The sequence below is a fragment of the Arvicola amphibius genome, chromosome 2 (assembly GCF_903992535.2).
Source record: "Arvicola amphibius chromosome 2, mArvAmp1.2, whole genome shotgun sequence".
Lineage (NCBI taxonomy): Eukaryota > Metazoa > Chordata > Mammalia > Rodentia > Cricetidae > Arvicola > Arvicola amphibius.
In genome coordinates this window covers 47,231,546-47,519,903 of record NC_052048.2, presented here as the reverse complement: position 1 = coordinate 47,519,903, position 288,358 = coordinate 47,231,546, and the positions used below count along the sequence as shown (strand labels likewise).

The window sequence follows — 288,358 nt, the reverse complement described above, 5'->3', positions numbered from 1 at the left end:
TTCTTTTCAAACCAATCATCAAATATTCATAGAAGCCTACTATATTAGAATATTCTCTTTTGGTTTCAAGGGATGGAAAAATTCAGCGGAAACAGGCTTAAGTTAAAAATGGGGGGGGGGGGGTTGGGATGGTTATTGTCTTGTATAACTGCAAAGCCCAGGGACTGAGGGATGGTAAGCATGGTTGAGTCCAGGAGCTCAAACCACAATGGTAGAATAGGCTGGCTTCTCACTGGGTAGGGTGGCACATGCCTGTAATTCTTACACTTGAGAGTCAGAGGTAGGAGGAAATCAAATTATAAGATAGTCTGAGCTATGTAGTGAGATCCTTTTGAAACAAACACACAAATAAAAATAACCTCCACCACCAACGACAAAAACCCTGCTTTCGAAGGACACAGCATAGCAGAGATGATAGGACTTCAAGTCCAAGGCCAAGTTACGAGAGACTCCCTTAGTCCATGCTGTCTGTCCTAGTTTGTAATAAACACCACAGCTAAAAGCAACTTGTAGAAGAAAGGGTTTATTTCGACATACACTTCCATCACTGAGGGAAGCCAGGGCAGGAACTCTTGGCATGAACCGTATCAAAGACCCTGGAGGAATACTGCTTACTGGCTTGTTCTATGGATCATACTCAGAGAGCTTTTTCTTTTCTTTTCTTTTTTGGTTTTTCAAGAAAAGGTTTTGTTTGTAGCTTTGTAGCCTGTCCTTGGACTTGTTCTGTAGACCAGGCTGGCCTCAAACTCACCGAGATCTACCCTCCTGTCTCTGCCTCCCAAGTGCTGGGATTAAAGGTGTGCGCCCACCACCACCTGGCACAGATAGATTTCTAACACAAACCAGACCCTCTTGTGTAGGGATGGTGCTGCCCATGGTGGGCTGGGTCCTCAATTATTAATCAAAATAATCTCTTATAGACCATAGGCAAGTGTGGTTGAATCAATTCTTCAGTTAAGTTTTTTCCTTCCTGGTTGACTCTTGGTAGTATCAAGTTGATAAAAACTAACCAGGACACAAGCAGAGGAGGTGGATTGCCAGTTCTGGAAGCAGCAGTAGCCAGACTTTTTTTTTTTTTTAAAGAACTTAATAACAATTACTTATTACCAATTTGCAAGATCAACTAAGTCAGTCTCATACATGGCTGACATCTACGGTAAGAGGCAAGCCCAGAAGCCCAAGGCAAAGCAGGGAAGACAGATGGGACAAGAAAATAAGCCCTTGACCAGTCTGAAATGACAAATGTCCTCTCTTTCTATTTTTTGATTTCACTCTTGGAGGATCAGGTGTCTTAATGGACGAAAGTCTCTTTCCTGAGGAGGTGAGACTGTCTGATTCCAGATGCAGAAAGAGAATCCTCCATTTAGGCCCTCCACCTTCCTAATGCTGTGACCCGCTAATACAGTTCTTCATGCTGTGCTGACTCCCAACTATGAGATTATTTTTATTTTTATTTCATTACTGTAATTTTGCTACTGTTATGAATTGTGATACAATATCTGTGTCTTCTGATGGTCTTAGGTAACTCCTGTGAAAGGGTCCTTTGACCCCTAAGGGGGTCGTGACCCATGAACTGCTGGTTTAGGGGTTAGAGAGATGGCTAAATGGTTAAGGTTGCATACTGCTCTTGCAGAGGACCCCAGTTCGGTTCCCATAATCCATGCCAGGCAGCTCACATCTGTCTGTAATTCCAGCTCCAGGATGAGCATACATCTCTGGTCTCCAAGGATACCTACACTCAGAAGCGCAGATCTACACAGAAGCGCAGATCTACACAGAAGCACAAATCTACACAGAAGCGCAGATCTACACAGAAGCACAGATCTACACAGAAGCGCAGATCTACACAGAAGCGCAGATCTACACAGAAGCGCAGATCTACACAGAAGCGCAGATCTACACAGAGGCACAGATCTACACAGATCTACACAGAAGTACAGATCTACACAGAAGTACAGATTTACACAGAAGCACAGATCTACACAGAAGCACAGATCTGCACAGAAGGGCAGATCTACACAGAAGCACAGATCTACACAGGAGCTCCCACATCTGGACTGATAGGGGTTCTTAGGGTCTAACTCTGGCTCTGTGGCTTCTATCCGGTTTCTAGGATGTGTAGGTGTCTCTTGTTCACCTAGGTCTGAAAACTGACCAGCGAACATATACATAATTGAAAATAAAATAATAAAATCACCAATAGATCTGCAGAAATAGAGACCCAGGTCCCTTTCAGTGGTCAACAGCACAGATTTGGGTGGGGGAAATCTCAATACAAAGTTTTTGGTTAAAGACACAGTTAGCTTGGCCCTCCAGTCTCCGCTGGTGGAGTTGTGAAAATGCCTAACCTGGTGAGGCTAGACCAAGGGACACTGTAGCTACGACACTCCTCAGCTCCTGCGGGCAGGTCCTGAGACTATTACATAATCATCAACTTCTTCAGGATTCAAAAAAAATGTGGGAAGCACCGAGACTGCTGAAAGAATAATATTCTCTAGGACCCAAAGCAAAGGGAGATGGCAGGTCACAGGGAGAAAAGGAAAGGCTGCAGAAGCTTTTTCAAAGAACATTATGGACCTTTCTGTGAATGGGCCGGAGTGTTGTCTCCCAGGCTCACTGCTGCTGGCTTGGAAACACAGGAAAAGTCATCAGACATAAAAAGAGCAGACGAAAATACAGACACACTGTGTGGGGTGGGAGCGCCAGGCCAGGGTGAGGAAACAAAGGTTGTAGTTGTCTTCGGGTGAAGGTTCCAGAGAGGAAAGGGGACATCAAAGGCCACAGCCAGGGACAAGACTCTTACCTCTTTAGTTTCCTTGGTTCCCAGGCAGTCTCTTCAAGGCTGGGAAACCTTTTCCTTGGTGGTAAGGGAAGTCCAGGACCCATCTCTCCCAAACTGCCACTTAAGAACCACGTCCCAGAGCCCAGGACTCTCAGGACTTTTATAATGGTGGAACTGCCTCTGACCATGGCGGGAAGGTCCTGTCCTAGCCTCCTGTTTCCATGGCCCCCACTGGTGTTCCTCTGCTTTTGTGCCTCTCAAAGAGGGCAAGACTCTCAGGAGGCCATGAGACAAAGGGTTTGCACCCACACGGCGGCCACTTGCTTTCCTCCCTCTGGACTCTGGATACCTGGCATTCCTAACTCTCTGTGCTGTAACTTCCCTCCTGCCTGCAGGATGTGTGGGTGTGTATTGCCTACCTGAGTCTGAAAACTGACCAGTGAACAGAAGGTGGGAGGGAGAGCCTGTGCAGCAAGCATAACAGGATTCGAGGGGGTCACTGGGGTAGGGGGACAAGGGAAGAGACGGCCACATCCCAGAAGGGCCTGTATAGAATATGAAGAAGCCTTAGAAATTAAAGCTCTGTCCAGGGACTTGCATATCGGTCAAGGCAGGTAGGCATTACATTGCCTGCTTAACGCTTTGTTAGTGCTGTTGGTAGTTTTTAAATACTTGATCCAGTTTAGGAAGGCATCCACTTGAACTCTTGCCGAAGGCTACAATGGCTGGGTCTGGCCCGAATATGACCTTGTGTTCTGTTCTGCTCTGCTTCTATCACGCTGGCAGGAGCAAGAAAGGCAGGTTGGAGGTGTCAGGCTCTTCCCACTGTGGAATCAGACACTAGAAGATGTTTCTACAAACGATTAAAAGGCAAAACCTCCTGGGATCCTTAGCTGGGGTCCAGTAAGGCTGCGTCCCTATTGCCACCCTTCAGCGACACATGATGGCTACAGAAAACTGCCATCCTGCTTGTGACAAGCGCCCTCTCTTCCCTTTACATTTGAGGGGCGGGGGCGAGAGGAGCTCTTTCAACGCACCCCTCCCTTCCCTTCCCTGTGCTCCCTTGCAGCACAGATGAAGCAAGCAGCAGTCTCCTGTCTCTGTAACAAAAATCAATAGCGATTTGGCCCCTGGCCAGCCTCATGCCACTGTGGAGAAGTCGGTCTCCATTGCCATCCCTCTGATGAAGCCAGGGCACCTGGGTCTCCCTCTAAGGAAGCCTCAGCCTTGGTCTGAACTGATTTATAGCGCAGGGATCAACTCTGCCTCAGGTGGCCCAGCCAGATGTCCTCGGAGATGACTGAATTCTGTGTCCTGCAACAGACCCCGCTTGCACCCTAGGATGTCTGGGTGTGTCTGAAGGGCATCTGGGGAAGACCCACCCTAAGGGAAAGGAGAGCCTGCTGGGCAGTAACAAAGCTATGGCTGTTATGGAGGGTTATATTGCGAGCTCTGTCCCGGGGCTTTGTATCCAGCCTGGCTATCCATTAACTAGGCTGAGATCCATTAGTGAGAGAGCCCTCGGTAAAGTCCTGCTGATTAACTCCCAAGGCAGGGGACAACACTGCCTCTCCCCTGCTCGAATGTAGGCAAGGAAGAGATCTGCCAGGTAAGCTCAGGGGATTGGGTTTTCTTTGTGAGCCACTGTAGGAATCAAGGCGAAGCTGGTCAATGCACAGTGGCGGTCTGCTAATGTGGGTTGCAGCTGAAGGCCCTGCCAGGGCCAGGAGTCCTGTCCTGAGGTTTCTATAGCCAGCCTGGCTGCCCATTAATAGGCTGGGAAAGAGAAGGGGAGGGGGTGAAGACTGGGGAGAGAGACGAAAGGTGATGTCGTAATGCCATAATGCCGTAATGCTGTAGAGCCTTCCAATGGAAGGGTCGTTTCAAGCCTCGTTTCCCACCTCCACCGCCTTGGGAAGTTTCAAGTTATGAAAAGCCACGTCTAGTCTGTGCTTATGTTGTTTCAGGTTCTCATTTCATGTTCATTACTTCAACGAAATGGCACTTGCATCATCAACTCAGTTCTATGGGGAGATGCAGAAGGCGGGGGACAAAGGGTGTCCGATGAATTATCAGACATTCAAACCGGGAAATGAACCACGGCTGCCCCACCACAGCTCCTGATTCTTTCCCACCAAGCCACGCCGATCCGGTTAGTTCCAGATAGTGGGGTTACCATGCAAGGAAAGATCAGGATGTGACTGTAATTCTTATCTTCCATTCTGTCTATCTAGCCAGAGCATAAAAAAGAAAAGGGAATCAGATGTGGGTGCATGGAATGAAGGGTGCAGAGTTCATTAGACTCTGGTTTGAAACCTAATCAATCAACTGTAGCACACGGAAGAACGTCCCCCCAAATCTGTCCATCTGGAGCCTGAGCATGTAAACTGTACTTGGAGCTAGGATTGTGGTGAACTGAGGGGGCCCTATGTTCGATGGCTGGTGTCCTTCCAAGAGAAGGAAGAGCTGTGTGTCTGGGTGCCCAAAATACTAGTCACACAAGCACGCATGCCAGAGTCCAGCTCCCCAAGCTCACAGCCGGGCTGGCAAACACAGTGGTGGACAAGAGAATCTGCCTTGCGTGGTAGAAGGGGACAACCAATGACCTGAGGTTGTCCTCTGACCTGGCATCCACACAACTGCACTCACACACATGTAAACATTTATACAACACACACACACACACACACACACACACACACACACACACACTTTTTCCTTTAAGAAGAAAAGGAGGAAACACTCCGAAGCCTCTGCCATTTGACCAATGCAAGTCATGGAAGGCCATCAAATCTTGGGGGCGATCCTCCTGTTGTCATCTCCCGTCTAGCTTTTTGGGTGCTGATATTACAGATGCACAGCACCAAATCTGACTTTTTAAACGGGTTCAGGCTTTCAGGGGTTGCACGGATTTGAGTGTCTACTGAGCCACCTCCTCACCACCTCACCTACTTTCTTTACGATGTGGTTTGGGGAGTTAACTCAGGTCCTGGTACGTATGGGCTGAGCACTTACAGATGTGATCCCCACATCCCAACCCCTTTCATTCTTTCAAATTGAGGACACAATTGCACACAGGCCTAGGGCAGTAATATTTTTAAATTAGGGTTCCACAGCCTTTGGCTCACAATTGCTAGAGCCAAATAGTTTCTCTGCTTGGGATCTTGTTAATCCCTGGAGCAGGTGTGAGAAGAAGGGAATGCCCATTTCCCTTGGGGACCATCAGTGATAAGAGGAGAATGAAGACCCCCAACATTAGTTTGCACCACAGAGGCTGCCTGGGGCCATTTGAATGCTCTGAAAAGGCCACTAGGACACTTTGGGGGAGATCTATAGGGTCTCATTATCTGATCTCTTAAAAAGACATAAAACCTGCCCAGTTTCCCATCTGTCTTGGAGTAACATCTGTAACATCAATAAAGAGAACACACTACTTCAAGAAGAGCTGCCAGCTGCTTCAGTGAACCAAGACCCCATTGAATTTGCAGGTGATTTCTCTTTGCTAGTGATCCTGGCTGATGCCCTGTTTCCAAAGGATAATTATACATTGATGATGCGCTTCTTCCATCTCCCAACTCTTCTGTGCGCGTGCCTGTACTTGCACATGCATGTGTTTACACTGGATGTTTTTCTCAAACACTCACCACCTTTTTTTTTTGAGGCGGAGTCTCTCGCTGAACCCGAAGCTCATCAGTTGGCTGGACTGGTCGGTCTGCGAGCCCCAGGGTTCCTCTTCTCTCTGCTTCCCCAGCAATGGGATCACAACATGCGCTGCCCACCACACCTATCTATCCACTTGGGTGCTGGAATCAAACTCAGGTCCTCATGCTTGAAGGAAAGGTGTTTAGTGACCGAGCCACCTCCATAGCCGTGATACATTCCTCCTATTTCTAAGGTCCCTCATGTCTCAATTTATGTTTCACAAAAATCCTGAGTAAAAAGCTTTCTGCAAATGGGGCTCTGGGGGGAAATGGGTGAGATAACCGAAATCCAGCATTTTTTGTATATTTCTGTCATCTTAGCACAGATACCCTTCTTCTCTGAGGACCCCCCCCCCCCATTCCCTGTTCTGACCCTGGAGTCTGGATATACCATCCGTCTGCCTAGGAGTGGAGTTCAAGGTCTCCACCTCAACAGTGCTTTTGCTTGCTTAGTCGGCATAGCTAGTTCAGGGGAGACAGAGATCTAGCCAGAACCAAATAGAGGCCGGCCATGGTGTGCATGCCTTTAATTCCAGCACTCGGAAGGTAGAGGCAGGCAGATCTCTGTCTAATTGTGAGGTCAACCTGGTCTATGTAGCAAGTTTCAAACCAGTCAGACCTACATAGTGAAACCCTGTCTCAGACAAAACAAGAACCAATGAGACCCATTAAAGCATATGATGGGAAAGCTGGACCTGGGCTCCCTGCATTTCCTCAGTGGGGTGAGGCACTACAGCTGGGCCTAGGGAGAGACTGTGTGAACAGGGACCTGGGCTCCCAGCATTCCCCCAGTGGGGTGAGACTTTGGAACTGGGCCTAGGAAGAGACTGTGTGAACAGGGACCTGGGCTCCCAGCATTTCCTCAGTGGGGTGAGGCACTGCAGCTGGGCCTAGGGAGAGACTGTGTGAACAGGGACCCGGGCTCCCAGCATTTCCTCAGTGATGAGACTCTGGAACTGGGCCTAGGGAAAGACTGTGTGAACACGGACCCGGGCTCCCAGCATTTCCTCAGTGATGAGACTCTGAAGCTGGGCCTAGGGAGAGACTGTGTGAACAGGGAACTGCGCACAGAAGGCACAAGATGAGGGGGGAAATGAGGAGCAACCACACAGCAGCTTTGAAAACCAACCACTCCGATATTCTGCCTTGGGGAGTTAAGTAGCTAATGGCCTACATCTGCCAGTGTCCTGTGACCATGGCTGCCCCCAGCCAGTGATTGAGCCCAGCAGGGTCCCCAGTGTAAGAAATGGGCCTAGCAACACACTCAACTGCAAGGAAGCCTGACAAATGCAGTATTAGCCTGGGTAGCTGGTAGATAGCGGTGAGCTTTTCTATTTAAGATCATGGGACAGAAGGATGTGACAAAGACATTCAGTTCCCTTATTTGGTCTACCAGGCATTTGGGGTGATTTCTGAGCCATATCACGGAAGGGTTTCCCCTCAGATTCCATCAGAGGGGTCTAATCTCCTAAATAGCCTTTCTAGTGTTCCCTCTCCCCATCAACCATGTCTATTCCCAAGGTCCAGCTTTGTTCTGTGGTTGTAGAAACAGTCTTTTCTGCTCAGAGGCAGGCCTGTGCCCGATGAGCCCACAGAGAAAGCATCTTCAAGTCTGCCTTTTTGCTGTTTCTTCCTGCTGAGGCTCTTGGTGTCTGGGGGAAAGGAAGGGCCCCCTTGGCCACAAACTCTCCCTACCTGTAGTTTTTTCTCCTCATGAGCTGGCAAGGAGGCTGCTAGTTATGGTGACACAGCTATCTAGGCCCTCTCTGCACACCTCCCCTGCCTCTGCTAGTTGCCTCCTTGGTTTGATGGTGGACTATTGGTGACCTTGCAGACAACGGAGGGACATTCAGAGGCCCACCAGTTGTGGGGAAGAGCAGTGTGGGGTACGATGACAGGAAGATGCGGATCTTGGAGGAAGCTCAGGAAACTAACTGCAGAACCTACCGTGGAGCCTGCCAGGGACTCCGCGGGCCTAGGAAAGCAGGATGGCTTTTTGCTAAAATGTAGCCTTCGGAGTCCAGGCTGGGTGTGAGACCTGGCTCTCACACTTACAAGTCGTGGGACCCAGAGAAAATGAGTGACATTTCCCTTCCTTTTAGGAAAAGGAGGAAGGAAACATCACCTCTTGGGGACAACTGAGGGGGCAGTTGAGGAAGCCAGGATAAACCACACCCCTGAGGCTTTCAAGCAGCAGGTGCTGTTTATTGAGATGACATAAGGTTGAGGCTAAGGTTTAGTTTCTGAAGCATCCAGAGTCCCCGCCACCGCCACCATGGTGAGCTGTGAGTTCCAGCTCATGTTTCCCAGTAGTCTGCCCCAAGCCTGTCTGCCTTCTCTGACCCCTCCTCTTTCTCTGTGCCCACTCTTTCTTCCTATCTTAGGTGAGCAGGCCCCTTCTCATAGTAGCATACTGCAGACATAGCCATTCCTGTCTAATAACCGTGTGTCCCAAGGAACTCCTTTCTATTGGCTGTCCATGATCAATGGCCCCCTCTGGTCTAGTCAGCCAGGAAGGTCCTCGGTGTTTGAAAGACTGGAGTCATGAAAGATGGGGATTGCTGGGTCACACAGCAACACAAGTGTCTTAGGTGGTGCCACAAGCTCTGGGAATGATCATTCATCCTTTTTTTTAGTTATTTGCAATTCTATTCTTTTTCTTTTTTCTTTTTAATGCTTATTTGTTTTTATTTTATGTGTATGGGTGTTTTGTCTGCATGCATGTATATGTACCACATGCATGCGGTTCCTGCAGAGGGCATTTGACTTGCTAGAATTGAAGTCACAGATGGTTGAGAGCCACCATGTGGGTGCTACGAATCAAACTCCAATTTTATGGAAGAGTAGTCAGTGCTCCTAACCACTGAGCCACCACTCCAGCCTCATGGTTCTTGTAACAGGCGTGGCCAAAAGGAAGATATTCTAAAGGGACACTTGGGTCTCTCAATTTGACTTTCAGATGATTGAAACAGTGGGTCCCAAAGAAATAGGAATTTCCCCAGAAATTTCATGATGGGAGAAGGAGAAGGCCCCAGTCGGAGGGGAACTTATCTCCCTGAAGGAGATTTCACACAATTCTAACATCTTGTTAGGCCACCTAACAGGATGAGACTAAAGCCCAGACAAAAACAGGTCCATGATGGATGGGACCACACCTTGCTGGGACTGCTTAGATGATCAAATCCTTGGCCTTCTGTTTAAACGGCCATCTCACATCAGGACCTGGAAGAGGGGCTTGGGGGATCCCAGGGTGGCCACACTGAGTAAACTCTCCTTTCTCTGCTTTCCTCTTTTAATTGGCTTATTGAGAACTGGTGGCTGGTCCTGACTTGGGGTGCAGTTAAGACCCTCAAGTTCAGTAACAATAGGTGTGTGTGTATGTGTGCACTCATGTGAGAATGTGCGTGGAGGTTGACACTGGATGTCTTTTTCAATCCCTCTCCACTTCCTTTACTGAGGCCTATCCTCTCCCTGACTCCAGAACTCACAGATTAGGCTAACCTAGCTAGCCTGTTAGCTTTGGGGATCCCCTCCTTTTGGCTCCCGAGTGCTGAGATCACAGATGGACCACCATGCACATCTGGAGCTCTTGCTTTTCCGGCAAGCATTTTATCCGAGTCTTCTCACGGGCCGGCCCCTTGCAATCCTAAAGCACAGATGGAAGAAAACGACTTTGACTAAGTCCATTACTCCCCAGACTCTAGGCTTCTCCGTGTAATCCTCTCGTTCAGAACGGTTAGAATTCCCATGAGCTCCTTCGCTGCTGAACACGTTTGCATCTTACTGTATCAGTAGGATAGCCTGGTTCATGGCTGCGTAGTTTCCACTTCCTTTGGCTGTTTTCCTGTTTTTAGAAAAATTAGAGACACAGCATTATCACGGCCCCCGACAGACGTGGGGCCCTAGTGACTGCGTGAAGCGGGGCCTGCACCCAGCCAGTTGATAAATATTTATTGAGCTTTTGCTGTGCTCCAGTGCTGTGGTAAGTACAGTGGTGGGGGGGGGGGAGGAAGCAGGGCCTGTCCTCGCTGATCTCCTTTCATGTGAATTCCAGAGCCAATTAAAGCCATGGAACAAGGTACTGGATTCTATGAGGACTTAGGGAACCAAAGGGTCTGTCCTTCTTTCCTTCCTTCCTTCCTCCCTCTCTCCCTCCCCCCTCCCTCCTCCTCCCCCTGTCTCTCCCTTCCTTCCTTCCTCCCTCCCTCCCTCCCTCCCTCCCTCTCTTCCCCACTGAGATTTAGCAGGAGAAGGAAAGGACCCCAGCTTGCTAACGCATCGCTGAGAGAAGACTTGGGGAGGTTCATGTGAGGTGCTGGAACATGGGCTGTGTGGCAGGTTTTCATCCTGCTCCTTGCTAGGGACCTGCCCCTTGGGAGGCAGGGCCAGCCGTAGTGAAGCTAATTCTGGAATGTTCTGTTTGTAGCCTGTGCCCTTCCTGGCTTCTTAGCTTGGGCACATTACCGGCCCTGAGCCTCCATTTCCTCAAATGTGAAATGTTCCGGCACCCAGGGGCTTTATGAGGGTTAGAGGAGAAAACTCATTTGCAGCCTGGTGAGATCGCAAGAAATGCTGGCTATTAATTAATATCACTGACTGCCAGAAAGTTTGGGGCCGAGCGTGCACACTGGGCAGGATGACCTCATCATTAGATGCTTGACACAAAAATCTCATCCTTTCTGTATCTACTACCCCAAGGGCAGACTTGGGGTAAGGCATGCTAACTGACGCAAGCACAATATTTTTAAGTTTTTATAGTGCTGGGAATTGAACTCGGGGCTTCATGTATGCCAGGCAAGCCCTCTACCACTGCGCTACACTCCCAGCACTGCAAGCATGATATTAACCTTAGTCTTCATTAGCTGAGTGTCCCCTGTGGATCAGTTTCCTTGCTGATATTCAATTAATACAATTTCACTTAATTTTCTCAAGTCAGGAGGAAGGTTGGCTCCATTCTTCCCAAGTTACAAGAGAGGACCCAGAAGCTGTCTTAATCCATTTTCTTGGTTGCTCATAAACAATGGAGGATTGGGAGCTCATGGTTGGATTGGGAGCTCATGGTTCCGGGGACGAGCAAGTAGTCTAAGAACCTGGAGACAGCATTGGGTAAAGGCCTCACGCATGCCACATCATAACATGGTAGGGAATGTCACATGGGGACAGAACAAGCACAGCAGCTTGAACCCCCTAATCCCCTTCTTAGAAAGTCACTGATATCAAAATGGGGGCCCTACCTTGATAACTGTCTCTAATTCGAATGACCTCCCAAGACCCCACCTTCAAACAGCATGAACGTACCTGGGTATTAAGCTTGCAATATCTGGGTTGCAACAGGAGCTGGGGAGGGACATCAGATGGCCGGAAAAGGAACAGCCATGCTGGGATGGCCCCTTTGGTTTTTCTCTTCCTAGGTAAGGTTTCGGGGAGTTGTGAGCACGAGAGAAACCTGACTTGGTGGGAGTGTAAACCCTGACCCACAAGCCCCAGCTCTGCAGGGCAGGTTATGAGTGGCTCATCCCCCAACTCCAAGAAGACAGTTTTTGGATACTACAGCGGTATAGTCTAGGACGCCTCAGATTTAGGGGGAATAGTTGATCAGTCTGGGGGTATTCCCCTCCCTTCCTCCCCTGAGACCCTTTTTTTTTGCTTTTGTTCTCACACAGACTTCCCCTTGAGTGAGTGGAGTGGCTTTTGTGTTAGCTGCTGAGGACAATAACTGCAGCCTGGAGATTTTTCAGGGCAAGGTCACTTCTCTGTGGAGGAACACAAAGCTCAAACAGAAACCTAGCTGTCTTCCTGCAGGCTCTAAATTATGGCCCCACCCTCTCCTCCCTGCTCTTCCCTACCACAGGCTTTCTGTTCTCTATTAATATTTAACTGCTCTCTGCTTTCCTTTTCTCCACAGTTTCCTAAGCCGCCCCTCTCTGCGGACTGTCTCCCGCCGCCCTCACCTCCGCCCCTCTCTGCGGACTGTCTCCCGCCGCCCTCACCTCCGCCCCTCTCTGCGGACTGTCTCCCGCCGCCCTCACCTCCAGCAGCCTGCTTTTCTACTTCCTGCCCGGGAGTTCTATCACCGAGTGCCCAAGTGTAACAAGTGATGGTTGTCTACCGTGCCAGGCGGGCTGTTGGCGTCCCAGGGGCTTCCCAAGTGAGGCCTGTCCATGCTTGCAGCTCCCAGGTTCCCCGCAGGGCGCTGCACATGCCTGCCTGTGGCCAGGCGAGAGAGCTGGGGGAAGAGGGCTTGCTAGCTTCTCCTTGTCTCCTGGTCGTGTCAAGGAGAATTTCGGGAAAGGAGCTGGGCCTTGGAGACTGACTGGCCAATTAAAGCACGGTGGAGAGGTTTGGAAAGTTACAGGTCCAGAGAAGAGGTCGGAATGTTCTGGGCCCAAGGGCTAATCACCTTATCTCATGAGGGCTACCTTTAGCCCCCTGAAGAGCCATTCCTTGCTCACCTCTGTGTCTGAATTAACATCCTGTGACTAACAGACCAAAACGTTTCTGGAATCCATGAATTTAGCAGACGTCTTGCTTTCACTCAGCTGGGAAGCTAATGTCACCGGAGAGCATCTTGCCCCTATAGAAAAGCTACCTCCTTTCGCTGATGTACAATATATTTTCAAACCTTGATTTATGATTTTCATTCTTCTATAGAATTACAAAACTCAATGAAACTGTGTTCATGCCAGAAGATGGAATTTGGGGTGACCTACTAAATCCATGTTCCCAGCTCTTAGAACAAACTAGCTCATTCCCTTTAAAGGTGGAGCCCGAGGGGGCTGCTTTTGTTTGTTTTTGTTTTGCATTGAGGGCTCAGCCCACACCTGCCAGTGGAGAGCTGAAGGGGGTGTGGCTTGTGAGCTGTTACTACTCACTCACCTCCCGGTGGTGGCTTCTCAAGGTGCTGGGTGTCCTTCCAGCCAGAGCTCTCAGCCCATTCACTCTGTGTGACAGCTCTTGTGTCCTGGTGAGTTACTTGCATTCAGTTCTAGTGGGGACGTAGATAATCTCTTCAACACAGGCAGAGCAGAGACAAGGCATGAAGGTCCAAGAAGGTGTGTGGGTGAGCACATGTGCACACTCATTAGTGCACACCCTTTAGTGCACACGTATGTGGAGGTTAGGGCTCCACCACACGTCTTCTCCTTGGGATAACTTCCCCTGCGTCCTGTCCAATCTGCTTCTTCTTGCTCCTCTTTCCTGCCCTCCCCCGTGCCGCCCTCACTCTTCCTCCACTTCAGCCCCACTGTATGGCAGCCCCACCTCAGCCAGGCTCTAGCACGCTGGCCACTCCCCTCCTGTCTCTCCCTCTCATGGCACGGCCTTTGCTGCCCTACGTGGTCATTTTTGAGCCGTCACTACCGCGTCTGGTGCCTGGCGCCTGCTCAACACAAACATCGTGTTTTAGAATTGAATCAAGTAAGGGTTTGGACAGCTCCAGCTCAATTGGACTACAATCAAAAGGCCCCTGCATCCCCAAACTCATGAGGGGCTCCCCGACCAGGGCCAGGCTAGTTACCCGGCAAACAACATAAAACTGAAATACTTCTCTTTTTCCCCTCTATGATGAGTCAATTCGGTCTTGAAGAAAGCACCTCCAGCTCGCCCCACAGCCTGAGGAACACGCCTTCCTGCAGAAGCCAACCGCAGAGGCTTGGGCAGAGTCTGAAGGAAGCAGCTGACTAGGCCTGCCTAGAGACCCTACCTTAGCCTTCAGTCTCCAGGGGCCGCCACACCAGGAGACAGAGCAGAGGTGGGGACATGTCCCCGTAGCCGAACTGCCCCTTCTTGGGCACAAGAGGACATTTGCCTGGCTTCTTCTAGCTTTCTATTAATGTCTAATTAACACGCTGCTTGTTTAATGCTCAAATCACACTCATGTAATCGTACCTCAACCAGATGCCAGCTGTGGCCAGTACCCAGTCACCTCAGTCGTCCCGTGAGCACCCCAATACTCTCTGTCAGACCTCTATCATCAGACTCAATCCACCTGTTTTTAAAAAAAGCCATCCCAATGCTCACACCAAATAAATTCTTCTGTGTCTATGACCATGGTATTTATCTATGATGCTGTATATTTCAGTAAAGGCTCTGTTCTTTTTTGTTGTTGTTGTTGAGAGAAGATCTCATCATGTAGCCCTAGCTAGCCTGGAACTAACTATGTAGACCAGGATGGCCTTGAACTCACAGAGATCCTCCTGCCTTTGTCTCTTAAATACTAGGGTCCAAACTGTGTACCTCTATATCCAGTCTGATTGACTGACGTTTGGGATAAGGTCTCACTGTGTAGCCCAGGCTGGTCTTGAACCTACAATCCTCCTGAGTCCTGGTTATGTATGTTCTCACCGCTACTCACTGAGTTTTAGAGTTTTTGTGCTTTTTCCATTGCTCAGGAGTACTCTGTGTCTGCTTATGTATGCATCCATCCATTCTAGGTTGACAGGCTGTGGTCCTTTCTGGCTTTAGGCTATTCCTGAAGCCTCTGTGACTATCAAGCCTGCACCTGCGGGGACACGAGCACTCATTTCTCTGAGATGACGTGTTCAAGTGTAGATGTACTTTCTTCACTGAGTTCAGATTTTTGAGGTTCTCTCAGTCAGGTTCCAAAGTGGTTACACCTATGGAGCTCAGGCTGGCCTTGGAATTGCAATCCTCCTGCCTCAACCTCCCAAGTGCTGGGATGACATGTACGTGCTGCCATACATGACACCCCACATCTCTCTGTCTCTCTGTCTCTCTGTCTCTGTACACACACTGGGAATAGAATACAGGGCCTCACGCATGCTAGGTAAATGCTCTACCGCCCTTCTGTATGTGTGGGTCCCACAGATGGCCACCATTTCCCTGATTTTAATGTGTTAGTCTCTCTCAGAAGGAGAAAGGAAGATTTGTGTCTAACTTCCCATCTAAGCAACAGCAGCCCTTCTCTCCCAGACATTCACAGATCACTGGTGCAGGCTTGTTTGATGTCAGACGTCAGATGGAGCCTTTTTATGGCACTTCAGAAAAGACACTTGGGCCTGACAAGCTGCACAATTGAAACTTTACAGCTTCTGCGCATGGTGGGAACAAGTCCCCAAGATGCTATCAACCTTTGCAAACACTTGGGGCATGTTTCAGGACCTCGCAGCACAGCTCACATTAAAGGCAGCCTGAGATCTCCAGGGCTCCGTGGACACAGCCTTCTGGGCCATCAATCAACGTGCCTTCCCTCCCAGGAGCTCCACTGACTTGAATAGCCACAGTCAGGGGCACGAAGCCCACGGTACTCACTGACCTTTGCCTGGCCACTTAGCCTTTCTGCAACTCCATGTCCCTTCCAATAAAACAGAAAATTCTAGATTCCCCCTTTCTCCCCTCCCTGCCTCTTGGGTTACACTTTCTCATTTCTGTTCATAAAAAAACCCTTTTTCATTAAATATTTATGAAACAATTTTAGCCACAGAGAAGAATCATAAGGCTGTCCTTCACCCAGACTCACCAATTCACATTCTGCCATCTTTGCTTTATTGGTGTCTAAACAAAGACCGCTTTTACCAAAAACATTTAGTGGGTCACCATGGATGTCAGAGCACTTTGTGGCTCATAGCTCATTGTGAATTTCAGCAAAGGATGTTTTCTTACATGAGAGAAGCTAGAACCACATACAATAGGATGCACCACTAGCACATAATACACAGCCCACATTCAGAGGTTGCCCCCTGACTCAGTAACATCCTGGGTTGTGGTGTCATTCCCAGTGAGGACCAGTCCAGGTCAAGACATAATTGGGTGAGCACTTGTGCTGTGTCTTTTTATCTGCAACATTTGGGGAGTCTTTTTCTTTTGTGATGGTGACATTCTAAAGTGCGCAGACCTGAGGTTGACTGGGCTGCGCTGAACTCCGCATTCTGAGCTCTCCCTGCCCTGAGATGAGTCCCCAGAAATGAAGAACTGTCTCCCCACCAGTTTTCCTTTGCCTAGTCCCTTCTGCCTGGAACTGCCTTCCCAGCCACCCTTTTCTGACACCCTAAGGCTTTGCTGAGAGCCTGTTCTGGTGTTGATGGCCAGCACCCTGTGCTCGGTGCACACAGGTGCTCCGCAGATGGTGCCATGACTCCTGCGTGGGTCTCGGGCCCTGCTGTCTGCCGGGCTCAGCTTTACATACCAGCCCTCTACTTCATGTTCTCTGCTCTACACCCAGCAACCTTCTGTGGCTAGGGATGACCTGGGGGTACAGTAGTGCCAGGATCACCTGGGTCTTGCCAGTGTGTCAGGGTCTGTGTCACTAGCCAATAAAATGTGGTGGTTTGATGAAAATGGTACCCAATAGGTTCATGTATTTGAAAGCCGGGTCTATCATTGGTGGAAGTGTTTAGGAAGGATTATGAAAGGGTGGTCTTGTTGAGGAGGAGTTTCACTTGGGTTGTACTTTAGTGCTTCAAAAGCCCACGTCATTTCCATATGGATGAAGATAAGGGCTCTCAGCTACTGCTCCAGCACCACACCTGCCTGCTGTCGCCCCCACCTCCATTATTGTCATGGGCTCTGAAAACTATAAGTTGCAAATACAGTTTTTCTTCTCTAAGTTGCCTTGGTCATGGTGCCTTACACAGTAGTAGAGAAGTAATGACAGAAGCCAAGCCTGGGGAAGACTTCTTGTGGTGAGGTTCCTACAGTTTGGCTGGCACACCTCTAGAGACAATGGCAGAGATTTGCCCCCCTCTAGGGCTCACTCTGAGCTTGTGTCGCAGGTAGTCAATGGATGGGGGTCACTGTCTGGACACAGTGTTTCCTGGTTCTTGGTATTTTAGTCAGAACACAGTAAAAGCTGCACAGATTTTTAAAAGGAGCAAGGAAATTTTATTTAAAGCAAACTCAGTACAGACTGACAGTGGACCACACAAATGAGGGGGTTCAGGGGTCCTCATTACTGCTGGCAAGTCTTTCTTGAACCTTTTGTAGGGTTCAAGAGAGGGAGGAATTGGCTACTAAGGGGTGGAGTCTGGGTGGCTCTCTATTTTGACTGACAGACTAAGTCATATAATCAATCCTCTACTGGACATGCCCCTTCCCATAATACATCTGATTTTAATTATATGCCCATCCAATCACACATAGACATAAGATGGTAAATAGGGAACTCTCCCTGAAAGTTTACTTGAAGATACAGTTTTGCTTTATTATATATGCACTCCAAATCCCTTGCCCTCAGTTTCTGGATTATATTCCAGGGTATGTTTGGGTAGGCTCCATCATAGGACTGCTAAAGAGAGTAACTATTTCCATCATTTAAAGCAGGTATACTGTGACTTGGAGCAAGTAGGAGTCCTAGGCTGCTAACAGGTTGCTAGGTACATTGTTCCATGAGGAGTGTGTGCATGGCTCAAGTCAGGAAGAGTCCTGGGTTGCTAAGCAATTCCCTATGCTTCTGATCTCACTCTTGTACTCTAGACAACCTCTCTTGGACATCAGGTGAGTCCGGTCTGAGAGCCTGGTGGAAGCTAACAGTTAAAAGTCAACACATACTTTTCCCTATAAGCCCCAGCTTCCTTATAACACAGCACTTAGCTTCCCCAAGGCAAGTGCACCCAACTCCTGCAATGATGAACCTTGAGATCCACCATGGCCCAGACATACTCTTTTGGTCTGAGCCATAGCAAACAGCATTTGGACTCAAAGACACGGAGCTAAGTCACCAATTGGGCCAATAGAGCACTAGGCACACTGAAAAGAATGGAGGAAGGGCTGTGTCACCTCCAAAGTGGCACATGCAAGTGGCAGTGCTTGCTGGTGGTGTGGAAGGCCTACAGCCAGGCTCTGGCGCCCAGACTCTGTGCCCAGCATTGGCATGCCTACAGAGAAGGCAGGCAGCTGGTAGTGATGCCTGTGGCCCACCAACACCCTGAACCTACCTGGTATCCCTTCCAGGTCCTCCCCTGTCCATGCCCCATGACCAGGGCCTTCCACAGACACCCTCCCAGTGCCCGGACCATCCTGACACCTGTTTCACCCACATCTCTCATCTCATGACACCTGCGGGGCCATGATACAGGTCCAGATCTTTGGCCGCCAGAAGCCTGGCTCTGCTCTCCTTTGCTCTATATCTTAGGAGGAGACAGCACAGCCTACCCTAGACCATAGCAGTTTCCGGGGAATGCCCCCTTTCTGCCTAACTTGGAGTTCTTTATTCAATGCCAAAAGAAAGAGATTGACCCTGTGGCTTCCACCCGGAGGCAGGTAATCAGATCAGATGCTGTCTCAACTGTCTCTCTACATGGACACTCTGAACTTTGTCTACCCTGGCTCCTGGACCTGCATTGGCTGAGGGGAGGGGGATGGGAGGGGGCAGGGAGAGGCTTTGTTTACTCCCAAATGAATTCATGGTAAGAGAAAATATGGGTTTGTTTGTTTTGTTGTTGTTGTTGTTTCTATTTATTTTTTTAGTTTAAAGATTCATTTCTTTACCTATTTATGCAGGGCTCACAGAGGGCAGACGATGTCAGATCCCCTGGAACTGGGGTTACAGAGGGTTGTGAGCTGCTAAGTGGGTACTCTCAAGCTCTCAGTTCTCTCTCCAGCCCTACTAGCTCCTGTAGACCAGGCTGGCCTCGAACTCACAGAGATCTGCCTTCCTCTGCCTCCCCAGTGCTGGGATAAAAAGTGACCGCCACCACTGCCTGGCCCTAAGCAAGTTTTAAAAGGTTACTTTGAAGGTGGGCAGTAGTGGCACATGCCTTTAGTCCCAGCACTCAGGAGGGAGAGGTAGGAGGATCTCTGTGAGTTTGAGGCCAGCCTGGTCTACAAACTGAGTTTCAGGACAGCCAAGACTGTTACATAGAGAAACCCTGTCTCGAAAAACAAACAAACAAACAACAACAACATGGTTTGGTGCTGGGCCAAATATCCTCTTAACTACTGCACAGGTATTAACAAATTCATTCACTCCTCACAAATGCCTCATGAGGTGACCCCACTTCTCCACTTCTCCACTTTCTAAGTAGAGACACAGACCCTAAAAGTCTAAGTAAGTCCTCTAGGGTCACAACATCAGTAAGGCTAGAGTCCATCCTACTATGATGGAATGAATGAGGGGAGGGAGAGGAAGGGAAGGAGGGCTGAATGGAAGGATTGGGTTTGGAAGGGAGGAAAGGGGAAAGGGGGAGGGGGAGAGATGAGGGTAGGCACACAGAGAGGTGGAAAGGAAGGCAAGCCAATAGTGCATTTAGGAGGTGACACAGCCCTGCATGAGTAAGGAGAGAGGCAGGGTAGGCCACAGTCACAGCCACAGTGCCTCAGGAGAGTGAGTGTTACCAGCCATGCCTCTGCAAACAACTGACATTCATCCCAAAGGGATTTTCTCTGGCGCCTATAGAGCCCCACCCGTATGTCCAAGAGGAGTGGATTTCATAAATGAGTTACAGATTCTGCTCTCAACAGAAGCTACGAGTTCCACATCAGAAATAGACTCATGGAACACTGACAGACGGATGGACAGACACAGGCCACTGAGTAGAATATCTACCAGCTAGTTTTCAGGGCCAGCAAAGTCTTCACCTCCCCCACGTCAGTGGTGAGCACAAGTTGTTTAATAAAAAAAGTGATAGACAGGCCACAACAGTTATCAGAAGCAAAACTGTGGCCTGGGTATTATACAAGCTAGATAAAGTCGCTCTAAGATAAATCTCCTTGAAAACACAAAAGCCCTTTGATAGAGGCTACAGGGCTGACTAGTTTATCTTTGACACAAAAGTAAAATTTTTTTTTTTGAGTCAGGGTCTCATGCAGCCCAGGCTAACATTGAACTCCTCAACCTCTCAAATTGTAGGTGTGTACCATTTTAAAGGGGCTATAGGACATTTCTGTGTAGTTAGTTGATCTGTAGCCGAACTCCTACCTCCTCTTACCTGAGAAAGCAAGGTTTGCCCCCTGGTCACTCTCCAGGTCACCAGAAGAGCCGCCCCCCCATTCAATGTGTCCTATGGGTACACAGCTTCTAACAGCTCAGGCCTCTGTGTCTTTTTTTCTCTCATCAGGCCTGCAGCTTAGGGCAAGCTCAACCTATCCACCAAAGCCTCCTGGCAGAATGGTACTCTCCTTTGGAAGTGTGATGGAGGATGGTCATCTGTCTATGTGTTACTTTCATTGGTTAATAAAGAAACTGACTTGGCCCTTTAATAGGACAGAAAATTAGGTAGGCAGAGTAGACAGAAGAGAAGTGTGGGAGAAAGAAAGCAAAGTCAGGCAGATGCCTCAGGCAATCGCCATGCCTCTCATCTCTGGGTCAGTCACCATGAAGCCAGCCACCAGGTCAGACATACTGAATCTTTCCTGGTAAGACACCACGTCATGGTGTTTCACACATTATTAGAAATCAAGATGTGAGAATTAGTCAGTAAGAGGCTAGAGCTAATGGGCCAAGCAGTGTTTAAAAGAATACAATTTGTGTGTTGTTATTTCGGGTATAAAGCTAGCTGTGTGGGAGCCGGGCGGGACAAAAAGCAGGCCTGCTTGCCTCATCACTACAGAAACGTGTGGCAGACCATGCTAGACAGGGCTGCCAGGTCCATAGGAAACTCTCTTTCCCCAAATTCTGGTAGTTTTACAAAAGCCAACACTCCTCGGGAACTGTGAAGCTGGTTCCCTCTACCAAAAAAGGGCCTTTCCCTTATCACTGGCAGAAGGGACAAATGGCTGTGTAAGGTACCTATTAGCACACCGAAGTGAAGTGGGTACTGGCCTCCAGGCTCCCTCAGTATCACAAGTGCCTGCTACCCATTTCAGAGCCCATGCTAACTAACATACTAGCCCTTCCCCTTCCCCTCCCCCCCTAAGCTTTTCCAGCTCCCTGGCTTCCGTCCAGGCAGCTGCTCATTCTCCTTATAACCTCGCTATTTCAGCCGTGCTCCCCCTCCTTGGCATGCTCTTTTGCCCTCGCTCTCTTTGTCTTCCTCTCAATCTCCTTCTCTCTACCTCTCTCTGATCTCCTGGTTTCTCATGGCCAGGTCAGTCTGAAGGCCATGTTCAGGCTATTACTTTCTCTCTGTGCTCGGGACTCTTCTTGATGCCTGTGCTATGGGACAATGGTCTTTTATCCTGTCACTTGTATTATTTTTAATAAAATGTCGATTGGTCAGTAGCCAGGCAGGAAGTAGAGGCGTGACAATGAGAATTCTGGGAAGAGGGAAGTTTCAGTCTGCAGTCGTCACCCAGACACAGAGCAAGCAAGATGTGACTGCCTCGCCGACAAAGGTACCAAGCCACGTGGCTAACACAGACAAGAATTATAGGCTAATATAAGTTATAAGAGTTAGTAAGAAGCCTGAGATACTGGGCTAATCAGTTTATAGTTAGTGTAGGCCTCTGTGTGATTTCTTTGGGACTTAACGACTGCGGGAACCGGGCAGGACAGCAAGACAACACCTCTGGCTGTTCTCTTTCTCGCATATCTACACTTAAAACCCTCCCTCTTCAGCATACCATGGGGCAGTCATGCTATCGGTTTAAAGAGGAACAACATGGCGATTGACCTGCTCTTGTCCACTTTCGGGGCAGAGCAGGTTCCAAGACACTGAAAGTCCATGGTCCAGGGGGGTTTGAATAAATTTCCACTCCCCAAGACTGGGATGCAGAGGTCACCGGCGCTGTGAATATTTCTGCAGTATGTATGTGGGAGGGGTCTGTGAGCAGCATAGTCGGGGGAGCCAGAAACACCCTATCCTCCCTCCCCACCCTGTGCCAGACACAGTTCCTGAGCCACAGATCACAAAGTTTTTGGTTCGACTCTCACCACCCAATAGGGTGACCTTCCATTTTATCCATACCAATCCTGCTCATTCCTCCCCTCTTCCTTCTGGCTATGACCAGCTCAGCCTGTCACCTCTCCTCTTTCCACACACACTTTATCTTTCCCTACCTCCAAAGCTTTCCACAAAACCCACACTTTCCTGCACCTAGGGATCAACTCGATACACACAGAAGGATCCAATGAACCATTTCACACTAAGTGCCAATCCTCAGGAGCACAGTAACGTATTTAACCAAAGGAATGAATCACCAAGGGTGAGAATTTTACCCTTTGCAGGCAGGGCAGTGGACAGATATGCTTTGTTTTGTTTTGTGCCTTCTTAGGACAACCTCAAAGCCGCATGCCTTGCAAACGGGAACTGGGTTCTCAATTAGAACACAGAGCTTTGGGGGCTGGAGAGATGGCTCTATGGTTAAGAGCACTGGCTGTCCCAGAACCCAACACTGGGTGACCCATATTATTTCCAATTCTAAAGACTCTGATACCCTCTTCTGGCATGCACATACACAAGACTCTCTTTCTCTGTCTGTCTGTCTGTCTGTCTGTCTGTCTGTCTGTCTCTCTTTCACACATACACACACAATTTTTTCAATTAAAAAAATACAGATGTTTGAAACCCCAAAACTTGCTTTTCAAGTCTAGACCATGTCAAGCCTAGACCATGTGAAGTCTAGACCATGTTAAGCCTAGACCAAGGATAACCGCCTTCCACTTCCTTCTCCAGACCAGGGAGCTGAGACAGCATCATTCAAATATCTCAACACACCCTGCAGATATAAGGTTGCCAGGCATGGCAATGCATACCTACCTGCACTAGTGACACTAGAACAAGAAGGTCAGCTCTTGAGTTTGGGGCCAGCTACATTTGTGCTATGAAGTGAACTCTGTCTCAAAAGCAGAAAAAGCAATGTTCCTGGTTGAGCCTGTGGAGGGATATCCACACTCTGATGCTATAGTGATCCAAGAGGCTCCTCCTCCAAGGATGCCCTAAGTGGATTTGGAAAATGGCTCCATGTCATCAATTGCAAAGGTGGCTGACATCAGAACACAGAGAAAATGACTGCAAGTCAATTCTGAGTTTAGGCCTCAAGGGGAAGGTTGTGTTCTTCCCTTCTGGCTTCTGGAAGCAGTCCACTCCTGTGTGAGCCACCAGGCTGGCATGCAGAGTGACAAGAACCCACATAGTTTCTGCTGCCTGAGTTGAGATCACCATAGATAGAGCAAGATGTGACCACGCCCACCGGACTACAGCCACACCAGAAAAAGTGCATTGCCTAGGCTGCTTGAACAACTCACCACGAAACTGAACTAAGAGGTGGTGCTTGCTCAGGCCAACAAATTCACTGTGGGTTGTTATTATAGATGCAAATGATAAAAAAAGCCCACAGCTCTCACCTCAAATGCAGTCAGAGATGGTTCATTCTGAAGCCAGGGAACACAGATCCAGGCTCTTCCAAACACCATGCTTTGGGAAGTTTTTACAGGGATAGGACAGAGCTGGTAAAGAAAGTGTTTTTTTCAAATAAACTAGTAGAAATATCTGGTGGTGGGCTGGAGAGATGGCTCAGAGGTTAAGAGAACTGACTGCTGTTCCAGAGGTCCTGAGTTCAATTCCCAGCAACCACTATAATGAGATCTGGTGCCCAGCACACTATATACATAATAAATAAATTTTAAAAAATCTGGTGGTTACATCAAGGCAGGGGATCTGTGCTCTGAGTCTCAGTCCCCATCCTTTTGTCATTCTTGACCTTTGGGTTAGCAAAATGTCTGTCTTAGCTACTTTTATATTGCTGTGACAAAAGACCATGACCAAGCAACTTATAAAAAGCATTTAATTTGGGGTTCACTGTTCCAGAGGGCAAGTCTCTGATCATCATGGCAGGGAGCATGGCTGCAGGCAGGCAGGGAGCTAGAACAGTAGCTGAGAGCTCACATCTGATCCACCAACACTAGGCAACAACAGCTAATTGGAATGGTGTGGGCTTTTAAAATCTCAAAGCCCACCCCCAGTAACACACCTCTCCAAACAAAGCCACACCTCCTAATCCTTCGCAAACAGTTCCTTCAACTAGGGACTGAACATTTAGCTATATGAGCCTACGGGGGCCATTCTCGTTCAAACCACTACCATGTCTATATGTACATCCCAAAAAGGATCTTCAAGATAATCAATAGGAAGTTAGGTCAAACACAGAGGTAGGGAATGAACGGTCATTCCAGGAGTTAAAGTTAAGTGGAGACAGCCTGGGCTCCCATCCCATAATGCTCTGAAGGTTGTATCCCGGAAGCAGCTAAGCAGCACAGGAGAATGTTAACAGGTGCAGATCCTCCTCCAACTTCAACTCACATTAGACAGCAGCAACTCAGTGAGATACTTCCCCATGTGACACCAGGCGCATCCCCTGAGGTGTGAAGACGGGGAGAAGTGACACAGGGAGACATCCCTCTCAGAACGTGCATAATCCTGTTGGTGCAAAAAGAGTTGTCACCTCACAGGGAATTAGAGACTGTTTATCTGAAAGTGACCATGGCCTAAGAACATAGATTCGAGCTGTTCCGAAAAACACATTTTATTGTGGAAGTGGTTGTGTGGAACTGTTTTAGCTAGAGAAAAGGGGAAATTATAAATCAGGGCTCTTAGAAAATCCATCAAAGGGACCATAGGTAGACTATAGCAGATGAGTGTAACTATGCCGTAGGTTTCAAATGCTATCTGATGACATCCCTCACATGTGGATTGGTAGATGTGAGCAGTCTGTGAAGAATTTATTTTAAAGGCTGTTGTAGACTGTTTAACCATGCAAAGATGTATTATATTTGCTTAGGCTGTGGAATATTACTTTAACTGCATAAAAATGTGTTATATTTGTTTATGCTGCATTTGTTTGACGATGTAAGGATGTGTATTTAATTATGCAAATGTGTGTTGCATTTGTTTCACCTTGCCTGCCTAAGGCACCTGATTGGTCTAATAAAGAGTTAAATGGCCAGTAGCTAGGCAGAGAAAGGTTAGGTGGAGCTAGCAGGCAGAGAGAATAAGTAGGAGGAGAAATCTGGGCTTGGGATGGGAGGGAATGAGAAAAGAGGTGAGAACAAGGGAGATGCCCAGGACCAGAAGCCAGGCAGTTGCCAGCCAGACATATAGAGACAGCAGGAAAGTAAGATTCACAGAAAGAAAAACTAAAAAGCCCTGAGGCCAAAGGTAGATAAAGAGAAACAGATTAAGTTAAGAGAGCTAGCCAGAAATGAGACTAAGCCAGGCTGAACATTCATAACTAATAAGAAGTCTCTGTGTCATGATTGGGGAGCTGGTTGGTGGTCTAAAAGAAAGTCCGGTACAAAAGGCCTTGATCTTCGCAGCTGTTAAGTCAGACACAAGGGTGGGGCAATGAGTGACTTTCAAGGAACTAAAAATAGCCCAAGATAATTTGGCTCCAGTCTGCAGCATTCTGACTCTACAAAGTCCAGGTCGTATGGCTTCAACTTCAGTTGGCTGTTCTCAACCACTTCACCTGTCCTCAGAGCATGGCGGTCAGGGGAGAGACGTGTTCCCACACGCTCTTCTTCCGAAGGGAACTATATAATCACAGAGGGAGGAAAACCATAGACAGCAGTGCTTGGTTTTAAGAGGGTCTAATGTTCCCCTGGAGAATTTAGTTCAGAACCTCCGTACGGGGAGAGAAGACTCTTCCTGACCCCTACAGATGGTTCCAAGCTGGTGACCTCTTCAAAGCCCTGGGTGACAGACAGGGCACCATGCATAACCAGCGGGGGAGTTCTTAAAGGTTAAGCCTGGTACATTAGAACCACTCAGGAGACATAGAGCAAAGTACGGAAAGCTCAGAGTGATGGGTGGAGTGTCACAGCCCCAAGGCCAGGGTTGCTCTTTCCCAGGGCAGAGCACTCGGCAGCCCTGTCTCCTAGTATTTACTTCTAATTGGAAGTCCTGCTGAGCAACTCCACCCAGGCATGACGCTCCGTGTGCGACGTGTTCCCCAGCTTCCACTCTCAGAACAGCCTCCACCGGCTTGGAAGGGAAAAGGTCAAACAGACAGAGAATTAGAACTTGATTTTGCTTTTGAAAAAGATTTATCTCTCAGTGAGGCCAAGTTAGAGACACTCCAGTATTAGCATAATTTACTCAGATCCTGTGAGAGCTCAATCGGGAAAGGAGGGGAAAGACTCTAATTTTGTTGTGGGGGGTGGACATCTATGACATCTGGCCTTGCTATTTAGCCCAGGTTGTCCTTGAATTTGGGATCCTCCTGCCTTTGCTTCCTGCGTGTACCACCATGCCCTAGTAGATTGAAAGGGCATTCAGAAAATTTACTAGGGGAAAAAAATGAGATTCCCATGGGGACCTGTGGATGGTTATGTGTACTTATCTCAGGGAAACATTATGCCTGGAGAACTGGTTCCAATGGTCAGTCAGCTAAGGGTAGAGACTGGGAAGCATCCCTTGGCTTGTTTCCAAGATGCACAGCCACACCCAAGCACACTCATTCACCTGCCTACTCTGTTCATTCAGGGCCTGCTCCTGAGACCCTGCCATGGCCTGGAGTAGCTGGGTGGTACATTGCTCCATATGATCCTGGACTCACTCACCAGGCAAGGAAAACAACAGGCGGGATAGTTCAGTGTCCAATGTGTTCCTTCTTCCTTCAGTCCCGGCCTTTCCTCTCAGCAAACCTGCCAGGAAAATGCATGCCAGAATCAGCAGACCTCACCCAAGTGCTGGCCAAGTCTTTACCCTTGATGTCATCATGGGCAAGATGCCTGAGCCCCTTCTCAGCGCCTGGGTTTCCTCACTGGTAAAATGATAAAAGCGGCACCATGGAAGAGACCCCCACCTAGAAGTCCCCGCTCCTTCCTATTTTGAGCCAGGCAGCACTAATGGCTGCAGGGAACCTGAGGAATAGACTGCCCTGAGCAGTCTATTGTGGCTACGTCTGGCCACAGCTGCAGTCTCTGGGCAATGAGCTTTATAAGCAAAGTTGTGTGGGGTTTCTAAGAAAATGGATAAAGGGGGAATTATCAAAGTGGCACTTTTAAAGGAACTTTTAAAGGCTTTCTTTCCTTGTCTTTTTGTCCACCATGGGAAAATATGGTGAGAAGTTGGCCATCAGCAAACCAGAACAAGAGTGCTGGCCAGGAAGCCAAACTGCCTGGCATCTTGATTTTGGACATCCTTGAATGGATGCAGTTATTCCTGTGAAAGGCTCAGCTAGCATCTGGTCCACAGGGCTGGAGGAGAGGGTCTCTGAGGCCCTCACACACAGAGATATTTCTATTGTCTTCATCAGTGCAGCAGCTGTCCCAGATTCCACAAACCGAGTGACACAAAGAACAGGCACTTATGCCTCAAAGCACTGGACACCCGAGGTCAAAATGCCAGCCAGCTTTCCTTGGGTAGAGCTCCCTCCTGGGCTCGTTGGTAGATGCCGGCTATCCTCATCATGGGCAGAATGAAAATACTGGTCTCTCTCTTCTTCAGTCTTGTGTTCACTATGCAGTTAAGGATGACCTTGGACTCCTGCCTCTGCCTATTAAGTGCCGGGATTCCTGGCAGGTACTGCCAGATTTATACCTGACTTACATAACGTTGGGGATGAAACCTTGGACTGTATGTATGGCAGACAAGCTCTGCAGCTGAGCTGTAACTCAGGTTGGTCTTGAACTCACCATCCTCTCTCTCATTCTGCTTAGCATTCGCCTACCAATTTGAACTCCTCTGGCTCTTTCACCCTTTCTTCTTTCCTTCCTTCCTTCCTTCCTTCCTTCCTTCCTTCCTTCCTTCCTTCCGTCCTCCTTCTCTCTCTCCCATTCATGTTTTGAGATAAGGGTCTTATGTATCTGAAGCTGATCTTGAACTTCTGATTGTCTTGCCTCCTCCTCCTCCTCCTCCTCCTCCTCCTCCTTCTTCTTCTGATAGGAATTTTATTTTGTTATAAGACATCTTTCCACCCCAGTTGTTCTCTGGACCCTGTAAACAAAATTGCTCTCTGGACTTCAAGAACAAAATAGCATTGAGCAAGTCCAACGCAGGGATGGATGTCCAGTGCTTTAGCCATTATAGGACTCGTACATTCACCTCAGGAAACCTTGTCAGTCTAAGGTGGCAGATTTGGAGGCAGTGTTTTGTATTTCCTTTTAGAGTGTTTGTCTCTTTCAAAGTTTCTCTTCATCTTCCTATTGCTGTGGATGCATTCATGACACAGCTATTATCTTCCATTCCTGGGGATGGGAACGCACAGGCTGGTAATAGGAAGAGAGGTGATGTAGGAGGGTCATCTGTCTATGTGTTACTTTCATTGGTTAATTAATAAAGAAAACTGCTTGGCCTGATAGGTCAGAACATAGGTAGGTGGGATAGACAGAACAGAATGCTGGGAAGAAGGAAAATGAGTCAGATGCCATGATTCTCCCATCAGAGACAGACGCAGGTTAGGATCTTTCCCGGTAAGCCACCACCTTGTGGTGCTACACAAATTATTAGAAATGGGTTAGTCAAGATGTGAGAGTTAGCCAATAAGAGGCTGGAACTAATGGGCCAGGCAGTGTTTAAAAGAATATAATTTGTGTGTTGTTATTTCGGGGCATAAGCTTGCCAGGCAGCTGGGAGCCAGGCAGCGAGAAGCGGCCCGCAGCTCCTTCTACAGAGAGGTACTATCCTTTGGGGACTGTCTGGAACCCAGGTATGACCGGTGTGCATCTGCAGGCAAACCCAGCCTGCCTTATCTGCAGGGAGCTGTCTACTATGGAGGATGCACTACCTGCATCCAGTAATTGGCAGCTGAAAGGCTTTGACAATCAAGGGAAGAGGCTGGCGGTTCACAGCCTTAGGGTGAGCAGCTCTCACGACAATTCTTCCCCAGACTGCAAAAACGGATTCCCTTTCTGAAGTTATAACTTCAACTCTAACGTCCTCCTCTCTTCCTCTTGAAGCTTCAAGGCCTGGGTCCTTTGATGACAATTTTGGGTTTCTTGGGAACTGGCTTCATTTTGGCCTCAAAAGATATTTGGGGAATGTGACATTTTTGTTTGGAATATGAGTTTTTCTGGAGTCTCAAGTAGACTTCAACTTTCTTGCCATTTGTACTTAAGTTATGACAGCAACACCGTTCCCGAAGAGCGTTCTGGGACACCTCATTAATAGGAGGCAGGATGGTGGCAGGGGCGGTGGGGCTTTAACTTGGATACCAAGGAGTTGGTATCCTGAGAAGCTGGCATTGGGGGAACTGGAGGCCTGAAGTCTATGGCTGAAGAAACACTTGACTTCGTTATAGGCAATGTCTATGGTTAGTGCCGCAGTAGTTGGGACCAGCGTTAAAATAATTTTTTCTTCATTAAATTCTCCCTTGTCATAGGTGTCCTGGCTTGAGAGTGACATTTTCAACAGACTTCAGAGAAGACAAAAGCAGCAAAGATAAGGATGTCTGGAGCTCACCATCTTGCCTCTACCTTCTAAGTGCTAGGATTATAGAGGAATATTACCAGATCCCTCCTTCTATTCTTCTGAAAAATTATTGATTCCATGATGGGGAGCAGAACCCCCACCACCTTGTCTAACTCTAATTACCTCTCAAAAACCCTGTCTCCAAGCCCCACCACACTGGGGTTCAGGTTTCAACACATGAACTTGAGAGGAACATAAAAACTCAGGGGTACAATTGGAAACACTAAACATACTTGAGTTTAAGCTCAAGATAGATTAGCCTCAGCAGCCCTGCTGGATTTGGGTCTGACACACTGAGATTCCTCTACAGGGAGATGAGAATGTTAGAGGCAAACACAGTGACAGGGACCAAAAGCTGCGTCCATGAGCCACCGGTCCCGGCAGCTGGCAGATGTGTGGCTACCAGGGCCGTCATTCATCAAAGCTGCTCTTCAGGAGGCTGGATTGATGGCTCAGTGGTTAAAGACTGTGTACTACTCTTGTAAGGGACCCAAGTTCAGTTCCCAGGATTCTCATCAAGTGGCTCACAGCTCCCTGAATTCCAGTGCTAGGGGATCTGTCACCTCTGCAGGCACATACCGAAAGTGCCAGGCATCAGGCCAGGTGGCAATGGCTTAAAAATAATCACCCAGGGGAGCAAAGACCTTGCATGGCAGGGAAAGACAGGGAGGGGTGACCACAGTGTCTGGGGACAGGCTGAGAAAGGACTGCCATGGATCAGCTGGGCTGGAGTGCAGAAAGAGCAAAGGTGAATCAGGGGACAGAGAAGAGCAGAGAGAGGAAACCCTTTGGAGAGCCCACAGGAAGTCATCCAGAGGGTGACATACAAGGTTAAACCCTAACCTCCGCATATATGGCACTTGCGTGAACACACACACACAGACTTAATAAAACAAATCTTCTTAAAATTCTACTAAAAAAAAGCCGCTCTTCTTTCAAGGCAGAAACCACTAGGAAGAGGCCTCAGGAGTGAAAGGGACCTTCAGGTCACATCCAACACACATCTGAGCCTCTGCTAGGGAGACAACTCTGTCACCAGGGCAACTGCTAGGGAGGCTGAGGTGCTGGGCATGTATAGGAATGACTCAGCAGGAGCAGAGCATGGCTCAAACTGGAGGCTCACTGGAGAGCTTGGGAAGGTTTGCAAGATGAAGGGTGATGGAGGAAGCAGGGCAAGCACAGCTCCTTGGTGCCACACTGGTTGTCAACCCCAGGTGAGAGCCATCACCCCGGCCTGTGGAGAAGCTGTACAACAGGAGCTGGAACCCCCATTGACAAGACACAGGCAGCTTATGGTGACCCCATGGGAGGGAGCCAGTGTCTACTCTGTTCCCCTGCTTCTGAGGCTAACCAAAGGCCATTAAGGCCAGGGCTGTGGCTCACTACTGTAAGCCTTCCAGAGAAGCAGGCAAGAAGTGACTCAGCAAGCGATCAGGCTAGGGCTTTGGACTTTCCTCCATCTATCTTTCAAACCTCCGGTAGGGTAGCTTCTATTATTATAATCCCCATGTTTGCAAATGAGAAACAGAGGCCCAGGGAAAGAGACTGAACCACTGGAAAGACATCATTTTGTAAAGAAACACACCTTGGAGTCTCTAGAACGAGACAGATTGCTTGCTTGTTTGTTTTGCCAGAGCTGTTCAGATAAGAGATTTCAAGTTGTTTTGTTTCTTTCAAAGTCTCCTGTAGCACAGGCTGGCTTTGAAATTCTTATGCAGCCAAAGGTGACCATGGACTTCTGGTCTTCCTGCCTCCACCTCTCAAGTGTGAAGGTTACACTTATGGGCTGTCACTCATGGTTTATGCAGTCTCAGGGCTTGAGCCCAGGGCTTCGTACATTGCTAGGCAAGTTCTCTACCAGCTGAAATTCACCATGAGCCCCAGACAAACAAGTTCTAGTTAATCTTGAGTGAGTGCGAGTCTCCATGGAGCCTGGAGATGCATCTTCTGATGGCCTCGTTCTACAAGGAAGAAGAAGAGTATTGATGGGGGCTGAACCAGTCAGCTCCTAGAGTCCCTTGAGACCCAAAGCAGTCATGCACCACCTAACAACGAAGACAAATGTTGTTAGGCAGTTTTGCCATTGTGCAAACATCACAGAGTGTACATTGTATTATAGGATGATACAACCTGCTGCACACTGAGACTGTGTGGTCACGGAGGCTGTGTTGGGGACATAGGCTGTGTGGAGGACACAGGTGGTGTGGTCTCAAAGGCTGTGGGGTGGACGGAGGCCATGTGGGGGACGGAGGCCGTGGGGTGGACGGAGGCTGTGTGGTCACTGATGGAGGCTGTGTTGTCACGGAGGCCGTGGGGTCATGGAGGCTGTGAGGTGCACTGAGGTTGTACAGTGGACTGATGAGGCCTGTATGTTTTGGCCCTTGTTAACTGAAACTTTGTGAGGTAGTGAATGCGTAACTATAGTCTTATTCAGTGATGACTTAAATCACTACTTTTGATTTGTCAAAACAAAACCAGAAAATGTCCCCACCACCCACAATGAAAATGTGTGCTAAAATAACAAAATCTCTTTCCGCTGAACTAAACCACTGCGGGAACTCTCCACTGAGTGATACCAAGGTGGCTGACATTGGCAAGAACAGCACACACAAAAATAAAAAATCAGGGCCACCTACTTGGGCCCCTCATAGTCACATTCCCCATCAACACACCTGAAAATCCCACCTTTGTCTTGCCTTTGTGTCTAAGATTAAAGTTTCCTGGGGAGAAAGAAAACACATTCAGGAACAATGGTGTCTCTCAGTGCCATGGGCCGTGAGTTTGTGGGGACTCTGTTGGGACAAATGTCAGGAAATCTGGTTTGACTGGCTAAAAGTCAAAGGCAATCTGTCAGGCCATGTCCCAGAGAAAGCCTGGCTCCAGGCATGAACTGGCTCAGACCCAAAGGATGTCACCATGACATTCAGATTCCCTCTCTGTCTTGACTCCACTCAACTGACTCTGGTGCCAACTTCAGCATCACCCCTTGGCACAGAGGCTGCACAGCCTAGCCCAGGTTGTGCTTCTTGGTGGACTCTCAGAGATGAGCACGGACAAGGGCAACCTCAGACGGTTTCCTGTCTGCTCAGCAGTGAGGGATAGATGCAGGTTAAGTTAGGGTGAGGGTGGACCAAGAGGGATTGTTGCGGAAGTGAGTACTGTCATGCTGTGTGTGGACAACTTACTGTGAGTCCATGACATTGAAGAGGTGTGCATCTTAGTAGAGATGATGGCTAGGAGAAGGGCACACTCGAGTTCAGATGGCACCACAGAATGAAATGCTGGAGGTGTCTGAGTCAGGGGTTAGGGTGTGCCTTCCCCCTTTGGGAACCCCTGAGGGATTAGGAGAGGGAGGTCACTCTCACTGAATCAGACCTACTCAGAATATGTGACCTCAGAATGTGACCCAGGGTAGGAACTCAGAAATGATGACTGACTGACTGACTGACTGAATGAATGAATGAATGAATGCTTTCTACGGCTCTGTGCTGCTAAGCAGAAGTAGCATTCATCCATCCACAGAGTTGACTAAGCTCATATGGTACACAGTAGAGGCAAGCGGATTGTTGAAAATGAAATGAAATTGGTCAAGGGAAAGACAGCAGTCACATGCGTGCTTGTGTTTGTTTTATTTTATGGTTCTTGAGATTGTACCCATGTGCTCAGGAACAGCAGGCGTGTGCTTAAAATAGAAACCCGCTGGAGCAAGGAGACGTGCGAGCAGGACATGGTAGCGCAGTCAGTCCCGTGTTTCCAGTACTCGAGAAGGCAGAGGCAGGAAACTATCAAGGTCAGCCTCAGCCACAGCAAGTCCAACACTAGGTAGGGCCGTTTAGCAAGACTTTGTCTCAGAGTCAGAAGTGAAAAAACAGGGCTGGGCTTGTGTGGAAGAAGAAGGTTTAGTGGGAGGGAGAAGAAAAAGGTAAGGGGTAAAGACAACAAAAATACACCATGTACACAAGAACTCATCAAAGACGTGGTGTGTGTGTGTGTGTGTGTGTGTGTGTGTGTGTGTGTGTTTGGTTTTGATAGAGTTTCTCTGGGTAACAGCTCTGGCTGTCCTGGAACTTGCTTTGTTGACTAGGTCAGCCTCAAACGTGTAGAGACCTACCTGCCTCTGCTTCCTGAGTGCTGGGATTAAAAGCCAGCACCACCTCTGCCCAGCTACGTAAAATTTGAGAATTAGTTAGTTAACTGGGGGGTTGGAAAGATGGTTGGAAAGATGTTAAGAGCACTGAATGCCTTTCTAGAGGACCGGGGTTCAATTCCCCACACCCACATGGCCGCTTACAACTCCAGTTCCATGGCAAAACCACCAATGAACATAAAAAATAAAAAAATTAAAAAACTTTAAAAAGAGAATTAACTAATTGAAAAACTAGAGCTGGGGATGTAGCTCAGTGGTAGAATGCTTCCATGACCTGCTTGAGATCCTATGTTTAATCCCTACCACTAGAAAGAGGTGGGGAGGGAGGAGAGGCAGAAAGGGAGAGGAGAGGGGGTAGGAGGTAGGAGAGAGAGGGAACAGAAGGTAGGGGGGAGAGGATGAGAGGGGAAAAAGAAGAGAAAAAAGAGAAGGGGAGGAAAGGAGAGAGGGGGAGAGAAAATAAGAAGAGAGAGGAGAGAGGGAGAGGGGGAAGGTAGAGAGAGGAGAGAAGAGAGAGAAAAGGAAAGAGAGGAGAGAGGGGGGAGAGAAGATAGGAGGAAGAGGAGAGAAAGGAAGAGAGGGGAAGAGGGAGAGAGGAGGAAGGGAAAGAAAACGAAAGAGGGGAGAAAAAGGGGAGAGAAGATAGAAGGAGAGAGAGGAAGGAGGGAGGAGCGAGCGGGAGAGAGGAGAGAAAAGAGGAAGAAAAGAAGGGGATAGAAGGTGAGACAGAGAGACTGAGAAACAGCATTGTGTATTTATTCTTTGAGGGGTTGCGCCATCAGGGCTGAGGGAAAGACAGGCTCCAAAAGGCCTAAAAAGCTTCAGTGAGACTAGCCACTGGGCCATGTGCTGGGTGTGACCCTGGTGGGACAAAAGGAGGTACACAGTGGGCTGAAGGTAGAGTTGAGGAATCAGCTTTAGGATACAGCCAGTCCCAGGCTCCAGTCCCTTCCCTGTGAGCTCCGTCACATTCCCCTTCCTTAAGCTTCCGCTTTCTCACTAGGGGAAAGAGGGAGAGGTGTCTGTGAGTTGTCCATGCTGCTGCTGACTCTAATGCCTCACTTGCCTTCCTCCATCCCTGCTGGTTACAACCCGGCTGCCAGACCCTCCTCTGTTGGCATGGTGGTGTGCGCCACCCGCAGCAGAGACATCCCAGAATGCTCATTGCTGAGAGTCTCTCAAGAGTGAGCAGGAACTGTGACAGGGTGGAGATGGTGTGGCCTTCTCCCTCGGGTGTGTCCTCAACAGCACAGCACTGGCTGCAGCACCATTAGCATCCAGTGTGTGCTGAAGGAAGAAGGAAGGAGAGAGGAGGGAACAAGGACAAGGAGTAAAGACGCCAATTAAAGGGTGGCTGTGTACAGAGGATCCATGAGCGCAGGGCTATAGCTCAGAAGTTAGAGCGGTTACCTAGCAGGCACAAATGGTGGAGGCCCCGAGTTCAATCCCCAGCACTCTATGAACAGGGCATGGTGGCAAATGTAATCCGAGCACGTTGACTGTGCATGTAAGATCGGAAGTGCAAGGTCACCCTCAGCTATACAGTGAGTTTAAGACCAGCCTGCGGTCCATGAGACCTTGTCTGCAAAAAGAGAAAACACTACTCCCAAAACACTCTGGGGCATTTGCAAAGGCACATAGCTCTTACAAAGTATGGAGTGCCTAAGAGCTGAGTAGTTTTCAATTACCAGAGGGGAGGGGAGAGAGGTAAAAGAATTGTCCTCACTTTGCTTGGGTTCACCTGGCTTCTGGGCAGAACATTCAAGGCCTGGCTAAGCAACAGCCTCTGCCCGGCTCCCTGGGGCCTGATGTTTGAACCCCACTCAGACCCCGAGGGTTTGGAGTTCATTTTCTTTTGGCAAACCGTCAGCTTTCCTTTTCTGAAGGAAAATATAAAATATAAAAAGACACTCACATAACATCTTGGAGATCAAATGACTCTTGGAAAATTGCATTTTGATGAGTGAGGGAATCCAAACATATGGATTAAGTTCTCTTTAGATCTCCTGGGGGAGATGAGGGCCAGCCGTGAGCAGGGCTCAGCAGGCCCAGGCAGCAATGTTCTGTACCTCTTAGGAGTGTGCAGTGGGTGCACCGAGGGAGGGCTGAGCTATCTCAGGCCCTGACACAGCGGCTGTTGACCACATTCCAGCTGGCTCAACCGCAGGGGAGGCATGCACTTTAAAAAAATGACTGTTTCCTTTCTTCTGACTTCCCCTACCCCAGGGGGCCAAGCTTTAGGGTCTTATTAGTGACTGGAAAGGGTAGTGGGTTGCTGTTCCATCTGTGTGATTTATCCCAGACAGCAACTTCCAAGTTTCTCCCTGGAGAAAACGCCAGAAGGATCTGCTGAAGCCAAATATTTGCAATCAGGTACTTAGGTGAGGGCACTGATTCTTTTTATGGCCCTCATTCCTATCTCAATTTCGCTGATGCAGCCAGGCTCAGACTCCGGGACCTTGCATCAAGCATGATTCATGCTGTCGCTGCTGGGAACGAGCGCCACCAGGCACCAGCCCTTCCAACTTTCTTACCTAACACGGGAGAAAACTCAAGGCTCTTTCCTCCCTTCTCGTCCTGACCTGGCAGGAGCAAGGACTGTGCTGACCGCCTGCTTAGTGATGAATGCGGCCTGCAGTGTACCCAGTGAGTGAGGCCGTGCTGCAGGTCGCTTCGCGCTCCCACCTCACCAGGACAATGGGCGGCTCTGCCTGCTTTACAAACAAGTAAACTGATGCACACAGATTCTGCAGCCTAAACCCAGGCTACACAGCTAGTAACCGACAGAGCTGGGATTTGGACCAAGGGTTTTACCAATGCCAGATGTATCCTCACGTCTATTGCAGCCTCCCAAATGGCATGGGCTTTGGTTGCTGCTGAGGATCGCTGTTCTTCTGCCATGACATGGCTGGTGCCCTCTTGAACTGTCGTTAGCTGTGCTCACCCAGGGAGAGCTGCGTAAGATTGGGCCCATTAACTTTGCCTCATGGAGGTGAGGAGGTACATATAGAGCCTCTCACCTTCATGAGGATTCACAGAGAGGTGGCAGTAGCTTGGTGGGGGAGACGTACACCGGGCCTTGCCCCTCCTCTAAGATCTGTAGACAGAACATGGTTAGTTGCTGGGAGAGGGGCTCACCAGGGCCCATGTCACCCTGAAGATATACAGGCAGTTAAAGGTTACTGGAGAGAGATTGTATCTTCCATGATGTATTTGATTTTAAGTTGTCCATACTCCTATAAGTAACTAAGCTCATCCCCGAGACAGCACTGTCTGAAGCTGGAGCCGGACTCACCATGTCCCCGTGATTGATGTGTTCCTTCCTTGAGGAGTCCCTAGAGCATTCACAGTAGCCAGGTTGCTTGGTCTGACTGGCCTCTGCCCAAGGCACTGAAACTGCAGGGAAGAGTCCAATAACTGACAGGTATAGAGACAAATCAGCTCCACAGCCGCTACTACCATCCCTGCCTCCTCCTCCCCTCTTCTTCTGTCTTCTTCTATAGCCCAGGCTGTCCTTGAACTCAGAGACCCACCTGCCTCTGCCTTCCAAGTGCTAGAATTAAATGTATGTGCTAGCATGCCCAACTCTCAAGTCAGCTTCTAACACCCCAACTCCTTTAAGGAAATAGATGAAGCATTTAAAATGGTGCTTCTCATAAAGGCCTATTGGGAACACTATCAATCCTGCAACGGTACTGAACGCTGACAGTGTCTAACCTCGGCTTCACTGTCCCTGGCAGATGAGTCCCTCTGATCTGTTTCACTCCTACCACCTGACAGAAATCTCCCACACCCTCCAATGAGGCTTCGTGCATCCATAAGGTTATTGATGCTTGATTGGTTGGGCCTGGCACTAGACTGGAACTCGGAGCCTTGTGCATAGTAACCAAGTGTTCTACCATGGAGTGACATCTTCAAGTCTTCATGAAGGCTTTTTAGAAACTGGTCAGCTAGCCAGAACACCTCACTTCTCCCTGGAGGCTATCCAATCACTCTCCATTATGAAGTGGCTTCTACTGCTATGGGGAGCCCACTAGAGATGACCACTCAGAGGCAGTTAATAGCCAACTGAAAGTCTTTATTCCAACTGTCTAGAACGACACTCAGGTATTTGGGACCCAAGTGTTTAGAGCAAGGGGTTTTAAAAAGCAAAAACTACATTCTGGTATCTCATTTGGCAACTGCAGGGGAGGTTTTGAGCAAGTAAGCAATTTAACAGATGCCATGATAAATTCGCTGGGGCATCTTGACCTCAGGTTCCCAGAATAGAGTTGGATAATTTTCCATGGGGTTCTCCATCAGGGAGATCAAATTCTAGCTAAACCTAAAATAGCTTCAGCAAAAATACAAGATGGAGTACCTCTTCACTGTCTTGGCCGACCACCCTATGCTGATTGGGGCCCAGCTTTGAATGGAACACACCCAAGCTCCATCTTCTGCTGGGACACTATACTTCCTCAAACTACGGACTCCTGAGCTGCACAATTGGGAAGACTGAGACAGTGACTGCATTGTATCGGTCCCTCCATGTCGGCTGTGTTAGCTCTTCTGTGTTGGTTGGGTTGGCTCCTGTGATCTGGTTCCTCAACACTTGTTAGAATGCCTGCACTTGACTGTAGATTCTCCCAGGAGAGTCACTGATTGGATGAGGCCTTTTGCTGGGTTTACAGAAGAGAGAGTTGGGGAAGCAAGGCTCAGAGGAAGGAAGAGCAAGCAAAGGTGACTGAGAGCTGGCTCTGTGGTAGACTCTCCAAGGTTTACACAACACCAAAACCCTGGGAAGCTCATACTATCCTCTTTCACTGAAGAAGAAACTGAGGCCAGGGAGGACTGAGAGCTCAGCCAAAGCTACATATTCATAAAGAACAGAATCAGGATAAAACCGACGAATTCTTGTCCAGAGTCCAAAGTCTTCTCTGATGGACAAGACTACTCTCATTTTGAGACAGGATCTTGCTATATAGCTCATGCTGGCCTTTAATGCAAGGTCCCCCTGCCTCAGATCCTGAGTTTGCCTGAGTTCTGGGTTACTGGGATACCACCACATTTTTACTTGAGAGTACTATGTTGATTTGAGTTCTCCAAGGAGCCAATCCCAAGAAAACTCACATAAGAGAGGCACTAAAGACACTGCCTGGGAGGAAGAGGGGAAGCGGACAGGTGAGGTGGGTCCTGTCAGAATATGAACTGCGGTGCAGCTGTGATGCAGGAGAAGACATGCACCGGGGGATGGAAACCCCAGAGCTGCAGTCCAGCTGCAAGGAAGGCCAGCCAACCCAATGGGACATCCTCAGGCCAGGGTCTCAAAGAGGAGGCCCACATGTCCCCAGAATGATCCTGCACTGTGCTTTGCTGCAGGTGGTAATGATCCAGGAAACTCTTCTCGGATGTCACCTCAGGTTGGCACACGTTGAGCCTCCATAGAAAAAAGGAATTAAATCAATGCTGAATAGGTATAGCAAATGGCTCCATGCTGGGCACACAGTGGAACAGAAGCAGCAACAGCAGCCCAAGGAGGTCCATTCTGACACCAGCACAATGATACAGTGTGTGTGTGTAGGTAATAGGAACACTTCTGCTGAAGATCAAGTTCCAGAAACATTTCCGGAACTGTCCTGGAAGAGAGCAAAACAAAGCTCTGTTAATGGAGCCTGCTATGACGCCTGCCGACACATGGCAGGCAAATCAACTCACAAGTTCTCTGATCGCTATACTATGCTGTGGCGTATGCACCTACAGACACACTGCGCGCGCACGCACACACACACACACACACACAATAAGTAAATAACTGCTAAAAAGATGTTCTAAAAGAGTAAAACAAGATAAGTTGGCGTGCACTAAGATTTTCAGTTCCCAGCACTACATAAAACCAGGCATGCTGGGAGCTTTAGAGACGGCTCGCGGGCAAAGCACTTGCTGTATAGGCATGAGGACCTGGGTTCAGATCCCAGCACATATGTAAAAATATGTAACCCCAGCACTAGGGGAGGGAGAAAAGGGGGTTCCAGGAGGTTCCCTGGACATCCAGTCTAGCCTGAACAGTATACTCCAAGTTCAGTGAGAGACCTTGTCTGCTAAACAAGGTAGAGAACAATAGAGAAAGACACCTGACATCAGCCTCTGGCCTCTATACGTGCATACACACACAGGAGCACAATGTCCATACACCACACACATGCACAAGAATACCCACAAACTAAGCAGGTAGTGTATGCCCGTAATCCCAGCACTCAGGAGGTGAAAGCAGGGGACATCGAAATTCAAGGTCAACCTTGGCTACCTATGGAGTTCAAAGGTCAACCTTGGCTACATAGGGAGTTCAAAGGTCAACCTTGTCTTCATAGGGAGTTCAAAGGTCAACCTTGGCTACATAGGGAGTTCAAAGGTCAACCTTGGCTACATAGGGAGTTCAAAGCCAGCCTGGGTTGTAGAAGACCCTGTCTCAAAGAAACATAAAACACAAAGCTGATTTGTGAGAAATGGTACCTGGGTAGGACTGCCAACAGAGAAAAATGGTTTTGGAGAGAATGCCATGGGATTGCTGCATGCTGGCCCTCGGCAGCCCCGGTGTCCTGGGAATTGCGTCTTTCCTGGAGCCTAGAGGCTGCTCTCAGCCCAGCTGGCAGTTCATTTGGTGTGTCTGATCTCAGGAATGATTTTTTCAAAGGCAGAAAAGGAATGTCACGCTTTTGTGAGGTAGGTGATAAACGCTCTGTCTCAGGGGACCAGGTACCAATTAGGGCCAATTAAAACTGAATTCCCATCATCTGGGAGCAGGCGATAATGGAACTCTCCTGTCCCACGGAACTGTGCATGACACTCAGGAGTTCACCTGCTTAGAGAATGATCTCCATGGGAAAATACTTGTACTGGTCACTCCAGAAGTTAAAAAGAGAGAAAGAAAAGGCGACTAGATGCCATCCTGATGATCTGAATTGAATGCCCAGGTCCCACATGGGGAAGGAGAGAACTAAATTCTGCAAGTTGTTTCACACCTCCACACATATAATAAATGAATAAATGTCATAGTCAAACTTTCCCAAATGAGTCTTGCATTCTCCAGCACCTTCTATTGTCAGTGCTTAATTGACTTCCAACCATTTCAACCTGAGTTTAGGGTGCTTCCAAACCACAGCTCGTAAACGTGGGCTTGTAAAACTGTGCTGGGACAGAGCCACTGAAGGAGAAATGACAGAGACTGAGACACTTGCCTACTTTTCCCTGTGGCTCCCCGCCCCCCTTTAAACTGTCCTGTCTTTTTAGTCTGTGATAAAGGGGTAAGGAGGGACCTGATCATTTCGAGGAGCATAATTGAGTCACCCAAGTCAAGAGCTTCAGGAAATTCTCCCAGGAGTCCCAGCACTCTCTGGCCCGAGCTCTGAGTAAGCCCTCAGATCAATTTGAATCAAGCTGATATTGTACTACGGGGCATGATTAGTTTCAAATCAATTAAGCTCCTTATGACATCATGATTAAGAACCCAATGTTACAAAAATGTTAATATCAAAATCACGAGTCGTATTTGAGACGTGAAATCTCCACCCAAAGTTTGGTAAGCTCTCACCAGAATCACTACTCAAGCAGCATGGCACACAAGGAGGTAAACTGAGGAAGCTTGCTCCACCAGGTTCACCAAGGATGAACCAAACAGGCTCCCCCCCCTTTTTCAATTAAATAAAGTCTCACTATGTAGTTTAGGTTGGCTTAGAAGTCATTATGCAACCCAGGCTGGCTTTGAACCTATAGTAATCCTCCTGGCTCAGCTTCTCACTCCGCCCAGGGACAAACGAGCTGTTCAGTGAAAAGCCTCTGGCAAGATGTGAGCCCGAAGTCATGTCAGCAGGAATATATTCCTGTGAAAAATGCACTGGGGTCTAGACCCTGTCACATCTTCCCTCCAGCACCCCGCCCCCACAACAGAATACCTTTGTAGGCATGGCAAATAAACCCAAGTGCAGCCCTCAGATGTACTCCCCCCTCTCCTGGTTTTAGAGATAGGGAGGAAAAGTCAAAAGAGTAAATTAGAGTTTGCATTAAAATAATGTAATTAACTATAATAACAAGGGCTTCCTCATCCTTTGAAAAGTTAGATCCTAATCACTGTCATTGGTCTCACGACTTCCCCACGAGACACTCTAAATTTCCATGGTTTTACACTCTAGATTGAAGCACAGAGGATTAAAATGACTTTCCCTAGGATCACAGTGGGACAGAAGGAGGGCTCAGAGAAGGTTTACCTCTCTGGTGGAGAGAGCCAGTGAGAGACCCATCTGAGGGGTGAGCCTCAGTACTGTGCGATGTGGGTTCATTAACTATTCCTTTTTACTGACCAGAGACCCAGCTGTTTTGTTACCTTATTTTTTTAGATCCTAGATCTTGGGGGACACGGGAGATGGTGGCCCCCAGTGCATGCCCCACAAAGAAATATTTAAAGAGTAACCTGAGAGTAACTAGCTGCCTCTCCATTGGCCGATCACCTCTGAAGATACTTCACATGAGCTGAGGTTTGAATGACAAGAAGATGCCAGAAACCCTAAGGCCAGCAAGGAGGACAGGTAGCGGGTGCCGAGGCCCCACAGAAGGAAATGAGCTTGTTTGTAAGCAGAAGAAAAAGATAAGGGTCTGAGCTGTGGATCAAGATGGCCCAGATCTGACCCTGATAGATGGCCCAGGCTATAGTGCTTGGCCCGTAAGCTTAAGGAGCTGAGTTCAGGCCCCAGGACCCACCTAGAAAGACATTCTCATCACTGCAGGGATACGGTGGCCCATCACTGCAGGGGTACGGTGGCGCTGGAAAAAAAGAGTCCCCGGGGGTTGCTGGCCAGCTAGCATAGCTAATGGGTGAGGTCAGGTTCTAAGGTCGCAGACATCTGCTCCCGAGGATTGACAACCGAAGCGTGCTTCTAACATCCATCCATACATGCATACACACAAACATGCACTCACACACATGTACCTGCAGGCACATGAACACACATAGAGAGAACGGGGAGGGGGTGGCTTCACTCTCACAAAGGTTATATCTGGGCAAGATCTGGGAAAGGACCAGGGATGCCCAGAAGGATGCTGGGAAGTGATCTGAGGAGATGACGCAGTCAATAAAGTGCTTGCCTGGAAACCACCAGGACCTGTTTCATCCTCTGACTCCACGGAAGAAGCCAGATGTAGTAGCACACTCCTGCAGTCCCAGCAATAGTGAGGTGGGAGGCAGACAGAGGCAGGCTCCTGGTGTCTACTGGCCAGCTAGCCTAGCTTAGGTGCTAAAGTTCAAGGTCAGTGAGGGACCCTGTCTCAAACCAAAAGTGAAGGGTTTTCTGAAAATACCTGAGGTCATCCTCTGAGCACCTGGCATGGACAAACATGTGCACATACATTACCCCTGCTCCCTCCACGTGTGCACACACACACACGCACACACACGCACACACACACATTGTAAGGCACGCACAGCAATCCCACAGAGTCTCTCAGGCAACTAGATAGAAAGCTACAACTCTGCCAGTCCAGGACAGGCCACTGTCCACACCCATGGGGACACGGCCAGCACAAACTGGACTTGGAGGGTTATTAAAAAAAGAGGGGGGTTGGGGTGCAAGGTGAAAGTGGACCTGAGGGGTCACGAGAAAGAACTGAGAGTAAATATGATCAAAATACATGGTATGAAATTCTCAAGTAATTAATAAGATTACATATTTTAAAGTTAAAAGTAATATGGAAGAGATTAACTACAGAAATCAAAGGGATCGCTCTGGTAAAGCAGCTGGTTAAATGGCAGATTCTACCCGAAGGACCACTTCTAACACTGCTTGTGTGAGAGAGCTGGGGAGGGGTCATTATGGGAACCAATAAATCATTTCCTGTGTATCCCACAGGTGAGCAGAGACTGTGGGATGCCCAGGGTACAACAAGTTATAAGTCTGCTGTTCTGGGTGCTGCGCTGGGGATTTGGTACCTGCAGCTTCACCTCACCCCTCCGCTACGGGTTAGGCATACACAGCCAGCACGCACCTCCACTTTGTGGATCAGAAATAAGGCCACATGGGAAATGAATGGCGGAGAGAGCAAGCTAGCACTTTGCCCAGGACTCTGAGTCCTTCTGAAGCCTGTTAGCCACAGAAGCCATACCACCCTGCCCCATCAAGAGCAAACAACTCCAGGGTTTATGAAGACTGTAACAAGCTTGAAAATCAGGTTGTGGGTCCCTGGGATGGCAGAAACAAAACTGATTTTCTTAAGGTATTTACCTGATCGTTCTCCCAGGCCGAGTTCAAATCCTGGGTGCCAGGGCCCCAGAATGGAAGAGGTCACAGCCTTCCTGAGGCTTGGAGAGTTTGCTGGACCTTACTTACATGAAGAACCTTACTTACAGGAACAGAAAGACCCACAAATTCTCTCCCTGTCTTTCTCAGTAGGACTCCTGTGTAGCCCAGGCTTGCCTTGAACTCAGTATGCAGTTCAAGTGCTAGGGTCTGAATGGCCTACCTCTGCCTCTCCTTCTCCCCCTGAGTGCTGGGATCATAGGTATGCACCACGTGCTAGATTTTATACCACAAATCCCTTCCTGTTGGAATTCAGAACATCAAAACTTTAACGTCTCCCTTCCCTTGTTATACCTTGCTCCTCTAGGTAGTACAGGCAAACTGTACTATCGGGAGTTCTGGGTTGGGATGTAGCTCAGATCCAGAATTCTACCCTCAGCAGACATAAGGGTTTTTGTTTGAAGCCCTAGGAGCTGAGCTGCAGGACTGTCCCTCCTGTCAATCCCACACCTAAACCTGCACCTTCTGGTCTACAGTTCAGAACTTTCTGGCATATCCTTGAATTCTATTTACCTTAATAGAATTTATTTTATTTAAACCAAATAAAATTTATTCAAACCAAAAAACCTCTTCCTATATCCCTTAAGAACAAAAGCAGGTTTAATTCTCAGACACCATGCCTTTTTAACTTTTTTTTAAAACATTTTTTTTTGTCTTGTGGGAAACTTCAAATTTACAAAACCCAACAGAACAGATCACAAATCCCCAGGCAGCAGTTTATGGTGGGTACCTCTTCCTGCCCATCCCTACCCATGTATTCCTATGTGCATCTCGGAGAACATTCATCCGCATCACCGTTTACAAAACACACACCATTAGTCTAACTTTCAGCAGACGTGAGTCTTTCCATCAAATCATCGCTGGCAGAAAGCCCCCACAGGTCCCATTTTCCCCTGCATGCCTTCTGAAAAGCCAGGGCTGGGGCTTCCCAAACCACCGGGGTGGGATGTGCCTCCCAAATTGTTTTAGGAAACAGCCCGAGGCTCTTGGGAAGAGTAATTCCTTCCCTCCGGTTTCCTTCACAGTCGGGAATGTAAAAGCCAAACCCAACAGTCAAGGGTTTGCCAAGAACTCCAAAAAGACGATCACGTGTCCAATTACCATGGCGACGCGGTGACAAAGGGAACTTATTCCTGCTGTTTAGACAGCGCAGCGCAATCCCGCAGCCCAGGAGGAAAGGGAGACAGGCCGCCTGGGGGCCACACACACCTGACTGTCGCCCACGCAGGGCTCACAGGCCCCCGGTTGTCAGCACCAGGGATTAGCACGTAGGCACGTGAGCTCCTGCTGGGAGCTGGTCTGGCTGCAGCTCCAGGACAGCTCCAGGAGCCAGGCTTTTCCTCCTTAGTTGTCTCCAATGGCTCAGCAGACAGCCAGTGTAAGGATGACTTCAACAGAGGATTCGTTTGAAGTGTGTCTTATTAGTTCTAGGAATATTTCATCCGGTGTCAATGCTGGTCATTAGCATGATGAGCCTCGTGATTTGATTAACCCCAGGACAATTCTGAGCCTGCGCCCCTGTTGCGAACGCAGTATTGGATTTGTGGTCTAAAAAGGCAGGCTTTCCAGTTAGACGCCCTCATAAATCAAGGTACCAGAGACTCAGGAATAGAGGGGTCCCATGTTTAAAATAACTGGGTTTGGGCCAGCAAGATGGCTCAACCATTAAAGCCGTTTTCCAGTCAGCCAGACAGCCCTGAGTTAGGCTGCCCGGGCACGGCACTGTTGAAGGAGTGAACTGACTACTGCAAGCTGCCCTCTGGCTTCCACACGCACATTTATGCACAAACATATGCATATTTGTACAGAATAAAAATAATAAAATCGGTTAGGCATAGTGGCCAACACCTTTAAGAATCCCAGGAGGCAAAGGCAGGTGAATCTCTGAGTTCGAGGCCAACCTGGTCTTCAGAGTGAGTTTCAGGTCAACCAGGGCTACAAAAAGAAACACTGTCTCCAAAAACCATTAATAATAATAAGAAGAATTTCAAAGCAATAGAAAATTAAATAGCAGAGTTTAGAGGTGCCTCGGAATCCCAGCTACATGGAAGGCAGGAGTAAGAAGAGCACCAGGGGTTGGAAACCAATCTGGGCCTCATAGAGTTCAAATCCCGCCAAACCCAAAACAAACAAATTGAAACAGCCTGGGCTTCAGAGTGGGTGCAAGGCTAGCTTAGGTTAACAGTGAGACATGTCTTAAAATAAAGGAGGATTGGAGCGTGGGTCAGTAGTGCAGCCTTGTCTAGCATGCATGAGACTTTTGATTCACTCCCTAGTGGTTCCCCAAATAAAATACATGCATGTGTTACATACAGAAAATCTTCATGGGAAATATTGCTGGTGCTCTGACCCCATTCGCAAGGCTTTATGGTCCTAGGTCCATGCCCAGTAGCAACTATCAACCAGGCAAGGGCCACCTTAGAAAATGCTCCTTGGATTGGGGTACTCTAGAGTGCCCCTAGAGGTCATAAGTGGGACCAAGATGAGATATCCCCAGGATATTCACATTTCTCTCTCCCTCTCTCCCTCCTCCACCTCTCTCCCTCCATCCTTTCCTCCCTCCATCTCAACCACTCTCTTCCCCTCCCTATCCTCTTCCTCCCTCTCTTCCCCTCCTTCCATTTCTCTCTCCCTCCTTCCTTCTTTCTCCTTCCCCAAATCCTTTTTCTCTCCCCCCTTTTTTAAATATTTTATTTTAATGTGTGTGACCAGTGTATTCTGGAACACCTCCAGCCCCAGGCTGACTAGAACTCTTGGCCATTTCATCTCCCACCCAAAACACAGGGAAGCTCAGTTAGGGGAAAACATATGCAGAGAAAAGTCTGGAACCAGCCATCTTAACTGTTTGATTAGTGGACTGAGCCCTCTGGCTGGGCTCCTTGACTCTTTAAGGAGATAGAGGGGAGTTTTTCATTAACCTTGTATGGAATATATATATATATATATATACACACACACACACATACATATATATATATATATATATTAAATACACATAGTAAAATGTGGGCTTTAAAAATAGCCTTTTAGGGGGCTGGAGAGATGGCTCAGAGGTTAAGAGCATTGCCTGCTCTTCCAAAGGTCCTGAGTTCAATTCCCAGCAACCACATGGTGGCTCACAACCATCTGTAATGGGGTCTGGTGCCCTCTTCTGGCCTGCAAGCATACACACAGACAGAATATTGAATACAGAATAAATAAATAAATATAAAAAAATAGCCTTTTAGACTGTCACATCATAAAGTATCATTCCAACTAAGATTTGTTTTAAAAGGGAAGATACTAGGTTTAAAATCTTTTAAATGACACTTTAGGATTAGGTGGTTTTCGATGTTCAAGCCCCTGGCTCCATCCTGCTAGAAGGCTAGGTGACCCCAGTTACATCCAGATAGCTCCAGAAGAGGAATTGCTGAGACAGAAGAGGCACTCCGAGACCTAGCACCCCATCTATCTAGCTTCCTCGCCAGCCTCCTATTCCACGTCTTTACCACCGAGACACTGAGAGGGACCCAGCTCTTCCTAGGCTAGCGGCCCCACCATGCTCTTCAGAGCTCTTCTGTGTTGTTGAGCATGTCAGCTCGGCCTTCGTTAAGCCCTTGTCTGCAAGCGCCCTTTGATGTTTTTCTGTGAATGAATGAAGCTGTTGGGACTGGGCTGTTTGACAGACTCTTCCTTTATGCCCAGCAACCTGGAGCAAGGAACTACCCGGAGAACGCTGCTCTCCAGCTGGAAAGGACTCCGTAACCATGGCTACTGAAGACATGACCTAGCTTCAGGAGGCCTCATTCTAGTCACTGCCTGCACCAGTCAGGAAAACTCCATCCAGGCAAGCAAGCCTTGGTGAACAGAAGACCCCGCTGACTCCCCTGCCACTCCAGAGTCTCCCTCTTATGCTCTGGACCTTGCAGAAGCTGTCTTCAATCATGTCCAGGAGAGGAAGACCACTCTCCTAATGACTCAGCATGCGATCAGCAGGTGGGAAAGCAGTACCTACACCTACACAGGCTGGGCTGCGACTTGTCCTGATAAAACAGGAAGTCCTGTTGTGACAGCCAAGAGCTAATAGCCAGCCGTCTTTGCAAGGCCCCTTGTCTATGGCAGTATAGCTATGCTGGTTGATTCCCTCTTGTGGTCACTGGAGAGACACAGGCCTGTGCTGCTCCTTGGGATGCTACATTGGGTCCAATAAAAGGCTTTCCCGAGTAGCGGTCATTTATCTACTTGTCCCTCGTAACACAAACAGAGGTGGCAGTGACTGAAAAGATCCAGAAGGCACAGGAGGAAGGACTATGGAAGTGGGTAGTGAAGGTTGAGAACTAAGATGAGGATGCGGGAGGCGGGGGACGGAGAGGGCGTGAGCAGAAGGGCACAAAGAACCAAAGGTCAGGAGCTGTAATACAAGTTGCCACTAAGGTCAGAGGGCTCCAGGGAGCTGTCACACCAACCATTACCTGTTGCCACCACTGTGTGAGCTGCTGTGGTGAGTAATGAGTTTCCGGTCACTGAGCGTAGGACCACTGCCAGTCAAGGCCCAGAGTAACACAAGCACCTAAAGCTTTCAGCCTCTGCCATGTAAAGCTTGAAGCCATTGCAGGAGCTGTTGGTCCACGAGGCCTGGAGACTGGGATTGGGAACACCAAGGAAACCACGCTCTGCCTGTGGGTGACTTCCATTCAGACAAAGCAAAAGAGCCCCAGCCAGCTGACTGTTAATAAAGCCATCAGACATCTCGGAGACTCTTTTGTCCAACATGGTACAGAACTCTTCACGTACAGAAATATTTAATAACATGAAAATATTAACACTTCACTCTTAGTCTGAGGCAGGGTCTGATGTAGCCCAGGCTGGCCTCAAACTTGCTGTAGAGTCAAGGATGGCCAAAGCTACTTTTCTCCCTGTCTCCAGCCTCATAGTGCTGGGATTACAGGTACGAAGTGCCACGTTCATTGTTTTAAAACTTCGGACTTTCAAACTCATTATTAAATGAAAGGAACAGCTCTTAGGGCCTTAGGCAGGCAGTCTCGGCACCTGTCCACCTGCCCTTTTTCTAAGACTCTGTCTTGAAGTGCAGGGCCAGTTTGGCCTGAATGTGAAATGAACCTCTGCTGGCCCATGATTTCAAATATTTGCTCCCTAGCTAGTGGAGACCTATTGGAGGGTTAATTGTACCTGCTTCTTGTTTGCCTTGTGGTGTGAGGAGCCTGGCCTCACATTCACACTGTGAACTCTGCTCTGCCTTCTCCACCACAACGGACTGAAAATGCTGAAGCCGTGAGAGGAAATAAACCTTTGTCCCTTTAAGCGGCTTCTGTCAAGGTGTTTGTCACATCCATTAGGAAGGCAACAAACGTGAGGCCCTTTTGTGGGGTGAGAGGCGTCAGCTGTCGAAGGCTCAGTCTCTCAAGTGATGGCCTGTCCATCAGTTCAGTGCTCAGGCAAGTTACCGGTGTTGCGGGAGATCTACCTGTAAAATCAGCAAGATGTGGGTGACCCTGCCTCCTCACTGTGCTGAGATGGCTCGGGATAGAAAGGCCAGTGCCTCCCACATAAGTGGGTTCCATTGTCTCGGATGTGGTGCTGAGGGGTCTTTGCATAGAGACAGAAGCATTATCGTCTGCGGCTGTCCAGAGCCCTACAGGATCCTTAGATTCCGCGGATCAGAGCACATGCAGAGTGTGTGCTGGTCCTGCCCACTCCAAGAGGTCCGGGTTGGTAGCTAGGATATGTGTTCTTAACAAACTTTCCAGAGTTTTCTGTGTCTTCCTGCGAGCTCACGGTCGTAGTGAGGCTGTGAGCACTAGGAAATCTACATGCCTTGCTGTCTGCCACAATGGATCTCTGATGCTCTGTATAAAATCTCTGCATAAAATCTGCGAGGGTAACGAGGAGGTGCTGAAGGTTCGCTCTGGGTGGAACATTTTGTTAAATGGCTTCAAGCCTGTTTGCTTGAGTTGTAACTCACAGGAAACCATCCTTAGACCTATTTTTTTTTAAACGAAGGAACTGGCTTAGAGAGGTGAAGAAGCTCAGCCAAGGCCACTTGGTAGTGAAGAAAGAGGAACAGCATCCAGATCCTGCTCTAAGTTCCTTACTCCAGCTCTGCAGACTCAGTCATGTTACTTCCAGAAAGATCCATAGCTCTAGGTTCCTCTCACTGGGAGGGAATGGAATCTAATTCTCTACCTGGAAGCGGAGAGATAGCTCGTCATGGAAAAGTGCAAACCACACAGCCCGATGGTTCAAGTTTGAGTCTGTGAACACTTGTAAGAAGCCAGAGACAATGGCACTCATCTGTAATCCCGGACTCTCATGGGAGGTGGGAAGTGGAAACGGGAAAATTAGCTAGAAGCTTGCAGGCCAGCTAACCTGGAGCACACAGCACTGCAAGGAGACAACAGAGCCCCTGCCTCAACCAGATGGAAGGAGAAAGCCTGTTCCTGAGAGTCATTCTCAGACTTCTCTACAAGTGCTGTGAGACATGCAAACATTCACACCTACACACACCTACACCCTACACACACCTACACATAAACACACACACACCTACACCCTGCACATACATACACCCCTACACATACACACACCCCTATACCCTACACATACACACACACCTCCACACACAACCTACATATACACACATACCTACACATACACACCCCCCACACACCCCTACACACACACCCCTATGCACACACACACCCTTACACCTACAAACACCCTTACACCTATACCTACACACACACACACACACACACACACTAAGTCTGCTTGCCCTCCAGAGACTTCCTTACCTAGCAATCTAACAATGGTAAAAAGTCTGTGAAGGACACGTTTCCTCTCCTCACCGCTCAATTTATTTATTTATTTATTTATTTATTTATTTATTTATTTATTTTCGAGACAGGTTTTCTCTGTGTAGCCCTGATTGTTATGGAACTCACTCTGTGGATCAGACTGGCCTTGAACTCACAGAAATCTGCCTGCCTCTGTCTCCCAAGTGCTAGGATTAAAGGCGTGCACCCATGCTGCCCAGCCTCATTGCTTAATTTGATGGCATGACAGAAAGACAGCTCTTCCCAGAGCAATTTCCAACATGTCAGGATGACTGCCTGCTCAGGACACCAAGTGTCGCTCCATCACCTCGGCTCACTCACTCTGAGACAGGGTCTCATATAGACCAGGCTGGTCTGGAACTCTACGTAGCTGAGGATATCCTTGAACTTCTGATTCTCTTATGTCTGCCTCCCTAGTACTGAGACTTTAGGAAGGCACCGCCATGCCAGGCTTATGAGGTGCTGGAGATCAAACCCACAGCCTTGTGCATGCTAGGCAAACACTCAACAGGCTGCATTTTCCAGGCCTTCACTCAATTTTTCTTCCAGATATTCTGACAACCCTGTCTAGAAAAAGTTCCCTGGAGGTAGATGGGGTAGCACTGTCTGTTCATAGTGAGCGAACCTGGTCAGCTGGGTGATCAAACTGGCTTGTCTAGACTCAGGGCTGGTGGACCCCCTTTTGATGAGAAGCAGCAACTGGCCTGGCTTGTTTGCTCACAGCGTTCAGACAAGGCAATCCCCGAAGCACTTCTAACCATCTACCTTTCTTAAACGCCATTTTTTTCCATCAATGAAAAACCATTTTAGAAATCCATTATGCTAATTAACACACCGGTGGATGTTGAACTAAGACAGATAATTGAAGCACTTAGGCAACTTCCTCTGGAGTGTGAGGCTGTGATCTTTCAAACGTTAACTAACCGCTCCTACAATGAAGATGAATGCAAGTACGTGAGCACACGCGCGCACACACGCGTGCAGGCGCACACACATAACCACGCACGATTCCATTTGAGAAATAAATTACAGCGACCTATCTGCCGGAATAGCCAGCATTTACTGAGACCTCCTGGTGCATCTGGTACCTTGCTGAGTGACCCAAACAGCAAAGTTACCTCATTTAATCCCCAGGGAAGAAGCCGGGACCCTAGAAAAGCCTGCAAGGAAGTTACGAGTCAGCCTGGCTTTGCGGCTGCCTAGAGACTTATCCATTTTACCCACTCTAGGGGCCGAGGTGGCCTCTGAGTCCTCGGAGGCCTCCTGGGAATTCCCCAGTCATCAGCATCGACCGTTACTCACTCTTGGCTCAAAACTTTGAACGATAAATAAAATCCTCTTCTTCGGGAAAGATTTCACAGCGTGACTTCTGAGCGTAATTGATTCTGAAGTCTTGGGAATGCCGCTGTGAGACAACTGGGTTCTATCTGCAGAGCAGCGCAGAGCAGAGGCTCGAGAGCCTGCCATGCCCACAGGGGACCCATGCTAGAGTGGCCCCTGGTTCCTATGAGGCCTCTCGATGCAAACCCATCTTCTCCCTTCTGGCCTGTGTCTGTGTTTAAAGCTAAATAGGTCAGCAGCACACACACCCTCCTCTGGTGCCCACAAGACTCTCTCTTACTGCCTGGGAGCTACCAGGGCCAAAGCTTTACTACAGAGGACCACACAGCTGTCAGAAGAGAAAGAAGACTCGGTCCACAACAGGAGGGGAAACTGTTAAGGACTCTGCTATCTGATGAAGGGAAAATTGAAAGAACATGCTGGTGGATTTTTAAAGTATCTACAAGGAAGAGGAGCCTCAAGGCTGACTTTGACATCTTCTGGCCCGAGGCAAGAAGAGCCAGCGTTGCCTTGACCCTGTGGGGTAGAATGGGAGGGTCAGGTTGGGGAGAGAGTGAACCTGTTACTAGCTGTTCAAAGTCTATTCGTTTTCTGTTCCTGCTGCACGCAGCACACTTCAGCATAAAGCAGTGCTGCTTCACCCCTGCTGGGACGTCAGAAAGCCACATTCACATTGTTAGCTGGGCTGGAAGCCTGTGAGAAGCCTCTGAAAAAGACTCTACCTGCAAGTGTCCTCCTTTCTGGCACACTTCCATCCCTGGGATTGGATTAGGCCTGCTGGAATCGCCTCCATTTTTTAGGGACCTCTGTGACAGACAACATGATACCTACAGTCCCGGGAATCTGGGGTGTGGGGAGTGCACTGCTCGCCAGGGTAGGAAGCCATTGGGAATTGGCAGAAATCTGCCTGCCACACACGGAGCAGCACAGAGGAAACAGTCTCCTTGAGAAACTTCCAGGCTGAAGGATGGGAGGAGGCAGGAGCAGAAGGGGTCCATCTGGGTCTTTTTAGCCCCTGGAACCTGAAGCTTAAAGAAAGAAGGCCTGGCCCTTTGAAGCTGCTCCCCGAGAGCAGCCACAGGCCCCTTGACGGGCCAGCCCTACCAGGCCTCCTGCTCAGGCCTGAGGCATCTTGGCAGGGATGGGGCTGAGTCTGGCAGGTGAGTCAACATTTGGCTTCTGTCCTGGGCTTTCTTAGGAAGGGCCACATTCCAGATTGGCGACTGTGTTCATGGAGGAGGAGGAGAGAGAAAAGCCAAGTTCCGAGGGCCTTCCTGCCAGGTGGGCCACCTGGGCCTTCTCTCCTCCAGGCCCTGAAGGTGCCATGGGAGAAACATGTGGAAGCCAGAGACCTAAGAAAGCAAAGGAGTACAAATCTCTGGCTGTCGAGTCAGGCGAATGACTTAGCTTCTCTGTTTCCCTATCTGTGAAATGGCGAGTGTCACACAGTCACTTGAGACTATAAGGGTGACACAGCATGTTGTATGTAGAGTGCTCAGCACCAAGGCTGGCATCCAGAGGCACCATGAAGCGCCACAAGGGATGGTATCAACCTACAGGGCTGGCAGGAAGAGGCGGTCCAATCAGACATCACTAAGGAGGAACAGGGGCTTAGGTGGAGAGGGCAGGGAGACAGACAACCCCTTTCCTGAGAAACTCTCATGATATTGGAATGCAAGCCGCTTGTTTATAATGGCCTTGGAATGAACCAAACACAATTAATTGCTTAATGCCTGGCCACGACGGATCTCCATCGGTCCCCACAATAAATCTGGATATGATGTGTCGGTATGCAAGACTCTCAGATAGCCAGATAAAGTTTCTCCTTCCTGGTGAAACTTGTGAGGGAAAGGAGGGCTGAAAGGGAGGCCCATTGGCTTACTGCACACAGCTTGGTTGCGAAGAAAGAAAATGTGCCCAAGTTTCTGTGGTGAAGATACATGGGCGACTTCATGCAGGGTTCACTTCACCCTCCCGCACTCACCAAATTTCTTCATCACATTTTGAGGCTCTCTCTCCAGCACCCTGGCCTCTAGCCTACTCAGTGGTGATTCTGCCAGTTGCTCTCTAGGGAAACATGCATGACCTCAAGGGCAGGGCAGGTAGAAGCAAGATGGCAGCCTTTCCTGAGTTTGCTCCAGGAATCCAGCATTACTTGAACCCAGCATCAAAGCAGTTACGTTTCCCATCAAGAACCACCATCATTTAGTTAGTTGGAACGTGTCCCCATGTGATGCGGGAGTCCCCTCTGTGTGCTGTGATTACCATTAATGAATAAAGAAACTGCCTTGGCCTGTTGATAGGACAGAGCTTAGGTAGGCGGGAAGGACTGGACTGAATGCTGGGAGAAAGAAGGGCAGAGTCAGAGAGATGCCATGGATCCGCCACCAGAGATAGACTTCTGAAACTTTGCTGGTAGGCCACGACCTCGTGGTGATATACAGATTAATAGAAACGGGTTAAATTAAGATGTAAGAGGTAGCCAATAAGAAGCTAGAGCTAATGGGCCAAGCAGTGATTTAATTAATACAGTTTCTGTGTGATTATTTCAGTTCTTGGCGGCAGGGACGAACAAGCGGCTAGCTCCATGCAACACCCATGGACAACACCTTTGCCTTATTCAGTGGCCAAGACAAAAGGGTCTGAGACCACTGCAGCCAGTGAGAGTAGCCGACAACCCTGAGCTAAGAGTTCATCCATATCCGAAGTGGATACAGGGAAACAGGCTTGAAGCTGCTACTGAGATCTTGGGTATACGCATTCCAAGGAATGCAACACTGGGAAATCAAGCTTGCCAGGCACAGTCTTTATTGTTTGCTCTTCCCCTTTGCCTTTTTGCAAACCAGCAGCTACCCTCTCTGCTCTCTCCAGCATATGTACAGCAGTAAAGTTACTATCCCAGCCTGGCATGATATTATCTTTCAGTTCAAGTGCCAAACACTAACAAGGGAGTCTTCCTTCTCGTTTTAAAGATGGAAGCTCAGCTGGGCCTGGTGGCACAGGCCTGTAAATCTCAGTTACTCAGGAGACCAAGGTAGGAGGACCACAAGCTCAAGACTTCCTGGGCTACAGATAGCCTGGTCAACTTAGACTTTGCCCCAAAATAAGGGTAGCGCAGTGGTAGACTGCTTCCCCAGCATGGGTGAGGCTGTAGGTGCAATCCTCAGCGCAGGAGGGGGCAGCTCAGGGACTAGTGATGGACAGGGATGTGGGGGGGTCACACAGCCTAAGAATGGCAGCTTAGACTGGCCTCTTCCAACAGTTTCCGAGGCTTCATAGCTGGGGAAAGGGTCTGCCCAGCACCCCTAAAATATCCACCTCCAACAACCCCCAACCCAATTCAGGCACCACATATTTCCTGGCACGTGGCTCCACAATGTCTCACACCTAATCTGTTCTATAACACTCCTAAACGGACCAGAAGGGAACTTGGACATCTTCACAACCCAGCTTTTCTCTAGAACAAAAATTTCAGTGGTATTTCACAACTGGATTACTATCCTGGTTTGCAAAACAAAGTCTCTTGTGGTTAATTAAATAATTATCTCTCATTTATCTTTTCAACAGGTCTCAATTTTCCTAGAGTGGGTTTGTTTGATGTGGGATATACCCAGAGGGGTATTTGTGGGAGAGCAGTATGCCACCGAATGGAACAATCCAGTTAACGACGGGAGAGCTAATGGTCTTGTGCAGGTTAGCAGTGAGCCACGTGCCACTGACTGAGTCCCCTCCTTTTCATTAACTCTGGTCTCAGTCCTGACTTTCCATTAGAGCTGAGAGCTCTGCTGCCTTAACCTACCAGAGAGGCAAGCGGCGGCAGAGGCTGCACATGCTGTCCGGGAATAAAGAATAACAACAATAAGGCATTCATATTAGGAGAGGGGATTCATTCATCATGCTTTGTTTACCCTCTCAACAAGCCAGCAGATCTGCAGTCGCTGTCTCCAGGGAAGCCGTGGGTGTACAGACTGCAGTGAAAGGAATGTGAGCTTCGCAGTCACGTAGGTTCCATTCCTAGTCCCAGCCCAGGCCCTTGACTCCTCTCATCTGACAAACCTGTACATTGGTTCCGATGGGTCAGGACCCAGGCTAGCCCCTAATTAGGAGCTTGGAACTGCCAGGCATGTACCTGTAGGCCCTGTGACTTCGTATACTCAGGAGGCTGACAGGATGAGGCCGGAGGATCACTTGGGTCCAGGAGCTCAAAACTAGCATGGGCATCATATGAGATCTTGTCTCAGAGGCAGAGGTTGTGGGATAGGGGAGATAATCTATTAACTGTACCAGCACCGTGTCCTCAGAAGTTACACAAAATGTCAGATGTGGGCACTTGCAATCCCAGCGCAGGCAGATTCCTTGGGCCGGTTGACCAGCCAAGATGAGAGAGATCCAGGCCAGTGACTGACCTTATCTCAAAAGGGGAAGGGGTTAAATGTGTCAAAGGACCAACACCTAAGCTTGTCCCATGACCTCCACATGTACATACCCCTACACACATATATGTGCCTGCGCATACACACATACACACACACTCATCCTGTGCACACACAAATCCATAATATCTTCAACAATTTCAAGGTCTATTCTGCTCTTCTGAGTTATTTTTCTCTTCTAAAGACAGAATTAATAAATCCTTATTATACCATGTGGGGGAGAGAGGACCTGAGATCAGATGTGGAAAGTGTCTTGAACCCAGCAGGGGTCCATTGTGTTTATTTGTATACCATTCATGCCAGAGTATCAAGTCAACCTGGAGAACCCATGAGCAAAGCCAAGTTTTCTTCATTCCAAGAAACAACTCTCTCTTGGGTAGGATCTGCTGGATCATCATTTCCTTTTCAGACCCTCCCACTGTGACACCTTATAGTATTTGACCCGCCCTTCACCAAGTCTACCCAAGTGTGACTGCCGGATCAAGTTGCAGGGAAGGAGAAAGGTGAATCTTTTCCGGCATCTAATTCAGCTAGATACGACCATGTGACTAAGTTTGTGCTAAGAGACGTGAACTGAGCTAGAATGTAGGTGATGAACTGGAAAGCCAGGCTTGACCCATGGGTGGAGATCACACTGAGCAACAAGGTAGAAGGACACCGGGTCCCTCAAAAAATCTTGTGTTGTGAAATATTCGTTGAAGATGTGTTACATTCGTTTATGCTGTGGAACATTTGTTTAATCATGAAAAGATGTGTTGCATTCTTTTATGTTACATTTGTTTAACTCTGTGAAACTGTGTCCCTTTGTCTGCCTGAGACATCTGATTGTTCTGATAAAGAGCTGAACCATCAGTAGGTAGGCAGGAGAGAGAAAGAGGCAGGACTGCCAGGCAAAGAGAATAAATAGAAGGGGAGAGAGAAAAGAAGAGGAGCAAGAAAGGGAGAGGAGGATGCCAGGGACCAGCCACCAGGCCTCACAGACAAACATAGAATAAGAAGGAAAGAAAAGATATACAGAAATAGAGAAAGGTGAAAGCCCAGAGGCAAAAGGTAGACGGGATAATTTAAGAAAATCTGGCTAGAAATAAGCCAAACAAAGGATAGGTATTCATAAGCAAGAATAAGCCTCCGTGTGATTATTGGGGAGCTGAGTGGTGGCCCCCGAAGAGTAAAGAGTTAAAAAAAAAAACAAAATAAAAAACCAAAAACCAAACCCTAATCATACATGGAGTTCTCCTGGACTGTTCACCCCCTGCCTCCAGACAGCTGCGGGGAAAGTAGCACTTTCTGCTTATCAAGCTCTGTTTACCAAGGTGGGGAGAGGCCAACTCATTAACATAAATCCAGCCCATTTCTAACTCCTCCATTCAGTTTCCCTTCACCAGAATTCTTCCTTGGAGTTTGACTTTAGCAGGAAAACCAAAATCAATCAGGTCCTTAGTATAGATCAGGTTTCAGAATGTGGCTGCCTGTAAACCAGATCTGCCCACAGTTATGCTTCGGTTAGCTCAGATGGCACGGCCCAGGGCCGGGGTGGGGGTCAAATGAAGAGATTTTCTAGTTTGTTTTCAGTTGCTGTGAAAAACCCCATGACCCAAAGTAACTTATGGGGGAAAGGGGATTAGTTGACTTACATGTCCCACAATCCATCACTGAGGGGAATCTGGGTAGGAACGCAGGCAGATGCAAAGTCAGGAGCCATGCAGGAACGGTACTAGCTTGCTTCCTCAGAGTTTGCTCAGCCTGCTTTCTTATACAGCCCAGTACCACCTGCCCATAGTGGGCTGGGCTCTCCAGCATCAATCATTAACCAAGAAATTCCCCTGCTGACATGCCCACAGATCAGTCTGATGTAGGCAATTCCCCAGTCAAGGTTTACACTTTCCAGATAACTCTAGTTTGTGTTGTTGACAAAAAAGAAAGGAAGAAAGAAAGAAAGGAAAGAAAGAAGGAAGTAAAGAAAGAAAAAGAAAAAAACCTAACCATTCTCAACATTAGCAAATGGAGAGAGTCCACACTAAAGTAGGAAAGTCCAGCTTCTCCTGAGAGGTTCAAAGAGCTGGACACTGGGCCTACATTCTTGCCTGGCAAAAATCAGCAGTTGCCTGATGTGAGACATCTTTCTGTATGCTGTGAATATGTTTTACTACCATTTGTTAATAAAGAAGCTGATTTGGCCAATAGCTAGGCAGAACAGAGCCAGGCAAGAAAAAAAAAATCCAAGCAGAAATACAGGGAGAAGAAGGGCTGAGTCAAAGAGACACCAGCAGCAATTGGGGAACCAAGATGTGAGGTAACAAGCCATAAGCCTCATGGTAAAATATAAACTAGTTGTAAGAGCTAGTTAATAATAAGCCTGAGCTAATAGGCTAAACAGTTTATAATTAATATTAAGTCTCTGAGTGGTTATTTTAAAAGCCACAGCAGACTGGGTGGGATAAAAAGTCTCCATTTACAGTTGCCACATTGTCCCTTTAGATGTGGCAAATGTGTTCTAGCGATTTAAATAATACCTTGGTTACCACGATTATCACCTGTGGTCAATGCTGGTGTGTCAAGGAGTCTTGGTATTTCAGAACCTCATAGGTGGACTTCCAACCCCACCCCCACCCCTATGGCCGGTGGTTCTGTGTCTGAGGGCTTTCTCCAGTACTCTGGAGACTCCTTGGGGTACAAGCATGACAGTCCAGAGAATAAGAGAACAAAAATACTACCAGAGCACCTCCAAAACCCCAACAGCCACCAGTGGGAGATGACAGTAAGTGTCCCAGTGCCATGGTCCTCCCACATATGGCTGAAGGGCAGTTTAGATACAGGCTCCCAGAATTTGAGCAGCAGTTGCCCACACATGGTTAACCCACACCTAACATGTCCTTTGTGGACAGGCTATCATTTTCCCGAATTGCCTCCCAGATGAATCACTTAGGGGCTGGGGATGTAGCTCAGTTGGTACAGTGTTTGCCTAGCATGTTAAGGCCCTGGATTTGGGCCCAGCACTAGATAAAGCAGACATAGTAATACACATCTGTAATCCTAGCACTTGGGGGGGGGGGTGGAGGGAAGCAGGAAGGGCAGCAGTTCAAGGTTCTCATCAGCCACTTAGGAGGTTCAAGGCCAGCCTAAGATAGATAAGATCCTAAACTTAAAACCAAAATCAAGAGCCACTTAGGCTCAGGAGCCAAAGTGTCCAGGCTCACTAGTTCCAGGTGATTCTCAGCGTTTCTCATCACACCCTGCTGTGGCTTTCCTCCTGCGAGAGTCATTTATCTGTATTTAATATTTATTGAAAGTGAATTTAAAAAAAGGAAAGACATACCCAGAGGCAATGTGTTTGAGAACAAAACACACCAGAGTCTAAGTCCACAAGGGAGTACAGCATGCTCGCCCAGGCTTGCTGTGTGAGCTCCACTCTGTTGGCGTTCTTCAGTAGTGTGTGACTTCCGGCTATTCGTGTTGAGCTCTAGTTTACTGCATGGAAAGCTCCAGTTAAAAAATGAGGAATCCTTAGTCCTTGCCTTTGAATGAGCTTCTAGGATGAGGTAGCTGGCCATCTTGGACTACACTGAAGGAAGAGACAGGGTGATGAGTCAGCTTCAGAGGAAGAGGGGGCACGGCAGACCCAGCCCTAACCTGGGCCCAAGTAAGAGATCTGGTAATAGCAACACTGTGGAGGACCTGAAGGGAGGTGAGGGCACAGACCTGCTCAAGATCTGAAAACGCCCCCTGCCATCTCCAGCAGACTCCGATCCCCTTCACAGAACAGGTGCTCTTATGCTGCGAGTCCAGGTGTCTCTCCTGAGCTAGAGAGAACAGAAAGATGTCAGAGCAATATTTTAGTTTACCTTCCTTGTCTTTTGAGACAAGTTTCATGTATTATCCTAGGCTAACTTTGATCTCTCTGTGTAGCCAAGGATGACCTTGAACTTCTGATCCTCTTCCACTCCCTAAGTGGCTTGTGCTGCCACCATACGGGATTCACATGGTTCTAGGGATTAAACCCAGGACTTTGTGGATGCTCAATAGGCAGTCAGTCAGCTAAACTGTGTCCCAAGCTCCACCTTGTTCTCCTAGTAATCTCCAAGGACGGACAAAGTGTTCAGCACGTGTATGTCTAACACATGTGTCTCTGAAGACGCCAGCCCTTCTGTACATCAGCATGACCCAATGCTCGTATCTCAATGGAGATATTGAAAAGACATCCCCTTTATTCTTTGGCTATTTTAGACAGTGTCTGTTTTAGTCAATGTTCTGTTTCTGTGAAGAGACATCGTGACCAAGGCAACTCTTAAAAAGAAAAGCATTTAACTGGGGCTTGCTTACAGTATCAGAGCTTTGGTCCCCTATCAGCATGGCAGGAAGCATGGTGGCACTCAGGCAGACATGCTGATAGGAGCTGAGAGTTCCACGTCGGGATCCAGAGGCAGCAGGAAGGGGAGAGACCCTGGGTCTGGCTTGGGTATTTGAAATCCCAAAGTTCATTTCCAACAAGGCCACACCTACTCCTAATCCCTGTCAAGTAGCACACTCCCTGGTGACCAAGCATTCAAACATATGAGCCCCTGGGGGGCCCTTCCTATGCAGACCACCACATTCCTCTCCCTGGTCCCCACAGGCTTGTAGCCATAATATAATGAAAAGAATGTATTCAATCCAACTTCAAAAGTCCCATAGTCTATCACAGTCTCAAAATTTTTTAAAACTTCAAAGTTCAAAGTCTCTTCAGAGACTCATGGCAATCTTCTATAAAATATAGGTAATCCCCTATAAAATAAATATCAAAAGCAGATCACATACTTCCAACATATAATGACACAGGATATGCACTATAAACGGGAGGAAAAGGAGCATAGGAAGGAAATACTGGACCAAAGTAAGACCAAAGGCAGCAGGGCGAGCTCCAAGCTCTGTACCTCCACGTCTGGTGTCAAAACTCTCTTCAGATCTACAATTCCTTTCAGCTTTGTTGCCTGCAACACACTTCTGTTTTTGTCTTGGGCAGGTTCCACTCCCTGTTAGCAGCTCTCCTTAGCAGGTATCCCATGACTCTGACATCTCCACATCTTGGGGTCTCCAATGAAGTCCAGGCTTCACCTTCACAGCTTCACACACGGCCTCTCTGGGCCTCCACCAGGCACACTCTGATACATGCCTGGCCTCAGCGGCTTTCTTTAGCCACATAGGGAAAGTCCACAATGTCTTTCTTTTTCTACCCCCCAAAGATTTATTGATCTGTCTGTCTATCCGTCCGTCCATCCATCATGTGTACAGTATTCTGTCTGCACACCAGAAGAGGGCACCAGATCTCATTATAGATGGTTGTGAGCCACCACATGGTTGCTGGGAATTGAACTTAGAACCTTTGAAAGAGCAGCCAGCTCTTAACCTCTGAGGTATCTCTCCAGCCCCACAACCTTTTTGTTATATCCTTAACTCTAAAGCCAGAACCACATGGCCAAAACTGCCAGGTTCTTCCGCTTGCTGAGGCTGGAACATGGCCCCCTCATTCAAACACATCCGCATCAGCTTTCTGTGTTCAATGGTTTCCTTCACTGCCTAAGCTTGTGTTGCCCTGAAACTCTCTCTGTGGACCAGGATGGCTTTGTACCCAGAGCTCCTCTTGCCTCTGTCTCCTAAGCGCTGGGATTAAAGGCATGCACCACCATGCATGCCACCATGCCCGCCACCATGCCCTGCCCTAAGCTTTTCTTTAATTCCCTTTCACAAGTCAGAAGTTTAGCTGGGTGAGGTCTTGTTCTGAGGCCACCATTCCCTGTATTCCATTCAGGATCAGGTTTTTTCTTTTTTCTTTTTCTTTTTTTTTTTTTGAAAAAACAGAACAAAACAAAGCAAAAAACAAAAAACAAAAAAACTTTTTATCTCTGTGAGGACCAGACTTGGCTCTATTACTCTTCCTGGTGCCCCCTTTCTCCTCAAACTATATTTTGTACTTTTCCTTGCTTAGCTATCTCCTTTTAATTATAGATCTGCATAAGCATGGTCACTAATAACCAAGCCACAGTCTATATTGGGCTGTCTTGAAATCTCCTCTGCCAATGCTATTAATTCAAATATTTAGCCTCAGGCACATTTTTCTTGGACAAGAGCAGAAAGCAACCACATTCTTCACCAAAATTTCATGGGAATGGTCTCTAGGCCACTTACTAGTCTCGAAGCATCTTGAGCTGGGCTGTCATAAACTACATTGCTCTCAGCTCCACCATCTTCCGTACTCCTATTAGTATGTCTCATTAAGCCCTTCTTAAAAAGGTCAATGCTTTCCTAACTCAAAGTCCCAAGGTCCACATTCTGCCAAGAAGCAGCATGGTCAAGCCTGTCATAGCAATACCCCATACCTAGTACCAACTTTTTCAATATGTATCCCTGGCTGGCTTGGATTTCTTTATACAGACCATGTTAGCTTCATACTCATAGAGATCGTCCTCTGCCTCTGTCTTCTAAGTGCTGGAATTAAAGGCCAGTGCCTGAAAAGACACTTTGGCTGCAGTCTACTATGTTAAGATTGCTCTAGCCATCCACACCCCACTTAGGAGCCGCAAACAGGTAGAAGAATCCGGGCCCCACAGTCAGCTTGCTTCCGTTCAATTCTCCTATTTCCTGACTGAGTGACTTTGTACAATTCACCTAACCTTTCCATGCCTCCCTACCAAATAGGGATTTAGTGAGTCAATGCAGGCAGGCATACTGTTTTGAACTGTGTCTATATAAAGAAAGTGCTTAAAATGCAGAGATATTTTAGCTCTGGTTGGGAACTATAGGGAACTAAAAAAAGAAATGGAGATGAAAAAATCCAGAAAGACATCCACCCATATATCAACAGTTTTGTACCTCCTTTGTCTTTGTCATATCTACTATTTTTAAACAATAAAGTTATGCTGCTTTTTTGGGGGGGGGAGGGGCTGGGTTGAGACAGGGTTTCTCTGTGTTATCCTGACTGTCCTGTAACTCATTCTGTAGACCAGGCTGGCCTTGAACGCAGAGATCTATCTGCCTCTGCCTCTGCCTCTGCCTCCCAAGCACCGGGATTAAAGGTATGTGCCACCATCACCTGGCTTGCTAATTCTAACTTTAAAGCTATAAGAAGAAAAAGAAAGCTGACTGTATCAGACCAAAAGGAATTTTTATGGGCTAGAGAGATGGCTCGTTGGCCAAGAGCATTGGCTGTCCTTTTGGAGGAACTGGGTTCAATTCCCAGCACCTACATGGCCACTCACACCTGTTCAGAACTCCAGTTCCAAGGGGGATCTGATGCCCTCTTTTGACTTTCTTGGACATTGCGTGTGTGTGTGTGTGTGTGTGTGTGTGTGTGTGTGTGTACCACATATATACATGAAGATGAGAAACACCCACATACAATAAACAAGCAAATAAATAAAGGATATCTACCCCCCAGGGAGTCTTTTGGGATTCCTTCTGAGATTATGCCATAGGTCTCCAAATCCTTGAGCAGACATCTCTATGTTCTTGTCTGTCTGTCTGTAGAGTCCCAGATTCCATCCTTGGGATGTCTAGTCATCTGCAGCCTACTCTGGGCAAGCCCATCTGCTCTTCCCAACTTGTACTCAGAGACAGCGCAGGGCTATCTGCAGGCTATTTTTGGCCCCGTCTACTGTTTCCAGAAGCTCACAACATGGAAATGAAGTGTTACTGCTAAGAAGTCAAGATTTGCACTCACTCATTCATTCATTCATTCATTTATTCAATACCCACTCATATACCAGGCCCTGAATAACAAAAGGATAGAATGGGGAACGCTCCACAGTCTGGCTGAGGAATACATGAGGGTAGTTTGTGCTCTGCCATTTCAGCTGTGTTCTGCCCTTCTCTCTTGCCCTGACCTTAAGCTATGCCCTAAGTCACCTTGCCCCTGCCTTTTCACTGACTGGATATATGAATAGGTATGTGAGAAACTGGCGGGAAGAGGTTGAAGCTGAATGGCTCAAGTCCAGTTCTCTGTGTTGACAATGGACCTGTCCCTAAACCAAGGGACACTGAGCTTTTCCCAGTAGTCTCTACAGTTCACTCTCTGTATCTATTATCTACTCTGTACTGCTGTCCTGCCTAGCTGGGACATGGGGACTGTGGGAGGCTGTATCGTCCCTTCTACCCCATGCCCTCACCCTAGTTCCTTCACACCGAAGCACTTAGGGGTGTGTGTATCCTGTTGGGACACTGCCTGGCAGGTTCTGTCAGGTGCCTCATGCCACCGAAGAGAAAGCTCTGGTTCAGAGAGGCCTGGTGACCGAGGGAGGCTGAGAGCAGCAAGCATGGGAACCAGAGAGTAGATTCAGTGTGAACAGTGAGTGGCTCAAGCCTCTGATCCTGGTGTTCTTGCTCAGAGCAGCTCCCGAGAAGCTGGAGGACTTAGCAGCGGAGCAGGCAGAGTGCTGGCTCTAGAGGAACTCAGATCGGAGTCAAACCATCCCAGAGCCTGTCCTGGTTACCAACACAGGACCTTCTGTCTGCCTGAGACACCTAATCCCAGGGCAGACGATCCAGATCTTTGGGGATCTCAGGTGGCTGGAAAAGAACACATATCTATCTCCCCTGTGCATTCTGCTGGGTACACCTCTCCAAGGTCTGCCTTATCCAGGGCCTGCTGAGCATCAGGGGAAAGCAATCCCACCAGCCATTTCAAACTAAGTGTACATCCTCTGCACACTGGCACAGGCACACATGCACGTATGCGTGCAAGCCCGTGCATGTGCGCACACACACAGATCGCACATGTGCACCCACATCTCTGTCTTCCAAATGATACCCTAAGATGGAGTGGAAGTCTAGGCACAGAATATGGAAGAACTCCTTTAAGTCCATACACATGCGTGTGTAACGACCACTCCAGCTTCTGCCCGCCAGTGTGGTTAGACTATGAGAGACTAAGTCTGGATGGTGAGAGTCAACAATGATTGTCCTGGGAAAATAGCATTAAGTCCTTCTGCCTATGGATAATGGATGCTAAAGATGGCATTTCCTCTGGTCTTAGCAGTGTGGACAAGGTCCCACTGCCAGAAATCAGGCACGGAGCAGAGCTTCCGATCGTGGATCTGCCATGTGGTCCCTTGGCACTGGGTGTAGGAGAGATTTCCGCAGCATCAAGGCTCTACACGCGGAGAACTAAATGCCTAGGACTGCCGACAAGACTGCTGCCCAGCTGCTGAAATGTGAAATAAATCTTCAGGACAATAACCAGTGTTTCTTTATTAGCACAGTGATAAGATCTGTTAGTCAGCTACTGCCGTTGTAACTTTAATATTTATCCATTCGTCTATTTGCTTGTTCATTTATTTATTCGTTTATTTGTTTATTTATTTTTGTGTAGTTTTTTTTTTGTTTTGTTTGGGTTTTTGTTTTGAGACAGAGTTTCTCTGTGTATCCCTGGTTGTCCTGGAACTCACTCTGGACCAGGGTGGCCTCAAACCCATGGTGATCTGCCTGCCTCTGCCTCTAAAGTGCTGGGATTAAAGGCATGTGCCACCACCGCCTGGCTGTGACTTTAAACAGAGTTGGCTGTAAACACCATTTTCAGATATCTATGACAACCAAAGTGTGATAGACAGACACCTCAGATTTGCATAGATCACAGAGTCTTGGGAGCTACTAATCCCACCAGTACAGAAAGGAATGTCAATTTTCAGCTACAGATTACTGAATATTTAAAATACCTTCCCATCCATGGTTATAGACTGCATGTGAAAATGTCTTTCCTCAGGGGAGCTACTCAGAGGCCAGTGCACATCCAGGCAAAAGGGTACAGGGTGGGCCAGGTGGTGGTGGTGCATGCCTTTAATCCCAGCACTCAGGAGGAAGAGGCAGGCACATCTCTGTGAGTTCAAGGCCAGCCTGGTCTACAGAGTGGGTTTCAGGGCAGCCAGACTACACAGAGAAAGTGTGTCTCAAGAAACAAAAACAAACAAACGAAAAAACAGCCACCCCCAAAATGGATCCAGATGGGCCAGATGGGCCAGACCAACAGCATGTCCCACTATAGTTTGGATTTGAAATATTCCCAAAAGCTCATGTTGTTGAAATCTGGCCTCCAGACCACAGCACTATTGGAGACAGTAGATTCTTTCAGAAGTGGAGCCTTATGTAAGGTTTTAGTGTGTTGGAGATGCCCCCTAGAAGAGGACTGTATGGCTCTGGTGACAGCTTTGTTCATCGTGTCCTTCTTACCAAGGTATGTAGTCTCTCCCTCGGGACCCACACACAAGTACCCTTCTGAACAGTGTCAGGTGCAGCTGAGAGAGAGCCGGCCCACAAGGCTCCTACCCAGGTGCAACACAAACAAACTCCACAGCAGGAGTCCAGAGGGAATGCCTCCTTTCCTGCCTGCTCTTGGATCCCCTGGCCCTGCCCCAGCTCAGGGCTGCTGTCCCTCTGGGGATTGCTGCTCACGTTGTCTTCAGGAAGAAGCTTGTCCCCAAGGTGATGTCTGGAAGGAATGATGCTCCCTGGCCTTGTCACTTGGGAAGAAGGGGGCGGGGAGGAGGCATCAGAGCAGACCCAGCTCCTGCCCACTTCATACTCCCAGGCTCTGAGTCCACAGGAAATTTCCAGAAAGGATAAGACACACCCAGCCCTAAGGGCGCAGCAGCGGGGAGAGCACCTGCTGCATGGAGCTTCCTGAATGCACTGGTCACCGGACGCTGACCCTGAGAGAGTCTCTCCCAAAGCAGAGGCAGTTTGTTTTCTGCAGGAAGCCCATCCTGGAGTCACCCAACAGACTCTGACATAGGCAGAGGGGCAAGGTGCACAAAGGTCACTCCCCACCCCCGCCCCCGCCCCGTCAGAGTGCGTAGAAATTTCTGGGATCCACCCGCCACGCCAGAAAGGGGCAACAGATGCAGAGTGACAGACTCGGGGTAAACAATCCACCCCTTGTTCGCCTCTGTCACTTGCAGAAGCAAATGGTGTGAGCAATGCCTTTGGGACCGCACGTGCATGAGAACACAGGCCTGGGAAATTGTGGAGAGACTTGTCCCTCTGCATAGCGAGTGCCAGCCCGCTTCCTCTCCATGGACTGATTGCCAGAGACAGAAGCCTGGACTGGGCATCCCTTTCCTTCTGGGGACCTGGCAGACATGGAGTGCCTCCTGGCTGGAGGCTTCCCCCAAACCAGTAGGGACCCTCACAACCAGAGGCCCTGTGGAGACTAAGTCATGGCAGTCTGCAACATACGAAGCCACATCTGTGTGCCAGGCCATTTTGGACATCTGTATACAGAATGTCACCTCCCTGTGGCCATCTGACTTCAGTGAAACTGATGGAAAACTGTAGAAGGTTCCGGAGTCCTGACCTAAGTCCTTACAGAGTTTTTCTCCAAAACCAGCAAAGGCTACTTGGTCATATAGACTCCACCAGAAGTGACTCAGGATCTACCTGCAGATGGCATCCCTGGCTGAATGCCCCAGTACCCACTTTAGAGGCCATGCATAGGTTACATTCTGCATGTGCAATAGCCAGTAGTAATGCAAAGGCTAGGTTCTCTCTTCTCCCTCCCTCCTCCCTCCCTCCTTCCTCCCTCCCTCCCTCCCTCCCTCTTTCCCTCCCTCCCTCCCTCCCTCCCTCCCTCCTGCTCTTCCTCCCTCCTTCCCTCCCACCTTCCCTCTCTTCCTCCCTCCTTCCCTTCCTCCCTCCCTCCCTTCCTCTCTCTCATCACCTCTGCTTCCAGCAAATAGATGATTACCCCAAGCCATGGTTTTTGGGTCCAGGTTGGACAAGAAGCAGATTCGTACCTTGCTCCTCCACACAGCTGCTAACGTGGCCCTGAGAACTGAATCATCTTCCAAGACCTAGTGGCTTTTAAGGGGAAGTTGTAGAGAGGAATGGAGAAGAGTGATGGTCTGAGAGGAAGATCGCTCAGAAATTATAAAGTGCGGTGGGTTTAAGAAGAGCAGAAACCTGCTTGGGAAATATGTGAAGAACACGCATTGAAAAATGTGCCCGCGACAGCTGAGTATCTGTCAAGTGACAAGAGAGGGCTTTGTGAACAAAATGAACCAGAACGCGGGGTGTCAGGTGGACAGATTGGCCCAATTAAGGCCGGGGAAGCCGGGGGGGGGGGGAGTGAGTTATGGCTTTGTGGCCGGGCCTGTGGGGGGTCCACAGAGCCGTTCCCAGCTGAGATGAGACACCCAGTCCCAAGATACACAGACAGGGAATGAATGAAGCAAAGGCCGTGGGTACCTGCTGCCTGCGCTCTACACTGCTTCCCAAATGTACCATCTATTGAGCTGGGGCAGCGGTGGAGGTCTTCTGCATAAAGTCCCCTTCTGGAGTGTCACTGTAAGACAAGATTTCCATGAACACACAGAGTCTTCTGGTCATTGTGCTGGACACAAGGGTGACAGGTCCCCTACCTTTCAGGAACCCTGGACTCTTGGACTGGTGTGGTACACAACTGTATTTCTTGCACCAGGGAAACTGAGTTACAGCATCCTGGGTTCTATACTAACCTGGGCCACATTCCCTCGTTCCAGGAAGAGGGAGGGAAGGAAGGAGAAAGAAAAGCAGGGAGAGCAGAGGGGAGGGACGGGGTGGGAGGAAGAAGACGACAGAGGGATGGAGACAGAACAGGGAGGAGGGGAGTGGAGGTGAGAGAGGAGTGTGGAAGGAGAAGAAAAGGAAAGAAGAGGGGCAGGAAGACAGAGAGGGAAAGAGGAAAGCGGGGAGAAGACACTGCCCTTGCCAAGCCTGCAGTCCCTCACTGACCCCTTCCCTCTGCCTACAGAGGCAGCAGTGAGTCCTCAGAGTGCAAGGACACACTAGCAGGGAGTGGTGGAGTCGTGGACCAAGCCCAGACAGTTCTGCTCCCAAGTTTGCATTCTGAGCCATTCTTCTGCCTTTTCCACTATGGGAGCTGACGAGCCCTGCAGGCTGATGGGCTACGTGGTTCATGGGAGGAATGAGAATGACTAAGAACACAGAATCCCAGCTGAAGATCAGGAATCCGTCAGTACCTTTCATGAACACCCAGTCATGACAGACATGGTCCCCAGGGCCCTTGCTAGGGGCAAAAGACAAATCAATATGTTTTCTGTGGATACTTTGTCGTTGGCCAACACCATCCTCAAGCTCTGCTAAGGATGAGAAAGACAGTGTGCCTTCCCAAGGATACTCCGCTGTGATCAACCTCTGCAGAAGTTCCAAATTCTTTACGATCCAGGTCAGAGTTGTTTGCCAATCCTGCACGGCCCTGTCAACACCACCTCTGGATATGTGTACTTTGCCTAGCCCTGAGATTCCCTAAAGGGGTTTTGGTGGCAGGCCCTTCCTCATCAGAACACAGTCCCTGCAGTAAGCTGAGGATGGCTACAAACAGGACCTTCTTTAGCAGACACAAATTAGTCCCATCTCAGGTGCTATGACTGGCCTAGCACCAGGGTGGGGGTGGCCATTAGGGCCTGTGGAGCCAAGGGGAGGGAATAATGGAGCCAAGAACTTGTTCCTAGGAGGTGGGTGGGAGCTGCACACACGTTGAGACTCTCAGCCCATGACACAGGCTCCATTGTCCCAGCCAACTTCAGTTGCAAAGCATAGTTTTAAGGTAACACAGGGAATCTCAAGAAGCTCATGCCAGCATGGAAGTCCAAGGGTGGAACCCTGGACAACTGCATAGATAGATACCTAGGAGGCTGGCCTCGTCTGCAGTGCAGGAAACAAGAAAAGGCTGGCCTGGTGCTCACAACTCTGCACACCCCACCCACTGTTGCACAGATCCTGTCCTGGAGTAGCTGGACATGTGTGACACAGCATACCGTGGGACAGCCTTCAGAAAATGTCACATGGCCTCATCCAAACATGGCGATGGCCTTGCCAGTTAGGGAAGTTTATCCCTCATCTTTCCAGTGAGAGACACTGAGGCACAGGGAACAAAGAGGGTCCTTCAAAACATGCTATCAGCGGAGGCAAAGCCATGGCAGAACCAGGCCTTCTGCAGGCCACCTTCCTACCCCTTAGGGTGCTGTCGCTCTTGCTGTGCTCAGCTCCTGAGAGGGCTGGGATGCTGGCGAGTCGCCAAACCGAAGCCTGTATTTATTAGGAAATCCCCAGGCACGCCAGAAGCTGCAGACCAGCAAATTAGTTTAGTCAGCTCACTAGTTTATTTAAGGAGCTTTCGGTGAGCTTGGAAACAGCCCCTGCAAGCACATGCTGCAGGAAGGGGCACTTTCCAGATGCCTCAGGGATGCCAAGTCATCCTGCATCCGCGGGCCTCCCCACTGCACTAGGAAGAAACCACTTGCCTACCTGATGCTAATAACCAGCGCTCCCCCTTGGGAAAGTGGCCACCCTTTGCTGTGTCCCTTAGTTGTGCGTTTCCTCGGGGTTGACATGACCCACGTATCTTAAATCAGAGGGTTGGTAAGCATCTGAGGGGCCCTCGCCTACTAACATAACAGTCTCTAGTGGAGGAAGGCAGAGATAGACAGGACTTGGGAGCCTTCATAGCATCCTCCCCAAGCCCTCCCCCCTCCTGCCCCTCGCTGAGCTTGTATCAGAGGTGGGAAGTTAGCAGAAGGTTGGACCCCTTTAAGAAGCGTAGTTGCCCAGTTTCAGTGGTCTGGTGGCCATAACTCACTAAGTGGCTTTTCAGCACAATTGTCTTTGAGAAACCCATGATCCTGGAAGCAACCCCATAAACTCACCAGTCCACCACAGCTGGGTTTAATGCAATCCTCTTTTTTATTTTTTTGGTCTGTTGGTGCCTTCCCTATCTGTACAAATAGACATTTCTTGATGTCTGCCCAGAAGTCAAGAAACAACCATCTATTTTTGTAACATAGTGCCACCCCTCCCATTCATAGGGACTGTCTGTTAGTCAGGAGAATCCTGCAGGAAGGACACAGTGTGACCTTGGAGGTTGATTCATCAAAAGCATGGCACCAACCACTCTCTCTGCTCCTAAATCACAGAGGCAGCTGCTATGTAAGAATTCTCAGCAGTCCCTGGAGGATTCCCCATGGCCAGGATCCCAAATCTTCTCCCACCACCTCCATCTTGAGAGTGAGTATCCTAGCCTCAGCCTACAGGTGACAAGCCCCAGTTGACACTCCTGGACTCAAGAGAAACGTTGAGCCAGAACCACTCAGCAAAAGCTGTTTCTGAATCAGAGCAGCTTTGTCCAAAACACATACTTGCACACGTGCACACACACACACATGCACACACACACACATGAGCACACACACACACGCACAAACACACGCACGCACACACATATGCACACACACACAAACACATGCACAAACTCACAAACACGCACAAACACACACACACACACACACACACACACACACACACGCACGCACGCATGCGCGCACACACACATTAAAGCATGGCAATGCATCTCAAGCCAGTCAGTGCCCATCTCTGGTAACAGTGTTCTATTATTTTGTAAGCAGGGTAGAGAGCACAGGATCATTCAGGAAAATGATGACAAGTGGAGAGGGCAGAGTCCCTACAGCAGGGGCATGATGGGTAAGCTGGCTGGTGAAGTGTCTGAGAGGGAATGGAGGGCACTGCCCCCACGTTGTCCTATGGCCTCATGCCTTGATGCTTTGCCATGCCTAGGACCACTCACTCACTGTCAGAACTCCATAGCCCTTCTCTCTCTCTCTCTCTCTCATCTCTCTCTCTCTCTCTTCTCTCTCTCTCTCTCTCTCTGTGTGTGTGTGTGTGTGTGTGTGTGTGTGTGTGTACCACAGCATGGGTGGAGAGGTTACAACTTGCAGGAAGTCAGTTCTCCGTTTCCACCAAGTGGGTCCCACTGAACTCACACCTTCAGGCTCAGTGGCAAGTGTCTTTATGTACAGAGCCATTTTATCAGTCCTGCACAGCTATTTCTGACAGACAAGATGAGGAAGTATCGGCTTACATCCAGGAAGCAGGTGGCTTCAGGGAAAGCTGAATCTAGGCACCCAAAGATTGTCCCCAGAATGCTGTCTCTAATCTCTTAGATATGCCTTCCTCCGTGCTGGCAGGATGTTTCCACTCTACGTAGGACAGTTCGGGGCTTCGGGAGGTGGTAACCACGGATGCCTAAAAGATGCTTTTCCTTCCAACAGTTTCCCAGACTCACAGGCCTGAAACTTACTGGCCAGGTTTAGGACACAGGCACCTCAAGGGCCCGCCCAGATGTGGGTGCTGACAGACAATGATGTCACATGGCTCCAAGCCGACAAAACAAGAGCTAGGATGTACTCATAGCTACAGTGTGACAGCCTCCCCAGTCCTTTCAATGCAGATGTGGTTGCTAAGGAGACACTGAAGTCAGTCCCCAGAGCTGGGTGGAAAAAACCCTTCCTGGACAGACGCTCTTCTGTGGGGGTTTTCTTGACATTTAGTACCTCAAGAATTATCAGGCTCAGAAAGAGGAGTGTCAAGACTTTGCTAGAACACCATCTGGCCCTCTAGCCATCAATCCACCCATCCAACTGGTCATACATATACAGCCAGCCCTCTGGCTATTCCAAGTAGCTTCCCACCACACTCAGGGCTAGGCTAACTTCCTTAAGGGAACATTCAGGCTTAGCTATAAGCAGGCCCTGCTTGACCCTGAAGCCTTCCTTGCAATACCTTTGGTTACTCATCTCTCAAACCATGCATCTGCCACACTGAACTGTGAACTCCTGTCTTTGCACAGAGCCCTTTCTTCTACCTGGAAGCTCTGCCTCATCCTTCACCTTGCTGGCTTTCCTGAACACTCTCTATGTTTCCTCTTACATCTAAATTCATATAGGACAACTTCCCTGGCTAGCCCACAATTAAGAGAAGCAGCAGTCCCATTGAAGAGTAAATGAATAAATGAATGAATGAACGAATCAATTCCAGGGAGTAAGTTCCTAAAGAATAGGAAATTCACACAGGAGAAAGAAATGAGTGTGGTTTTAATCACTATAGACTCTCTTTTTGACACTGGCTACCCAAGTGAAGTCCTTAACTTCTACTTGATTCAGCTTCAGCAGAACTGGCCATACAGGTTAGACACATGCTTCACCCTTGAGGGAACCATAATCTAGTAGGCAAGATGGATACCAAATAATCATGTCATCTAAATTTGACTAGGTCCAAACCCTGACCCTTAAGACAAGCTGTACCCAGTTGGTGGTGCTGTTTGAGAAGGTGGTGGAACCTTGCTGGAGGAAAGATATCATTGGCGGGTGGTTTCCAGGGTCTATGACCTCACCTCTCTTCTGGTATATCTTCTCTATTTGTGTGGTAGTTGAAGATGTGATTGCTTCATCTCATTAGATGCTGAAAAAGCTTTCGACAAAATATACTATCCCTTTATGATAAAGGTCTTGGAGAGAGCAGGGACACAAGGAATATACCTAAACGTAAACATAAAGGCAATATTCAGCAAGTCAACAGCCAAACTAAATGGAGAGAAACTCACAGTGATCCCACTGACAGGAACAAGACAAGGTTGTCCACTCTCTCCATTTCTATTCAATATAGCTCTTGAGGTTCTGGCTAGAGCAATAACACAACAGAAGGAGATCAAGGGGATACAAATTGAAAAAGAAGTCAAACTCTCACTATTTGCTGATGATATGATAGTTTACATAAACTATTGACCCCAAAAATTCTACCAAGGAACTTCTACAACTCATAAACAGCTTCAGTAATGTACTAGGGTACAACATTAACTCAAAAAAAGTCAGTTGCCCTCCTTTACACAGATGATAAATGAGCTGAGAAAGAAATCAGAGAAATATCACTCTTCACAATAGCCAAAAATAGCATAAAATATCTCGGAGTAACTCTAACCAAACAAGTGGAAGACCTATATGACAAGAACTTTAAATCTTTGAAGAAAAAAATTGAAGAAGATACCAGAAAATGGAAAGACCTCCCATGCTCTTGGGTAGGTAGGATTAACCTAGTAAAAATGGCAATCTTAATAAAGCTATCTACAGATTCAATGCAATGCCCATCAAAATCCCAGTAAAATTCTTCACAGACCTTGAAAGAACAATACTCAACTTCATATGGAAAAGCAAAAAAACAAAAACAAAAACAAAAAACAAAAAAAACAAAAACAGGAAAAGAAAACCCTGGATAGCCAAAACAATTCTGAACATAGATGTTTCTTTTGATCTTACTTTCCTTCTCTTGCTCTTGTTTTCTCAGACTCAGTTCTTTGGAAGCTGTCACATTATGAGGAAGCCCCAGCCGTACAAAGAAGGTAAGTATAGCGAGCCTCGGATGTCTCAGGCAAGAGAGCACACGTTAACATGATGAACAAGTCTTCAGCTGAACTCTGGAGTTTTGGGTACGTGGGGGCAGGAAGGAGCCATTCCTGGTACACTATGTCAAACTCCCAAAAGATCCGAAGTGTAGACCTGGAGTGGTTGTTTTGCTACACCAGACTTTGGAATGGGTTCTCGGGTTCTGACCAAATGGAACTTGTATTTGAAATAAAATGAAGGAAAGATGTTCCCAAGTGAGGTAAATGCATTCATTCATATACCTTTAGATTTCTATTTTCTAGGCTATGGCTAGGTAACACAAGTTGGCCTCAGACTTGGAATTCCCTTGCTTCAAGCTCGGGAGCAGGAACTCTCAGGCTCAGCTCTCTGTTCCCTTCTCAGCCGGTCCTTACTAGTGGCTGGGTCTTAGTAGTTGTGTGAACAGGGGCATGCTGTTGCTGGTCTTTGAGTTCCTAGTCTTCTCAAACATAAAACTGGGGGACAGGGCTGATTTATGTAATCATGTATTTGCATTTATTTCCTTAGGGTGTGTGTCTATTTGTGGAGGTCAGAGGGCAACGTTGGGGAGTCAACTGGGGATCAAACTCGAGTCTTGGGGCTTGGCAGCAAGTGAATTCATCGGTTGAGGCATTTCTCCCCAGCCCTGGCAGGATGCTTCCTAAGACCTAGAGAAGCTAGCAAGTTCTGCCAGTGTGCTCTGTGGCGTGAATCACCCAATTAACAAAGCGTCAATTGAAATGGCAAGAGGTGAAGTTTTTAACTGAAATACTTGATCCCCCACCCTCCGTCTTTCTAGGAGGTAAACTAAACAAGAGCCATTAGGAACACAGAAAGGCTCCCCCAGATGCATAATTCATGAGCAGAGACTGGGTTTGACCCAGCAGGTCACAGAGAATAAAAATGCCATAAAAATAAAAAATGCCATCCCTCCCTTCTGGCCCCCTCCCTCTCTCTAGCTAATGGACGGGAAAGAGTGAATTAGACTGGAGTCCAGGTCAAAGGTTGGGTTACTCCGGTCCAGAGCAGCCTTTCCTTCCAGTCACGGCAATGATAGGACACTGCAGATACAGGGTCACTTTGTCCCCACCCTGGGACTGCATCCTAAGTGATAACGGCCGTAGCCTCACCTTTAATACTCTGCTCAATTAGACAGCCCTATCAAAAGACACCTGTTCTCCTCCCAAAGCTGGGGGGGGGGGGTTCCCAAGGGGCCAGACCTGCTACACCCAGGCCAAGGGCTAAAAAGGCAGGGCTGCAATTAGCATAATAACCTGTCAGGATCCACCTGTCCAGCTTGCTCACCCATTCGCCCAACAAATATTTACAGAGCAGCTGTGCAGGGCAGGTCCCCAGAAGGAGCTAACATTTTGTGTGCAAGCCATTGATTCAGGAAGGTACTCCAGGAGAGGCTTGCAGGCTTATGCGAGAGTAGGGGGTGGGGAGAGGAGGTAACTCCAAGCGAAGGAGAGGTCGAAGTCCAGGCTCAGCCAGATCCTGTGATGAGCCGGGCAGTAGGAAGAACTCACAGGTTGTCCCAGCTCAAGTCACAGAAATGGGGCTTTCAAAGCCTCCCCTTGTGACAGCAAAGGGTACGGTTGTTCCCTGGGGAGACTCCGTGTTTTAGCCCTTGTCAGTTTCCAGAAGGGTCCCTTTCTCTCAACAGCAGTTCTCCTCCTGGAATTTGCCCTGAGGTTGCCAAGAGCCATCAGCCTTTTCCTGTCCCAGCTCCTAATAAAGTGGGGATGTCTTCCGAATTCTTTATTCTCTGTGACTTAACTCAGGTCATGAGAAGGGACTAAGTAGGAGTGTCCTGCCTCCTCCAAGCCTGCTGTGGAGATGAAGTGGGAAGTGGAGAAGCCCCTGATCAGAGGCCTCCCCAGAGAGGAAGCCCTGATACTCCCTTCCCTTGGCCTGAGCCAGGATGTGGGTTGTCACACACCTCCCACTGACTCTGAGGACAGCTTCAAGGCTCAGAGGCCCTGGACCACCCCCAAGTCATCCTAGACAGGTGATGTCAAACCAGTCTCTGATTCCCCAATTTCCTAATCCGTGCTGTGAGAACAGTGAGCCCCAAGCCTTTTGCCCCAGTAGATGTGGAACATCTGGGAGCCTAAGTTACTGATTAGGCTGATGGCTCTGCCCCAGTCAGGGGACCTCAGGTGTCTCCACTCAACAGAGGTCCTTGGGCTGCCTTCTGTGTCCCTGAGTGGTGGAACCAGACCTCTGCGTCTGTCTGCTTCCTTGCCATGCACACTGCCCTCATATCCTTGATGATAGCTCTTGCAGCAGGAACTAAGGAAGCTCAGGTGGGATGGCTAAAGAGAGGGTCCTCGCCAGGCGGTGGTGGCACACATCTTTAATCTCAGCACTCAGGAGGCAGAGGTAGGTGGATCTCTGTGAGTTCAAGACCAGCCTGGTCTACAGAGCACAGAACAAAACAGCCAAGGTGGTTACACAAACAAACCCTGCCTTGGAAAATGAGCAAACAAACAAAACCAAACAACAACAACAACAACAACAACAACAACAACAAAAAGAAGACCAGCATAGTTTCCTCAGTGTAACACTGCCCCTCAAGGTTGACTCGTCCACCTCTGTCCCAGCTGGTACCTGCTTCTGTGACAGGTACCTCAGCCTGGCTTGTTGGTGAAGAAAGGGTTGTTTGAGCCTGGAGCACACTGGACACTGACGCACATGTCCCTGCGTGTGCTTGGCTCCAGGAAGGGCCTTGGGCTATTCCGTCCATGGAGAACAAGCGGAAGGGTAAGTCGGTGAGAAGAGAAAGAAGAGAAAAGAGAAAGAAGAGAGCGTAAACCCCCTGCCACAGCCAAGAGCTCCAGAGAGGCAGGGGCCCAAGGGCTCCACTCTCTAATACAAACACCTCCCCCTAACACTCCACCTCCCAACTTGGCTGCATTGACACACTGAGTCTCAACCTCAGTTTTTTGTGGGGGAACAATCATATTTTTACCTTAGCCACTTCACCCTGTCTCCTGATTTGAGGTGCTCCAGAGGGTCCCTGAGCTTCAATATTCTAGAAGCTACCATTTACCTCCTCCCACAGCCTTCTCCGTGCACAGGAAAGGGTACTTGTAAGAGGGCCTATAGTCACAGTGACTCTGGCTGGCTTTGCAGTCACCAGGCCAGTCAGGGAGATAGCCTTAAAAGGATTTGGGGACCACCATCACTTTCTCTCATCACAGTGTGAGCTGAGGTTACAGACGTGCATACACTCCTGGGTGTTGAGTACCAGAACACAGTCCTCACGCATGTATGCCTTGCACTTTACTGCTGGAGTGTCTCCCCGGTCTAGCTGTAAGTAGAAATAGTTTTGGTGTCTGACTGGCCTCAACATACATACTTGTTACCCCCAATTTAGAAAGATCAGACAGACAGGCAGGAGGAAAAAGATAGCTATAGATAACCCTAAACCAGAAGAAACAGCTAGGAAGGTATTTTTATGGATATGAATACACACATCCTTGCATGGGCATAAAGACAGACTTTTTAAAAACTGTAATCACCTTGTTCCCTTTAAATGTGACAGAAGAGGCCAAAGGGATTGCCTAGCGGTTAAGAACACTGGCTGCTGTTTCAACGTCAGGGCTTAATTCCCAGCACCCATATGGTGCTTCACAACCATAAGTGACTCTAGTTTCAAGGAACCTGATGCCCTCTTCTGGCCTCCACAGGCACTGCACACACATTGTACACAGACACACATGCAGGCAAAACACCCATATACATAAAAATAAATATTCTTTTTCAAAAAGTTGCAGAACATCACCCATATCTGTAAAAAGTCCTATGAATATTTTATTTTGGACAAGATTTGAACCCATGGCCTTAAAACACTCAAAATAATCACCTAACTATGCCCACAGCCAGTCCTGTGTCATTTACTATAATGCCCTCATTGTTTCAAAGTGTGGACATTGTAGGACTGATTTGATTAACTCTAACAAACAGGCATTTTGTTTCTTTCCTTTCTTGCTGGGCTGACCAGCGATGGTTCTGGAGGCTGGAGCTGTGTGTCTTTTGGTGGCCTGTAAGCTTTTTTTCAGCATTAGTAAAAATGAGTAGTTCTTACTCATTGAAAGTGGGGAAAAATAGGGCTCAGACTGTAAAAGCTGTCACTGAAGCAGCGTGGGGAGGGGTAGGAACTTACAGGAGTCTACACCTAGGGAAAAGGTTCATCAGCCCCACTGCCAGTTCCCTTGGTCACTCAGCCAGCTGCGTGCCTGTCTTGGGCAATGTCAGCAGCCTCATTTCTGAAGCATGGGTGGTGAGAGACATGCCACACGTCTCCAAAAGTCCTGAGGTGTTAGTACAGTGGAGGACATGGGGAAGGAAAAGATTCAGTGAGCTAAAACATCCATGGATTCGCAATTTAGACAAAACTCCTTAGGATCAATACAGAAGGCCAGAAAGTCTCCTTGTTCAAGATTTTAAGTTATCAAGGTTTTGAGACAGGATCTTGCTGTGTGGCTCAGGCTAGTCTTGAACTCACAGTCCTCCTGCCTCAGCTATGGGATGGAAGTTACCTCGTGCAGCTTCTGAACGATTTAGAAAATATCAAAGTGATGCCCAGAAACTCCATGCTGCTCCCCAGCTAGGCTGCTAGTGCTGAGGGGATAGCTCTGTTGAGAGATTGCCTGCCTAACACACACCAGGACCTGGGTTTGGTCCTTAACACCACACAAACCGGATATGGTGGTGGTGTGCACTGGTCAACACAGCTTTTAGGAGGTGAAACTCAGAGGATCACAAGTTCAAAGTAATCCTCAGCTGCACAAGTTCCAGGCCAGCCCGGGATGCAGGTGACCCTGTTCCAAAACAGAAAATTGCTAGCTTTTCTTTTTTTCTCATGACCACAGTCAGCAGTTCCGCACTCGCTGGCCTGGACTTTGGGAGGGGGGGAGTCCTGCAGCCCACACAGCCACTGCTTGAGGTCACTAAGGTAAGATGGCCTGAATTGTTCCCCTCACCCGAATGACATCCCTTGGGGCCATCGTCTTGGCGCTGGGTGTCCCAGCAATCTGAAACCAGGGTCTCCTGGAGTCCTGTCTTCTTTGCCAGCTGTGCGCAGCTGTGCCAATAGCCCTCCCAGTCTCTGTAATGTAATACCCAGAGCACGAAGGCTTCAGCCATGCTCCCGGCCTGCAGGCCTGGCCTGCTCCTCCAGGGACTAGGTTCACATTTGGACCCAGGCAGGGCAGGGCTGCTTGATGGGGCCCCTGGGAAGAACGGCAGAGACTCTACTGCACATCTCCGGTTCCTCAAGAACTGGGAAATCCATCTTCAGTCACGTCTCCTGGCTGTGTGGAGAAACGACAGGGGTATCCATTTCTTCTGGGTGTTGTTATACTCTCCCCATAGCCTGGGAGAGGACTGGGGGATTGTGAAGGAAAGTTAGTATTCTCAAAAGTGGCAGCCATTTTTCATCTTCCACACTGAAACCCACAGGAGGGCCCTTTAAAAGGGCATTTTCATTCTCATTTGAAAATCGTGACATTCCCCCAAGTTTTTAACTAAAAACTAAAACCTGCCTTTTATTCACTTTAAGACAGATTCTTAATGCATATCCAAGGCTGACCTCGAACTTATGACCCTCTTGCTCCACCCCCACTAAACCCTGGCCTTCTCCCTCCCTCCCTCCCTCCCTCCCTCCCTCCCTCCCTCCCTCCCTCTCTCCCTCCCTATCTCCCTTCTACTCTCCCTCCCTTCTTTTCTTCCTTCTTACCTTCCTTCCTTCCCTCCTTCCTTCCTTCCATCATGCTGTCATTCTGTCCTTCCTTCCTTCCTTCCTTCCTTCCTTCCTTCCTTCCTTCCTTCCATCATTCCTTCCTTTCTTTCTTGCATTAAGCATCTACAGAAATCTAAGAACAGCAATTAAAAAAAATAAATACTAGCAATAGTAATATCAGTTATTATTTATGAAGTTCAGCCTGGTGGCGGTAGTGGTGCATGTCTTTAATTCCAGGACTCAGGAAGCAGAAGCAAGCAGATGTCTGTGAGTTTGAGGCTATGGTCTACATAGTAAGTTCCGGGACAACCTATATAGAGAGACCTTGTCTCAAAAAATCAAAAACAAACCCAAAAAGCCAATATTGGGCTGGAGAGATGGCTCAGTGGTTAAGAGCACTTGCTGCTATTGCAGAAGACCCAGGTTCGGTTCTAAGCCCCAACAGCGGCTCACAACCACTTGTAACTCCACTTCCAAGGGATTCAATGACCTTTTTCCGGCTCTGTGGGTACCCACAAGCATGTGAGGTTCAGACATCCACTCAGGCATATACACAAACACACAAAATAAAAAAGTAAATACTTTTAAAGCTCAGTCTTCGAGAAGTGAAGCCATTCTACTGAGTTCAAATGCTTCCCTCCTAACGCTCCATTAAATAACCCCAGAAAACATGTAGGTGATAAGTAAACTGTTGGGCATATGAGCATCACGTGAGCAGAATCTCCATCAGGAAAGGGTAGGCACATGTGATCCAGAAGCCCACCTCCCTTCCCACTCCCTGTGCAACACCTCTCATTCTTTTTATCTCCCAACATCGCCTGTCTTAAAATCCACATCCATGTGGTCATGTAGCTTGTCTCAGTCATTGTCTGTTGCTATAACAAAAGTGTAGGAGATGATGCCCTATAAGGAAAACAGGCTTTAGCACACAAGTTTGGCAATGAGGGAGCCGGTAATCATTCGACTACCAGCGGGAAAAGAAAACCAAGGTGAGCCATGAGTTGATTCGGGGGCCACAGACTAGGCAAAGTAGATATGGGCTTGGAGCCATGGTCTGCTTGCTAAGGCAGATACTCCAGAAGCTGGGCCTATAGCCAGCAGGTTGGTAGTGAATATTCCTCTCGGTGCAGGTATGGCCATCCCGAAGGCTAGAAGAAAGTCTTTAATACTGGGCAGAAGCAAAGGAGAAAGAACAAGTAAGAAGGCAGTGGAAATCGGGCCTAGTCCTTGGGCACTGGCAGCCTCCTGAAGACTGCAGGTCACAGGGGAGGCCTCTTAACTCTCTTCCCAACTATACAGGCTCACCAGAGGAAATAAAATAAATTTAAATCCAATTTTAAATGCACTTAGAATAAGATTAAGCATGGTCAAGATGTTTTCTATTGACTGGAACAGAGATTCCCAGGGCTCAGAGCCCTTCGTGGATGTGGCCCAACAGCCTGCTTCCTTTCATATACCACCCTCCCCATGTCACCAGAGCTGAAGAAAGTGGTTGTGGTATTCCTGGGTACTTCCTGTACGGCTGGCCTGCCCCGGGCACTGTTCTGGAATTGCCAGTAACATTCTAGAGAGAAGGAGATGTTCTTACCAGCAAAGGGGAGGAGAGACACTTTCTCAGGGCCACAGGGTCCAAGGCTGAGGGAGAGAGCTGCATTTTGGTGGCCCCTAGATTTGTCAGATACTGTCCCCAAACTTAAAACAGTGTTTCTGTGGGCAGAGAGACGCTCCTATTGCACTGAGGTCACCACATGGGGTTCAGCTGGAAGAGGGACTTTCAAGGTTACCTCTCGCTGTACTGGCTCCCTGGCAGGCAGGACAGCAGCTTGCCTGAGCCTGCTGCCTGTGGGTCCACCTCTAGCTGTAGGGTCATCCCCTGTGGCATGAGCATCCCCTGTGGCATCAGCAGTGGTAAATTTCCTCAGAGCAGTTCAGGGCCTCCGAGAGGTTCCAAGAGAGCAGATGGGATTGCCGGCAGACTGGATCCCTCTCTGGCCCACAGAGGGGCCAACACGTCAGGGCTGTGGGAGGAGAGGCAGGAGACTGGGTCAACAAAGAGTCCTCACCTGTCTCTGTACAGTGAGCGGTGCTGATCCGAGAGTCTTCAGTCTCCCTCGGCGTTTACACTGCCCCACCCTTCCCTCTGGCAAACTGGTTTGTACTTTTCTCAGGTCCCATAACAGCCCTGGTATAGTACTACTAGATCTTCGCTTAGAGAAATCCCAGGTTCCAAAAGCCGTCCCCTCACTCCCAACAAGTCGGTTAAGTTTCCCTCTGCCGGGGCCACCTCTCCTTTGCTCCGAGGGAAGCTCCCCACAGCGACAGACTCTTCCCCTGATGGCCACCCTGAAGGGTCCAATTTCCTTCAAAATGTTCTGGTGACATGAAAACTCAGATGTCCTGCGAAACAGGACCAGCAGGAATCCTGCACTTGCCTGTGCTGCGGTGGGGACAGGGGACAACTTCGAATACCCGCACTCAGGCCCCAGAGGTGGCTGGACTCCAGCAGGCAGCCTTGCACAGACCCCATCCTTCACTGGCTGACACAGTGCAGGAGCGCAGCCTTCCCAGGCTGTTTATTGCTATAATGTGTCAGCGTGGGTAACAGAACGCAGGCAAGGAAGGCTTAATTATAAAAAGGGATCTTTTCAAGACGTTTTAATTCCCTCATTTTTTTTCCTTCCTGACAAGAACTCACACACGTGCACAAAAAATGTGAATTTAGTTTAATTTGGGGCTCTCGAAAGCACCGCTAACGTGATTATTTAATCCCTTTTGGTTCAGTATTAGAAGTACACATTTTTTTTTTCTGGTTAAGATTTTCATTTGTTGGCAGCAGTCGAGTAAGGAGGCTGGAAGTCTGGGTTCGGGCGACAACATGTCTGCCTTACAATTCTGTCCCAAATTCTCAGTAGCTGGTAGGGTTTCAACCCAAACATAGTTTGGAGGAGGCATTAAAAGGAGTCAAGGGTATTTGAATCTAAGTTGAAGGAGTGTGGTGATGGATTAATGATGTCTGCTCCAGACATCAGCTTGGTGGACAGTTGTGTATACCTCATAGGCCTGTTCTTTCGGCCATTTCCAGGTTTGGGTTATCAGGATAGCCTCTTCTAGATTCAAGCTCAATTTTCCTCTTCTTCTGCCCTCCTTTGCTCCTCTATCTCCCTCCTGCTCCGCTATTTTCTCTTTCTTTCCCTCTCTGTGTTCTTATCTCTGGAAATGGTGAAGCTTGCAGAGGGGACACGCTCTGGGAGAGGCCCTCACAACCTTCAACCCCTTCCTTTCCCTTTGCAATCCCACTGTTCTTTCTCTTTATCTCTTCTATAAGCTGTTGGTCAACAGCTTTTCCTGGGGGGGTGGGCAGCATTTATGGCTGACCGACAAAGGAAGGACTGTGCCCTCAGGAAGTCCCACTGTTTGACCTGAGGGACCTGGCTTCCTGGTAGTCACTAGGAAGCTACCCCCACAGGAAACAAAACACATCACCTTGGTTCCTTATAATGTTAAAGCCTTTTTTTACCTACACTCCACAAGCTTCCAGAATCTGGTAAAAGGTCACTTGTAGATTTAACTCCATCCTGCCCACCAGGTCTATGAGTAGCACTGAAAACACAAGCCAGACGACGTAAGTCTTTGGGGTGTTACTACAGCACTGGCTATGCTGACTGAAGATGAACTATGGCCGCAGATGATGCCCAGGGTCTCCTCATTGACATCCTCATCACCACGGTCATCATTGTGTCTCATATTGATAAACTGAGACTCGAGGACTGAAAGCAACTTGCCTAAGATTTCTCCTCAGGGAGTGGAAGCACCTCCCCTGGGTCTATGCCATCCCACCTCACGCATTCGTCCACACCAGAGTGATGTGGGATTCCCCTCTATATGCTGTGAATACCATTGGTGAATAAAGAAACTGTCTTGGCCTGTTGATAGGGCAGAACTTAGGTAGGCGGGGAAAACTCAACTGAATGCTGGGAGAAAGAAGGGTGGAGTAGGAGAGAAGCCATGAAGCCTCCGCAGGAGACAGACATGCTGAAACTTTGCTGGTAGACCACAACCTCGAGGTAATGCACAAATTAATGGAGATGGGTTAAATTGAGATGGAAGAGTTAGCCACTAAGAAGCTAGAGCTAATGGGCCAAACAGTGTTTTAAATAATATAGTTTCTGTGTGGTTATTTCGGGGCTGAGAAGCTGGGAACCAACAAGCAGCCTCCCCACAACACCAGAGAGGTTGCTTCACCTAACCGTCCTAGCCCGGCCCAAACTCAGGAAGATTAGGGGGTATCTAGGGCCCAAGCCACACAGTGAAGAGTGGATCAAAGAAGTAAACTGGAAGATTCTCTAAAGACACAACCTGGTTCCCAGGCCTGAAGAACAAGGATTCATTAGTGGGGGGAAGCTGTGTCTACCTGAAGAAGACTTGACTACCAAAGGCAATTCAAGGGAGACTGTAGCTGGAGACTTTTCTGTCTGCTGGACTGGTTTCTCTCCAACCCGCTGGTCTCCACAGCTGCTCATAAAATAATCATTCAGAGACTTAATATTAACTATAATTGTTTGACTAATGGCTCAGGCTTATGGCTGGCTAGCTCTTACATTTAAATTAACCCATTTCTATTAGTTTATACTTTGCCACAAGGCTCATGCCTTGTTACCTCACAGCTTGGTTCTCTGGCAGCTGCTGGCATCCTTCCACCCCACCTTTCTTCACCCATCTCTCTGCTTGGGTTTCCCGCCTGGCTATATTCTGCCCTGCCACAGACCAAAGCAGCTTTATTCATTAACCAATAAAAGCAACACATATTCACAGCATACAGAAGGACATTCCACATCACCTACCAAAACTACCAGGGGTGGGAACGGATTCTGGGGCCTACTCCATCTGGCTTCTGTTTCCCTGTGAGACTATTAACTCACTAAATTATTACTTCTGGGTACCTATTGATTGTCAGCCTCGGTGTGGGGCACTGCCTAGCACCCAGGGAGCCAATACTAATCAGGAAGGAAGGCAGAGGCAGATTTACTGTGCATCAGGGCCTGGACTCTGGCCAGGATCCCCCCTCATAGCATGCTTATGTGCTTGCACGCCTCTGGAAACTTAACAGTGTAAGGTATTTCAACGGCCATCCATTAAGTCCCCCGTCTCCACTTTTATTTCCTCTCTGTATTTAAAAAAAGATTCAATTTTATGCCTACTTAATTTTGTTCCCTCAGAAGCGCCCCTGGGACAAGTACGCGAATATAGTCGGTGTATTCGAGAGGTTCAGGATACTGGCGGGCAGGTGAGGGCACAAGAAGTGGCAAGGGCAGCCAACCAGCAGAGGCTCCCATTGTTAGTGGCTGCAGCTTACTCCCATGGGGCCATGAGGCGACACAGCATTCTAGTGTGTAGATGTATCAATGAAAGATGTATGATCCGCGGTAAGGCAATAGATCTGGAGACACTTGCCCTTGGAAAGCTAACTTGGTACCCGCAGTTCTCAGGAGGAGCAGGCCAGACTATGTCACACAAAGGTCACGTGTGAAAGCAAGGCAGGGGTGCCAGTCAGAAGAAGAGAAAGGGCCTAAAACAGGAAAGCACTGACCAAGCCTCGCTGAGGCAGGAGTAGGGCTGGATAGTGGGAATACCTAGAAGGTTCTGTGGTATTGGGCTATCCCTCTGTGTCTCCTGATCAAACAGGTGGACAGAGACCCGGAGTGTCAGAACTCAGTGAACAAGGTTCTGAGGGGCTCTGGCCTGCCTGGTTCTTCTTATGTACTCCTGAGTGGAGGGTTTGACTTCTTCAGGAAGCAGCTGGCCCTAGGGTACCTGGGAGGAACTATCCACCCATGGTACCCAAGACCAAGATGTGAAAAAGAAACACAGATACCAGAAACACGGTTAATACAAGTAGAACATTCACCTTGGGGTAAATGGAGTCACAGCCTGCAGACTAGGGGGTGGGACACTTCCTGGCACTTTTGGTGGGTAAGATGTTGGAGTGGGCTGTAGAGCCAGGCAACTGAAGTGCCTGAAGCCATGAATCTGGGCAGGTGCCAACCACATTCAGTTTTCCATTCAGAGTTGCCTGTCCTGCTTTATGAGAAAACCTCTGAAGCCCTTTGACCCTATGAAATGGGCCGATCCTACGGGAAAGCAGTCAATACCCAACTACTATGGACTTGTGTGACCTCCCTGACCCACTGAAGCCTGACTCAATCCTTAGGACCTCAGAATGTGGCTGTGGTTGGATTAGTGACATTAGGTCACTAACGCGAAATGAGGTCATTGGGGTGAGCTGTCATCCCATGTGAGCGTCCTTGTAAGATGAAATTCGAGCTGGACCTTGGGCCAGCTTCGTCCAGATACAGGGGCGATCACAGCTGCAGAGAGGGGCTGCAGAGGCGTGAGCCCTGCTGACAGGAGAATGCGGGACTTCCCATCTCTAAGCGATGAGAAGTACAGTTCGTCTTTCCCACAGTCGTAGCTGGCCGGTTTGACACACTCATGACAACGTGCTGGGTTGATGTTCTTACAGTAGTGTCCACGGATTTCCCCAGGCTGCAGTAATCTCCCAGATCAGGGTGTAGCTGGGTCTGCGGCACCCCTAAAGGGCTATGTTTCTTTAAAGTGAGCTGTTACTCTTAGCTCTGGTGGTCCTTCCACACCGAGTTTTCAAAGAGAAGGCAGAAGTCCGCAGTCTGTGTAGAAAACCTCTATTTTTAAAAGTTGGGAATGAACTCAAACATTTCAAAAGCCCCACAATTAGGGACCAAACAAAATATTTCTTTAGGTGGAATTAGATTATTAGCCTAGCACGCGGCTCATTGAGTGACAGAGGTCTCATCTGCTGGCAGTTTCTCAGTCAGTGAGCCACATGGTGTTCGCTTGGAAGTCAGATCTGTGTGAGTCGCAACTCCCAGCTTAGCCACCCACCACCTGTTGGAACTGAAGCAGGTCACTTTGCCTTCCGTGCCTCAGTTTCTCCATCTGAACAGTGGCAGTCTCAAAGGTGAGATGAGCTCAGGGTCTGTGAGGGGCTGAGTGGGGGTGGGTGTCGGGCACTACCCTCCTCTGCTCTGTGTGTTGGCTCAGGCCGTCCTGTAACATTGTGATGTCACGTCTGTGTTTCTGGGCCCGCAAGCCTCTAAAGACCTGCTCTGCCGTAACTGAACCACAAGGTAAACAAACATCTTGTCATTTTTCTTGTCATGTGTGCCTCTCCGATGTCTACAGGCTGTAACGTTGGTTTGGCTCTCGTGACTCCATAATGACCACAGTTAAAATCCACCAGCCTCTGGGCTCCAGACAGCCTGCCTACTGGGGTCACAGTTCCTGCCCCTTGACGTCCTCAGCCATGGTCATGACTGAGGAGCTCAGGGAGGTAAGCTCCAAAGTGACCCCAGTCTGCCTTCAGACTCCCTGAACTGTAGACATACTGTGAAACACTGGAGAACCCTGTCAGATAGAGATCCGTGGAAAAAAGCAAATTCTGGCCACTTGGGCTCTGTTCTCTCAGGTAAGCAATGACCGGGGATCACGTGTCACACAGAGATGTGGCTACTGGGGTGTCCTATGATCACCCTTCCTCTAGAACAGAAACAGTGAGTGCAGCCAGGTTTGAGTTTGGATCCTGCCTTGCCCTGTGAGAACTTTAAGCAACCCCTACGTAGCTTATGAAGCTTCAACGTTCTCTTCTGCAACGCAGGGAAACGGTGATGGCTACTACACTGTGGAGCTGGAAGGAGTCAAGAGCAGGCAGGCTGGAAATGCTGGTTACGAAACCTACCTCTCCCCGCACTAAATTCTTCCCACAGATCTCCTTCTCCCAGCTTCGTTCCACTGCTGAGCAAGTGCAGGCTCAGAGAGGGCACAGGGGATGCACAGCAGAGCCAGGGGCCACACAGCAGAGCCAGGGGACACACAGCTAACGGGGACTGCAGCACGTGTTCACAGTGTCCCTGGACCTCCTTGGGAAACAGGATTGTGGAATAGGCATGACAGACATGCTCTTACCATCTAGAGCCCTCGGCAGCTCTGATTACTCCCAAGGTACCCACATACGAGTTATTAACTTTCTGCCATGGTTGGGAGATAGATGGACAGACAGGCAATAGAGACAGATGAAGCTGAAGGTTGCTGGGGGTTCTCATCACACCCCACTTCTCCCTGAGGAGTTACAGACACCTAATAGTTAAAGAGAGACATTTTCTTCGTAGTGTAACTGCTTGTGAGTTACATGTAGTAACTCATGTAGTAAGCAATAGAGGTATAAGGAACTACAATTAAATACACTGATTCTCCACCCCAGGTGGAATCCATTCAGTGGATCGCTGGCTCCCTATTTGGAGCAGATATACATTTTTTTATCTTCCCGGGAAAATCTCCCATGACAGAGCCTCTCGCTTGACTTTGAAGTCCCTGAGCCCAGGGTGGAGCCCAGTTCACAGCGGCATTGATAGAGAGGGCAGCGTTGTCCACTGTAGCCCTCCTGCCCTCTGATTCTCACTCCTAGAGAGGTCCAGTGACCAACAGTCCCACTCTGTCCCCCTGAGATAGGGGCACTCCCTGCAGGTGGGGAAGAGAGGCACACTGACTCCAAGTAGCTTCAAGTGGCTTTCCTCCTGGCTGATGCACTTCCAGGGTGAATGTCCAAACATCCAGGCTTTAAAAAAAAGACTTAATTTTATTGTTTAAAACAATAAAATACATAATTAAATAAAATACATAATTAAATTATGTATTCAAGTGTGTATGTTTGCAGTTACCTGAAGGATCCAGAAGAGGGCGTTGGATCCCCTGGAATTACATGCAAGCCACCTGACATGGGTGCTGGGTCCTCTTGGAGAGCAGTCAGTGCTTCCCACTGAGCCATCTTCCATCTCAGGACACAGGCGGTTTGTTTCAAATGCCGGAGGCCGGTACTGGAGGAGGACGTGACATCTGGAGCCCGCCTGCGTTTGATTCTAAGTGTCCCCGAAGGAGCCTGGAGTTACTAAAATCATTACAGCTGGCAAAAAACAATTCAGAGGCAAAACTAAACAAGACAAAGTATTTACAGTGAGATCCGACAGGCATGGGTGACCGAGGGAGTTGCCCACACTCCGTGTCAATATTTTCAGTCAATAAAATAGTTACTGTTTTGGACTGTTTCCTAGACGCTGCGCTAAGGATCTTTCTTTCTTTCTTATCTTTGATTGACCTCTGTGGCACCTGGTGGTGCAGGTGCTTTTTTATTTCCATTTTATGTGGGGAAAAGGACAGATTTCACAGATGTAGGTCACAGACCTGGCTCCTGGGAAAGGGCCAGGCTAAGACCTCCAGGTCCAGTGTGGACATCATGTAGTTTCTCAAAGTCTCAGAATCTAACCTTTTTGTGCACATGGTCCTGGCTTCCTCTCCAGAGATGGACACTCAGAGTGGGTATAGGTGCTAAGTAGGTAGATAGTTGGGCAACTAAAGTACCTGCCACACAAACATGAGGACCTGGGTTTTATCTCTAGCTCCCACATAAAATGCCAGGCATATAATCCAGGGAGATGGCAAATATGCATGCGTGTATGCATGCATGCAAGCGCACAGAGTGGGTACCGTAGAATTGACCGTGGTTTGAATAGCGTCATTGGACACACACTCTGTGTGAACCTCAGGTTCTTCCTTACACTTCAAGGACAGAACATGATCCTTAAAGATGGAATACGTAATTGAATGTCTTTGCACGTAGCAACGGGACAAAACAATCCAGGGGCTCCAACCTGTCTCTTCCTGTGACGATTCTGGAACATCGACTTTGTTCTAGATAGTGGCAACTCGGCTGGTGGGAAAGAGCTCTGCCCTAGCATTACCAGTAAAACCTGGGTTTCAGCGGCTCTGCTGGGGAAAGTGTCTAATCCCCGACGTGACCCTTAAAGTTGAAGGATCACAGAGAACGGATTATCTGGACCAGGTTGCACACTTTATCCCTGAGCTGGAACTTGAACGATTGTTAGCACATCTTCTGGAATGGGAGAGGTAGTTTCTCTGGGCATGTATTCATTCCTTTTCTCATCTCTGGGACAAGATAGCTGACAATAAACAGGTAAAGGGAAGGATTGTTTTGGCCCATGGTTGCTTTGGTCCCGTCATGGCAGTGGGAACACATGGCAGAGAAGTTCGAGGTCCTGCATGACTAGAAGGAAGAGGAGAGGGGTCGGGGAAACATTTATCCCCAAGGATCCAGCAAACCGCTTCTTCCAGCAAGGTCCTGCCTCCTGAAGTTGCCTCAGCTCCCCAAATATCACCACCAGCTGAGAACTGAGCTTCCAGCCCGGAAGCCCTCTGGGCGCAATTCCATCTATATTCCACAGGGCAAGTGGAGCACGGTAAGTCTGAATGTGCGGCAGACACATTTGGCAATGGTTACCACCCAAGCCTTCAGTCTCTGCTCCTGTGAAATGGTGCGGTCCGCTCCTGAGTCGTGACGACACACTGCTGAATGAGCTTCTCAAACAATGGCTGTTTCACAATGGCGCTGGGAGTTGGAAGTCTAGGGTCAGGACATGGATATGGAGAACTCTCCTCCTGGCTCACAGGCCTCTGTGTCCACACGTGGCTTCCCTTGGAATTATAAACACAGGCTTCTGTACCAGTTTCTCCTTTGTGGGGGCACTAACCCTACCCCAAGGGCCCCACCTAATTCTGATGCTCATCTAATGCTAATCTCTCTCAGAGATCCCTGGGAACCTGGAGGAAAGGACCACCGCGTTTGGATTTCGCAAGGACACAATTCACTTTGAGGCTGATGATGTCTACCTCATTCAGGGCGAGCGCTGAGGACTGCTGGGTCTCAGCCGCCCGTGGTGAGTACCAGCTAACAAGCAGTAGCATAGCAACTGCAGGCTTTACTTTTCGCTGTTCTCTGCTATGGATTGAATGGTAATGCAGTCGCCCGTTTCTCTGCAGAACACGATGGCTGAGCGTGTATAATTGGTGCGTCCTACATTCTAGTCAACACACACTGTGTCCGCTTGTCCTAGGCTCCTCAGGCATGTCTGCAGTTGAGCCCCTTCCAGTCCTCAGCTCCGGCAACTCCTAATCTTCCCCTGTAGTTTTACCTTTTATAGAACATCTCACAGAAGAAATCCTCTTCCGTCTTGTGTTTGAGGGTCTGCACGTGGCACCTCTCTCAGGGACCCTTTCACAGTGACACTACAGCCCCGCTGGTCCTTTATGGTCCTTCATGTGGCTGCGTGGTACTCCATTCTTTGGCAGGGCCATTCACAACTGATGGCGGCAGTAGCAACTCTTAACTTGGAGCTGCTGCGGGGGACAGGCATGGACGTGTAGAACTGGAGACCAAACACGGGGCTTGTGCAAGGACTTGGCCACTCAGCTACATAACTTAGCCTTGTTTTTTAAAGTCAGTGTCCCACTCTGTGACCTAGGCTGACCTTGAGTGTGTGATCTTTATCCCCCCCCCCCCCCCCAGGCTCCCAAGTGCTGGGATTTCAGACGTCTGCCAGCGTGTCTGGCTTGACTTCCACTTGTGCTTGTGTGTGTTGACACAGAATTACCCGTGCAGCCCAGGCTGACCTTCAACTTGCCATGACCCTCCCACCCCAGCCTCCCGAGTACGGTGGTAAGCACATACAGCCATGCCACACTTAGCTGTGAGATCTCCTCTTTCCATTTTACCTTGTGGTTTCACCGGGTGTTCATCAGAAGGCTGGGGGTTGCTGCTCAGTGGTAGACATTTGCCCAGCAAGGGTAAGATACCAGGTTCAATCCCCACATACACAAAAATCAAAATCAAAATTATTCCATAAACTCACGCGGCATGCAAACACTGTGCTGAAAAGCACCACCTTCATACACTTCACACACACACACATACACACACACACACACACACACACACAGAACCACCAACAGTGTGACTCCACTTATCCAGAATGGTCAGACCAGGCTAATCCACAGAGGCAGAGCAGAGTGCAGCTGGCAGTGGGGAGGGAAAGGAGGACTGTGCTGTGTGTGTGTGTGGGGGGGGGGGATTCTGTGCAGGGTACTGGAGCATTCTACAACCATGATGAGAGCCCAATTCTACAACTGGTGAGAGCCCAATGGCTTTGAGAATCCACTAAAAAACAGTGACTTGCAGGCTTTAAACAGGCAATTTTACTTTAAGAAACACTATGTGAATCATATTTCAATAAAACATTAAGATTATTTATTGCAATAATTAATGATAAGATAACTGGGTAGTCCTGTGAGTGTGCACACAATCCTCCTGTTTAATCACACAGCTAAGCCCCTGGTATTAGCTTGTAGCTCAATCTAACTCAACCCATTTGTTGGATACCTATTAAGGTCTATGTACTTGCTCAGGACATAGAAGACAAGACATCGGTCCTTTCAGGCCTCACTCTTGGGGGAACGTTGGGGGAACTTGATCTGCTCAGCCAATCACATTTGGGGGTGACTTGCCATGGGCATCGTTTTCTCTGAGTATGTGTGACCTCATAAACTGGGGAAGGAGCGTGTGCTCACTCTCTTGGCATGGATGGAGCCAGAGCAAGCGATGGAGAGGCTGATTGCGGTTGGTGCTCTTCACCCCTGGGCAGAATGGCTAGACTAAGGCAGCTGTATCAGCGTCTGCATCTGCTTTGTTCTGTATTTGTGAGTTTGTCTTTTCATTGCACCCCTTAATAAACTGATTAATAGACTTGTGGGTTCTTGCATCAGGGGAAGGAAACAGACTTCAGCTGGAGCTACAACAGCTGACACCTGCATCGTCATCGCTAGCCAAACTAAGAATTATCTCTATTTTAATTGCAAATGTGCATCTGTGTGTGTGTGTACACACGCCGGTTTGAATGTCCCTGTGTAGGAGGGATGGCCTTGTTGGAGGAAGTACGTCACTTGGGGCGGGTTTTGAAATGAAAAGCCTCTACTACTTCTAATTCTCGCTCTGCTTTCATGGTTCAGGCTCTGAGTTCTCAGTATCCGACCGCTACCGCCATGCCTGCTGCCTGTAGCCATGCTCTCTACACCATCACGGAGGCGAACCTTCTAGAACCATCCACGAAAATCAACACTTCTATAAGCTGCTGTGGTCCTGGTGTTTTACGACAGCAACAGAAAAGTGATTAATGCAATGTATAAACATATATTGACTTAATCTTCATACCAGCCTTTAAGGGAAATATTGGCCTAATTTTTACCCTTTAGATAGGAACACTAATGCACAGAGAAGGTCAGTAGCTCACCTAAGGTCACACAGTGAAAAGAAGGTAAACGTGCTGCGGGAACTCCTTCAGCCAATGGAGATGCTGGCAAATGGTATTCTGGGACTCGGGGCTCGGTCAGTGCAGCTTTGGGACCATGGCTCTGGCCGTTGTGTATTGCTGCTCTGCTGAGGTGCATGCTCCTGGGCCTGGGATCCCAGCTTCAGGAGGGACAGGGGGCTGAGGGACGTCCTCACTACAGCTTGAGCCCTCGGCTTCCATTCCCTCCCCTCACTTCACCTCTCCCCATATGACCAGGCTCTGGCCCTGACCACACTTCAGATGCCCCAATAAAGGACCCCAGCCTTGTCTCCAAAAGCCAAGCAGGTTTGGAGCCAGGCCCTGCACAGGCATAGCTAATGAAGTCATGAGCATGGGGCGCACATGTCCTTATCAAAAAGCAAGAAACACCATAGGGCTTGTGTGCTGAGAGGGCACCAAATGAGGATGCAGAGAGAGAGCCGAGCCTTTGCTGGGGATGCAGGCCAGGGAAGGGAGCTTGCCTAGTGTGTGCAAGGTCCGTGCTCAATCCCCAGCACTACAAGAAACGGCTCAGTGGGTAAGAACACTTATTGCCAAAGCATAAGGGCCTGAGTTCAGATCCCAGCACCGTGTAAAACACCACACATTGCCGTGTGTGTGTCTGTTGCTCCAGGCCCTGGGGAGGACACAGGAGCATCTCCAGCTCCAGAGAGACCCTATCTCTCTAAAACAGAGTGACAGCCCCAGGCACTCGCTATCCTGTCCCGGCTTCTGCGTGTGCGCATACACACACAGAAAGAAATATTTTTTTAAAAAAAGAAGGAAGGGTTCTGTCCCGGGTGATGGTGGTACACACCTTTATACCAGCACTTACTTGGGAGGCAGAGGCAGGCAGATCTCAGTGAGTTCGGGGCCAACGTCACGGCCCAGAAAGGGAATTCCAGAACAGCCAGGACTGTTACACAGAGAAACTCTTTCTCAAAAAAAAAAAAAAGCCAAACAAACAAACAAAAAGAGGGAAAAGGAAGGGAAGGAGAGGAGGAGGAAAACAATGTCAGGAGAGACCACCCTGTGACATCCAACTGAGAGATACATTCCTGTTAGATAAGCCGGTACTTCTGGAACTGTGGGTCCTGACCCCATATGAAGTTACATAACTAAATGTGGGGGTGGGGAAACCCCGGTGGCAGCAAATGCTCCTGAAGGATCAATGAAAAGAGCCCCAAATCGAGCACATATGTTTCTTCATGATTTATCATCGGTGTTTGCTTTGGATATCTGTTTTAGGGAACTGTGGATTCCGGGCTGTGTAAAAGTCTCTCAGGCCCAAAGGGAAGCCACGCAGCCTATGGCAGGCACTGTGCTGGTAGCTGCAGCAATGGAACAAGGGGCTGGGGGACACGGTGCCTAGAGAGAATGTTATGGGGGGCTGGAATTGAGCCCGACTCAGCAGTTAGGAGCAATGACTGCTCTTGCACAGGACTGAGTTTGTCACAACTGCCTGTAACTCTGGCTCCAGAGGTTCTCTTCTGTCCTCTGTGGGCATTCATATGTGTGCATGCATGCACAGATATACACATACACAGGCACACCTATACAAAGCACACACACACACACACACACACACACACACATGAAACCATGTCAGTAAACATTTTTAACGTTTTGAGATGTGGTTTGTTCTTGACCGAACCCATCTCAGTGGTCCTCTCCAGGTCGCTACTGTGTGGACCTGCCACACACCTTCCTGAAACTGCATGTAACATATGAAGGGGTTTCTGCAAGCGGGCTATGAAATACAGGGGCTAGTATAACTGAGACAGAAGCACTCCCTAAGGACAGCTGCAAAGGTGACACAGGTGACAAGGTGTCCCAAGTGTTCCTCTACACCTGCCCCTCTTGAGGGTCACTGTACCTGCAGAGAATGGCGCACAACCACCCCTTTCTTCCCAGATCCCACTCACTGACTCAACATGGACAACCACAGACATCAGTACACACTTCAAGTCGGAGCTTGGTCAGGTATTAGTTGTCCGGACTTAAGAAAAAGAGAGAAAATGTTAATAACGAGCTTATTGTGTCTGCCGACAGCTGACGCTGGCTGATGCGTGCCGCTATGACATGATGTTCTCATGTCACACTGACGCCTTACCCTCCATATAAGCAAAGTTAGGTGCGGACGTTCATGGAGGCTTGCACGCATGCTGATTGTAGATACTTTTTGTATTGTAGCGCCGATGAAAACATTTTGCAAAAACTAGTTGACACAGATCATAAGGAGTATCCTGTGATTATTTTCATATGGTTTATATCATTTATATTAGTGTAATGTATGATAAGTGTATGTGAGTGTATAATATGTATATATATATATGTGTGTGTGTATGTGTGTGTGTGTATACATATAATAAGTGTATGTGAATATACACTCATGAACATACGTGTGTGTTCCTATACTGGGGAGGCAGTCACTACACCACCATTCATTGCCCAGCTTGCATTACACTTGACAGCAGACATGTCTGCCACAAGTCACAGGCTTAGGGCTCCAGTTGTTCCCAGCCCTTCCAGTCCCAGATGGTGCTGTCGTGATCTCCCGGAAGCAGAAAGGCAGATGGAAGTACCTCTGGGCTTGCATTCTTTGAATTTGTCCCCAGATCATCTATGTGTGGTACAAGTAGCTGAGCCACAGTCCCGAGAGACACACAGTTTCTTGTGATGCTGACCCTAGGTTGGCCCAAGGACACAGCAGTGGCATGCTCAGGTGTTTACCCAGGAGCAACTCCAACACAGGTTCACACAGAATGGCTCAACATTCATAGCAGGTTGGTTCCTAATAGCCTGGTTCCTTGCTTCCCCACTGCTGTGACAAAATTTCTGATTCCCCTCCCCTCCCCTTCTCTCCCCTCCCCTCCCTTCCCCTCCCTTCCCCTCCTCCCCTCCTCTTCTCTCCCCTCCCCCCCCTTCCCCTCCTCTCCCCTCTCCTCCCCTCCCCTCCCTTCCCCTCCTCTCCTCTCCCCTCTCCTCCCCTCCCCTCCTCTCCCCTCCCTTCTCTCCTCCCTTCCCCTCCCCTCCCTTCCCCTCCTTTCCTCTCCTTACCTTCCCTAAATGAAAAAAGAAAAGGAGGCCATGACTGCTCCTGAGGTGGTGGAGGAGAAAGTTTGTGTAGATATAAAGGAGGCAAAGACATCTGGGAGGGTCCACACTGAACATGACCAGAATGTGCCAGGCCTTGTGAGGAGAGGGGAGGGAAACAGGGAGAAGGCGAGAAGGGAAACAGGAGCAGTGGCCTAAAGAACAAGAGGCCAAAATGGTAAAAGCTTCAGCGTAGGCCAAATGGCTGGGCTCTAGGGAAGAGCGGTCCAGCCTAGTCCCTGGGCTGGAGAAGTTCAGGGTAGGGGTGAATATGCCAGCCAGGGGGACCCTGTAATACATAGGGACTGAGGGATGCTGGGAGAACCTGGTGGCCAGGTCCGCTTTGACATGTTAATAGGTACCTCAGTGCCCCATTTGAAACCTGACATCCCCCCTTCTCCTCCTCCTCCCCTTCCTTCTCCTCTCCTTTCTTCTTCTCCCCCCTCCGGTTCGTGGGTTACAGTTGAGTATCACATACCTCACTGATGTAGGAGTGTTTCTATCTATCTGCTATTTCATTGGTTAATTAATAAAGAAACTGCTTGGCCTGATAGGTTAGAACATAGGTGGGTGGAGTAGACAGAACAGGATGCTGGGAGTGAGGCAGATGCCTCGGGCAATTGCCCTGCCTCTCCTCTCTGGGACAGATGCGATGGAGCCAGCCGCCAGGTCAGACATGCTGAATCTTTCCCGGTAAGACACCACTCGTGGTGTTACACAGATTATTAGATATGGGTTAGCCAAGATGTGAAAATTAGATAATAAGAGGCTGAAACTAATGGGCCAGGCAGTGTTTAAATAAATACAGTTTGTGTGTTATTTCGGGGCATAAGCTAGCCGGTGGCCGGGAGCTGGGCGGGATGAAAAGCAGGCCTGCCTGCAGCTCCTCACTACACCTCACAAGGTGAGGGGTCACTTCCTTTTCCTTATTCTCACATTTACTGGTTTTGTGGACATGTGCATGTATCTATGGAGGTGTTACACACATGACACAGAGCACACATGGAGGTTAGAGGATGTGAGACTCGGTTCTTTTGCTTTCCTTCTACCATGTCGATCCCAAGGACTGAAGTTGGGTCATGAGCCTTGGCAGCACCTTTACCCCCTATGCCATCTCAGCAGCTTGTGGGAGGTAGAGGATTTTCCTAAATCTATAACTGAAACGTCTTCCTTTCCAGCATCAAAGCTACACTGCAAGCTGAGGAAGAGAAGCCTGGGACTGAGATGTCGGGAAGAAATCTCCAAGATCTGCTCCTTTTCTACATCGAGGTGAGGCAGGGGACTCAGCTCAAGTTCCTGTCAGGAAAAGCCTGACAGGATCATGGCTTCTTTGGTGTCAGCATCCACCAGTGCTTATTCTCTCTCATGAACAATCCCGCATCTTCCATGGGGTCAGCTTAGGACACAGGACTTGACGGGAATGGTCCCCATGAGGATGGTACACCCTGGTTGCAGGATTACAGTTCTTTGGTGCGGGATGGAAGATAGTGCTGCTTGATCCTCTGCAGAAGCTTTTGGAATGTGGTCCAGCAGGGACCTGGCCGGGACTCAGTTTCCCCCCTTCTATCACCTGTAGTGAACTCACCAGTGACAGGTCTACAGACGCAGCTAGCTCCATTGCTGGGCAGCTTTCCAGAGCGGGGATTTCTTGGACTCCTGACTGATTTCTCCTACTTAGCATGTTCGCCCATGGCTTGTGGTAATAGTCTTTGCCAACAGGGGAAGTCACTGAATATAGGATTACAGTGTCTCCCTTCACCTGGGTTAGCCCTGAAAGCCTCCAGAAAGAACGCTTTACTCTCAGGACCAACTTTTCCTTTGTATTTAGTCCAAGACCTGAACCCAAGGGATGGGTATGCCCACACTCAGAGTGGGTCTTCCTTGCTTGGTTACCCTTTCTGAAAGCCCTCCCACAGACACACCCAAAGGTTTTTCTCTTGGTGATTCTAAATCCTGCCATGCTGACAATGAAGGTTAATGATCAGAAGCCCCAACTTGAAAACAACCCAAATGTTCATTCATAGACAGTTGGATGAACAGCAAATACCACTCAGCAACGAAATGAAATAACTGTTGATGTACACAGCACACATGAGTCTCAAACGATTGTACTCAGCGATATGCTGCACAGCTCCATTTTACAGAACATTCTAGAAGATATATATGTGTATATATATGTATATATACATATACATACATATATACATATATATATATATATATATATATATATATATACATATACACACATACACAAACAGACAGGTTAGTAGATGTCAGGAACCAGAAGATGACAACGTGTGGCATGGGGGTGGGGGGATGAGCTGTTGAGGTGATGGGCAATGCATATCTTTGGCATTTAGTGGAAGCTATATGTGTATCACACTTGTCAAAGACTGTGCTTTAAGCGAGGGTCAATTTACCATGTGATGTTTATGCTTTACAGAGATGTTTAAAATGGCAGTTGCACAAGCTTGAGCAAGCTCTCCTAACTTCCTAGCCTCCAAAATGGCAACAATAATTGTTGCAGTCTTCAACTAAAGGAGAGAGTGCCACAAACCCTTCACCCCATGCCTGGGATATAGCATGCACAGCACCAGTTTGCTTTCCTCATTGGCCAAGTTATAAATGGTCTTCAAAAAGAGATCCGTGAGGACTAGAGAGATGGCTCAGAGGTTAAGAACATTGCCTGCTCTTCCAAAGGTCCTGAGTTCAATTCCCAGCAACCACATGGTGGCTCACAACCATCTGTAATGGGGTCTGGTGCCCTCTTCTGGCCTGCAAGCAGACACACAGACAGAATATTGTATACATAATAAATAAATAAATATGAAAAAAAGAGATCTGTGAACCTAGAGCATCTATGATTATACCAGTGAACAAAAGAGGCAGAGGTGACAGTGTTCTTGGTGTTTTTTGTTTGTTGGTTTGTTTATTTTGGTTTTTAAGCACCTTCCCATGTACTAAGGCTGGGCAAGGTAACCCAGTATGAGGAGCTGGGTCCCAAAAACCAGTAAAAGAGCGAGAGACAGCCCCCATTAGCAATATTAGGAGTCTCACAACAGGAGCAAGCTATACAACTGTCACATATATGCAGAGGGCCTAGGTCAGTCCCATGCAGACTTCCTGATATTCGGTTCAGCCTCTGGGAGCCCCTACGAGCACAGGTTAGTTGATGCTGTGAGTTTTCTTGTGGTACCATTATGGTGTTTTATCTCAGTGAAAGAAACCCACAGAAACCCTCACTGAGACAGACAGTATTAAGGGTCTGGGAACACTCATTAGTTTTCTCTCTGCTGTAACCTACATGACAAGAAGTAACTTAAGGGAGGAAGGGCTTGCTTTGGTTCACAGTTTGAAAATGTACATACAGTCATCCCTTTGGGGAAGACATGACAGCAGGATTGTGTAGCTGGGAGCCCTCAGCTCCGTACATCTTAGCAGTTCAGCAAGCAGGAGGCAGTAAGAAAGCAGAGGTAGACTAGAAACCCTCAAGGCTGCCCCCAGAGACCCATGACTCTACTCCTTCCAGTGAAGTTGCACCTCCTAAAGCATCCAGAACTGTCCATGACAGTGCCTTCGGGTGGGAATCAAGTGTTCAAAACACAGGGCCCTATAGGGGTCATTTCCCACTCAGACACAATGTGGGGATGAAGAGGAAATAAGGTAGAGGAACAGAAAGGGGCTCTGGGCTGTGCAGTTTGTAGTCTTCAGCAGGGTGCCCAGCAGCAGGGTGCCCAGGAGCAGGGTGCCCAGCAGCAGGGTGCCCAGGAGCGGGGTGCCCAGGAGCGGGGTGCCCAGCAGCGGGGTGCCCAGGAGCGGGGTGCCCAGCAGCGGGGTGCCCAGGAGCGGGGTGCCCAGCAGCGGGGTGCCCAGGAGCGGGGTGCCCAGCAGCGGGGTGCCCAGCAGCGGGGTGCCCAGGAGCAGGGTGCCCAGGAGCGGCTTCACAGAGCAACAGCATCTTACAAGAACCTGGAGCTGGTTAACCCAACACTGGAGAGACAGAAGGCACTCTGGGAGGGGAGACACAGTTTCCTAAAGGCAGGAATGAACTCTGCAGGGTAGAAATTTAATCATGTCATTAGAGTAGAAACACAGAGAAGACAAGTGAAGAAAACCTGAGAGCCAAACAAACCACTCTGAATCCCAAAGTCCCTGCATTCAGAGGCCACCTTGGCTGTATCAGCTGTATGACTTCGGGGAAATGCCACCACTCAGAGCCTCAGTTCCTTACTTGAGGCAAGATGACAATGGCTCCCTTAGAGCGAGGGGGTGGGGTGGGAACTAAGGAAAGGAGCATGGTGACATTCTGGCACAATGCCCATTGTTGCCTCTCTAGCCCTAACCCCTTTAGGTCTGCAAGGCATGCATGTGTGTCAGTTAGCATTCTGTTACTGTGCGGGTAACTTGAGACAAACCAGCTTGAATAGAGGTAAGGTTTGTTTTGGCTGCTCTGTCTAGAAGTTTCACTGTGGCTAGTTGGCTCCTGTTGGGAGTCTTTATCTGCCCAGCCTGCCAGCTCCCAAATAACCATATGGAGACTTCTTATTAATTATGAAAGCTTGGCCAGTAGCTTAGGCTTGGTACTAACCAGCTCTTACAACTTAAATTAACCCATTTTAATCAATCTACTTTCTGTCCTGTGGCTTTATTACCTTTACTCTGTACTGCCCTCTGTGTCTCCTGGAGTCTCCGCCCTTCTTCACAGTGTCCTCTCTGCCCCCCAAATCCTGCCTAGCTATTGGCCATTCAGCTTTTTTTTAAACCCCACCCGAGTGACAAATCTTCACAGTGTACAAAAAGATTATCCCACAACAGGTTATGTTGGTTTGGACCTGTGCTGAGGCAGTGCATATCAGGATGTCAGTGAGAGAGTAAAACCACTCATTTCACAGCTGGGACTTAAAACACAGAAAGAGAAAGCAGCGTGCCCATCCATCAGCTAGAGAACTCCTGCTAGGTCCTGCACCATAAAGGCCCTACCACCAGCTCCCAGTTGCACTAAGTTGGAAGCTCAGCCTTTAACCCATCATGTGTGGGTCTTGGGGGTAGGGGAGGCAGCTTTATCCAAACTACAGCATTGTGTCATGGCCATCACAACTATAGAAAACTCTGGAACAATTAGAGGGCTCCTCTCTGCGACCCTAACCCTGCATTTCCGGCTCTCCAATCAGCACTTGCCATTTCTACACTGCTCCAAACAGACGATTTTTAAATTGATATTCATGAATTTATAGGCGTGATGCTGGCTCCCCACCCGCTCTTTAAAGGGCCTTAAAGAGCGTCTCTGACATTTGACACAGTTGATGGGCCATCCCTCACATACAGAGGCAGCGTGATTCCACTTCTGTCAGAGCTGGGCCTCCCGGGGAGACCCGGGAGGAAAGCAAGCTTTCTAAAACATTTTAATTGTAAGTGGAGTTCATTGGTTTAGATACCATTACAATAAATTGCCCGTCCACGACTGCACGTCTTAGCATAATGGACAGTGTGGTGATTGGAGTCCCCCCGTTTGGAGAGGGACCCTGCAATAAAGCCACACTGGATAACAGGGGTAGATTGGCCCTCCACCAAACCAGTTATTTTCCCCAAGAGGTAGAGCCTGAGTCTGGAAGTAAAAATAGGAGCCTGGGTCTCTCGAAAGAATATTAACATTGACGTCCACGGGCAAATTCAATTATGGCAGCTGCCTGCTGAAACCCCTGTGCACTTTTTCAGCACATTTAGGAGAGAGCTCTGTCAAACGGCACCGGGAAGAGAAGGCAGCTCCTAAACTAATAGAGGATAAACATGTGTCAAGCGTTTATTTAACCGGCTAATGAGAGAAGCAGCCACGAGCTAGAGATGGCTCACGGAGCCGCTCATGACAGGTTTCTATGCCCCCAGCAAGAGTTACTGAGGGAGCTAAGATTTATTTGTTGGTTTTAAAAAGCAGACGCAAAGGGGCAGGAGGATGGCTCAGTGGGTAAAGTGCTCGCCTTGAACGAAGAAGGACCCGAGTTTGAGCTCCAGAACCCCCAAAGGAAAGATGGGTATGGACCAGTGAGATGGTCCCTAGGCAGGGTGCTGTGCACACCTGGGAAACCAAGTTTGATCCCTGAAGCTCACGTAAAGGTGGAAGGAGAGAACCAGCTCCACAGAATTGTCCTTTGACCTTCACACATGTGTTATGGTGCATTTACAAACGATCACACAAGCATGCACACACACATTCACACACAGAAATAGTTTTTCCTTCCTTCCTTCCTTCCTTCCTTCCTTCCTTTCTTTCTTTCTTTCTTTCTTTCTTTCTTTTTTTTTAGCAGGGAATGGTGGCATAGCCCTTAATCCCAGCACTGGGGCGGTGAAGTCAGGTGAATAAATTCCTGGGGCACACTAAAATTGTTAAGTTTCAAACCTGGGGCAAATGGCTGTGGTGCCTATTTAACTTATCAAAGCTGGACCTGGCCACCAGGTCTCCCAGCATCCCTCAGTCCTTACCTCTTGTGGAGTGTGGTTGGCAGCATTCCCTGCCCCTGCCCCCTGCCCTGAACTCTCCAGCCCAGAGGCTGGGCCGCCCTTCCCCCAGAGGCTCTTACCTATATATTCCAGACATTTTGGTCAGCTGCCCCTTTTTGTACCTTTGGCCTCCTGGTTGCTGTACAAGGTTTCCTTCATTTCCTTCCCCTCCCCCATATAGCCCAGTTCTGTTAAGGAACATTATTTTAACATTATTTAACATTATTTTGTTTATGCTGCATTTGTTTAACTCTATAAAGTCGTGGTTCTTTGCATGTCTAAAACACCTGATGGTCTAGTAAAGAGCTGAATGGCCAGTAGTGAGGCAGGAGCAAGGGTAGGCGGGGCTGGCAGGCAGAGAGAATAAATAGAAGAACCAAGGAAGAGAAGGAGAATGAGAGAACAAGGAGAGGAGGACAACATGGGTCAGCCACCCGGCCACCCAGCTGCCCAGCTGCCCAGCCGTCCAGCCGTCCAGCCACCTGGCCACCCAGCCACCCGGTCACCCGGCCGCCTGGCCGCCCAGCCAGTGTCCTCTCTCTGCAATCATGGCCCTTGCCAGGCCTCTCCTCTGGTGCCTTGAGAGCTCAGCTGACTCATTTCTCCAATCCCCTGGGCCAGGACATATCCCTGGCAGAAGCTCCCAGATGGCAGTGGGGGCTCCCTCCCAACTCCAATGTGCCTAGCTGCTCCAGCCCGGCTGGTACAGAGAATCCCTGAGGGAAATGGCTGGCCACTTCTCTGGAGCCCAGGGCCAGACACAAAGCATGAAAAGCACAGCAAGGAATCTTACCAAAAGCAATCTACAGATGCAATTCATGCCCAGCAAAATCCCAGCAAAATTCTTCACAGACCTCAAAAGAACGGTACTCAACTTCATATGAAAAAAACAAAAAAACCCAGGATAGACAAAACAATCCTGGACAATAAAAGAACTTCTGGAGGGATCACAATTCCTGACTTCAAACTCTACTACAGAGCTACAGTACTGAAAACAGCCTGATATTGGCATAGAAACCAACAGGAGGATCAATGGAACCGAATCGAAGACCTAGATATCAACTCACATGCTTATGAACACCTGATTTTTGACAAAGAAGCAAAAAATATGAAATGGAAGAAAGAAAGCATATTTAACAAATGGTGCTGGCATAACTGGATACCAACATGTAGAAGAATGAAAATAGATTCATATCTATCACCATGCACAAAACTTAAGTCCAAATGGATTAGAGACCTCAACATAAAACCAATCACACTGAACCTCATAGAAGAGAAAGTAGGAAGTACACTTGAACGCATTGGCACAGGAGATCACTTCCTAAATATAACCCCAGTAGTACAAACACTGAGAGAAACAATTAATAAATGGGACCTCCTGAAACTGAGAAGCTTCTGTAAAGCAAAGGACACAGTCAACAAGACAAAACAGCAGTCTACAGAATGGGAAAAGATCTTCAAGTTCTCAAGAAATTGTTCATCAAAAGAACAATTAATCCAATAAAAAATAGGGTACAGCCCTAAACAAAGAACTCTCAACAGAGGAATCTAAAATGACTAAAAAACACTTAAGGAAATGGTCAACATCCTTAGCCATCAGAGAAATGCAAATCAAAACAACTCTGAGATTCCATCTTACACCTGTCAGAATGGCCAAGATAAAAAACACTAATGACAATTTATGCTGGAGAGGATGTGGGGTAAAGGGAACACTTCCGCATTGCTGGTGGGAGTGAAAAGTGATGCAGCCCCTTTGGATGTCAGTGTGACAAATTCTCAGAAAATTAGGAAACAACCTACCTCAAGATCCAGCCATACCACTTTTGGGTATATATCCAAAGGATGCTCAATCATACCACAAGGACATGTGCTCAACTATGTTCATAGCAGCATTGTTTGTCATAGCCAGAACCTGGAAACAACCTAAATACTCCTTAACCGAAGAATGGATAAGGAAAATGTGATACATTTACATAATGGAGTACTACACAGCAGAAAAAATAATAACATCCTGAAATTTACAGGCAAATGGATGGATCTAGAAAACATCATATTGAGTGAGGTAACCCAGACCCAGAAAGACAAATATCACATGTACTCACTCATAAGTGGCTTTTAGACATAAAGCAAAAAAAAAAAAACCCAGCCTATAATTCACAATCCCAGAGACCCTAGACAACAAAGAGGACCCTAAGAGAGACATACATGGGTCTAATCTACATGGGACGTAGAAAAAGACAAGGTCTCCTGAGTAAATTGGGAGCATGGGGATCAGGGGAGAGAGCAGAAAGGGAAAGGGGATGAAGAGAGGGGAGTGGAGAAAAATATATAGCTCAATTAAAAACAATTTTTAAAAAAAGAAAAGAGAAAGACATCATGGAAGTGAGCAGTCAGGCCATGGTGTTCTCAGTTTAAGAGCAAGATAGGGTCTTAGCACCTGGAGCTCTCTCTAGACCAGAAGCCAGCCTAGCACCTTGGCTGAGAAGGGCTGTTCAGGAAGCTGGGACACCAAGCAAAGATCCATAGCTATGTTCACTTTTCCCTGGGATTTGAGAAAGATTTTGAATAGTCTTACATTAATGGTCAACACTCAAAAGTTTTGTTTATTTGTGAATCTTCTGTTTTGAGACATGGCCACACTATGAAGTAGAGCCCCTACTGCCCTCTAGCTCATAGAGATCCACCTCCTTCTACCTCCCAACTGTCGGGATTAAAGGCCTGCACCACCATGACTGACAAGCACTTGGGATTTAACCACCCCAAAGTTCCAGTTCCTCATCAAAATTCTTTAGCCCAAAGAGGCAACACTCAAGGGGTGGCATTCTGCGGGATGGCCTGCTCTCTAGTCTTGTGCCCTGTCCTGCCCCCACACCCATCACATTTCTCCTACAGGTGGGATCAGAAGGAAGCACAGTGGGTCCCCTCACCAGAAGCCACCTCCATAGCTGGGGTGCAATAATGTCCCTTTTCCTTTCAGAGTTCACGGGACAGTCTCCACCTTGGAAACCTCAGTTCTCCAGAAATCTAAATAAAACCCTTGCTGGATGAATTACCTACAGCAATCTCCCAGTTCCCCTTCCACAGAGGAGCTTTCCAGAAAGCCCTTTTAGGTGTCATGGAAGAAAATGTTTTCCCCTCTTTGGGATCTGTTTCTTCTTATTGTTAGCCAATCGCAAACTCTGCCGCTCTCATTTCTTTTCGCTTTGGCTACTAGGAAACTGAGCTGAACTCTGAACTTGATTCTGGGCTCTTCTTTCCTTCCAGCCTTTTCTCCCTCCCCTTCAGACTTTTGTGTGTGTGTTGGGGGTTGAACATGCAACCCGTGTGTGCAAAGGCCAGAGGAGGACTCCTCAACTTTGTCACTCTTATTCCCCTGAGAGAGGATCTCTTTAGGAACCTGGGGTGAGGTTGGCAGTCAGCAAACTCCAAGGACCTTTCTATCTCTGCCCCCTGTCCCATAGCCCTGGGGCTACACGCACTCCATACCCGACTTTTTACATATGTGTTGGGATACAAACTTGGGTCTTCACACTTGTGCAGCAAGTACTCTTACTCACTGAGCCATTTACCCACCCCACCCCACATTATTTTATTGAGACAGAATCTCATTATTCTGCCTACGTTGACTGGGAACTTGCCATCCTCCTGCCTCAGCTTCATAATTGACAGGATCACAGGTGAGCATCACAAGCATAGGTATACTCCTTAGCCCCTGGTTTCCTGGCAACAGGATTCCCATCTCACTCCCATTATCTTACACCTTCCTGCTTAGGGGCCCATCCTTATCCCATAGCAACTGGAATGTTCATAGTGACCCTGTCCCACTCTACGTGTGACTAAGTCATCCCAGAATGAGCACTTGGCTCGAGGTCCATTAGAGATATTCATGGGAGACCTAGCACCTTGAGACGCTGGACCACGGATGGCAAGAACGTGAAACTCAAGTGCAGCTGCCACCCTCTGCCTTTGGGATGCAGGGAGGGCAGCTGTCCCAGTTTCAGTCATGGCCCTGTGTAGTGCGGAGGTTGCTTGTTCGTTTCCGGGGCACCTAGACTCCAGAACTAACCACACAGAAACTGCATTAATTGAATCACTGCTTGGCCTATTAGCTCTAGCTTCTTAGAGGCTAGGTCTTACATATTAATTAACCCATTTCTATTAATCTGTGTATTACCACGTGGCTGTGGTTTACCGGCAAGATTCTGTCCTGCGTCTGCCTCTGGCGGGGGCTACATGGCTTCTCCTGACTCCGCCTTCTTTCTCCCTACCTTCAGTTTAGTCCCCTCCCCACCCCAGCTTGACTCCACCCTATCACAGGCCAAGGCAGATTTCTTTATTAAACTATGGTATTCACAGCATACAGAGGGGAATCCCACATGAGCCCTGAACACGACCTGCCAGAGACACACTGTCTTCTAGGAATTCCTCCATTCTTTAACCCTTGCGCGGGTTTCAAATGGTCCAACTTCTAAAGGAGGTCGACCATGTTATTTGCCTGCTCAGATCCTGTGGCTCCCGCCTCCCTCTCCAGTGGCTTCTTACTGCCCTCTCCTCTCCTTGGTTACATCCACAGCCCCTCCTCACTGTTCTTCCAAATCTCCATGTTCTTACATGCCCCAGGGTCTTTGCCCACACTGCTCCCTCCGCAGCAACGCCTCTCCACAAGGCTGTCGTTGCTTTCCTGATCACCCTACGGGAAGCTGTGTCCTCCTCCCCCGTTCCTCCCTTCCTCCATCCTAAGGGAAGCTGTGCTCCCCTTCCCCGTTCCCCTCTACCGGAAGCTGTGCTCCCCTCCCCCGTTCCTCCCTTCCTCCACATTTGCGGCTCTGTGGTTACTTGTGAATCTGTTCACATGCAAGTTGTCCTAAGTCACTCCTACAAGCCCGGGGTAGTTCACAGTGCACAGTAGACAGTAGGTGCTTGACAGTTGTTGAATGAATAAATGTTCCCTGTCACTTTGAGACTCCTACCATAACACTTCGGACAAGAATCTTTTTTTTTTTTTTCTTTACCCACTCTCGAGTTCCTCGGTTGGTTTTCTTGGTCTTGGACTGGCCTTACTGGCAGACACATACCCAAGGCCTTTCCAGAGCCAGCAGAAGACGGATGCTGTTGTATGTGTCTGGGACCGGGATGCCTCCCCGGGCACTGAAGGAGCCCACGTCCCGACTCCCTGGCTAAAGAGACAAGTGTGTGTGTCCCTCTCTCTCATGGGAGCTTTGCAGCAGAAGCAGGACAGCACAGTCACCTCAGCAAAATGGGAGGGCGAAGCTTGCGTGCTGGGGACCAGGGCGACCATGTAGGACTCTGTGAGGTATCCAGGTGGTGACCACCTCCCCGGGGTACATGCTTGGTGTCCATCAGTGCCCGGCAGTGTGTTCTCAAGGGTCTCATTTCATTCTCGGTGTGAAAGGCAGCCCCAGGGTTTGCTTGTTCCTCCTTCCAGAGACAAAAAAACGGGAGAGGTCGAACCAGAGCATCAGACAGACCTGCTCCAGGAGCAGCACAGCTGCGGGAGGGAGATGCACCCGCAGTCATAACTTGGCTTTGGGGCTTATGGTTGGAGTCAATGCCGCCCTCACCGGCCAGCGAGGCTTTGGTTCTTAGTGAGGCCCACGGTTCTTGTCCACAGCGCTGAAAGCGCAGACGCAGGTGTGTGAGGGAGGACAGCAGATGAGGGTTCCGAGGTTTGCAGGCTGCGCAAGAATAGGCAATTAGACTCCATTGGGGTCGGTGTGGATGGTGGCTTTTGGTGCCAATAGTTTCTAATGGCTCTCCTTCCCCCTGCAGTAACAAGAAGGGCTGTTGGCTTCTGCTGTCAATGCCTTCAAAACAAGGCTTGCCCCCCAAACCAGTCTATCCCCCTCAGTTCATAGCCACCTCTGCTCTGTCCAACAGTGACAAAAATGGCCCTTGAGAGACCTCTAAGATAAAAACAGAAGGGAAGGAGTAAGAAAGCAGACTTTCTTTCCCAAGGCAGAGGGGCAGTGGCAAAGAAGCAGAGAAAAGGCCAGGCCAAAGACCACGGTCACGGAGAATGGGGGGATCCACATGGTACCCCACTGTCATGTTGCTTCTGAAAACAGCAGTGGGGTGATATGGTCCCCAGAAGCAATCTAGGACCAGGCATGGTTGGAAGGCACTGTCAGGAGTGTGACCCAGGCAGCCCATGGGACAGATGTGACCCTGTGGGAGGGTATTCTGGCCACAGGAGCCTGAAAACAGCTCTCCTCACTGTCCCTCAGGGGCACTGTGAAGCGGTTGGGAGAAGAGCCTGACATCTTCTTCCCTGAGTTTCTCTTGTTTCACGTCCATCCTCAGAACTCTCGCTCTTGGACCCGCTCCTCCTATGACGCAATGAGAAGGCCTTCGGCAAGCCAAGCAGATGCTCCCACTGTGGACTCCGCCCCTCAAATGCGACAGCTAATTCCTATAAAGTACTCAGCCGCAGAAATGGCAACAGAAAACAGACGATACAGCCCCATTGATGACAGGCCGTATATCCCTTGCCTGACAGAATCTAACAGGAGGCCACCAACTGGCTTGTGACACATGGGACTTCAGCCTCCACCCCCACACTTCCAGCTCCTCTGCATAGCATCGATGTTTAAGACAGAGGTCCTGAGGCAGTCATAGACACACAGCCACTTCGTCCTTAAGTGGAAGGAAGAGTGGTTCTGGGATGAGGAAGGAATCTATTTCTGAGGCTTGGCAAAAAAAAAAAAATTACAGAGACGGTGGTTCTCAACCTGTGGGTTGTGACCTGTTTGTGGGCTCAAAAGACCTTTTCATGGAAGTCACAAACCAGATATCCTGCATATCAGACATTTATATTATGGTTCATAACAGCAAAATTGCAGTTATGAAGTAGAAACAAAAATAATTTTTTTTCTTTGCTTCTTTCTTTCTTTCTTTCTTTCTTTCTTTCTTTCTTTCTTTCTTTCTTTCTTTCTTTCTTTTTTGGTTTTCAAGACAGGGTTTCTCTGTGTAGCCCTAACTGTTCTGATACTCACCCTGTAGATCAGGCTGGCCTTGAACTCAGAAATCTGCCTGCCTCTGTCTCCTGAGTGCTGGGATTAAAGGTGTGCGCCACTACGCCCTGGCATGAAAAAAAATGGTTGGGAGTCACCACAACATGAAGGACTGTATTAAAGGGTGCAGCATTAGGAAGTTTGAGAACCACTGCTCTAGAGTCTGAATCTCCCTAGGTGTGGAAGATCACAGGGCAGGTCTTGGGATGTGGCTGCCTAGTTAAATTCCCTGTCCCCGGTTCTCCACATGACTCTGGGCCAATGGCTTCAATTCTCTGGAGTGTTGTCAGCTGGGAAGGGGCCAAGGTGGCTGGAGAGAAGACACAGTGCAGGTGCAGTCTGGCCACCAAGTGCCTGCTGGGGTCACGACAGGGTCAGGGCCTCCTGAGGCTGAAACTTCTTGATTCTGGCAACAGGCATAGTGCTGCTGGCTGCTCACAACTGCTGAGAGCCAGGGTATAAAATGCTAATGTAAAAGGAAGCCAGCCAGCCGCTGTGACAACGCTCACATCCCATCTGTTCCTCCCTCCCTCTGCTTCAGGCTGGGCACAAGAACCACTCCCTGGCTACTTCTGGCTGAGCGAGCTGATGCCTGAATGCACAAACACACTCCCGGGGGCTGCTGCTGCCAGAAGCGGCTGTCCTGCTCTGTCGGCATGGCATACCAGAGGGGAAGCAGTCCTGGCTGGCACGGGCTGGAGCTGACCCTGCTGGGCCAGCCGCCTCAGGGTTTCCTCACCTGGAGAGCTGGCTTGCACGTGTATGCTGCATGGTCACAGGCCTCCTATGAACAATCCCTGCCAGGCACGTGACTTTATCCAGGGCGAGAGTGAGGGTAACGGGGGTAGAGGAAAGGATATGCTGCTCTCAGTGCTCTGAGCCACATTACTGTGCTGGCTCCGGGCTCCAATGGCCCAATCTGGGAAAGGTGCTACTTTTATCTATCTACTGATAGATAGCACACACACACACACACACACACACACACAAAACCTACACACATACATACCATAAACACAGAAACACATATACGCATCTTCTAGACTCACTAATACACTACAGCTCAAGAGAATCACAACATGCTAAAAGAATACAAAGAAAGCTGACATGAAATTTTCACTTGAGGTCCATAGAATAGATGGCCATTTTGTTCATTGTTGTTATGGCAGGTTTGATGGTGCACACCTGGGATCCCAGCATGGAGGCAGGAGGACCTAGAGTTGCAGGCCAGCCTGGGCTAGCTACATAAATAAGTCCAGGCAAACCTAGACAGCATAGTGAGACTCTACCTCAAAGACATCATAACTAAAAATAACCTGGGGCTTGGTTACTTGGCCCGGCAGGAAGTGCTGAGTGTGAGCGGCTGGGTTATGTGTGTACACAAATGCGTTCAGAAGCAGCCTTCTAGAACTCTTTAAAACTGGATGTGCGCTTACACACATGATGGGGTCGTACGATGCCCAACATGGATACCAGATGAGGCTTCCGGAAGCAGAGGAGCAGGTCCCCCTGCTGCACACAGACAGGCACAATTGCTCTTGGTGCCAGTGAGCTTCACAGTAAGGGTCCTGATTCTTGGCTGGACATGCCCATTCCATAGGCAGTTGCCAGTTCAAAGCTTTAGTCAATGAAGGAGGATGGCCACTTTGCCCCTTAGAACTGAGACTTCGTCTTGTCCTGTCTGCACTCACTCCTTCAGCCTCCTGTCCCACAAATCTGCTCACATACTAGTCTCGCTGGGATTTCAGAGAGCTGATTGGCTTTACAGGCTACCTCCTTTTCTTTCTTTTGCATGCATGTGTGCTCGTGTGTACAGAGGTGTACGTACACATATGTATATGCATATGGAGGCCAGAGGTCAACCTTGAGAGTTCTTCATCAGGAGCCATCCACCATTTTTTCGAGATACGTCTAGAAATAACTAGGCCGACTGGTCAGCATGCCTGAGGGACCCAGCTGTCCCCAGCTCCCCAGTGTGAGTGAGCACCTACACCCACCTGACTTTCTTTATGTGGGTTCTGGGGATTGAACATAGATTCTCATGCTTGCAAAATGAGCTATGTCTTCAGCGCTCTAACCTATTTTTCAAGCTTCTGGACTCTTTATAGGAGCATGGACGCTCAGGAGCCTTCCCCGAATGGCCACCATATGTGTATCATCACAGCCAACCTCATCTTCCAACCTACCTCTCAAGCACCATGGGTGAAACCTTGGAAGGTCCTTCCCCAAAACTCCTTCTTACCTACAGTCTAGTTCCAGCTTCTTCAGAGTAAGGGATGGAAGGAAGACATTAGAACCATTTAACACACTTCAAGTTGCAAACGGATGCCAAATGTGGAGTTCAAACTCTTCAAGACCTCTCCAGTTCAGACGAGTGGCTCAAGGCAGCCACGTCTTCACTTTGAGGAAGCTGGACTAGGGCTGGAGTCAATGGCTTAGTTGTTGTCCCACATTGGGCCATAAATCACCAAGATATAAACCACATGGTTTGATCCTGGCTTGCTGGGGGTGGAGATGAAAGTGGCTGTCTCACTTCTTCTTTGCCAAGATTAGTTCCTGGGATCCTTCTGAATCTCTTAGGAAACCACTACAAGTCACATCTTACAGAGTCACCAACTCACAGAAACCCAGGACTCAGGTCCAGAAATACTGAGTATCTGTGATGTGCCAGGCTGCTCTGGAGCAGAGGAAACAGCACAAAGGAAATAACTAGAAGGCTGGTGTGCACAGAGCACATGTTCTTTTGGACCGAGTCCGTAGAAACCAACACAGAGTAGAGAAATGGCAAATGGTTTGGCTTCCACCATGGGCCAGACGGTGGTGAGAATGCTATATTTCCATTCAGTCCTGCTCCAACTACCTGGAGGGGTGAGACCATCACTCTATGGTAGATATTTTAAAAACTGATGCTCAGCGAAGTTTAACAGGTCCAGGGCTGGGAAGATGGCTCAGCACAAGCATTGAGGACCAGATTTTGGATCTTCAGAACTCCAGTTAAAGCCAGCTGGGCATAGCAGCCTACTTGTAATCACAGTTTGGAAGTAAAAACCGAATCCCTGGAGCAGGGTAGCTAGGGTTAGTGAGCCATTAGTGGGGTTTAGTGAGAGACCCTGCCTAAATAACCAAGATGAAGAGCAATCAAGAAGACACATGCACTCAAACACAGGCAAACACATACACTACATATGAGCAAAAACAACAGAAAAGAAGTCTGTGGTCCAAGGGCCCAGAGCCAGCAGGCAGGAGATGCCAGTTTATCTTCAAGGGATGCCTTTCATGAAGTCTCCCCGTTTCCCCCAGATCATTACTTTTAAAATAGAAGTAACTGGACCATCTGTGAAGGCTCTGTGGGTAAAGGTGCTTGCTGCCTGAGGACCTGGGTTTGATCCCTCAGTTCAACATGTTGGGAAGAGGGAACAGACTCCTGTAAGTTATCCTTTTACTTCCAGATGCGCACATGTGTACACAGATGCATGCTTGTACAAGCTAGCACTCATCACGCGTGTAAATTCAGTTATTAAAAAATAATTTAAAGTAGGGCTGGAGAGATGGTTCAGCAGTTAAGAGCACCGATTGCTCTTCAGAGAAGATGGGGCTTGTTCCCAGCATCCACATGGCAGCTCACAACCATCTGTAATTCTAGTCCCAGGGGATCCAATGCCCGATTCTGGACTTCGTGGGCAATGGATGCACATGATATACAGACAGACAGACATGCATACAAAAACCTATACACGTAAGTTTTTTTTATTAACATAGAAACAATCTCAGTTGCTAATACAAACATCTAAAAACATGGTAAGCTTAGGTGAAGAATTCAGTTTTCTTGTCTGTAGAATGGGATCAAGATACTCTACCTCCTCATTGGTAGCAGGGCCTGGAGGTCTCTGAGCCCTTAGCACTTGCGTTCACAATATGGCTTGTCATCAGTATCAGCGCTTTTAGCATTTGGCAGATCAACTGCATATGAGGGAAAAATGACCAGTTACATCTGCTAAATTCTGAGGAACAATGGCTCGGAGACACCAAGAATAAGAGGACACAAGAAGGCTCTTTCTAAAGTGCATTTTAATTATTATTATTTTTGTGTGTGCATGTTTGTATATACCCCCCCCCCCCTTTCTTCACACCAGCATGGGCTAGAATACACACACACACACACACACACACACACACATCAGAAGACCACCTATTGAAGTTAGTTCTCTACTTCCATCATGTGGGGCCCAGGTCGGGGCTGGGGGCTGGAACTCAGGTCATCAGGCTTAGTGTCAAGCTAAAGCACTTTGCTTAGCCCAAGGCAGTAAGATTCGAAACCGCTTGCTGGGCTTAAAGTCAAGCCACAAGACATGCTCACATTACTTTCCCACTTCTGTAGATCCTGGACTGATGGATCTTCTCTTTCTTTTTCTGTATGTAGTAACGCTGCCTGGGTCCCCAAGCAAACGTGACTTTCTGGGGGTTGTCCCAACCGACTAGCTTTGCTTGCACCGCATTGTCCCACCCACTTTGAGTCATCTGATTTCCTCATCCGTCAGCTTCACCACCTGAGGAAAACTAGCCCACAGCAGCCAGCTCGCTCCACGCTTTCAAAGCGTTTCCACTTCTGTTCACCTTCCTTCAGGAGAGCATCCACAGCTCCCACTATGAGCCACACTCGGTGCTGCTCAAACAGACTCTGGTCCTCTGTAGCTCCCATTGTACATGTGCCCACCCGCTCAGGGCCAAACTCGAGCACCAGACCTAGAGGCCAGAGCATTTGCCTCTCATCGATGAGACCCTGAGCGCCATGCCCAGTGTACCGGGGAAGAAAAGATCACCTGCCAACAAACACTTAGCAAACTGTAAAGGGTCAGTGTGTAGGTGCTGTTACTGATGTTTGACTCCAAGGACACCCTATTTTTGATAGTCTGGATACCTGTCCAGCATAGTGGCAGAGCCACGAAAACAGTGTTTCAGAATAGAAATAATGTCTGCAGAGCGTCTACGTAGCCCAAAGGACGCTTTAATCCGTTTAGGGATGAGGCGTGGCCCGGTGATTAGGGAAACGACCTCTTTCTCGCTTCCCAGCAGTCTCCCGCCAGCGCTACCTTCTCCAGCTCTGCTCTGAGCTTCAGCCAGAGCTCCACCCGTCACTCAGGAGTGAAACAGCCCCTGTGGTCGACTGTAATTAAGCATCCGCTCAGCCGGGGAGATCTTGGCACCTGCACCTGCCACCGGGATTCTGGCTCCCGAGGCACCTGCGCTCCGCGTGACCACCCCGCCCGCCCGGCCTGTGCACACGCGCGCACTTCCCCTCCGCCCCCCTCCCCTCCAGGTGCCGCGGGAACAGATGGAGCAATCATTCTCGTCTTTCCGCCAGAAGGCACCCGCTGCTCCGGGGACCGCGCGGTGGTTGTAAGACACATAATTAGACACGTCAGCGGACAATGCGGCGGATTAGCGGGGGAGGGCTGGCGACCCGAGCCTTCCCCTCCGTCGCGCGCGAGGCAGTCGCCAGCAAGGATCATCCTCCCCACCCCCAGCCCTTCCTGAAGCAAGGATGATTGACAAACGGAGTCCTTCGCGGCGACAGGTATCCCGAGAAGGGTCCGTGCTCAGTGCTGGGCCGTTGATGAGTATCCGCAGCCTTGCGACCACTGGACCCACGTGGAACTGGTCCAGGACACCCACGAGAACGGTGTCTATCCTGTTCTCTGCGATTCAGGTCACCTCCCTGGCTCTGCAAGAACCCGGAGGACCATCGCCTAGTGCTTCAGATAGCACGCAGCGGGGAATGCAGGACGATCTCGAGCCAGGCACTAGACTTGCAAGCCAGCTCCTCTTCTGTGACAAGGGTGCTCTCTGCGTCGCAGGGGTGTGTGAGGCCAGTGCTGGCACCTGGGAAGCTGCAATCTTACTACTTAGGGTATCTGATAACCGGGCCTTTTAGTTTGGCCCTGTGGGTAGCAAAGCCCACGGCCGATTAGAGGTGAGAGAGGAAGCTAGAGGCCAGTGGGCAGGGAGAAAGGCCGGAGGGAGAAAGGTAGGGGCTGCAAATCCCATCAGGAACAGCCCTGCACTGCAGTACCTCCTGGAAAGAGCTTGGGGTGGGGGTGGGGGGTTGGCAGATGGGTCATCCAGAGTCCGCCTGCCTGGTAAAGAAGGCCCTCACTTAGGACACCCGACTCTAGCACCGCCCAGTGGCCAACTCAGAACACTCAGGAGGACAGGGAAGCCAAGGGGTGACAGAGATTGTTCATTCATAATTACACGGTTCTCTCTTTGCTCCCATGCTGCCACCTTTTCTGGAGTGGAAACCATGGGATTCACAAATGCCAGAAACGGGCTCTACCACCAGGCTCCACAGGGCTTTCTACCAGGTGGAACTAAGTGGCTTATTCCATGGTGGCGATGGGGACCAGAAAGGGGTGGCTATCAGTCACTCTCCTGCTACTACTCTCCATCCTCCACCTACAAAGTCCCTGACTCTGCCCCAACTTGGCCGTATGATATGACGGAGACCAAACACACCATCTCAATGAACAACCATAGACGAATCAGTGTTTACTTGGGTTGATCTAGTCAGGGTTATCTGAGGAGTTTGCTGGAAACTGGGACAAATAACCTCTTCTGGTCAGAAAAGAGGAAGCTTCCTGCTGCTGGCAGCCATCTTGACTGAGAGAGGCATTCAACTGGAAGCAATGTCAACACTGAGGATGTTGGAGCGGAGACCACACAAACCAGCTCTGTCCCATGAGAGGAGCTGTGCAAGTTGCTCCCGAGACCCATTCTCCAGCTGAACTCGGACTGTACACCAGTCATCTCTCCTGTTGGAAGTCACTGCGTTAGGGTTCCTGTTAGCGCATTATCCTCTCTGGTGTCCTCCCCAAGATCCACTGATGTTGATGCCTGAAACCACAGACAGTACTGACGCAGTACATGTTTCTCCTACCCATACACACCTAAGATTAATTTATAAATTCGGTGCAATAAGAGGAACAACAATAAAATAGACCGCTGTAACAGTACCTGTAATCCAAGTTCTGTGTATGTTTTGTGGGGTCCTCTCTTTTCCTGGTGGCTCATTGGCCACCAGTCCATGTGGACAAAGGGGTAGAGATGGTGACAGAGCTTTGGATGGCCTGTGAACACAGCAGAAATAGCCTTCCAGAGACAGCTCAACTTATTCCAGAGTGAGGGGAGATGTAAAGGATGGGGACAGTGGCTGGGGCGTCACCTAATTTGCATTAAACAGCACATTCCTGTCATAAAGTTACTAGTGCAAGCTTCAGTTATCATATGGGAGCACGGTCCTGTCAGAGAGCTCCTAGCACAATGTTTAATTACCACATGGGCAGCAGGGGGAAAGCTTCTGCGAGGAATTGTTGTCAAGGGTCACACTAGAAAGTCCCCCGGTCCCCGTTGGGGAGGGAGTCCTCCATGTTGCCCAGCTCAGAGAGAGCTGCCAAGCCATGGCAGACAGCAGGGTCTCCCAGTACTATTTCTCCCACTCAAGGGTCCTGACGGGCTATTAGAGGTCCTGATACACTATCATGGGTCCTGATACACTATCACAGGTCCTGATACACTATTACAAGTCTGAGCAACTTTGCCATTGTTTTCTTCTGAGTTTGTTTTTCACATAAAGGAAGTGTGTTGCAGTTTCTCTGTAGTACATCTGCAATGCCATCATCACGATTCATGTTTTGGGGACATTACTAAGTAAAATAAGGATCACTTGAAACTCAGCAAGGCAAGACAATGGCTGACGTAATATAAGGAGCTGCAAAGTGACCAATAGCAGGTACCATACACAGCAGGGCAAAGTAGATAGAATTGCAGAAGATTCTATCACGCAACTCAGAACAGCTTGCAACGGAAAACTCAAGGATTTTCTGTTTGTTATCATCAGACCATGGTTGATCACAGGGAAACAAGTCCAGGTGGTAACACTGGATAAAGGACTAGTGTACTAACTCGACAGGCCTTTGATTAGATCATGGATGAAGGAAGCAGACATTCTGGGAACCCATAACAGGCTCTGGGTCCACACTGATGTAGACAGATGGGTGGAAGAGGGCTGTGGGAGCCCCAGGCAGAAATGTGAGTGTTCTCCTTCAAGTGACATCACTTAAAGACTCCCAGAGTCTGCCTCTTCCGTGTCATGCCCATTTCCAAGACTCCTGGTGCTTATGCCCTTTCTTTGGCATGTTGTCTTCAGTAGATGGCTCCTTCTAACTTCTTTCCTTCCTGAGTTGTTAGTAAAACTGACTCCAGATCCCTTTTGTGGCTTTTCTTGATAGCTCTCTCATCCTCTCTATCCACCAAGGTCCCAAGTCTTTCTATTTCCCAGTTCAAGTCTGTGAGAGCAGTTTTATCAACTCAGTTCCTGCCCACTTCCATGCCCTAGTGAGTATGAGGAGACACACTCATAGGTTGTTTACAGACACCCTGCAAAACCGGGGCATTGTGCTCACATCTGTTCTGTGATTGCTTCCACTGCAATGAGCACAGGTATGGACTCCGATTTTGGAAGGTTCTTCAGTGACAAGAGAAAGTAACCACAACTTCTTATTAAGAGAAAAAGAGTGCCAGGTTTGTCAGCACACACTTTTAATTCCAGCACTTGGGAGGCAGAGGCAGGAGGATCTCACTGAATTCGAGGCTCCACCTACATATAGCACTACAAAGAAAGACCCTGCCTCAACAAAACAAAACAAAATAACAAAAAAATGAGAAAGAAAAAAGAAATATAATTTATATAGTACAGGAATCCAATGCTATTTCAACAATGGGTGAAAGTGTGTAGACTTTTTTGCTTTTTATTAAGAATTTTTTAATACAATCTTTTTTCATTTTACATAGCTATCCCCATTCCCACTCCCTCCTCTCCTCCCACCCCCCCCCACCACTCAGAAAGAGTAAGGCTTCCCATGGGAGTCAACAAAGTGTGACACGTCACTTAGAGGCAAGACCAAGGCCCTCCCCGTCCCATATCTAGGCTGAGCAAGGTATCCCTCCAAGGAGAATGTCAAGGTGCCAGTTCAAGCACTAGGGATAAATCCTGGTTCCACTGCCAGTGACCCTACAGAGTATCCAAGCCTCACAACTGTCCCCCACATTTAGTGGGCCTAGTTTGGTCCTATGCAGGCTCCCCGGATATCAGTCCAGAGTTCGAGAGCTCTCACTAGTTCAGGAAAGCTTTTTTTGTGAGTATCATGATCATGGTCTTGACCCCTTTGCTCATATTATCGCTCTTGGACTGGTCTCTGGTAGCTCAGCCTAGTGCTTTGCTGTAGATGTCTGTATCTGCTTCCATCAGTTGCTGGATGAAGGTTCTATGATGACAATTAAGGTAGTCACCAATCTGATTAGGGGAAGGCCAGTTTAGGCATCTTCTCTACTGTTGCTTAGAGTCTTAGCTGGGGTCATTCTTGTGGATTCCTGGGAGTTTCCCTAGTACCGTGTTTCTCCCTAACCCTTTGATGGCTCCCTCAATCAAGGTATCTCTTTCCTTGCTCTCCCTCTCTGTCCTTCCCCCTTCTTGAGTATCCTCCTCCCTTCCCTCCTCCCCTTCCCTTCCACCCTCTTTTCTCACCCCCAGACCTTTTTTTTTTTTTTTGCATAAAAGACTGAGAAGAAAACACTAGGAAGGTAACCGTTTCTTGGTGGGAGTTTTCCTTAAAGCCCAGTGATGTGTTCACTTAACTTTCGTATGAAAGGACAGGTTCAGAATGGTGGCTGGGTTGCATACCTGCAAAGCTAGGAGGTGAGCAGATGGGCAGCAGCACCCTCTTACCCACAGTTCTGTTCTGTCTTTCCCTAATTTAATTGTGCACAAGTCTGAATCCACACTTCTGGAGCCCACTGTTCCAGGGGACAGCCTGGTAGGAACCTCTTTTCTGTTTCCATTTCTCCAGCTTTCCCTGGATCAGCAGCTCTGGTCCTGATTTGCTTTGATGGAGCTCATCCACTCTGCTTAGAGAGGAGACTTCACAGGTTCCCTGCTAGCTGACCACCCACCTAGGGAATCATGGGTAGAGAATGCTGTGAAGTCAGGGTCCGGGAGACCATGGCAGAAAGAGGCAGAACATAGGTGCTGATTGGGCCAGAACATGAGGGCTCCTGACCCAGCTGGTCGGGGAAGACACATACTTGATCTTCCTGATTAGAGCGTTGGCAGCAACATACACTGAGCACAGAACCAAGGCTTATGGAACAGAGATGAACAGATGGTTCTGTCATTCGAGGTAGGGACATCTGCAGAATTAACAGTCGACCAGGGTGTGAGGCCAGTGCTCACAGAAGCCACCCAGTCTTTTGGATTTTTGCTTTGTCTCTCAACAGGTGTCATATGAAAGTATCGTATGAACAGGCAGGCACTGTGTAATTGCTGGGAAGGACCCAAAGTAGAGGTGCCTTAGGTCTCTGCGGCACTGAAGGAGCTGCAGATAGCTCTAAGCTGTGAGTCCCAGCTGAAAGCAGCAAGTACTGAGACAGAAACTGTTCTTCAGGGTCAGGGAGAGAAATTACTTTCAGCCTAGAGGAACGAGCAGCTAACATCCTGTGGGCAGTGGCATTTGAAGGAGTCTTTCAGCTGGGGTGAGCTGGAAACACAAACTTCCAGAAGTGAGAGGGGAAAGCACCTGGGAAGACAATGGAGGTGAGACACACAGCAGACATGCAACCACAGCAACCACAGGAACATGATCCGGCAGCAGGGAATGAGTTTTCAGAGGCCTTCTAGGCTAGGAGGTTCAGTACTTCAGATGCCTTCCCTGGTTGAGGGACCATAAAGATCACTCAGTGGTTCCTACTGATACTGCCCCTGAATGAGCACACCAAGAGCAGCGGACACCTGGCTTCAGAGACACCAGTGTGCTCCTGAGATCCCTTTAAAGTTTGTCTGGAGACAACAATCCAGTGCCTTTCACCCAGCACCACGCTCCTAGGGAGGCAAATCCTTTCCTCTTTCCTCTTGGCATTTGCAAAGCTCCCAGGCATCAGATTCCACAGCCCCCTTCCTCCGGCTTTATCTTTTTATGACTGGAGAGCAGTCTTCCTTATCTCAGAAACAAATGGTTTCCCCAGGAGCTGAAAGCAGCAATCATTTATGTCTGACTCCTGCTTCCCTGTTTGTTTTCCAGCCTTGAGACAGGAGTTGTGTCAATGGTAGATGGCTGTGCCCCAGTCACTTGAGGGACATGAATCAATTTCCCAGCTGCATTTATCACTCGCTGCTTTAAATCAAGTCTAATCAATGCTTCCTTCGCTTGCTAGGGGCTGAAAAACTATAGACCACGCTCAGAAGCCAGGCTCAACGGTTCCGATCCTAAGTTTCCACCTGGGGTTAGGCGTTAAACCCCAACCAAACGCTCAGAGCTGAGCTTGTGAAACTTGACTCTACCTGATATGCAGTGACATGATATATTTTTCAATTAATTTTGGAAAATACTATGTATTTTAAATTTTATCCCTATTCTTTTAGCAATATCTGTTCTTATTACATAGATTTCCAGTTATTTCTTGTAAAATACAAAGGAATCTGTTTTAAAATAATTTAATAAACTTTTAAAAGTCCCTTCAGTACGCAGTAACAGAATCTGTTTCCCACAAAGAAAGTGTATTTTCCACTGGCAGGTGTGAAAACCGCCCAGCAGCTGCTACCCAACTCAGCATGTGGTAGGGAGCAGCCCTGTCTCATTGGTAAATTAATCTTGTGCTGGTGAAAGATGATACCATCCTGGTTACAGCACCAGAGCGCCATGCCCACAGCAAGACTGTGCATTACTCTTCAAGGATAATGGGACAGACAGAACACAGGAAAGCCAGGGATGATGCGAAGTCAGAGGACAAGGTATCACTGTGACTCACCGATATAATTAATGCTTCCATCAAACCTGATGAACTGTGCAGACTTTGATCACTAGCCTGTTTCCTGAATGAGGATCAGGGCTGGGTCACTTCCCAGTGCTGACTCCCCTAGCAACCTGTTGTTAGGTAGCTACATGGAGCTTGGGGAAGTCAAGCAAGAAGGATGAACCCTCATGTTGCAACGAAAACACAGACAAGTTCTGCATGCTTTTGTCAAAGACACATTACTACATGAGGGTGATTAAGATTCCATCACCTAGCGGGGAGGCAGTGGCAGGAAGACACTAAGTTCCAGGCCAGCCTAGGCTATATGGTTAAGACATTGCTGCAAACCCAAAAAACAAATCCAAGAGATTCTATTGCTTGATGACACCAGAGCCACCACAGTTTCCTGTAAGAAGATTCTATCATGTTCACACACTGAAAGACCAAATAACTCAATGCTGTACTTCTCAAAACACATTATTAGGTGACCCAGGACTATAATTTCAGTCCTCTTTTCAAGATGAAAGGAGAGGTTCGGTGCTTTGACATAACCCTCCAGGGCAAGGTTCTGGAACTCAATTCCAAGTCTCGCCAAGCTCAGCGAGTCAAACCTCACTGTGCTGTGATTAGGGAGTATTGTGGTCTCTTCTGGGTTCTTTCCTCAGCCTGTCTTCTCTCCCAGCATCCATCATTCTGAGGAAACCCCTGTGGTCACGGGAGGTCCCTAAGTTGCCTGGCAAGTTGTTTAGCATAAAACCCCCAAAGGCAGCCCCTTTGAGGGGTGTTCTTGGCTGCAGGTGTGGGGCAACAGTGTTCTTAGTCCTCTTAAACAAAGGCCAGGTGGCCTGCTTCCTGAGCTTTAAGCCCCATGGACAAAGGGAGGTTGAAGAGAATGAGACAGGGAACTCAGGAGCCTGAAGCCGTGGCACTCACACATGACATGGCTGGTACTCAGGAGAGAGTTCATAGAGCCCCTTGGCTTTAAGAATGTCAGGAGGATCATGTTCGCCTATCTTTAAGGAAAGCAGTTTTACCAAGATATTCTCACGGAAGTCAATCCTATCCAGACTCTTAGGGACAGGAACTGATGAAGGGAAGAAAATGTCTATGGCTTTAAACATTTAGACAAGAGAGGATTTGTTCAACTTGTAGTAAATAGACCCAAAGCCCTTTCGAAGCGGCCTCAGGTAACGTGCTGCTGAGGAGAACTGCATTCGCCATGGTCACAGAAATTCTGAAGCTCTCCAGGGAGCCTGGGAAAAGGCTCCAACACACCCAGACCAGGCCGTTACAGTGTTTAGGAGTTAACATGCATGTCAAACAGCAGTCACCCCAACTAACATGTTAACACAACTGGAATCCTTTCACTCTTTCTAATTCAGCCTTGGAATAAAAGTGCTGAGACCAGTGAACGAACGCGGATCAGGTTTCATTTCATTTCCACCCAAAGCAAATCAGTTTCTTCCACTTGTTCACTCGCTCACCGTGTGTCTCTAGAGCACTGAGAATACAGTAGTGGTGTCTAGGAAGTGACAAGACCTGACCCAGCCCCACTTCCCCAGCAAATGACCTGCAAGCTGGGAAATGCACACAACTGTGACCATTTCCACTCAAGATGGAGTAACAGGGAATAGCATAAGAGAAAAATGGGAGGATGCATGAAGCCATGATTTCCCACCATCTGGTGATGAAAGACAGGAAACAGACCAGATGAGCTCTAAAACCGCCTCACTGTGCAGGAGGGACAATCCAGGTAGAACCCAGAGAAGTGTGGAGCACAGGAGACAGACAGCTTTCCAACCAAGGCAGCTGCTGTCGCCTATGGGGAAGGGGGCAAAGAGCAGGACAGCACGGTGATCGAATCTGAAAGGTCTCCAGTCTTATGTTTTGAATAATTCCTCCCCCATTCCTCCCTCAAAGTGGCAGTACTTTGACATCTGTGGAGCTACTGCAGTGGGTCTGGCTGGGGAAGCAGGTCACTAGAGCTAGGTCTTTGCTTTTGGTGTTGGTCTGTTTCTTCTGCTTGCCACCACGTGCACAAGCCACCCTCAAAATTTCCCACCTTCACAGATGGAACCATTCCCACCTCATGTCTCTGCCGTCAAAAAGGATGGAAATCTTTTTGAAATTATGAGCTGAAATGAATCTTTCTTTCCTAAATTGGTTCAGCCAGGTATCTGGTCATGGCTATGCAAAAAGTAAGGGGCGGGGTGAAGAGCTAGGCAGATAGACACACAGACACCGCAAAACTACTCTCAGGAATATAAACACTGGGCTCTGCCCTACAAGGAACAAATACAGAAGCCAGACCCAAACCAGTACAAGTCACTTAGCTAAATCCCTAAAGAAAGATAAAAAACATTTGTAGGAATGCAAACCCAACAGCCGGCGAGATAAAATCCAGCTGATCAAAGACGATAAGGCATGTGAAAAAGCAGGAACACGTGATTCATGAGAACTTGTATGCAAATCTTATAAAGAACTCTCAAGCTAAAAAGTAAGAAAGTACCCTTTAAAAATGGTAAAAGATTTGGACACTTCTGGAGGACACCTCTTTTTGTAAAAAGAGGCTCAACTCAATAAACCTTTTATTTTGTTTTTGTTTCTTCGAGACAAGGGTTCTCTGTGTATACCTGGCTGTCCTGGAACTCGCTCTGAAGATCAGGCTGGCCTCAAAGTAGATCTGCCTGCCTCTGCCTCCCGAGAGCTGGGATTAAAGATGCGCTGCACCACCACAAGGCTCAGCACAGTAAATCTTAAGTCATCAGCGATCAGAATCGGCTTCGACTTCACACCTGTTGGAATGGTAAACACTAAGAGAGCTGGCAAGATGGCTCCGGGTAAGGGTGCTTGACACCAAGTCTGATGATCCAGGTTCCATCTTTGGAATCCACACGGTGGAAGGCAAAAACTGACTCCTGAAAGTTGTCCTCTGACCTCCAATTTCAAACGCACACATGTACATATGCACAGTAACATATGCACGCACACACGCACAGTAACTAAACACACACACACATGCAAGTAACTAAACACACACATACGTGCACAGTAACTAAACACACGCATGCACATATGCACAGTAACTAAACGCATGCGCACAGATACATGCACAGTAACTAAACACATGCACGCACGCATGCACAGTAACTAAACACACACACACATATACATGCACACTAACTAAATAAGCAAAAGTAAAAATGATGAAAATTCCCAGTAGCATTGAACACGGAGAAAATGGGAACACTTATCTACTACTGGTGTAAACTGATCCATCCAATCTATGAGAGAAAACAATTCCACAATCTGGTAAAATATTAAACACGTCCTTACCACACAGCCATGCCACACTGATACTTACCTAGGAAAAAGGAAACATGTATGCACACAGAGACTTGTACCCAAATGCTCACATAGCTTTATTCAGAGTCCAAACACTGGCAGCAACTCACAAGTCCAACAGCAGGTGAATGGACAAATCCATCCCAAGAAACGGTCTCCACACTGAGCAGACAACACACAAGACTCGGCATACAACAGCACACACATCAATCTCAGCAATTATGTGAGAGGAGCCTGGGCAAAGAGCATACTGCATGCTTTGCTTTATGTGCAGTGCAGGCAATGCAAGCTACTGGACTACGACACAGCAGATCAGTGGTTGCTCAGGGGATACAGGTGGGTGGCATCTGGCTGGGAGAAAGGGTGTCAAATGGTCCAAAGACAGCTGGAGCTGAGGAGGAAATTCATCACCCTGGTCGCAGTGAGCATTTCACCAGTGTGCTTACATTAGTATCTTGCCCAGTGCACACTTGAAATGTGAGTACTACCTGTCAGCTGTCCCGCTATGGCTAGAGCAGCACTTCTCAACCTATGGGTCTTGACCCTTCTGGGGGCTGAAGGGCAGGTATAATGTATATCAGGTATTTATACTGTGATTCAAAACAGTAGCAAAATTACAGTAATGAAGTAGCAACAGAAAAGTTCTATGGCTGGGGTCACCACAACATGAAGGACTACATGAAAGAGTCGCAGCAGTAGGGAGGTTGGGAATCACTGTCTAGAGCTTTTCCTGGTAGAATTACGGTCTTCATTTTAAAATATTACTTGCACCTTGGAAAGAATACTTTAGGTTTTATTTTTTAAGTTGTAAGGTATAAAAATTAAAGGTATAAATGTTAGCTCATTAAAAAAGCAATATCCTATATAGACAAGGGAAAAAGTACACAGTGGAAATGAGAAATTCCATGCCTATAAAAGAGCAGCCACTAATGAGCCAACCACCTGAGTCAATCACGAGGCACCTGCCCCCTCTCCTCTCCATCCTGCATACTGCTGTGGCTCCCAGCATCGCCACCAGGTGTGGAAACCTGAAGCATGGTCCTCAGCTCTTCTCCAACTTCCTCTATCAGAGGAGCCGGGGCAGAGGCCAGTGTCTGTCCTTGACTGACGTCACACCCCTGGCTGGCCACGTGTCTGCAGAGCTCTCTATCCTGGATGAGCAGGGCGCTGTCCGCTTCCAGAAGGGGGGCTTGCAGAGAAGTGAGCAGTGAGGCCCGAGGTCCAACAAGCTCCTCTTGCTCTGAAGCTGAGCCTTCCGTGTCAGACGATGTGGTGCTGTCTGAGTCACTGGGCTCAGGACTGGAGCCTGCAGCTGGCTGCCCGGGGCTGCACTGAGCTGTCCTTCCAGCAGCTTCTTCCTCCTGCACAAGAAGTGCGGCAGCTTCCAGTTCTTGCAGCTCCAGCCCCAGCTGGGCCTTGCTGAGCGAGACTGCTTTCAAGGCGTCCGCGAGGGCAGCCAACTTTTTGGACCTTGAAAATTACAGTAAGAAGAAAAATTAGGTGTGCTCATTAATCAGACTGGTGACAACAGGAAATAAAACATCACAAAGCTGGTGCCCTCACATGGCACCAGGGCAAACCCCAAGCAGGTCCCAGGTGTGTGTGTGAGAGGAGAAGGCGCACAGTAGTGGAGGTGGGGCGGATTTTCTATGACTTCAGAATGCAGACAGCCTTCCTCCCACCCACAGGACAGACCCTATGGGAACTAAAGGAAACCCCCAAACCTATCAAAACTAGGTCAAAGGGCTAATGCTAAGGTGGGAAAAATATGTCCAACTTACATCACAGACGAGGGCCTAATCCAGAGGTTTTGGAAATCGTAATTCTAAGACGGAACAATCCAACAGAAAATGGGACAAATGACACAAGCATGAGGGAGCCTTAGTGTTGCTCACTGTTAAATCGACGAGGAAAGCAATACTAATTAAAAATGTTCAAACTTCGGGGCTGGTGAGATGGCTCAGTGAGCAACACCCATCGCCAAGCCAGATGACCTGAGTACCATCCTCCAGATACACAGGGTATAAGAAGTGACTCCTGCAGGATGCCCTGTGCTACACGGGCTCACACAACAAACAAACACACGTAGCTTCGTTTCAGAAGAGCAGAAGTGAACAGAGAGCACTTCCCGTGGAGGAGAAGCTGCATGTTCCCGAGCCCCTCCCTCAGAACTGTCAGCGTGCCCAGGAGCTTCCACACTGACAGACACAGCGGAGCAGATCCCGAGGATGGGCAGAGTGAGGAGAAGGGGACGAGGGCGGCAGCATCGCTGACAGAAGGAAAGTCCCACGCTTCAGTGGGCATCTCCAGAGAGCTAGGCAAGGGGAAAGGCCTGCCAAGGTAAAGAGGACTCAAGACAAGCCAGTGGAGTAAGCTAATGACTCGGCAAAGGGTCAGTCTGCAGCTGGACTTTCGCCACTACACGGTACACACAAAGCACAGCTGGGAACGCGTCAAGTAATCCAAATGGCACCTGTCCCTATGATCACCTATGGGAATCTTTATTTTTCCAGTAAAAGTATCTTACTTTAAAATTATGTTCATTTGATCCATCACTAAGATGGCTTTTCTTTCTTTCTTTCTTTCTTTCTTTCTTTCTTTCTTTCTTTCTTTCTTTCTTTCTTTCTTTCTTTCCTCCCTCCCTCCCTCCCTCCCTCCCTCCCTCCCTCCCTCCCTCCCTCCCTTGCTTTCTTAAAGGGGAAGAATTTCCTGGGGATTAAACTCACGGACTTATACATGCTAGATAAACTCTACCAATGAGCTACAACTGCGATCCTTGTTTCTTGAAAAACGGTCCTGTTATACAACTCAAGGTGGCCTCACACTTACTTAGCCTCAAGCTTACTATCCTCCTGTCTCTAGCTCCTGAGTGGTGGGTTAGAAGTGTACCCTACCATGCTCAGCTTTTAGCTCCTATAGTCCCACGTTCACTAGCTCAGGCTGGCTAGTATCCTGCTAGCACTGAATTCTGATAGACACTCAAGTCTATACAAGTGTCATTCTGGATTCCACCCCCCCTCCCCAATGCAGAGATAAAAAGTAATTATAATTTCAAAATAGCATGGGCTATTTTGATATAAGAGTTGGAGGAATGAAAATGGGGCTCACTATTCAATTGTTTCACACAGATAAAAGAAAAAAATGGGGACATTATTTGTGGAGAAAAACCAAGTCACGTCAGAGCAGGGTTCTTTCAAGCACAGGCAAAATTAATATTGGTTTTACTTTGCCGTTCCTTGTAAATTCTAGAATCTATCTCTGTAATGGTGCCACCATTTCAAAATTCAGGCCGTCTAAGGGAGTTGGTGACTCTTTTTGTCACATTCAAAGCAGAACTGGCTAGTCCACGTCAAAAAAGCTTTGTCAATGACATTAAATAGCCAGCTTCTTACAAGTGCCAGCCATTCTGCTATTCTTAGTGAACACATACTAGGTCTTGGTGCAGTTACATGTCTTTTATGTGTAAATGAGGAGAACGGCACATGCTCAGAAGACGTTTGTTAGTGAAGAGAATCAGTACTTAAGAGACTTGCCAAGGCGATCATACAGTCACACTCTAAACTAGATTTCTTAGAAGTTGGTACAAATGTAATCCTATCACATAACTGTTAAAATACTTTATTCTTTGTACAGTTGTGACACAGCATCCCATTTGGAGGATTTTTTAAAAAAAAATTATAGATTGTTGACAAGTTCTAGCAAATTAACTAGAGGGAAAGTGTAAAAGTAGCCGCTATAAGCACACACCTCTGACACAGCCAAACTGATATCACTCCTCTAATGACTTTGTATTTGGTGACTGCGTTTTTTGGGGTGGCGGTGTTGAAAAGAACCCACAGCCCATTAAATAGCCAAAGTTCAAAAAGAGTCCACAATACCACAGGGGGCGAGATCATATAAAGAAAGCATACATCCCGTTTCTCGTTGTAGAGCTGGGTCTTGAGTGATCAATCAACTTTTCCCCACTTCCTGCAATGGCAGGTCTACTGTAAATCTCATAGCAAACAACTAGGTTTCATTTCCTCTACCCAAACCTAGGTCTGCCAGGCAGGATGCTCTGAGATTGGACTTCAGTGAGGCAATTTGAGATCGCTCATACTGGATGACAGTCTACTGGCTAATTCTGTTAGCACACCTCACCTTTTATAGGATTCTGTCCCTCAGTCCCCATACAACAACTTAGGTTCAATCTGGAGCTAAGCAACAACGCTTTTTCAAGGGTACTAATTCTGCCATGTCAGATTCTGGCCTACTGTAAATTTAGAAACATTTCTAAACTCCAGGGCCCTCTGCTTCAAATACACATTCACACACACACTTTAATTTTAAAAATTGCATTTATTTACTTAGTGTTTGGTTTGTACAGAGTAACTTCCTGTTCAGTGTCCCACTAGATTTAAGGCACTCTGGGGCATGATGATGAGAAACATCTAGTCCGTGGACTAGTAGTCCCCTGAACTCCCCACTCTGGAGCTGCCCAGAACCCACAGGCTAGTGGTTCTTTCTTAATTCTGGAGGCTGTGGGTGCAGAGTGAGGGTGGCCCCACTGCTATCCTTAGCTTCTGGCGTGGCTGGAGGTGCTGGGACTCTGAGGCTTGTAGATGAGCCATTCCAAGCTCAGTCCCTTCCATCCCTGCTGTTCTTTGTTAACTGCTCCCATATAGAAACTTTAAGGCTGAGGGACTTCCTGTTAACAGACAGACTCACTGAGAGTTCAGTCCTATAGAATGGTCCTCTCTCATCCTACACTTATAGTTGAAGCCGGGGTGAGGGCTCCTTTGCTGCATGCGTCAATGCCCCCGTGACTTCCATGGCTCTTCCCTGTTACTTACTCTTTTTCAAATGCTTACCAGCTAGTTGTTGTGGCAGTAATCCAAATTATTTAATGTGTGAGAAAGAAAGTAAGAAAATGTAAGGTGTGGCCGAGGAGACGGCTCAGTGGGTAAAGCACTCGCTGCATAAACACAAGCCCCTGAATCTGGCTTCCTAGCACCCATGTAAAAAGCTGGGTGTGTCGGTAAGCACCTTTGATCCCACAGAAGGAGGCAGAAACAGTCAAAGCCTGGGGCTCTGCTGGTCAGCGCGTTTAGAGAAAACAGAGAGCCCCAGGTTCAGTGAGAGACCCTTCCTCAAGAAGGAAAGCAGAGAACAGTGAGGACTCCTGGACTCTGCCTCTGGCCCACACACCCATGCCAGGTGGGCACATACGAGTACACACATTTCGGTGTCTTAGCAAGGTGTTAACTTGGCTGACGTCATGAGTTAGGAAAACAATCATGAGAACTGAGTGAGCCGCATCTTGTTATACTTAAACTTTTTTTCCCCCTAAGATCTATCTATGAGTGTTTTGCCTGTCTGTATGTCTATGCACCGCATGAATATCTGGTATTCACAGAGGCCAGAAAAGGATGTCAGAAAAGGGAGTTTAAATGGTTGTGAGGCATCATGTGGGTGCTGGGAACTGAATCCAGGTTTTCTGCAAGAGCAACTGTCTCTTAGCTGCTGAGCCATCTTTCTAGCCCCCACACAGCATCTCACTGGCCTGGAACTTACCAGGCAGTGTAGACTGGTTAGCTAACAAGTCCTGGAAGCCGTTCCTTCCCACCTCTGCTTCCTCAGTACAGAGATTATGAGCACATGCCACGGACTCAGTTTTGTTTAAAAGGGTCCTGGGGACCTACTCAGGTCCTCGTGCTCATGAGACAAGCATTTTACAGGACTATCTCTCTGGCCCAGACAGCCCCCAAGGGTATCAGAGATAAACTATTCCACAAAGCACCTCCCAATCAAAGGTCGCTCTATCAATGCCCAGGTCTTTATGCCACTGCTGTAAGAAGTAGGAGAAGATGAAAGCTGTCTAGTAGACTCAGCTGCCAGACTGCCATTTCCATCCAGCACATCTATGTGTGTTCCATGCAAGAGCCTGGTCTATCACACTTGTCTCTGTGAAACAGTACTTGCTCTAGACATTCAAGTTAGAGGTTTTTTCCAAATAAATTCTGAAATTTAAGGGATTACTTTGTTTAACAATATCTACCAGTATCAATATCTATATACCTAGGTAGACATATAGGCTCACATATGTATTTTTATGTAGTCTAATAAAGCACTTAATCAGATTGTTTTAAAATATTTTTTTAATTTTTATTTTATGTGTATGAGTCTCTTGCCACTTGTGATCCTGATGTCCACAGAGGCCAGAAGCTCTTAGCTACTGAGTCACCTCTCCAGCCCCTGTTTTCTTGTACGCTGTGCGACGTCCCTTAGGAGTTACACCAGCAGAGGATGTCACTGATTTTGCTCACACCAGCCAAGCACTATAATCACTGATGCCTGTATCTCTTCTGAACCACTACTTCCTCATGAAAAAGCTTCTACAGTAAGTCCCTACGTTAGGCTAAAGGTTGTCTATAACGTACGTGAAAACAGACCTAGTTGATTTTCTGGATAGAAACTGAACACAAAAGATAACAGGGAAACCATTATCTCATCACTTGGAGTAAAGAGTTCCGCACATACACGTGCAAAGTATTGGCAGCGGTCTGTGAGGGGCTCAAAGCTGACTCTTTGAGAACTGATGCTATTGTTAAATGTGCACAGTCCTAGGCCCTGTCAACAGAACATGTAAATTGTCTAAAACAGTTCTGAGGCTGGGAGCTGTCCCATACCTTATTACAGTGATCATGAGACTGTCAAAGATTAAGATCCCACTAGTTGGCTGAACACTTCATCAAAACTCCAAGTTCACCTGCTCTTCAAGACTAAAAGGACTCTTTTCTTTTTTCTTTCTGGTTTTTCGAGACAGGGTTCCTCTGTGTTGCTTTGGAGCCCATCCTGAAACTTGCTCTGTAGACCAGGTTGGCCTCGAACTCAGAAAGATCTGCCTGACTCTGTCCCTCGAGTGCTGGGATTAAAGGCGTGTACCAGCACTGCCCAGTGAGAAAGGACTCTTGTATTATTAGAACTGGAGAGTTGCCAACACATTGCCGTCAGATCCAAATTGGTATCTATGCAATCACTGACTGCTACAAATAAGAATGAGAGCATGGCTGATATATCATCTCACTACGCCAGGGATGCAAAGTACAACTTAAAACCTCACAGTTGAGATGCTTGCAGAAGGTAGTGCATGCTCCTTAGGAACTGGATGCTAAAGCTCATCATGGTTTGACTCAAATGATGGTGCTGAGACGCCTGCTGCTCAGGAGGGGCACAAGTGCTATTCCCTTCTTATGTCTTGTCTGAAAGTCCAGGTGGGTCTTCCCTTGGCGCCATCTCACGTTACAGAGAAAGCCAGGCCCACATGGAGCAGTTTCCAAAAAAGTAGGGAATGTGATCGGTTGGCAGGGAGCACAGAGCCTGGCTTTGATCACAGCTGCAGGCCCCACCTGCTTCAAAAGGCAGCAACCACACAGCTCTCCCACTCCCTTGCTCAAAACCACAAGAAATCAGCTGTGATAAGCTGACAGGGAAAACATTACACAGACTGCTGACCCTGCTGCAGGCAGGGAAGAGCTGCTTCTGCTTGGCTTTGATTTTCCTAAGCCTGAGCCTGAGGGAGAGACAATAGGACTTTCTTCTTGTCTAGTGCTCCCGATGGCAAGGTACATTCAGATGGAGCCTGGAGGAATACCAAGTGCAGAAGAAAGGGAAATAAATAAATAAACAAAACAAGAACACAGGCTAAATGCAGAGGCAAGCTGTCGTCAGCAGCCAGGAAGAAAGATCATAGCACTACTCAAAGGCAACTGGGTTTTACAGGCTTTTGCTAAAACACACAGGGCTGGAAGCCCTGGCAGTGATCTTTGTCATGTTGCTGTCCTGCTGTGTGAGGCAACTACGTATTATAAACCTTGTTTGTGCTGTTTTTTTTTTTTTTTTTTGTTCCTATTGTTTAATGTTCATTCAAAGAATCAAACAGAGCAACAGAGCCTCTCCATGCTTGGCCAGGGAGCTGGACACTGAGCAATCACAAGCAGCAGTTTTTCCTTCGGCACACATACATACAGGTTGCACTGTGTGTGCAGAGCCTCTTTGAGGCTAATGGCCAGCCACACTGCGCCTTTACAACACAGCTCAAAATGAACCATCAGGCTAGCTGGTGCAACCTTGGTCTGGTTCCTCTAAACCCTTTAGAGTCCTGCTGTGGCTTCCAAAGCCCATTCCACTCTAATGTGGTCACTGCTGTCAACCAGGTGCCACAGGACCAAGTGCCCTGGATTTGCTAGGCCCTGGCAATGCACAAGTGCCAGAAGCTTGCCCAGCCTCAGGAAACTGTATCCAGTATCAGAGCTCCCACCCTCCAGGCCAAGGCTACAGACTGTGGCTCACAGAAACCAGACAGATGGAGTCTCATGGGCAGGTGGGGTCTGGACAGAATGGAAAGCACTTGTACCTCATAATAGAGACAGCTGGCTCCAGCTCCAGCCAACTGTTACCACGTGAGGATGGGCCAGCAACTGCCAGAACTCCATGATTCAAGAGCAGCTATAAACCCAGACTTTTACATAAACTCTTCCAATTTTTAAGTGTTAAAATCAATTTAAAGTTTCTAGAAACATAGGGAGAGAAACCAAATGTGACCCAAGGCAACTAGCCTGCAACCTTTACAATTACTTAGCTTCATCTTCTCAATTCCCTGCCATTTTCTGGATGCCACAGCATGATTGCCCTAACTTTCATGATATGCTACACGTGCTGTCCCTGCCTAGCTCATCTCCCCTTTCCTTGCTGTGCAAGGTCACACCCAACTATCTTCAGTTCTCTCTTCAAGATCCCCCCTCCACTAAGCCCAGTGTGCCAGGCTGAGTGCCTGTCCCTGTTGTAGGCAGTGAGTTGGGGTCACCCACAAGTTCTCTAGCTCTGCCTTCTGTATATCTTGTCTCCCCAACTAGAACACATGTTCTGTAACAGACACTGCTTCAGATACTCTACCAACAGAATGCAGAGACTGTCTGGGGTTCTGTGCTCTGGAACACTCCAGAGGGACTGGCTGACTACAGCTAGACAGTAAAGACCTCAGGCCTTGACATCAAATAGGCCTGGGTTGCTTGATCTCTCTGAGCCTCAATTTCTATACTTGTAACCTAGGGCTATAATAAAATGGGACATAACCCAAATGCTTATGCAGCCCATGAGAGGAAGAAAGGATATATACAAAGCCCGGAGCCCAATGCCTGGCATGCAGTAAGCACTTGATAAATGCTAGTTGTTACCATTACGGACTGCTCCCACTGCTAAGCCAGCATGGCAGCAGTACAGCTTGGTTGTTAGCATGCATCCACGGTATGCCTAACTCCCTATTTTAGAGATGGCTGAAGAGCGGAGTTCAAGTGGCTGGTCTATGGAGACGGCAGAGGTCTGAGGACTGACAAGCTGGCTCAGAGCTCACACTGTCCATGATGTTCATGGTCTTGCTACCATATTCACAGTGGCAGGGGTAACTTTGTGACCTCTGTTTTCCCAAACTAAGAGCTGGACTGGCTTTGCTGATCATGGCTTATACATCAAGAGCCTAAGGGCTACTCTAGACCTGACTAGCTTAGAAGTCTCAGGACGGAGGAGTCTGCTTCTCTGTCAGCCTGACTTGGGCTCTTGGTTTGTTGGATAAACTAAGAATGATAAGTAAAGGGAAACATACTTAGAAACTACCACAATGTTACAGCTATCACGTGGACCCAAAACTGTACTCACTTAAAAGTGGTTTCTAGACATAAAGCAAGAAAAGCCAACCTACAGTTCACAATCCCAGACAACCTAGACAACAAAGAAGACCCTAAGAGAGACATACATGGATCTACACAGGAAGGAGGAAAAGACAAGATCTCCTGAGTAAATTGGGAGCATGGGGGTCACGGGAGAGGGTAGAAGGGGAGGGGGTGGAAGGGAGGGGATAGGAGAAAAATGTAGAGCTCAGTTTAAAAAAAAAACTGTGACAGATATTAACTGACAAAGATGTCTCTCTGATCACACAAAACAACTACAAAGGAACCACAGGGCTGTATGTATCCCCATTATCCGAGAAGACAGCAAAGAGGTGTGTCTTGTTTGGCTTTCAGAGAAGCAAAGAAAAGATGAGACCATAGTCCAGAAGTGGTGATCCCCAGGAGTTGCTGGAAGTCACAAAGGTGAGGCCACCTATTGGGCTAGCCTAAACCCAGGAACGCTGCATATGACAATCATCTATGGTCTCTTGATGGGGAAGAACGGAGCATGGACTCTGACCATAAAGCTGACTAGGCTCACGTGCGACTTGACAGAGACTGAACTTAGCTTAGCAGAAGGCAGTCTATTCCGATTTCAGTTTTCCTTTTTCCATATTCCACCGACATCTTGGGTAAAACACAATGTTAATTCTAACTCCTTCATAAAAAACTCAATTCTTCAGTCTTCCAATGCCTGTACTTACGCCTAGCATACAGCAATGCTCTACAAAAGATTACTAGTAGATTTGCAAAGTCACATTTATAATGGGACCTACCTGGACAACAGAGTCTACTTCCAAAAAGACTAAATGGAATGGCATGCTAACCCAGATCCAACAAGGGAAACTTAACAGGGACAGAATGCTGGTGTACAAAAGAGTTCCACAATAGCCCAAAATGGAGTATAACAAAAGTTTATTTATATGGGGATAAACTTACAGAAAAAGTAGTGATCCGCAGTCCTCTGCGTGCGCTGGGTACTAGAACCAAATCCAGCAGGCAAGAGGCCTGCACACGCTTTTTGTCTGCATTTATAGTACATGAGACCACACCCAAAGTGCGCCGGTATAAAGGCTATTGCTAAAGGAGTTACGACAGCAACAGAGGCAAAGCCCCCAACAGCTGGACCAGCAGAGGAATTGTGTTTAAGAGCAGCATTTCACCCAGACAGGAGGATTTTAGGAGTCTGGCTAAACTGCAAAGTAAAAACAAACAGAATGTTAAGGTTTCCAACATAAACAGATGAACTCCTGGTCTCTGCTGATAAAGTGATGCTCACCACAAAATGAGAGCAACCGCTCCTCTAGAGAGAGGCCAAGCCTGGAATTCATATTCACTCTGGCCAAGCCTGAAATGTCTCTGGAGAATACTTTTAAGAAGCCTGACTGAAAAGGGCCACAGGGTACTGACAAAGTAGAGCTTGCTAGAGTCAGGTCAGGGTGGGCAAAAGGTTGGAAATGTGGGGCCTGGAAGAGTGATCTAATGGCAGAGGAAAATGGTTTCTATAAGGTGTGAGACTGGCTGCATCACAAAGGACCATCACTAGGGAAAGTAGTGCCAGCATTAGCTTCAAGTCTTACAGCAGGGAGATGATTTTGCTGGGTTGTCAGAGAAAGTTAAGACAAAATGGGACCTTTCTGGTAGAAGGAATAGAAGGTGCAAAGGCGATGGATAGCAAAAGCTGTGGCCAATTTGTGGGATGCTGACTATATCTCCACAGTAGGAAAGAGGGTGTCTACCAGAACCAAGGAACAAAGCTTAGAGTCTAAGCTTTGATATTGCAACATGATGTCATCATTTACAAAGTTCATGAAATCAAGATACATAAACGAAATTTTTAAAAGTACCTTCTGAGTTTTGTGTTGAGACATGTTTATAGACATCCTGGACCACATGCTACTGTAGACAGTGGGATCGACACTCTGGCTTAGATAATGAGGCAGTGGACATGGAAGAGCAACGCACTTAAGCTTTTATACTATGGAGAAGAGGAATTACAGGTACCCCCCTCCAAAAAAAAAAAAAAAATCCCAAGACAATTATGGTCAAAATGTCATTTCAAATGGCCAGGTTGGCATTATTATGGGAAAGACATAGGGGACAAACCATGGCAGGAAGGAAAACAGAGAGGGCACTTCCACAGGAAGCAAGACATACAGACCTGTGTTAAGGGAGACATATGGGGACCTAAAGAAGGGATTTACATGAAAGAGAGGAGAGGAAGAATTCAAAGGACTTAGTGATTGATTCAATATGGAGCTGGGAATCAAAGACAGGAACACAAGACTGAGAGGAGCCAAACACCATAACATATGTAATGAGGACCAAAGCCCAGAACATCTAAAGAGTCCCAGGTTATTAATGGACTTGTTTGAAGTATAATTTTCACATACACAAAAAGTAAGATTTTGAAACGATATTTGAATTTACTAAAAATCAGTTGTCTAAAGTTTACTGAAACAATGTTTACAAAAAATAAATCCATTAAGAACAAAAAGAAAACAAATCAGGTAAACAGTAATTAAAAGAGCTGGAATGGGACACGACACACGTTTGTAATCCCAGCAGCAGGGAGGCTATGGCAGGAGAAGCATCACAAGTTCAAAGCCAGCTTGGGCTACATAGCAAGTCTCAGCCTCACATATAAGAAGAAAAAGAGAGCTGAGTCAGCCATACTACTAGCAGATGAAACAAACATTAAGACAAAGGCTATTAGTGATAGATCACCACATAATGAACATTTAGCTCAGAGAGATGTAACAATCATAAACTATTATCACCAATAACACGTCTCTCTCCATAAGGTATGAGCTGACAAGGCTGCCAACACAGTAGTGGACTTCACATACCTCTTCCAACCCCACAGGTAAAACAGCCAAATCAGTAAAGATAAAAGAAACCAAATCATCCAACCGACAAGCTGCTCATTTGTGTGTTAGACATACAGAGCACAGCAGCTAGCAAACAGAAAATAGACACTGTTTTGAATAAAGCTGAAAATTCACAAAAACTGACTGTATGCTAGATATAAAATTAACCTCAACCAATTTCCAAAAAATAACACAATTCTTTGACAGGAACAGAACTGTTCAAAGTCAACAGCCAACAAGGCATTCTAAAAATCAGTATGTCTGGAAAGGGAAACCCACACAAAGTAAAACCAGAAAATATTTAGAATTGAATAATGATGAGAATTCAGTGACTATAAAGCAGACAGCTGGAAGGAAACATACAGTCTTCAATATACAGGGCTCCCTAGTAATGGCTTAGTAAGTGTTGGTATTACAAGCCAAGGAGGAACATAAAGCAGAATAAACCCTCAGGATGACACAGATAAAAGCCGAAAGCAATTACACAGAAGACAAACAAAAACAGACAGATTAGCAGAAAAAGCACTGATAAACAACACAATACACCCCCCTTCTCGAAGCTTATCTTATAAACAAGAACAAAATGAGAGCAAGTACAGGTATTTCAGACATGCAGGGAAGACATATATAAAGGGGAAAACAACTTTATGCCAGAAAACTTGAAAATCAGGGGAAACAGACAAATTTCTAGAGATATAGAATCTATCAAAACTGAATTCAAGATGATAATGTGACTTCTGAGTAAGACGGAAGAGCAGAAACTGCCTCTCTGAGGGCAAAAAGTCACAAATGAGAAGAAACTAATTATGAAGACAGAAACAGAAGAAAGGCTCAGGACGCCAGGGAGGAAGTGAAAGGATGCTGGGAAAGGGCAGAACAGACGGGCAAGGCAGACAGGCGAGCCCAGTGGAACCCTGGGAGTAGCCAGCCGCCTGAAAACTCAGAAGCTGCTTCCAGAGGTAAGACACGAGAGCTGGACAATCCTGGCCTCAAGATGATGCCACAGCTCCCCCAAGTCTCAAGTCCAGTTGCAAGATGTCCTAGTTAGGGTTTCTATTGCCGTGATGAAACACCACAAAGTCAAGTTGGGAGGAAAGGGTTTATTTGGCTTTCACTTCCACATGGCAATCCATCACGGAAGAAAAGTCGGGTCAGGCACTCACAACAGTGCAGAAATCTGGAGGCAGGAGCTGATGCAGAGGCCATGAAGGAATGCTGCTTACTAATTTGCTTCTCATGGTTTGTTTGTTTATATAGATCTCTCATTCACTAAGAAAATGCCCTATCTGGATCTTATGGAGGTATTGTCTCAACTGAGATGCCCTGTTTTCAGATAACTAGCTTGTGTCAAGTTGACATACAACCAGGCTTCCCAGTGCTGACTGTCTATCTTGATGGACAAGCTGTCAGAGGCTTGGTGGACACTGGTGCGGATGCCACCGTATTAACAGAAATGGAGGCACTCTGTTTCCCCACATTGAAAATTTAGACCTGGAGTAGGAGGTCAATAAGATTCAAAACTGATCGCCCATCCAGTCCACTGGAGAGACCTTGATGGCAAAAAGGGAGCCATTCTCCCTATTGTTTCTACGGTACCAAGAAACCCCTGGGGCAGAGACATCCTTCAGGATATGGGTGCTGTCCTAACTACTGATGAGAGAGTTTTCTTTGATAACCTTCAGGCCCATGAAAAGACAGGTTTGGCAAATCACAGTCCTACATGTAAGTCGCAACCCCAATTCTAAGGGTTACTGTCCCTCAGAAATCCACCACAATTGAGCCTCCTAGCCTCATTCCACTGACAAGGCTCTCAAAAGAGGGCTTTAGGTGGAACAGTGGCCTACAATTTAACCGAAGTTGTCAATCCTAAAGAAACTGGTTGTATAACAGCTAAAGACCTGGGTTGTATAGAACCAACTACAAGTAAACATAATACATCCCCCCATATCTGTTATTCCAAAGAGACCAGGACACTACCGCCTCCTGCAGGATCTCCATGCAGTTAATGATCACATGGAAAAAAATGGGGTTCATGCAACCAGGCCTCCCACACCCTAGTGCTATTCCCTCATCTTATTATATTTTAGTTTTAGATACGAAGGATTGCTTTTTTCAAATTCCCCTAGCACCACAGGATAGAGACTGCTTTGCCTTTACAGTATGGGAGCCTAATATGAATAAGCAAGCCAAAAGATATCAATGGACTGTATTATCCCAGGGAATGAAAAATAACCCCACAAAATGTCAGTTATATGTTTCTCAGGCCTTGGTGAATATTCCTAAGGACATCCTCTTAATTCATTACATGGATGATCTCCTTCTGGAACATCTGCAAAGGACTGTTGAAAAAGTGTTAAAATACCTCGCATCATTACATCTGATGTGGTGCCAGATAAGGTTCAAATGGTACCTCCCCCCCCTTTGACTTTTTAGGATTTTCCATTGCTAAGCAGGTTTGCTCCCTTTCCTTTAAATTGGAAATGAAGGAATTGTACTCATTCTCAGAATTACAACAATTATGTGGCCCATTCTGCACATTCCCAATCAAGAGAAGAGATACCTTTTCATTGTTGGAGGACCCCACCTGCCCATCCATCAAAGTTAGGTTTACTCATGAGGCTAGAGATCTACTACAGAAGGTTGTGGCCATTCTAGCTACCTCCAGCCTGTAGTGCCATGACCCTCAGAAGCCCTTGTTGGCAATGATCCTCTGGACACCCAGGGGTTTCTAGGAGTGTTATGGCAATTTGAGCCCCTATTATGGATACATAAAGCAAATTCTGATCTGTGCAAAATCACCTCTAAGTCTGATCAGTCCTTCCAACTTGACCTTAAGGTATGGATGCTGGCATGAAGCACATATGGACAAGAGCCAAATAAACTTGTCTTTCCCTTTTCTTTAAAGACTACCCAGTCCCTCTGGGCAGGCTCTATCTCACTCCAGGAAATGGTTGCAGGATTCATAGGAACTACTGACATCACTTACCAAAAAACCAAGATCTTAGCGGGACTCCTTACACTCCCAATAAAGATACAGTTCTATGCAGAACCTTCCTCCACTCCCATCCCTCATGTCACCCTGGCCTTCTCACATTCCAATAAAAACTCAAAGAGCTGAGTCCTGCTACCTGTCACATATTAGATCTCACTACCAAAACACCTATATCTCTTCAATTCTCAGAAAAGTTGTAGTTCCAATTCAATTAAAAAAAAATCAAAGCTGGCTTTGGAGTTGGAGTGTTGTTCTCTCCTCCTCTAGACCCAAGCATGTTACTAAAAGAAAAATTCAGAGTTTCTGTCTCATATCAGAAGAGCCACTTAGTATGGACAGAAAAAAAAAATCCCCCAAACTCTAGGGACTATTATTGTCAAATCTCTGTTATCGCCCAGAATTCTATTTCTCTTTTTTTGACTCTTCAGTATATTGAGCTAAGCAACTTAAGTATATATTGATAGAATGATAGGTAAATAGACAGATGATATATAGATAGATTATAGAAGATAGATTATAATAGATGTGACATATATTTTCAGTAGGATATTATTACATTTTAACATGTTCATCTTATTTTTAATTATTTGAAAGTGTATGTGTTTCTGTGTCCGCATGTATGGTTCTGCCTATTCCTCTCAACAATTAGGGGACTTTCTGAGATCTTGGAAGATTTCCCATACCACTGGCATACCCTACCTTCCATAGAGACAAGCCATTATGGAGAGGACCAACAGAGCTCTTAAGGAGCTTTTGGCCACCGTTATCTCACCAGAGGCCAGGAGAAATCTTCAACTGGCCTTAACAGAGGTCCTTTTCCATACAAACTTTCTCAGTTTTGATGACAAGGGGTTCAGTCCAGCTTACAAGCACTAGGTATCTCTATTAAGGAACACACCCCGCCCCTGGTGAGTTGGAGAGATCATATCTCCCTCTAATGGCAGCCTCTAGTCCCCCTACTAACCTGTGAGAGAGGGTATAGTTGTGTTTTTCCTCAGACTGCCAATAGACTGCAAGAGATGTATGCCTAGCCATGGATCAGCCTGCTTCGACTAAGGAAGGAATAATCCAGGATGGGTAATGTATATATTCCCCTTTCTTTCTCTCATTGCCCCCTCTAACAAATTATTAAGGGCAGAGGTTATGGCCTTTGACTCATTTATTTTGAAAAAGTTTGAAATAATATGAAAAGGTTATTGGATCCCTGTTGGATGCTCATATATGCATTAATTGGTGGGGTGGTTTTGTTAACTCTTATTCTCCTTAAATGTCTCATGCAGCAGATCTGACATCAGTAGACAGCAACTATGGTGACTCTTCAGTGGCATGCCTGGCTATTTGTAATTCAAAAAGCTACTGCCTAGTACCCTCCACCCTCACAGCTCTCCAGGAATGAATGCTCTTTGAGGGTTGGTAGTTAATGAAGGGCAAGAGCTTGTAGGTCAGGCCACCCTAAGACACCCTATGATATATATAGTGACTATATAGGAAGTTAGGGCCTATAAGACCAAAAGGAGCCAACCAGGAGTCTGCCTGGAGCTATCAAGGGTCCTCATGACTAGCCAATAAAGAGCTACCAAGTGGGGTTTCCTGAGTGCCTAGCAACAGGTACTGCCAGAGGTCCTGATCATGCCCAGCCAATGAGAGACAAACATGAGATATAACTGTCAACAGATAAGAACACCTTGGTGCTGGAAGTGTATTATATGTCTGTTCCCTCCCCCCACCGTTGCTAAATAAATGAGCCTGCTGTAAGCCTTCTACCTGACTCCCGGCATCTGTGTTTGTTGACCGTTGTGCCTTTACACCCCATCCCCAAGGAAAACATTATATTAGAACCAGCAACAACTAAAGACCGAGAACCTATTCAATAATTACAGCAGAAAATTCCACAAATCTAGAAATAGACATTCAAACAAAAGGCATCAAGAACCCCATATACATGTGGCCAGAGAGGACCCCTTCCACAATATAGCCAGTATGTCAAGAAATACAAAGCAAAACCAACATTCAAAGTAGTAAGGAGAAAATGCCAACTCACCAACAAAGACAGGAACAGTATCTTTCTGGTTAGCAACTCTTGAAGCCAGGACAGCATAGAATAATATATTTCAAGGCCTGAAAGTAAGTAACTGCCGGCCAAGAGTGTTATACCCAGCAAAACTATTTTTTTTAATTAAAGGAGAAATAAGAACATTTCAAGGCAAGCACAACCTAATGCAGTTCATGACCACCAAGGTAGCACTGCAAAAAATACTTACAGAAATACTATATACAGAGGAGGAAGAAAGATAGTCTCAATTACAAGACCAAAGGGAATAATAATTTCATGAAAGGATGCCTGAACAAAGGAAAGGTAAATAGGAATATATTATGTCCAACAAACACCTGATATTAAAAGAGCAGGAAGTAAAGGACAAACAATACTCAATCAGAAAAACAACTAACAAATTATAGGAATCATTAAGATCTTTCAATAATAGCCTTAATTGTAAATGACCTCAACTCACTAATAAAGAGACAGAGACTTCCTGAGTAGGTTAAAAAACTAGGCACACCTTTCTTTTGTCTCATAGAAACAATCTCACTGGTATAGACATACAGAAACTGAGTGTCAAAGAATGGAAAACAACCCATGAAGCAAATGAAAATAATTTGCAAGGCCGGCATGACTGTTCTGGTATCTGACAGAATAGACTTTGGACCAAAATTATTCAGAAGACATAAAGAAGGCCACTACATATTAATAAGCAGAGCTATTTATCAAGAAAGTATTGTGATTGTTAATACATATGTACCAAATGTTCGGGCTCCCAATTTCTGAAACAAACAGTAATGGACACAAAAGGTCAGATGGGTCCTAACAGAATAGTAGTGAGTGATTCAATACCCCATTCTAATCTCTGGATAGGTCATCCAATTGAAAAAAATCAATATAGAAACCTCAGAGTTAAACTGCTCCATAGGTCAAAGGGGCTTAACAGATATCCACAAAACATTCCATCTGAAAGAAGCACAATCCCCATTCTTCTCAGTAACCTATGGCTTTCTAAGAACTGATCACACGCCTGACCACAAATCAAGTCTTAAGGAATACAAAAGAATCAACAACTTTTTATGTTATCAGATCACAGTGCAGGAAAACTACAAACCAAAGAGCAAGAAAACCTTCAAGACGACACAAATACATGGAGACCGAACAATACGAAACTGAATGACCAGTGGGTCACTGAAGAAACCAGGAAGGACATTAAAAAGTTCTAGAATCAAATGAAAATGAAAGCATAGCTTTCCAGAGCCTGAGGGGAGGAAGGTTTCTAGCATGAGAGCTTATGTTTTAAAAAAAAAAAATCAAAAAACATTTTAATGATTCACTTCACCTCAAGGTCATAGAAAACAAGATCAACTTAAATCCCAAAACAGCAGATAGCAAGAAATAACAAAGATTGGGCCAGAAATGAACAAAATGAAAACTAAATAGATATACAGAATCAAACACAGAATTGGTTCTTTGGAAAAAACCAAAAACAAGATTGATAGCATCTATCCAAACAAACCCAAAGAAAGAAAAGACTCAATAAAACTGGAGATGAAAGGCTCTTCTTTACTGGATTCCAATGAAATACAGAAACTCATTAGGAAGGATCTTGAAAATTTACAGTTAAAATAAAAAACTGGGAAGCAGATTCAAAATAACCAACAAGACTGAAGCAGTAATAAAAAGCCTCCAACAATGAAAATTCCAGGACGAGGTGGATTCATTGGTGATGTCTACAAAACCTTTGAAAAACGAGCAATACCATGTTTCCTAATCTGTTCCATATCCATAGAAATGGAAAGAACACTATTAAAACCAGTCTATAAAGCCAAGATTACTCTGACACAAAACTAGACAAAGACACAACAAAAACAGAATAGACCAGTATCCCTGATGAACACAGATGTAAACATTCTAAGTAAAACGCAGTGAAACTGAATTCAAGAACACATTCAGAAGATCATACACCATGACCAGTTGGTTTCATTCCCAGGATGCAAGGTTGGCTTGCATATGCAATTCAGTACATAAACAGATTTAAGGAAAGAAACTACATGATAATCTCAATCAACACAAAAAGGGAGGACCTTGGACTTCCCACAGGGCAGGGAACCCTGACTGCTCTCTTTGGACTGGAGAGAGAGGAGGAGGGGAATGGGGGAGGGGGAGGGAAATGGGAGGAGGGAAGGATGTGGAAATTTTTAATTAAAAATAAATAAATAATAAAAAAGACTTTAGACAATATTCAACATCCCTTATGATATAAAATCCCTGAACAAACCAGAAGTAGATGGAAAGTAGATCAACAAAATAAAGGCTATATATAACACAACACTAAGTGGGGAAAAACCAAGAGCATCTTCTCTGAGTCTTGAGTGAAACAGGATCCTACACTTTCTACTCGTACTCACTATAGTGTTTAGAGTCTTAGCAGCCACAGTAACGTAAGAGAAAGAAACAAATAGCACACAATAGGGAAGGAAGGAGTTAATGTATCTGTTTGAAGATATAAGAGCATATCATTAAAAGATCCTATAGACTTCACCAAAACTGTTAGACTGTATAAACACTTTTAGCAAAGTAGCAGGATACAAATTTGACCAATAAATTAGTAGCTCTTCTATATGTCAGCAGTGAACTCACCAAGAAATAAACTGAGGAGAGAGAATGAAAATCTTATTCACAATAGCTTGAAAAGAGAAAACAAAATAAAGGTTTGTGAAAAAGCCGCATGGAAACCTACAACTATAGAAGCTTCCTAAAACGTATTTATACATTTATACACATAATTATGCATATGTAAAATGAGTTTAAATGGAATTATCCTATAATGGGGTGGGCACAATGGTTCTCTTAAGACACCACAGACTATGAAGTAAAAAAAAAAAAAACAGTGCTAAGAATGGTGTGCTCGCTGGTTTTTGAATACTTGACACAAACCTACATATTTGGAAAGAGGAACCTTAATTGAGTAAATGCCTCCATCCAGACTGTCTATATGGCAATAGTCTGTAGGGTATTTTCCTTGATTAATAATTGATGTAGAGTCCCAGTGATGTGTGATGTCCTTCCGTATATGTGTTGCTCTTACTTGTTAATGAATAAAGCTTCTTTGGTCTATGTCAGGGCAGAATATAGCCAGGCTAGAAGAGATATGGAGAGAGAGTAGGTGGAGTCAGGAAGATGCCATGTAGCTGCTGAATGAGGAACACACCCTGAACCTTTCCAGTAAGACACAGCCTCATGGCATTACACAGATTAATAGAAATGGGTTAATTTAAGATTAAAGAATTGGCTAGAAATATGCATGAGTCATCGGCCAAACAGTATTGTAATTAATGTAGTTTCTGTGTGATTATTTGGGTCTGGGTGGCCAGGAAATGAACAAGCAGCCTCCATTTATAGTCCTGCCCATGAGGAGAGGGTAGACTTCTACCTCTGGACAGGTGGTCTTGAGTTATATAAGACAGAAGCAAGCCAGTAAGCAGCATTACTTCATGACCTCTGCTTCAAATCCTGCTTCCAGGTTCCTGCCTAGAGTTTCTGCTTTGACTCCCCTCACTAATGGAGAGTAACCTGAGACTTGTAAGATGAACTAAATCCTTTCCTTTTGGCCATGGTGTTTTATCACATCGGTAGACTCCTCCCAACATTATGTGCTACTGTCACAGCTCTTAATTACTGTACATAACTTGATCGTAAGACCTACTGCTCAACTCACCACATACTCAAGTCACAGAACATAAAGAAATCAAGCTGGTGCCAACCTGGAAGTTTCATTCAAACTGGCTAGCATTCATAGTGTTGCTACCAGGGAAGAAAAGTAGCCACCTACCTTACCCAACTGTGAAACCTATATTTAGTAATAATTGGCTTGGCAAGATATGCACACTGGCATAATAGTGGCATGGATGCTATGGGAGTAACCAGTCTCTCTGGCTGGATTTAAGGCTACTTCCACAAGATGGAACTCATAACTTAAACCATTACTAGGGCCAAGAACCTATGGCTAGGTAGGTCATAGTCCCTAAGGGAAAATTACTATTACTATTCTGCTAAATGGGCATATTATTCAACCAAATTCTAAACACTGTTGTGGAATATTAGTTGAAGATGTGTTACATTTGTTTATGCTGTGGAACATTTGTTTAATGATGCAATGGTGTGTTGCATTCTTTTTTTTATGGATTCAACTTTTATTTTTTATTCATTGAATATTATTTATTTCATATATGAGTGATCATAAGTATCTCCCAGTGTCCCCTCTCATCCTCCCCCAACACCTGCTGATTCTCTTCTTCCTGTGTGCTGCATTCTTTTATGTTGCATTTGTTTAACTCTGTGAAGCTTTGTTACTTTGTCTATGTAAAACACGTGATTGGTCCAATAAAGAGCTCAACAGCCAATACCTAGGCAGAAGAGAGAAATAGGTGGGGCTGGGGGACAAAGAGAATAAATAGGAGGAGAAATCTGGGAAGAGAGATTGAGGAGCAAGAAAAGGAGAGGACACAAGGCTATCCAGCTACACAGAAAGCCACGGAATAAGAAGTAAAGAAAGGTATACAGAATAAAGATAGATAAAAGCCCAGAGGCAAAAGTTAGATGAGATAATTTACAGAGGTAGTAGACGACTACAGTAAAACAAACATTTTTTCTGGACACAACAAGGCAATTGCACTTATGAACTCACAGCAACTCTGACAGCATGTATAAGACCTGTGCAAGATAAAGCTATACAAAATCCCATCACAGGGGCAGGGGTAGACATGGGTAAAGATATAGTCATTAAGTTGCACCCCTAGTTGACCAGTTTTTGGTTGCTGGGGAAGGATAATTAATTTTCTTTAAAAATGTGACCTTGAAAGGCTACCATGTTTCAGTAGATAGTCCTACGTCCATATACACATTAGCAGCACTAAGTGAATTCAGTGGGTTAAAAGCAAGCAAACAAACAATATACAAAACTGGGAAGGAATATGGAGCAGGGATGGGGAAGGAAATAGAGAGGAGGAAAAAGAGGGAGTATTTGATAAAAACACATTATATACACATATGACATTCCCAAACGATAAAAGAATAGAAAAGAAAACCCACAGAGGTAAAAAAAAATAAAAACCTTAAAACACTGAAAAAGACACTGAAGACACCAGAAAAATGGAAAAACTTCTCACGTTCATAGATTACACACATACAGAAAAATAAAATAAAGAACCCACATAGTTATAGCCACTGAACTTTTGACAAGGGTGCCAAAAACACGTACTGGAGAAAAGAGACAGTCTCTTTAACAAATGGTACTGGAGAAACGGAAAGGGACCCAACCTCTCACTCTGAATTTAACTGAATTTAACTGAAGACCCGAATGTGAGACCTGGAGCTCTGTGCCTGAAAAAGAAACACAGAAAAGCACTTCAGGGGAAGGCCTAGCATAGGAAAAATACCTCAAGAATTGACAAACAGAACTTCATAAAGCTAAGATGCTTCTGTTCAACAACGGGAAGAGTCACCAGAGTTAAGAGAGAGTTTACAGAATGGGAGAAAACATCTGACATTTTAAAAACATCAGACAGGGGATTAATACTCAAGGTATATAAAGAACTGCAAAAGGGGATAGCAAAAATCCAAAACCCAAACCCAAATCATCCAACCAATAGGACCAGTGAAGTAAATAAACAATTCCCCAAAGAAGAAATACAAATGACCAGTAAATACTAGAAAATGTACTCAATATTTTTGGCCATGAGGGAAAATACAAATTAAAACTGCTTTGAGGTTTCATCTCACCCCAACCAGAATTAGTATAATCAAGAAAACAAGTCAAGCAGTGGTGGTGCACACCTTTAATCCCAGCACTCAGGAGGCAGAGGCAGCTGGATCTCTGTGAGTTTGAGGCCAGTCTGGTCTACAGAGTGAGTTCCAGGACAGCCAAGGCTACACAGAGAAACCTAATCTTGAAAAACAAAACAACAACACTAAAAAACAAACCAAAAAGATAACAAATGATAACAAATGCTGGTGAGGATGTGAGGAAAGGAGAACTTTCATTTACTACTAGCAAGAATGTTAATTTGTGCAGTTACTATGGAAATTAGTATGGAAGCTCCTCAGAAAGCTGAAACTAGAACTTCCTTATGACCTATACACCACTCAGGAGGCTCTAAGTCAATACACCACAGATACTTGCACATTCATGTTTACTGCTACACTAGTCACAATAGGAAATGTAACCAATCTAGATGTCTATGAACAAATGAATGGATAAAGAAAGCGTGGTAACACATATACAATGAATTTTATGTGGCCATAAGTAAAATGGACATTTGCAAGAACTGAATGAATACAACTAGAAATCACATTAAACAAAATAAGTCAGACTCAAACTTAAAATTACATGAGCATATATATGCCACAGATGTTTGTCACAAAACCAGAAAACGGAGCAGAAGAGGGAGGAAGAGCTGTTCCTTACAGAGCATACCTACAGAAAGGTAAGTCCACATCATATTTAAATAATAAACCATAGATAAGACAGAAATGCAAGCCCTAATTTAAGTTAGGAGTTTTATAAATGCCACTCACTACACTAATAGATTAAAGAAAACTTTGAGATCACTGAAAAATGAGGGAAAAGATACAGTAAGACTGAATAAGCACTTAGAAGCAAAACTCTGCAGACTAAGATAAAGGCCATCTATGAAAGCATGCTGTAAAAGAGAAATAGATTACCAGCAATCTACTTAGCGCTGCAGAACACCACAGCAATAAGATGAAAAGGACTCAAAAGACAAAGAATGAAGGATAGAAGGTATGGAAAACATCTGACTGCACTTCAGCGCAGTACCACTGTCTACAAGAAAACCAGGGAGCAAGTGCATGCTTAAAGCATACTGGAAGGCAAGGAGTGGGCTGCATTTCCCTGCACTTCAAACAGGCAGCTTGAAAGTAACTGATTTTTTTAAATCCCATTTATAACAGCAACCCAAAAATGAAGCAATAAATAAAAAATATGCATAACCCTTTTATAAAAAAAATTACAAAATTTTATTGAAAGACAATAAGGAAAACTTAGGAGTCATACCATGTTATTGAAGAGGCTAACAGTTTTAGTATTCCTAAACTGATTAATAGATTCAAAGCAATTCCACCACAATGTTTTTCATGGAACTTTGACAAGATGATTCAAAGATACAAAGCTATGGTAATTGAGAAAGTATGCTATTGGAACATGATAGACAAGTAGATCCGTGCAACTGAATGGACAACCCAGAAATAGATCCACACATACATATAAACTTGATTTATGACAGAGGACAACGAAAGGCTAGACTATTCAATAAAGGAAGCTGGGTTAAGGTAATCCATATGGGAGAACAATGAAATGGGATCCCTATCTCGTAACACATAAAAATCAATTCCAGATGAACTAAAAACCTGTAATGTTAATCACAAATAAAAAGTTAGAAGATGCTGTAAGAGTGTCTTTATGACATTCAAATCATAAAGACTTTCTTAAATGAGTAACAAAAAGCAGAGCCAAAAATGAGCATACTGATAAACTGTACACTAAAATAAAAACCTTCTGTTTATAAAGACTCAATGAGACTGAAAGATACTGCAAATGGGGAGAGACACATACAACATATTTAACTAATTAAAGGGCTAGCAACTAGCACACTGGAGGAATCCTGCAAGTCAAAAACCTTCTTGGAAAAGCTGGGAATTATGAGACATGGGTATTTCACAGGACAAGCAACACCAATGGCTAAAGAATATAATAAAAGTGCTTTACTTTATTAATATCCAAGAAAATACAAACAAAAATAAAAGAAATAGCTTTGCACTCCTTTAGACTGTCAAATCTTATCTAGAGCCAGGCCATCTTGAAAGTGTATAATCTCATTTGTCAGACCGTAAGACCTTAAGTTTAATGTAAGTATTAGCATGAAATTAGAACCAGGGGAATTATACACTGCTAGAATGGGGTCTAAGTTGCCACAACCAGTTTATATAACAATTTGATTTACCCAGAAAGTCTACCCAAAAATTACTCCCCAGATTCCAGCAGTTCCACCATCACCCAGACACTGTGTGCTGGGGTGGTAGACCAGTGGTAGAGACTGGCATAAGGCCCTGGGTTCTCTACCCAGCATCAGTAAACAATGCACGAGTCCATCGGAAGCAGGCGGTGATAATCAGAGAGCACTTTCAACAACAGCCCCAATAGCTCTGGAAACAGTGAGAACTTACAGCACTTGGACAAGCGACTACAGCCCCATGGGGCATCATGAATAAATCTAACACCAATACTAAGGGAGGAGTGAGGTGATACAAGAGTGCATACAAGAGGATTCTATGTACGCAAGGTTTAAAACAAGTACAACCACACAGCAAATCTGGGACTAAAACGTAAATGGTAAAACCACAAAGAAAAGAAAAATAATGATCAACACAGGGTGGAGAACCTGTGATTAGATGAGGGCTGGCCTCACAGAAAGCCTCGGAGAAACTGGCACTATTCTGTCTCTTCGGGCTGGAGATAGACAGCTTTGCCAAGTTTGATACTGTTCTTTAACTTCATGCACACACTATATCACTACATTTTCTTATTTTATCCTTTTTATTTATTTATTTTTTGAGACAGGGTTTCTCGGTAGCTTTTGAGCCTGGCCTGGAACTAACTCTTGTAGACCAGGCTGGCCTCCAACTCACAGAGACCCACCTGTCTCTGTCTCCCAAGTGCTGGAATTAAAGGCATGCGCCACCACCACCTGGTTTAAGGACCCATTTTAAGAGAACAACCATACTCTACAAATGCACACACACAAAGGCACACAGAAGCCAAAACCCTAAACAAACGGGTCTACTTAACAGTCATTTTGTTTATTTGCTATTACATTTATTTATTTGGTTTGGGGGGTGCTGTGATGAGGTCAGAAGACAATTTTTGAGAGTCAGTTTTCTCCTCCCGGTCATGCAGATTCCAGGGATTGAACTCAAGTCCTTGGTTTGGCAGCAAGTATGTTTACCTGCTGAACAGTGCCAGCCTTAAGAGTTATTTTAAACAAAAAAGGAAGCAAAAAAGAAAAGTAGCCATTCCCTGGGATTATCAATTCTAAGAGTCTAAGTTCCATATTCAGCAGACTTTCTTTAATTAAAGTCAATATCCCAAACCTTAGTCCCAAATAAGAAAAATGTCATCCCTGGTTAAGCTGCACAAACCACAACCCCAGCTTGTTTTCTGGTTTTCCTTTCTTGTTCCCAAATCCATGTCAGTTCCTAAATCCGCCCCCCATCACATAGGGTACACTCATCCCTGAGGATATTGCCAATAGCCCTCCCACCTGCCTCCCATGACAAACCCTTTTCTGTACCATAAATCCTTCACACTGGAAAGCACTTCTCAGTCAGTCCATGGCTTCATCTTGACCTCTATTCACATGTTCCTTTCCCTCTTGTTTTCTGCCACCATGAGCATCTTTCATTTTTTTTTTAACATCTATAGATTATCTTCTGTCACAGGGCCTTTGCACATGGTGGGTCTACTGTAGTTTCCAGAAGTCCACTACCTCTGTCTCATGAAGTCCTTCATGGACTTTATTTAAATCACACATTCTAAGGAGTGCTCTCCTAAGACACGCACTCTTCCTCCTATGCCTTTCACCAGACTAAGTCTATATCCCACGCTCTAGAAATAGTGTGAATTCTGTTCTTTTCCCCGGAGTACTTTCCATGTTCTTTTACTTTCTGTGCACATGACTCTGATTAACACCTCTTTCCCGATGATACTGTAGGCTCCAGGAGCACAGGGGCCATGCTGCATTCTACCACAGTCTCAGGACCTTAGCACAGAACCTTAGCCATGGTAGCAACTCTTAGCTCTTTGCTGAATGAACAGGTGGATGAACACATACTCACACTCAATATAATAGCAATTTCAAAAGCACCAATATCACTAGCTGACATAACAGGACACCAAAAGATGTGAAGCTAAGTCAGAATTTGGTAAAACTTCTGAGCCATGCTCAAGGGCACTGGTAGGAGACTTGTGGAAGCATGTTACACTGGCCTGTATACACCACAGCATACTCTGGGTGGCTCTTCTTAAATGACTCAAGCAAAGCTACTCTAGAAACACCTGGAGCAAGGCTTACCCTCCTGAAAGGCGGCTGACAAGAGTCTTGGCCTTCCCAGGCAGAACTGACGAAGCTAACCTGGGAGCAAGACCACAGGGGAGCATCTGCAACGTGAAGGCCTGCAGGTGGTGTGCTCAGACGGCTGCCTTGAAACCTGTGCTCTGGGACACTGGGCCCCAGGAGTCCCCTGGAGAGCCTCTGCCAGCAGTTTAATTCACATTGCTTTAGCTTACACAGCATAATCGAAGTCCTTTTAAACTGCCGTGGCTATTAAGACAAGTAGCAGGACATATGCTGACAACTGGAATTTTACACACCATGTTGAAAGGGAAGTCAATTTCTTCCAGTAAGAACTAAATGCCATTTTCCTGAAGCATTAGGATATACTAAGGACAAAAATAAAAACTAAATTGGCTGGCACACTTTGGAGTGGCACATGGGTACCTAAAACTACATGGGAGTAACAGCTGCATTCCTCACTCAGAGAATACGTCTTTGGGTTCCGGAAAGAAAGAAAAAAGACACGGTGTGTGCCCCAGGTCTGCAGAGCAGAATGGGGTTATAAAGATCAAAACTAGAAGAGGCATCACTTGCCCGTGTCTCTGTCATGTAAGGCACACCACATAATCATGAAGTGACAGAGGTACTTCATCCAGTACAGGACTCAGGGCAGGCAACACTACACATATTACAGCTGGCAACATAGACACAAAATGCACAACTAAGCATGGCAAATACTGTGGTCCTCTTTTCTGCTATTTAATTTTGCTTAAATCATAAAACTAACAATGAGAGAAACTTTGAATCTGCACGCCAAAGGACCGGCAGCTTAAATGTTTTATTTGAGCTAAGAAAACCCAAACAAGTACTGACAAACTATCTAATTGTTGTATCTTCTGTTCTTCCTTCGGAAGATAAGAGGTTTCTCTTTTTGTTCTTCTTTTAAAAATATTTATTTATTTATTATGTATCAATATTCTGTCTGTGTGTATGCCTGCAGGCCAGAAGAGGGCACCAGACCCCATTACAGATGGTTGTGAGCCACCATGTGGTTGTTGGGAATTGAACTCAAGACCTTTAGAAAAGCAGACAATGCTCTTAACCTCTGAACCATCTCTCCAGCCTTGTTTTTTTTTTTTTTAACATAATTTCTTATATTGATTCTTTGAAAATTTCATATCACACACCCTAATTCTGTTCACATCCCAGTCTCCCCCATTCTACCCTCACCCCTACAGTGCCCCTCCCCAAATCAAACCAAACCAAACCAAACAAAAGCAAGCAAGCAAGCAAACAAACCAACAAAAACAAGAACAAAAGAAACAAAAAAAATCCCTTTGATTCTCTTTTTCCCCCACCTCTCCAACACCTCTTCATTTGTCCTAGTGACACTGGGAGCAGTGTGTCACACAGTGTACCCTTTTGTCCCATCAGCTTTACTAGCAAATGTTCATGCAATGAAGCACTGGTCTGTTGAAAGCATACATGAGCTTCATGAGCTCCAGCAGCTCCTAGATTTGTTCATTTGGGCTTAAGTACAAACTACCACACTTTCTGCCTTCATTTCTATGCTATTTTGAATTGTTGGAACGCTCATTTAAATTCTTAAAATGTTTATTTAAGAAAATATAAGGGTATAGAGATATCTATATATTATATTTGCATATATAGGTATATAATCCATAAATATATTTCATATGTAGATTCTACATATCTACAAAATCTACATATAAAATAGAAGTTTCCCATGAAACTAGAGACACTTCTTACTATCATTAACATGCTTCCTTGTAAGATTTTTTTCTGTGAATGTTCTCTAACATGCCTCAGTGTGTTTGTCATGTAGAGCTTTATGTATGCTGCTTTCTCCATGTATTTTCCAGTTATGACTTCTCATGACTATATAATATTGTTCTTTAAACACGAACTGCCAACTAACTCTCCTTGACAGTGGATATTCTGATGCAGAAACCGTGACTCTCATACTCTACCCAGCATGAGGTGTGCACGCCATAGCAGGTGCTCAGTACTGTGTGGGTTCAATTACAATCTCAACTCATTTATACAAATTAAGGTCTAAGAACAGATAAACAGGGTGAGTTTGATCCAGAAAACTCATTTACAGGATTAAAAACAACGGTTACACATAATGCCCTTCAGTTACAAGCAAATCACTTCATCTTCTTTTGAGGCACATAATTTGGAGAGGATAAAGATGTGGAGAACATTCTAGAAATGAAGGAGAACTCTTCCTCTGCAAGTGACTTCCACTCTGTCTCTGGACAAGCTAACAGCACATGGCTGAAAGCCCGAGGGGTTAATTATTGAGTGTGACTCCTCTGGGAGGCTACCTGTCAGCCCCAACCCCACACTCAGAGCTGACACTGCTGGAAAGAGCAGGTAATGCAACCTATACACTCCCAGGCCATTTCCACTTCTGCACACAGGTACACCTGCAAAGTTATTCTTTTTCTGTTTTGTTTTGATGTCTGTGTGGAGCATTTACCTAAAACATCTCTGTCTGTCTGTCCCCCCCCCCCCACCTACCTACCTACCTACCTATCTATCTATGCAAATGTCCTGTGTCTAGTTTTGGAGGACTTATAAGACAGGTTTGTGTTTTGTACAGAAAGGGCAAAACTGCTTATGTTCGCTGAAGCATTTTACTGAATTAGAGATTTTCAATGCATTGAGAATTTACCCAGCATTATTAACAAGGAGCAGGAACTTTCCTTCATGCTGGAGTACCAAGTTCAGCAAAACCCTCATCCGCTAGGAGACCCCCTCATAGTGCAAAGTTCACTAGGCCCATGAACAATGAAATCACAAAATCACATCTCATGGGATCATACATCCTGAGTTTAAGCCCACGTCTCATCTCCCACAGGCTGTCCATTTCAAATTACACCTCCCTTTCCCCTCAGAATGCTACTTGGCTTTTGCTCTTTTTACAATTTATTTTGTGTGCGCATATATACGTACAAGCATGAGAAGGCCAGTGGTCCATGCCAGGTGCCTCCCTCGATCGTTTCCCACCTGTTTGTCTTTTGAACAGCACCTCTCACTGAACCTAGACCATGCCCGTCTTAGTTACTTTTCTCTTGTGCGATTAAACACCAGGACCAAGGCGACTTAGAGAAAGAAGGGTTGGGGAGGGCTTACAGCTCCAGTGAGATAGAAGTCCCTCACCATTATGACCAGGAGCATGGCATGGGCAGGCAGGTATGGAGCTGGGCAGCCACTGAGAACTCACATACCCAGTCCACAAACAGGAACACACCAGAGAAGGTAGTGGGCTTTTGAAACCTTAAGCCTGTTCCAAGTGACACACCTTCAACAAGGCCACATCTCCTAATCCTTCCCAAACAGCTATCAACTAGGAACCAAGTATTTAAATACTAGAGACATACAGGGGCATTTCATTCATACAGTGCTTTCTGGGCAAACCGGCTGGCTAGTGGGCCTCGGGGTTACCACTACACATAGCTTTTTCACATAAGTTCTGGTGCCAAACTCAGGCCCTTGTGCTGGCACAGCAAGGTTTTCACCATGAGCTCTCTCCCTAGTCTCAGGTTTTCGTCTTTAATGTTTTAAATTAACACATTAGAATAAAAATCAATTGTCTATTTCAAATTCTGTTTCTCTCAAAATGACACTAGGATGCTGCTCTTTAATTCCTGAATATATAAGAATCCCAAAACAGGGCAGCAAGACCAGCCTGACAAGCTGGGCTGGATCCCCGGGAGAACTGACTTCACTAGCTCTCCTCTCACCTCCATATGTGCCTCCCCATCCCTACAACATGAATAGACACAATGTGAAAAACAAAAGTTAAGTAAAGCCAAGCTGCGGTACCCTGGAAATCCATTCTGCCCACATGTGAGTAACATTTGCTGGGAGGCTCTGGCTGCAGTACCCCTGCTCCCATGATTGTAACCTAACTGAAACAAAGAACTCCCAACCCCAACTCTTAATTTTCTAGGAAAGGCCACCTCTTGCCCTGGCCATATTTCAGGCTCTCAGAAAAATGGAATAATGGCTATGGTTCTCCTTAGAAATAAGGAGAACTGTTCCAAGAAGCAATAGCCTTTTCTGACAAAGGACACTTGAGCCAAAGACAAATGGTGTAGTACCCACCACAGAGGCGTTCTGCCATACACACAGTGTTAGTGGAGCTTAATCTCATTCCTAATAAGCATAGGTGGGAAGATCTATTACAGTTTTCCTACATCCTACACAGCTGTGTTTTATGAGTCCCCTATGGTAAGCACACCTCTCCTAGGAAGTCAGAATAGTAGAAAACTGAGAGAATAAATACATGAATCAATGTAGAACATTATAACATCTTTCACAGAAGCAGAAGGCAAGACAAACACAAAACAGAGAATGTAGTCCACTTCATAAGGATACAAATTCATTATTTAAAGTTTAACAAATGCATAAGCTCCTATGTAAAATGGACAAAACCTAACAGCCATTTTTTCTTTAAACTTTCTAATAGGCAAACTAAATGAAAATATCTATACATGAACTAGAAATGTACATATCTGGAGCTGGGGATGCCATCCAGTGGTAGGGTACTTGACAGCATGTGTAAGGTCCTGGGCTGATCCCCAGAACTGCAAGGAAAAGAAAGAAGAACAAAGGCAGAGGAGGGCAGAAAAGGGGAGAACTTAATACATTAAAATACAATTGTTGCCTGAGTATGCTGGTGCATACCTATAATCTCAGCTCTCAGGAGTCTAAAATGAGCGCATGAGTTCAAGGCTAGCCTAGGTTACACAGTGAGACCCACTCTAAAAACTCAACCAAAATTGTCCAATTCTTTAAATATTTTGCTATAATCTATAACCTTGAAGTAAAAATTATCTCTAAAAGAAGCCTTTAAATTGAAAACAAAAAGATCAGCAATAGAATTATTCAAAATAAACATCACATAATTTAAAATCTGGAGATTGGCCTTGAAAAGGTCCTTTTCCAATACCCCAGGCCAGTGATATGCTTGGGAGCTCTTGTTCTCATTTTCCCAGCTTCTATTTATTCAAGAAGTAGTCTGAGCAGGAAATGGGACAAGTCAAATGACCACAATCAATCTCATCACCTTCACAACATGCTGTGAATGTAATTAATCCTCTATTTATTTAGGGGACTTCACACCCCTTACAATAAGGCAGCAACTCCCTGCTGGCTTCGGTTAAGATAATTATGTTATAACAAGGATTGGGTTTCAATCATAATAGGCAGAAGAAAAGGAAATTGTACTTGAAGTTGTCAGTTTTTTAAAAGCTTTTTTGTGACTCCATTCAGAGACGGCTCTTGACAAAGCTCTCCTTAAACAGAGAGCTTTCTGAGCATGATAACCGCACGCATGCCACATTAATCAATGTAAGCCTCTTCCTTGAGTAAGACATTCAAGCACAGGAGAAACTCCACAAGGTACAGAATGTGGTTCACAAAACCCACCACATCTATCACCACCCACACTCAGTTGGTCCAGTTTTTAAGACGTAAATATTAAAAGAACAAGGAGGCATAGGGAAACACCATTTGCTCCCTTGCAAATCACGGCCCTAAGAGCCACCCAGAGCCAAAGTTACCCAGCAGTAAGCAGCATGAGAAGAATCAGAGACAAACAGAACCCAGTCAAACCTACAAGATAGGCTGGGTGTAAATGCCACTCCTTAGACACAGGCAAGGCATCCCTTGCCCAAGCACTGCTGAAAGCTGTTATCTTTCTGCAAGATTATCCACACTTTCTCCCCTAATCTCCACCGCCATAAGAAAATTGGAAGGCACACAGCCTTGCCTAGCTTATTTTCAAGTCTTCTATTCTGTCACTGCATCAGTACACTGGTGCCCACAGTACATATGTACACACAAGTGATATGTGAGTTATACTTTGAAGCTTCTGGAAATCCTCAACCACTCCTCTACAAGGCTTGGATCTGCAATGATTCAGATCCTCAGAGAAGTGATATCTCCACAGTATTTCAGTACCTTTCAAAGGCATTTAAACTCTTGGATAATCAAAGGCCTAAAGAATTGCCTTGGGTTCCACTTCAGATTATGTAGAAGGAGGCCGCTAATTTGTTCTGGCTGCCCAGAGCCAAAATAACCACACAGAAACTGTATTAATTAAATCACTGCTTGGCCCATTAGCTCTAGCTTCTTATTGGCTAACTCTTACATTTTAATTTAACCCATTTCTATTAATCTGTGTATTGCCACATGGCTGTGGCTTACTGGCTAAAGTTCTGGTGTCTGTCTCTGGCAGGGCTACATGGCTTCTTTCTGACTCCATCCTTCTTTCTCCCAACATTCAGTTCCGTCTTCCCCGCCTGCCTACCTAAGTTCTGCCCTGCTATGAGTCCAAAGCAGTTTCTTTATTCATTAATGGTAATCACAGCATACAGAGGGAAATCACATATCAAGGTTAGACAACAACAAAAGGTAGACATTAAGTTAAAACTAAAAACAAAATCTTCAGTTGATACTAATGTGTCAATGTTGACTCATTAACTGACACCACAGCCTTTAATGTGTTATGTGAATAACGGGAAGTAATGGGGCATTTGGAAACTCCGTACTATCTTCGCAATATTCTTTAAGTCTAAAACTATGTTAAAATAAAGCATCCATCTAGGAGCTGAGATGGCTGTGGTGGTAAAGTGTCTGCTGCACAAGCACGAGGACTCGAGTGAAGATCACCAACAGCCATGCTAAAGGTCAGACAGCATCTGGAACCCCAGCGCTGGGGGTTTGGTGGGAGTATATGGAGACGATCAGATCCCCAGCTAGCTTAGCTCAACCGGTGAGCGGCAGGTTCAGTGTGAGACCTTGTCTCAAAAAAATAAAGTGGTAAGCGGATATGATGGAATATGCATTTAGCCCCAGCATTTTAGAGGCAGAGGCAGGTGAGTCTGAGGCTAGCTTAGTCTACATAGCAAGTTCCAGACAGCTAGGGTTACACAGAGAAATCTCATGTCAGAAAAATAAAAAATAAAATGAAATAAGGTAGAGAATGACTGAGGAATACACCAGACCCTGACCTCAGGCCTATGCATATATACCCATGTGCAAAAAAATGTGCAAGTAAACATGTACCTGCATGCATACACACACACACACACACACTCACACACATGGGTGCGTGTTCGCTCACTTGTGCGATTATCTGAAGTAGGATAAAATTACAAATGAAGAAAGAATGACATAAATAACAAAAATCCTCTCATAAACTCTGTACATCCTGACTCGCAATTTCTCTGAATACACAGTTCCAGGAGCACTGGTCTCTTCAAAGGGTTACAGCAGCCCTGAATCGTAGGGATAGCTGTAATCCTAGGATTTCTTGGCACTTTGCTTGGTAAAAATGTCTAAGGAAGAGCGGTAGTCCCCAGTGCTTACCACTGAACTACTGGTGATAAGGTAAAAGCCTATTAAGAAGATCCCTTCTCTGTGACACCTCACCAGACAGACACAAGGGGAGAAGATATTGGCACTGTAGTAATCCTTCCATAGAGATAAATCCCACTTCCATCCAGGATGAACTTGCGGGCTTAATTAAAAATAAACAGTAAAACTAAAGAGCAACGTGACATGGCAGATAAGCATCTCACCAGGAATGACTTCAATTCAAGCAGGTTTAATGTGCTTGAATTATACACAATTGCTTTTTGAAATTTCTACATGTTTGTCATTAGTAGACAATGCAACATTCAACGTTTAACTATGTATCAGAAAAGTTAACTTCCCACACCAAGCAAAAACACCCAGAGTACCTGCCTGTCACTCTGCAGGTCTTAATTTAGCCAGATACCCTCAGTGTTGTAGGCTCATTATAAATATCAGTGACACGGAGATACTGTCTCTCCGCAGCTACAGCTCAGCCCTTATGACGCTTGCTTGTGTCTGGTACACTCTTGGCCCTGGGTAGTATAACTCATTCCACAAGCATCTCTTCAACCTGCTATGGCCAAGGTTACTGGACAGAAGAGACAATGGTCACTGGAGTCAGCTCCATTCTTCCTCTCCCGGAATTACAAACCAATGGTTCTACACCATCTGCACTAAAAGGAAGGATGTGTGAACTTGGGGCTGTGGAATGGCTTTCTGGTTCCCCTGAGAGCTTCTAGAACAGCAAGGGTGTATATGGAAAGCAGCAGCCTCAAGGGGCATGGCTAAAGCGGGCTGCTGAATTTCTGCATGGCTTGAGTCCCCTAGGTCCAGCCACTTTTAGTACCTGGGCTCAGAGGACAATCAGTCATCTACTAAGAAACTAGTTTCTACTGTCAAAGCCTGAGTGAGCTTCTCCCCCATCACCTGACTCAAGTCAAGATAACGAGCAGCTTCAGAACACATTAGAGGGCTGAGAGTTTCTCAAATGGCCCCATAACTAAAGGCAAGGGTGGTAGTTAAGATTCTCATGCATCAATAAAGGTATACTACAAGAATAAACTGGCCCAAATATAAGCAGCTTCAGTCCATTGTTGCTCTTCCACTAACCACAGCAACAAGCAGGCAATGTGTGCAGCATGTTGTTGCCATGTTTTCCTTGTCTCCCTCACACCGATTTTCTCAGCCAGGAAAGATTGCTATTACAGTCACATGAGTACCACAGTCCCAGGCAAGTAGACAGCATTCTTACATCACTGTTTAATTCATATCCCTTCTCTGCCCAAGTTCTCAAGATGTCTTGCCCAGCTGTGATCCACATGTTCTTGGCATGTTTTCTGGATGTTCCTGAGAGACCAAGACAGCATTTTCAAGACTGCCTCTTCATCTCTCTCAACCTAACCTCTCCAGTATTATTAAATCTTGTCAAAGGTGCCTTCAGTGGTCAGGTTTACTGATATTTTGTTTGTAATCTAACAAATTAAGCTTGCCTGAACATCAGAGCGCAGAGCTAAGCCATTAGTTAGCCATAGAAGCGAGGCAGATGGATCTCTGTGAGTTCAAGGCCACTAGCTACAAGAAACTGATCCAGTCTAAAAGAGAAACAGAGCCAGGCAGTGGCAGCTCTCACCTTTAATCCCAGTACTTGGGAGCCACAAGCCTTTAAAACCAGAACTAGGAGAGGTGGAGAAAGGAGCAATATGGCTGGGTAGAGAGGGGAATATAAGGTGGGAGGACAGGAACTCAGATCAGTCTAAAGATGCAGCCTGGAGATGCATTCTGAGGATGTGTAGAGACAGGATTGCTCCTTCGATCTGAGAATTCAGTAGAGATAAAAGGTCTCCCTAAATGGCTGGCTGCTCCGCTTCTCTGATCTCTCAGCTTTCACTCCCTAATATCTGACTCTGGGTTTTTATTATTAATACCAATTAGAATTCGTGCTGCAGTTAGGTTCACTGACCAAGTTCGAACCTGGCTCTCAACTCCACTCCTCCCCTTCTCTCTGACCCACCTGCCTTACCACCTCTTGACTCTGAGCGCTGACTTGATTTCCTTCTCATGGTCACCACAAGTTCCAGTCACTATTAGCCTGGATCCCCAAGCAAGCCTTTCAGCTTTGAGCCCAACCCCACTCCAGGAGGTTCCTACAATGTGCTCTGATGATGTCACTCATACAGGTACCCTTAGCTTCAGGCTCTTTGGTCACTCCCCACTTTCAGGATGAAGTGGTCACAGTTTCCATGAGGCCTCCAGCCTCATCTCCCTCCGTCCTATGCCCATACTATGATGTAGCCACAGTTTGTGAGAGCTTAGGTAGACCACGTGCCTTCTCTATTGTCCCACGCTCTGCTTTCTTCCTCATCTCCACCTAGTTTTCTGACGCAGGGTCTCACCACACACCCCAGGCTGGCCTCAAACTCTCACCCTTCTAACTCAGGCCCCCAAGTGCTACTAGCTAGCATCTGAGGTCTGTGCTACTATTTTTAACTTTCTTTTTTCTGGTGCTAAAAATTGAACACACAGGAGACAGGAGCTCTACTTTACATCCCCAGCCCTTTGACTAGCTGTCATCAATCCTTATGATCTTAACTGAATATTTTTGTGTTTTTAATCCATTTTCTGTTGCTATTACAGAATACCTCAGACTGAGTAATTTAAAATTTATTTTGCCTCCCAGTTTAAGAAGTCTGAAATCTCAGCACTTCAGCTGCTTATCTTCTAAGTGAGAATCATACATTGGATGATGGAATAGCAGAAGAAAATGGACCTGGGCAGAGGAGAGGGAAAAAATGAAGGAGTCGAGCCATTTTATAACAATCTGCTCAACAGAGAACCAATCCATTACTGTGAGAATCAATACTGCTGCACAGAAGGGGTTAATCACTCTTTGGCTAATCAGTTCTGAAGGCACCAAAGCTTCTCAACACTGTTAGACAACATGTCTTACTTGCTCACCAGAACCTTCCCAACACCTGTCTTAGCATCTGTCCTATCTTAGGGTTCAACAAGGTTGAAGGCGACGATATCCTATAAGATATTTAGTACTAATGCTGCACCTCCTCATGAGTCAACCCCACCCCTCCTGCTGCAGATATGCCAGGAATAAAAGTGGCAAAGCAGCCTCCTCCTCCTCTGCAGCAACCAGGGGCACACCTCACCCTGCTAAGCCCCCAGGCCTGGAGGAAGCAGAGTAGGGCAGAGTGGCGAGGTCTTAGGTGTGCAGCTACTGTGAGACAGCACAGCACTGGTTTAAGTTCACTTACAATCACCAAGGCTGAGATAGAGGCTTCTCATCCTCAAGATAAGTCTTTAAGAAAAATTTTCCTTCCATAGACTTCTGGCTTCAGTATCTTTAGGGTCATAAGACTGCTTTTGAGGAAAAATTATTTTGAGGAAAAGGAGTGGGAATTTAAATGTTTCAAGAGTATTAATTAGCAAACTATCAGCTCAATGTAAATAGGCCTAACATTTCAAGCACACATTTTTAAAAAATAATTTATTTAATTTCATTTTATGTACATTGGCTTAATGGTTTCAGATCCCCAGGAACTGGAGGTACAAACAGTACCATGTGGTTCTGTACCATGTGAACTACCATGTGGGTGCTGGGAACTGAACCTGTGTCCTCTGGAAGAGCAGCCAGTACTCTTAACTGCAGAACCATCTCTCCAACCTCAAGCACACATCTTAAATTCTTTTTCTGCACAATTACCTACCCTGAAAACAAAATACTATGCTAGATGGAGTTGGAGAGTGAGCTGAGAGACAGAGGGCATGCTTTGCATGTGCAGGAATGATCCCCAGTACCACACACACATGCACACGCATGCGCGCACACACACACACACACACACACACAACAAAACTGCACTGGATTAGAGAGAGGAAACAATCCAATGCTTCAGTTACATGCTCAGATATTTATACTTAAGATTGTCAGGATTTTATTTAAATTTAAAAATAACAAAAAAATTATATGCAGAAGAACAAAAATAAAGCCTTATTTGTCCCCCCGTCATTTCAAAATGTACTATAAATTAAAGCCACATAGTTTTAGCCAAATGTGTGGTGAGTGCCTGCAATCCCTGCATCAGGGAAGCTGAAGAAAAGGATCCTGGGGCTACATAAGATCCTGTTTCAAACCAGCAAAACCCCAACAAAACAAAACAGAACCCATTCAGTTAACTGTCAATTCTCTTCTGTGGGCACAGACACCCTTTTTGACAGTGAGGAGTTTCTTATTTAAAAACAAAACTTGATAGAAACTACATTATAAAGGGAAAAGATGTATTGAATACTATTAAGTGTAAAACAGATTACAAATGGGTATGTGCAAAGTATTTCCACTAGGTTAAGAATGAATGGGGAGCCAGGCGGGGTGACACATGCCTTCAGTCTAAGCACTCAGGAGGCAGAGGCAGGTGGATCTCCAAGTTCTAGGCCAGCCTGGTTTAAAGTGAGTTCCAGGACAGCCAGGGCTACATAGAGAAACCCTATCTTGAAAAGCCAATAGACAGACAGAGAGACAGACAGACAGGAAATAGATGAAGTATTAAAATACGTATACTGACAGCATAGGAGGAAGTGAAGAAGCAACTTTCTTAGGTCACATGGCCAATGAGACATAGAGCCAGAACATTCCACTTTATTCTTACCCATCCGTATCACCTAAAGGTGGAAAGCAGAACTACGACAGCTATTAATCATGGAAGGCCACCATGAAAGAATCAGATGTAGAAAGAAATCCAATACTGAACATAACTGAAAATTTCAACAAAGATAAGCCACAGCTGATGGACAGTGCTTTTAAAATTACACCTTATTTATTTATTTATTTATACATTCATTCATTTATTATTGTGTGTGTGCACATACATGCATTTACAAAAATGCCATGATGCATGTGTAGAGGTCAGAGGCCAACTAATAGGAGTTGGTTTTCTCTTCCACTGTGGTCCTGGTGACCAAACTCAGGATGCTGGGTTTGACAAGTGCCTTTACCTACTGAGCCATCTGCTGAACCCCAATTCACAGCTTTAAAAAGTATTACATTATTATTTTTTATTATTATTATTATTATTATTATTATTATTATTATTTGGTTTAAGGGTGTTTTGTCTGCATGTATGTGTACTACATATGTGCAAAAACCTGTAGAGGCCAGAAGAGAGCACCATATTCCCCTGAACCTGAGGTTATTATAGACAGTTGTGATCCTCTGTAGGGGTGCTGGGAACTGAATCCCAGTCCTCTGAAAGAGCAGCCAATGCTCTTAACTGCTGGGCCATCTCACCAGTTCCAGAGCTACATTTTTTTAACAATGAAAAACTTCTCCTTTAACTAACAGGGCCCATTCAATTCAACTAAAACTTGCTGTGTACACTAGACACTATAGATCCAGATGAGCGTTCTCTCATAGGGCCCTTGAAGCTTTAGTGGAGATGAGGGCTTAGATTATTCCACTATAGGGAAGGCATAAGATGTGCATAGCGATTTCTCAACCAAGTGCTAAGGGAGCATTTATGAACAAAACAAATGGTTCATTAAATCCCTTTCCTCCAGGAAGGTTCCCAAAGGGAACAGTTTTTCTTTGGGCTCCCTTCTACAGCCATGAGTAAAGAAAACTGGTTGTAACATGTGGCTTATCTGGGGAAGTATCTGGACCCACAGGGCAGGATATTGTCACAGACCTATCTATCTGTAATCAGGACTGCAAGTCAAACCTCAGCAACCCTCATGCTGCCACTTAGGGCATGTTTGATGCATCAGGCACCACACTGGAAACCTCAGTGCCATGGACACTGAAGGAAATAAGGAATGCTTGTTTTCCCCATAGACTCGTAACTCCTAATAAGAATCCAAGGTTCCATGTTCCACAAGAAGCAGACAGCATGGAAACAAAACACCCTCATGAGGCAAACTTTACATTGTTGCCATAGCTGCATTGATTCAATATAAGAAGGACAGCATTTCAATAAATTTTTGCCAAAGTAAATGTCTGACTGGAAAAATGGAATGCTGTTTTTGTGTAGGTCAGAATTTTATATTTGTCTGGCACTTCCAATAAAATGTTAAACAGCTTTTATTATTATAATAAAAAAATCAAATAGAGAATAAAAATTACAAACTATTGTGAAATATAAAAACATGGTGGTTTCACTATAGAAAATTAAACTGCAAAAGATGAAGAAAAATAGTTAAGAGCCTGTCATATTTAGATCTGAGAAGGTTCTAAGACATCAGAAAGCCCATCTAAGCTGTGCTTGTAAAACCAAGGATGAGATTAGAAGGTTTAACAAAAATCAGATGTGTGAAGAAATCTGTTATTTCAAAGGAGGAGGAAAATAGCTGGGCTATCGTTTATCACAGTAAAACACAGCCTATTTAGCAGAAAGAAAAGTGAGGCTCAAATTGATGAAGTCAAAGAAGAAAGGTAGTTTATACAATACTTGAGTCTCTGCAAGCTCTTTCCTTTCCTACTCCCGACTACAGTATTCTTTTACAAACAAAAACAAACAAATCACTACTACCAGAACAATTCATTACTGAGAACCTAAGAATTCTGCTGTTTCCCATGACTTAAAACAAGTTTAAAAAAAAAAAACTTTAAGAATGTCTGTTGAGCCCACAGCAACTTACACACTTACATCTGTCTATAAAATACAATGTAGTCTTCTCAGTATTTAATAAGCGATGTCACAAGATAGGAGAAGAGAACTCATGATCCTGGCACAAACCTCAACACTCATTACATGTTTATAAAATCCCTGCTCTCAGAAAACAAAACAACCCACACCAAGAGACTGTTTCAATTTAATTATATTATGAAAACAAAAGTAACAACAGGAAATAGCATCAGGGTATCTGATCAGCTCAATTAGCAGGAGAACCAAATAAAGTGATGGCCTGCCATTATGACCTCAGGGGTTAAAGATCCAATTTTCCATCTGGCAAAATCTAGATTTCTAACACAGATGCTGACTTCACATGCTGGATAGTATCAGGTGTTGTCTGGAGCAATCCTGAGCATCCTCCAGCCAACAGGTAGTCAGGGGGCTTTCACGCTGCACTAATGTAATTGCTTCCTTGTGAACAGAAATAATAAATTCCGTATCACGATCATTCCAAGAGGTATTAAAAGGCAATCACAGCAGTAAGAGAAGCCTCTTGCTTCTCTCCCTTCTTGGTCAGCACTGAAACAACACTGTGCCATCATGTTCAACAGCAACCAGAAACTGTTCCAATCAAGAGCTCTGTAAATCTCAACAAACAGCCCCTTGCTACTGAAGTGGATCCCTGGCTGTGCCTGATGAGAAGCAGATCTATGTACTCAAGTCCTTCCTGACATACAAATGCATTGTCTTTTTAAGTTAACAGTCAGCTAACTTTGCTTCCTTGATTGAAGCAATGCTAAACGGTTTTACAAATCAAGAAAATGTCACTCAGCAAGTGCTGGGGCCTATTTGTGAGTATTCAGACTCTTCAATACCTATGCTGCAAGAATAAAGTTTTTCTTATACTTGGAAACATGAACTTGGTAAGTCAGGGGTCAGTGGACAAAAGCACAGCTCTTGTTTCCATTAGACTTAAATCTTGTGGCTTTTACACATGCAAATGTCAGTGCACATGCATGCACACACAGTCCCACCACAGGTATAGGTCTAAGTACCTGGTCTTGAGACTTCCATTCAGAAAGGAGGTTAGCAATTCTGTGTGCACACTGTTAGGGTTTGACTCCAGAAGGCCCCACAGTCTCATCTGCCTTAGCACTTGTTAAGGTTAAGGGACTACCTGGAGACTATGGAGCATTTAGAACTGCAAAGCTATTAGGAATGGTCCTTTGAGAGCTACAGCCTGGCCCCACTTTCTCCTCATCTGATAAGACATGAAGAAGCCACGCTGTAAGTTCACACCACATTGACCCTAGTCACCATGCATTCCCTGCCATGTACCCTCTAAGCCAGTGATTCTCAACCTTCCTAATATTGTAACTGTTTAATGCATGACAAGATGTGGGATGTCTTTCTGTATATGTGTTGCTTTTATTGGTTAATAAATAAAGCTGCTTTGGCCTATGGCAGGGCAGAATATAGCCACGCTGGAAGAGATATAGAGAGAGAATGGGCAGAGTCAAAGAGATGTCATCTGCCAAAGAAGGACACATTAGAACCTTACCGGTAGGCGACAGCCTCGTGGCGATACACAGATTAATAGAAATGGGTTAATTTAAGATGTAAGAATAGGTTAATAAGAAGCCTGAGCTAACAGGCCAAATAGTATTGGAATTAATATAGTTTCTATGTGATTATTCTGGTCTGGATGACCAGGAACTTTTAAAACAGTCTCCACTTACAATGTCACCCCAACCATAAAATTATTTTCATTGCTACTTCATCACTGTAATTAACTGTAATGTAAATATTTGTCTTCTAGTGGTCTTAGGCAACCCCTGTGAAAAGGTTATTGACATGGGTCATGACCCACTGGATGAGAGCTATTGCTCTAAACTGTGAACAGAAAGAATCATTCCTCCCTTTAGTTGTTTCTGACAGATATTCTGCTATAGCAACACACATGCCATAAATCATATATTCATATATACACACACATATCAAACCAATTTCTTTTATCCACCTATACCTATCTCTCGAAACAATTCACCAAGCTGCCTATCTTAATAAAGCCTAGACATCCCTCCCTGTGCGTGCGCACGCATGTGTGTGTGTGTATGAGTGTGTGTGTGTGAGACAGAGAGAGAGAGAGAGAGAGAGAGAGAGAGAGAATATTTATATTTTCACCCTCCCTCTGAGACAGTCTTTCTATGTAGCCCAGGTGAGCCCCAAATGCCCCTGCTTAGAACCCAGCTGTTTCTAGTGTTTAGTAGCTATATGGGTTTCTTTCACATTAAGATTTACTCTCCAGGTATTTCATTTTCTTCCTCCCAGGTAAGTGGTATTTTACAAACACAAGTACATACAAATTGCCCAGGGACACAAAACTTACTTGGCCTTCTGAATCCATACACAGTAGTCTGAGATGTAGAGATCATTCAAAATGTAGGCTGGGTCATTTTCCTGAAAGATTTTGTGAACATCCAGGAGACATTTTAAAACTGCACTCTTACCTGAAGAAAAAATTAAAAACATCCAGTCAACCTTAAGGAGGAAAAAAAATCTGATTTCTTAACTAAGAAATTAAGATCTTGGAAGGAAATGCATTTTAAACAGCTCAGAGTTTTAAGTTTCTTAAGAATATTTTAACTTATGAACTACCTCTCCAGCCCCTTAGCTTTTATTTTTGAAACAGTCTTACTATGCCACCCAGGCCATCCTTGCACTTGTGATCCACCTGCTCTCTGCTGAGTAGCTGGGGTTACAGGCCTGCACTGCCCCCTGGCTTGAAAACACATTTTGAAAAAGAGAGAACCTGTATTTAAAGTGGTGGTGCCCAATACATAGAAGAGATGTGTACGTTAGCAGGTTCACTTTCAACAACCTGAAGTGTGTGCACAGCGCAGTAGTGCTCACTCAGCTTCTTTCCCTGACATAAAATCTCCATCCTTTTCCCTTGGCAATGCCTTATTCCTACCCTCTCTTTCCGGCCACCAGAGTCCACATCCTTTCACACATCCATCATCTCATATGCAGAGTCAAGAGTTCTTCCCCATCTTTGGTTCTAGACTCTCCAATGGGTCACACATTTTGTGATATGTTGTCCACCCCACCCCCCGGCATGTGCTTTCAAGACTCTTTATGGCATCGTCTAACTTGTTCCTCTTTTCTACTTGACATAACTTGTCTAGCAAGTCTTGGGTCCTTTCAGCAAACCCTCAGCCCATGTCCCTTTACTAAACCCTGCAATGGCAATGGAAAGCAAGCCAGGTGATCCTCCCTAAACCTCCCCTGCTCACTTCATAGGAGAACCCCAAATGCCAGGATGTAAGAGCCATGGAGACTATTCCAACCTCAATGGTGCCACAGACCACCCACTGTGCCATGCTACCTATACACTCTTGGGTCACTCAGTCATATCACATTTTATTATTCAAGAGTTAAAGTCCTTGGAAACACGGGTCAGACCTTTCCAGGGTTAACTAGGCAGCGTCCTAATATGCAGACAATGAAAGTTCCATTGCTAGCCTCCAAAATGAGAGAACCGTGTAATGCTTAGCAAGCTCAGAACTACAAGACACCAAGCTCATCTAGTTAAGACAAAGAAAGACTTCATTGTGACTAAGATGGACACCTCCACTGCCTGCCTAAATACGAAGTAGATAATGTGGACGGGAGAACTTCAAGAAAAGAGAAGGAAATAAAAACAGAGCACATACCTGTGGTGAAACCAGTGTCACCCCAAAAAACCCAAAGGTGAACTGAACCTGGAATGGTTGGAACAGTTCCAATGCCAACGGGATAAAAAGTGTTCCACTAGGCACACACAAACTGGTTCCCTCTTGATTTTTCTATTTCGGTGAAGCGGATGCGGCAGGAAGGTGTTAAGATTTGTGATACTGGCTGTGCTAGCTTGTTTCTATTGCTGTGATAATGACTATGGGGGCGTGGAGATGGGAGGTTGACTTGGCTTATACTTCTACATCACAATCCATCATCAAAGGAAGCCAAGGCAGGGGCTCAAGGCAGGAACCTGGAGACAGACGCTGAAGCAGAACCATAAAGAACACTATAACTTACTGTCATGCTCAGCCTGCTTTTCCATATAACCCAGGACCACCTGCCCAGGGGTGGCACCACCCACAGAGGGCTGGGGCTTACCCCACCCATCATTGATCAAGAAAACATTTTCTAATGCTAATCTGATGGAGGCAATTCCACAATTGCCCGTTCCTCCTCCCAGATGACTCTTACACGTGTCAAATTGACAAAACAAAGCTAACCAGCTCCCTGACTGACTATAAAGAGTTAAGTAGCAATCACAGGTCTCTGCCAGAAAACTACTCACGTGTAACTTGACTCTACGTCTTTACAGGGTGACAGTCCCAGAACATTCCTTCCCAAGATCTCATACCTTCCTAATATAACCAGATGAACAGAGAATGCAGGGTTTAAGGTGGTAGGGAAGGTACTAGTCCATTCACTGAATCAATAGATGAGCCCATTGTGTGCCTAGCACTGGTCCACGTGGAGGAGCACAGTTATTCATTATTTACACCTCTTCTTTTTCAAAATGTCCACCAGACACATGCAATTTATTCAGCAAAAACCTGGACACACTCTGCTACAGAGCTCTCAAACACTGACAGAGAAATGCTACACATTGTGACTCATATGCACTTAAGCAACTGAAAAGCAATCTTCAGATGACGTTTTTAAGAAATCATATGCAAGGGAATTTGGGAAAATGGGAGTTAGAAGCTCTCTTCAAAAAGCTGTGTATCAACAAGCCTCACCAAAACTAGTTTTACAGAATTTTATGTCGTAGCATGGAAAAGAGAGCCAGGCTGGTTGCAGTTGACAATCTAAGAGAAGCACATTAAAGTCACCCTCCCTCCAACCCGCTATTGTCATCTGAGCCCCTTTGGTTTCTCAAGCTAGCAGCCAGCTTCCCCACGGCAAGCACGGCATCACAACTAGGGGTTTACATACAGGGGGCTAGCTGGGGTTTTTAACATCTCTTTTGTACCAAAAGCTCTTTCTGTTCTGTCCTCAGCTACTTATTCAGCAGCTATCCACAAGAAAAGACTAGTCCTTTTCTAGGCTGTCACATGGCTGGTGACTAGAAGCTTACAGGGACGCACAGTCCCTGCCTCCTGTGGGGCTTTTACCCAGTTATGGTCTTGTCACATATCCTATAAGCATAAAAACCTGCTCAGGCCTAAAGCTAAGACAATTATTTTGGCTCAAAAGCACTGCAGGAAAGTGACCATTTTTTCAAGCAGTTCACTGCCTGCCCAGAGTATAAAAAACAAAGGTACCTTTTGCACAGTAACCACGGTAACTATTTTCACTGCAGGAAGGAGCTAGCATTTGTCCCCAGGATGTCAAATGGCCCTAAACTCAGAGATTCTCTAGGACTGATTGGCTGGATAAGCCAACCCTAGCCATGCAAGAATGTTCTCCCTGAATCTAGGGTCTTCTACTCACCCATGAAGGCACTAGAAACTAGTGTCCTGGGATTATAAGTGACAAAAGTCATGAATGTTTTACTTCACTGGAATGATTGTCTAATGATGGCACACAGAAACATAACGACAACATAAAGAAAATATGGAGGGCAATAATAAGTAGGTGGCCGGTAAACACGATTTAACATGTTCTCTGACTTTTCCTCCCATTAGCAGACCAGGTTGGGCAATAATCTCTGAGCAACAAACCAGCTTGTGGCTGCAGGTATTTAAGAAATTGGTGCCATCCCTAGAAGGATCAGAGTAGGAGATGCTTTTGCTGGTTAGGTGCCAGAATAGGAAGAATGATGCAAGCTGCTATCTATACCTAAGACTAGTTCAGTTTCTTTTCAGTGGGTGACTACGGCTTTCGGAATACCCAGCTCCGACCTATGCACATGCAGGTCAGCCTGCACTGTTATCGGGTGGTGTTCTCCAGGAGTCACCTTCCTTGGTTTTTGAAACAGTGTCTCTCTGCACTGGAGCACAGTGAGTAGCCAGCAGGCCAGTGACTGTGGGGCCAGGGAAGAACATTAAGTAGCATGCTCTGTCGCTCTATTTTATTCTCTGCAGACATGGTCTCTCACTGACCCTGGCAGCTAAGCCTGGACTTTTTATAAGTGTGCCAGGCATTTAAACACAGGTCCTCATACTTGCTCAGCAAGGGTCCATTCTGACAAAGCTGCCTCCTTGATGTTTTAAGCTACGCAAAACAAGAAGTCAAGAAAGGAAAAGAAGACTTTAAAGTCTTGACAGAAAGGCTGCCTCGTCGTTATTTATAAAATGTATCAGAATAAAAGCCAACAGTATTTATTATCTTTAAACACAATTTAGCAGATACCTGGGTAAATTTCTTAGAGTCTGGTGAGACAATATTATCAAAAGAGATATCTTAGCAATTATTTTAACATTAATTTCCATAGCTCATTTGAGCCTAAAAAGGGAGAAGATAGAAACACTGTGTCAAATCAGTCAAAATTAAGAGAAACAAAATGGGGTAATTTGCTTCATGATGAATAAAGTCCCTAATAACAAAATGCTTCTCAGTCTGGGTAAGTCTTTCACACCCTCAAATTCCACTTAAGGGTTCTGCACTGTAAGAAGCACATACTTAAAATGAGCTAGTCTCGTAGGCAGAGTAAGGCCAGTTAAAAAAAAACAAACCATCCTTTGCTATTACAGTTACACTACACACAGTATCCACACATTCACAAACAGAATTAACAGGAAGCAAGAGTACACTTTGTAGGTGGTCCTGCCTGAAACAGATTCAATGCAGTGTCTAATTTTCCATCCAAGTATCAATTCAGGCATTCCTTCTTTCTGGGAACAGAGTTCCAGCTCTCCCCCAGGTCTATCTACTTCAGGTACCCCCACAATGCCTGGCAAACCTCTCCAGTTAGAGCCAGCATGTACACCACATACCAGCCCTTCAAGTTAGGGACTTCCTTTTTTTGTTTCACAAATAAGTGAATTATTTGGCCCAGTCCCAGCTAGGATTTAAAATTTAGCATGTCTGAATCTCAACCAGTATGGCATAAACAGTATCTGAATTCATCACCTTGCATGGAGAACTCCTAGGCACGAAAGGATGTGACTTTTCATTCTCTAAATTGGAACAACGTCCAGAAAACCCTATGTTCCTGTTCAATAAAGGATACAGACTGGAGTGAGTAGACAGAAGCTAACGTTGTTTACACCCTTTGCTCGGACTGCCGGGTTAACACGTACAAGAGTAGGCAACACCTCTGGGGTCTGTGAACTTCACTTCAAGCTACTGCATTATTACAGGCATGGTGCTCACACCTGTGATTCTAGCACAGGAGGATTACCTCCCGTTTAAGTTGAGCCTGGGCAACAGTGGGATACAGAAAGAAATCGTGTCTCAAAAATGACAACAAGAAACAAATAATCAAAAAAACAAAACGAAACAAAACACCTGTCCACGACAATCATGGGCACTTCCTCCAGGAGGAAAGGAGAAGGCCTTTAGGTCTCAGAAAGCTCCTGAGTGATGACAGTCACAAGACTTCTAAAGTTACAAAAGACAATAAGCAGTTGCTAGGGAGAGAGAACTCAAGCACCAGTTAATCAGCCTGCAAATCATTCCTGGAGCTGTAAGGATGCAGCTTTGTGAGTCATCACTTAGGCTGAGGTGGGCTTCTTGGAGATGGAGCTGCCTTTTGAGTGACCATGTTCTTGTGAGAAAACCCTCACTTACACTCCTGCAAGTAACCCCAGCAAGTGCACTGCTCTGCTAAGCTGGGCATAAAGGAAGTGTTCCTTTGGTCCATCATCAGTGCCCTATCTAAGGGTCAATACAAGTCTGTTCATGTCTCCCCAGGAAGACTCATAGAATGCAACTGACACCCAAGCAGGACCAAAGAACTGACGATGAATAAGGGAGAGGTGGCTGCTCATTCCCTGCAACAGGTACTGAGATATGCAGCTGAGGATGATCTGCATGAGGACGGGGCACTCCTCTGTCAACAAACCAGACAGAGCCACTTTTCCCCATGGATATGGGATGATGTGCCTCCTTGCTATCTGGTGGCACATTCTACATTAGACACATGATAGGACACGCAATCAAAGTCAAGCCATCTAAGAGGAGAGCATCCCTGGGAATAATCTTTGGGTGGCCATCTTCTTTTACTTGAGATGGATAGCATATTCCTTGACTAATGGGGTCCATCCTGTGAAATGGTAATGTCCCAAACAGATGATAAAAGAACTCGCCTATATACGGGAGGAATTGTGAGAAAAAGGCATGCAGATGCAACCCACTGGCAAGAAAGTAGGAAAATAAAAAAAGGTGAGATGGAAGGGTTGGCTTGCCATTTCTCACAGCTAGAAGGATGTAATGAAAAGACAGCATAAGTTAGAGCTGTGCTAAAGAGCCCTTCTCTGGTTCCAAAATCTTAGAACTCATGGAAGAATCAGTGAGGCGGGACAGAGCAAAGTAGAAGTGCTGGAAAACACTTCTGAAGCCCCACCTTTAGTACAAAGGAAGGAAAACCCAGGATTCAACATGACTGACAATCAGAGAACACTCTGCATTTGGACTGATTAAATTGGGAAAAACTCTTAATTGAGGAATGAAGAACCCCTTGACAATCTGGCGTTGTGAGGCTGTGAAAAAGGGGGTCATATGAGACCAGTCTGAGTGCCACGAAGGCAGAGAAACTAAGTGTGGTGGTTTGAATGAGAAAGGACTCATAGATTTGAATACTAGGTCACCAGCTGGTAGAACTATTTGAGAAGGCTTAAGAGGTGTGCCCTTGTTGGAGGGGATGTGTCACTGGGGAGTGGTAAGGGTGGGTTTGGAGGCTTCAAAGACCCATATGATTCCCAGTTAGCACTCTGCTTCCTGTTCGTGGATCAGGTTGTAAGCTTTCAGGTATTGCTCCAGTACCATGCCTGCTTGCCACCATGTTTCCTGTCATAATGGTAACAGAATTTAGCTCCCTGCAACTGTGAACCCCAAATGAAATGCTTTCTTTTGTAAGTTGCCTTGGTCACGGTATTTTATTATAGTAATAGAAAAATAACCAAGATACTAAGTAATATGATTATTCATCTTTCACCGACACAGAGGCTGCATAACCTGAAGCAACACAAACAATAGCAGTACCCATGGCCTCGCACGGGCATCATTAGAAAGCCTTGGTTTCACCAGCTGAGATCTCCATGAATTTCATTAAGACAATAAAAGGCAAGCACAACAAAGTAAGTTCAGTAAGATGAACAGTATTTGATGACCAGTTCACCTGACAGGACTGTTCACAGTAGAGTTAAGAAGAAGCTGAGAGGCTGGAGACACAGCTCAGGGGTTAGAAGCACATACTGTTCTTACAGAAGACACAAATTAGATTCCTAGCACCCACACTAAGGGTTCATGATAACCTGCAACTCCTGCCTCAGGGGGATCCAAGCCTCTGCCCTCTATGAGAACCTGTACTCATATGCATATATCTACACACAGACACACAGATTTAAAAGTATAGCAAAAGAAAGAAAAATAGAGTGAGGGAGGAAAGAAGAAAAGGGAGTGGGGAGAAGGAAAAAGGCCAACTCAGCAAGGACTTCATTCTAGTGGTGCTGCTGAGCCCTAAGGTGGGACACAACCATTACAATACAGGAGAAGCTCCAGCAGACCTGGATGACTTCGAACAGCATGTAAGCCAGGTGTGTAAAGAGCAAAAGCAATCGAGGGGAGGAAAAGGTCAAATCAGACAGGAGTCTGTGCAGGTTGCTAGGTGGCAAATGTGCCAAGATTTGTGGAACAGAGCTCCTATCGAGAGAATGACCAGAAAGGCAAAGGTTGTGCCAGTGAGCTTCTGAAGCTCAGGGAAACGTAACAGCAACACAGGTGAAAAAAGCTTATCTTGGGGTTGGCAGTTGAACATCTAGAATACCTGTGTGCACTTCTGCCCTGCCAAGAAGGTTCACTGGCAGTGGTGACGGTTCACTCAACCTAGAGCCTTTTTTCACAGCCAGGAGAGACTGACGAACACGCCAAGTACCACAGTGATAGCCCAGAGCCTGTTAGAACCCAGGAGTTGACTCCAGTGCCTACCTCAGGTTAGAGCAAAGCCCTGCTCCCTCTTGGCTGAGCTAGGCTGAGCAGTACAAGCTGGCCCCACGGAGACCACTGGAGTAGAGAGATGCACGGCAGGCACAGCAGCAGTTGCAGCAGCACCCCATACATGTAGTGTTCCCACACATGCCACTGTACTCAACACTGATCTTGTATACATGCATATGAAATAACTACTAGAACATAGACATCTGTGAATGAATTTAGGCCAGAGGTCAATGTTGGACATTATCCTCAATCACTTTTCAACCCACTGAAATTAAGAGTTCACTGATCAGCTAGAGTAGCTAGCCAGCATGTCCTGGATTCTACTCCCCAGCACTGGGACTAAAGTATACAATGATATGCCCAGATCTTTCCATTATGCTAGGGATCTGAACTCAGGTCCCTATGCCAGCATATTAAGTATTTGAGCCTTCAACATTGTTCTTTGATGAAACAATTGATGTACATAAGATCATTTTGTATTATACAATACCTTAGTAAGATTTCTTTTTTTAAAAAATATCTTCCAAGATAAACTGGCACTTGCTTAGAGGGGATAAGGTAGGCCTTCAAATATCCTTACCAACCTCTGTTGAAAGGTCTGATTACCCCTCCCCTCAAAAAGACTCAACTATATAATGCTATACTATCCCTTAAGTGTCTTATAGATTTGAGCAACATCTGGAATAACAATAAAAATAAGAGTTAAAGAGTCTGAAGAAAGGCACCATTAGGAGCCATAATAGTGGATGACAATCCTGGTACCAGAGATAGGCTACCACTCTATGAGGTAGCCAAGGAGGTTCCTAAGGCCCCACAACTACCACAACTGTTGGCTGCATGCTACAATTAGATAGTAAGTCCTTGTTGCTTTAAAAAAATTTGGCAGTAGGACACGTGTTGTACAATATTATTTTAAGGTGTGTTACTTTTGTTTATGTCTGGAATATTTGTTTAATGATGCAAAGATGTGTTTGATTAAATAAAATTCACCTGTGGTCTGGAGGCTGAGTCAGCGACTAGCTGACAGGAAATAGTAGGGAGGAGCCAGGTGGAGAAGGGTTTATAAAGCCGGGCGAGAAAAAGCATGAGGACTTCTCGGGAGATGCTAGGAGGCGAGCTGGGTGAGTTGCTTGCTATCCAGCCTCTCTGCAAACAGGATTCTACCTCAACCTTTGAATCATGAGTTCTTTAGCGGGACAGAGATTTAGATAAGTTCTCTTAGTAGTTTGGAAGAGTCGGTGCCTGAGGGAACAGAATTTCTTTACGCTGTGGCTCTTGCAGCCCTAGCTGCTGCTGGTAGCAGTAGAGTTGCAGCTGCTGACTAGGATAGCCATAGTTTAAAAGGCAGACAATTAAAATGAGGACAAAGGACGACGTGGAGAAGTTAGGCTGGAAATGAGCTGGAAGCTCTGACCTTGCTGGGTGGCTTTCTTCCTTTTCTCCCCCTTTTTAAATTATTTTATTTTTTTAATTTTGTATTACTTTATAAATAACAGGAGTCAAAATTTCCACTTCCTCTCCTCTTCCCACTCCCCTCCGCCTCCAGTCCTAAGAGAGGGCAGGGTACCCTGCCCTATGGAAAGTCCAAGGCCCTCCCCCCTCCATCCAGGCTTAGGAACGTATGCATCCAAATAGAATAGGATCCCAAAAAGCCAGTACACACAGTAGAGACAAATCCCAGTGCCATTATTGTTGGCTGCTCAGTCTGCCTCAATTGTGAGCCACATTCAGAGGGTCCAGTTTGATCCTATGCTCGTTCAGTCCCAGACCAGCTGGATTTGGTGAGCTTCCATTAGTTCAGGCACACTGTCTCATTGGGTGGAAGCACCCCTCACGGTCCTGACTTCCTTGCTCATGTTCTCCCTCTTTCTGCTCTTCAACTGGACCTTGGGAGCTCTCAGTCCAGTGCTCCGATGTGGGTCTCTGTCTCTATCTCCCATCAGATGAAGGTTCTATGGTGATATTTAAGATATCAGTCTGACTACGGGACAAGGCCAGTTCAGGCATCCTCTCCTCCACTGCCCAGAGTCCTAGCTGGGGACATCCCTGTGGACATCTGGGAACCCCTCTAGAGTCAAGCCTCTTGTCAACCCCACAATGCCTCCACAGATATGGGAGCAGGGCTGGCTGGTTTTCATAGCACTAGAAGATGCAATGCAGGCTGCACGGGCAGAACTGTCATCAACAGTTTGGTTAAGGATGCTGCATGATATGCTACCCACATACCCGGTAAGATGTGTCCACTGAACAATAGTGGTATGACTGTTATAGGTGCCATTAACTGCTTCCTGATTGGATTTAACACCCTCTCAACTCATGCCTGGCATTGTAAACCACAGCAAAGGCCTATGGCTGGACTCCAGTGAGGAAGCAGCTGCTATTGTTTATTACTAAACATTCTCTATTCACCCATGCTCAAGTAAGTAGCCCCTCCCCATGATCCTCTAAGTGACTCCAATAATGTCACTGATCCACTAAACTAGACTTGGGTAGAACTGTTTCTTTGGTCTGTTGTCAGTGTCTCCCTGGAAAAAGTCACCCAATAACATACAACTTGTTTCCAACTTCTCTTATTACATCTACTACCTGAAACTCAGCTGTACCAATTTTCTTTCCTCTCTGCACCATTAGAAAACCAAGGCTGCTTTTAGCCTTTTCTGTTCTTACAACCCTTAATCAGAGCCTGTCAAAGTGTCAGGTCTTTCAATCTCTAAGCACATAGTCAGATGTCATCAAAATCACTTGACGGTTGCATAACTGATTCTCACTCATTTAGACAGTTAAGAACAAGACATTCAAATTCCAGGAAGAACTCCTTTAAAAAAAATCCCATTTACATACTAAGTAAAAAATGGACATGTTAAGAAGTCAAAGACAAACAGCTTATTGAAACAAACTTAAAACATATACTAAAAACTTCAAAACTATTTTAGCACAATTATGATTCAACAACTTCATCCGAAGAATATGCCACATATTCCCATGTCCAACTAAAACTTAGCTGTTTGAATTGATACTGCTTGATAACAAAAGTTCTGACACATCCTTGGGAACTGTTAGCTTCGAATTGGGAAAGCAGCTCTAAGAAGCCAGAGAGAGAAAATGTGGGCGCACAGGAGGAAGAGCTAGCAGCTCTTCAAGCGGCACCTGAAAGAAAACCCACTCAGCCCCATCACATATGCATCTTTTGATGGTGGAGAATACTGTGCCAAGGTGATTTTTTTAAAAAAAATGTTGGCAATCAGTATTCTTCCTTTCTACTTCCTTTAAAGCCCTGCAGAGTGTCAAGACCACACAACACAGTGACAGCAGGTGACAGACGGACCATGTATCTGCCCATTTCACCCAGGCCTCATCACTCTTCATACACCCTGCCTTGTTTGCTTACTGCTCGGCCAGCTAGACATCTCAGTTTGCTGCTCCTAGTGAGGAGGATCCTATGCTACTGCAAACCAAATAGATCAGCTGCATCTGGCCTACATGGTGGGTTAGCAAGCAAAGTGATATCTGTTAGCACTGCTGTTAGGGATAAGAGGCAGCCCATGACCTCAGCCTCCAATCCTTCAAGATAAACTTGAGGCAAAGGTGGTAAATCTATTCTGTGAAGACCTACAAATTTGATATTTTAGCTTTGTAGACTGTGTAATCTCTGCTGCAACTACTTGACTACGCCATTAAATTATAAAAGCAGCCAAAGAAAATACGTAAGTGATTGGGCATGATTGTGTTCCAACAAAACTTTATTTATGGACACTAAAATATGAAGTGAATATAATTTTCATGTCACAAACATAATTTTGTTTTTCTTATGGGACAGAGTCTTCCACATGCAGGAATTTGCAGTCTTCCTGTACAGTCTCCTAGGTGCCAAGATGAAGGGTGTGTGCCACCATACCTGACTCAAAGTATCACTTTTCTTTTTAATCACTTAAAATGTAAAAGGAGAACCAGGCATAGTGACATATATCTAAAATGTTGGCACTAAGGAGGGTAGAAGTAGGACAATCAGTAGTACAAGGGTAGTCATCTACATGAAGAGTTTAAGGTCAGCCTGGGTTACAGGATACAAGGCTCTATCTTAATAGCCCTCCTACATAAATAAATGAGATGGAAAAAATTAAAATACTTAAAACTCAAGGACCAAACAGGATAGATTTGATCTTTTGGGAACACTTAAGGTATTTTTTTAAGGAACCTTCTCTTTTTCCTTTTATACACACTTTTTATCATAAGTGGTACATATGTGTATAGGGTGTGTGCATGTGTGTGTGTGCACGTGCCCATGCACGCACATGTGTGTATACATGCAAAGGCCAGAGGTGTCTTGATTACTTTCCACTAAGGCAAGTTCTTTTACTTGACCCCAGAGCATCCAATTCAACTAGGCGAGCTAGCTAGTTTACTCTGGGTATCCTAGTCTCACTTCTCAAGAGCTAGGGTTACAAACAGGCCAACTTGCCAACTTGGCATTTATGTTGGTACTAGAAATCCAAACTCTGGTCTTCAAACTTGTGGAGTAAGTAGTTTCTCAACTGGGCCATTTATCATCTGTCACCAAGCACCCTTATCTTACAAATGCATACATATGTCTTGTCTTTTGTTCCTTCATTTGTGTCAGACAACAAACTCTTCAAAGGCTAAGGCCATGCTATGCATACCTTTCTACTCTTCATCGATTCTGTGTCCTGCCCCGCACAGAAAACAGACTAGACTCATGTCTGCTCAACACCGGCATGCCTGTCACTTGCTAGTATTTAAAGATGAGCTCCTTATTTAAAGAAACTCTTAAGTTACATAAATGGAATTCTTGTATGCCCTCTGAGGGGCATATAAAATGACTCATTTGATTTCATCTAGGTTCCAATATTAACCTTCAATAGGACCTCAAGTCAAATAAAAGTTTTTCTCTCTCCCTACCCTAATTTCATTTTAAATAAATACAACTTCATCTTCTTACAGAAGACAGAATGAAAGCTACTCCCATTTTCAAAAAAGGTTCAGCTGACTTTATAGATAGTCAAAGGGGACTAATTATGAAGTTTTTAAAAATCACACATTCGAAAAAACTATAACTCACTTCTTCATTTTTTATATTACTCAGCTAAGAAACGGAAGAACTTAGTAAAGCATATTAACTAAATAGTTCAAGAACTATAACGTGCATGTGAGTTCTCTGAAAGTATTTAAGAAATCAGTTGATTTAGAGCCATTACCCCCAGTGAGCAACATACATAACCAAGCTTCAAGGAACAGAACATTAAACCTTAAACTATTAGCAATTCACAGTAACTAGAAGGCAATTATAACATGCAAACCATGTGGGGAAATGCTGCCCCCTATACCGTATTTTAAGCTAACAAAGAACTTTTCTTATAATTTTAACTTCCAAATTACCATGAAAACAATCTACACACTTATAACAGCTAACAACACTTAGTGGGTGCCAGGAATATTAGAGGCAGGGATTCTGTGGAAACAAGTGGACATGGTTTTCTTCCCTTTGACGGCCATTGCACATCAACATCCTTCTAGATGGGCTACGTAGAAACCTACGAATGCTCTGAGGCTGGCTAACATGAACTGGAAGAGACAGAAACAAACTGGCACTCTAATGAAAGATGGGATTTCAAGCCTCTATGCTTGAGGCAGGAGAAAGAGTAGCTCAGGTTAGCTCAATCACAGTGCCTATACTTTCCAGCATTCTGGCTCAGTACTGCAATTTGGGAGTTGACTCCCGCTCTAAAGCTTGCTCCTGTAAGATTTTAATTAGGGTTTAGATGACTAGTATCTAGATGATGGGAAGGGAGTATACCATCAAATAACCTTCATGAGGACTTGTCCAACCTCAAGTGAATCATCCCGTCTCCCTTTGTTAAACTGAATGGTTCTTTTAAGGAGGGTACTTTGTGCCGTGTACCTGCCAGTGCACAGTACTTGCTTCAGTGCTGAGTGACGCAGACACTAAGGCCTGTGTCCCCTCACTTTAGTTTTTATTCATAATCAAAAACTTATCTCTTCAATCAAGCTAGATGCGAAGAGGAATAAGGAAAATATGTAACTCAAATGTTTCAGTTATGGTTTCTTTTTCTTTTCTTTTTCTTTTTTTTTTTTTTTTTTTGGTTTTTCGAGACAGGGTTTCCCTGTAGTTTCTAGAGCCTGTCCTGGAACTAGCTCTTGTAAACCAGGCTGGCCTCGAACTCAGAGATCCGCCTGCCTCTGCCTCCTGAGTGCTGGGATTAAAGGCGTGCGCCACCACCGCCCGGCTCAGTTATGGTTTCTATTGTGAAAAATCACCATGACTAAAATCAACTTGGAGAGTAAAGGGTTTATTTCCTTTTACAACTTGTAGTCCACCAAGAAGAAAAGTCAGGGTAGAAACTCAAGGTAGGAACCTAGAGGCAGGAACTGAAGCAGAGACCAGACCAAGCCTGCTGCTCCTGGTTTGCTCAGTTTGCATTCTTACACACCTTACAACCACCTGCACTGGAAAGGCAGGACCCACAATGGGCTGGACCATTCTACATCAATCAAGACAATACACACAGACTTGCTTACACGCAATCTGATGGCATTTTCTCAACTGAGGTTCCCCTTCCCAGATAACTCTAACTTGTATGAAACTGACAAAAACTAAAACCAAACAAATAAAAACCAAAACCCAAAACTAAGCAGGACAGCAAAGAAGCACGAGGAGAGCACAAAGGTTCCAGGATACTGTGGGCAGGAGATGGGATGTGCTCTCCTGAGCTGCAGAAGGAATGGTCTAGTGGTTAAGATGCATACAAATAAATGAATTAGAACAGTTCCCAGCTGGCAATGGGGATCTTCTTGCTGGCTTCCAAGATGCCTTCTTTCACCTTCCTAAAGACCACATGAATCACCCAACCACTCAGTCTCAGCAGTGCACATGAAACAATGGGAAACATTTGTGCTTGTTCAGCATCTGTCACTGACAAGTTACCAGGACCTTATACTTTGGGATAAAGTTCTCATCCTAAAATTTCTTGCCTTGGATGAACTTGCCACCAGTGCCATTATGGCATGTAAAGTCACCACCCTGGCACATGACTCCTGGAACAATTCTATGAAAGAAGAAACCCTTTTAACAAAACATATTTCCTCCAGTGCGCAGACCATGAAACTTTTTTGCTGCCTTTAGAACTTTCTCTGCAAATAAGTGAAAGAGATAGGGCCCGTGGGCTCATCATCAACCACTGTGTCAAAGTAGTGTTGGCTGTAGCTAAAAGCAAGCCACTACTGAGGGTCAGCAACATCTGAAAAGCTACTAATTCTTCTTTCTATTGCTCTTAATTTTTATTGGGTCCTTTGTCCAGAAGAGCTTTTCCAAGTAGGTACTCATTTAAACTGTCTGTTGAATAAATCAATTAATAGGTAAACTCATTAACTAATTAACAGATACTTGATAGTGTGCTAGGAAAACAGTCGGACTGAGGCATGGAAATCAAATCTATATTTGTCACCTCCCTTCTATTGGAGGTGACATGCCTTAAGTCAGCTTCCCTGGTTTTAGATTTTCACTCTCTACACTTCTGAGCTTATTATTATACACATGATTCAAAACACTAAACCAAACAACCTTGGGAGCAGACTAGGGCTATGGTTCAACCATAGCACACTTTCAGGCTCTAGGTTCAACCCTCAGAAATGAAAAGTGAAATTTCTAAACACCCTTTGGAATATGTAATGTATATCATTCCCCTATCCAGACTACTGCATTTTCAGGATCCAGCTCAGCAGGTCCTTGACATAGCAGGCATTCAACAAACACTTGCTGAGTAGACTGCAGAACAGTTGTACAGCATGTATCTGAGCAATAAAAATTGAAAGGTCTAAGAAATGTTCATATTAGTCAATCTAAATAAACTCATTTGGTAATATTCTAATTTGGGGATGTATCTTCTAATTGAACTTTTGAAAGTATTTTTTAGAACTGGGGGGCTGGCTGAGTGGATAAAGCACAAGTGTGAGGACTGGAGGCCACCTGTAATACCAACAATTGGAGGCAAAGACAAGGGATCCCTAGAACAAGCAAGCAACCTAGACTATCTGGAATCAGTGAGCCATGGGTACAATAGAGAGACAATGACTCAGTAAAGTGAAGTGTGACCAAGGAAGACAACCAACATCAACATCTGGCCTCTACAAACACACATATGTGACAAGCACATATATGTGCCCACACACATGAAAATATATACCTGCATGCATAACACAGACATAAACAAGCATGTACATGTACGTACGTACACACACACACACACACACACACACACACACACACACACACACACACAATTTCCTAAACTGACTCTAAATAAATAAAATTTAAATATTAAGAAGAAATTCACAGGGCTGAGCAGATGGTTCAGCAGTTAAGAGCACTGACTGCTCTTCCAGAGGACCTGGGTTCAATTCCCAGCACCCACATGACAGCTCACAACTGTCTGTAATTCCAACATCTGACACCCTCTCACAGACATGCATACAGGCAAAACACTAATACACACAAAATAAATTTTAAAAAAGAAGAAATTCACTTGTAAAGTTTCATCAGAATTCTGAGTTCATATAATACACCTGCCACAGATGAAAATCATGTCAGTCCAAAGGCCTGTACTTAGTGCCCTGGCAATTGCTTTCTTCTGATCATGTTATTGTATCTACAGAAGAGGACTGTAAAGCAGTAATTTCTGAGAAGTCTGTTATTATTGAGCTCTGTTAGTAACCTCTATGGAAGGGCTGCTACTCATCTCATGTGAAACTGGCCTTCAACCATGAAGGAGGTTTCTTGGGCTGCATATTGTCTGGCATTCGTCAGACTTCATGTATTTACAGAAGCATAGGTTTCTGTAGCCTTAGAAATGAGACAGATTTTTCTTACCTCTTTTCTGGGTACTAGGAACAGAACCTAGAACACTGAACACTGCACAGATAAGGCAAGCCTCCTAACTGAGCTACACCCCAGTCACACCCCAGCGCCTCTAAACTCTAATTTTATGTGTTAATAACCAAAATTTCTCATACAGCTGCCCAAACAAAATAATGACTAAATTGAACTAGAAAACATAATAAAGTGGTTAAGAGTTCAGACTTAGAAAAAACAAACAACTTTTTATAAGAAAAAAATCATAACACACAAAACGGCCATATCATGAACTCCATACACTCACTGCCCCAGCAGCAAATGTGTTTCAGGAGCACCCTGAAACCTAGCCCCTCACTGCAACAACACTGGCTTTCTCACAATCAGTGCGGGTTATTCTGAGGCTAACGCCAGACTCCATTTATAATGAATCCAATAGTCAAGAGGGCCCAGACTTTGAGTTAGACAGAAATGGAGTCAAGTTCAGGCTGTGTCATCTACCCTGGCTGGCCAGTCCCTTAATTTTTTAGAGACTGCTTTTCCTCTGCAAACATGTGGCAGTAATTCCTGCTTTTCTAAATGGCACTAGCTGTGAATTGAGATAAGAAGGCATCACAAGAATGGAGCCTGGAGCTAACACATAGAAAATAGAAACTTCATGTCAGCTAGGGTGTGATTACCATTTCCACTCAGGATCACACAGGACGAAATGGGCCAAAGCCTACTTGAAAAAAGCCCACAGAGAGTTCAACCTCCTTTCCCTGGGAACAGGAACAGACCAAGAACTCACACCTGCCCCCATCAGAAAGCAGGGAAGAGCAACTGTGGTAACTGAGCAGCAAGGGCTAATCTGGAGGCAACTGGGACTTCCCACGGCAGCAATGTCAATATGGTAACTTAGCCATTAGAGATGTGATTCGCCCATTAAACAAAGGGAGAGGCCCCTTCCTGCGACAGCTGTCCTACTCACTACTGGCTACACAATCTGAGGAAGGCACAAGCCAGACAAGTCAAGGTTTCCTCTTTACAAGTACAAAGTTAAAACTTCAAGTCCTGAAATTAGACTCATAACTAGGACTAGCGAGAAATCATGTATAGAATCTAAAGTGTCAGAAAAACCTATAGGATATATATTATAGAAGCCATGCGTGCTTTCCATCCACAGCAATGGGGACATAGAATGAGCTCAGAGATGGAACTTGCTTGCTGCCCTCCAAGTGCGGAGTGAGAAAAACCTTATAGTGTTTATAGACAGAGACACAAATCCAAATATTCAAGTTATATACAATGTATGATCAAGTAATGGATGATACGGCTTGTAGCTTCCAGTAGAATAAATCTAAGGTAGACCGGAAACTAGTTTTTTTTCAACTGTTTCCATTTCCAACTGACTGAAAACTACTAAAGGATGGCTCTAGGATTCGTGCTTAAAACAAAGAAAAATCAGCCAGCAGGAGGCAGTGACATTTGACCAGGAGTCAGGAACAGAGGATACAAGGGGGAGGTTTTGTTTTGGTTTTTGGTTCTTCGAGACAGGGTTTCTCTGCATAGCTTTGTAGCCTGTCCTAGAACTCGCTCGGTAGACCAGGCTGGCCTCGAACTTGTAGAGATCCACCTGCCTCTGCCTCCCAAGTGCTGGGATTAAAGGTGTGCGCCACCACCACCCGGCTACAAGGGGGAGTTTTGTGCTGCAGAAGGAATGAAGAGGGAGAACAACCAACCATATGGGTTAAGTCCTTTTAAGCACTAAAGCAATGCTGACCAAGGCAAGGTCAGTTCCCACCCTGTGGAAGTTTGGATTTAATATACAAAAAAAGAGACAGATAAGCAGGGCTTTCTGTAAGATGGGAAGAGGTAAGGATGCGGGGAACTTAAAGATGCTCAAGGCCCAATAAAGCATCCTGGTAAAGGATGTTGTGAAGTCAGATAAAGCAAATTCATGGCTCTTTGAAAACTCTCATCTTAGTTATCATGAGCTATTCTCTGTGGCTTCTGAAGCATTCCCACGTTAGTTCTGGAAACTCATCCATCTGAGATCAGTATTTCTTTGTGGGAAAGAGTCATTCATTACTTTCAACTATGCAAGCACTACCTGACCTTTACAATAAAAGTGTGACTGCTAGGGCTGTGTTCTGAATTTTAAGTAGATACAAATTCATTCTTAGAAAACACCAAATGCCAAGCTGGTGCTATTTCCACTTAACTTATGAAGTGTCCAAAAAAAAAAAAAATGAGATTCCTCAGTGATAATAATGGCATTCCTGTGCCATCCATCTGAACATGCACAGGTCACAACCCTCATTCAGAGCTTGTCACCCTCACATCCAATGGCACAGGCTCAGGACAGCCCAGAGCTCTGCGTCCGCACTAAGCACAACTTAAGCCAGTTCCAGAACCCAGCACTGTGGCTTAGTCGGCTCACATTCATTTCAACAGGGGCTCTAGTGTGTTATTTCAAGTCTGCTGCCAACAAAATATAGCTGATAAGACTTTTTTTGTGAGTGATAATGATGAAAAGTTAAGTCTCAATTTCAGCTCTAACCTACTAAAACTGTTTGAATAATTGATTAGACTGTAAGTCAAGGCAATCAAATTTATTTTGGGTTATGCAATCACAGAACTGATTACTTTTCAAATAAAACTCCAGAGTGCCAGATTACTTCCCAGAATAAAAAGAAAGAAGTAATAGTTTACATGAACGAGAGTGAGAGTGGATGTGTATGAGGACATGCACGAAGAGCTTGCTACAGTTTTGCTGGCTTCCTCCTGGAAGCCATAACACAAGAGCCTCCAAGCTTAATAAATCTATGAACAATGCTCAGAAAATCTTGCAAGACAACAAAAAGCAAGTAATTGTGATGTATAGCTCCGGCTTGACAATTAGTCATTTAGAGTAGATTGATTTCTCAAGGTAATTTTAGATATTCAAGAAGTACCTTGGATGGAAAGCAACAGAAAAATAACATACCAAAAAAGGCAGTTTGTTTCCCACGGTTAAAGGAGATAGATTTCTCAATGATACTCACTCATGTATTCTAAACAACAATCCTTCAAAGTAAAATACTGCTAGTCTAAATCTATCAGTGAATGAAAAGGCATATTTCAGTTAACTATGATTCGATTCATTTTCACAATTATAACCTACTTCAAGCATGTCTCCCCCAGAGAACGGAGGTAACACTGAAGACAAAAAAGCTAGGTATCCCTTGGGACAAAACAATGAAGATGGGATTTCCCCTAACAATCCAATGAAGTCACCTGAACATGAGGGATGATGAGCTTCCCTTCTCATGGACAGGAGGAAGGACTTCCCTTCTTATGTGAGCCTGAAAACTAAATCCCAGTAACACCTTTAAAAGGGCAAAGGAAAGACAAGCCCCACACAGGGGCAGGACAAAAAAGAAAGACCAGGAGTACGGAAAGTGACTTTAAATGAATGTACCAGAACTAATCTACACAAATAGATGATGCTCCCTTCAAAATCATTACCTTGGAAATTAATCCTTTCTAATGCTGTTGGTATGGGTGCTTTCAAATCTGTTTTGAAGCCTGGAATTTTCCATATTCTTACAGCCAGAAATTACTTGACTTTTTATGCTAAATTTAGCATCAGTCCAGAGTCTTCAGAGTATTGATGCTTTTCCTTGGAAAGTCCTCCCTGCTTTCTCAAGTAGAGGTGACAAGTGCCCTCCTAAACAATCACTCTACTTCTCGGTCAGAGCAGCTGTGGCTCTGGACTGGAGCTGCTGGTTTATTTATCAGTCTCTGACAACGCTGTAAAGCTCAATGAGGAGAGAATTTATCAAACGTCATTACTGGACCCACAGTCCCACCCCGGTGCCTAGAAAGTTACAGGAATCCAAGAACCACTGAAAACACAATCTATCTTCAGTGTGGTATGACCTGGAATGCTGATGTATGTGTCTATTTATTCCCCCTCTCTCTGAAAAGGTAAGCATGGGCAGGCAGTGGTGGTGCACACCTTTAATCCCAACACTCGGAAGGCGGAGGCAGGTGGATCTCTGTGAGTTCAAGGCCAGCCTGGTTGTCAAGAGATAGTTCCAGGACAGGTTCCAAAGTTATAGAGAAACCCTGTCTTGGAAATTTAAAAAAAAAGTAAGCATGACTGTGTATCTCTATAGAGTAACATTATCTTTTATATCCTGGGGAGTGGATTTGATTATTTTTGCTACTTATGTATGTATGTACAGAAAAGAATAAAAGTCATGAGTACATCTCCACATACTAAAACTTTACATGCAAGCCCACCGTACCTAGTTGCAGTATCTTTATGGTGTCTCGGTAGGCTTTCATCACCAGCTTGAAATGACGATAAAGTGGATAGCACAAAACTCTCCTCCCAAAAGACACCAGGACTTCAGGAATGTCTGTCCAAGTCTAGGAAGAGTCATATCAGTAAGTAATTTCCATAACACACATACACAACAAAAATCACACAATGAAAAAGGAACAATCCAAATTAAACCCTGAACCCTGAGCACTGGCACAAGTGAGATTCTTCTTGTACACCTCACTTGGTCACAGACTCACACTTCCTCATGCTGCATCAACAGATCACACATGTGGATTAAAGCCCATATGTGTAGCAGGAACATTTTAGAGTCTTAACTGGGACAGGCATCCAGACATGGATTTGGGCTTAATGGTAAAGTGGGGACAGGGCCAGGCTTCCTGACTATAAGTAGCTATGAGCTGCGGTGGCTGGCAATGCTGCTGGCCCACTCTTACTACTGGAACAGTAACCGTCTCATAGGGTAGCTGTCTCAGTGATACAACTGAATCTTACCTCCTCATAGAAGGAAGTAATATTTGAAGCAACCTCCACTTACAACTTAAAGTATGCATTATCTGAACTGACGGTATGACTTTGATGTTAGACAAATTGTTCCAAACTCAGAAATGTAAAAGATAACTACTTTTTAAATAAATGTTATGAAAACTGTAGAAAAATTTTTAGAAAATAGAAACAAAACTATCGTCACACTAAAAGAGGATAGCAGGCCAGTGGGAAGGCTCCACGGGTAGAGGCGCTTTGCACCTGGTAAACCTGAGTTCAATCCATGGAACCCACATTAAGGTGGATGGTAAGAACTGATTCCACAAAATTGTTCCCTGACCTTCACATACATGCTATGATAAGTGCCCTGCAAAACAGTAATGGTGACAAATAAAATCTTAATTATTTTAAAGATTTATTTATTTATTTATTATGTGTACAGTGTTTTGCCTGGATGTATACTTGTACACCAGAGGAAGGCACCAGATCTCATTGCAGATGGCTGTGTGCCACCGTGAGGTTGCTGGAGATTGAACTCAGGATCTCTGGAAGGGTAAGTACTCAGTGATCTTAACCTCTGAGCCATCTCTCCAGCCCCCAATTTTAACGTTTTTAAAAATAGGTTAGCAGCTCTAACCATAAAATAATAGGATGCAGAACAATTTGTTTTAAATTGTATGATCTAAGTTTCTTTACCTGTAAATTCAGCAACACTCACCTTACTGAGTGTTGTTCAATAAGGTTACTGAAGAACAAGATAAATAAGAGATAAAAAACACTCCATGTGACTCTGGTAGTCAATTATCATCTAGGTTTGTTTTATATTTTGAACTCTGCGCCCCATTTTACTAACATACCTGCAGTTCTCAACAACCCACAGTATCCTGAGTGTTCCTCCACATACTATTTCCCTCCACAATTTCTAAAGTGCTTACCTGACTGACTATTCCAACAAGTTTATTCTTATTTTATTTCATTTACTTATTTATTTTTGGTTTTTCTAGACAGGGTTTCTCTGTAGCTTTGGAGCCTGTCCTGGAACTAGTTCTTGTAGAGCACACTGGCCTCAAACTCAGAGAAATCCATCTGCCTCTGCCTCCCAAGTGCTGGGATTAGAGGCATGTACCACCACTGTCTGGTAACAAGTTTATTTTTTAAAAAGTATAATAAAGCTCCCGATTTAAAAATATTAAGAAAAACTTTAAACAAAAAATTGCTTGAACTAACCAAAATGAACAACAGAAAAAAATAACTTTATAAACAACAAAAGTGTAAACAATTTCAAGTAGAACTCATACCTCAAACCAGCAGAGAGTTGGACTCAGCTTTCGGACAGTCCACGCAGACTCGACCTTTGTGTTGAAGAAAGCAGTGTCACCATCAAAAGTCATTTGAAAATGAAACAAATACATTCACTGGAACTAGTACATGCAAAAATGATATATTTATGAATGAAGAAAAGTAACTGTATTGATGCAGAGAATAATAGAAGATGCCTCTGTTCACTGTGCTTGGAATTTTGTGAAATTATTCACTTCACTAATGAGAGCATCAGAATGTACAAACAAATAAGCAGAGGCATACAAACAGAACTGGTGCAAAATGTTTGCTGTTTTTTTCTCCACTAAATCATTCGCTATTGAACTACTGCTGGGCACCTGAAAACCCCATAGAAACTGCCTTTCAGAAAATGCATGTGAGATTAACAGTAGTCCAAAGGTTTGCAAAGTTGCAAGACTTCATGATTTTAAACATGCAAATAAAAGAAATATCAAATATAACACTTTCACTCAAGATTTAGTATGTGGGGCTAGAAAAAGGGCTCAGTAGTCCAGAGTACTAGTTGCTCTTGTACAGGACCTGGGTTCATTTCACAGCTCCCACATGGTGGCACACAACCATTCATAACTCCAGTTCCAGGGTATCTAATGCCCCTTTCTGACCTCAACAGGCACAAACATGGTGCAACATACATATGTGCAAGCAAAACCTCAGAAACACAAAATTTTAAATCTTTCAAAAAATTTAAAAGACTCAATAATATAAAATGATGAGCCTTTATTTTTTTTTTTGTCTAAGTAAACATTTTATCCACTTAGAATGTCTTAAAAAAATGAATTCAGGGGCTGGAGAGATGGCTCAGTGGTTAAGAGCACTGACTGCTCTTCGAGAGGACCTGGGTTCAATTCCCAGCATCAATATGGCAGCTCACAACTGTCTGTAATTCTAGTTCCAGGGGACCCAAGGCCCATGGCAAAACAGTAATGCACAGAAAATGAAAATAAATTAATTTTAAAAAGACTTGAAAATAAAGTATTTTCAGATAATTACATCCTTGATAATCCCAAGATTATTCACTTAGATCACATGCAGACTGCAAAAGTCACTTCAGAAATTTTCAGAATCATGACAACAAAAAAAATGGCATCTCAAACTACTACTGACAGTAGAATGCTGTGTGAGGTAAATTAATGTATTCGTGCACACACACACACACACACACACACAGTGAAAGAAAACCAGATAAATCATCTTGTAACTATGGTCATTACTAACTACTGGACTTATGGGAAATCCCAGTGATATAAATTATCTGCAAAATCAAAAGGAAAAAGGAAAGCATATGATAAGGCCAAAATTCTGAGCACAAGTAATTATAAATAGTGAGGCCACACTACCTAAAAAAATTTTGGTTTTCCAGCATTTATGTCTTTATTAATTCAAAGACTGGATGCACTGGTGATTGAACACGCAGTCTTTAAAACAATGACACGGGGCTGGAACGATGGCTCAGTGGTTATGAGCACTGACTGCTCTTCCAGAGACCCAAGTTTAATTCCCAGCACCCTACATGGCAGCTCATGAGTGTGTGTAAATTCAGTCCCTGGGTGATCTGACACCTTCACACCACTGCACATAAAATAAAGTTAAAAAAATAAAAATAAAAAATAAAATAATGACACGACATATGGTTTCTTTAGTATACAATAAGAAGATGAACAAAAGATGAAAGAAGGGTCTCCCTTTACAGCTCAGGCTGGCTTTAATCTCTCAAACCTCTTGCCTCAGCCTGAGATGATTTTTTAAAAAACAAAAAGAAATGTGATTCAAGACTTGAAAAAAATGGGACTGACATACAAATCTTTTTAAGTACACACTGTATACTAAGATTCTTTTCTGCAAAAGGCTTTACTCTGCATGTGATAAATGAAGCCCGGAGAAAATCACAAGTGTGGTAGTTGGCTCTTCTGCTACTCGCTAGTGTCAAGTGACACGGCCTTCCTTTCTACCCTTGGCTTTACTTCCTTACACATCCCTGCTCTGCTATCTATCTAGAAGATCTACTGCCAAGAGAGAAGAGACAAGACCACAATTACTTCTGCTGGGACAGCCCCTAAGTAATCTATCACAACAGGCTCTGCTCTCAACAGGTAGCTAAGCCCTAGCTCCCTTGAGCTAACACAGTGGTCTACAATGACAAACACACAGACTTACATTGTGCTCTCCTTCCGTGACACATACTTCATAGCAATAGGCCAGAAGGATGTCAACTAAACCGTAGTACACTTGACGGTGAGCTGTCTTGTCCAGCAGGTAAGACTTATTCACAAATTTTCGTAGCTGATATTTTTCCTCGTCTGAAAAAGACACTAAAAGAAAACACAGCTCTGAAAATTAAATGTGCCATTCAGGTTCATAAAACACCCAGTGCAGATGATTTGCCAAAACTGGAATTCCGAATATAGAAAGCAAAATCAAAGTTATTTATCCATAACTCTACATATAAGGCAATTTCTTAAAGGAGGTTTTTCAAGCTTTATTAAGAGTCATGCATCTGTTCAAACCTTCCAGACCTTTCCTTCCTACATTTCAACAGTAGTTTCTGACTTCACAAATCTTTTTCCTAAGTTTTATTCTTATTATTTTAAATTATGCGTGCGTGTGCATGTATGTGTGTGTGTGTATGGATACGTATTAGGCTAGAGATATCATACCCTCAGGAACAGTCATAAAAGGCAATTATGAGCCGCCTGACACAGATACTGACCAATCTAGTGGGGTCTTTTTGTCATTTGAGGTTCCATCTTCCAAAATGACTCTTGCTTGTGTCAAGCTGACATAAAATCACCAGGACACCTTCCTACACATACTTCCCACCCTGGCTGGCAATAAACTTAGCAGCACTTTTCCCATTTCTTTCCAGTTTAATGGATTTAAATGACTGTGGTATGGAGAATTCCGAGATGACCCACAAAGAGTGGCATCACTCCCTTTGTGGACAAGATCTTGTCACTTAGTTCTGTCCAACAGAATGTGACAAAGATGACAGGACAGTCATTGCCATGTTCACATTCCATTACTGTTGGAGTAGAGCCAGGATATTCCGGGGGTGAGATGGCTTGTGAAAAGGCTATGTGGCAGGTACTTCTGGGACCTCCACAATCTGAAGATTGCCCCATTTAAAAGCTGGCAAAAAAAAAAAAAAAAAAAAAAAAAAAAAAAAAAAAAAAAAAAAACGGGGCCACAGCTTTGCAGATTGAAGAGAATTTTGTCAACAATAATATGAGCCTAAAGAAAAGAATGCAGCAACCAATACCCACTTTTAAAATGAGATGGGCATAATTGGCTAATAAGTATGTCTATGGACTGAGACCGCTTGTTTGTTACCTGGCCACCCAGACCTGAAATAATCACACAGAAACTGTACTAATTAAAACACTGCATGGCTTATTAGCTTATGCACATTTCTAGCTAGCTCTTTCATCTTAAATTAACCCATCTCTATTAATCCATGCATTACTATGAGGTCGTGGCCTACAAACAAAGTTCCAATAGGCCTCAGTGAGCATCTTTCTCTTTTGGCAGCTACATGGCTTCTCTTTGACTCCACCTACTCTTCCCTCCTCTCTCTGCTTAGAAATCCCACCTTGCCCTATTCTGTGCTACAATAGGCCAAAGTAGCTTTATTCATTAACCAATGCTATTCACAGCATACAGAGGGGAATCCCACATCCTATGTCCAACCTTTTAACCTTATAAAAAGATGCTATCATGTCATGATAACCATGTCCAAAGAACCACACAATCTACTTACAAAAAAAGAGCATTAAAAGGTTTCATAATATTTTATGTAAGTTTATGATTTTATGTTGGGCTGCACTCATAGCTCTCATCCCACAGGCTAGTCAAATCTAAGCTACCACAGTCTTGCAAGGCCCCAAGCAGAGGATCCATCAGAGTCATACCTGAGTTCTAATATATGGAGACAGCAAGAACACAGTATAGGGATAAGCTGTTCTACAGCAAGAAACTTAACTGTGATTCACTAATTAATGAGCGGGTACTTCAGTTAGTGCCACTCTGCTAAACAGATGGCTTATTTCCTAGTTGTGTTGGCAAACTGGGTTTGCTCTGTGAATTGCCCATCAAACTGTGTTCTGTCCAATTTTTCCTATTGAACAGCTTGGCCTGTCAAATTTTTATAAACTTTTTGTGAATTATAAATATAAATCCTTGGGTCAGCAAGATAGCTCATTAGGTAAAAACACATGCCAATCATGGTCAAGGACAACCTGAATTTGTTCCCAAGAACTCAATAAAGGGGGAAGGAAAAAACCAACTCCACAAAGTTGTTATCTAACCTCCACACATAAGCCATGGAATATATAGACCCACACACATCACACATCACACACACACACACAAGCAATAAATTAAATATATTAAATATAAATCCCAACCAAATTCCAAATCTGCTGATTTTGGGATACCTTTTGCCACAGAAACTGTTTTCAATATATTTCCAATTTCTGAAAGAAAGAAAGAAAGAAAGAAAGAAAGAAAGAAAGAAAGAAAGAAAGAAAGAGAGAGAAAGAAAAAGAAAGAAAAGCAGATTCTGGATTTAGAGCCTTGGTTAATGTTTTTTCCAACTCCTAAATCATACATGAACTCTCTTTAAGGTTGTTTCACTTGGGGCTGGAGAGATAGCTCAGTGGTTTAAAGCACTAGCTGCTCTTCCAGAGGACCCAGGTTTCAGTCCCAGCACCCACATGACAGTTCAAAACAATCTGTAACTCCCATTCCAGGGGATCTGACGCTCTCTTCTGACCTCTTGCAGGCACCAGGAATACGTGTAGTACATGGATGTAAGAGACAAAGCATAAATACACATTTTAAAAAGTAACCGTAAAAAAATAATAAGAACAACAATAATATCTAATGGAATAATAAAATCTATCTGGAAGCTAGCTTTTCATATTTTAATACTTCACTTTATTCCAAATGAACAGTAAATCCCACTATACTGAACCACCAACTTTGTCAGACAGAATTGCTGCTTTTGTTACTTCAAAGTATTTTTGGTTCTTGTCAGCTGTTGCAAATACAGTATTTTCCCCAATTTCCATCATTAAATATTTCATGATAAAAGAGAAAAAAATATTTCATTTTTTATATCAGTCACTTCTACTAAATATTGACTACATATTCTAAAATAACACACTGAAATGCTTAAATGTTAAGATACAACAAAATGCTTTATTTACATGAAGACAAGCAAATATGAGACTTCAGTTTCTTAGTTTCCCTTGATGCCTACAATTTCGGCAATCTACCATGTATCTCTTAATATCAAGTCTTTTAAAAAAATCTGTGTGTGCATGTGTCTATATGGTATGTGGAAATATGTGTTTGTATGTGTGTGCATGCGTGTGGAGGCCAGATGGTTGGCATCAGGCATTTCCTCCATACTTTCCTTCCAGTGAGCCTGGAGCTCACCAATTCTGCTAGTCTAGCTAGTCAGCTTGCTCTAGGTACCCCGTCTCTATTTCTAGGATCGTAAATAGGTTACCACACTCACCCAGCATTGTACGTTGGTGCTGGGATCCAAATTCAGTAGCTTCCATGAGCACGGCAAGCACAGTCCCATCATAAAATCATTCTACAGTTACACAATAGTCATGCAACGTATTTTCTATTCTCTCTCACACAAACACTATTAGTCCTCAATACTACACAGAGTCAAAAGCATGATCAGAAAGAATAACCGCCAAAACCACAAACTGTTCAGTTCTAGTTCTTGTTGGCAAAACTGGCTTTATTAGTTACTTTTTTGTTATTATCACAAACTATCACAACCAAAAGTAGCTTACAGAAGGAAGAGTTTATTTGGCTTATGGTTCTAGAGGGTAAGAGTCAATCATGGCAGGGAGGTGGAGGTATGGCAGCAAGTGGGGGCAAGCACAGCAATAGACCAGGACAATAAGAGCTCATATTTCAACCACAAGCACCAAGCAAAGAGAGAGGACTAAAAGTGGAATAAAGTTATAAAATTTAAAAGCCTACCCCTAGGTACTCCTTCAGCAAGGCCACACCTCCTAAGTCTCCCCCAGACAACTCCACCAAGTAGGAACCAAGTCATACACCCAAGCCTACAGGGGACATATTTCTCATTCAAATCACCTATTGTAATGGCCATACCCAAGTACAAAATACATTTAGCTCAACTTCAATAGCCCCATAGTCTTTCAGTCTTAACACTAAAATATTCAAAAGTCCAAGGGCCCTTTCTTCTGAAACTCAAGGCAATCTCTTACTTTTAAATCCTGTAAAATCAAAAAGCAAAATATATACTTCCAACATTCAATGGCATAGAACATGCACTACCATTCCAAAAGGAGGAAATGGGGGCAGTGAGAATTATCAGACCAAAGCAAGACTGAAACCCAGCAGGACAAACTCTAAATCCTGTAGGTCCCTCAGATGGCTCTGTCCCTCCAGACTTGCTGCCGGCAAGATATATCTCTCTTGGGTTGTGTCTTAGTTACTTTTCTATTGCTGTGACAAAACACCAAGACCAAGACGATTTATAAAAGCATTTAGTTGGCGGTGGTGGCACACATCTTTAATCCTAGCACTTGGGAGGCAGAGGCGGATCTCTGTGAGTTCGGGGCCAGCCTGGTCTACAAGCACTAGTTTCAGGACAGGCTCCAAAGCTACAGAGAAACCCGGTCTTGAAAAACCAAACCAAACCAAACCAAAACAAAAGCATTTAATTGAGCTTATGGTTTCAGAGGGTTAGAGTCAAAGTTGGTGAAGAAAAGACATGGCAACAGAAACAGCTGAGAGCTTACAACATGATCTGTAAGGAGAAGGCAGAAAGAGCTACCTGGGAATGATGTGAATCTTTTGAAACTCCAAAGTCCACTCCTAATGACACGCGTCCTTCCTTGTACCTTCTAAACCTTCCCAAACAATTGTAGCAACCGGGGACCAAGTATTCAAGCATACGAGCCTATGCGGGTTACTCTCATTAAAACCACCACAGCCTAGTTCCACGCCTGGTATGACACTCTCCATGGTAGATAGTCAAGGCTGGCACCTCTTAACATCCTGGGGTCTCTGTCACAACCCAGGCATCAACTTCACAGCTTCACACAATGTTCTTTCACACCAGGGACTCCCCTGTCACATGCTGCCTGGTCTCAATGCTTCTCTAAAATCACATAAAGAATCCATGAACCCCTTACTCTTCCATCCTTCAAGCTGCCAAAGTTAGCATGGCTTGGATGGCACTGCCAAGTATGAATATCCCCAAATAAAAGTGCAACTGATCTCTCATCTTTCAAAATAGTATTTTTTAAACCATTTCCTATCATTCACTTTTAAATTCACTTGAAAGTTTTTCATCCCACTAGCAGAGGAGCCCTGCTTCCACTTCTCATGCTTCATATAAAAAATTAGGTCAGGGAGTTAAAGAGATAGTTCAGAGGTTAAGAGGTTGCTCTTCCAGAGGTCCTGAATTCAATTCCCAGCATCCACATGGTGGCTCACATCCACCTATGAGATCTGGTGCCCTCTTCCAGTATGCGGGTATATATGCAGGCAAAACACTGTATACATAATAAATAAAAAAATCTTTAAAACAAAGGAAGAAAATTACAAAAATATTACATCAGAATAACTTGCAACATATAAGACTGGCTAAACTGCTGTGACGAAGAGCCGCCAGTAGCAGACGAACAATAGCTTAGGGAAAACATAAGCTTCCCTCGCTCCACTACCCTGGGAAGGGACTAGGGCCTGGTGGGCATTGGCTTCCCTGGTTTATGACTTCTTTATACACACATTCAAGATGGCTGCTCTAGGCTTGTATCATTTCCTAAAAGATGAGAAAGCAGAAAGTAGGAGGAGGATGGCAAGCACCTTCTTTCTAAAGAAAGGACCCAGAAAGGACCCAGAGCACTACCCATCATGTCCCTTCAGTCAGTACTCGAGCACATGGTCACATCCATCCATCAGTAAAGAAAGGAAAGCCAGCCACTAGCAGAGTGAGACCGCTCGGCTGTGACTCAAGAGGGCTTCTTAGGAAAGAAGTCATGAAAAGACTCTACCTTATCCAGAGATCAACAATTATGAGGCTGCCTTTTAATATTCTTTAATCATTCTCCTGATAGACAGAGGTGCCCATTCTCATACCGCCTCAGCTCAACAAGACTGTCCTCCCCTCCTATTCACAATTTGACAAAAGTCATATAAAATGATATAAGCCCTTGCATTAGTTTGGATAAGTGTCCCCAAAGCCCATAAGGTAAATAAAGGCTCTGTTATCTAACCTATGGTGGGAATTGATATAGCAGAATCTTTAAGGCAGAGCCGAACGAGATGACAAAGATCACAGGGAGCAAGCCTAAGAAGGATAGTAAGAATCCATCCTCTTGCAATCTCTCACCATGAGCTTCAGCTATAATTTTATGATCTATCACGGGCCCAAAAGCACAAGGCCAAATCATCATGTCCTCTTTTGTAGTTAGCACTATTATTTTGTTATAGTAACAGAGACATGAGTACCATAGCCCTTTTCATATATAATTTTCCAAACTTACCTTCTTGTATAAGCTTAAGTTTAACATGACTTTTTTACTTGTTTAAAAATTTTCCAGCCAAAAAGAAAAAACATCTAAACACACTGAAATTACTAGAAACTATACTTCTTTTACTTGTTAAAATGTACTTAATGCACAAAAATAGATTTTGAAATATATTCAATTATTTTTTTCAACCATGTTAGCAAATCTATACAAAAATGAAGGAAGAAATGCACTTATACAGGCATGGCTTCCACAAATGACAAATGATCTTAATAACTCATTTAATTTGTTGGCCATCATAGTTAAAGAATATGTATTTTAAAAAAATGAAACATAGATATGTGTCAGGGAAAACATTCTTTAGAGAACAATGTTTAAAAATAGTAAAGACAGATAACTGAATGTTGTTTGCCTCACTGAAGGGCTCATCTAAAGATGCCTTTATTTAAATGTAAGTACTCAGTTCATGTTGAATGATTCAGCTTAAAGAAGCTACATGAAGAAACAAACTCAATACACGAAGAAAGTACACTTGACAAAGTCTTTAAGACCCTTGTACTTAGCAAGAAGATTTGAGACAAGATTCCCTTAAGCACAGTTTTTCCGACAGTCATTAATTTAGCTAATAGGAAAGCGCCAGGTGTTCACAGTAATATTATCTCACTAGAGAAAAGCCTTTATACCCTGGCTGACTAATAAAGACCTCAGCTTCCACATAACTCTCGAATTACAGAGAAAGCATGCCCAGAACTGTCTTTAAACACGTCAACTCTTCTACAGGGCCATGTCTCCATTCTTAAGTAACGATAGCCATACTTGTTTGACAATCTGAAAAGGTTAACCTCAGCACTGTAAGCTCCAAAGTTACATTCCAAATGGAAGGATATCCACACATTCTCTATCACTTTAAAGGACTGTACAGCATAGGAAAAGCCTACCTAACTGTATTCTTGAATTTAAAGATGCTAGCTGCCACTAGCCTTTGTATTATTAGCCTTTTCTTAAAATATCAACTTTTTCTGAGGATTTCTAGGTTCTATTTTGGCCTTCTTAGTTCAAACATATTTTATATTTGAGCCAACCAAAAGAATCAGATATACAACTAATGAGGATATCATTATAGAAATCAATCTGATTTTCTTCAATCAGTCCGAGTTTCCTAAACCCCAATTTATCAGGATGATAAATCACACTCTAAAGGGGAACTTGGAGTAGTCTGCACCAATCAGGTCTAACCCAGCAGCAGTACAGGAAATACCAACACCCGAGTGGTCACCACCTCAAGCAACACCTATCAAGCAAGATTTGTATGACTTAGCTGCAGAGTTGACAACATTTCAGATATTAATACTCTTAAAAATAATCTTTAGTACAACAAAAGTCAGCTCAATAGTGTTGGAGGAGATGCTGGTGCCCAAACATTACAGCAAATTGCCCACAGCTACTTCCTGACAGACTTTAGCAACCTTGCTGGTGTGTTTGAGACCTGTGAAGGAGTCCCATGAAGATGGAAAGATGTTGTTGAGGTATTTGCTCTTTCTCCCAAACTCCTTCTGATTCTGTTACTTTAAACCTTCTCTTCCTCTTTAAATCCCCCTCCCAAACAACCCTGTCTTGTCTGGATCAGCGATTCAGTCATCCATAATCTGGCTCCTCTGAGTAACACATATCTGTCTATTAAATTGTACGTGTACTGGAAACAGATCAAGAACCTGCGCTGCGCTCGAGCCTTCAGCTAAATGGGCAGCCCTGCCGTTCCACCACTTTCAAAACTGACACTGCCAGTTATCTCCACAAACACTCAAGGGCTCACTGGTGCCAAACAGGATGGCCCTGCAAGGAAGTTCATGGACTGTAAATGTTATGTGGTGTCATAACAAGCAATTATGTGCCAAGACTCCTGGGCTGACGTTAACCACTGAAAGACAACTTGGGAAATGTGGTGAGTCCATCCTCGTGAAACCGGAGCTCCCAGGGAGCACAGCATTTAACGCTGCCATTCAAGAGTCTTTGGGGGAGGAAAACCTGGATGTTTACAAAGCTGAAGATGTTAGTCAGACTCCCTTCTGTAACTCTGGGCCCCAATAAATATGACCAGTGTCACCACCCGAACAAAGACAGCACCTAAGTTTCCCACTTACAGCATATCTAGAACTCAAAACAAAGGTCACGATAGTACGATGAAGGACGACTCCAAGGTACATCCCTATCATCAGCAATGTCCTATCGGAATGACAGCATCTCACTATGGGACACAAAGCAGGAAGGCAAGGCAGCAGAGAAGGGCCGAGACAATCGGGAGGAGACGAGAGACAGCAGCTATGTATCTTGGTAAACGGAACTGTAAAGCTAGTTCTTTGCTTTATTTCTTTTCTCCCATATTTTACCCTAGTTCAACACGCCAGTTCATTCCTCCAGTTCTGGGTGTCTCAAATATTTGAATAAGAATAAAATGAAAGAAAAAACTCATTAACAAGGAACTTTCCATTAAAGATTTGTAGAATGTACAAAAATGGCAATTTGACAGAGAAGTCATTCAATTCCTAGCTCTCCTGCCACTCAGTTCACTCTCTAACAATAATCTCTAAGACTCACAATGCAGGGAGGCTTTCATACACACAGCCTCATTCAATCCTGATGGCAGCTCTGAAGGAGGCAGATTTCCACAGCAACCCAAGGCTGCATGGTCACTCAGCTGGCAGTGAGGGGGGAGTTAAATGCACGCCTCATATTCAGCCGTGTCCTGCCTATACTTAACCTTATACCTGGCATAATGCAGGAGGCCCTTTCTGTTCAATACAGCTCAAGTTCTCCCACCTTAGATCACATAGCCTTGCTGTTTTGAAAGGTGACTTTTAGAATGAATCGTTGTAATGGCTGAGCAGACTGCCTGAACCACCAATCTGGCTACAAGTCAGATAAAGGGTCGGGAGTCAGCGGTTTAAAGGACAGAGCACTGGCTCAATCTGTTAAAATTACAGAGGACCTCATTCAAAGCACTGCTGACATGGAGAACTGGCCTCAGAACACACTGTCATTATTAAAGGAGAGCAAGATGGAACTGAAATCAAAGAGAATGCCTTCTGATTTTTAGGGCAACTAGCTCCCTCTGGTGGAGAGAAATCTCAACTACACCATCACAAGCTTCCTCTCACACAACACTGCCAAACCGGGGAGGGCAGCTGACCTTTAGGAGCAAACTTCTTGAGACCTATTTAGCTCATCCTTAATGACCCAGATTGAGTCAACAATGCTACATCTGCAAGTGGAAGGAGTCTGAAGGTGTCATAAGCACACGACCAAATACAACCACAGAGCACACTGAAGACAATGGCACACACACCTATATTCAGAACCAACAGTCTAGATTCTAAACTTAAATGGCAGTTTTTCACTCTGGTAGAAACTATCCAAACTCTAACAAAGCTTAACCACAAAAACACTTAATAAACTGTTCTTACTGCCTATTACATAATAATCACTATATCACATGCTTAACAAAGGAGTGAACAGCAGCTGACTGGACTGAAGACAGCTTTTAGGAACTGATGCAGAAGAGACCATAAACTACTTCGCTCAGACTAAGGTAAAAATAGCTCCTGTATGGTCAGTGAGAGCAGTAAACCAAATGACTGTCAGCAATACAGCCCAAAGGCTCCCCGTCACAAGAGACATGCAGCACTGGACAGCAGCCGGCGGTTTCCATGTACAAAAAGGCGAATGATCTGGGTATGCTCATGTGGAAGACGTTCAGCCTACAGTGCAACCCAAAACAAAGATGGCAAGGTCACAGGCACAGCACCTTTTGTGTACACCATACTAAACCAAATATTTAGCTGTGAGGTCTGTACTTTAAACACCCCAGACTAAGAATACAGCTTGGGGTGGGGTGGGGTGGGGTGGGGGTACAATTTGGGGGTAAAAGTGTATGTTTAAAATATATAAGGCCGTGGGTTTGACAGTCAACACAAAAATTCATGTGAAATACACTCAAAACTGTAAACAGTAATAGTTTTTAGAAGAAGAAACCTAGAGAAGGAAAGCGTAACTGGATTCTTTTTTTTAAAAACTCTTTTGGGGCCACCACCCAGCTCCGAAATAAATACACCGAGATTTATTCTTAAACTATGAATGCACAGTCTTAGGTTGGCTTATTTCTAGCCTGTTTTTCTAACTTAAATTACCCTGTTTCTCTTTAACTACATTTTGCCTCTGAGCTTTTAACCTTTCATTATTCTACATATCTTTCTTTCCTTCTTACTCTATGACTGGCTGGGTGGCTGGCCCCTGGCATCCTCCTCTCCTCCTTTTCTTACTCCTCCCTCTTTCCCTATTCTCAAGCCCAGATTTCTATTTCTCCTATTTATTCTTTCTGCCTGGCAGCCCCGCCTATCCTTTCTCCTGCATTGCTATTGGCCATTCGGTTCTTTATTAGACAATCAGGTGTTTTAGGCAGGCAAAGTAACACAGCTTTACAGAGTTAAACAAATGTAACATAAAAGAATGCCAACACATCTTTGCATCATCAAACAAGTATTCCACAGCACAAACAAATGTAAAACCCCTTAAACCAATATTCCACAACAGGAAAGTTTATATTCCATTTACTGTTCTTCGGAATATTTATTCTTACCTATGCACTCCTTTCATTAAATGCTGAAATTTAGTTTTAGTATATAAAGAAAAGCCAAGTCACCTATCAGACAACGTAGGACTCCTGCTCTGATCTAACTGAAACCATTATGACTCTACTCTACAGACTTAGAACAAGCAGTTTGTGCTGGACTAATGATGAGAACATACGCACCCAAGAAAGGACTCTGGTAATGCTTATCTTCACATGGGACAGTCACATCTTGTGGCTTGTGAAATCCCCACCTCAACATTCTACAGTACAAACTGTTTCACCATGCTCTGGAAACTGTGATGGAAAGACAGCTATTCTGGCTTCCTCATCCTGAGAATAAACAGAGGAGGCCACATCCATTCATGTACGAGAGCAAAGGCGTAGCCTGCGCCTCCCCTACTCATACTCATGTGTCCTCAGCACAGGGCATGGTCCTATCTCTCAAGCACATTCTTCAACTATAAATGTATGTCAATATCCTTATTTCTAAAAAGAAATCAATTCAAAAACTTAAAAAGCTACCACTGAGTCTAAGGTAAAATCTACTTCATAAGAATTTCCCAACAAACAATAGCTGAATGATTTAGTGTAGAATTTTAAAGCACAGGATTAACACCTGGAACCTGTGCAAGCAGCACAGGCTATGACACCATACAGTTTAAATACCAGCAGAGAAAAGCAAACAAATGAGGCACAATTAGCAACCAAAAATCCCATTTTCACAATGAAAAGCAATTAAAATCATATGCCATACAACATGAAAGGCAGTGGCTTGGCACAGCGATGAGAGTTTTAAAAATCACAAATGTTCACAATGAAAAACTCATTTGAGTTTCTTACCTAATGCAGCATCATCTCCTTGCTCTTGGCTCTTTCCCAAAGAGGCCATCATTTTTGCATGTGCATCATTCCACCAAGGATTGTACTTCAAAATCTGTTCGACTGCCTCATCTTCAAAGAAGTCAGCTCTGCTCACAAACAAATGGTCTTATTACATCAGATTACACTGGTTTCCGTTCTTTTTTTATAATCTTAATTTATCACACTTGCACAGAAATAGAGATTACATTGACTCAATACACAACCTGAGAGAAGACTGAGTGTTGCGCTGACTTTCTTTATGGTCGCTAATCCCATAAAGCAAAAGGCAACTAAACTGAAGGAACAGTAGTCGTTTCTGATCTCTTCCACAGAAGGCACGAGGAGGAGCCTCCTACCTTGAGGTCTCAGTGGAGCTGAAGTGAATCTGAACACTGACTGCGCTGCAGTCTAGAACCAATGCTGGGTTCATAAGCAGCACAGATCTGAGAGATGCTATGATAAAACCTTTCAGACCCAGCGTTCACTCATGGAGACGGTGGGACAGAACTAAAGGGAGATCACCAACTCCAGTTGGAATGGGACTGATGGATCATGCGACCAAACCCGTCTCTCTGAATGTGGCCAACAGCGGGGGCTGACTGAGAAGCAAAGGACAATGGTGCTGGGCTCTGATTCTTCTGCATGGACGGGCTCTGTGGGAGCCTTCTCAGCTTGGTCGATCACCTTCCTGGACCTGGGGGGAGTTGGGAGGACCTTGGACTTAGCATAGAGTGGGGAACCCTGATGGCTCCTTGGCCTTGAGAGGGAGGGAGGGGAGGTATGGGTGGAGGGAAGGGGAGGGAAGGGGGAGGAGGAGCGGAGGGAGGGGGGAGGAGGAGGGAAGGAGATGGAAATTTTTAAATATAAAAAAAAATAAACCATGAGGAAAAAAAAAAAAACGCAAACAGATGAAGAGGAAATTCAGGACGCATATTTCCACAGGCAACTAATGACTGCTGAGAAGGGGGAAATTAGTCTTTTCCGGGGATGAGCCCCCAAGTGGCTATCTAATATAAATGATCAGCCCTAAAATCACATACATAGAGGCAACATTAAAAAGACTCACAGGCTTTGGGCATGAGAGAGAGAGAATAATCAAAGAAAAAGAGGTCATAAATTTGAGAGAGAGTATGGAGAAATGTATCAGAGCCATTAAGAGGGAAAGGACAAGGGAAAGGTTGGAGGAAGAAAAGGGGAAAATAATACATTATATTTTAATTAAAAATTTAAAAATTATCAAGAAGAAAAAGGAAAGACTGTGTGCCATATTCTAAGCTCCATGTTAGGCACTAGGTTCCTCTGTTCACAAGACACAAACTGCCCAGGCCCTTGTACAATTTATAGTCCCACCGGAGACACAAGTATGGCAGAATGCTGTAACACAGCAGCAAAAAATCCTATAGCAAAACAAAACTGACACATTTAAGGGCCTTGGGGGAAATACTATTTCAATCAACAGTTGAAAGGCAATTAAGAGTTCACATTAAGGGGGCTGGCGAGATGGCTCAGGGGTTAAGAGCACTGGCTGCTCTTCTAGAGAACCTGGGTTCAATTCCCAACATTCACATGGCAGTTCACAACTGTCTATAATTCCTGTTCCAGGGGATCCACTGCCCTCACACAGACATACATGCAGGCAAAACACCAATGTACATAAAATACAAATGAATAAATTATTTTTTTAAAAAAGATTTCATATTAAGAGAGTTAGGAGAGGAACTGGAGAGATGGCTCAGCAGTTAACAGCAGGCACTGCCTTTGCAGAGGATCTGATTTTGGTTCTCAGACTCCACACAAGGCAGCTCACAACCACCTGTCACTCTGGCTCCAAGGATCCACCTCCCTCTTCGGGCCTCTATAGGCACTGCATCCTGTGTACAACCCCACACTCAGATCACACATGGATGCATAATTTAAACTAGAAAATAAAATCTAAAAAAATAAGAGAGAGTAGCCTGAGCTCAAATAACAGAAATACCTAGAAAACAAGGATCACATTGAAGAAGAATTGCCAAGATAATTTGAAAATAAGATACTGATAACAATAACCTTCCAGGCATGGCCTTCCATGGCCTACAGACTGCAAACACCTCAGAGTAGCTATCAATTAGATCTAATACAATAATGTAAATTTACTTTATATATACACATATACATGTATACATGTATACACATACACACACATACGTAACTCATTGCCTGCTTCTTGACTGTGAACTTTGTAGATGACAAAACACAAGGTAAAAGGTTGGACACACATAAAAGCCATACTAGGAATACCCCTAAGGTCACTGAACACAGGGCATGCATCTTAGAGGGGCAATTCTAAAGAAGTAGAAGCTGTGCCAGAACAGGATGGTGGCAGAGGCCAGGGAACAAAGCAGGTGCATCTGATATATAAGAATAAGGTAGGGTCCTCAAGAAGCAGGGGCTGAGGAACTTTGAGAATCAGAGCAATGGCCAGGACTTGGCTCAGCAATGCAGAGGACAACAGTGCTCTTCATGGAGACAGTGCCCCAAGAGGTTGAAAGATATGAGGAGAGGGTTAACAACTTCTACCTGAGACAGGTTAAGTTTGATGTATCCATCTAGGACATATAAATATACAGCTGGACACACAAGTCTGATACTCAAGAGCGAGGCTAAAGTCATAAGCACTGGGAGCAAGGAAGAGGAAAGAATCGCGCAGGAAGAACCAGTCCTGTGAGAGAGCAGGTCTCAGAAACACCGAGGACACAAAGGAAAAGCGCTCACCTGAAGGAGGACTCATGAGAGAAAAAGCAAACCACCTCTACCCCATCCTTCTGCCCCAGTAAGGTCCTCCAAGATGATAAACTGGCTATTTTGAATAAAAATTCTCAGATACCATTTCAAGAATCCAGACGTGATGGGTTATTCTGTTTTCCATTTTTATATTGTACTGGAGATTGACTCTCATGTTTCATACATGCTGGGTAGGTGCTCTACCACTAGTTACAGCCCTATATCCCTAGCCTGCTTTTTATTTCTTATTTTGAGATAGTCTCACTAAGTTGCCTAGATGGCTTTGAAATCACATCATAGCTCAGGCAGGCCTTGAACTTGTGATCTCTACACCTTCCACTTGCTTCTTCATAGTCCTCATTGCTGTTCTAGCCTCCAGTGTACCTAGGATCATGGGCCTGCACCATCAGGCCCAGCCAATGGTTTATCTTTATTTACACTGTCTATGAATTAAGGGTTGCATGAACATGATTTGTGACTGACTAACCATCTACATTCCCCAATCAATTATTTTCACATTTTAAAATGTCACTGTACTCACTCAATGTCCTCCATACACACAGCAACAGTAGACCAACGACCTGCCACAAGGGCTCCACTACTTAATAAGAACCACGGGCCTACACGGACATTCGGAACACAAAGTGGTTAAAAAAAAAAGTGTACTACCCAGGAGAGCACTGAGGAGGCGTCCTCACCAGGCGAAGGTGAAAGGTCTATGGAAGTGATGTCTGAGCACAGCCTTGAAGGTCAGTTGTTCGCGAAATGAGGCAGGGAGAGAAAGCCAGCAAGGAGCCTGCATGAGTGAAGGAAGCCCATGAGAAACAGCGACATGCGAACGCCAGCTGTTGCCTCGGTATAAAGCAAGGGCAAGGGGCAAAGGTGAACGGACAGAGCAGGGCAGTGGGAACACAAGTATCAGCTGCTGCCTGGAGATGAAGCATCGGCACGGGGGCCAGAGTGAACTGACGGGAGGAGCAGGGTCCGGCTCACAGAGAACACTTGATATCACGCTAAGGAGAGAGAAGCGGCTGAGGCCAAAGAACACCAAGCAGGGGTGGAGGCAGATTTCACTTGAGAGCATCAGCCTCATAGCTGACAGATCTAAAGAAGTCCAGACAGAAGGCTGTCAGGCGTCAGGAGAAGGCTACTAGAAGCCATGTGAGAGGAGCGCAAGAAACGTGCAGTAGAGAAAATCACAGAAGACAAATGGCCACCCTTTCCACCCTCCCAAATCCTACCTAAAGTCTACTTAATACATCAAAAAAAAAAAAAAAAAGCCCAAACCAATGCATCAACTCTTTACAAAAAGTCCTAATAATGAAAATATACCACAATTAAAAATGACATTCCAAAAAAGCTTGGTCATTTTTGTTTCTTCATTATCTTACAGATGTTTAAAATGTTGATTAAATCCTTCTGTTCTCACCAAATAAGGAAGATTTTATAAATTGGTTATAATATTTAATATTCCCAAGAATCAAAAACAAATGTAGGAAGAAAAAACAATATCCTAAGGAAAAGGAATACAAACATTTGGCTGTACACAAAGGTGAAAGATTACTACGGAATACTTGAAGATACTGTCTACAGACTTTAGTATAAAAATAACACCTGAGCCAACAAAAGGCTCACAGGTAAAAGCGCTACCACCAAAGACTGATGACCCAAGTTTGATACCCATGGTGGAAGAAGAGAGGACCAAACCCTGAAAATGTCCTCTGACTTCCACATTTGATGACATAGTACACACCTGCACTCAACACACACGTGAGATAAATAAGTCTAAACTGATATCCAAAAGGAATAAATCATTAAAAAAAGAAGAATCAGAAACAATGAGATTTACAGATCACGACGAACAGTACTTTCTCAGGCCGCAGAACACCCTAAAAGAATAACTAAACTGCATTAGATCCTGACTTTACAACAGATTTCAAAATAGTTATAACCCAAAAGTAGCTAGATTTCACTTTGAATCTTAGTCCTAAGTTAGTCTGGCTTACTCTGTCCTGCTTAGAATAAAATCACACTCGTTTTCTTAAAGTCCTTTCAAAATCTGACATCATCCCTCTTCTTAAGAAATGGAAAGAATATTCCATGAGAACTATTCCAGCAAATGAGTTTCTGGGCCAAATGAGATGGTTGAGTGGGTCGAGGCATTTGCCAAGCCTGACAACCTGAGTTCAATCCCTGGGAACCAACATGGTGGGAGATTAGAGTCCTGCAAGTTGTTCTATGATCTCCACATGTGTTATGACACACCTACGTACACCACGCCCCCCCCCCAAATGTAGTTTAAATTTTTTAAAGAAGCTTCTGAATAAAGTAGCACAGGAAATGGAGGAAAACAGGGCCTGCTTAGACTATCATGCTGCCAAATATAAATTTCAATATCCTAATCCTCTCAGGCCACAAACATACTCTTCCAGGCAGTTCCTCTAATTAAGCTCCCTTGCACTTGAAATTCCAGCCTTGGAAAGCTCATTCTGTTTTCATACTGGCTGAGAAATTTGCTGACAATGAAATTTCTACTTTAAATATTCAGCATGATTCTAAATGGGTTTCCTCAAATTACTCTTCAGTGGACCTTTAAAACCACCATTGAAGAGATAAAAGTAATTAGAAATGGCAGTCTAAATGGAGCCGCGTCTCTCAGATGTCCTCCACAGTATAACACAGCCCTCTCTCGGCTTCCCTTAGGATGTTCAACAGTTCACCATTCATCACCACGCGTCACTCATTCCATTTGCACATCACAAGACTCACTTCTGCTCTTCCAATTAGTATCCCACTGGGTCACAGGAGAGAGAATGTTAATCACAAGAGCAATGGCAGTTAAAGAGGAATAGTGTACATAAAAGGGAAATACAGAGTGACAACGGAGCCTCTTGTCGAGTTTTACCCAACCCACTTAGTAGTAGTGTGACCTTGGACAAGTCCCTTCACCTCTCTTCTCCTTGTGAAAATGAAATGAAATAATCCTGAGGGGACTTGATAAGCTGAAAACATTGTACAAAAATATTGGGAAGTAGTGATAATAGTTATATGGGTAACATTTTTGAAATCACTGGCCCAGAGCCTGAAAAAAATAATAAATGAGGGTTATGTCAACATATAAATTATACTCATCCTACACACACCCTAGAAGAGCCAGGTAATCAGAGGCCCAGTGAAATGCAAAAAAGTGCTGCTACCTTGGTCAGTAAGAGACAGCACGTCTCTACTTTGATAAGTTCCTTATGCAAATATAGTTCTGATTATGGCAAAGGTCACAACAGATGCAGGCGGAAAATACAGCAGAACTAAGACTGAGTTCTAATGATACTCTACCAAGAGTAACTATCTAGTCACTGTAGATAAATGTTCTAGGAAGATCCCAGACTAGCAAGAACTATAGCACATGTAGACCTGGATTCTTATGGAAATCAAGACATTCATTCACATACACAAATGACCATGACAAAAATTCTACCTGTAAGAAGTACAAACAAACACTCTTATGAGTCTGATGTGTTGAAATCTGGTAAGGAAATCATAAAAGAGTATTAAGAGTGTTCCCTTGCTAGTATAAACTAAGTAGCAAGTTTACAAAGGCCCCCCAAGTACAGGTTAGGTGAAATATGAATTAGGGTTAGTGCCGTCACTAATTCCAGGATCTAAAGCACGTATGTCTGGGACACTGAGGGGCTGGGGAGATGGCTCACTTAGTAGTAGAGTGCTTGCCATGCAAACACAAGGACCTGAGTTCAGACCCCTAGCACTTTCCAGCACTACAGCCCAGTGCATGGAAGACAGAGATAAGTGGATTCTTGGAGCTTACTGGCCAGGCCTGATGGGCCAGCCTAGCTGAATGGGTGAGCTCTGGATTCAGTGAGACCCTGTCTCTGGAGATAAAGCAGAATGATTGAAGAAGTCACCCATTGTCAGGTTTGGCTTCCATGTGCACATGCACACATAGCTACACAAACACATACATATACTCACAGATTCTGGAAAAAAAATTAAGGAAGAGTTAAATACCTATTTAACTGCCACGAAAGTTAATACTCACAGATAATGATCCGGGTCAAATTTGGCCAGCTCAGCAGCCAGGCGTTTCTGCCTTCGTTCAGTCACAGGAGTGAAATCTGGATCCTTAATATCAATAACCTCACTCAGTTCATCCTAAAAACACCAGAACAAGAATGTAAACTATCTCCAATCTTTAGCATTTAAAAGTCAAATGGGGGGTTGGGGTGGGGAGATGGCTCAGTGGTTAAGAGCTCTTGCAGCTTTTCCAAAGGTCTCAGGTTCAATTCCTAGCACCCAGATCACAACTATCTGTAACTCCAGTTCCAGGGAATCTGGTACCCTCACACTCACACACATGCAGGCAAAACATCAATGCACATAAAAATAAATAAAAAGCCAGGCATGGAGGTGCATGCCTTAAATCTTAGCAATTGGAGAGGCAGAGGCAGGGGTATCTCTACGAGTTTAAAGCCTGGTCTACAAAGAGAGTTATAGGACAACCAGGGCTGTTACAGAGAAATCCTGTCTCACAATATATATTATATATAAAACCAAACTGGGAGAAGGGAGGAGAAACATCAAAGCATGGAAGAATCTGCCTGATTACTATCCCTAGAGTGTGAAACAGCTTGTAATATTTAAATTCAGATCTAACAAACAGGTGTAGAGCATGCCTTTGCTCCCAGCACTTGGAAGACAAAGTTGGGCAGATCTCTCTGAGTTCGAGGCCAGTCTATTCTACATAGCAAGTCCCAAGCCAGCCAGAGCTACACAATGAGATCTTATTGCAAAAAACAAAAAGCAAAATCAAACAAACAAAAACCCATAAATGTTTGAATCTATTTATAGTGATATTTTATTAACATTTAACACAAAGGATCACGGCGCTTGCCCCCAAGCCTGACCACCTGATCCCTAGAACCTATAAAGTAGAAGGGGAGAAAACTCCAAGAAGTTGTCATCATGACTCCACAGACATCCTGGGGCATACAACTGTCACCATGCTGAAGCAGGTGCATGTGTGTGTGCACACACACAAGCTGACTCCACAGACATCCTGGGGCATACAACTGCCACCATGCTGTAGCAGGTGCATGTATGTGCGCACACACACAAGCATATACATACATATTTAGTTGAAAATTTTAAACCAAAGCGGGGTGGTGGTGGTACACTCCTTTAATCCCAGCACCTGGGAGGCAGAGGCAGATGGATCTCTGTGAGTTCGAGGCCAGCCTGGTCTACAAGAGCTAGTTTCAGAACAGGCTTTAAAGCTACAGAGAAACCCTGTCTCAGAAAAAAAAAAATTAACCAAGAAGCAGAATTGAATACACTCTTACAAACATGTAAGAACATTTAATTTTCCATTCATTTCCCTTTTTAGCCCTAGAGATCTGAAAGTTCCTGAAGATAGGAGGGTGTGAGTATCCAACATCTACAGAGAGTCTTGGCTTTCTTCCCACTATCTAGCTCAAAGAAAGAAACCCTGTACTGTCTACTTTGTAAATATGGCTGCCATGCAGACCTGACCACCTGAGTTCAGTTCTTGGAAACCACATAGCAATAGATGAAGAAGATCAACTCTATGAAGCTGGCCTCTGACCTCCATTCCCAAAGGCACAAATTAAAAAAAAAAAAAAAAATTAAGGATTTTTATGAGTAATTCTGGTCTTTGGCTTTCCACTTGAAAGTTTAAAAATCTAAGCCAAGATGTGCTTATGTGAACATGCAGCATGTTTCCCAAGCAGAATTCTACAGAACAGACACACGCAGGAATTGTAAAGTGAAGAAACCTCATAAATCCAAAATACTCCCCAAACTGTGGCTTTCTTCTGTGTTTACTCGCACATCTATCACCTCCAGGTAAGCACAGAACTGGAAGGAACACACAGGATGCAAGCAGAACGCAATCAAGCGGTACCCGGGAGAGCTGTGCATGTGAACTGTCCCAAAAGACTTGTAAATGGAAAGGACAGCAGTAAAGGGAATCACATACACAAAAAGAAAACAGAGACAAAGCCTTTCAAGTCAGTAGTCCGAGGATATTGAGCAAGTCCCTTCACTTTTTTATGTCATCCAAAAAAAAAAAAGAACGAAACAGTGACATGAGCACACTTTAAAGCTGATGGTCAGAATGCAAGATTACTAAAACTAGACTATGGGGAGTCATCAGGGCCCAGTCTCCCTACACAACCATAATTTCCAAACAATAAAAAAGAGTTCTGGGGCCAGAGAAACGGCTCCGTGGGTAATCTGACTGAGTTCAATCCCCCGGACCCTCATGGTGGAAAGAGAGAACTGACCTAAAAGCTGTCTGTCCTCTGACCTCCTCCTGAAAACCAAGGCATGTAAACAGGTCCAGGCACACATACTCACACCAAATAAATATCTATAAAGGCTAAAACTAAAATAAACTCTTCCTTTCTTATCACAAAGCGTGTAGGTCTTAACCGAAGTACATTCAAATATTAACGAAGGGATCCAGTGACCTTTTTGGAAGCTACTGGATCAACTAGAATATCTTAATACTTTCAAATACAAACATTTGAGGCAAGAACCAGACTAATGGCTGTCCACAAACATAAAATTTACATTCCAAAGTTCCTTTGCAGTTTACTTCTTGCAGACTTGGGATGCATTTTCCTACAGAAATCCTTTTATAAACAGTAGTTAAGAGTCTCAGGGCAGCCCTCAAGTTTATGCAATTCATAATAAATTGAAACAGAACAGTCATGATGCAAAGAGCTCAACAAGCACGCAGCGAAGTTTCCATGGGAAAAACTCGCAGTATCTATAGCTGAATCCACCAGAACACCTTCTCCCCAGGAGCACAGCATTGGCTCTTCTTCCCTCCTTGGAGGCAAGGGCACATGTGGACAAAGACCTCGGGAGGGGAGGCAGTACAATGAATCCACAGGGCCTGCCTTGGCTGAATACCACTATGGGGGCCATTTCCTTCTCGTAGTCTGCAAACCCACAGCATGGCATCATCCCTCCCTCAGCTCATCACATGGCCTCATCTCCTCCCTCTGTGATTAGAGGGGCCTACATACAAAATCCATGTAGATAGCATCTTTAATCACAGCTGCCAAGTTCTTCTGCCATGTAATGTAAAACCTTTACAGGACAAGTAATCACATGACGTCGTTTTGCTCTTCTTGGGGAAGGGAATGGCATTTGGAGCCACATGCTACTATTAATATTAAATAAAATAATACAGGCCTAAACGCACTCACTAATGTCAGATTCCCTGTTCTCTCTGTCTCCATTCCATGGCTGTTCCGTTACTCACTGGCTTCTACTGAGAACACAAATCCTCCTTCCCCTTCAGTTTCCTTACTCGCTAGCAGTAATCAAATTGAGTGTGTGGGAGGGGAGAGGGGAGAACAACTAATTATTGCACCTGGACAGACTTAAGGTCATGAACGGGCTATAATCTGTGAGGACCGACAGAAAACTCTCTTTCAGAGGGTAAACGGACTCTCGGAACCCAGATTCCTTGCTCTACATCACAAGCCCAGATTGCCTTTCAAACCAATGCCAGCCTTTCCCTCTGGCCCAAGTCCACTAGAGGGCCACACACAGATCTCTTTTCATTTATGGACATATACATCTGTCTCCACTCTGACCCTCTGCATCTACAGTGCCCTTGTCATCATAACTCCATGCATGTCCCATCCTCCAAGGGGCCTCCTCTGGGCATCCTCATCAAAACGGTCCCCAGGTTCATATACCACCATTTTCTTCCACCTGCTACTATTGCCATTAGCCTATTTACTGTCTACATGATGACTGTCCATTTTCTCCATCGAATGTTTCATGGGGAGGGGTCTAGTCCACCTTCTTTTTCACTGCACGCTCAGTGTGTAGTGGCTAACTTATGTTAACTTAACACAAACTATAGTTTTGGGTTTTGATATTTCAAGACAAGGTTTCTCTGTGTAGCCTTGTCTATCTTAGAACTCACTCTGTAGACCACCCTAGTCTCGAACTCAGAGATCTGCCTGCTTCTGCCAAGATTAAAGGCATGCACCACCACTGCCCAGCTATCATAAACTATAGTTATCAGAGAAAAGGAGTCTCAGTTGAGAAAATGTCTCCAGAAGATCAGGCTGTAGAAAAGCTGGTAGGACATTTTCTTAGTCGCTGATACGGGAAGGCCCAGCTCTTATGGGTGGTGCCATCTCTGGGCTGGTGATCCTGGGTTCTATAAGCAGGTTTAGAAGCCATGAGGAGCAAACCAGGGCACTCCTCCATGGCCTCTGCATCAGTTTCTGCCTCCAGGTTCCTACCCTATTTGAGTTTCTGTCTTGGTTTCCTTCAGTGGAAGTGTAAACCAAACAAACCCTTTCCTCCCCAACTTGCTTTCGGTGATGGTGTTTCCTCACAGCAATCGTAACCCTAACTAGAACAGTGTGTTTGGCAGTCAGAAAGAAATCACTACTGAGTGCATAGTGCAGAGGCTGTGGACTGGTCTGGTTGCTGGACTAGAGATCCAGTAATGAGTATACATATATAAAGTCCCCAACTTCATGGGATGAACTGGAAAAAAAGCAACTCTTTCCAGCCCCAGCTCTGCTCCCCGCTAGTCTACTGACTCAAGGCCACCACAGCAATGAAGCAGATAGATCACACCATGTGACTATTCCCAGCAGGGCCACCCTGCCTGCACTGTTCTATGCACATACATACCATGGCCTTCCTCAAACTGGACCCTAATAAGAAACTAAAGTGGCCGGGCACAAAGTTAGACTGGAATCTAAAGTAAGGCATGGTTGGAGGCACAGCTTGGAGACAGAGCACTTGCTTAGAATGCTTGTGGTACTGGATTCAATCCTTAGCACTACAAAAGAAAAGTCTGAGGCAGCAATCAACTCAAGGAAAGGAAGAAAAGAGAATGAACTTCAGCAGAAAGAAAAGAATTCCTTGTTCTCTCTTTTAGAATTGCTGTGGTCACTCGTCCCGAGTGATCTGAAGATGAACGCTGCCAGGAGAAGGTCACGGAGGATTTCAGCCAGGCTTGTGTACACTTAAATCACAGATCAAACAGGACCCAATCTGGAAAGAAAATGCACTGTGTATGCATCTGGCCAGTGTGTCTCCTGGAGACAAAGACCTCAGGTCCCTGAAGCAGCCAAAGGAAAGCAAGGGCCAGAAGGCCTGGCATCCTGCAACTAAGGCCGTCTCAGGAGACGGCTGACTGGGATGGCGCCCAAAGACTCCAGGGCTGCGGCTTCTGGCAGCCACCAGTGCCAACAGCTTGTTGTGCAGCCCTGACTCTGAGCAGCCAGGGCAGTTTTCCAAAGGCGCCCTGGTGGCTGGCGGAGATTTCAAAAAAGGCAAGGAATCGGGTGTGTGTATGTACATGGGAAGAAAGTGGGTGTGTGTATGTACATGGGAAGGAGGAGTGGGGAGGGGTGGGGAGAGAATTTGCTTCAGCAATAATATTTTCATTATCAGATAAAACAGAGAAGTTGCAAACCTGTCTAAAAGGAGACAGGATTATTCTTCCTGTAAAGAGTTAAATTATTCACTGAAGACATTTTTTTCTTTGTGTTACATTTTTTAACGAGAACACTGCTTTCATCATCAGAGAAAACAAAACTATTTTCATTTAAAAAAATAAGGAAATACTGGCAAAATACAAGTAGTGAACAAATGTTTTGTGTGGGTCTTGATCCAAACGCAGAAATTATAGAAACTAAAATTATAAGAAAACACAGTATTAGAAAAGTCATTTTTTTAAATTATATTTTGAGACAAATATTCTGAATCCTCTTACTGTGTGGTAACCTTTTCTAGGCGTACTATAGCTTCTTCACTAAAAGAAAGAGGACAGCACTGTTTATGTTACATGGTCACATTATAGCCACTTGATGTGACCATCACAAACAGCAGCTGTAAACTCATCTGATAAAACATATAAACCTTACTATGATCTTTTTAAAGTCTGATTAATTCTTAATGCTATGAAGAACACCATATCCCTCAAATTTAATTCGTGCAGAAAATCCCATTTTCTTTAAAGCTTTTTACTGGATCTGTCTCTGGTAAAAAGTGCAGACACAATAGTAAAGATGCCCTGAGAAGCCAGTATGGTTTAGCTGGCACAGACAGATCCATATAAATCCCAACTTGGTAGCTTCAGGTTTAGAAATCTGGATTGCAAAGGTGTTCGAGAACAAACAGTGTGTTAGAAGGCTGTGGTAGCACTCACTATCCAAGCACATTACTACTTCACAGTAATAATTCAGATCCACACACTAAGTATGTAGCTTAAAATAGCTTTTAAAACATACTAGTGGCTGGAGAGATGGCTCAGTTGGTAAAATCACTTGCCGTGTGTGGTGGTTTGAATGGCAAACGTCCCCCACAGGCTCAGACATATCAACACTTGGACAACAACTAGAACTCTGTACGGACAGGTTACGGGTCTTTAAAGATGTGAAACCTTGTAAGAAGAAACTTGGAGAGAGTGTATAGCCTCTTCCCACTTCTAGCTCCCTCTCTCTGCTTCCTGTATATAAAAGGAACTGTGAATAGCCTGCCTCCTGTTCCTGCCACCACGCCGTGCCCTGCCTACCATCAGAGACCCTCCCTCTAGAACCGCAAGTTCAAATACTTTTTCTTTCCTAAGTTGCCTTTGGTCAAGATATTTTACCACAGCAACAGAAACTGTGCTCGCCTGATAACCTGAGTTTGATCCCTAGAACCCACGGTATAGAGAAAAAAAAAATGAATTCTGAAAACTATCCTCTGATCTCCACATACATGCTATAAGACAAACGTACCTGCACTCACATGCATGAGTCATACACATATATACACAAACACAATAATAATAAATTTTAAAATTAAATAAAACATATTGGGAGAACCAGCTGGGTGTGGTAACACTGAAACAGGAGGATTACTGAAAGCTGAAGGCCAGCCTGACTTACAAAGTGAGAACTTGTCTCAAAAAAAAGAAAGAGAGAGAGAGAGAGAGAGAGAGAGAGAGAGAGAGAGAGAGAGAGAGAGAGAGAGAAACTAGAACAAAACTATGTGGTTTCAGATAAAGTTTTGGTGCCAAATTAAACATATGTGGAAACTGGAGGTTCTGGGAGCGTCTGGAATTTCAGTGCTCTGTGCACAGGGTGGCAAGCCGCTACTGCTAGCAGGACACCACGCACATTATAAAACCCTCCAGTCCACTCACTCGAGCACCCTTCTCTTTCTAAAGTGAGTTTTAGGAACACAATGTTCATGCTATTAATGTTTGAAAAAGAGTTTAGCAATTTTAGATAGTTAATCTAAATTAAAAAAAAAAAAACAGTATTTCTGATTGAGAAAGAAAAGATGTAATCATAAAGGGACGGACAGGGCATCCTAACCACACCAACACTTCCTCTTCTAGGCTGAGTGGCAGGTATATAGGCGTCTGATGCGTTAGTTTCACCATTCAGACAGACACAAAGTACTACCTACATACATGCCCTGAAATATCATGATATTCCCAAGAATATATATAACTTTTATGTTTCAAAGTACTACTTTTTACAATAAAATCTAGGTGCCGTGTTATGTATCTGTGCTCCCAAGGCTTGAGTAGGGGAGGCAGGAGAATCAGAAATTTAAGGCCAAGCTCAGCAACTTAGTGAGTTCCAGGACAGCTTAGGATACCTAAGACCCCATATTTCATGACAATGTTTGCTTAAAAGCAACCTAAATAACTTTAAAAATCTTTTCAATAAATATAAAAACTTTTAACCTAAAAGGGACTTGGCCTCATCTAAACTATGGTTCTGTTGTATCCCCTAAGCAAGAAGAATCCCTTCAAAGTGGTTACACTTTGTACATTTAGAAAGCTGAGGCAAGAAGAGTCTAGGTTCAAGGCCAGCTACATAGTGAGATTGTCTCCAAACACCAGATCAAGTAAGCAACGACCTCAAAGGAATCTTCCCTACCAGCAATCTGGACAGGGACACTTTTAAACTGAATGAAGATTCTGGACTTAGCCTGTATGGCACGTACTAGCCTTCATTTGTAGCTCTGGCCAGGCCAGCCCCAAATAAAATGATCACAAATTAGCTGTTGGCCAAACAACTGAAGCCCACACACTTTGGTTTCTGCCAGAGCTGCATGAAGCCTACTCTATTCTAAGGACCTCAGAGATCACCAAGAAAACAAGGCAGAGGGCATGCCACGTATGGCAGAAAAGTGCCCAACCTTTTACACACACGTTTCTTTAGGTTATTTGCTACAGGGTAAATGCCAATTTTATTCTCTTGCAGGAATCTGAGAGTAATTTCAATGTTTCAAGGGCAGGAGTCTTTATAATGCGCAACACTTTCCAGAATTTTCTCTTAAGTTTTCAGTATTTCATGATATTTTTAAATCATTCCCATTTTACCAAGACAGAACAAGTTACTTGTGGCCAGTGATCATCACAGTATCCCAAATCTAAACGGAGACACAAGTACAACCAGAATATAGACTCCCGGGTTTTTCTTGACAGACTCAGTTATACCTTATTTCCTGAGCATCACTCATGGGAAAATCTAAGACTCAAAACATTGCAAAAACTGAAACTTCATAAGCAGCACTCAAATGAGAGTTTACATTTGATATCCACCAAGAATAAGCAGAATACGATATCTACTGTGCAGTAAGAACTTAAAAATCTTATCAAAACACAATCTAGAGGAGGAGCAGGCCTGTAATCCCACGAAGGGCTGAAGTAGAGGGATTACAAACTTAAAAAGAACCCGAACTATATCTACATCAATATCTCTATTTATTCATCTACATCTATTTGTGTGTGTGTGTATGTGTGTGTATATATATCCTCTGAGGATACCAGGTGAATTTGTGGTACACAAACATACATACATACATAGACACAAATGTACATATATACATACATACACACGCGTACATATACATACATTCAGCCCCCAAATTTAAAATAAGAACAAGAAAAACTAAACAAAAAGCTCCCAGGCTGATCCTCAACAGGAAATCCTGTCTCCCCCACATGTGAAACAGAAGCTGTATCACACCCTAGCACTTGCTCTCCATCCTTAGGTGTATCATGCTTCCTTAAGGCTGTACAGAAGCACCAGGAGAGAGTGATTGTACTTGTTCTAGATTGTTCCCATCCAGAACCATAAGGATAGCAGCAGGCTGGACAAGGAAGAATAGACAGCTGTGTGACCCTGCTTGCTACAGGAACTAACTATATCACCTTAAAAATGCCCTGGGTGAGCAGAAATGAAGTTGAAACACCCTGTGTGCTTCAACTGTCTTCCAGAAGGACAGCATACCTGTAACCGCTGAACCACACCTGCTCGCAGGTTTCCAAATCCGTAGTGACACTGTGATCGCAGAGCACTTTCTGAGACCTCTTCATAGGGAGTCTGCTCAATTTCCCAGTCAAAGTCTGCATCCTCATCGTCAGCTCCTTCCTCAGAAACTCCAGAAGAACCTAAATGTGTTCAAAATTAATTTTTTCCTTAAAGTACTGAGGTGTCTAGGTACAATGAGAGAAGGAAGCCGCCACAGGGAAAAGGCTCCCATTGTGCACCAAAGGCACAGACAAGAATATCCACAGCCCCACTGCTCGTGATGGCCAAAAAACAGAGCCACCGTAAATGTGTACCAACAGGCGGAGATATAGAGAAAATCATGATGAAGATATATATATGGGCCTCTGCTGTAACATAGATATGCCTCATGAGAACATAGAGTAAGATGCCAGACAAAAAGGAACATACTCTAAGAATAACTGTGCATGCAACTCACAATCAGGCCAAGGGAAAGGCACTTGTGGTCTAAGAAAGAAGAGGGGACAGAGCCTAGGAAGAGCATGGGTGGGAGTCCAGGATATTGGAAATAAACACTATAGTTTGTGACCTAGCAGGTGTTCATATTTTAAAATGTTTTCAACTATCTACTTCTAGCAAGATGTTTTAATTGGTAAAGAAAAAATGTGACTGGTCTGCTGGTCCACTACTGGTTATGACTTCTAATTGTGATACCAGATAAGCTATTTTCACAGTAACTTTAACCTTTTTCTTTTCTTCTCTTAAACTTTTTTCCTCTAATTATCTGGCCCCAAGTCTCTTCTCCTAGAAAAACAAAATATTACAAATATTCCTACTTATCTTCATCTCCTCCCAACTACAGTAAACATACCTATTTCTTCCACAAGTGGTTTGGCAGACCTGGATTTTCTTGGCGCCAGAAGAGCAGTTAACATGTTCAGCCCCTCAAAATGCTGGCCAGGAGTTTCCTTGGGCAATCGAATGGTAAAAATTCCTTTAAGAGAAATTGTTTCATATTTAGACAGATTAAAATATTTAAAGACTTCAGTAAGTATATATAAGAGAAATGCAAGTAGGAATAATATATAATTATATGAGGAAAAAATTTTAACTATACATCTGAAGAGAATTACTATCCAGAACATATAAAGAACTCAAACACAAAATACTCAGGCTGGAAAAATGACCCAGTTTAGGTATTGTTTCTCACACAACCATAAGGATCTAAGTTTGAATCTCCAGCACATATACAATAAACAGAGTACAACAGCAAATAGCTATAATCCCAGTGCTAGAGAAGTGGAGACAGGAAGAACCCTGGGCTGCTGGCCAAGCTGAAGCAGCAAGTTCCAGGTTCAGGGAAAGACCTTGTCTCAAAGATGAGGTGGACTGTAAAGACACCTTAAGTCAACCTCTGATCTATGTCCACATGCACATACACACATGTGATGTGGCCTGCCCTCTGCATGCTGTGATTACCACTGATTAATAAAGAAACTGCTTTGGGCCAACAGCAGGGCAGAACAGAGCTAGGTGGGGAAAACTAAACTAACTGCTGGGAGAAAGAAGGCGGAGTCAGGAGACACCATGTAGCCACCAGAGGGGAAAGACGAGCTGCCAGTTGGAACTCTGCCAGTAGGACAGGAGCCTCATGGTAAAATATAAAATAATAGAAATGGGTTAGATGTAAGAGTTAGCCAATAAGAAGCTAGAGCTAATGGGCCAAGCAGTGATTTAATTAATACAGTTTCTGTGTGATTATTTTGCGTCTGAGCAGCCGAGAACGAACAAGTGGCCTCCTACAACACACATGAACACATACACAGGTACAAGCCTGTGGCAGGCTTTCTTTTGGGCCACCAACCAGCTCCCAAATCAAAACATGGAGACTTAACAGTTATGAATGTTTGGTCTTATGCTTATGCTTATCCCACTAGCTCTTATAACTTAAACTAACCTGTTTCTCTTCATCTATATTTTGCCCTAGGGCTTTTTACCTTTCTTTCATTCTATTCTTGTGTGGCTCCCTGGCTGGGGGATACCTGGCCAGGAGGTCCTAGGTACCTCCCTTGTTCTCTCTTCTCTCCAGCCTAGATTCCTCCTCCTAGGTATTCTCTCTGCTCCCCAGCCCTACTATCCCTCTACTGCCTAGCTATTAGCCATTCAGCTTTTTATTAGACCAATCAGGTGCCTTAGGCAGGCAAGGCAAAACAGCAACACATCTTTACATAATTAAACAAATGCAGCATAAACAAACATAACACATCTTTACAGTTAAAGTAGTATTCCACAACATACTGTAACAAATGTAACACATCTTTACATAGTTATAATATTCCACAATACAAACCACGCTTATAGACATAAACATACAAAGAAAAAAAAAAACCAAGCAACCTAACCAAATGGCAAATAAACACATGGAAAAAAATGCTCAGCATCCTTAGCCAAAAAGGAAATGCAAATTAAAAGTACACTGAGATTCCATCTCAGCTCAGTCAGAATGGCTCTTACAAAGAAAACACAACAGCAAATGGTGGCAAAGATGCAGAGAAGGGTTCCCTTATGCACTGTTGGTGAGAATATAAACTAATCTTAGCACCTCAGAATAAGGATGCCCCCCCCCCGAATACTAAAACTAGAATCACCATACTACCCAGCTACCACTCCTAGGTATACACCCTAAGGAGTCCAAGTCATCACACCACAGAGACACCTGCACATCTAAATTTCCTGCAGCACATTCACCACAACCAAGTGACAGACTCAGTCTGGGTGCCAATCAACAGATAAACAAAGAAAATGTGTATCTACACAACGGACTTTTACTCATTCACTTAAAAAAATGATGTCACTTACAAAAAACAAAGGTCGTATTAAGTGACATAAGCCAGACACAGAAGGACAAATATGCTTTGTCTCATTTGTGGAGCAAAGTGTCTTTTTATAGATGCATAAACTAGACAGACAGATGATAATGCACACATCTCTCTGCGGGTGCGGGTGTGTGCACGTGCGGGCATGTGTGTGTGTGTGTGTTTCAGTATGGGGACGTCCTTGTGTATGAAACATGAAAGCAAAGGAAAACTAGGGGCAAGGACACTAGCAGGAGAAGAAAAGGGAGAGAAGGGAGAAAGGAAGATGCTTGGGGTGATGAACATGGTTGAAATAAACGATATACTTGAAAGAAACTGTTCTCATAAAGCTGAACACCTACTGCAATGAATATACACCAATAAACATAGCTGTTAAATATTTTTAAAAATATTTAACAATTTAAACTTAAAAAACATAATTCCTCAAGGGGTTCCAAAATTTGGCCCTTATTATAGATTTAGTGACTATAAATCAAGATTTAAAAAAAAGTCTTAAGAAGGGCTTTCCCAAAGCTGTCACTGCGATCAGAAATCAATGCATCCACACCACCGAATACATTGGTGTTACCTCGTACCATCTTAACCTAGTCAAAACATCAAAACAAACAGGTTCTAAAATTCAGGGACCTGAAAAGGCAACAGCACTAACCAACAGTTATTTATGAAATACATTTTTGGACTAGGAGGGAATTAGAATAGCTAATCCAAAGAACAGCAGTGGCTTTCAAACTACACTAAAGTAATTGCAATTTAATAATTTCTCTATTAACTAAAGAGATTTTTTTCCCTTGAGACAGCCTTGCTCTGTAATCCTGGCTAGCCTCAAATTCACATGAAATTATGTTCCTACCTTAGGCTCCTGGGCACCAGGATTACAAGTGTGTGCCCCTATTTCCAGTCTACTGTTTTAAACATTTTACATCTTTTAGCAATCCAATAAACCAAATGCAACTCAAAGGCTCAACCCAAAGGCTCACACATATACAACTACTCAGTTCTAAGAACTTTACAGTTTTATTTTTTTAATATATACAGGCGAGTACAAGTGCCAATGAAAGCCACAAGAGGGTGTCAGAGTCCCTGGAGCTGGAGCTACAGGTAACTGTAAGCCTCTGTGTACCACAAACCAGAAACTTAGATCCTCTGCAAAAGCAGCATATGTATGCACTTAGTAGCTGAGCTATCTCTCCAGCAATAAAGTTTAATAATCTCAGTGTTATATGCAACTTATTGGCAACTAAAGATAGATCCACAATCTAGGATGGCAGCTTCCTTATACATCAATATCACAACTGTTATACCGCATTAAGGGTGGGAATTTGATCCTAAGCTTCTCAGTCTCATCTTCCCTCCTTTACCCTACTTCACTGGTCAAGAGTTACTGAATAAATTATACAAATGTATATAAATTACTCTTTTTGAACTAAAAAAATTATTATTGTACGTGCACGTGTGTGTGTGTGTGTGTGTGTGTTGGGGGGAGCTGGGCTATGATTTATGTGTGGCATTCAGAGCAGAGCTCTGTGGAGTCAGTTTTCTCCTTTACATTTTCATGGGTTCTGGAAACCAAACTCAAGCTGCCAGGTTTACTAGACAAGCACCTTTACCTACCGAGCCACTCTGCTGGCTCTACAAGCTACTCTTACTCCAAATCCAGTGACAAAGGAAAAGACAATAGCTTGCAGAAGGGTAAAATAAACAGGTTTTGTGGCTAGCTAAAATGGAGACTTATCAATCACAAAAAGAAAATTCAATTCCTCTTTAAATTTCTTCCATGGATAATTTCTCAACTGCCTGTAATTAAAATCCAAGTTTGAAAACTATAAAAGAAAAATTCCATTCAAAAGCTCACAAATCCTTCATATTTTAAAATCAATCATTTCATGTTGATGTTTACTTCTACACATGTCCCAAATGTAGAAACAATTCCTGAAAATGGAGCTAGAACATTTGATTCAAATTTAAAGATTCTTGAAAAATATTTTAAAAGACAGAAAACTGCTAACTGCCCCAAATCCAAATAACAGGCACTAAACATTAAAGAAAGAGTTATGTAGCATATGGCAATGTCTCGACATCTAAAAGTCCCCGTGGCATCTTTAAGGATACTGCTGTGTAGCTATGTAGGAATCCACAGAACCCTGGCTGGGGCTGGGCCTACGGCTCAGTGAGTAAAGCACTTGCCATACAGGCAGGAGGACCTGCGTTAAGGAGTAGCGGGGCATGTTTGTAATCCTGGAGCTGGGGAGCAGACAGGAGTATTCAGGAGGTCGACTGCCCAGCCTGTCTAGCTCGATAAGCAACAAGGAAGTGAGAAACCCTGTCTAAAAAGCATTCCTCCAGATGTCATCAGAGGTTGTTCTTTGGCTTCCATTTGCACATCCGCACACATGAAACCCCCCCCAACACACACACACATCCACAAGCACCTCCCAACATGCCCATCTATACACCTACTTATGCTGTTGTACAGTACTATGCTCCCAGTCAAACTGCCACCATCTTCAGTTCCGGAGGGCCTGCTCACAAACCGCCATCAAAGCTGAGCCTGTGAACTATTTTACCTTGCCTTACAGGAGCAGGGAGCGAGGGGGGATCATGGGACTCTCACCTGATTATTCATCCACCACCCCAGCCCCCACTCCACAACCAGTGTATGAAACAATTCTGTCCCAACTACATGTGGTCTTGGAGGAGGGGCTAGAGCCTAGGATGAAGGGAGGGAATTAGCTATGCAGCCCTGGGGAAGCCATGTAGACCTTCTACTGTGGCTACTTGAGGATCATCTATCTATGTTCCTGTGCAGAACCCCTTACCCACTGCTCTGTAAACCTAGTAAACTCAATGGTTCCCCCAGGGAACTTGAGTGGAATCACACCTAGTTTATCAGTGAGACCTTAGGAGAGGCAGATGGCGTCTCTGGGGAAGGAATTTTAGCAACACCAGCATACACACACATAAAAAATATAGAAAGACCTATCCAAAACCCCAAAGGCCATACCTTTATCCACATCATAGGACCCCTGCTCACTTCCATTTTCCACAATCCTTCCAGGAAGTGTTAATCTGCAGATTTAACACAAGGTAAGAGATCACCAAACACAGTCTATATTTAGCCTTCAAAATCTATCAACCACCACCAGGTTGGTGTGTGGGCCTTTAATCCCAGCAGGCGGATCTCTGTGAGTCTGAGGCCAGCCTGGTCTACAGATCTATTTCCAGGACAGCTAGGGACAGAGAAACCCTGTTTCGAAAAACAAAAACAAACAAAATCTATCAACCATTTGAATGGCAATTTTTCAGATAGATATCTTTCACATTTTAAAAGCTAAATAACTTAGATTCCTTCAGCTAAGAAAGTAAAAATCAAAGATGACACATCTTTCCATTTGAATACTTTAGCTACCGAACTGAGGGGGGGGGGGGGGGGACTTCATAATAAACCTTAGTTGTTAAATGCAGTTATGTTTATTCTGCTTTATTTTAACTTAGTTTATAAATAAAACGACATCAAGGTTTATAGGTATAGGGAAAATAGTTTCTACATGGTTCATTACTATCCACAGTTCCATAGGTTGGGAGTGACCTACTCGATTTTCAAGTTGACATGCTAATTAATATCTTAGTGGTTAGATAAGAGTCAAGAGCAGTGAAGAAACCAGCTTGACTGCAGCCGAGCAGAGCGCTCAGCTGAAAAGCGGAGGGCAACGGATGAACAAGTTTTAAGACTAACAGCGTTCACAGCACAAGGGGGGCTCACAGTACTGCCGAACTCAAAGTATGGCTATCAAAATTAAGGTGTCGCACATGCGAGCACTTAAGACGCTGCCTACCTACTACATCAAAGGTCGCCCTAGTGTAAGCTGCCACTACTGTTTTGGTTCAACACGGAGAAAAATCCAGACCGGCAAGTGCTAACTACTACTCGCCTCTCGTGGCAGCCAGGCAGAAATCGGCTAAACTGGCGCGAAGGGAACCTGAGAACCGCAGGGAGCAGAGGGCGGTCCGCTAGGAAGCGGACACGGAAAGCGTGCCGGCGTGTGTCAAAAGGCAGACCCTGCGGGGAAGTCACCGCGCTGGGGAGAGGCGTGAGTGTGCAGCGAAAGAACAGCACAAGACAGGAAGGACCGAGGGTGACAGGACAGACACTGGGTGGGTGCCCCCGTGCCCGGTGGTGAGATCGGCAGGGGAGGAAGGAGGCGATTGCGCGGGAGACCGCGCGCCAGGGAAAAGCCGCCGAGGCAGCGGCGAGAGCCCCACGAGTGTGTCCGCGAGCGCGGGTTCCTGAGTAAACGCAGGGCGCAGGCGGCGGGAACTCGCCTCAGAAAGTAGGGCTTGGCGTAGAACTTGAAGTCCACCCCCTCGAAGTACACGTCGAACTCGGACGCGCGCGCGTGCGGCACGCGGATGGCGACCGTGAGGAAGTCGCGGTCCTGGCTCAGCTCGAACGCGGGGGTCAGCATCGCCGCGCGCCTGGAGCCACCACGGGCTAGCTACGCAAGCGCCAAGTTCCCCAGCGCCAGACCCACGCCGTCTGCTTCAGCGCTTCCGGCCAGAGGCGGAAGTGGGTGCGCGCGGGGCCGGAAGTCCCGTCCCGCGCCGGTCTCCTTGGAGACGGGACGCTTTCTCTGGTGAGGCGGAGTTTTCAAATTGACTAGAAAGAGAAAGGAGGCCCTGAAGCTAGGCCTATTAGACTTCGACTGACGGGATTTGGGGAAGAACAAGAAATCTAACCGAGAAATTTGCGGACTAACCAAAACACAAATTTACTGTAGACTCACTAAGGGCCTATAGAGAGGCTTAGAAATTATTTTAATCACCTCAGTTATTCAAATCAACAAAGTGTATTTGAATTCCTGTGCAGGCATTTCCCAATTGCACGACCTTAGAACAACTACAAAGTTTCTATATACTTTAGAAACCTGTACTATAAGAGGATAACATTAGTCCATCCTCCTCAGATGCTGCTGCGATAGCATGAAGTTATCCAAGATCAAATTGCCAGCACTCAGCAAGTAGGAGCAGGTTCTGCAGTAGCCACAGCTTACATCGTCTGTCCGTCTCTCTGAGGTTTCCTTCAGTTTTCACCTGAAGTGACAAAAACGGGCCGCTAGTCCCCTCCTTCAGCTTCTGCCCCCCTTCTTTATCCTTTCTTTGAATAGTTTGCTCATTGACAGAGCAACAATCCTCTAACCCACACTACAAACTCCAAGGAAAAGTGGACTGAGAGAGGTTAAAAAGGATCAGAATGCAGGTGCCTTGTCAGTGTCCACTCTCAAGAATTGTGCTTCCGCAGGGCAGTGGTGGCGCACGCCTTTAATCCCAGCACTTGGGAGGCAGAGGCAGGCGGATCTCTGTGAGTTCGAGACCAGCCTGGTCTACAAGAGCTAGTTCCAGGACAGGCTATAAAGCTGCAGAGAAACCCTGTCTCGAAAAACCAAAAAAAGAAAAAAAAAGAACTGTGCTTCCTTTTTATTTATCCTGTTGCATTTTCTCTGTTTTCTTACATGTGTCAGAATCTGTCTTTTTTTTTTTTTCCTTACTCAACTATTCTCTTTAGTTCCTCTGTGATCCTTACTCTCCCAGTGCCTTTCCCACTAGTCCCACTCTTTGCTGGTGTATTCTCCTGGGCTTCCTTCCCTCTCATTCCTCTTACTTCGAGGAATTAGCACAGCCCAAATCTAGTATTGCACTGGCTAGTTCTATGTCAACTTGACACAAGCTAAAGTCATTTGAGAGGAAGAAACCTCAATGAAGAAAATGCCTCCATAAGATCAGGCTGTAGGCAAACATGTAGGGTATTTTCTTAGTGATTGATGGGCTGGGCCATCTCTGGGCTAGTGGTCCTGGGTTCTGAGAAAGCCATGAAGAGCAAGCCAGTAAGCAGTACTCCTCCGTGGCCTCTGCATTAACTCCTGCTTCCAGGTTCCTGCCCTGTTTGAGTTCATGTCCTGATTTCCTTCCATAATGAACAGCGATATAGATGAGCCAAATAAACCCTTTCCTCCTCAACTTGCTTTACTCATGGTGTTTCATCACTGCATTAGTAACCCGAAGACATTTGTGATCGTCAGTGGAATACCTGGGCTCAGTGGCTTGCACCTGTAATCGCACACACAGAAGGCACAGGCAGGAGAATTGTGCAAGTTTTAGGCTAGCGTCATCTATATAATGAGTTCCCAGGCAGGCTAGGTGTTCTAGCTTGTTTCTTATTGTGATAAATATTGTGCCCAAAAGCTACTTGGGAAGGAAAGGATTTGTTTAGCTTCCACTTCAGGTCACAGGTCACCTTGATCCAGTGAGGTCAAGGCAAGAGTTTGAGGAGGAATTGAAGGAGAAACCATGGAGGACCACCCTGCTTTCTTGCCTGTTCAGTTGGCTCTTTTCCCAGGACCACTTACCCAGGGGTAGCACCACCCAACTAGGCTGGGCCCTCCAGCGTCAATCATTAACCAAGAAAATGCCCCCATAGATTTGCCTACAGGCCAATATGATAGACATTTTCTTAATTGAGGTTCCTTCATTCTCAGATGACCCCCAAGTTGTACCAATTTAATAATAACGAGCACTCTGGGCTACACAGTAAAACTGTGTCTCAAGACAACACTAATAAGAACAAAAACAGAATAAATATCAGTAGGAAGGGTTTAAAGTCATTTTCTGTGACAGTAAAGATCCCCAGATATCCACAAAAGCTTTCATAACATCTGACTTTTGATGATTCTAAGGAAACAATCTTAACATTTAATTGGGACTCAGAAAAAAGATGTTAGCAGGCCTCCACATTAGCTGGATTCCTGGCTAAGTAGCAGAACTACAGTAGCCTTGTTTTGATTCCATCTTTTTCTTCCTGGAGCTCTGTGAAGAAGTTGTTTATAATCTGTTCACTTGCACAGGGTCACACCAGAGGCTCAATGGTAACAGGAACCAAGGTGAGTCTCATTCCTAGGTCCATGCTCCAAACCACTAAAGAGCTAAAACACCTCTAATATTACCGCTTACATCTTGGTTTCATACTGCAAGGCCAGGCCTGCCTGCTTTAGACCAGACGGATCCTTAAAAGTAATAGATAGTCAATTCGGACAACGAATTGATGCCAATCTGGGATTAGTAAAGCCCTTAAAAGATTCCCCTGAGATGGCCTTTAGCCAATTACTCCAAACTCTCTTCCCTGGAAAGAATCTTTATATCTACCATGGGACCTCATTCCTGTAGGTCACAAGCATTAATATTTTTAATTATTCTTGCCTGGGAATTAAATGAAACAAGCTCTGCTATCCAGCCCTGCTAACTTAAAACACTTCACAATCCAAGTTATACTTTTCCTGGGTACTTGATTATATATTTAGCACAGAGGGAGAGAGAGAGAGAGAGAGAGAGAGAGAGAGAGAGAGAGAGACAGAGACAGAGACAGAGACAGAGAGAGACAGAGAGAGAGTGTGTGTCAGAGAAAGACAGAGAGAGAGAAAGTGCTAGAACACAAAAAAACCAAACTATATGATTCAATAATTTTGTTCTGGAGTAGGAATTTATACTATATCTGCTGTATCTCAGAAATAATTATAATTATATAAAGGAGTTTGTCATGTGGGGAAGGAGGAGGACTGTGGTTCCTTTTTTCTTTTGTAGACAGTTTTGTTTTTTAATTTTAATTTTATATGTATAGATGTTTTACCTTAATGTGTATCTGTACCACTTGTGTGCCTGTTGCCTGTGAAAACCAGAGGAAGGTGTCAGATCCCTTGGGACCAGAGTTACCGACAGTTAGTCACCATGCAGGTGCCAGGAATTGAACCCAGGTTCTCTGGAAGAGCGGCGGGTGGTCTTCACTGCTGAGCTGTCTCTCTAGCTCCCAGTTCACCTTATTTTTGAATTTTTGATTAGTGCTAATCTATACAAATTATACATTCATTCTCCCTTTAAAATGTAAAGTTCAGCCAGTCAGTGGTGGTGCACACCTTTAATCCCAGCACTCAGGAGGCAGAAACAAGAGGATTTCTGTGAGCTCTAGGCCAGCCTGGTCTACAAAGTGAGTTCCAGGATAGCCAGAGTTGTTACACAAAGAAACCCTGTCTCAAAAAACCAAAATGATAATAATAATAATAATAATAATAACAATAATAATAATAAATGTAAAATTCTCTTTTAACCAATGTACAACTGTGGCTCTCTCTTTTCGAAAGGTAATTCTTCCACCTGTCTTTGCAGTCTCTTTTATATTTCGGCAGACATTTCCATGTACACCTTGAATTTGTATTTAGACCCACTTCATAATTTTCCTCACTGAGGACAAGTATATAGCCTGTCATCTTTGTTTGCATTAAAATATTTCCTCTTAGCCGGGCAGTGGTGGCACACGCCTTTAATCGCAGCAGTCAGGAGGCAGAGGCAGATGGATCTCTGTGAGTTCGAGGCCAGCCTGGTCTACAAGAGCTAGTTCCAGGACAGGCTCCAAAGTCACAGAGAAACTCTGTCTCGAAAAAAAAAAAAAAAAAAAAAAAAATTCCTCTTCGAGTCTAAAGAATATGATTGTGAGCCATGAGTTTCAAAATTAAATTTAAATTTAAAAGACGAGTTTTCCCAAAATTTTTATTTTTCTTTTTATTGAAAATAGATTGTTTCCTCACATACTATATCCTGATTACTGTTTTCACTCCCTGTTCTTCTCCCAGTTCCTTCCCAATTCTCTTCCCATCTGAATCCACTCCCTTTCTGTCTCTCAGCAGAAAAGAATGGGTTTCTAAGAGACAATAATAAAATATGACAAAATAAAATATAATAAGATAGAGAAAAAACAATCACATTAGAGTTGGACAAGACAAACAAACAGAAGGAAAAGAGCCCGAGAAGACACAAGAATCAGAGACCCACTCAGAAGTCCCATAAAAACACTAAACTAGAAGCCATAATACAATCATAGAGGACCTGGTGGAGACCCATGCCGGCCTTGTAGATGCTGCTTCAGTCTCCGTGAGTTCAATGAGCTTTGCTTGTGTTGATTTAGAGGGCCTTGTTCTCTTGGTGTCCTCCTTCCCTTCGAGTTCTTGCAGTCTTTCTGGCTCCTCTTCCACGGGGTTTCCTGAGTTCTGAGGGGGAGGGATTTGACGGCGATATCCCATTTAGGGCTGAGTTTATAAAAGACAAGTTTTTATAAACAATTCGGATTGTCTTGTGTGGTCTCCAAATGATGAAATACCCCTTGCGTCCAGAAGGTGGCGAGCACCTGTGCAATTCAAACAATGGCGTTTGAAGCAATTAAGGCTGTTTATACCTCTAGTTCATTCTCTGAGCAATTCGGGGGAAGGTACTAATCTCTAACACAGACTTTCCAAGCTAAACCACCGTTACTGTGTGTAATTTTATTTTCTACTTTTATCATTTTAAAAGTTTTATTACTTTCTTTAAAAGGCAACGTCTCAAGCTGTAGTTCAGGCTTGACTTAAAATCACTATGTTAACCTAGGCTGACTTCATACTCACATGAATCCTCCTGCCTCAGTCTTGAGTTCTGATTATAAGGGTAAGCCACCACACCTAGCAGGCCCTGTTAATTTTTTCATAGAAACCTTTTAAACTTTTACTCTATTCAAAGAAGAACAGAAAGATTTTTACAACAGAAATGGTATGTACACAGTATTTTTCTTTTTAATTATCAAAGAATTATAGTATCTCCCTTTTATTATAATTTTGTTAGAAATATGTGTTACTATATCCTTATTAGTTCCTAACATTAATGTTGATATTTTAACAAGAGAATTGAACAGGGCAATGATTCATTTTGAGAAAAGACCAAACAAATAAACAAACAAAAGACCCTAACCCTAGAACCGTGAACACAGATTACAAAGCTAGATTAAGAAGAAAATAGTTAAAATGCCAACTAAATTATTCTTTTCCTTGGGGTCCCCTTTTTTGTTTGAGACTGGGCTCTGATGGAGGAGAGTTATCTGTCTGTTACTTTCATTGGTTAATTAATAAAGAAAACTGCCTTGGCCCTTTAAGAAACAGAAAATTAGGTAGGCGGAGTAGACAGAACAGAATTGTGGGAACAAGGAAGCAGAGTGGGAGAGACGCTTCAGGCAGTCGCCATAGTGAGTCTCCATGCTGCTCCTCTCCGGGATGGACGCAGGTTAAGATCTCTCCTGGTAAGCCACACCTCATGGTGCTACCCAGATTACTAAATATGGGTTAAAGGAAGATGTGAGAATTAGCCAATAAGAGGCTGAAACTATGGGCCAGGCAGTGTTTTAAAAGAATACAGTTTCCGTGTAATTATTTCGGGCGTAAAGCTAGCCGGTGGCCGGGTGGCGGACGCACCCCCGCCGCTTCACACTACAGGGCTCAATCTGTAACCTGGATTGTTCTCAGATTCACAGGACTCCTCCTGCCTCAGCCTCATGAACTACAACACCCAGGCTAGATTAGGTAATGTGTGGGTAAAGATTCAGGTAGCCAACAGATAAATGTAGTCTGGTTAATGACACTTTAGAACAGTAGCAAAGTATGCTGTGGAGGTTTGGATGAGACGGGCCCCCACAAGTTCATATATGTGAACGTTCAGTTGACCGTTGGTGGAACTGTTTAGGAAGGATTAGGAGGTGTAGCCTAGTTAGAGAAGGTGGATCACTGGGGTTGGGCTTTGAGGTTTCAAAAAACACATGTCAGGCCCAGCCTCCCCCCCTTTCTCTTTACTTCTTACTTGTGGATCAGACATAAGTTCTCAACCTCTGCTCCAGCACCATGCCATGTGTGCCTGCTTCCCCACTCTACCATGATGATCATGGACCAACCCCCTGTTAGCAAGCAAGCACTCAATGACATGCTTTTATTTATGAGTTGCATTCGTCATGCTGTCTCTTCACAGCAATAGAACAGTAACCAAGACAAATACAGACACACATGCCATGAGTGTGGCACAGGTAATGTCTCCAAAGGTTTTCAAAGCACCATGTAATTTAGGTATAGTTAGGTTCGTTCCTTGCCTCTATTCTTCAACCCATTCCAATCATAGTGGTAAGCCCTGAGCTCATCCAGGGATACTGAGTTAGTAATGGATATTTCAGATGGGATTTACTTCAATTTTAATTTTACAAAAGGTAAATGGACCTCTGAAAAAGAGCAACAATGGCTACAGCTGACACCAGTCTATTTGACCTTAGGGCTAAGCAATACACATATCAAGTGATCCCCCTCTCCGGTGAAGGACAGGATCCTATAGGAATGCTAGAAGGAGAGCCGCTTAATGTCGTTGCTGCTTAATGTCATGTTTCTAACAGACATCTGTAGAAGGTGCCAGTGGGAGGCCCTGCCCAGATGCCCTGGGAGCCAGTAGGTCTGACCCTAGCAGCTGATGTTGTAAATGACTTGTCCCAGGTCCCTTTCCTGAGGAATTATCCAAGCCCCAGAGTTGTTGTTTTGTTAACCTCAGTTTTGAGGCAACTGTATTAGTTATTTTCCTCACTACTACAACAAAATACCTGATCTGCCCCCTACCAAAAAAAAAAAAAAAAAAAGACCGTCAAAGCAGTGATTCTCAACCTGTGGGTCCCAGCCCCTTTAACAAACCTCTGTCTCCAAAAATATTTACATTACAATTTATAGCAGTAGCAAAATTACAGTTCTGAAGAGCGATGAAAATAATTTTATGATTGCAGGTCGCCACAATGGTCTCAGCATTAGGAAGGTTGAGAACCGCTGCATTAAAGGAAGAATGGTTTTATTTGGGCCTGCAGTTCAAGGGTTCGGTCCATCACAGCCGGAAAGTTGTAGCAGCATTTGGACTCTGTGTCCACAGTGAGGAAGTGGAGAGAGATGAACGGTGACACTCCAATCTGAGACCCTAGCTTATTGAATAGTGCCACCCTTTTGATGGGTCTTCCCACCTTAACTAAGATAGTGTCGAAATTACCTCACAGACATACCGAGAGGTATCATGATGATTCTCATCAAGTCAGCAATCAAGATTAACCAGAATCGTCAATGTGTTGGCTTCAGTGAGAAATGTCCTCCATGGGCTCATGTAGTGAACACTTGGTCACCAGCTGATGGTTCTTCTGGGGGAAGTTATGGAACATTTAGAGGTACTACCATTCTTGAGGAAGATGTTGTTAAGGGTGAGCTTTGACAGCTTATATACTCACCCTACTTCCTGTCCCCTGCCTTCCTCTCTGTCTCCTTCCTGTATATGGGCAATATATAATCAGCCAGCCTCCTGGTCCTGCTATCATACCATGCCTTCTGCGCCATTATGAAGATGTCCCTTTGGAACCATAGACTAAAATAAACTCCTTCTTTCCTTAAGTTGTTTTTGGTTGTGGTGTTTGCAGAGATCATCAATTGTCTGTTTTCGTTGATGTAGCCAACTTCCTTTGGTTGAAGTTTTCCTTCTTGTACTTTGTGTAGGGCTGGGTTTTTGGCAAGTTATTGGTTAAATCTGGTTCTGTCATGGAATATCTTGTTTTGTCCTTCTATGGTGATCGAAAGTTTTGCTGGGGGGCTGGAGAGATGGCTCAGCGGTTAAGAGCATTGCCTACTCTTCCGAAGGTCCTGAGTTCAATTCCCAGCAACCACATGGTGGCTCACAATCATCTGTAATAAAGTCTGGTGCCCTCTTCTGGCCTGCAGACATACACGCAGACAGAATATTGTATACATAATAAATAAATAAATAAATAAATAAATAAATAAATAAATAAATACTTTTAAAAAAAGGAAAGTTAAAAAAAAAGTTTTGCTGGGTATAGTAGTCTGGGCTGGCATCCATGGTCTCTTGATATCTGTGTAACGCTTGACTAGGACCTTCTGGATTTCATTGTCTCCATTGAGAAGTCAGGTGTATTTCTGATAGGTCTGCCTTTATATGTTACTTGGCCTTCTTCCCTTGCAGCTCTTAATATTTTTTCTTTATTCTGTATGTTTAGTGTTTTGATTATTATGTGGTGAGAGGACTTTTTTTTGATCTAGTCTATTTGGTGTTCTATAAGCATCTTGTATCTTCATAGGCAAATCTTTCTTTAGGTTGAGAAAGTTTTCTTCTATGATTTTTTAAAATATATTTTCTGTGCTTTTGAGTTGAACTTCTTCTCCTTCTTCTATACCTATTATTCTTAGGTTTGGTTTTTTTCATGGTGTACCATATTTCCTGGATATTTTGTGTTAAGCTTTTGTTAGATTTTCTTTGACCCATGAGTCTATTTCTCCTATTGTATCTTCAGCACTTGAGGTTCTCTCTTCCATCTCTTGTATTCTGCTGTTTATGTTTGCATTTGTGGTTCCTGATCGTTTTCTCATGATTTCTGTTTTTATAATTCCCTCAGCTTATGCTTTCTTTATTGTCTCTATTTCAGTTTTCAAGTCTTGAATAGTTTCATATGTTTGATTGCTTGGTTTTCTTCAAGGGATTTGTTAATGTCTTCCATTTTTTTGTTTGTCTTTTCCTCCATTTCTTTGAGGGAATTTCTCATTTCCTCTTTAAAGGCCTCAAACATTGTCCTGAACTTATTTTTTTAGGTCATTTTCTTCTGCTTCATCTATATTTGGTTGACAGCTATTTACTTAGTATTAGGTAATGTAGGGAACCCAGGCATGATTTCTTATTTATTTATTTTGCTTTAAGACAGGGTTTCGCAGTGTTGATCAGGCTGACCTCAAACCATTGGCCCTCCTATATCTTCTTCCCTAGAATTCCTAGAAATGACTTGAAATCCTATGAGAATATAGGTGTTATGTACAGATACGATGCCATTTTATATGAGACATGAATAGCTCATATTTTGGTATTTGTTTATGGGAATGAGTAAGAAGGTAGCTGGAATCAATCCTATGATTCTTTTACTCAGCAGCATGCATGAACCACATAGATGTATTAAATCAGAAGGGCCAGACTGAAGAGAATACACACTACATGTCAATTGAAGACATGTCAAAATAGTGATTTCCTTTGTAGGAAGGATTCTTGACTGGGGGAGTACACAAGCCTGCTGGGATGCTGATGTAGGTGAGATTGCCTGGGCATGTACAAGTGTGGACATTCACAAAGCCTTGTGTTTTATGCACTTTACTGTATAAATACCCTTGTGAATACAGAGTATGTAGGCTGCCATTGCCTCGCCACTGCATACTGCACAGCCTTGCCCTTGGATTGCCCTCAGAAAACTGTCCTGTCCAATGTCACCCTGTTCCAGAGGTTAAATAGTATAAGGCCTGACCCCACACTTCAAATTAGACCATGTTAGAAAGCTAGGTCCTGAAAAAGAAAAACCACCTCATCTCTGGAGCCCCAGTGTTGATAGAGGCTCCTGTCCTGCCCAGTCCTGCAGCTGTTCAATCTCAAAGAAACACACGGAGGTCTACATTAATCATAATCTTATTGGCTTAGTAGCTCAGGCTTTTTATTAACTCTTAGAACTTATATTAACCCATAATTCTTGTCTGTGTTAGCCACATGGCTTGGTACCTTTTTCAGCAAGGTAGTCACACCTTGGGTCCTTTGCATCTGGATGACGGCTGCAGACTGCAACTTTCCTCTTCCCATAATTCTCACTACCACAACTCTGCTTCCAGCCTGGTCACTGGTGCCTCGCCTAAACTTCTTGCCTGGCTACTGACCACCACACCCAACTACTCTCTTTCTTTCTTTTTATTTTAAGGACTTTATCCTTTTTTTCCAAGCGAGGGAGGCCATGGTTGTAATTGCATCATTCGGTCTCATTATCAGTTCCATAAGGATTTTTCCAGGAGCATCAGCCCCACCGGCCAAACCATCTACACCCAACCCATCTACCCAAACCTCCTTAGAGTCTGTTTGTAAGGGTCCTAGGTGAAGCACCATCTGGAGACCAGGGGAAGCATGTGCTTAGCGTGCTTGAGACCCTGCAACACAACCCCAGAAACAAAGGAAGAAAAGACCATTGCTGTCCAATAGGCCCATTGTTTCAAATGCAGTCAAAGGCTGAGCCTCTTCAGAGTGGAATTTCCCAAATTAACTTTACAGCCTCCACCTCCTCCTCCTTCGTTGTTTTCCTGCAGCATCATTTCATGGTGTTCCTTCACTGAGGGGTTCTTAAACCCATGAGTTTGTGTAAATTGCTGAAGTGCATTGCCAGGCTCACCATCTCTTCTTAAATCCATTTTGAGGAATGAAGCTAGGCTGAAAGAAAACCAATCTTGTGGAAAACAACAGCCACAAAACTCTAAGCTCTAAGGAGAAGAAAAATGAGCCCTTCTGCAATCTGAGGCTATTTCTGTTGATTACATGGATTGCAAACTCATTTCAGGCACTTCTCTATAAAGTTAAAATAGTGTAATGGGCTGGTTTTATATTGTTTTCCCAGAAGAGTGCACATGAGTCACTTTTTTTCCAAAATAAAGACAAATCCTTTTGGTAAGAGGCTCTGGTGGAGAAAATGCAGGTAGTAATTATGTTATTGCCAATTGCACATCATTCAAACACAGTTCTGGTGCCTTCTTCCCATCTTCGTTTGCTCTTTGCTCTTGTCTTCACTCTGATCTTCCCATATTATTCTGCAAATGTTTGTGTGTGTATGTGTGTGTGTGTGTGCGAGAGAGAGAGAGAGAAAGAGAGAGTGCACATGTGAGTGGGAGCCAAAAGACAACTTGGATGTCATTCTTCCGGCACCATGTGCATTCTTTTATACAAGGTCTCTCCCTGGCCTGGAACTTCCCAAGTAAGCTAGGCTGGCTGACTATCAAGCTCCAGGATGCTCCCATCTCTACCTCCTCAGAGATAGGATTGCAGCTACATGCCACCATACTGGACCTTTTTCTGTGGATTCTGGGGATTAAGGTCAGGTCTTTAAGCTGCAAGGATCCCCACTGATCCATCTCGCAGCTCTCTTTATGCTTGTTTTCTAAGGTCATTTCTATATTAAGTAGCTTTGTGGTTATACATTTAAAAATTTAATTTATTGTTATTTAGGTTATATTATCTCTTTGAAATACATTCAAAGAAAGAAAACAACTGAAATGTATCTCTTCCTGGTGTCAACATCTCCATCCAGTAGAACAGTGCCTAAATGGACATTGTAGAATCAATTGACTCCACTCCCAGTTTATGGAACGATTATGTTTATGCTTTGGAGACAATGCCTGGAGTTTTCTTTTCTCTTTCTGTAGCAAGCACTGTAGCCAACCGAATAGCATTTGTAGTATAAATTAAGTCAATAATACTGGCTGGTGTTTGTGGGTATCTTACTGATGTGAGAGTGGTTATTCTAGCAGATTAGCAAACAATATCTTTGTTCCAACTCACAGACCAGCTCTAGGTGAAAAGTGGTACCACCACTTCCTGCCACTCTAAGAAGATGAGGAAATTGAGAGGCAAAAGGTTGATAGACTCCTCCAAGTCACATCATGTCACACACCAGTGACATGACCAGGGTAGGAACCCCCAAGCTTACTTTATGCAATGGTTAATCTTCATTTGTCAACTTGACTAGATTTAAAATAACCTAGAATCTCATCTCTTTTATTCAGTTATGAATCCTGACCCGTGAAGTGAAATGATCCACACTAATGCAGAACCTCTCTTCCCAGTTAAATCTCTCTGGAAACACCCAGAGGTGTGTTTCCTAGATGATTCCAAATTCAGTCAAATGACCAATGAAGACTGATCATACTCCACTTGGAACCAGAACTCTCAGTAAATACACCTTTGAGATATCCTTCCATAATGCATTCAAGTTGGCTTCATATAGCCAATTAGAACATAAGAGAAACAGTTCATGACTTCTGAACCCCAATCATAAAAGACTTATGTTTCTTTTCTTTTCTTTTCTTTTTTTTTTTTTTTTTTTTTGGTTTTTCGAGACAGGGTTTCTCTGTGGCTTTAGAGCCTGTCCTGGAACTAGCTCTTGTAGACCAGGCTGGTCTCGAACTCACAGAGATCCGCCTGCCTCTGCCTCCCAAGTGCTGGGATTAAAGGCGTGCGCCACCACCGCCCGGCCAAGACTTATGTTTCTTTTCTGAATTCTTCCACCACGTACCTAAAGGAGGGCAGCCACTGCCTAAGAAATTCAACTATTCCAAAACACAACCTAGTCCATGGAGTGGCTTTCTCGCCCTTCAGTTCCCCAGCCAAGTTAGCCCAGAATCCATTCACATGATTGAGGAAGCTACTTTGGATATTCAAATCCTAGCAGATGCCACATGATTACAGGAGACTCTAGATGACAGAAACAAGTCTCTAAAATAAAGTCCATCCCAGCTACCTCCAGTCATCTGAGTTGCCCCAACCAATGTCTGCGGCGAGCGAACCCTGACCAGCAGGGAAAGATCACCACCGACACAGGATTCTTCTCTGATCACACTTTAATGAAGCGCTGCTTGGTTGAGGGAGAGCTGGAAGCAGGGGGCCCCGAGCCGGGCTGAGTGGCGGCTTATATAGAGGAGGACGGGGCGTGTCTACTGATTAGGTGACGTGGCAGAAAAGGATTGGTGGAAACCTGTTGCCAGGCAGATGTGGCGCGAAAAGTTCGCGCCACATACTTGTTTACTTTAGCCCTCGGCGCCATCTTGTAATGGCGAAATGTAAGTGCGGCCGCCACAGTTCCCCCCTTTTAATTTTATGAAATTTAAAAGACAGTCAAGGCTGAGGTCAGAGGACCTTACCCTGAAAATGTAGACATGTCCCGTTTTTCTCAGGGATGGGAAAAATAAGCGGGACTACCCATATGCATAAGGTCATGATCTCCTGAGTGGATCTACTCAGTGCACTCTTAGGTGCAAAACCTCCTGTCCAGGACAACACATCCCCAGATTCAGGGGAACCTCATCGATCCCTCTTTCCGAGTGCAATGGCTCAATGGCCTTCGGGTGCAAAAGCAGGGATTAGGGTCAGGAGTCCTGTAAGATGCTGATCCAAGCTTGGGGGGAGTTACCGGCCTCCAAGGCTGCGAGGGCACGAGCAATGGCCACCTTTTCCCGTTTCCTTACCCGAATCAGCCTTAGAATCAGAAACAACGCCAATATCACTCCCGAAGTTAATATTAATCCTAGCACGCCAACCCCTGCCCATTCCTTAATATATGAAAAGGTATCTACCAGCCAATCTGTAAATTCCCCCAGCGAAACCATAGTCGCCTGGGTTTGATTAAATTTTTGTTCCTGTGCATCCACCTTTTTGCAAACTAAGTTCAATTGGCAACTATCAACAAAAAATTGTGGCAATATTGTGGACTCATTGTGAACAGGAATTGGAATGGGCCATGTACGGGCCACAGCCCAGAAATAAGATTCTTCAGATTCAACTGGAACCGGTAGGTTCACCAACAGGATCAGGAGCAGCAACATCTCCTTGCTCTTCGTCAGGCTGTTCCAGTGTTGTCACGATCCTTGTCAGTCTGGTAGGGATCCACACCGGATCTGGCCGATTCTGAGGAAAGACACAAACAGCTCCCCTTCGGGGAATCGAACCCCGGTCTCCCGCGATTAAAGCAGGTACCTGATCTTCCCTGCCCCCTGGAGACTGCTAGCATAGCAGCCACTAGACCAGCATTAGTTAGAGGGCCGCCTATCTCTCGGCAGGCCTTGAGCCAAGCATCCAGTCCTTTATTTTTCCACGGCATGATGGCTCTCTTACATTCTTTAGTAGCCTGTTCAAACACTAACTGCTGAACCAAAGGCATGGCTTCTTCGGCTTCACCAAACACCTTCCCTGCAGCTTCCATCATGCGAGCCACAAACTCCGAAAAAGGTTCAGTAGGGCCTTGAATAATTTTAGTAAGGTTGCCCGTCACTTCACCTCTTTTTGGTATCATTTTCCATGCTCTTGTGTAAATTTCATTAATCTGTTGATATACCTCCACTGGATAGGCTGTTTGATTAGCCGTCCATTGCCCTTGCCCTAATAACATGTCTGCATTCCAGGGAGCTCGATTTGGCGTTTGCGCATTTACTCGAGCCTGAGTGTGAGCAGCTTCTACCACTATAGATCTATAATCTAGATATTGACCTGTAGAAAGGCATGCTCTAGCAATTTCCCACCAATCTGTTGGTGTCATAGCTCTGGTGGTCAACCGAGTCAGTAATGTGCGGGTATACTGCGCATTAGCTCCATAAGTCTTTGCCGCTTCCACTAAATCTTTTAACTCTTTATAAGGGACTGGCTCATGATATCTTTGTTGATTTTGATCCTCAAAAACAGGAAATACCACCACTGAAGGTGGATAATGCACAGCTAACTGCGCAAGAGTGCCCCTGTCGATGAAATGGCAGCTACTCCTGGGCTGCACGTAAGGAGGGGGAAACTCTCTAGTGGGCACTTTTAGAGCTGGCCCATATCTCTCCTCCTCATAACGTGCATCTTCCTCCTCTAAGCTCTCCTCCTCTGCCTCTACCAGCTCCTCTTCAGCCAGCCGCAAGGCTGCGAATTCATCCAGCACCGGATATAGGGGAGGTGCTGAAGGTTTATTTATCTTAGGATCCTCTTTTTCTTTTATATCTTTCTTTTCTCCTTTTTTGTTCCTTATTACCGTGCACTTTTCTTCAGTATCCTCCTCTGTCTTTGAACCTGCTTCTGAAAGGCTGTCCTGGTGTCTTGCTAGCATTTTCCTTCCTTCTCTTAACTCCTCTACATTTTTTCCGTCTTTCAAACAGGAGTGTACTAATCTCCAAAAAGGATAAGTCCCCTTCTTTAATTGCCCCTGTTCCTTTGCTGCCTCCAAATCTTTGCCTAGCTTTCTCCAGCAATGCAGATTTAGATCCCCAGACACCGCAAACCACGGAGCCGAGCGATCAATATCCCCGACAATCACCTTTATGGTGGATTTCGAGATTTTCAATCCTCTCTCCTGTAGTAACCGCTGTATGGGATCTACAAAATCGCATACACTGGAGACAGACTGATCGTTGCCCATCTTTGCTCACTTTTCTACAAGAGGCTTACAAAAGGGCAGAAAAATCGCCTTATCTGCTACGGATTTACTTTCACTTTAGATGTTACAGCAGAGACACTCCTCTCCTGGTCTATGACAACGGATAAAAATGCAAAAGGCATAAACCACTACAGCAAAAACAACCACTGCTAGTGCAAACCACAAAGGACTAATTCCTCCAAGAAGCATACCTGAGGATACTTACCGGCGCCGACCGCTTCGTGTGTAGAGTTCTGAATCCTCTTCGACCCCCCGCGTGTGTCCGCCGAAGTTCCCGGGTTTCGGCACCAGCTGCGGCGAGCGAACCCTGACCAGCAGGGAAAGATCACCACCGACACAGGATTCTTCTCTGATCACACTTTAATGAAGCGCTGCTTGGTTGAGGGAGAGCTGGAAGCAGGGGGCCCCGAGCCGGGCTGAGTGGCGGCTTATATAGAGGAGGACGGGGCGTGTCTACTGATTAGGTGACGTGGCAGAAAAGGATTGGTGGAAACCTGTTGCCAGGCAGATGTGGCGCGAAAAGTTCGCGCCACATACTTGTTTACTTTAGCCCTCGGCGCCATCTTGTAATGGCGAAATGTAAGTGCGGCCGCCACAAATGTCCTGGCTATATCACAGAGAAGCTACTGTGCCTGCTCTCATTCCCAACCTGTAAAATGGTGAATATAACAAAACACCTCAAGGCAGTTTGGGAGAGTAAAAATCCAACACATAATGTGCAAAGTAATGGCAAAGGTAGTGGTTCTCAACCTGTGGATTGCGACGCCTTTTAGGGGTTGAATTACCCTTTCACAAGGGTCACCTAAGACCATTGGAAAACACAGATATTTACTTTATGATTCACAACATAAAAAAGTACAAAGTAGCAATGAAAATAATTTGATATTTGGGGGTCACCACAACATGAGGAACTGTATTAAAGGGTCACAACATTAGGAAGGTTGAGATCCACTGATCGGAGGGATCCACAGATGGAAAAATGCTTAGGCATTAGAACAATTCGAGAAACCTTGTTTTTGATAGGAAAGTCTGGGGAACAAAGAGGGGGTGGGGAGTCGTAGATAATGAGGTGGAGCCACATCAGCTTATGGGGTGAAGAGCACAGGAACTGAGGTCACAGGATTGGAATCCGGCACAAACTGTTGACGGTGGTGAATGCCAAGAAAAAGAAACCTGTAGCGGAACAGGACTATAATACCATTGAGCACAGCCCACTCACCTCCTACCAGGCAAGGGAAACGAAGGCTAGAAAATTTTCAAAGCTGGTTGGTTAAGCCATGAATCCTCGAGGGTAACCCCACCAGTGTCTCACCTCTGGGAACCCACAACTGGATATGGAAACAAGGCAGGTGGTTCTGTGTGTACATGGAGGTAGGCCTTCCATCCTGGAATCAGAAATACTATGGGCCATCTAGGTGACAATTCTGTCTACACAGACACAAGAGTGGTTCCAACCAAGTTCTCTGGAATTTGGTATTGTAAATCTCTTACCAGCTCTCCCTCATCCACCCTCTTCATATTAAAAGTAGAGCCAAAAGAAAATGAAAAGGCAAAACCTTAAAGCCTTTTAGTCTCTGAACTTTCACCAAATTCTCCATTAAGTTTTAAAACACAATTTTATTGTGGTATAGCTTACAGTTTGTAGCATTTGCTCTAAGTGGACTGACTACTCGGGGGTTTTTAGTTTCATGTTATGCAACTGTCAACATAATCCAGAACACTCCATCACCCACTACCCCCCCCCCCAAAAAAAACCTCTCTCCCCACATGGATGTAACCTTTGCCCCCATCCCAAGACATAGTTTGATGATCTACTTTCAAAGGACTGCCTCTGGATGGACAGGAGACAGACATGGTCCATAAGCACATGGTGGTTTATAAAGGCAAAAACGGAAAACCCCGTTAGGATGAGGTGTTTAATTTTAATTGGGCATGTTAATTAGTTGAGCCAAAGAGGTCTTTTGATTGTTGGACTTCAATATTTTGATAGCTGGACCTTAGTAGTCAGCCTCAGGAGGAGAAAGTGGCCAAATACAGGAATGGGCCTTGGGGGCTAGCCTTAGGAATGGAATCTAAAGGTTTTTAGCAAGGCAGAGGGAATGGGGAGAAGGACAAGTTCACCAGAGCTATGCCTGCCGTGTCAGCCATGCTGAAGCTGGCCTGAGTCCCTTTACTTTCTTTCATTTTAAATTTGCCTTTTCTAGACACTTCCCAGCAAGTCAGCCATACAGCATGCAGCTTTCTGTTCTGGCCCCTTCCACATACCTCAGTGTTTGAGGTTCACCCCGTCACAACACGCGCCAGTCCCATTTATTCGTGAACAGTTCTCTACTATCTGGATAGTCCAGATTGCATCTCTGTTGCCAACTGAAACACACTTGACTCGTTTTCAGCTTTGACTCTTGGAAACAAGACAGTTCCTGTTAAGTTTTTAAAGCACTAGGAATTGTTAAGAAAAGTCACAGAAACATTGTTTTCTTAGAAGATTGCTTATTAAAATAGAAAAATAGGGAAACACTATGAAAATTAATTTTCCATCAAGAGATAAACACAACACGAACATTCTCCTCTTCTTTTTCAAACATCTATGCTCATGATAAAAACCAAACCACGCATGCTGTTTGCTAGGTTATTTTAAGTAATGGCGTATGAAAAATCTGTGTACAATAGCAATGTTTCATTGACGTACTGTATGTAGCTCACTGTCTCCTGATTCGTAGACACTCAACTGTGTTGTTATAAACACCGACTATTTCTGTGTCAAAAAGCCATCTCCAAACTAAAGTTTGAAGTGACATTTCTTCTTTCAATTATTTTAAGTGAGTTTTCTTACTATTCAACTTTAAAATATTTCCTTTGTTTTATGTGTGTGTTTTGCCTGTGTGTATGTGAACTGTGTGCACACAGTGCCTGAGGAGGCCAGAAAAAGGTGCTGGATTCTCTGGAACTGGAGTTACATAGGGCTGTGGGTCACCATATGGTTGCTGGAAATCAAGTCCAGGCCCTCTGGAAAAGCGGACAGGGCTCTTAATCTCTGAGCCATCTCACCAGTCTCTTAATAGTCAACTCAAGATTTATTTATTTGTGTGTATATGTGTTTATGTGCACTTGTGTATATATGTCAGGGACCATAGTCCTAAAAGATGATAGCAGGGGCCATTGTCCTAAGAATGTTTGCAGAAAGCCCCACTACCTTGAGAGTTGTTTGCTAACGGAACCTGCCCCACATCTCAACTATCTTGATAGCAGGGACCATTGTCCTAAGAATGTTTGCAGAGAGCCCCCACATCCCAACTACCTTGAGAGCTGTTTGTCAACGGAGCCACAAAAAGATTGTTTCTGTTTACACCAGGTTTGCTAGCTGGTGACCTTTGCTACTCCCTACCCCTCACCCCAAGCCGAGTTCCTCATTCAAGGGCTATATAAGCTGTAACCATCACCCTAATAAAAGAGACCTTGACAATAGAATCTTGCTTGGTCTTGTTTCTCTCTCTCGCCCATGATTTCTTGCAGGTAGCGCCTCTTCAGGAACCCTGAATAGCTGACCCGCTGGCGGGGTACATATATATCTGTGTGCATGTGCACTTGTGTGCATGTGTGTATGTGCACTTGTGTACATGTGTGTATACATGTGTATGTGCACTTGTGTGCATGTGTGTATATATGTGTGTGCACTTGTGTGCATGTGTGTATATATGTGTGTGCACTTGTGTGCGTGTGTGTATATGCACTTGTGTGCACATGTGTATGTATGTGTTTGTATGTGCACTTGTGTGCATGTGTGTATATATGTGTGTATGTGCACTTGTGTGCATGTGTGTGTATATGTGCCCATGACTCTTCTCTCACTCTCCACCTAGACCTTACAAACAGGGCCTCTCCTTGAACCAAGAGCTTATGTTTTCTGGGCCTGGCTGGCAGCCAACAATCCTTAGCAATCCTTTTGTCTCTGCCTCCTCAGAACTGGAGCTACAGGAAGGCACAGGACTTCTGGATTTGTTATGTGTTTTGGGATCTGAACTCTGGACCTCATGTTTATATGACAAACAGTGTTAACCCACCGTGATTTCTCTTGCTCTAATATTAAACTTTTTATTTTGTCATGCACAAATTTGGTTTGGTTGGGTTGGGAAGTTCAAACCTTGCACCTCCTTAGCAAGTACTCTATCACTAAGCTACAACCCCAGGCCAAAGCAGAATGTATTCTGTCATGCTGTATCTTCAAAGCTATTCTAACACACTGGCTTGAAAACCATTCTTTCTTCACAGCACAGATTAATGTGAACAAGACATTTTCTTGATTTTTTAATGTTTTGTTTCACCCATTTACTGCTATATGCCAATACCACCCTGCTTCAATGACTGTAGCTGAAGACTGTGTCACTAGCACCCAGCAGCAGAGTCCTCCTCTGGCATTATCACTTCAGATAGTCTGGTCCCCAAAACAGTCTAAAATGTTCATTTCAGATGGTATGTATGCTCTGGAAAATGTGGACAGAGTTTGTGCATTGTAATTAGTAAAATCATGTCCTGAGTTTACCCACAGAACTTGGCAAAAACAACCCTCTGACGACCTATTTGTGACGCACACGATAAATCTCCCCTTCTCCTTCTTTGCCATTGCCTTCTACCTGACGACCACATTCTAGTCAAACAAGCCCGCCGAACTTCTACATGGTCTGGTGAAAATGAGCTATGTATTAAAACAATAGTGTACCCTAATGATATCATTAAAACTTATAGGAGATAGTGCTGTAATACAGATCATAAAAGTTCCCCCAAAGGTGCATATATGAAAAAGCTTGATCCTAAGCCTGTGGGGCTCCTGACGAATACTTGGATTATTAAATGATGTGGACCTAGTGGGAAAAAATTTTGTCAGTGGGAGCATTCTCCCCCAAATGACTGTAGGACCCTAGTCCCTTCCTCTTTGATTCTCAGCCACTATAAGATTCATACCACCAGGAGCTCCCAAATAAGAGAGTGACCGACTGAGAGCCCCAAACCCTCTGCACAGCTGCGGATACACGTCACCCCAGAGTTACTGACATAAAGCAGTGTGGATATGTACCCTTACACTGAGGTCAGAAGTCTGGACTAAAGCTATGGCATTAGCATGACTAAATTCTTCTAGGGACTCTAGGGGAGTCTCCCTGTCATTGCCCTTTCCTTCCCTCCCTCCATTCATTCTCTTCCTTCTCCCTCCCTTCCTCTTTTTCTTTCTTTCTTCTATTGTTTTTTGTTTGTTTGCTTGCTAGAGATAATGTCTTACCATGTATCCTTGGCTGTCCTGGAACTTGATATGTAGACCAAGCTGGCCTCAAATTCGTAGAGATCTACCTGCCTCTAAGCGCTGGCATGAAAGGCATGGACCACCATGCCTAGCTTTCTTTTACTCTTACTTCTTGACTTGAATCATTCCAACCTCTTGCTTCAGCTATCTGTTCTCCATCTTCCTTTGACCTTTTGCCTCCATTACAAATCAGGTTGGTTACATTCTACTGGCATTCTAAATGAGCAAACTCTTTCTACCTGCCTCCAGCAACAGTTTTAACATCCCTATTCCAGCAAGAGATATTTAGGAGAAATTGGGCTTCTTTCTATGATGCACCTAAAAATCCTCCTAGCATCAATCCATTACTCAATCTTAGAACCTGCTTCACATGTGTTGGTATTTCCTTTGTACAAAGAACTTGTCCACACGAAGGGATCCAAAGAATGAAGGATATTTCCTCTGTATATTTAAGATGCAGCTACTCTTCTGTCATCTATCTATACCAATAGTTCTCAGCCTGTGAGTAGAGACCCTTTGGGGTCAAGCAACCCTTTCACAGGAATCAAATATTAGATACCCTATATACCGGATATTTACATAGCGATTCCTAACAGTAGCAAAATTACAGTTGTGAAGTAGCAACAAAATAATTTTATGGTGTGTGTGTGGGAGGGTGATCACCACAACATGAGGAACTGTATTAAAGGGTGGCTGCATCAGGAAGGTTAAGAACTACTGATCTATACTATGGCTGGTGAGAAATCTGATTTCATTTCAGTATCAGACTTTTCTCTGTATGGATTTAAAGTCTCTCTGTCTCTCTCTCTCTCTCCCTCCCTCCCTCCCTCCCTCCCTCCCTCCTTCTCTCTCTCTCTCTCTCTCTCTCTCTCTCTCTCTCTCTCTCTCTGTGTGTGTGTGTGTGTGTGAGAGAGAGAGAGAGAGAGAGAGAGAGAGAGAGCGCACATATACTTGTATGCTTTTGTGTGAAGGCCAGATGTCAACCTCAAGCATCGTTTCTGAAGAGCCATACACCTTGTTTTTGGGACAAGCTCTCTGAGTTGAACTCAGGGCTTGCCGATTAGGCCAGGCTGATGGACCAGGAAATCCCAAGGGTCCTACTCTCTTTACTGCCCCCACACCCGCCAGTGCCGACTGGGATTACATGTACACACCAGCATGCTTGGCTTTTTAAATGGTGTTGGGAATAGAACTCAGGTGCTCATACATGTGTAGTATGTACTTTCCTGATTGAACTATCTTCCCTGCCCAAGGTTTTTACCTTTAGGCTCTGTTTTTTTGTAGAAATATATCTAGATACAGACTTCTTATGTATCATAATTTTTAAATCAATGATTTGTGTTTTTTTTTCAGTTCCATAGAACACACAGTCATTTTCATGCCTAATTTTCCCTCTCCAAGTCCCCATTATTTCCCTCTGAAACACTCTCCAATTATGGAGAGATAAATGGATAGATAATATATACATATGCATAACCATAATACTATACAAGATCTTATTGTGTTGTTTTCCTTGATCTGGACTCTCTGTGAAGATTAATTTTGATGGCCACCGTAGTTGAATTTAGAATTACCTAAGAGAAATATCTCTCTGGGTATGTTTGTGAGATTCCAGAGAGAATTAAGTGTAAAGGGAGGATACATACAGTGGTATCTCATGGGTTGGGCATGCTCGTGGGTTGTGCACCAGAATTCATGTCTGCCTGATTCCTTACTGCAAGTTCAATTTGACCAGCCACCTCAACCACTTGCCACCATGCCTTGCCTTCTATAGATGGAGTTTCTGTCCCACCTGGTCCAACAGCTTTTCAATCCCAAAGAAATACACAGAGGCTTATATTAATTATAAACTGTTTGGCCAATGGCTCAGGTGTATTCTAGCTAGCTCTTACATCTTAAATTAACCCATTTCTATTGATCTATGTATCGCCACAAGGCTGTGACTTACTGGTAATGTTTATCTTTCTCCTTCAGTGGCTCCATGGCATCTCTCTATATGACTCTGCTCACTCTCTCTATATATTGCTGCTCAAATTTCCTGCCTGGCTTTACTCTGCCAAACCATTGTCTGAAACAACTTTATTCATCAACCAATAAGAGCAACACATATACAGAAGGACATCCCACATCACCTGTGATGGACTGCATTTAACTCTGAACTAAAACATATTCTTCCTCATTTAGGTTACTTCTGGCGAGGGGTTTGACCACAGTGGCAAGGAAAGCAGACTGTGTCTTATAGTTCTTATTTGCTTGTGATGTTGGTATCAGACTCAGGGCCTTGCTCTGTCTTTGTCTGTCTCTATCTCTCTTTCTTCTTTCTTCCTTCCTTCCTTTCTTTCTTTCTTTCTTTCTTTCTTTCTTTCTTTCTTCATTCTTTCTTTTCTTCCTTCTTATCCTCCTTCCTTTCTTTTTAATCATGTGTGCATGTTTTACCTACATACATGTGCACCATGTGTGTGACTGGAACCTATGGAGGCTTGTAGGGGGTGCTGAGTCCCCTGGAACTAGAGTTTCTGATGATTGTGAGCCACTCTTTGGGTGCTGGGAATCAAACCCAGGTCCTTTGTAAGAGCAACAAGTGCTCTTAACTGACTGCTGAGCCATCTCGCCAGGTGCTGAGGCAGGGGTTTCTTGCTGAACCTGGAATTTGCCAATTCCAATTTCTGCTAGTCTACCTACCAAGTTTGCCCCAGTTATGTCCTGTCTCTTCTAGCTGAGCTCAAGGATTAAAACTGGGTTGCTCTGACTGCTCCTATGAGGGTACTGGGTATCAAAACTCTAGTCCACAGGCTTGTACTTCAAGCGCTTCATTTTGTGAGATATCTTGTCAACGCTTCCTAATTTATGACTTAAAAAATCTATTAGAACTACATTTTGAGATGTTCCCTTGGATTCATCACCTAGTTTATCTCATCTTCCCGTCAGATAAATTTCACATGCTGTTTAGTCCATTAATTGAGTTTCTACTTATTATATATTTAAAAATTTTAGATGTTATGCCTCCTCCCCAGCTTCCTAGCTCATTTTGGCAATCTCTATATCAACATCAGTTCCATAGCCAGTCCTATTTCTCTATTATTATTTTAATTATGTTTACATTTTATATGTATATATGTGTGTTCATATGCATGTGTCTGTAGTTAGGCACATGTGTGTATGCAGGTGGAGAGCAGAGGTCAACTTTGTATTTTTCTATTGTTCTCTTCATTAGTTTTTAGACAGGGCCAAGACTAGCTGATCAGTGAGTTACACAGATCCTCCTGTCTCTGCTACTCCATTGCACCACCAAACCCAGCTTTCTACATGGATGAGGGGGATCTGAACCCAGGACCTTGTACTTACATGGCAGGCATTTTACTAACTAAGCCATCTCCCAAGATTCTTATTTTTTTGGGACTATTGTATATACCTGTCTTAGATCCCTCACTGACCATTACTATGCCTGCACAATGCTAGCCAAGCATTCTCTGCAGCTTGTTCTTTGTGCTAATTTTTGCTTGTTGTAACTTGTTTCCTCCTCTATTTTCTGGTCTGGGTTTATAAAACCAAGTTCTTTGAATTTTATGGGTGTAAATTCTTAGAAAGCTGGTGCATTTGTTGTCTAGGGTGTCCACAGCAAATTACATCTGGGTAACTTCAGAATTTAGGAAAACTGAAGCTATAGTGTCAGTAGGGGCAATCTTGCCTTGTGAGCCTTTGGGAAAGAATCCTCCTTACTTCTTCCAGTTTCTGGTTGCCATGGCATTGCTAAAATTGTGACACTGTGAGCCAAATCAGCTTCCATCTTCACACGGCTCTTTTTCGTGTGTGTGTGTGTGTGTGTGCGTGTGTGTGTGTGCTTCTCTGTACCCACTCACATTCTTCTTCTATGTATACTTTTGTGTTCCTGAGGATGAAATACAGGGTCTTGTACATCTTTGACACACTAGACAAACTACTGAACTACACTTCCTAGTTCTCCTCTCTCTCTCTCTCTCTCTTTCTCTCTCTCATTCTCTCTCTCTCTCGACAGGGTTTCTCTGTGTAACAAACTTAGCTGTCCTGGAACTAGCTCTTATAGACCAGGGTGACCTCAAACTCACAGAGATTTGCCTGCCTCTACCTACTGAGTGCTGGGATTAAAGGTGTGCACCACTAACCAGCCTCTCTCCTTCTTTTATGGGTAAGCCACCAGCCATTGGCTTTAGGTCTTACTGTACATTCAGAATGATTTCACCTCAGGATACCTAATTAGCAATATCTAATTACATTTGAAAAAAATAGTTTTTGCTTTTGGAAACTGGAAGAATTGCCTATTTGAGACTGTTTGATCTAAAATTTCTACCTGAAACTTTTTCCTGTGGAAGGTCAACCCACATGAGGGTTATTGGGAATTTCCAATTCCTTGCTGCCTTCTCTCTCCTCTGAGGAACATAGTTGGCAGCTTCTGTGAAGGAGACTCTTCGTCATGCTCCTACCCAAAGTACCACTCTTTGAGGGATTGTGTCTTAATTAAATGACCTGATGCTTACTTCATGCTTTGGGACTATGTCTAATCCTCAGATATGTTTGTCTTCAGCATTGAGGACTCCTTCTGATTGTTAAATTTCTGGGTTTGGGGCATCAATGACTAGCCTCGTTCCCACCAAACTCAGTCATGCATATTGGAAGGAGTTTATACACCATTGAGAGATACCAAATGCAATTTGAGCAAACAAGAGACACGTCATTGTTTTGGATAGCTCATCATAATGGAAATGTTAACTTTTCATATTTTAGGTTATGGAGTAGCCTCAATGTCAATGCATCATTTGGGAATTTACGAGGCAAACTAGTTCTAAGTTCATGCAGAAAAATAGAAAGCTCTCAGCCTGATCAGACTCACTGTTTGGAGTGTGTAAACACACTGTAGAAGCTAGGAAAATAGCTCTTCACTCATACACAGGAGACATGTAAACAAAATGGAAAAGAAAGCCTGGAAATATTCTAAACAACACCCAGGAGTATTAGGACCTGACAGGTGATATCTCAAACTGATGTGGGAAAGGTAGGTTGGATGGTGTTTGTGCGGGAACAGCTGAACAGTTTGCCACCGCTGCAGTGAGATGCCTGAGGTAATCACCTTATAAATGGAAAAGGCTGACAGGCAGGGAGGCTCAAGCCTACAATCCCAGTACTCAGAAAAGCGGGAGAAAAGACAGTTGTAAAAGCAAAGCCAGCCTCGGTTACATACCAAGATGCTGTCTCAAAAAGCAAAGATAACTTTTAAATGTCTGTTAAGTTTCATTTCCAGCTCAAATTGTTGGGTCAGCAGCAGGACATAAAACAAAAACAAAATAACTTCAGATTCATGGTCCCGTGCTGTACTCAGACATACAGCCTTACTCTGTGTGTGTGTGTGTGTGTGTGTGTGTGTGTGTGCGTGCGTTCTAAGGGTGCTTATATGTGTGCATGTATGTGCAGGCCACAGGTCAACTAAGGGAATCATTTCTCGGGAGTTATCCACCTTCTTCTTTGAGACAGGGTTTCTATCAGCCCGGGACTCACCGAGTGCATTAGACCGTTTGTAGAGTGAGCCCAGGCTTCTGCCTGTCTCTGCTTCCCCAAACCGAGGATCGCTCCTTGCCATGTCACCATCACCCACCCTCATGCTTTCCGTCATGTCTACTGTCTGCTTTGCATTCTGTAAGTGTGACCGTCAGTATGATGACATGTAGCTACTATGACACAGCGGCACCATTCTGGATTATTACTGGTGACATGCAGCTGATTCCAGTACCCTAAGAATCCTCAGCTGACTGCTTAACCACAGCTCTCCATCCTTATGCTGTCGATATGGATTTACCTTTTTGACAGCGTGTTATACACAATAAAACCCTTTTCAGACTTCTTTCACACTTAGTAAGGGTCCCCAAACAGGTTTTATTTGTGCATTAATCATTGGTTTACTCTTTGTTAATAATATCACATTGTCTTCACAGCTCATTATTTATTTATTAATCCAACCTACTGAAGAAATTTTTGGAGAAAGTATTTCTCCAGTTTGGGAGAAAAATGGATAACATTTCTTTTTTTTAAATTTGTTTAACTTTATTTCATGTGCGTTGGTGTGAAGGTGTCAGATTCCCTGGGACTGGAGTTACAGACAGTTGTGAACTGCCATGTGGGTGCTGGGAATTGAACCCGGATCCTCTGAAGGAGGAGCCAGTGCTCTTAACCTCTGAGCCATCTCTCCAGCCCCTGGATAACATTTCTTTAAGTGTCCATGTGTACATTTTTGTTTCTTACTTGGGTAAATATTTGGGAGTGTTGTCTTAGTTACTGTTCTGTTCTTGCGAAGAGGCACCATGACCAAGGCAACTTATAAAATGAGGCATTTAACTGGAGACTTGCTTACAGTTTCAGAGGATCAGTCCATGATTCGCATGGCAGGGGCGTGGCAGCGGGCAGGCAGGCATAGTGCCGGGGCAGCAGCTGAGCGCTCACATCTGATCCGAAAGTTGCTGGCAGAGAGAGGGTGAGACTAGGTCTGGTGTGGGCTTTTGAAACCTCAGGGCAAACCCGATGTGATACAGCTCCTCCAACAAGGTCACACCTCTTATCCTTCCTAAACACTCCACTAACTGGGAACCTAACCTTTAAATATGAGCCTGTGTGGTGGTGGTGGTGGGGGGGCTTTTCTTATTCAAACCACCATGGGTGTTGCTTTTAATTGTGTCATAAGCCTACGTTTATCTTCCTAAGAAATTGCCTAGCTGTCTTTCAAAGTGGTTGTTAGAGAGCATGTGTTGCTCCGCGGCCTCAACATCTGGTGGTGTCAGTGTTATAGTCCCGAGATATTCGAACAGAAGCATGGCACTTTCTTATTTAATGTGACATTTTTTTTTTTTTTTGGTTTTTCGAGACAGGGTTTCTCTGCAGCTTTTTTAAAATGTGACATTTTTTAACAACAACTGATACCAAATACCTTTTTAAAAACTATTTATTTATTTATTTACTTATTTATCTCTGTATGTATTTATGTCTGTGTGAGGGTGCCAGTTCCCCTAGAATTAGAGTTGCAAACAGTTGTAAGCTGCCATGTGGGTGCTGGGAATTGAACCTGAGTCCTCTGGAAGAGTAGTCAGTGCTCTTAACCTCTGAGCCATCTCTCCAGCCCCACCAAATATCTTTTTTAACATGTTCGTTTGACATTGTCTGTCTTCATCGTTGATACGTCTGTTCAGATCTTTGGCTTATGTGTTTGAAAGGGAAGTCTTCTTTTTATTGTTGAGTGCTAAGTGTTCTTTGTATAAGATGAGTCCTTTGCAAACAATTCCTCAGTCTGTGTCTCATTCCTTTCATGTTGTGTTTCACAGATCAGTTTTTACTTTAAGGAAGTCCAGTTAATCTGTGAATGTTTACCCTGTATCAGTCTTTAATGTATCTTTACAAAGAAAGAAAGAAAAACTCATCATAATATATTCACGGCCACTCAAACTTCCTTGGATGAGGTATCCTCTAGAAGTTTTATAGTATTAAGTTTTACTTACACTTCAGTCTATGATCCACTTTTAGGTGTGTGTGTGTGTGTGTGTGTGTGTGTGTGTGTAAGATACATACTAGATTTGTTTTTGTGTGTGGGAATCCAGCTGTTTTATCACATTTGTTAAAAAGGAATCTTTACTCAATCAAATTGCCTGGTATTTACGTGAATCAATGTCTAGGTGCTACATTTTGTTGTATTGATTTGTTTGTATTTTCACCAATACCAAACTCCATCAATTACTGAGCTTTATAGTAAGTATTAATACTATAACTGTCTCCAACCTTAATACTGAGCTGGTTATTTGAAGACATTTGGCTCTCCATTCAAACTTAAGGACATTTTGTTCATATCCACCAAACAAATATCCTGATATTTGGGGGATTAGAGAGATGGGTCAGTGGTTAAGATCACTGATTACTCTTCTAAGGGACCTAGGTTCAGTTCTCAGCACCCATATGGCAACTCACACATGTCTGTAATTCCAGTTCTAGGAGATTTGACACCCTCACACAGCCATATATGCAGGCAGAACATTAATGTATATACAATAAAAACAAACAAACAAATAAATAAAAATCCTGATACTTGAATGTCAGTTGAGTGAACCTATGAATCAATTGAGAAGTCCTGACATACTGAAAACATTGACTCTTCCTATCTATGAAGCTGCACTAACTCTCCTTTGATTTAGTTGAGATTTTACAAAAATTGTATTGCCTATGTGTGTATGTGTGTGTTAATGTATATGCATGTGTGTGTCTGTTGCATGTATGGCAATGCTCACAGAGGCCAAAAGAAAAGGTCATATCTCCTGGAAGTGGAGGTAAGGATGGTTATGACTTGCCCAATGTGGGTGCTAGGAACTGAACTCCGATCCTCTGCAAGGGCAATGCACATCCTTAACCGTTAAACTCTCTTTCAGCCCCAGGATCATGGCTTTATTTTTAAATTCCACTTGTTTAGTACTGAAAATAGAAAAGGGATCAGCCTCAGTATATTAACTTTGTACTTTGCAACCTCATTGAGCTCATTTATTTGCCTCAGGGTTTGTGTGTGCTTGGGTTCTCCAGCTCGATGGTCATGCTATCTGCAAAGACAGCTGTAACATTTCCTTCCTAGCCATTTTCCCTGCTATTTCCTTTTCTTGTTTTATCGCATCACCTAGATCTTCAAGTGAGATGAGAACTGTGATGTGATTGTTCCTGATTTACAGGGAACTTTCTAGTTCCTCACCACTCAGTATTATGACAACCGTTTGATGGAAGCAGATACAGAGATCCACAACTAACCACTGGGCCAAGCTCCTGGAGTACAATCAGTGAGAGGGACCAGCAATGATATGAACAAAGGGGTCAAGACCATGATGGGGGAAACCCACAGAATCAGCTGACCCGAGCTAGCAGGAGCTCTCTGACTCCAGACTGGTAGCTGCAGAACCTGCATAGGACCGACCTAGGCCCCCTGAATGCAAGTGACAATGGTGTGACTTGGGCACCATGTGGAACCACTGGCAGTGGGACCAGAATCTAACCCTAATGCATGAACCAACTTTGTGGAACCCATTCTCTATGGAGAGATACCTTGCTCAGCCTAGGAACCATGGGGATAGGAGCAGGAAGGGGGAGGGCCTTGGTCCTGCCTCAATGTGGTGATGGGACAGACTTAATTGACTTCACAAGGGAAGCCTTACCCTCTCTGAGGAGCAGATGGGGGGTGGGGTGGATGGGAAAGTGGAGAGTGCAGGAGAAGGGGAGGGAGGGGGAACTGGCATTGGTATGTAAAAATAAAAAAATAAAAATTTAAAATGTATTGTGACAACTGTTTTTTTTTTTCCAGACTGAGGGGGTTTCCTCTGTTGCTAGTTTTCTGAGAGTCATTGTTATGAATTGATAGTGGATGTTGTCAAAGCTCTTTCTGTTCACATGATTCCAAGAGTTTCCCTTTGTCTGTTGATACAATGGATGACATTATCTGGGTTTTTAATGTGAACCACCTTTGCGCAACTGCAGGTCTCACTGGGTCATAGCATATGGATTTTTTTTCATGCTTTGCTGAATTTGAGTTCTTAACATTTGCTGAGTGGTTTCCATCTAGGTTCATGAGTTCTTTTCTTGCAAGATCTTTGATATGGTGAGCAAGGCAATGCCAGCCTCATAGAATGAGCTAACAAGTTTTCCCTCTGGCTCTGTCTTCTGGAGGATATTGCACGTAACTGATATAAATTCTTCACATATGTTTGGTAGAACTTACCAGAGAACCCTTCTGGGATGCGCACTTCTTTCTGTAGAAGGCTGTTACTGATTCAACAACTTCTTCTTCTTCTTCTTCTTCTTCTTCTTCTTCTTCTTCTTCTTCTTCTTCTTCTTCTTCTTCCTCCTCCTCCTCCTCCTCCTCCTCCTCCTCCTCCTCCTCCTCTTCCTTTTCCTCCTCCTTCTTCTTCTTTTGAACTTCTTTAATGGCTATAAACCTACTGAGATTTTCTGTTTGTTCCTGAGGAAGAGCTAATGAGTTCTAAAGAAACTTGTCCATTTTATTCAGGCTATCAAATCTGTAATCATAAAATTGATGGTGTTCTTTTATTCTCTTAATGTATGTGAATTTGGAGGGATATTACATATTTCATTAAAATTATTATTAAATATTTCATTTAATATTTATACATGCAAATAGTATGTTTGGATTCTATGCACCCCCATTTATTTCCCTTTGATTTCTCCCCATCCCCTCTGTTTTTCTCTCCCAACTCATTCTCTCTTTAGTTAACGCCTGCTGTATGTCCTTAGTGATGCTCCTACGTGTACAGGGATCATCTGTTGGAGCACGAGTGGCCTCTCAGGGCCTATGACTTTGAACAAAAGTGATTTTCCCTTTCCCTGTAGCTACCAGCCACCAGTAACTCCTCAGATGGGGTAGGACTTATGAACTATGCCCCCATCTGTTAAGATTTTGACTACCTTTATTTTACACATGTCTGCAATTCCAGCCCTGAGGAGGTGAAGGCAGGAGGGTTCATCCTTGGCTACGTGGTAAGCTCAAAGCCATCCTGGACATGAGGAAATGAGACCCTGTCTGGAAAAAAAATCATATGTTCAGTGGCTTTATTTTGCTAATCACTAGCACCTCTTCTTGGTTCTTAGAATTTCCATAGTTTTTATCGCATCTGTTCTTATGTATTGTCCTGCCCTTCTCACTAGAGCTTTCAGTATCTGAAGAACTGTTGTTTGAAGTCCCTAACTGGCAAGCTCATCAATGGTGTCACATCAGCAGCAAATCTGAAACTCATTTGGTACAGGCACTGTCCCTTCAGTCTGCGTCTTCTGCCTTTTCATATGTCTTAGGATGTTTTTGTTGCTGCCGAATGTGAAGAATTCTGTCCTTGGGGTAAAGAACCGAGGTCAGGTGGCTTTGGGGAGGTACTGACAGGTGCAAAGGAAAGGAGCATTCAGCAGTGCTGAGATCAGGGTCAGTCTTGCCAAGCCTCTGCTGTCTGTGGCACTCAGCAGGGGACATCACAAGAGCTCCTCAGTGCCCCACAAAAGTCTTAAGTAGAACAAACTAACAGGAAGGGGCTGAAGTTAGACGTTTCCCTTCCCACGGTTGGCAGTGTTCTGTTACACCCGGATTAACTTAGCCTTTGAGGAAGTTCTCTTGAAGAGAGGCCTTCTTAGGAAGGCCTGGTGGGCTTCAAAATGGTTTAGCGTCTTGTCCCCTGACAGAAGTGGGAGGAGCTTTTTACTGCAATACTTGCTGTGGAAAGTTGGAAGCGGCAACTTTTCCCAGAGAAAACCTCACGAAACTGTGAAATCCCTATTAACTATCCCCCTTGAGGGTTTTCGTTCTCATTACTGTCCCACAGAGCCTCCAGAGTTTGTTAGTTAAGGGTTCCTGCCTGGTACTTGTTTCTGTGGAAGGTTCTACACAGCTACCGGATAGGTTTGGGAGGGGCAACCAACAAAAATAATTATTTTCTTGAATGGGTGGGGGTGAGAGTAGGAAGATCTCGAGAGAGTTCCAGGTGTCTCTCCTCCTGACATCCAGACCCCATGTAATTCCCTTCCAATGGGTGTGCACTGGATTGAACAAATAGAAAGGTGGCAAAGCAATGAATGGGATTTGTCACCTCTGAGATGAGGTCGAAAAAGCCTGTAGTTTTTAATCTTGTTAGGAGGGTCTATCTGGCTTATCTTGTGACCCCGTCTTGACAGAAAGAGGAAGTCCCCTGGCAAGGACCTGAGGAGGTCTCTGGTCACAAACCAGTCAAGTACAGTCAAGTACAGTTGACAAGAGAAACTGGATCCTTCCATCTGCCACACTTCCCCAGCTGAACCTTTTGATTGGACAGCACACCTTGTCCAACCAACCTCATTCCTAACATGCAGAAATTGTGAAATCAGATATGCATTATAGCTAGGCATCGTGGCCCACGTCTTTAAGGGAAGTACTCAGGAGACTGAAGAGGGAGGATCTCTATGAATCTGAGGACAGCCTGGTCTACGTGGCAAGTTCCAGGCCAGCTGAAGTAACATAGTGAGACCTTGTCTCAAAAACACAAACAAAAACAACACAGAAACGGGAGTTTGCCCCACCATATTTTGGAGCCTCTTCTTATGAGGCTATAGAAATTATCTAGAAAGCAAGGGAAAGAGAATGGGTCTAATTTCTGTCAGAAGCAACCAGGAGCTATAGGTGTCAATATTCCAGAAGGAGAAATAGATTTGGGATGCTGAGAGAGGAACCAACAAGCATTTACTCTGCTATCATGGACTGCAATCCTCTAAAACTACAATTAATTATAGTTTTAAATGTGTTCTTTTATAAGTTGCCTTGGTCATATAAAGGCTGGAGTTCACATTTAAAAAAAAGCAGAGGACTTTCCTCCCTTCCTTTAAGAGTGTTGGTACACTCTTAATAATCTCAGCATTGAGGATGGAGACAGGGGTGTCGCTGGGGTTTGCTGCCTAACCAACCTAACCTATTCGGTGAGCTCCAGGCCCATGTGAAATCCTGCTTCCCCAGACAGAGGCAGAAAGTGCCTAAAGACCACAACCCAAGTGTCTTGTGCCATCCACAGGCGTACACACACATGTACCTGTACACGCAAATGCAACTGCATACACAAGTGCACCACCCACATAAACAATCATGCACACATATTTATCAGAGGATTTCCCCAAACCAGCCCTCTGTTTGATTCAGTCTATCGGTTCCAAGTTCTTTCTTTGTGTTTGATGCCCAAACCCTGGCCACACTGTGATGTATTACTTTGACCTACTTTGCCTTACTGGGTCTTTGCTGCGTGCAACATTCTTCTTAAGGAAGTAGGAAGGCACCTAGGCAGATTCAGGGGAGCTTTCTTCACTACGGGGCCATATTCCAAATTAACGGCATTTCTGAATCTAAAAGTCAAATGCCAGGCCTTGAGTATCTATGTTGGCCCTTGGCCCAGGTCAATATTTTACTCTGCCAAGTGTCCTGATCCCCGCTGCAGTGTCAGCAACATGCCAAGAGAACCCGCTAATTACTGTGACCACCCAAAGCACCCTTCCCACAAGTCTAGACACTTCGCAGTGGGATTTATGACACCTGGGCTCCTCACAAAGCCAGGGAGAACCAGTGCATTGTTTGAACTTCTTCCTGTCTTTCCAGGTTTGCCATATAGATGTCCAACGGCACTCCGGCTATCTTTTAGATGCTTGCTTAGTAAGAGCTTCCCATTTATTAGACAGCCTTACTGCTAGAACTTTAAGTACAATGGGTCCCCAAAGACTTATAATCAGATGCTAATGTAATGATTTATAATGTAATTAAATTTTAGATGAGTTATAAGACAAGTCTTCTAGATGCCCAGGGGCGATGCGATCCTGAGTGTTTTTCGTCCAACAGATGTGCCACAGAGAGAGTTAAGAGAATGTCAGCTCGTGCAGAGTAGACAAGGATGTCCCGATGCTTCAGATCCCCACTGGGATGCCTAGGAAGACAGCTGTGCAGTTCTGACCTGGATCTGCTGATTGCCAATGACAAGATCTCTGAAGAGCCCATTCTCACATTTGATTGTGAAGTTATTACTGTATCTTAACTCTATGCCAGAAGGAAAACAAGATGTGCGCGTGTGTCTGTAGGATAGACTGTTTTGTTGTAGTCATTGCCACAAATTCCATTGTGAGTCCCATACTGTGCAGCTCTGTTTCAAAGGATTGTTTAACTTAACTCTCGGAGAGGCCTCTTGTAGCACCCTTATCCTTCTCATTTTGCAAGCTTGGGAAAGCTCTGTGCTTATCTCAGGTTCACCAAGCCAGGGACTGTCAGATTTCAAATGTAAACCTTGCAAACCATTCTACAGTTGCGGTAGAGTACATGGATCCAGAGGGGGTTATATCCAGCAGTTATTCATTAGTGCCAAAAATTCTGCCCTGGGTCAAGAGGGACTGGGTTGGTGCCCAAGCCTGCGGGATAGATGGATGAAAACAATGATGGAAACGCGTATGGAATAAACAAACGCATGAGGGAACTGGGTGGAGTGGTGGATGGAAGGGGTGAGTGTGCGCAGTGAGGGAGCCGGCGGGACAACGAGTGAGTGGATGGGAGAGGGAGGCCTCAGTGAGTGGATGCCGGCTTGAATGGAGGAGAGACAGTTTGAGGATGACTGGGTGAACTGGAGAGTGAATCTGAGTGCGTGGGTGAGTATGAGTACTCACTGAATGAATGAAGTGAATGAATGAAGGTGTGGCGAGCCTGAGCTACCTGAGGTCTAGGCTCCTGGCAGCCGGTGGTGGGCTGCAGGGCCGCTACTCCACACACTACGGTAGGGAGGGCTGCTCCACCCGAGTCCTCACGGGCCTCCTCCCAGCCCTCCCCCTGCTTTTCATCTCCTCCCCCTCCACCTCCTCCCAATCCTCCTCCGCAGCCGCCAGCCTAGACCCCAGTCCCGGGCGAGCCAGCCTGGACGCTGCGCGCCGCCGCCGCCGCCGCCACGGGCCGCGATGCGCAGAGGGTCCCCGCCGCCCCGGGGCCGCCGCGCCGCACCATGAAGCTCCGCAGTAAGGCGGCAGCGCTGCTTCTCCTGGCGCTGGCGGTGCTGCTGCTAGCGCTGCTGTCCTTGCGCACCCGCCGCGACCCGGAGCCCCCTGGCTTCCCCGCGCTCCCCGAGGCTGCCCCTCAGCACCGCCACGCGCCGGTCCCCACGCGCCCTCCGGAGCCCCACGCCTTCCCAGGGGTCGCCGGCCGACGTTCCCCTAGGCGCCGGCCCCCGCGTCCGCGCCCCCGAGCCGGCCGCCCGCGCGCCGCCAGCCGCGAGAAGTTGGCGAGGTGAGTCGTGGCAGCCTGGATCCCTCCCATCTGGGGACGACCGTCTCGCTACCCGCACCGGTGCCAAGTTCAAGGGCGGCTTGGGGCTGGCTGGATGGGAGAAGCGGATTCCAAGTTTCACCCACTCTTTACCTCTTTCCACCCTGCGAGACACGCAGACCACCCTGGTGACACCCATGCCCCTCCATGAAGGAGTGTCAGGGAGAGTGGCTTGTAGATTTCGGGTCGCAAGTGTCAGGGCAAGGCGTCTGGTTGCATTCTTGCAAACATGTGCTCTTTGTTTAATTTTTCAAAAGCCATCGCCAGGCAACTGGAGCTCGTTCTCTTGTTTCACGAGAGAATTCAGATCTTGATGGAGTTGGAAAAGTTGGATGTTGAGCCAGGACTGGCTTGCGTTCTGTGCAAGCTCTGGTACCCGCATGCTGCCCGTGGAGCCGGCGTCTGGCTCAAATTGATTAGAAAGAAGTTTTGTTCTTGGGCAGAGTGGTGCGTGGCACGGGTAAGAGGCAGACTGGGGGTTTCCTGATCTCTGTTGGAGCTGCAGGACCGCCAAAGGCTCCCGCTGGGAAACCATCTTAACCTTCGACCCTGCCCTCTCCCCACACGAGGCGGTCCACGCGGCTGCCTTTCATCGCAGCTTTTTTTATCTTTGGTCTTGGCGTTACCGGATGCCCTCAGGTTAGGGATTCGCGTTCTTCTCCTTTGTTGTGGGGACGGTTTTGAACAGTCCCTGAGTCTTGTAGTTGGTATGTTTCCTCTGCTCTTTCTGAGCTGCTGTTTCTAACTGCTTTGCAACGACCGCATTCGCTGGCTCCTTAATTGCTTGAAACAAGTTGAAGAATTCTTTTTTTTACCATAATGACGAAGTCTGGGCGCTTTTTTTTTTTTTTTTAACTGTAGTTAAGAGAAACATGAAACCTTAAGAAGGAGCTGGGTCAGCTTTTCTCTCTCTACTTGGAATAAATGCACATGGATTTGTCAGGGGAGATAGTACCCTAGCAATCTCTTAATTTTTATTACTTTTTTATTACTTTGATTGTTTATTTTGTGTGTGCATGTTGAGGGAGGCATGTGTGGAGGTCAGAAGTCCTTGTTCAGAAGTCGTTTTATCTTTCCACTCGGTATGTGCTCGAAAATGAATTCAGGTCCTCAGGCTTGGCAGTAGGCACCTTTACCCTCTGAGGCATCTTGCCACCTCTCGTGGAAGCCCTTAAAGTTCTTACAACCCTTCTTGAGTTCTGAAAATCCACTTTTAAAAATCAGGCTATTTTTGTTGCATAATTAGTAGGACTTTTTTTCCCCCTCCAGTTTGCTGGGGTTTCTTATTTACACTAGATTATTTCAGAGTTAAGCTACAAGTTCATTATGATAAAAGCTGGCATCACTTAACACAAACAGTGTCAACAGCACCATGTGAAGATAGCTATTAATAATTATACATACACTGCAATCCATACAGTAATCCTTTGATAGTGGTCCACAAACTTCCCAGTATTAGAACTGTTGTACAACATCATGAAAACTTGTTTCAAATGTAGGTTCTCAGACCCCAGCTAGCCCTACAGAATCGTAAAACGTGGGAGCAGAGTCAGTAATGTGTGTTTTCACCTCCTTCCTTTACGCTCTGTGTGTACATACGTGTTTGTGCATATGAAGACCAGAGGTTGACATCCAGTGTCTCTCTCAATTCTCCCCATCATTTTTATTATTTTATTGTATTTTGAGACATGGTCTCTCACAGGACCAGGAGCTTGAAGATTTGGCTGCTGGCCAACTCTAGGGAGCCTCCTGTCTCCACCTCCCCAGAGCTGCAATGACAGAAGCTGGGGATCTGAGCTTAGGTCTTCGTGCTTGGGCCTGCCTGCACGTCTTCAATGGAGCCATCTCCTCAGCTTTGCTTTGGGGACAGAGCTGCTCCGTGATGCACCCATGAGTATTATCTGAGTTTTAGAGACTCTGAATCAGAAGGGCTGTTTGTGCAGGACTTGCGGGTAAGAGACGAGGCTAAAGACCAAGGCAGCCTGGGGCTGGGGAGAACCCGCTGAACCATTGCTGTCAGGCCACACAGTCTTGCCTGCAGTTATCACTGCACCGAACCTTTCTAAAGAAGCATCATGGATTCTTGGATGTGTCTCATCCTTCAAGGTGTTAGGAACATTGGGGCAGCATCCTCTTGTCATGGTCTGAACAAATTGGCTCTGACTCGCAGGAGATCATGAATAGAATCCCAATGGGCCCTAGAGAGAAGGTATATTGCCTCAGGCAACAGGATCCTGGAAACCATTTTTCTTTTGAACATATCTCCTCGATGATCATAGAAATGATGTCCAATGCCAGAGGAATAAAGAACTAATTCACAAACTCTGAAAAGTGCGAAGAAGCTGCCACCAGGCATCTCGGATTCAAATGCATAAACAGTCGGACATTTTCTGGGGACTGCTTTCTTTCTTTTGCTGCCTCCACACCAAGGGTAACTCAAGGTTCAAAGAGAAAAGGGAGCCGAAGGGCGAGATCCCCACCGACTCCTTTATTGCTTTTCAAACTCTGCCTGGGTGAAATTTTTGTGGTTGAGAAGGAATTTCATCTAGGGAGGGAAGAGAAAACCTTGTGGCTTAATCTTTTTATGTGGCCAGAATCCAGAGGAGATAGAGGCTGCGTGATCTCATGTCTCCTTCATGGTGAGGGTCAGATTTGTGGTTGTAGTGAGCAGAAAACTTGAGGGTGGATGGGACCCAGCCGGCCACCTGCTGACCACACAGTGCCCAGGCTGGCCCCCTGAGGGCCCTGCTGTAAGTGAAGTTCTGCCACGTCAGTGTGGGGAAGGAGGCCTTCGCCTTTCACATCTTGTTTTCATTTTCAGCGCATTTTCCATGGGCTTGCCTGGTTAGCAGGCAGACCCTACAATTTTAGAGCTAGCCATTTGTATGCGATCTGTCCTGTGGTGACTTCCTTCTATCTAAACATGAGGCCATGAGGGACGGTCTGGGCTTTCAAGTCACGGATGCAATCTCAAAGTGGACATTATCCTGGAAGTAACCATCACTGTAGAGCCCAACAAAATGAAATTCGCCTTCTGTTTTGGTTTATTGGTGGTTCGTACCTGGCTGGCTTCCAAAAAGAATTTGAGGTGACTACAGTAAAAGATACATATGCAATAAAGTCATTAAAATAGCTGAATAAGAAGGTCATGGGGGGGGGAGTAATAAGTGCTGTTTGCTAAAAATCGAGACGACTATTACTGAAGGAGTAAGTGCTAAATTTAGTTGTAAGCTTCCTGGCAGCCAAATGAAAAAGGGAACATGGTGAGCTGCCCAATCTTCAGTAAATGATAAGAACTTTGCTAAGAGATTTTTTTTAAAAAAAATGAAGCTAAATTCTAAAATAAGTGTTTTCCTTGTGAATAGATTTCAGACTTTAGAAGACTATATTTCCATTTTGCTTCAGAAAACTCCTTGAGCCTTCACGTGGAAAAGGAAGTTTAATGTAGCTGGGGATCAGCAATATAAAAAAAGAATAAAGCTGAGTGTTGGGTCGCTGAGCCGAGCACTTGGCATGCTGGGCTGGCATGAGCACCCAAGTTTGGATCTGCAGAACTCAGGTCTAGATGCACACGGTAACTCTTACCATCCCAGCTCTTATATATTGGGATGGGAGGCCGAGAAAGAAGAATCCCCCAGAAACTTAAGGACTAGCTAGCCTGGCTTATACACCTGTCTCAGACACGGTGGAAGGCGAGGACATTCCCGAGGTTATCCTTCGTCTTTTCTTCATCTGTAAAGAAATGAGCAGATTGATCCAAAGTTTCCTGAGATCTCTTCCAGCTCTAACATGATGATCCTGTGATGAGCACGTAAGTTCATCAGCAAGATTGCACCCATCGCTGTCACGGGCTGTCACTCATGAGATCAGCTCCACACTCCCTGCACTGTCTCACTGGTTGCTCAGACTCAGAACGTTCCTTGACCTCTATTCTTTGTCTTCTGGGGGTAGCCTGTTTTCACTTAAAATAGGGCTCCTTTCAGAAAAAAAAAATGCTGCAGGTATTTATTTTGTGTGTGTATGTGCATGAGCTTGTCACATCGTGCATGTGCGGGGGTCAGAGGTCAGAGGTCAGAGGACAGCTTGTAGTAGCTGGTTCTCTCCTTCCACCATGAACTCAAGCTGTCGGGTTCGGCGGCAAGCTCCTTGCCTGCTGACTCTCTTGCCAGTCCCTAAAATGTTGTTTCTGAAAAAGACTTCGGCTCCCTCCTGGTCCCGTGATATGCCTCTGTCAATATACTCCACAGTTGTTGGGCAAATGTTTCTGGCACACAGACCGCTAGGCACTTGCTGTGCAGGGGAGAATGGAGTCTCCGCCCACCTGGGATTTGAAGCGAGAGGAGACAATGGAGAAGCTGCTGGTTGCACTTGGCCGCCTCCCCAGCCACCCCAGTGAGAGGAAACACATCCTTGCTCCTCACCAGTTTCCTGCGGTTCCCTTTGATCTTCGAGATGAGTCTTGTCAGAGGGTTCATGCCTGAACAAAGGTCTCAATAAACAGAGATGATGTCATGTAGCAGAATCTATCTGTTGCCCTCTCAGAATTAGATGCCGGCCTTAGAGGACAGTCATGACCTCAAGGACTTGAGCAACATGTATGATGTTATGCAGCTTGAGTCTTGATTCTCTTTACAGCTCATTTTCTAATCATGTGTAAGCACATGCGAGTGTGTGTGTGTGTGTGTGTGTGTGTGTGTGTATTCATGTGCATATGGTCTAGAGCACATGTGTTAGATAGTTCAAGGACAATTTTCCAGACTGTTATTTCTTCCTACCATGTGGGTCTCAGGTATTGAACTCCATTTGTCCAGCTTAGTCGCAAGTGCCTTTTACCGAATGTGGCATCTTGTGGACCCTAGAACTCAGCTTTGTTGTCTGACACACGCCCACTCCCACTCAAGTTAGTCCTATTAGCTCAGCCACAAAACATGCTTCCCACCATCTCTACCACCTCCCTGGGTACTGCTCTCCACCTCCTTTGGATCACTGCAGAAGCCTACTCTAGTTTGAGTGGGTCTACTCTAGCACCCTCTATAGTTCATTTTCCATATAGCTATTGAAATAATCTTGAACAAGTTAGACCAAAGCAGGTCACTATGCCAGCTTAAAGCTATCCAGTGTGTGTGTGTGTGTGTTCCCATCACACTAAGAATAAAATTCTTGGGTGGGAGAGATTAGTCAAGCTGTAAAAGCATGTTCCTTGTAAGGTTGATGACCTAAATTAGATCTTCAGGATCCACATAAAATGTATTTCCAGCCATCCTAGGGTGAGATGAGAGGTGGAGACAGAATTGCCCAGAAAGTTGAGGACTAGCTAACCTGGTTTATGTAGCATACCATCAGAAACAAGCGAGACCCTGCCTTGGCAAGATAGGAACCCCCCCCAAAGTTGTCCTGTCACCCCCACACTTGTGCATGTCCTCACATAAATAAATCAACTTTGAGCCCTTGCCCATCTCAGCTTCTCTAAGCCCTGCCCTCATCCCTTTCTGTTCTCCCTCAGTCACTGGACTGCGTTCCTGTTCACATCCTCATCCAGCAAGGGGCCTCACTTTCAGGTCTATGTTCCAATGTCTTATTAACAAAGATGCCTTCCAAGCTGTGCATATCTGGACTTCCCATCCCTCTAGATCTCCTAGCTCATCCTGGTCCATAGTTGGTTTTTGTTGCATACAAAGCTGTGCGAGCACTGTGTTTGATTTACTCCTCCCATCTCTGGTGCACTGCCTGCGTCATTAATCACTTATCCCTGAGTGCTAAGGCAGAGATGACCTCATGGTGGGTACTCCGTGAGTATTTATGGACCGAACTAGAGAACAGAGGCAGGGTCCACATTGTCCCAGCCAGTACCCAGCCTCTGCGACTTGTAAGATCTTCTACTGCTGGGGTTCAACTGTGTTGATGAAGTCATATTGAGACATTCTTATTAATGTTCATTTAGAGTCCCTGTTCCAGGGTCCCATTCAGCAGACTTTGTTGTATGTTGTCATCTTTTAAAGCTGGACACTGCAGTCGTTTCTTAGACTGCCTATTTCTGACAGGTTTGGGTGGGGCTTGCTTTTAGGTTTTGCCGTAGGCATTTAAGGATCTGGCCACCCGGGAAGAACACTGGTCGGTTATTTGGGAAGGTCTCCTTACCAGAATACTTAAAATAAATATTTTACTCATGATAGTCTCAGGTTATAGAGCTTTAGAAGAAAAACCATCTACACTATAGTGTTTCTCATGGGTGCTCTGTCTACAGGATTCACAACAGGCTGGGTGTGGTAGTGTACATCTTTATTCCCAGCTCTGACGAGGCAGAGGCAGGCAGATCTCTATGTGCTAAAGGGCAGCATTTTCTACATAGACAGCTCTAGGCCAGCCAACGTTACAAAAAACAGCAGCAGCAACAACAAAAGCCTGATAATTTGGGCCTGGTCACCTGACTGAGGTGGCACTTGCTGGGTTTCTGCTCTGGGCAGTTGCCCTGTCCTGTCTCCCTTCCTGTTCTGTATACAGGAAGGAAACATGACCCACAGGTGAGGTGTGTGGAGTTTGCTCGGATCCTGGAAGGCCGAGGATTAGCATGGCTTACTTGAGGTCCTCCTGCAGGACATTGCTGTCTCTTCCAGTGGTCACTTACTCCCTTGTTCCTCTCAATCTGGACACAAGAACCTCCATGCTCTCTTTGGGTTGAGCCTTCATATGGCTGTTCTGTTGCTAAAACTGTTCCCATTTTGTCCACTAGGAGCTCATCCTGTCCTTGACTGCATGTCTCCTGAATGAATTTTTGGTTTGGCTTTGTGTTAGGTGGTCAATCAAGCCTGGGATCTCACATATAATGAGCAAGCGCTCTCCCACTGAGCCACAGACAAGCCTGGTTTTATCTGTAGTTGGGAATTGGGTACTTCTTTACTCTCTGGCACTATGGTAATTCGTGTGTGTTCGGGGAGGGGACAGGAATAGTACTTGTAACTAAGAGCTGGACACTAGGCATGCTCGCTTGTAGTGTGAAGCGGCGGGGCTGCATCCCGCCACCCGGCTGCCGGCTAACTTTACACCCGAAATAATTACACGGAAACTGTATTCTTTTAAAACACTGCCTGGCCCATTATCTGTAGCCTCTTATTGGTTAATTCTCACATCTTCCTTTAACCCATATTTAGTAATCTGTGTAGCACCACGAGGTGTGGCTTACCAGGAGAGATCTTAACCTGTGTCCATCTCGGAGAGGAGAAGCATGGAGACTCACTATGGCGACTGCCTGAAGCGTCTCCCCCACTCTACTTCCTTGTTCCCACAATTCTGTTCTGTCTACTCCACCTACCTAATTTTCTGTCTCTTAAAGGGCCAAGGCAGTTTTCTTTATTAATTAACCAATGAAAGAAACATAGACAGATAACTCTCCTCCATCACTCGCTAATCTTGAGATGCTATTTCTTAGATGCCTTCAAGCTGAAAGAGCAAAATATATATTATGTGTTTATACTTATCTGTGGATTTGCATACTTAAGTCTTTTCATATATGAACATCAATGTTTACGTTTAGCTAAACATGGGTTCCTGCTGATGTCTCCAGCTCTAACTTGTGAATCATCCTTGCCTCCTTCTCTCCCATATACAGGAGAGGGGTGCTTTAATTTCCCAGAAGCTCCAGTGGAGTTTCTCTCTCATCCCATTGGCTTTGCTTGATTGCCTGTAATTTGGAGGAAGGGAGTAGGAAGGAATGGAAGAAGATCAGATTCAGGTCAGATCAGCTAGTTGATGTAAGCTAAGCAAGTCTCATCCGTTGAGACTACTTGTGCCCCCTGGGGGAGCGTGTATGGTAGATGTTGTTCTTGGCATCTGTCTTAGGGTTTCTATTGCTGTAAAGAGGCACCCTGACCATGGCAACTCTTATAAAGGAAAGCATTTAATTGGGCTTGACTTACAGTTCAGAGATTTAGTCCATTATCATCATGGCGAGAAGCATGGTGGCATGTAGGCAGACATGGTCCTGGAGAAGCAGCTGCGAGTTCAACATCTGGATCTGCAGGCAGCAGAAAGAGAATGAGTCACATTAGGCCTGGCTTGAGTTTCTGAAACCTCAAAGCTCCACCCCCCACCCTGTGACACATTTCCTCCAACAATGCCACACCTACTTCATCAAGGCCACTTGTCCCAATAGTGCCCATTCTTATGAGATAGTGACCGTTTTCATTCAAACTATCATAGCATCTGATTTCCATTTCCTGAGTACCTCCACAATTATTGTGTGAGCCACACTCCGCAGATGAGGTAAGCCCAGATGGCAGCCCATTCTTTCTGAAGTGTAAGCTTTGTGTATCCAGGACCAAGCACACCAACCCATTCATTTCTCTTGCTACAGTTACTTTGCCCAAAAGGATCAACTTACAACATTGACAGAAGACTCCGTCTTCTAGATCTAGCCAGAGGAATAGCCCCAGCTGCTCCTGAGGAAATCAGCTGTAGGACGAAAGCTTCGTGAGGGGCAGTAGAGAAAGAAAAAGAAGGTGCTCCCAGCACTCGGGAGGCAGAGGCAGGCGGATCTCTGAGTTCGAGGCCAGCCTGGTTTACAAGAGCTAGTTCCAGGACAGGCTCTAGAAACTACAGGGAAACCCTGTCTCGAAAAAAAAACAAACAAACAAACAAAAAAAAAACAAAACAAAAAGAAGGTGCTATATTGGTTACCTTTTTAATTGTTGTGACAAGCAACTAGAGTAAGCGTTTCATTTAGCTCACAGTTTGAGGGTACACTCCATCATGGCAGGGACATTATTGTAGCAGGAGCCAGAGACAGATGATCACATAGCAGCTCCAGTCAGGGAGCAGAGAGCTGAATGCTGATGCTCAGCTCACTTTCTCCTCTTGATGCAGTCCAGGACTGCAGACAGAAGAATGGTGCCGCCTACACTTAGGGTGGCTCTTTGCCCTTCAATTAGGCTAGAAACTCCATTACAGATGCACACAGATGCTTGTTCCATTATGACCCTAGCTCCTGCCATGTTTACAATCAGTATTAACCATCATAGATTAGTATTGAGTACTTGGAGAACACTGTTGAGTCTCAGAATCAACAGAGAGATTCATCCAGCCTCGGCTCCTCCTGTTACACCTGCTAGAGCTGCAGTCTCTCTTATTTACATCTGGAGTCATCTTATCTGAACTAGGTTTTCCTAATCAAAATCTTGGAGTCATTGATGGAGCAAAGGGGAGTGGTTTCGGGACAAAAGGGCATGGTTTCCTGGTACACAGGAAGTAAGAGTCACTTTGTATGCTTGATTGCATACCAAGCTGTAGGCGATTTATAGGTAGGTAACCTCTGACCCACTGAGAAATCTGGACTGCATTGAGAGTATGGAAACCCACACGGGGTGGAGATGCGAGGCAACATAGTAGGCACAGAGGCACTGGACTGGGACGAGGAGGGAGCAACTGTGGTTCCAAGGTCATCTCTATCTTCCACCCACAGCTCTGTCCCAACCCTTCTAGCTTCCAGAACCTAGTAAACTCCCCTGTTGTCTGGATCTGGTTTGGGTTGTGTGTCTATCACTTACCCCAAAATAAACACAGCTAACTTGTACTCGCAGCACCTGTTCTTAACACCTTTACTAAACGCAGTCAACACTGGGCAAGTTCACGCCTCCACACACATACACAGGCAAAATTCTCTGGAAGAAAACTTGATCACAGTTTTATTTTTCTGAAGAACCTTTATATTTTCATCTATAATAAAATAAATAGACAAAATTGTACAGTGCCTGTATCTGTATTTTATACCAATGTAAAAATTAAACAAAAGATGAGAATTTTATTGATGATAAAGTTCATTTTCTATTTTTCCAGAATACTTCCCAGCGTTTGGCTAATTTCAGATTATGAAGTTCTGAAAACTATGCCCTGGGAAATAGTTGTTTTCTTGACTTGGTTACTTATTGGCTGCTTTTTTTGTTGCCCAGTGGAAAAATAGTTACAAAGAAACCCTGCCTAAGGAAGGGTTCCCTGTGGCTCATAGTTGGAGGGTTCCAGTCCATTCTCCTGAGTCAGCTGATCACACTCCATCCACGGTCAGGAAGTAGAGACGGACGCTGGTGCTCAGCTCACTTTCTCCATTTTATTCAGTCCAGGACCTCAACCCAAGGGGTAATATCCCCTACATCATTGGTAGATAGGTCTTTTTCACTTTTTTTTTGGTAATACCCTCACAGATGCATCCACATGTATGTTTCCAGTCAAGCTGGCAGTAAAGAGCATCTTTATTGAAAGCCCCTGATTTTGTCACAGCAGAGTGATTTCAGTGTGTTTAAATGTGACTCTTATTTGATACCATGACTGTTAATACACAAAATATTGTAATCTCCTAGCAGAAATGCATATTGTACAATATGAGACCCACATCTTCCATAAGACATAAAGAATACATTATCAAATTATGACTTCTGAATCTTTGGATTCGGGAACTGAAGTCTGGAGAAGTCAGACAGGATTGATATAGAACATCTGGTACAGGGCTCACTCACAGCCCTCCTCAGAGTATTTTGTTGTCCTAGGACACTATCCCTGCCCACCACTTGTTGGGAGTTAAACTATAACTGAACCCAGATGCCTCCTGTGTGATTTTGAATACATCAATCTTAAGGAAACCTTGGCTTTCTCACAGGCTCACTGGTAAAATGAGATTATGTAAGTGAAGTGCCAGAATAAGGCACAAAGTATCAGCATAGAACATGAAGTACCAGCATAGGGCATGAAGTGCCAACATAGGACACAAAGTACCAGAATAGGACATGAGGTACCAGCATAGGGCACCAAGCGACAGCATAGAGCATGAAGTACCAGCATAGGGCACCAAGCGACAGCATAGGGCACCAAGCGACAGCATAGAGCATGAAGTACCAGCATAGGGCACCAAGTGACAGCATAGGGCACCAAGTGACAGCATAGGGCACCAAGCGAAAGCATAGAGCATGAAGTACCAGCATAGGCCGTGTGGCACAAGGAACTGTGAGTGCTAGTGAGGGCTCAGAGGCACATTCAAGCAGACTCTTTTGAAGGGGGAAGAGTTCAGACTTGAGGACACTGAGACTTGCCTTCCATGTGTATGAATGGTCGCAAGGCCCTGCCTCTTGACTGATGTCTGATAGAGTGGAGGAGACAGAACCCTTCATACTGACTCCTGGAGAGTTTCAGATCAGTATCCTGGCCAACTAGAACTTTGATGTCTCTTCAAGGACACAGAATCAGTTGGTTTAATCTTAGAAAGTAGGGTGGAGGCTACATATTCCCTGAGAATTAAGCAGTGTGCTTGAGAGCCTCCATGCAGGATCTTGTCCATGGTATATCTCCTCAGGTCCATGGCTGTGACTGACACAAGCCTTTGTGCTCTATTTCTTTCCTCTCATTTTTCTGAGAACTTCAAGGTCTTAACGTTGTCAGACTAGTGACCCTAAATTTATACACGTTCAAGTAATCAATTCTTTATTGATTGAGAGAGTGGGTTAATGGAAACCTGGGTCATTTTCTGAGAATTTTATGAAGCACACCCGCCCTTTAATTTGCTTTACAACAAATTAGAGCTTGTATGCTGAACTGTCTTCCAGCCTGATTTGGGCATGAATACAACATATTTAGAGAAACACGAGAATGTCTGATAAAGATAATATTGAATTATAATCATGATGTGTCGGGGACCAGCCTTGACAAAAATACCACTTGCCATGGTAGGGACATGGGGATCAGAAACATAAGAAAAGAGTATGAAGATGCAAAAATAATAAAACAGAAACATAGAATAGTATCAGGAGGGAGTTCCAGTGAATACTGACATTACCCACGTTTAATTTCCAATTGTTTAAAATACCCCAACCCCAAGAGGTAGGAGTAATATTAAAAAAAAACTGCATTAACATGATACAAGGAGATGAACAGACCAGTTGAATGTCAGGAGCTACATCCATAGTTAAATATTCTGTTACTAGGACAAAACAAGTCACAGTCACACCCTAGACCAAAACATTCTGTGAGAAAACCATTCTGTTGGTGGAATCCAATGTATCTCCTTAGGGGAACTGGAACCTTAGTTGGATCCTTAGACTTTTGTTTGAGGTAGAAACATCTACTTCTCTATTCCTGAAATGCAAGGTTGGATATTAGCCACACCTGTTGACAATAACCTTGAGAGAGCAGAAGTCTCTGATCTAAATCTGGGTTGGACCTTTGTTTGAGGTAGAAACAGACAATAACCTTGAAGGGATAGAGGTAAGTTCCAACTCTCTGACCTTTGATCAATGTGGAAATAAGCTCACATTTTTGGGTCTTCACAATGATGATAATGACTACTTACTTCATCCATACTTTATGCACAGAACTGAGCCAGGCATGCGGCACATGCCTGTAATCCCAGCACTAGAGTGAACGGGATGACAGAGAGAGACAAATGGAGAGAGAGACCACCAGCCATGTATGGTACTATTCTAGTTAGCTTTCTTCTGCATGATAAAACACTGACCAGACCAAGGGAGAAAAGGTTTTATTTAGTTTATAGGTCACAGTCTACCATCAAGGGAAGCCAAGACAGGACCTGGAGGGAGGAACTGATACAGATGCCAAAAACAAATATTGGTTTGTGCTTTGTAGTTTGCTTGGCCTGCTCTTATACAACCCAAGGCCACCTGCCCAGGAGTGACCCCACCACAGTGGGCAGGGAGTGGGCCCACCACATCAATCATTAATCAAGAGAGCACCCCCACAGTCATGCCCATGGGTCAGTCCAAGGGAACTGATTTCTTAGTTCAGATTCCCTCCCCCCAGAGTTGACATCTGAAGCAAACTATGATAGGTATGAAATATGTTGTAGGGTCACTTCATTTAATCTCCACCATCACCTGGCAGGTCACTTCTGGCCCTGGCCAACCCAGAACAGCTTCCCTAGCAAGCAGTAGGTTTCCAGACCCCTCCCCATCCCCAATATCACTTCATCACGAACACAAACTCTGCCACTGCAAAGGAGACAAAGGCCCAGTTACAGGTGTGACCAGGACCATCCTTCCCCTGTCCTTAAGCTTTGTGTGAGTGACATTCTTAGGTGCTTTCCCCCAGTGGAACAGTTGCCATCAGATCCAGGCTTGTGCCCTTGGGTCCCAGGCATATCTGCACTCTCTGATGGCCTCACCTGGGACCTGTGCCTGAAACTTAAGAGGCTTTGGTCCAAACCTCAGGGACCAAGAACTGAAGAGCAGTTCTCCTATAGTATAATTGAGGTGCTCTTACCTGAAACTCCTAAGGATGACAAAGGCCAGCAGACATCCAGTATCACCCAAGTGTCCGTTTTACAGATAGAAAGCCCCAGGGTAGAGGTGGTGAAAGCTTTTGCCCTAGATAGTACAGCCAAAAATTAGACCTAGAAATTGTACCATGTCTATGAGCCTCAAAGATCAAAACTGCTAAACACATGCTGTTCGTGGGGACAAATCCCATATTCTGAACCCTTTATCACTATTGAGAATACCTTTGGAAAAGATCTCTTTGATACAGTCTCTCCCTTTTCTTTTAATTGAAATGTATACTTATATAAAGTCAGTTAAAAAAAAGCCGTCCCTTTTCAGCTTAAAAAAAATTGTAGGATCAGTGAGACAGATGAGTGGATAAAGGTGCTTTTTTTCTCTGAGCTCAACATGTGGGCTGTGACATATACGTTTCTGCATGCGTGCATGTGCGTGCACACACACAAAATAAATGGTTAAAATCTTGTTATAAAAAATAAAATGTGCATGTATTCACACCCTTACATATATTGTATATCGTTCTTAAAAACCAAAATGTAACAGTGATTATGAAACCGATTATGACCGTTCCCCTTGTGCTTGTCTGTGTTTCCGAAGCTTTCTGTAATAGATATGTGTGTTATTGTTATGTGATACCCTTTGGGGAGAAGTAAACAAATGTCTACTGACTCCAGATAAGAAACTGATGAGAGAACAAAGTAAGGTTACCACTGAAGTCCACCTTGGGACATGGGGGACTCAAAGGCAGCTGTGTTACCAAAAGCTCACTTCAGCATTGTGACAGTCCTCAAAAGCTAGAACCCTGGGATTCATTGGACAGCTTGCTGGTAGCTTGACTGGAAGGAGAGGCCCTGCTTCTCAGAAGTCCTGACTGCTTGGGTGACCTTGGGGGAGGAGGCACGTTGTGAATCTGCTAAGTTTCTGGGACTTCCTGAGAGTGAACTAACTGTTCACATACTTAGTGGAGTTTTTTTTTAATTTAATCTTTAATGTGTATGGGTGTTTTGTCTGCATGTATGGGTATTTATGCCTACACAGGCCAGAAAAGGGCATCAGATCTTGTGGAACTGGAGTTACTGCCATGTGAGAGCTAGGAACTGAACCTTAGTTCTCTGGAAGAGCAGCTAATGTCTGAATCATTGAGCCATCTCTCCAGCCCCTACAATTTGGGTCTTCATACACTCCCTCCAGGACAGAATATTTCAGCTTAGAGTATGAACAACCCCCCTAAACTAGAAGTTTATAAATGACCATAAATATGAAAATCTTGTTATTTACCTGAGGCATAGGAGGATGGGAAGTTCCTGGAGAGGCCATTTCTCCTCCACCTCCCACTGAAGGCGGTGACTCATTCTTTTTCAGGGGCTGAGATAAACATTTTCTGGTTCTATGTAACCTCTGATCCTCCTCCCTCCCATGTCAAGTGCCATTTATTTCAAGCTCACTCTGCTGGTTCATATTTCAAGAATCCAAAAAACATCCTAATTTGAACAGAAGGGAGGGTGGAGAAATCAAATCTCCTGTGTCAGGAACAATTCCAAGGCAAAAAAAAAAAATGAAATTAGTGTCAGTCAAGGGACCATCATGGAATTCTGAAATAGAAAGAGAAAGAAAGAAAGATGTTAGGTAATGGCAGAGCATTGGTTTGGTGTGTTGTAGGAATGATGCCCTACATAGGAGAACCTGGGAAGGGGCCCTGGGTGGGAGCTTTATTAGTCAAAAGTGCTCTTTCTAACTCACTTGTGTAGCATGCTTAGCATAATGATTGGAAGCATGACCTCTGCCACCTAGATCTGCTGCAGAATGTGAGCTTATCATTTGGAAAGGGCTTTAGAGATTCCGTTAGCTAAGGATATCAAGAAGAAGTTAGACTTGAGAGAAGCATTAGTCTGAGGCTTGGTGTCCTTAGGAGAAGAAAGGACAAGTGACATACATAGACCAGGTGCACTGCTACATGCCTGTAATCCCAACACATGGGAAGCTGAGACAGGAGGATTACAGGTTTGGAGACAGCCTGGCATACATAACAAGCCTATCTCCAAAGGCAATATGTACTTTAATTAAAATAAATTAAAAAAAGAGGAGAGAAAGAATCGAGGGAGGGAAGAGACTCAAAACCAAAGGGCTCAATGGGGAAATGTACCAGGTACAGTGACAGTTGAGTGTCACAGCTACACTTTCAGAACTCTGAGCATTGCTGGGAACCTAGAAGCTAGAGAGAGACCAGGAAACAGTCTTCTCCTTATGTAATGGTAAAAATAAAATGCTACGGATCCCAGAGGGGAACAGTGGTAGAAATGCTGCAGGTCCCCAAGTGGCAGCAGTGGGCAGCAGGCACGAGACCACGGTGGGCCACGAAGGCAGCCAGGTCCCAGGCAGGGTGCCACGTGGCAGGTGAGAGACTGAGATGGATAGGCATGTCATGCAGAGTGAGGTTGGATATTTATTTAGTGGGTTATGGAAGGGAAAGGGGAGAGGGGAAAGAGCAGAGAGAGAGAGAGAGAGAGAGAGAGAGAGAGAGAGAGAGAGAGAGAGAGAGAGAATGGGGGAAGGAGGCACAGCAGCAGCTACCTCTTTGAGAGAGAGACAGAAAGGAAGGAGCTCAGACTGCAAGTGGAAGGAAAATCTGCCTGCCTCAGTGGTGGAGGGTGAAGTGGATGGGGCTTGTCTCTTAAAGGGACAGGTCAGACCATTACACCTTACCCTTTGGAAGAAGCTTGGCCAATCCATACCTTGATTATATCTCTTGGCAGCATAAGAGAATTATTTCTGTTGAGTTAAACCACCAAGAAGTGGGCAGGGAAACCTGGCCTCTTAAGTGTGTTCCCTGGGTTTGGTTGCTTGCTGTGACACTCACTAATCGCACGGCATGTGTATGTGTGCAGAGATGTAGAAAGCAAATGCACACATATCCCCACACAGACGTGGCTACTCACTTCAGACATCAGACACCTACACTGCATTAGCCCTAGACTTTGTTTAGGAACTCAGCCATGTTTGAGATACCATGAACCAAATTTAAAATGTACTGTTCATAATTAATGCATTCATCAAATAATTTTATTGAGCCCCCCATGGCAGCCTTTTGGCATGCCTTTGACATTATTCATATTCTACCATGACTCCAAGGCAAACCGTCAGCTTGGTTGCCTTGAAAGATTAATGATTCTTGATTTGACTCCAAACCACGGGTCATTAAAAGTGATTTAAAAGTCTAAGTAAAGTTCTCAGTGTCGTGTCTGACTTCCACGTCAAGGTCTGGTCACAGCTTCAGTGGGGAAGTGTTTGGTGTTCATTCATGTTTCTAAAGCCTGTGGATTAGGGCTGAGGGGACAGCTCTGACAGTTAAGTCTGAGCTACACAAGGAAGAAGACCTGCGGTCCGTCCCCAGCAGCCCTGTGGGAAACACGCACTTGAAATCCGAGCTCTGGGGATTCATTTGCTGGCCGGCCTAGCTGACTTGGCAAGCTCTGTATTCCAGTGAGAGACCCTGTCTCAAAAAAACAAGATGGCTCTTAAGGAAGAATGACATTTTGAGGTGGTCCTCTGGTCTCTCCATATATGAACACACACATGGACACATACACAAGTAAAATCTATGGATTTTCAAGAGTGTTTGTGACTGTCATTGCCCACATGTGACTTGGATGGAATTCCACATCAGCTGATTGCCTTTCCAGACGCCGTATTTAGTGTCTCCACTTCTCCACCCGCCACTCTGGTTCCTTCACATCCTTCTCTCACACCCAAATAGCCAAATGGGTTCAGCGAAGCATTGCAGTAGAGAAACATTTCCAGATTTCTCTTGCCTATGGTGAGTGTAATCAGCTTCTCAGACTTTATCTTCTGCAGGGCACTTCTGCCTTTCCTTCCCCGAGTAAGGCTCCTTGCTGGCAGTCTAAGAAGTGTGGTCTTGCGTGCTGCTTCCCCTGGCCCTATCACAGCATCAGGCTTGCCTGAGTTAATTCTGCTTGCCAGTTAAGGGGCACTCTGATAAAAGGGTGACAGGAGGCAGCAGGGAAGAGGGGCCGAGCAGAACCAATTACCCGCTTTAATAATTCAGTGTGTTTCTTAGTAATAGGCTACAGAGTAAACAGCACTACACATAAATGCCGCTTTCCATTATTTATACACTCCAGAAATGGAAGTTTAATTAAGTCGCACACTTGAGACTTCGAAGCGATTAAGGATCTGCTTGTCTCAGACAGCAGGCAGGGGAGGTGTGGGAGCCTTGGCTCCCCTCTGAGCTGCCTCTGGGGTTCTAAGGATCATTTTTCATGTGAGTGTGGGGAGGCTGGAGCTGGACGATGGGGGCAGCGACTTCCAGGCTCGCTCAGGCCACATTTGTTATTGCTGTATTACCATGGCCTGCTTTCAGTTTTTTCCTACAAAAAAATCTATGTGATAAATCTGAGTACATCTGTTTATTAATAACAGCAGTGCTACAGTTTAATTCCAGTACTTTTAGACACATATATGCTGTCATGATTTTTAGTTTACTTATAAAATTGTGCAACCACCACCCCTGTTTAATTACAGAAAATGTTTATCGCCCCGAAAGAAACTATACCCACTGAGTTATCCTCACATTTTGCTGTTGTCTGTTTCCAGACATGTTCTAGTACATATTGGTCGTCATTCCTTTTTATTGTGAAATAATATTTCATTGTGTAGCTCAGCACATTTTATTTAAACATTTGTCTCCTGAAGGATATTTAGGAAGGGCTTGGTGATCATGGTTATTGCTGGTGTAGACATTTGTGTACAGATTGTGTGTAGACACATGTTTTCAATTCTTGTACATAGCTTTGCGCGAAAGTGCTGAGTCGGGTGGTGCGCTCTATATTTAGAATTTTTAGGAGCTGCCAGTTTTCTAGGGTGTCTATCATAGTTTATAATGCCACCAGCTGTGCTGGAGGGCTCCAATTCTCTAAGTATCTTTATTTATCTTTGTGGTGCTGGGATCAAATCCAGAACTCTGCACGTGCCAGGTTAGCAATATACCACTGAACTGTATCTAGAGACAGGGTTTCTCTGTGTCGTCCAAACTGGACTGAACTCACTGTACCTCAAACTCATGATCCTCCTGCCTCAGCCTCCTGGATCTGTCTTCCTTCCTTCTTTCCTTCCTTCCTTCCTTCCTTCCTTCCTTCCTTCCTTCCTTCCTATCTTCCTTTCTTTTTTCTTTTCTTTCTGTAAAGATACCCCCATGACACCAGGCATTGGTAGCGCGGGAGGCAGAGGTAGAGGCAGGAGATCTCTGTGAGTTCAAGGCCTGCCTGGTCTACAGACTGAGTTCCAGGATAGTCAGGGCTACCCGGAGAAACCCTATCTTGAAGAAAAAATAAACAAACAAAAAGCCAAAGAACAAAACCCATGCCAGTACCGGGAATGGCTGTAATCACACAGGTGGGTGATGATTGACAGAGAGCAAAATGCTGTTGCTGGTTTTTGGCCGAGTCCTCTTCCCTCCAAGGTTCTGCTGAGGGTCCAATATCTACTGAAGGAGGATCAAGCAATATTAGAATGGTGTTCAAGGCATAACCACACAAGACTAAGACTTCACCATTGACACTGTTGGAAAAGGGCTGGGAACGGAGAGCCTGTGCCACGGTGACCCGGCACTGCACTGTCCTTCATCCCTGGTGAATGGGGGAGCAGTTATGTGAGACCCCAACTCCATGATGCCATTTCACAAGTGGCTCAGTCCTGTTTGTTTTACTTATTTTTCCATGGCCCATTTTCTCAGGAAGGCCTTGGGTAGATTTGAGAAGCTAGCAAAACTAAGACTTTCTTAATAAGAGGGTTGATATTAACCAGTGGTTCCATTATAAGAACACAGTCTAAAGAAATAGTGCAGAAGAAGAAAAATCTACTGGCTACAACTCCTTGGCACAAGCTTTTGAAATAATATAATAATTAGAAAGAATCAATGAGAAAAATGATTGTAAGTAATGGTATTTCCTTGGGTAGAATAGTGGATAGCTATTAAAAACAATAGTTATACAACCTTAAAGACAAACAAGAAAAATTAAAGAATCAAATAAAAATAACAATTAAAATTATATGCATGCTGAACATGCTAGCAATGCTCTAATCCCAGCTCTCAGGAGGCAGAGGCAGGTGGATCTTTGTGAGTGTGAGGCTAGCCTGGTCTACATAGTAAGTTTCAGGACAGACAGGGCTACAAAAGTGAGACCCTGTATCAAATGTATGTGTATAAACCACACACACACACACACACACACACACAGACACATGCTATCAAGCAGCTGTAAAAAATAAAAAGTATGTGTTCAATTGAATAAAGACCTGATTACAACATGAAAAAGTAAAAATTGCAAAGCAATTTTCATCTGATAACTTTAATATTTTATATATTTTTTAATATTTTAACTATTTGGGAGGCACAGTGCATGTGTGAAGGTCAGGGGATACCTTGAAGGAGTCCATTTTTTCTTCTACTATATGGGTCCCAGGGATCAAATTCAGGTCATCGAGCTTGAGCCTTCTTGCCAGCCCTAGTATTTTAATAGACTGCGCTTTATGGCTTTTAGCTTCAAATGTACATTATTTTCACCTTTTTCCTAAGGAGAAATGTCTATTTGTGTTATCTTTTATGATATATAATGTTAAATATGTGGTGTAAAACACAATGAAATACGCAATCATCAGCTGGTGTAAGCTTGGGAGAAGGAACTCAGATCCATGGTAGAAGATAAAAGTACCAATACTCCTCTGGCCTTTCTCCCATGAAGGAGGCAGCCAGGCAAAGCACTAGCAAAGACATGACAGGCTGGAGAACAGAATCTGTGTTGGATGTCTCAGGGAGACGATGAAGGTGAGCTTGTGAAGGGCACAGAGCTGCAGGATCAGGAGGCTGGAGGCCCCTACTGAGTTGGGGCTGAGTCCTCAACAATATTGTTGGGCACCTAGCTAGGCAGAAACGCTGTGACCCGGAACTAAGCCCCAGTGGGTGAGGACTGACCTGGAAGTAGATGGATGATACCAAGAGGGGAGGAGAGGGGGAAATGCAGGGGAGTTCTTAGTGCCCTTCACCCTCTGGATGAAGGCACATCCCTGTGTCTGGTGATGACCACGAGAAGCCAGGAGTATCCTGCTTCCTCTCCTGAGTGGGACAGGCACCAGGAGAAAGTGGTGCCTTCCCAGGATTTCATCAAGGCAAGAGAAGGGAACACTAAGCAAGAGCTGAGGTAGGGCAGGTGTTGCCAGCATAGGGCCAAAGGTAAAAGGTCATTGAGAGCATCCTGACCTGGAACTGTAGGTGGGAAAATGTGTGTGATATATGTGTGTTGGTAAGCAACCTTCAGGGACTCCCCAAGACTATGGCATCCAAATCTCTTGTCTCTGTCTCTATCTCTGTCTCTGTCTCTCTCTGTGTGTCTCTGTGTGTCTCTGTGTCTCTGTCTCTCTCTCTCTCTCTCTCTCTCTCTGTGTGTGTGTGTGTGTGTGTGTGTGTTGACTGAGTTTTCTGTCCTGCCTGGTTCTTGCATTCGTTAAGTCCCAAAGAAATCAATTAACTATAAACTGATTGGCCCAATAGCTCAGGCTTCTTATTAATTCTTATAACTTATATTAGCCCATTATTCTTATCTGTGTTAGCCTCATGGCTCAGTACCTTATTCAGCAGGGCAGTCACATCTTGCTTCTTCTGTGGTTGGGTCAGGACTCCAGAGGAATGGACTTTCTCCTTCCCAGAATTCTCCTGTTCTTCTTGGCCTGCCTCTACTTCCTGTCTGGTTGTCTCGCATATACTTCCTGCCTGGCTACTGGCCAATCAACGTTTATTTAAAATAAAATTGACAGAATATAGATCATGATCTCACACCGTGTGTGTGTGTGTGTGTGTGTGTGTGTGTGTGTGTGTGTGTATGTGTGTGTGTGTGTGTGTGTTTGCCAGGCAGGGAGTCTCCCACCATCTGCGGTATAGACCGTTTCTTCCAGTCACAGCTGGAGGCATGATGGGAGCTGTGAGTCAGAGTTGTGGGAGAAGTTGACCAGGAAAGAGGTGACTCAGTGGGTATTTCAAAGGATGAATCAAGGCAGAGTGTGGTAGCCATGTCCGTAATCCCAGCAATTGGGCATCAGAGGATCAGAAGTTGAAGACTAGTCTCAGCTACATAATAAACTCTGGGCCAGCCTGGGCAACAAGAGACCTCATCTCAACAAAGAAACAACAAACAAACTGGCTGGAGACATAGCTTAGCTGGTACAGTGCTTGCCTTGTAAGCAGGACCCGGGTTCAAACCCCAGGACAGGCATAGCGATGCAGTACCCCTGTGGTTTCAGCACTGAGAGGCAGATCCTTGAACTCCTGGCCAGTCAGCCCAGCCTGATAGGTGAGTCCCAGGCCAGTGATAGTTCCTGTCTTAGACGATGCTGAGGATGTCCTCTGGCCTCCATACATACCACTCACCCGTGTGCACATGCCCCTGCGAACAGTGCACCATTGTGCATGTGCACTTGTGCACACATCCACATCCACAAAACAGATTCCCCTACATTCCGAACAGCAGATGTCTACTCCAGTTGCTTTTTATAAAACAAGCCAGAGCGGAGTTACCACCCTACGTCTGGCCAAGTCCAGAGCCCTGAGGGGTTAAGAAGTTCCAGTTTCCTAGACAGAGCTCCTCAGATCCTTGCAGATTTGGGGGACATTTGAGAGGCGCTGAGTGTGCTGTAGGTGGGAGCTGGTGAAAGGCACACCATTGCTGCACCCCCATTCTTCATTATTCATGTGACAGCGCACCATGGCTGCCTGTGACCCAGAGCCTGAGGTTTGTACTGTAACGTGAGAGGGAGCAGTGGGGCCAGCGAAGGTCTCGCTAAATCCCAACCACTGGTGCTGGACCTGGCAGCAGAAGTGGCTTTTCATTACCTGTTACCAGATACCATGAATTATGCATGCCTAGGCCCTTGTTTTCTGTACTGCACAAGCTAAAGCACTGGAGCCTGCAGAGAGGCGAAGAGACGGTTTGCTCTGCCTTGGGAAGCAGGAGCTTTCCTTCCCTCCTTCCTTTCTTTTGGATTTGGTTTTAGGGTAGGGGCCAGAGCTCCAGCATGCTAGCTAAGCACTCCACCACTGAGCATGTCCCTGCTCTACATACTTTCCTCAGTGAGAAAAAGTATTTGTCCATCAGTTTGGAAGGCACACATACAAATACAGATAATGAAATGAATTTCTTTATGCTCAACACTCAACTTGAATTGCAACTTTCAGAACTGAAGAGATGGCTCCACCTTTGAGAATGTGTGTATGCTGTTCTTACTGAGGGCCTGAGTTCAGTTCATGATAATGTGGCTCAACCTTATCTGCCTGCAACCCCAGCTCCAGAGGAT

General features: G+C 45.2%; 2 protein-coding genes and 1 pseudogene across 2 annotated transcripts in view; 1 reads left to right on the top strand and 2 right to left on the bottom strand.

The window, feature by feature from the left end:
• Nucleotides 1-28,380: 28,380 nt before the first annotated feature.
• LOC119807144 lies at nt 28,381-30,141 on the bottom strand (annotated as a pseudogene).
• A 95,769-nt stretch (nt 30,142-125,910) lies between these two features.
• Shq1 (SHQ1, H/ACA ribonucleoprotein assembly factor) lies at nt 125,911-230,240 on the bottom strand. The gene is made up of 11 exons (XM_038319470.1): nt 230,016-230,240; nt 228,697-228,761; nt 223,691-223,813; nt 222,820-222,980; nt 213,555-213,667; nt 206,717-206,844; nt 194,876-195,030; nt 192,679-192,732; nt 190,857-190,980; nt 169,993-170,113; nt 125,911-127,327 (listed from the first exon to the last, which is right to left on the bottom strand). Exons 1-11 carry the CDS (start codon nt 230,156-230,158, stop codon nt 126,805-126,807), a joined length of 1,710 nt encoding a protein of 569 aa, XP_038175398.1. The 5' UTR covers nt 230,159-230,240; the 3' UTR covers nt 125,911-126,804.
• A 35,173-nt stretch (nt 230,241-265,413) lies between these two features.
• Nucleotides 265,414-288,358, top strand: part of Gxylt2 (glucoside xylosyltransferase 2) — a 90,374-nt gene continuing 67,429 nt past the window's right edge. The window contains exon 1 of the mRNA XM_038320627.1: nt 265,414-265,694. Within this exon, the coding sequence (XP_038176555.1) occupies nt 265,414-265,694 (281 nt within the window). The remainder of the gene's footprint in view (nt 265,695-288,358) is intronic.

Coding starts and splice junctions, on each gene's coding strand:
- Shq1 (XM_038319470.1), bottom strand. CDS start 230,158: ATGCTGACCCCCGCGTTCGAGCTGAGCCAGGACCGCGACTTCCTCACG. Junction 222,981..223,690: donor ACCACTTGTGGAAGAAATAG/GTATGTTTACTG, acceptor GAACACATTTAG/GTTCTTCTGGAGTTTCTGAG. Junction 206,845..213,554: donor TTTGACCCGGATCATTATCT/GTGAGTATTAAC, acceptor GTTTGTGAGCAG/AGCTGACTTCTTTGAAGATG.